Source organism: Cygnus atratus, chromosome 26, assembly GCF_013377495.2.
Source record: "Cygnus atratus isolate AKBS03 ecotype Queensland, Australia chromosome 26, CAtr_DNAZoo_HiC_assembly, whole genome shotgun sequence".
Taxonomy (NCBI): domain Eukaryota; kingdom Metazoa; phylum Chordata; class Aves; order Anseriformes; family Anatidae; genus Cygnus; species Cygnus atratus.
This window is the reverse complement of record NC_066387.1, coordinates 1602937-1827735: the sequence shown is the minus strand read 5'-3', so window position 1 is coordinate 1827735 and position 224799 is coordinate 1602937. Positions and strand designations below refer to the sequence as shown.

General features: G+C 51.2%; 11 protein-coding genes and 1 long non-coding RNA gene across 28 annotated transcripts; 7 read left to right on the top strand and 5 right to left on the bottom strand.

Annotated features, from left to right (window-relative positions):
• Window positions 1–2953: 2953 nt before the first annotated feature.
• Window positions 2954–7901, bottom strand: ISYNA1 (inositol-3-phosphate synthase 1). Its single transcript, XM_035569811.2, has 11 exons — window positions 7837–7901; window positions 6710–6834; window positions 6442–6603; window positions 6161–6290; window positions 5894–6087; window positions 5654–5803; window positions 5359–5574; window positions 5093–5257; window positions 4896–5009; window positions 4592–4809; window positions 2954–3499 (listed from the first exon to the last, which is right to left on the bottom strand). The coding sequence occupies exons 2-11, from the start codon at window positions 6821–6823 to the stop codon at window positions 3283–3285; spliced, it is 1680 nt and encodes a 559-aa protein (XP_035425704.1). The 5' UTR covers window positions 6824–6834; window positions 7837–7901; the 3' UTR covers window positions 2954–3282.
• Window positions 7902–11768: 3867 nt separating this feature from the next.
• ELL (elongation factor for RNA polymerase II) lies at window positions 11769–64420 on the bottom strand. Of its 2 annotated transcripts, XM_035569802.2 has the most exons (13): window positions 64234–64410; window positions 39806–39853; window positions 34736–34857; window positions 34246–34409; window positions 31341–31594; window positions 28191–28315; window positions 24920–25016; window positions 21382–21874; window positions 18334–18400; window positions 17065–17236; window positions 16151–16195; window positions 15030–15154; window positions 11769–13708 (listed from the first exon to the last, which is right to left on the bottom strand). In XM_035569802.2, the coding sequence occupies exons 1-12, from the start codon at window positions 64366–64368 to the stop codon at window positions 15050–15052; spliced, it is 1827 nt and encodes a 608-aa protein (XP_035425695.1). In that variant the 5' UTR covers window positions 64369–64410; the 3' UTR covers window positions 11769–13708; window positions 15030–15049. The 2 variants fall into 2 exon arrangements, with proteins under 2 accessions (XP_035425695.1, XP_035425694.1); XM_035569801.2 differs by lacking the exon at window positions 11769–13708 and having other exon boundaries at window positions 14544–15154; window positions 64234–64420.
• A 1866-nt stretch (window positions 64421–66286) lies between these two features.
• Window positions 66287–72058, bottom strand: FKBP8 (FKBP prolyl isomerase 8). 2 transcript variants are annotated; one of them, XR_007709148.1, is made up of 10 exons: window positions 71994–72058; window positions 71034–71333; window positions 70755–70924; window positions 70531–70619; window positions 70174–70391; window positions 69927–70099; window positions 69773–69850; window positions 67539–67676; window positions 67012–67150; window positions 66611–66882 (listed from the first exon to the last, which is right to left on the bottom strand). XR_007709148.1 is itself a non-coding variant. In XM_035569808.2 (9 exons), the coding sequence occupies exons 2-9, from the start codon at window positions 71317–71319 to the stop codon at window positions 67064–67066; spliced, it is 1239 nt and encodes a 412-aa protein (XP_035425701.1). In that variant the 5' UTR covers window positions 71320–71333; window positions 71994–72058; the 3' UTR covers window positions 66287–67063. The 2 variants fall into 2 exon arrangements, 1 of the variants encoding a protein (XP_035425701.1); XM_035569808.2 differs by having other exon boundaries at window positions 66287–67150.
• A 108-nt stretch (window positions 72059–72166) lies between these two features.
• On the top strand, window positions 72167–74211 carry KXD1 (KxDL motif containing 1). Of its 4 annotated transcripts, none has more exons than XM_035569805.2 (5): window positions 72167–72256; window positions 72731–72836; window positions 72932–73084; window positions 73333–73379; window positions 73747–74211. In XM_035569805.2, the coding sequence occupies exons 2-5, from the start codon at window positions 72742–72744 to the stop codon at window positions 73980–73982; spliced, it is 531 nt and encodes a 176-aa protein (XP_035425698.1). In that variant the 5' UTR covers window positions 72167–72256; window positions 72731–72741; the 3' UTR covers window positions 73983–74211. The 4 variants fall into 4 exon arrangements, with proteins under 4 accessions (XP_035425698.1, XP_050571538.1, XP_035425699.1 ...); XM_050715581.1 differs by having other exon boundaries at window positions 72232–72250; XM_035569806.2 differs by lacking the exon at window positions 72167–72256 and adding an exon at window positions 72266–72284.
• Window positions 74212–74797: 586 nt separating this feature from the next.
• Window positions 74798–75990, top strand: UBA52 (ubiquitin A-52 residue ribosomal protein fusion product 1). 2 transcript variants are annotated; one of them, XM_035569846.2, is made up of 5 exons: window positions 74798–74911; window positions 75143–75262; window positions 75351–75437; window positions 75545–75647; window positions 75835–75990. In XM_035569846.2, exons 2-5 carry the CDS (start codon window positions 75160–75162, stop codon window positions 75926–75928), a joined length of 387 nt encoding a protein of 128 aa, XP_035425739.1. In that variant the 5' UTR covers window positions 74798–74911; window positions 75143–75159; the 3' UTR covers window positions 75929–75990. The 2 variants fall into 2 exon arrangements, with proteins under 2 accessions (XP_035425739.1, XP_050571541.1); XM_050715584.1 differs by having other exon boundaries at window positions 74799–74917.
• A 146-nt stretch (window positions 75991–76136) lies between these two features.
• REX1BD (required for excision 1-B domain containing) lies at window positions 76137–79467 on the top strand. Its single transcript, XM_035569844.2, has 5 exons — window positions 76137–76202; window positions 76568–76650; window positions 78127–78331; window positions 78417–78505; window positions 78858–79467. The coding sequence occupies exons 1-5, from the start codon at window positions 76200–76202 to the stop codon at window positions 78928–78930; spliced, it is 453 nt and encodes a 150-aa protein (XP_035425737.1). The 5' UTR covers window positions 76137–76199; the 3' UTR covers window positions 78931–79467.
• A 171-nt stretch (window positions 79468–79638) lies between these two features.
• On the bottom strand, window positions 79639–87131 carry CRLF1 (cytokine receptor like factor 1). 2 transcript variants are annotated; one of them, XM_035569843.2, is made up of 8 exons: window positions 86987–87131; window positions 83025–83303; window positions 82213–82342; window positions 81451–81620; window positions 81130–81287; window positions 80873–81041; window positions 80437–80619; window positions 79639–80304 (listed from the first exon to the last, which is right to left on the bottom strand). In XM_035569843.2, exons 1-8 carry the CDS (start codon window positions 87051–87053, stop codon window positions 80288–80290), a joined length of 1173 nt encoding a protein of 390 aa, XP_035425736.1. In that variant the 5' UTR covers window positions 87054–87131; the 3' UTR covers window positions 79639–80287. The 2 variants fall into 2 exon arrangements, with proteins under 2 accessions (XP_035425736.1, XP_035425735.1); XM_035569842.2 differs by having other exon boundaries at window positions 80441–80619.
• A 4944-nt stretch (window positions 87132–92075) lies between these two features.
• Window positions 92076–98726, top strand: TMEM59L (transmembrane protein 59 like). Its single transcript, XM_035569809.2, has 8 exons — window positions 92076–92302; window positions 94181–94286; window positions 94625–94719; window positions 95765–95911; window positions 96002–96101; window positions 96408–96516; window positions 96642–96759; window positions 96996–98726. Exons 1-8 carry the CDS (start codon window positions 92135–92137, stop codon window positions 97152–97154), a joined length of 1002 nt encoding a protein of 333 aa, XP_035425702.1. The 5' UTR covers window positions 92076–92134; the 3' UTR covers window positions 97155–98726.
• A 7016-nt stretch (window positions 98727–105742) lies between these two features.
• On the top strand, window positions 105743–126072 carry KLHL26 (kelch like family member 26). Of its 6 annotated transcripts, XR_007709146.1 has the most exons (6): window positions 105816–105919; window positions 117556–117738; window positions 120795–122358; window positions 122824–123344; window positions 124439–124555; window positions 125668–126072. XR_007709146.1 is itself a non-coding variant. In XM_050715571.1 (4 exons), exons 1-4 carry the CDS (start codon window positions 105873–105875, stop codon window positions 122854–122856), a joined length of 1827 nt encoding a protein of 608 aa, XP_050571528.1. In that variant the 5' UTR covers window positions 105752–105872; the 3' UTR covers window positions 122857–123983. The 6 variants fall into 6 exon arrangements, 4 of the variants coding, with proteins under 4 accessions (XP_035425740.2, XP_050571528.1, XP_050571529.1 ...); XR_007709147.1 differs by having other exon boundaries at window positions 120795–123344; window positions 125668–126004; XM_050715571.1 differs by lacking the exons at window positions 124439–124555; window positions 125668–126072 and having other exon boundaries at window positions 105752–105919; window positions 122824–123983.
• Window positions 126073–133430: 7358 nt separating this feature from the next.
• Window positions 133431–180332, top strand: CRTC1 (CREB regulated transcription coactivator 1). 3 transcript variants are annotated; one of them, XR_004782127.2, is made up of 15 exons: window positions 133431–133576; window positions 152882–152998; window positions 157543–157680; window positions 158478–158539; window positions 159438–159532; window positions 161527–161612; window positions 161996–162039; window positions 162300–162520; window positions 165231–165367; window positions 165912–166163; window positions 168334–168435; window positions 173512–173598; window positions 174427–174607; window positions 175406–175686; window positions 176213–180332. XR_004782127.2 is itself a non-coding variant. In XM_035569756.2 (14 exons), exons 1-14 carry the CDS (start codon window positions 133451–133453, stop codon window positions 175615–175617), a joined length of 1860 nt encoding a protein of 619 aa, XP_035425649.1. In that variant the 5' UTR covers window positions 133431–133450; the 3' UTR covers window positions 175618–180332. The 3 variants fall into 3 exon arrangements, 2 of the variants coding, with proteins under 2 accessions (XP_035425649.1, XP_035425650.1); XM_035569756.2 differs by having other exon boundaries at window positions 175406–180332; XM_035569757.2 differs by lacking the exon at window positions 168334–168435 and having other exon boundaries at window positions 175406–180332.
• A 7778-nt stretch (window positions 180333–188110) lies between these two features.
• On the bottom strand, window positions 188111–223528 carry COMP (cartilage oligomeric matrix protein). 3 transcript variants are annotated; one of them, XM_035569754.1, is made up of 21 exons: window positions 223293–223528; window positions 219666–219786; window positions 204065–204315; window positions 201848–201930; window positions 199601–199652; window positions 197195–197367; window positions 195868–196005; window positions 194967–195044; window positions 194657–194815; window positions 194006–194110; window positions 193708–193815; window positions 193329–193488; window positions 191969–192087; window positions 191483–191535; window positions 190854–191047; window positions 190236–190414; window positions 189976–190024; window positions 189530–189726; window positions 189222–189394; window positions 188875–189014; window positions 188111–188696 (listed from the first exon to the last, which is right to left on the bottom strand). In XM_035569754.1, the coding sequence occupies exons 3-21, from the start codon at window positions 204138–204140 to the stop codon at window positions 188638–188640; spliced, it is 2295 nt and encodes a 764-aa protein (XP_035425647.1). In that variant the 5' UTR covers window positions 204141–204315; window positions 219666–219786; window positions 223293–223528; the 3' UTR covers window positions 188111–188637. The 3 variants fall into 3 exon arrangements, with proteins under 3 accessions (XP_035425647.1, XP_050571527.1, XP_035425648.1); XM_050715570.1 differs by lacking the exons at window positions 219666–219786; window positions 223293–223528 and having other exon boundaries at window positions 204065–204565; XM_035569755.1 differs by lacking the exons at window positions 219666–219786; window positions 223293–223528 and having other exon boundaries at window positions 201848–201927; window positions 204065–204298.
• On the top strand, window positions 195408–209005 carry LOC118259898 (uncharacterized). The gene is made up of 3 exons (XR_004782129.2): window positions 195408–195650; window positions 195791–196343; window positions 207861–209005. It is a non-coding gene; the product is annotated as an uncharacterized LOC118259898 (long non-coding RNA).
• Window positions 223529–224799: the final 1271 nt, after the last annotated feature.

Sequence of the window (224799 nt, the reverse complement as noted above, 5' to 3'; positions counted from 1 at the left end):
CATGGGCGGCATGAGCGCGATGGAGCCCCATCACATGAACGGCTCCTTAGGTGGGCACCCCCTCCCTGGACCACCCCCCCAAAAAAAAAATTTTTTTGCCCCCCCCCCCCCCCAAAGCCGAGGTCCCGGCGGTGCCCCCCCGGCGGAGCAGCGGCGCGGCGGCCGCGTCCTGCGGTCCGTGAGCTCCATCTGGGGGCTGCCGGGCACCGTGCAGGGCCCCCGGCACCTCGGGGACGGGGACGTGGGGGGGGGGACAAGGGGGGGGGGGGGGTTGGGGTGGTGGGGGGTGTGGACGAGGACGGGGGCGGGGGGGGGGGGGGGGGGGGGGGGAACACAGGCAGGGGGGTGGGGGTGCCGCTAACGGCGCTGCCGTCGTCCTTGCAGGCTCTGGGGACATGGACGGGCTGCCAAAGGTGAGTGCGGAGAGCCCTGACCCCGTGCACCGGGGGGGGTCCCTGGCACCAGGACCCCCCCACACACACACATACCGCCATGCGCCAGGACCCCCCCGCCCCATGCACCGGGATTTCCCCCCCCCCCCCGCCTTGCACCATGCATTAGGGAGACCCTGTGCAACAGCCCCCCGCCATGCACTGGGACTCCCAAAGCACCGGGGACCCCCATGGACTGAGCCTCCCCCCCCCCATGACTCCGTGCACCACTGGGCACCCCCCCCGCATTCCCTGGGACCCCCCCATTCACTGACCCCCCCCCCCCCAGTGCAGAGCCCCCCTCATGTGCACTGACCCCCCCCCCATGCAGAGAGGCCACCCCTTTACATCCCCCCCCCATGCACCATCACCCTGTGCATTGCCCCCCCCATCTCCCCCCCATGTCCCCCCCCCCCGCACTAACCCTTTTTTTTTTTCCTCCCCCCCCCCCCCAGAGCTCTCCCAGTAACCTGGCGGGGCTGAGCAACCCCCCCGGCACCCCGCGGGACGACGCCGAGATGGGCAGCAATTTCTTAAACCCCTTCCAAAGCGACAGCGTAAGGGACCCAGCGGGCACCCCCGGGGGGGCAAACGGCGAGGGAGGGGGACCCGGGGGGGTCGGGGCTGCCGGGGGGGGGGGCGGAACGGGGCACCTGCAGAGCTCCGACTGACCCGTGGCGGACCCCCCCCCCGGTGCCGGCGGGGGTCCGGCCGTGGCAGAGCATCACGGAGGCGTGAGGATGGGCGCCCCCCCCCACGCCTCCCCCAGCACCTAACCGAGCACCTTGCTGCTGTGGCCCCCCCCCCCCCCAAATTTCGGTCGGGCCCCCCCCCCCCGGCCCCGCTAACCCTCTGGTGTCTCCGGTCTCTCTCTAGTACTCGCCCAGCATGACAATGAGCGTGTGAGCCCAGCGCCCGACGCCGGCCGAGAACCCGACGCCCCCCCCGCGGTGCCAAAAAAAAAACAAAACAAAACAAAAAAACCCTGTATTTAATACACACACCCGGAAAAAAAAAAAAAAAAAATGAGGAGGGGGAAAAAAAAAAAACCCTACCCAGAACCCCCCCCCCAAAAAAAAAAAAATGGAAAAAAAAAAAAAAAAAAAAGGCAAAAATAATAATAACGAGCATCAGCATCATCAGCGTGCGACACCCAGGTGCCCCCCCCCCCCGCCTCGGGCAGGGACCACCCCAGCACCTGGACCCCCCCCAGCACCCGAGGGGGGGGTCACCCTTGGGGGGGGGGGCTGGCACCGCGGGCAGGAGGGAGACACCATGGGGTGGGTTTGGCCCCAACCCCCCCACACCCCATTAGCCCCCTCCTGCTCCTTTAACCCCCCCCCCCAGGACCATTGGGGGGGGGGAATTGGGGATAGGTATTTATTTTGGGGGGGGTTGCCGTGCTGTGTGCCCCCCCCCCAAAAAGAGGCATGCTGCCCAGCTGGGGCACATGCGCTCGATTGCAATTAGCCGAGATGCTAATTAGCAATGTCATTTCCCCCCCCCCCAAATCTCATTGGGGGGGGGGGGGGGGGGGCAGCCAAATGCTGGCCCTGCCATAGCCCCAGGTGGATATTGGGGGGGATGGGGTGGGGGCCGTACCACCAGCACAGCCCCCCCCCCCCAAGCTGGGTGAGGAACCCCCAAACCAGGCTTGGGGGGGGGGGGTGGGGGGCGGGGGTGCAAGCCATACCCCCCCCCCCATGGAGCATCTTCCCCCCCCAGCACTCTATAGGGCAGGCCCCAGTGCAGAGCAACCCGCCCCCCCCCCCCCCTCCGCCCCGGTAACAAACCAGCCCCGGGGGGGGGGGCTCCTGGCCCCCAGCCCCGTCTGCGTGCTCAGCCAGCACTGTGATCTTCCTGCCCCCCCACCCCCCCAACCCCGAGCGCCAGACCGGGGCCCCCCCCCTCCCCCCCCCTTCACCCCCCCCTCCAAGGGACCACTTTAAAAAAAAAACACTTTAATATGAAGGATTTTGGTTTTCTCCTTTTCCTCCTCTTTTATAACAGAAAGGACCTCAGCCCCCCCCCCCCCCATTGCCCCCCCCACCCCATCCATCCGCCGCGCACCCCGGCCCCCTCCCCTGTACAGCCCCCGTGCCGGGGGGGGGCCCCGCCGTGTCCCCCCCCTGCGTCGGGCAGAGAGCGGGGGGGCAGCCCCCCCCCCCCGGCCCCGTAGTCGTTGTGTAGGGAGAGCGTGTCCCTCCTTTCTAGTCCCGAGTCTTTAGCCCCAACGTTGCTTAGCGAAACGAAAACGGGGGAAAAAAAAAAAAAAAGAAAAAAAAATCATAAAAGGAAAAAAAAAATCGTTAAAAAAAAAAAGGAAAAAAATATACCGAAAAAAAATCCCCAAAAAATCAAAAAAAAAAAAAAAGGGAAAAAAAAAAACAAACCAAAACAACCAACCCTGCATCAATAAATGTAATTTGATTTTTTTCAGAAGGCGGCGTTTGGCTCTTGCTTGGCCCCAGGGGGGCCGGGAGGGTCTGGGGGGGGCCAGGAACCAGGCGAGACGGGGCAAGGGGGGGGCTCGCTGCGGGTTTATTGGTGGGGGGGGGTACAAAGCTTCACAGTTTCGAGTCGGCGTGGGAGCCAGGCAGCACCGGGTGCTGCTGGGGGGGGGGTGGGGCACAGGTCGCAGCCCCCACCCTGTATCCACCCCCCCCCCCCCCCCCCCAAAAAGCTCATATAAAATACAAAAAGGCACCCGGGGGGGGGGGGAGGGGGGGCAGGTAGAACCCCCCCCCAGCCCCATACAGCAGAGCCCCCAACCCTGGGGGGGGGTGGGTTGAGGGGGGGGTTGGGGGTGGGGGCTGTGCATCCCTTTGTGTGGGGGGGTCCCCACCGGGTGTTAGTTGGCTCCGTCGATGTGGAGGGGGGGACACGGGGGTCCCGGCCGCGCGGTGCCGGGGCAGGGGTGGCCGTTGAGCTGGGGGGGCGCCGCCGCCTTCTTGGGGGTGACGGGGCAGGCGGCCCCCGCCGGGCAGGCGCGCTTCGGGCTCAGCGCCGGCCGCTGCATCTTGTGCTCCAGCAGCATGTGGTTCTGGGGGGGCAGCCCCAGGCAGGCCCTGCCGGGGGGGGGGGAGGGAGAGAGAGGCTCAGGGGTGGGCGCCGGCACCCACCGGGGCTGGGGGGGCCACAAGGACTGGGTGCCAGGACCCCCATGGCCCCGCACACCCCATGCACCGGGACCCATCAGGATTGGGGACCCCAAATATTAGGTACCAGGACCCCGTGGTCCTGGGCACCCCATGCACTGGAACCCACCAAGGTTGGGGACCCCCAAATATTGGGTACCAAGACCCCTTGGCCCTTGGCACCCCATGAACTAGGACCCACCAAAGTTGGGGACCCCCAAATATTGGGTGCCAGGTCCCCATGGCACCCCATGCACCAGGACCCACCAGCATTGGGAACCCCCCAAATATTGGGGTACCAAAACCCAATGGCACCGGGCACCCCCTGCACCAGCACCCTGCAGGGTTGGGGACACCCCTGGGGACCCATCAGCGTTGGGTGCCAGGACCCATTGGCGTTGGGCGCCCTGGGCATCAGGAACTGGGACCAGCAGGGACTGGGTGCTGGGACCGACTGGTGCTTGGCACCCCTTGCGTTGGGTACGGGGGCTCGGTGGCGTAGGACACCCCGGGGAATTGGGCACCCCCTGCATTAGGCACTGGGGGCTGCTGGTGGTGGACACCCCCAGCATTGGGACCCACCAAGATTGGGCACCCCCAGCACTGGGACCCCATTTGCACTGGGCACTGGGCACTGGGCACTGGGACCCACCGGTGCTGGGCGCCAGGCACCAGGAATCCCCTGGGCTCTGGAACCATCACGCACCAGCACTGGGCACAGGGACCCACCAGTACTGGACACCCCAAACCTTGTGCACCGAGGACCCCCTGGTGCTGGACACCCCATGCATTGGTCCTGAGCACCCATGGGTGCTGGGCACCCTGTGTACGGAGCACCAGGACCCGTGGCTGGGTCTGGCACCCGCAGCCTTCGGGCACCGGGGGCATCGAGAGCCCCGCAGGGGGAGCCACCAGCAGCGGCCACCACAGGCCCGGCCGCCCCCGGGGACCTGTCCCCAAGGCTGGGGGGATCCCGGGACCCCCAGGAAAGGCCACCTCCCGGTGACCCCCAGGCGCAGGTACCTCAGGATGTTCTCGATGCAGCTGCGCTGGCGGAAGAGGGCGTTGACGACGGGGGTGCCCTCGGGCACCAGCGGGGCCTTGCAGAGGAAGGCGACGATGGAGAGGACGCTGTGGAAGCCCTGGAACTCGGGGTCGCCCTCGGTGCAGAAGGTGATGCGCTGGCACAGCTCCGTCAGGATGGCCAGGTCCAGGATGATGGGGCTGGCCAGCAGCGAGTCCTACGGGCAGCGAGGGGCACGGGGTGAGGTCCTCACCCGGCCGGGCTCGGGGACGTGTCACCCCGCCAGCCCCGCGCGCCGCGCACCTCGCACGTGTTGTGGATGACGATGGTGTTGGTGCCGCCCATCATGATCTCCGACGTGTACTCGTCCAGCGCGCGCTTGCTGTCCCCCACGTAGGGCACGTACTTGATCACCACCTGCCAAGGGACGCCCCCGTCAGCCCCCCATCGCCCCCACGGGCCCCCTCCCCAAATATCGGGCCCCCCCGTCCCCAACTCACGCAGTGGTCGGGCTTGTCGTGCGGTCCGTAGAGGACGGGGTTGGCCTGCACCGTGTCATCCACCACGTTGCTCTTGGAGATCTCCTTGGAGCGGAACTGCTGCGGGGCCGAGAGGTTCTTCCCGTCGTTGTTCCCCAGGTGGTTGTAGCTCACGATGGACTTGGTCTGGGTGGGGGCAGCAGGCAGGTCGACCCCCGGGTCCGTCCCCCCGCGGGGACATCGCAGCCGGGCCCCGAGGCGCCACGCGCAGCCCCGTCCCCGCGTACCTTGAGCCCGGCGCCCACCAGGAAATCCACCAGCACCGACTTGAGCTTGGTCTGCCCCGACTTGAAGTCGTCGCCGCAGATGAAGACGCGGCGCTGGGCGGCCAGCTCCACCGCGCCCGGCACGAAGGTGTTCTGGGGGGACCCGTTGATGTAGGCGCAGCCCTCCAGGATGCTGGCCACGGCGAAGAGCGTGGACGGGGACACCTCCAGGCCTCGCTGCGGGGACACGGGGCGGCTCAGCGCCGGCGGCACGGTGCGTGTGTGTTGTGTGTGTCCCCCTCCCGCGCGCCCTCACCTCGATGGCCCGCAGCAGGTTGTCGGCGGTGTCGTTGAGCCCCGGCACGACGTCGCAGAAGCGCTCCGTGTTGGCCGTCCACAGCACGATGACTTTGTCCACCCCGCTGCTCTCCCTGAAGTCCCGGATGTCCCTGCGGATCTGCTCCACCTGCCGTGACCGCGGGACGTGGGGACGGGTCAGTGTCGCGTCCTCATCCTCACCCCCCCCCTCTCTGCCCCTCCACCGTCCCCCCGGCACCTGCTCGGCCTTGGAGCCGCGGAGCACGTTGTCCGCCCTCTCCTCCTGGTTGGCGGCGATGAACTCGGGGATGTAGATGGAGGGCCGGGGCTTCATCTTCTCCATGTGGGGCCAGAGCTGCTCCTGCAGAGGCCAGTCCAGCACCTCCGCCCGCCGCATGGCCTCGGCCAGGTTCAGTGAGGAGATGTCCCAGCCTGCGGGGGGGACGCGACCATGCTGGTCCCGCACCCCCTGCCTGTCACCAGGCCCCCCGCCCGCCCCACCTACCATCAAAGACGATGTCGTTGGGGTGCACCATGGGCAGCAGGTCCCGGAAAGGCACGTAGACGTCACCGGTGGGGCCGGTGCCCAGGCACACGGTGGAGGCTTGGAGCAGCGAGCCGTAGTAGTTGGCTTTCTGGGGAGGAGAGCGTGACGATGAGCAACCGGCACGGGAGACCCCACAAAACCAGGAACCCGGGGCCACAGCCCCCTTCCGCAGGACCCGGGTGGGGACGGGACCACCTCGGGTGCCCCCATCCCCATCGGGGTGCAGCCCGGACACCCACCTTGCGCCCCGTCTTGGTCATCCAGGACAGGCCCAGCCTGTTGGCCAGCACGGCCGCCGTCACCGTGGTGCCGTTGTTGCCTCCCCAGCCCACCAGCATCAGGCCCAGGCGGGGGACCTGCCGCCCCGTGCGGAAGGTGAAGCGGGTGGAGCACGGCCTCACCTGCACGGCACAGACAGCGGGGACGTGAGCGGGCACCGAGAGGGCCGGACCCGGTGCCACGAGGCCGGGCGCTGGTGTTCCCAACCCCGCCGTCCCCATCCCGTACCTTGGTGACGCCGTTCTCCTTGCAGACGTGCACGGTGCTGTACGTGTACTTGGCCTCGATGAAGTCCTTGCTGTACGTGACATCGGGGCTCTCCACAAGGAATGTCTCTGCCATTGTTCCTGGAGCTGGAATTGGAGGAAATGGGTGGCACCCCCGGAGCCTGGCACGCCGGCCTCCCCCCCCCCAGCCCCGCTGGGATGTGGCTCCGGGCTGTGCTGGTGGGGACGGCTGGCTCCAAGCCCCTGTCCCTGTCCCCTCCCAGCTCAGCACCGCTGCCCCCAGCCCCAGGACATCACCGAGCCCCCGACAAGCAGGGATGGCACGGGGCAGGCTGTCCCCGCTGTCCCCAAAGTCCCCTCTGTCCCCAAAATCCCCGCTGTCCCCATCCCCCGGGTGGCAGATGGCACAGGGGACCGGTGCCAGCAGGACCAGGGGTTACCGGGGGTTACCGGGGATGGCATCGGGGCTTACCGGAGACACCGGGACCGGAGCCACCCCCCCGCTCCGTGCCACCGGGACCCCGGGGGGGCGGCCCGGAGCGCGCAGCCCGGGGAGGGGGCGCGGGGACGCGGCGACCCCGGGGCCGTCCCCAGGGGTGCGGAGGGCGGCAGGAGCCGGGTCCCACCCCCCTCCTCGCCCCGGTTTAGGGGGGGGGGGGGGGCACTCACCGGAGCGGGGGGCGCGCAGGAGCCCGGTGCCGGTGCTGCCCCACGGGGGGATGCGAGCGCGGCTGGGGCTTCCCCTCGGCTCCCGCCGCTTAATCGGCTCCCAGGGCCCGCCCCCCCCCCCGGCTCCGCCCAGCCCAAAACTTTCCATCCTCGCCGGACCCCCCAAGGTCCCGTCCCCCCCCCCCCCCCCCCGCCCCCGCACGTGCCCCGATACCGGCGGATGGGGGGGGGGGGGGACGGGGCGGGGGAGGCACCGGGCACGGCCCCAGCTCGCCCCCGGCCCCCGCTGCCCTGCGCGCTGCCGGGCTCCGTGCGCCCGGCACCGGCTCCGTGCGCGCCCCAAGGGCAGGGGCCCCCCGGGCGGGGGGGTTTCCCCGGGGGGGGGGGGTTTCCCCGGGGGGGGGGGGGGGGTCCCGTGTCCCCCCGTGTGTGTCGTCGTCCCCCCCCCCCGGTTCTCACCGGCGGGGCCCGGAGCGGGGCGGGCCGAGCCCTCCCGCAGCGCCGCGCCTCCAGAAGGGGAAGCGGCCGCTGACCCGGGAAGGGGAAGTGGCACCGGGGCAGGGGCCGGGGGGGTCCCGCCGCCGCCTTCCGCCCATTCACGGCCCCGGGCCCGGGGCTTCCGGAGCGGTGGGGATGGGGAAGGGGGGGGTGGAACCGGAGCTTGCCCACGGGGCCGGGCCCACGCGGCCGGAGCCGCCTGGGGCATCCCGGAGCCCCCCGCAAGGGGACCCCGGAGCTCCCCGAATGGGGGCCTGGAGCTCCTGGCACCGTCACCACGCAGCACCCAGCACCCTGCAGCCCCCGGCTTGGGCATCCGAAAGCCCCCATTTTGGGGACCCTGCAGCCCCCATCCCCATCACCCTGTGGCCCCCATTATCATCACCCTGCAGCCCCCGTCACTGTCACCCTGCAGCCCCCACCACCCTGCAGCCCCTGGCTTGGGCATCCCAAATCCCCTATTTCTGGGGACCCCACAGCACCCACCACCGTCACCCTGCAGCCCCCATCGCTGTCATCCTGCAGCCCCCATCACCATCACCCCACAGCCCCCATCACCCCCATCCAGCCCATCCCAGAGCCCCCCGGCGTTCTGACCCCACAGCCCCCAGCACGGGCACCCTGACGGTGGCAGCCTGCATCCCTGTCTCGCCCTGCAGCCCCCACCCCATTGCGGGGAGGGGGCCGCCGGGCGCTGCCCCCCCTTTGGCCACGGGAGAGGCCGCCGGGAGGCTGCTCCCAGCCTCTGCGGAGGACGGGCAGCGGGACAGCGAGGGGGCCCCGGGGGGCCTGGCTGCCATTTCAATGGGAAGGCCCCGCTTCAAAGGAACCCCCACCCCTCTTCCCCAACACCCCCCCCCGGAGCAGGAGCAACGCCCGTGTCCCCCCGCATCCCCCCCCCCAGCGCTCCCAGCCCCTTCCCCACCCATGCTCCCCGCCGACGTGGCGAGGACAGCTCGGCTGCCACCCACCCGCCAGCCCCGGGCCCTGGCTCCGCGGGGGCCGCTGGCACCGCCAAGCGTGTGCAGAGGTTTGTTTTTTTTTTTGGGGGGTGGGGGCACATGGGGGGGATGACACGCGGGGACCACCGGGGCCGGGCACCTGCTGGGGGAAGCCGCCGGGCATCGGCGGTGCCGGGGGCGTCGGGGCCCGAGGGCCGCATCCAGGCCGTGGGCAGCGGCGGAACAATGCGCCCTCAGTGCCGGGCTGGAGCACAAAACGAGCCCCGCGCTGGAATTCCAGTGCCTCAGCAAATTATTGAAACAAAAATAACATTTCTTTGTACAATAATCCTGGGGCGGGGAGGGTCCAGGCAGCGCTGCCAGGGGCCGAGAACTGGTATTTTTCCACTGGCTTTCCTTTTTTTGCCCCCTCCCAGAACTCCCACCATTGTTCCTTCCCCCACTCCCTTCCCACCCCTCCCACGCTCGGCACCGCATGAGCGGGGCTCCCTTGTTCCTGCTCCCGGCGCTCATGGGCCGGGCGCCCGGGCCGGCCGCCCAGCGCCTTCAGCTCCCCAGCTGCCGGGGGCTGGCGGGGGGCCAGGCGAGCACGGAGCCATAGCGACCAGCGCGGCCCCAGAGCAATGGCACCGGGAGGTGTCCCCCACCCCCCAAAAAAAAACCCTCCGCCAGGCCCCAAACCCACCCATACGTCGCGTTCAGGGCCTGATTCTCTTCCCCCAACTGGGGGGCGGGTTGCTTATGGGGACCCCCTGGAGGGCATCCCCCCATCCCCCATCCCTTTCCCTTATAATACCGCCCCAATTCCCTATCCCAAAGCCGCTGTTTTTACCCCAAGCCCTCCCGCCCGCAGCAGGCTGCCTCCTGCACCTTTGGGATTTGGGATTTTTCCCTTGGCGTTAAATAACCGCCAGCCTCTGACCCTCCCTTATCTTCGCCCATGGCCGCTGCTGGCAGCTCCTTTTCCTCTCCTTCCTGTCCCCTCGCCGTGACCCGCCGGGAGCCACGCACCCAAGGACGGACGGACGGACACGTGCAAAGGGACAGACGGATGGACAGCTCAGGGTGGTCGCCGCGCCGCGGTGGGAGCACGGCAGCGGTGCTGCAAGAGGGACCGGCTCCGGCCGAGCGTGTCGAGGGCAAATTAGGCTAATGAGCTTCCTCCTGGAAACGAGCCGCCAAGCAAAAGGCGCGCGACCTGACCCCACGGGACGGAAAAACCCGCGGCTGTTTCGCCGTGTTTTGAGCATCCCGCAGACCTCAGTGCGCTGCGGGGTGATCGCGCGCTGTTTGGTGACACGGGGACAGCGTGGCATGCTGCGCGGGGACACTGCCGGGTGCGAGCTCGGTGGTCGTGGCCAGGGCTCCTCGTGGACCTGCATGAGGTGCACGCCTCGAACCAGGGATGCTGCCCCGCTCGCAGCCCCAAAATCGGGGGATTTCTGCAACCCCGAGCTGCTCCGTGCTGCGTGCCCCCGCCGAAGGCCGGCAGCCGCGGGTTCCCAGCCGGGTTCAGATAAGAAGGGAAGCTTCTGGAGCCAGGCTGGCTCTGGCACAGAGGAAGCAGCCAGTAAATTTCCACTGGTGCTGCTCGGAGTTAATTAGTTCTCTGCGTGACCCCAGGCAGCGCGAGCTGCCAGGGGTTTGGAGGAATTACCTAGGGAAGCCGAGGGCTGTGGCAGGAGGGGACGGGGACCCCGGAGGGCGCAGGCGGCGGCAATCCCACACATTTTGCTGATGCAGACCTGGTGTCCCCAGGGAGGTGGCAGGTGACGGGGGGTGAGCCTGCACCAGTGACAGAGGTAACGGGCAGGAGGGACAGGGAGCGAGGAGCTGTGGATGCTCGAGAGGTGGTGAAGTGACAGCCAGGGCTCTGCGCCTTCCCGAGGGCAGCACTCAGAACTAAAACCCCGAGGGCTTTGCCCCAGGCTGCTCAGGACCTGCAAGAGCACGGCTCAGCTAACACGAGCCCTCCGTTCTCTCTCCCTCAGCGCTTTGGAAAAGCACCACCAGGCTCCACGCACCCGGCTCACCCCCTGCGAGCAAACCCTCAGCTGCAGGAGCATCCCTTCCCTGCCCCACACTCCTGCATTTTCCTTTTCCAAAGCTGAAGCTGGTGAGATTGAGACCCAAGCAGAGCCCACCATTTCCCCCCACTTTCAAAAATAACAAAAAAAGCTAAAACATCTATTCCTCAGCCACATTATTTGATTGCTGGATTGCATGCGCTCGCCCCATCGCTATCTCACTATTTTGGAGGTAGAATCCAGGGTCTGGCACTAAAGGGGAGCCAACCACAGACGAACGCTGGCTCATTATTTGCACAGGTGGATGGAGCGTGATCTGCCAGCACTTCTGGCCCTGAGACCGGTGAACTTGTGTCTGTCATCCTCTGTTAGAGGTGGGGATCCCAAAGCAGGCAGCACAGCAGCTGCCCAAGGAGACCAGGAGCTGCTCAGAGCGCCCTGCGGCACCGTGCAGCAACAGGAGCGTTTTTGCTCTGCTTTTTGCCTCCTGCAGCCGTGGCGAGCAGCAGAGCCAGGGACGGGGCAGAGCCAGCTGCAGAACAGCAAGCAGCCATCAGGAAGGCTGCGGGGGAAGACAGGGCTCTGGGAAGGAAGAGCAGAAAAAGGGACAAAATCTGGGTACAACCAAGCCACCAACTGTACCCTGAGCTCTGGCTCAGGAAGCCAGGACCACGGTTGCTGACTCCAGCTCCTGCCCAGCCACATCTGCTTCGGACTCGAGGAACAGCATCCCCGCTGCAGCCCACCTTTGTTTTTCCTTCCCTTACCTACTAAAACTTATTCAAACAACTCGGTTCCTTTAAGCTTCCTGCTTTCGAAAGCCATTTCAGACATTTATCACCTTTCTCGCGTTTTCTTGCAGTAAGAAGCACTGAAAAGAAATATACAACCTTATTGTTTGCTTGTTTTCCAATACAGTGAATTTATTATATGTTGCAAAATCAGCATTCAGCTTTTTAGTGTACAAAAAAGGACACTAGCTCTTAAGAAAAGATTAGGAAAGCTGAAGACTATGCTGCCTTTAAATTGTAACATTTTGGCAAAGTGAAAAGCTCTTTTGTAAACTCCAACTCCATGGCTCAATATAGTTTTATCCACAGTACAATATTACAAAGTAAAACACAGTATCAATAAGTTAAGATCATACTTAATCACCTAGAACTGGTTTCTATTAACCCAAAAAGCACAAAATTTGCCTAGCTTCGTAATCTCTAAAAAGAAAAAAAAAGGCAGATTCGACTACAATTCTTTAACACAGTCCAAAAGAAAAGTGAAGCAGAAAGTTGTTGAATGCTAATTGGGTCTCACAGTTTGGATATTCATTAAATATTTTCAGTTTTATATTCAAATTTTTAGAAGTTCCAGAATATACATGTAAATGTACACAATACATCTTTGTATACAACTCTGTTTGCAAAAATATCTTATAGCAGATGTATAAAGATTGAGATCCATCTCTACTCCCCCACCCCCCGATCCCCAAAAGCAAAAAACCCCATTCAAAATATTAAGGGTCAGAACGAGAAGTGTTTCCGTGGAAGAACCGACTCGTCTTGGTTACGGAGCCGCTGCCTCTCCTGCCGGTCGAGTTTCTAGCCCCTCGCCCAACTCGCCTCTCGGTCCCAGGTGGACGCAGTCCCACCGAACCCCGCTGCCTGCCGCGAGCCCGGGACGCGATGGGCAGGCGCTGCCCGATGGCACACGTTCCGGTGGAGCTCAGCACCATCACCGCTGGATTAATGTGAGCTCCAGCCAGCGATGCTGCTCGCGGATCGGGCACCTGGTGGGCTTGGCAGCGATGGATCCCGCACAGACCCCGGACAGCGAGGCTCCGCGCTCCGCAGTGCCTGTCCCGATGCCCCCTGGCAGCGATGCTGGCAGGAACGCAGACCCCGCTGCTCCTCTGGGATCCTCCTCAGCGCATGAATTCGCTGCTACGGGGAGCTTGCTGGAATCAGGTCAAAGCCTACACGAGGCTCAAGCTCCAAGGGATGTGGGTGCCCATCTGATGTTCCCTCTTGCCACTGCTCACGGAACCCGGGCGCTCACCAGGTGTGATGCCCCGCTGGGAGGAACAAAGAATCCTGGAGAAAAGCTCCTCGCCTTCACGCACATCTTCCAGCCTTCCCTCCCTGGTGGAAGTGCCGGAGGCGCAGCGTTACACAAGCAAGACAGAGAGCTCCCTAACCGCCGATCTTCTTTGTTCAGAGAGGAAGAGAGAAGCCCGAAGCGTGCCCTGGCCCCGGGAGCCTTCTCTGGACTTCCTAGCAGGGCTCTCACCCTACAGACCCCATGATCCTTGGGGATCACATCTCGTCCCCCCTCTCCTTTACCGCTCTGCTTCAGAACAGTTTGGGTTTTGCGGGCCAGCAGAAACACGTGGCTTTCCAGTGGCTGTCCGTGGAGCACGGCCGGAGAGGCGCCGTGAGCGCAGGCAGCTCCCTCGAGCCCGAGGCTTCCCTTTGGAGAACGGGACGGCAAAATCCTGGCGAGCGCTGGACGTCTGCGGACAACGCGGCAGGGACAGAAACTCGGGACGTGGCAAACGACAAAGCCAAGTGGTGGCCCTGTCCGGGCGACACAGCAAGAACAACCGAGCCAGAATGGATATTTTGGATACAATGGATATCTTTTTTTTAAATACAGCAGATGGACCCACTTTTTTTGGGTGGAAAAATAAACTGCTTCTTGTAAAGGAACTGTTTTCCCTCCTCAACTCTGCCATTCCGCTCCTTCAAAGGGTGAAAGACTCTTCAGTGCAACCTCCAAGGGAAGGAGACGCCCCGGGAAAGTAATCCTTTACTTTGAGATAAACGGAAGCGGGAAGAAGTCAAATCTCACAGGCTGGCAGGATTAAAAGGGGAGAGGGGAGAGAAAGAAATAGCAGAGTTAAAGGACACCTTTGTGCTTTTTGGCGTGTTTCTCACACCCTGGCCATACTCTTAAAAATGTTCCCTTCAAGTCCAAAAAAAAAAAGAAAAAAAAAATCAAGAAGAAAGACTGCGACGAGAAGCTGGCTAGATAAAGCACAACAGGGGAAGTGACCCGCATGGGAAAACGCTACCTTGCTTCTCTCACACTCAGGCGCCTGTTCTGAGAATGGTTTTCTGCTGCTGCTTCTTTGGAAGTAAGACAAAAAAAAAAAACAGAAGAAAGCATCATGTTTCCCACCCCCCGCCCCCTCCTCTCCTATGGGTCATTACAGGTAATAAAATAACTTCTCTGGGTAACTATCCAACGAGCTTCAGTAACACTGCGATTGTAAGACAGGAAAGGTTCTGAAACACTTGGCCTAAAAGGAAAAGGGAGGCACAGTTTTAGAAAAAGATGCTTTTTTTTTTTTTGTTATACAAAAATAGACCATAGTCTCATTACGCAATTAAGAAAATTGGCTGCCTTGGTAGAAAATTATAAAAGTCAAAGACAGACAGGTCTCAGTCTTCCCAGCATTGGTACGTGAGGGGTAATGCAGGCAGACCGGACTGCGCGTGCTGCAAGGTCTACGCCCGCTGGATCCCAACGCACGCGTGGACCGAGACTTTGAGAGGAAGGATCCGCATCTGCACGGCGCCAGGCACCCGGTGCAGATCCCCGGGCTGTTCCCCTCCTACTGACACAACCACCTCAAAGAGAGCACACACCGGAGATGACAAAAGCAGGAACAAACAACGAGAGCTCTGGGTACTTGGTGTATTTAACACGGTGCCATGGAGAGCAGACAGCTTGCATATGAACAGTCGCAGGTGCCAGAGAAGGAGGTAACCTAGCAGCATTCCAGTTCCTCACCATTTGAAGGACAATTTGTAACCCAGCGGACCTGGGCCAGGGGTAATTACACTTCATGCCAAACTTTTAATCCATGAAAACTACCGATTCTTAACCTTTGGGAGCTTCGGTCACTTTAGCCAAGTTTTTTCCCTTAAGTGTCAATCGCTGGCTTCAAACAAGCAGAGTTTCGTTTGTTACATCCCGACATTCAGAGAGGCTACAACTCGAGAGGACCGTGCCAGGCGCTGGCGTGCTACCTGGCGCAGACGCGGACACAAGAGACTCGCCACTGTAAGAAATTCCCAAGTTCTTCCACCAAGAAGAATTTAATGCTCATCTCTGAAAGGAATCTAGTTGTATAAAAGGGAACGTAACGTCCAGGTGACTTTTGCCCTACCCAGTCCAGATCAGCGCCAGCTAGAACTGCTGTTGGTCATACTCTGCTATCAGTTTTTTAATGTGAGCCAGTTTGTTGTGGAGGTATTCGCAGCGGTTCTTCTCTTGGCTGTAATTGGGGTTAGTCTGTAAAGAAAAACGAAGATGTAGTGACAGTGCAACCCTTCAGCGACATCCATGCCAAACCCGGCCGAGGCTCTCTGACCTCAAGGTATAAATAGATAACCGGGGAGCAGAGCAGACACCCGCTTGTTTCGAAAGGACCTGTCCTGTTCAAACAAGCCAAAGAGCTAAATAAATCCCTTCTCATCAGTGCCCAGCTCCGGGGAGCTGATCACGGGGGAGCAAGCACACCTTGCGCGAGGCACCGAGCGCTCAGAGCAGCTGTGCCGCACGCGTCAGCTTTCAGCGAGCATCACCTGCCCTTTGGCCCCCACGTTAGCACCGGATTGTGCAAGTCTGAGAGCTTTAAGACAAAGATGAACTTACCACACAGGGACGCTCTTCCCAAAGCTCCCAAATCCCCCAGGGACAAGAGGGATCAGGGTTGTATCCATAAATATCCCCTGCCCTGGTACATGGATGCCCCAGCCTGCCTCTGCTCTGCTACCTCATCCAGCTGAGCCACAAATCCTCCCAGTCAACAGCTGCTTTATGCATACGTAAAGGCAAAATATTCTGTGTGCCATGCACAAAAAAGCAAGCTGAGACCACAGGGGACTATGTACCCACGTGGGTCGTCTTAGAGGCTGAGCTCAGCTCCTACCAAGTACACCAGCAGATCCCAAGACCTGGAGGATCCCGTTATCACTTGGCCTCTCCACCCGAAACACAAACTGTTCTTTCACTTGAAGGGAGAGAAACGCTAACTTTAATACATTTGTTCTTTTGCTAGCACACCACTAACAAAGTGGAAGCGTTCCCCAAGATCCACAGAGCAGTCCCAGCTGCCCACAAACCCTTTCTGAACAGTGAAAGGACCACTCTTTGGACAAGCTCGAGCTGAACAAAGGTCTGCTCGTAAGCTAGAGGCCGGGTTTTCACTTGGCAAGCACTCATTTCTTTCAGTCGCTAGGGGCACCACCCAAAAGCCTTGTTTATGGGCAAATATTTTTTCCTTACCTTTTTAATTTTCCGGTATTCCTGTAATATTTGATCATGGATGGTCTAAAAAAGGAAAAGATAACTTGTTTTCAGAACAGCCAACAGTCTCGCAACCTGAAGCAACAGACAAGCATTTACCCATGGCTTGACACGCACATTTCCTCCAAATACTGACCAAAACCTTCTCCCTGGCGCTAACACCAGGGGCACGGGAAGGAACAGGTCCCTATCCCAATTCCCCAGCCACAAAATCTACCTGTAACAAGCACTTGAATTGACAGGATAATTGACATTTCCTCCACAGCTCAGACTAGTTATTCCCCAAGATACAAGAATATTTCAGTGAGGAATCAGTAGATTTCTCACAGAGGGGAAGGACGTTTGAGGGAAGAAACTGTGCTTAGTACAATACGTGCTCTGCAAAAAATCTGTTTGTTATACTCATTGAGCCTTATTTTCTCAAGATAATGAATAGTTAAAGCTCTTCTAAAATCGGTCTGACAAGTTGAATAATGCTACATTATTAAGATCAAAGATTGGAGAGAAACAGATGACCCTGTCCTAACTCCCCTTCCAGCCCCGATACGCTACCATATGTGCGAATATGAGTTTTCTGGCTGGGACACACTAATAGCTTCCAGCAGCTTTTGGCTGAAGACGCCAATTGTCTCACTGAGGCCTTTCCTTGTCAACAAGTACCATGATGTGTGCTCCAGCTTGAAAACGAAAGAACACAGAGCTGTTTTAAGAACAGTCCACAAAGCTGTCAGCTGTGTGCACGTTCTGCACCCACCAGTCCTGGGCTCTGGGCATTTATTTCACAGGCAGAACGCGGGGCCTCCACCAACCAGCCCGGAGAGCCCCGTGCACGGAGCAAGCTGTGGCAGCCCCACTCACAGAAGCAGCTTTTCGAAGGATAAATTTGTCTCTACCTTGTATTCTTCAGAGCCCTGCAAAAGTTGCTTCAGCTTGGAGTCTAACTGCGTAAACCGCCGGGTTATCCTCTCTATCCGAGCGTGCAGGTCTCTGTACTCGTTGTACTCCGCGTTGAAGTCGTTTTTGTAACTCTGACGCTGCTCCGAAGAGGAAATGGCTGCGTATTTTCTAGAGGGAGAATAATTTCGTTAAGCGGTTTAGTGATTATTCCCTGCAGACAGAGCGAAGGCTGCGGTGCCAAGAGCAGGATGACAAGTCTGCCAGGTGACTGACTGCACTTGGGAACAAATACAGTCTCCTGCGATGTGCATGACAGTGGCACTGAGATAACTACTGTACCTTGACCTCTCTGTAAAACAAGACAATATTTGCTCCAAAAACTTCCTATCTCTGCAAGACAGGCTGGAATATGCAGGTACAGCAAAGCCTGCGAGCAGATGAGGGTGTAGGAGGACACTCAGATAGTACTGCTACAGCTTTTCTAATTCCTGCTGTCCCCCAGAACATGGAGTTCTGCATCTGTGCCAGACCTCGGAACAGCAGGAATACGATGCTTCCAGCGCTCAGAGTCTTTAAAGGAACACAAAAACCGTTCAGCTATCATTGCAAAATGCTCACAGTACTATTATGTGGCAAGCGCGGGATGAGAACCACGTTGAATAGGCTGAATACATCTCCACCACCTTCTGAAGATACCCAACGAGCTGAACACGACACAAGAGCTCATGTTTAACAGATGCGCCTCTGAGGCCCTTTGAAAGTTGTTCAGCTCAACAAGAAGCCATTAAACCTGACATTCTACAGCGAGCCCAGCAGCCAGTCCTCTGTGATGGCAAAGCTCCTGTTTTCACAGGTGATGACTCTCATTTGCCACCTTGCTCCAGCTGCAACACGGTGCCTGAACGTGTACAAGCTAACTGAGGTGTCAAATTAAGTGAAAACTTTCACTGCGTTAACTTCAATGCACTCTAGCTTTCAGGAGCTGACTCCTTGAGAGGTGTCGGCACAAAGAAGCATCTACACGGGACGTGCTAACACGAGATGAGGAACTCGTCATCAAAAGTCAGGACATAGCCAAGGGCGAGCCAATCTGAGACCCATTTTGGTTTCAGGAACTATCAGCAAAGGACTTTTTTTTTTTTCCAGCCCACCTTCCAAAGTTCAATAAAGTAACACTTAAATCCAACAAAAAGTCACCGAGACACTGTGATTTTTAGCCTGAAACATGATCCCAAAGTGACGAAACAAGCAGTAAACATACTCACAATAAATAATCTGGCATTTCCGAAGTTGATGTTGGTACACTAGAATTATTGCATGTTCCATTTAAACCTGGAAGAAACAAAAACTTGCTTTTAGACATTCTTAAACTTCAGAGCTCTATGCAATTAAACTGTAAATTCATAAATCTATCCACAGCATACAGTTTATTGAATTTGAAGGGTTTCTGTTGTGCTTTAAATTGACAGAGATGGAAGGTACAGTGCGAGGTGGCTGAAACCTCACGCTTCCCTAATATTTGTCAGCAAAACGACACCGACATCAGCCAACGCACTGAGCGGCGACACAGCCTCGTTTAATTGGTTTGGGAACACCGCCTGCAGGGAGGGATAATGCTGGTATCAACCACAAAACACATTTATGGGTCCAGATGAGCACAAGAGAACTGAGCAAGGTGCACGTCCCCCCCCCCCTAGTTCTACACTACGTAGATCCCTGCTATTATTATTAGGGATTCCTATAGGATCTATAGGATCTAACAGGCTTATAGGGCATGCAGCTTTCTCCTCACTTAGCCCTGCAGACAATCAAAGTGCTCTGTTTTATCAAGCAGAAGAAGCACGGACCAAACGAGACTCAACTAGAAGTGTCTAGGACTTTAAGTGAAGGGACCAAAGACCTCAGAAGGAATGGGATTTTGAACACGAGCCTAAAGCAGGCTCCGTCCCCAGCCTAAACTAAACACTGCATTATTTATTTGGAGGAAGAAAAGCAGTTGGATACTGGCTTGAAAAGGGATACTTCCTGTAAACTGTATTATTCTGAAAGCCCTACTCAGAAAGTCAACTGCATCCCTGAGAAGGCAGCAAAAGAAGAGACAAATGGGGGAGGCTGCAAAGCATTCAACTCATCTGCTTTGCAGAAATAAATTTCTTCTTTCATCTTTTTTTCTTTCTCCAAGTCTGCTCCTTAGAGCCAGCAGCACTGTGACTGCGCAAGTCCCCTGGGGATGCAGGGGGCAGCCCCACGCCTCGCCCGTCCCCACGCTCACCAAGCTCCTTTCCAGTCCTTACCCCAAATAAGCTGCTGAGAGCACGAAACGCCAAAGTTACAGCAGGGGGATGTAAAAGCAACAACCTCCCTGCACCTTTTTAACAATCTGTTTTTCCCGGAGTTCCTGCGGGCAGGCTTTGCCGAGCAGAGTGCCCAAACAGCGTCACGGGGAGCAGAGCAGCTTTAATTCCCGCTGCAGGCGTCTGCAAACAGCTCTGCTCTCTTCCACACCTGACAGCAGAGCGAGAGATGCAGAACACGGGCACGGAAGATGGTGGTGGCGAAGGGAGGAGAAAGTTTGGTTTGCCTGTGAGTGCCACCTACTGTCTGCTGACAGGACCCCGAAGTCCCTTCAGTGCTTCTGGAGCAGGAGAAATCCTCTCCCCTGCAGCCTCTGGGCACAAAGGGCATTTGGGAAGATGTCGGCTGCTCGCTGCAGGCAGCAGCAGCAGGATCAGGCCCCCACTAAGGGGCAGAAATGTGGGCAGCAGGATCCCAAGTCCTGAACCTGCACCAAATCCCAGCAGCCGCTGCCCACATCCTGTTTGCGCTGACTTCGGAGGCCAGCTCGGCTCTGTTACCTCGCGTACACCAGCAGGAACAAAACCCCGAATCCACAAAGAGCCAGGCACTGAGCTGCTTTTAAAGCAGAGCAGAGAAGGCGATAAAGGGTCAGCAACTTCACGAAGAAAGAATTCGGCTCGTTTTGGTACTCAAGAACCGTTGACAAAGACAGACATCCGCCCCCAGATTGCATCTACCTCCACGGCTGTTCAGGACACGAGGTACATCAGGGAGAACAACTCGTTAACATGGGCAGAAAAAAAAAAACACAACAAAACAGGACTGACACAAAAGATCAAAGCAGAAGTATCTGCTCGTTCAGAGCGCTGCTCTGCAGCATCACAAAGTCCCCACGTACAACACTCACAAGTACAGAGCGCAGCTGAAAACCAGCGGTGAGCACGCAGAGCGTGCTGTCGGTGCTACAAAGGCAGAGGGGAAGGCAAGAGCTGACACCACGCAGCTCCAAACTACTCCTGAAGCTCTCCCCTTCCACGAATGTGATGAACTAATTCCATTTTTTTGACTAATTAGTTCCACTTTTGAGTGGAACTTTTTTGAGTGGACTTTTGAGCTGCCCCTTCTGAGCCAAATGGGGGTGATTTTCATGCACCAGGCATGAAGAGGAGCGTAGTAAAGGGGCGAAGGAAAATAAAATGGATGCAAGAAGAAGCTGAGCAGCAGAACCGGGCTGCGGTGTTCCTATGGGCTGCAGGGGAGGTCCCACTGCTCCGGAGAGCTTTAAGAAGGAAGCAGGAGAGCAGCAGACACTGCAAGGGAACGGAGTGGATTAGCCAGTAAATATACATATTCTCTGCTCTAAGTTCTAAGAGTACACAGAACTGACTTAGAAATGTATTTTTTGATGGGAAGCTTTTTTATCACATCCCAGTGGCTAACAGGTTCACTATTTCGTTAGTTCTCGAAACGAGAAATTCGGACCTGTAGTGGGATAGAGCAAGGAAGCCTTCGGCCCGAAGGAGCTGGTCGTGTGGTGCCCCAGCAGTATTTATCACAGGACTTATCTATCGCTTCTGTTGTGTCCAATATTACAAGCTTTTGTGACTAACTTTTCATTACCGAGTTAAAAATCAATACAACAGCCATCACAATGCCAAACACAAGCAGAAGAGCAGGAGGTAATCAAGCAGCGCTGCTTTTCCGACAGATCTTGATGCCTGCCTTTCATCCCCACGTATTAATAAAGCTTTTAATTTAACAGGGAGAAACATGACACGGGCTGAGGTAGCTCCAAACAGCAGCAAAGGTCGAACAGGAAAAACCTGATAGCCTCTTTTGAGAGGAAGAGCCTGCGTTGATTTGTAGGCAGGGACAGCAGCAATATTTCATCAACCACACAGTCTCTGCAAGTGGAACGACACACGCAACCTCTTCCCTCAAATGGGTTCAGAGCAGAAATAATAGGCAAAATAACATTAACACAACCCAAAGGGGGCTTCCCAGCACCGACGTACCTGTGACATCCTGTGGCACACTAACTAAGTCAGCATTTTTTATTACTTCACAGTCCTGCTTCTCCTCTTTGCACTTCTCTTCGCCCTTCTTCTCCTTCCTCTCCTTTTCCTTGTCTTTGTGCTTTTTGGATTTTTTCTTGCTTTTGACGTACGAGCTGCAATTGTGCTTGCTCGTTTGGGGACAGTCTGTCGGCAAGGGGTGAGTCAGCCTGTCGGCCTGCTCCGCGGTCTCACAGTCTCTGCCGTTGTGAGTCAGGTCGTTGCTGACATCCGCGAGGGGGTCGTGAGGCCTGGGCAGCTCCAGCACGGGCAGGCTGGAGCTGGAGCTCACCGACTCCGGGAGGGCCGGCGGCAGCGCCGCGGCGGGGGCGTCCTTGCCGTTGGAGGAGTTCAGCTTCCCGTTGAAGGCGGGCTGAGCCCTGTGAGCCAGGTGCGAGATCCTGGGCTTCTTGTTGGCCAGGGGATCGATAAACTCCAGGGGCTGGGATCGTTTCTGGGGAGGAAAAAGGACAAGAGAAGTAAACATCTCGAGGCCTGCCCGGGATTTCGGGTGCGGCGTTTGTCTCGGTGCTGTTACCGCTAGGTGGTGGTGCAGTGCTGAGAACAAAGCCGTCACCAGAAGAAGGGCTCTGGAAGCTGCCAGCAAACCTCCCCGGTCCCAGGCTGGTCCCTGCAAACCCAGCACCCTGCACAAGGGCTCCAGGACCGCCAGCACCCGGCTCCTGCAGAGCCAGCACAGCCCACGCTGCGTCCCGACAGCCCCCAGAGCCCACGGCTCCTTGGAAGAGCCGAGCTGTGACAGTTTTAGAGGCCCCCTGATGGCACCAGAAATTAATTTGCGCTGCTCACGTAACAGGCCACGCCATCCAGCCTGCTCTCTTCAGACCTTACTTCCAACCTAGCCCTTCAGAAGCCAGCCCTGTCCTCCTCCCTCCCTGTCCCAGGCACTCAGAAGGGAAGCAGCCATAAAACACCCTCCACCATCCCATCTGGTGGCGTTTCGAGCACCTCCACGTCCCTGCAAAGGCTGGGGGAAAGATGTGCCGGATCCCCGGAGCAGGAGGGAGTCACACGTTCTGCACTTAACTCCCAGCTGACTTTACCAGCTCCGAGGCCGACGGCTTCACCCTCGCGATACCGCTCCTTCCTCTTCTCAGAGAGGCATTTCCCAGAAGAGGTGAGAAAGCACCAACTGCTAAGTACTCAGAATTTCAGGCAAAAGAGGTCATCCGCAGCGAGCCACGTCACACAGGCTGCCACAACCGGAATATCCCTCCTTTAACACAACGTGCAGAGAGCAGAGGTTTGCATTTATCCCCACCAGCCCCCTGCCCAGACACAGGTGGGACCTGCTGAAGGCTCAGTGCCCCCAGTTCCTGCATTCCAGCCGTCTGCAGGCTCAGGTCAGCCCGGGGAATCTCGCCGTGGAGCAGCCCAGCCTCCCATCAGCTCAGCGCAGAGCCCGAGCCAGCCCAAATTACCTTGGCCAGCCCTCAGTGCAGCGCTGTGTGCGCCTGCCTGGCGGCCACGGGCTGCAGAAAATCTGCGGAAAGATTATTTGGTGCCCGGCGGAAAACGAGGGCCAGCTCGGGTTATTTCTGTTGGATATTTCATTGTTTTCTTTGCTGTCTCAGGCAGGACCGCGGTGCGTTTGCAAATGGAAATTTTGCTCCGTCGCAGAAGCGCAGCTGCACGCACGGCTGCTCTGGAGAGGAGCCACCAATTCGCTCCTTTCCCCCCAGTTCTTATTTCTCTTTGCCAGCTGCAGGGGTCACAAGGACAGTGCTCGGTGACAGGGATCACTTCCCACCTGGCAGGGTAATTACGAGGAGCTGCTCGTGCTGCCGCAGAGCTCGAGGGGTGACAGCAGCACGCCGAACCGGCTTCGCAACAGCCCTGACCACTCTGCTGGGGCTCTGTCTCTCCACCCGCAGGACACAGCGCTGTCCGTCGCCCCAAAGGAGGGGCCGTTCCCTTGGTCAGCTGCCGGAGACCTGCAGGCAGCTCTGAGAGCTGCCATCTCTCACTTACCTTCCTCTAAAGCCAACAAATAACCTCTCCACCAACTTTACCTCTTTGGGTGTAAAGGTGTTCGTGCAATACCTGCTGCGCCACCTTTCTCCTTAAAATTATTAAGCCAACCTTTTGATTTGCCTTCATTCCACAACTGAACTTTCCCTAAATGTTTTAAGGCTAGCAAATCACACAGTCAGTCCTCTGCTGGGGTTGCAACCATGAGAAGGGAATCCCTCCTTTAAATAGAAACTACAGCTCTATAACGTATAGTATCAAAAAACAACGGCGTACAACAAGAAGTGCTCCGTGGTTTGCTGTCTGACAAGCCACGTTAGCAGCGCTGCTGGAAACACTTCTATTCCACGTTGTCCTTACTGCACTAAGCCTTTTCTACACCCAGACCAATCAGCTGCCCAAGGTTTCGGTCAGATAATCAGGAGACTAAAAACATCCCCTGCAGACCTTCACGTCTTTCTAAATACAGAAGCGAGGTGACCTTTCAACCTAAATTTCCGCAGAACCAGGCTAAACGAAACACATGCCCAACCTCTTCAGAGCATTGTGTCTTTCCAAGCTCACTCGAAGGAAGGGGACCATTCTTTATTCACCAGGAACATGCCCACAGCAGAACAAGAGAGGATTTGGAATTAGCTACCTGGCAAACAAGTCGCGCAGTTCTTGTTCTCTATGGCGAATTGCTTCCCTCTCGCTGCCAGAAAGCACATAATTTCCTTACCTGCTAATATTCTTTGCCACTAATCCTCGGTGCGTCTGTCCAGACAAGCAGGCATTACACATTCCACTGGCAGGAGGAGAATAAATACTCAACTTGTCTGGGCTGACCCACAGCAGAGAAGGGAAGCCGACATTTCATGGTGCTAGCAAGGAAAGTCAGCACTAAGAGACACCGAGACAGAGTGGGGACAGGCTCTGCCCAACACGCAAGCAAACAGAGCTCCTTCAAAGTTCATCATCATGGAAAACCGGCTTCTTCTGTACTTCTCACAGCTCCCTGCGCTGGCTTCTCAACAAATCACAGAGCAGACCAACGTGCTCCCGATCCGTCATGGCAATTAGGTTGCAAAAGGTCAAGGTTTTTAATAACTCAACCGTGTTTGGGAGCTGCTTATTACTGCTTCGTTCCAGTCAATTATTAGTAATGAGCAAAACACAAGCTCGCGTTCCCCCTGGAATTCCAAGAGGTATGTAGGCACTTTTAAAAAATTTAGCCCTTCAAACTAAAGCTAAGAGCAGACTGTCTGAGGGCCTCCCTGTAGTCCATCACCGAACCACATCCAGAGGAGGAACAGATGCTGAGGAAACCTAGAATTAGGCTCTAACTTAAGGGGAAAAAACAAAACCCAAACGCTCCTGACCTAACAGCCTCCAGCAGCAGGTGGTTAGCACACAGACAGGCTGAACAGCTCGGCCTGGACCCAGGTCTGTCAGCAGCAGATCCCAGTTCCTGATTCTCTGCTACCCAGACCGAGCATCCTTGGGGAGAGAGAGAGGCATCACCCACCTGAGGAGGAGAGCTGGAGTTCACGTTGTCCTTGGGTGGGCTCAGGGAAGGCGCTTCTCCTTGAAAGCCACTGCTGTTCTGTGGCTGACAGAGTTTCCTGAAAAACAGAACGTGGGGTTGTTCAAATCCTGCGCCTGCTTGCTTCTGTCTTGCTTCCCATGATTTCTGCAGTTCTCTGCAAATGGGGGTAACGCCGTGAACTGACACCGCAGGAGCTGGGGCAGGGGGAGAGGCAGCCTCAGCTGCGGGACAGGAGCTCCTTCCCCTGCTGAGGAAGGGTCTTGTTTTCTGGCAGTTTTGACTCCCTCTCTTGACATGGTGACACGTTACAACAAATGAGTATCTACCTTAGGAAAATGACCCATACACATTAGTAAAGACTGGCACTGAACTTCAAACTTTTTTTGGGATATACATTCTGGCCACTGCTTCAAATACAGCTCAATAAGCAAGACTATTTCAACTGATTTCAGCCGAGTTTTCGGCTCACCCAGGTAAAATTCACTTCTCAAGACCAATTCAGAAGGCAAACACACTCAAAAGGGGCTGAAACTCAAGTTCAGATGCTCAGGAGTAAGTTCTCCTGCTCCTAGCACCACTAAAACAACATTTCACAGGCACAACAGTCTTCTCTCACAAGCAAGCCCCTCTGGGCTCAGGAAGAGCAGGATTATAACAGGAACTGTTACTGCGTTATTGGTCCTCTAGGATTTACATTTCGGGCTTCATAATAATACTTTCAAGTCGCATCATGCAAAATAGCGCTGCTCTGGTCTGTATTTGCGGTATCTGACAAACAATAGAGACCTCTTGGAGAAAAAAAAAAAAAAGCACAATGCAATTCATTCTAATCACGTAAGTGTGTTAATTCACATTCATGGTGGGTGTCCGCACTCCCCACCGCCCAAGGGGTGCTCTACAGCTCAGAGTCAAGTTTTGTAGCGAGCCAGCTTTGCCCCACTCTTCTGACATGAACCAGAGAGCCCATATATATATATATTTATCACCCAGAAAAAAACCACTGTTGCATCAGGTTGTAGCCATCAAGCAGAAAAAAATTCAGAGTTAAAGGTTTTAATAAACTAGCTCCGCAGCCACTTTGTCCCCAGCTGTACAGCCTAAATAACCAACGTCTAAATTCTTCCACAAGAGGCTGCAATCAGCTTTAAAGCACCCATTTTTCAAGCACTGGGGAGATTATTTCAGAGATAGAGTCCCAAACTATACACTTTTAACCTCAGCTCGAACCCTCAGCCGTACAGCACCGACACTGAGATGCCTGCAGTTCCGCTGCCCTTCTGGCTGAAGTTGCTGTTTTGTTTAAATTTTATTTAGAACGATCCCAACAGCCAGGGATCAACTCAAGGAAAGTGCTCGGGGACTGTGAAAACAGGAAGGGGAGCAGTGAAATTCCATAAACACCACGGCCAAGCGGCTTTCTGGATGCCTCCTGACTGGACTGAGTAATCCTGAACATCTCCTAACATGTTAATTATGGATTTAAAAAAAAAAAAGTGAGTGAAAGACAACTCCTTTCAATTCAGCGGCTCTTGTAGCAGCGGAAAAACACTTCACTACAATGGTGAAAGGATGGAAAACAAACAACACGAGAAGAAGGAGCCGGTCCAACACAAGCCTTGGTAGACGTGCTTTTAGGGTTTTCAGATGTGTTAATTATTGCAGCCACTGAACCAGCAAGTGGACGTGGAAACCAAGAGGACAGCAAACAATGGGATGAATCTAGGCAACCACGCAGACTGCCACAGCAAGCTGCGTAAAGCCCCACGTCTGGAGCCTGTGCCCTTTTTGTGAATGTTTTTCTCCTGTCTTCAGCCCGACATGTTTTTTCCATTTTGTAGCCTCATTACCTGCGCTGGCTGCGCGGGTCTTTGTTTGTACAGTTGAATACATCCTTTCCAAGGTCTATTTTTAGACCTTCGCATAACTGAATGCCACAATTCTAGAAAAAGCAGTAAACATTGCCTTCTACAGGGAGAAATTAACCTTTTTTTGAAAGCCATAAAGATTGCATGGCACTTGAATTTTTCCATTTAATTATAATATAACATCAAGTCCATTTAAATCAGTTTGATTTTTTTTTTTAGCATGCCAAAGCACTTTAAGTGCACGATTCTGTTGGTTTAACAAAGTCTCATCTCCCAGCCAATTGTGCTTTCAAATCATGGAAACCGTTCAAACGGAGCATGCTCTACTTATTTTATTGCACTTTTGGTTAAGATTATGTCTCAAAAACACGCCAGGTAAAATTTCTATCTGCATTACAAACTCCAGTCAGTATAAACACACCGAAAATCCAGCTAGGCACATATAAACACTCAGGGCAGAATTCCTCAGGAATCTAGGGGATGCGTCCTCTTTCCCTGCTGCCTGTCAGCTAAAAGCTTCCAAGTTTTCAGGCTTCATCTAAGAAAAAAGTCTTTAACAACCAACGAGACAGAATTATCATCTGAACTAATTCTGCTAAGGGCCATTTTCAGGAAGATGAAAACAGGTAGGGTGCGCAGCTCTTGGACAGAATACATTTTATGGGCAGGAGGACAACCATCACATGTTTTAGGGGACTTAAAGAACTGCCTCATGCTTTTTCAGCCACGTTCATGCATCACTCCCTGCAATCAAACCTCAATCTTGCAGCCTCTGTGACTGATAGTAAAAGAATTTCCAACGTGGAGAAAAGCACAGTGAAACATCCAATTAACACTCCAGAAATTAAGCAAAATCTCCAAGAAAACAGCTCAAAGGTACTGGGGATGTCCGCAGGAACAGAGCACAGAAGCAGCGGGGCGAGACGGCGGGGGGACGCGGCTGCAGGGTACTTTCTCTTGCTGTCCTGAACAAACACAGCAGTCTGCACAGGAAGCCTTGCACAAGGAGATATGGAACAAGGAAAGGAGAGCTGCAACGGAGAGCTGCACTGGACACGTTTGTCTTAATCCTTTCCTCTCCCAGGATTTTACACCACCGTTAAGATTTAACTCTAACAGCTTTTTACCCCATCCAGGTTTTTCTGGAGCTTTTAGCATGATGACTTAAATTACTATTAAATTACAGCCTACGATCTGAAGATTGCATCCACTTACTCTCCAGTTTAGCCAACTTCTGCAGGTGACTGCCTGACAAACAGATTTACTGGATGTTAAAATAATCCAAACGCTCAACTTACCGTAGCTCTACTGACTTCTGTCACCCTGATTTATAGCAACCCAGTATTTTCAAGCTGCAGATATTAGAGAGAAGGTGGAATAATTACCGAACAAGTATCCTCTTCAGCAGCTGCTGGTCTCCCTCAGAGTAGCCAGGCCAGTCCTTCTGCACTTCTTTGTATACGCAATCTTTCAGTGTGAAAGTGCTGTCCTTGGCACTCAAATTTGCCACCTGAAACAAAAGTAATTTGCAGAACCATCAGGATTTAATTTTTTTCACTTGTTACAACAAAGAGATCTGAGATATAGGCAAAATCTCGGCGGACTTAGTGGTAGTTAGTGGTGTCAGGGAACAAGTAGGTACTATATAGTTCATTTCCAAATTTTTTAGGTTATTTAATCAAACTATGCTTTTCTTTTGCCTTGTCAGTACAATAGTTCATTATGAGTTTCCAAAAACACATGAAGTTTACTGAGGAACAAGTTGGATCTAAGCAGATTATTCAGCCTGGGTAGTTTGGAACAGCACAGCATCAGTTTAGGGCAACACTTGGAAATAAACCCTAAGGGGAAGAGGCAGTTCACTCCTCACAACTGTCCGACAGCTCAAACAGTGTGGTTTATCAGCTGATGGAGGAACTCTGGTGGCGATAGCTCGGTTAACAGCTGCCAGAAGGTAATTTCTCACTAGCGAGCCAGTAAAGCAGGAGGCAGGCAGCTAGTTTCTTGAGGAGTGGTGCAGAGAATGCATTGCGGATGTAACGCGTTAGGGAGCTTGTGGATTAAGTTGTACAGCTGCGTGTGTTAGGATCACCTGCTCGATGTTACGGGAGAGAACTTTTCTGAGGACTACTTTAGGGAAACAACAACAAAACCTGGAATTATCGGCTTATAACCCAGGGTTTTACAGTAGATCGTAGCGCCTAAGTCCTGCGGTGCAGCTGCAGAACACTCGTACAAGCAGCTCTTTGACATTTTATCCAATTCTATCGTGTGCCTTTTCCCCACAAGACTCTGCACGGTGCCTACACGGATAGGAAACACTGCTGGAACTGGCAGAGTTGTGTTAGAATGGAAACAGCTTGCTAGGAGTTATCCCACTTTAATCAGTCTTTCCACAGCTTGGCAGAAAATCTAACCTCTTGCTGCTGGTTACGTGTCTGAAAAACCCGATGTTAGCACAAAGCAAAAAGCCCCAGTACGTCTAGCAACGACATTTTCATGGATGCTGTACTTAGTCAACCCTTCTTAGGTGAGCACGGAGCACTAAGGCTAGAAAGAAAATGCCTTAAATGCCTTAAATTCATTTATGGGAAAAGGGACAGGGAGGCAGAGGTGCCAAGCAGTAAGGCCACGGGCAGGCTGACCCACTGGCTAAAAAAACAAGCCAGTGTCTCCAATTCCCAGCTCTGGCCCCTCGGTTTGACCACTGTATTGCACTTGAGACTGGCAGGTGCTTTTATTCAGCCAGGGGAGATAAAACAGCACATCTGCTGAAGGATTAACGTTCTCCATCACTCGCTCTGTTCAGGAGACGGTTTGTTTGTGAGTTTCTATTATCCACGCAGCAATGAGAACCTCGGAAAAGCAAGTGAAGTAGTGGAAAATCTTGAATTAAGCAAAGACGTCGTTAATCCTGCTTTTGCTTTAGGGAGGCTTTGCCCTAATATTATAAATCTACAAATTTAAAAGCAAAAAGCTGGAAAACTGAATAGAGCAAAGCGCTGCTGATAAGCAAAAAAATAAAAAGCCCGGTTATCAGTTTACATGACGAACACTGTTTTTCCTTTCAGTTCTGTCAGCTTTCCAAAATCCTGAGCCAAAACACAAGAAGAATTTGAGCTGGGTTTTACATTCAGATAGCCCAGGAAACGTGCCCAAGAGACGAAAGCAAAGTCGGGTCGTGCTCTGCCCTGTTGTGCAGCGGGAGGCACGCTGCTCGGAGGCTGGGAGCTCTGCACGGAGGCTGGGAGCTGCCACCTCCCTGTTTTTCCTGGGGCTGGACTCGGCAGGCTCCACCCCAAGCTTCCCCAAAAATAGAAACCTTGCAAAATGAGGCAAAAAGGCCAGCAGGAACACGGAGTCCTCCGAGAGATGCGAGAGCACAATGAAACCCACACCTAGACATATTTAGACATGTAGCTTTAACGCAGCCTGTAATTTTTTTTTGAAGTTTATCCGTGTCTGCCTGTGGATGGGAGCCCTGGAAGGAGAGGAATTGACAAGCAATGCATTCCCAGCAAAACCAGCAGTTAGCCCAATCAGGCCAACACTGCCAAGCGCACCCCTCGCCTGCTAGGGGGTCAGGAGAGCATCGATAAAAGATGATTACCAGAAACGGGATTTCCATTATTAAACATATTCGTAGTAATCGAAAGGGTGTGCAAAGGGATTCTAACTCTGCTGGAAAATTAAGGGCTACGGGATTAAAATCTAGGGAAGGAGCGAGCTGTGCCAGCACTAACTCCATTTTCAGTGTGACCTCCCCTGTGCCCTTGGGCAAACCAACTCCTTGCTCTGTCTCGTTCTTTTCAGCTATGGGAAAGAGTAAAAATTAAGAATCCAATACAGAAGAGGGCAGCTGCAGCATTTAAATAAATATCCACGATGCGTTTTGCACTGTGAGAGCAATGAAGGTATTTACTGCAAGTCCTAAAATGGCACCTTGAACGTGACTCAAAGCGTTAAGGACTGATTCAGCCAGGAGACAGCTTTCACACTTGACATACAAATAATATGGTTGGCAAGAAGCTGCATGATCTTCACACCTCACCAGTAACTCTTCCAGCAGGAAGGCACGGGGTTCCAGCAATACAAAGACGTAAAGCTTAGTGGAGAGGGACATGTTTTTCCTTCGCGTAGGAAACGTTGCATGTATTAACACACGTTCCTTTACGTTCACGTTAATCCAGATGTATGGAGTAGATTTACAGGTTATAATAATTTAAATAACTCTTAGATCCTCCATTAGGTAGTTCTCCCCACAACCAACTTTGGGTTGGTTCCCCGTAAGCGACCGATCCGGTGAACGGAAATCATACAGCTTGCCTGTACACACCTACCACGCAGCGTACACACGTGGGGCTTCTGCTACCTAAATCATGTGAATTGTGAACCCCCGTCGGACACGGCCTTCAAAGAAACGTTAAGCTGCAGCTTTGAGATACACAGGTTACGTTCAGACTCATACAGAATCGACTCCCTTCTGAGGGGACGTTTCCCTTCACCTAAATTGTTGCCTTCGTCAGGGTACAAACCTGTTGCAGAAGGTTGTCCAGCAAATCCTTGTCCTGCTGAGAAAGTCCATCCTTCTGCAATCTGAGAATAAGTTCAGGTTTCTTATAAGGCTTTAGTGCCAGTAAGTGCACAACCCTATCTTTGAAGGGTCTCTGAGAAATCGCACTATTGCCTCTCTTTATTGCACTGGCAAGGTTGACTGGCGTTGGGCGCTTCCTGGAGGGAACAGCATCGGAAGCTCCTGGTGCAGGTTTACGCACCTGAACCTTTTTGCCTAAAATGAGATGAGAATAGTGAACTGCAGCAGTCACCTTGCAAAGGCCGGTGGGTCGTCGACGCGGATATGGAGTTCATTACACGAGCTCGAGTGCCAGAAGATGACAATGAAGGACAAACACAACCAGCACACCCCATCCGTTCCAACGTGCCGCTGGAACGACTGTCCCGTGAGTTTTATGATTCATGGCAGGCTCACAACAAGTAAACAGCAACACCAAGCTCTGGAAACCTGTGTATTACTGGCCACAAGCTTACATAAAGCCCTCTTTGTTTGCTAGCTTTTCACTTATCCCAAGTGCACATATCCCCACGGTTAATCTAACCATTTTTTTTCCTCCCTACGAGGAGAAAATTCGGCATTATTATGTAGGAGAGTCGAAATATGGAGTGGAAAGATCCAAAGTGGTCAACGAGCGGCTCCCTGCTGCTGATCTCAGCAAAAACGCTGCTCCAGCAGATGTTTCTGCTTTCAGAACAATGGGAACTTTATGGGGCTGGGTCCACCTCCCTTCCCCCCGCCAAACACGAAGGGGGTCCAACCCTGACACGTTCGCCTACTCGTTAGCCTGCTGCCTGCTTTCATAGAATAACCCCTTCTACTTCGTAGCAGTAACTGCTTCGCCTTCCAGCTACGTTTATTTGTGTGCACTTGAGGACAGAAAGCTGCCTCCCATGTTCATCTCAAGCCCTCGGAGCCAACTTCCTCAGCTCCATCCCAAGCGTGTTTCTCGGTTTCTTACAGCATTATACAGGAATTCATTTTTCCCATTCCTATTAAAAAACAACTTCAGCTAGAATCCTCACCCGAGTCCCACATCACTGACTAGGGCCCAAATCAAAGAACTGTGCTATTTTGAACCCAGAAACAGGTCACAAAGCCAGCTTCCTGCTACCAAAGACGACAAGAGCAAATAAAAAAAAAAAAACCCTACAGGTCCCAAGGTCTAAAACATGGAGATGCAATTAGCAGCCACTTCGGTTCACGACAGTGACCTTCAGTGGGACAAACAACGTCCAGCATTTACTGCAAAAATGTTGGAGGTTTATTTCAGCGTGGCAATTCTCCACTGCTAGGAAGCAATGTTTTCAACTGAGTCATCTGAAGATACTGGTGATTGTCTGCAGTGTTTATTTTACTGAAATGTAGATTGCATAACTGAGTCCCCATTTCCTGGCTTTTTATTATGTACCACGCTGATGCAAGGCAGTGCGACCCGTCGTCAGCGGGGCTGAGTTAAGACGAGGGAGAAAAACAACAAATCACACATCAAACATCCCAAAATTCAGAGGCTGGCCGGACGTCATTTCCAGCAACGGGACATGAGAAGACTCGTAAGCTTTCTAGAACTGCCCTAACTCCTGCCAGGTCGTGAACAGCAAAAACACATTGTGACATTTCCACTTGGGCCTGGAGCCAAAATGGGCACTGATAGGGGAAGAAAAAGCTAAGCAAAGCCGGAACACTAAGTCACTTAAAATATTTATACCCATACAGAGAGAGAAATGTATACACACACATACTTCGCACGTATAAGCACACTCCCCCCTACATCCCTATCACCTATCTACGCATATATTCAAGTGTTAGTTCACATCTCTACTGCTTTCCTCCCACCTTAAACACTGACATCTTGCACAAGCAGCACGTGCCTCCCTCCAGTGCTTTTTCCATGGCTGTACCTCCATGTCAGAGAGGGAAACGTTTAAGTGAGAGTATTTTTAAATGACAAGTTTTGCTGCATCTTTCGGGGAAGCAATTTGCCCTGAGAATCTGCCTCACGAGCCTACCAACTTGGTCCACTTACTGTAAAGTTCTCAAATACAAGCTAAACGAAATCTTCTCGTCTACAGGAAATCAATGCATTTCCTTCCTGATTGCTATCTTATTTCTCAGTTTTGAGTACTTGGCTGATAAACCAACGAGTCAGGGGCAGTTCTACATTTTGCAACTCACCATCCTCATCACAGACACCCTCTGAGAAGAGACTGGCTACAGATCACATGAAAAAACAGCTGGCTCCAAGAACTGAACTCCGCTTTCTGGTTAATATTTATGCCCCGAGTTTGTGACCAGACTGAGGTTAAGCTAGGTCTCAGCAGGCTCCTTCTAGAGCTCACTGTCACATTTTTATTTCCTCTCCAAAGAGTTCTCCTTTCACTGTGACAATGAGACGGTTTGTTCAAGGCTACCGTCAGCAGCTCCACTTTAATCTTTGCTGATGAACACAAGCGCACTGCTATCTGCACCCTAGATGCTGCGTGTAATGGCCTCAAGTGCAGGCACACAGCAGCTGTGTGACAACAGCAGGCTGTTTTAGCTGACTTCGTTAGGAGCGCAGACACTTTAAAGCATCAGGGTGCTCCCAGCATCACCGCATGACAAATATGAGCTATGCCAGAGTGATGAGACTGTGCCCAGGCAATCCTCAGAGGCCACACAACCAGCACCACACAAGTTCCAGAGGGAAGATGGAAGCCACAAAGAAGTCACAATGCAAGGAGGCTAGCACCACAGTGAATCAGACACCCGTGAGGAGCTACCAGATACTTGCTGAGGGCTTTCATGGTCAAGTCGTTCACAGCAAAGCGAACGTCAGCACAACTTCAGGAGGTGAAGACAGCCGCTCACATCACGCTGCCGCTTACCTACGTATCTCCCCCCAGGTTTAATGACTATAGCGCTCCGGCTGCGAGTCTCCTCCTCTGCCTGTGCCATGCTTTGCCTTGCCTTCTGGTAGGAATCGTCAGTAGCACACACGGTGATCTTATCCTGTATGCTTCCCAGGCAATCCAAGTGGATATTGCCGTTGCTGCAAGAGAAAGGCAATGGAAAAGGTAATCCCAGCACTGCGAACGGGCACGTTTCTGTCACCAGTGAGTCGCTGAGGTTGTGTTATCTGAATAATAGGAGGGTACAGAAAGGTGCTGAGAGGTAAACAGGTTCTTCTGTGGGTGCCTGCTTACCCAAATGCATACACAAGCAAACAGATTACAAAGAAAGAAGTTCTAAAAAGAAAATGCATTCTATTTCTAAAAAGAAATAGCACTACTTAAGTTTTGTTTAAGTTTGATAGAGAAAACAACTCTACAGAAGGTAAGATAGAAATGGCTGGATTATTTTTGCTGCATCACTCACCTAGACACATACTGCTGGATGCAGTCAAAACTGCCCTGCGGGCTGTCCTTGCCGATATTGGAAAGATAAAACGTGAAATTCCGCGCTTCCGCGGGGCGATCAGGCCTCGGAATTGCGATGTGCTGTTGGGAGGGAGAAAAATATCGTTTACTTGGGTGGCCCACACTGAAACAAAATCTGATTTTTTAGCAGTCACTATGTTTTGAGACATTTTGGAACCCACTACAAGTAAAGCATATGGATTACTGCATAAGAGAGCATGAAGAGCAAGCTGAAAAAAAGCTACAACGAAGATTCAAGTCAGCAAAACTAAAGTGCCAAAAAGGTAAAAGAGGGAGGTAGATGAAGATCAGTTTAAAAAAAAAAAAAAAGGCAAGAGTCTGTAACAGACCAAAGGTATGAGCTGGTGGCTCGCTGCCTTCCAAAGGCACACAATGATCTTGTTCTCGCAATCTGACCCAATTCTATTGATTCAGGCTTAAAACAGGCTTGCTACCACTGTTTATGTTCAATTCAAAGCATTTGAGACTTGTTTCTTTAGCCTCGGTGATCCAGCACTAAACATAGCACAAGCCAGGTCACTAGATAGCACGCTTATTCTTTTTTAAGAGATTATAATTCCATAACGAGATTTCAGGGCTCACGGTAGTGTGTGACGCTGCTGCTAAACTCAATATTTAATCAAGCATTAAGCGTGCCCCGCAGACAACTCCACAGCAACCCGCGTTGTTTGTCTCCCCCCAGACATTCAGTTTTGAAAGCGGTTTCTTTTTTTTCCCCCTTCCCTTCTGCATTCGAGGTCCAACATAAATCGTGGCATCGGAGCTCATCACATCAATATTTGATGATTAAAATGGCTTCCAGAGAACAAGGCAGAGGAAACACTGGCTTCAACCTCTTTTAGGCTACGCTCCACCGCACACGGTCGTATTTACCCAGCCTGCCACGTGTATGCCCGAAACACGCACGCCTCGCAAACCCACTGGTGGCAACCTCCTATGGCTGCGGGCATAGGAGGGTTTCTGGGTGGTTTCCCTTCAACCTCAGCCATCTACAGCAGCCTGGAAACCGGCTGCATCCGTGCCACTTTAATAAAGTGGATGGATGATCCTGGAACTGGCAAGAAAGGCTCGTGAGACCCACAGCGGGCTGGGCGGCAGCAGCCCTTCCGCTCGCCCTCTGCACGGGGCAGCGCCTCTCCGGCACGGCTTCACCCCAGCACCCTCTTCCCTGACCCGTGGGGAAGGGATAAACCCCCTTAAACTTCGCAGGAGAGCTGAGAGCCCGCACAAGTTCATGGTTAGGTGAAGAGCAGTTCCGGGTGTCCTACGGGCAGCATTGTTCACCACTGGCTAATTTACGGTGAGCAGGGCAAGGTGCTGAGCACAAGGGGTCTGCCAAACTCCAGCCTTAATCCCCGGTGGGGATGAGCAAGCTGTGCTGGACACGGCAGGTTTGTAAAGCCTGGAAGATGTGTGAACGTGCCATTCGGATACGTTACAGGGGATGACTTCCAGCTCCTGATTCACCACTGTAAAAAATGGCTGCTCGGCAAGCTCCAATTCCGGCGTTTTTGCAGCGTTTCTGCAGTTTACACAGGCAGCTTCTCCGAAGGACGTAAAACGAGATAGAAGCAAGAGCCACATGAACGTTAAACGTTGCCTGTGCCAGTACTGAAAAGTGTAGCACATGCAAACCGGCCGTTATCTAGGAATTATTTTTAGCTGAAACAGAAGGTTTCAAGCCACCAAAATCAGCATGGTAACTGCTCGGAGGGAGCCCTAATTTTGGTGCAGAGTCTTACACCAGTAACCATAGACACTTAAAAATAGCTCGGTACAGATGTGACTTATGTTTCTTCTTTCAAGTAATATTCATCTGTGTACAGCTCACTCTGAATGGTAATTTCACCTTCCTCTATTTATACCAGCAGAAGTTCATCCCCAGAAACAGGGGCAAGGTAATATTTTCCAATCGCGTACAGTTCAAAGGCTCCGTACCCAGGAGGCGTTTTTAAGAAAGCCGTACTAACTCGGCACCTGAAGGTTTCTTTTCTCCCCAGTTCAGTTCTCCTCCTCCTCCTCCCCGTCGCAGCTGTCCCCCAGTAAGCACCTGCAAATTTGCCCCAACCTCTTCTGTAATCCTCTACCTGCTTTAACAAAACAGCAAGTCACGCACTCCAGCTACCCCCGCTTACAATGCTTTGCTACCTGAGCTCTGAAAATCTCATTTACGTGCACGTTGAAACACGCAGAACGCTCAGGACTCCGTACAGAAGTATAAAACAATCAAAGAAAACCCAATTTGTGATGAAAAAGTGCAACAAGCAGGTGCTGCTCCTAAGGAGTACCCAGCCGGTCCTTTCCTCGTGCTCAAGGCGTGCCGCTAATCATGACCACTGACTCCCATCGAAGTTCTGATCGTTACAGAAGCGCACCGAAAAAGTGATTAAAAAAGACCGGTGCTGCCATAAAGGAACGCTTCCCGAGGCAAAGATCCTTCACCGACCACCGTTTGTGGAGCCCTGGGAGCTCTGATGCAGACCAGGATCCGTTCAGGAGGTCTCACCCCACCACAGCTGGGAAATTTGGGGTGAACCCACCAACATCCCCCTTCAGCACCTGGCCGGTGGAGCTGCCGCCTCGCCTGCTCCCGGGTTTCACTCTCAGCCAATTCCCGCCGCTGCTGAATGACAGCACTGAACACGGGAGCTCATGTCCATGCGTTAGGGAGCTGGGAGCATCCCTGACAGCGTTCGTTACACGGCAGCGCTGGGAGCAGGTGAGGGAGACGTGGACACGGTAATTTAAAAGCTCCACAATAATGAGATCCAGCAGCTGAGGAGGCTTCTGGAGAACCAAAGTAAGGAAGCAGCAGCTTGCCATGTACTCTTATTTTACATCCTACTTCCCCTTGAACACCAAATACCCGGGAGTTTGTCCTTGTGCGAGGGGTACTTACGCAGAAAAGTCTCCCTGCTACAGTCTCGTGTCACTGGATGCTGCCTTAAGTCATGCTCTGACATCCGTGCTAGGTATAAAATCTACAAGCCCCAAAAGTTAATTTGAAATCCTCTCCATAACATTTATTAGGAAGCCAAACGGGAAGGCAACACACCGGGGAATTAAAGCATAGTGGGAGAAATGCACTGCAGAAATAAACAGCTAAGCAAAAGCGTTTTAATGTGATCATCTGAATTTCGGAACTCATTAAATTACTGGAACTGTCTTTTCAGTCCGATTGGTAGAAAGCTCACTGGAAAATATTTAAAGCGCTGCTGTTAATTCCTTAAAGCAGGGTGCAGTCTTGACATACACGAGCGCTGCACTTAAAACCAGATGGTTACACAGCTGCCAGCTTCTTGTCATCCCCCGTAAAAATAATAATAAAAGGACAAAGAGCTCTTTCTATCTGCCCCAATTGAGCTGGGTCTCGCTTTCTTCAAAGCCCTACCTTTGGCCTTTACTCGACAGTGCAATTAATTACGCAGCTGAGCGGGAGGCAGGCGGAGGTCAGCTCCAACATCTCCCTCCAGCCGCGCCGCTCCGCTCCTCCGCCAGCCCCGACTGCAGTTTTTTTCTTTTTCAAATAGGGAATTGCATTTTTTTTTTAAACTGTTTTTTCTTATACTTCACCTGGAAAAGCCCAGAAGTGCTCCCAGCACCCCTAATATCACACCATGTCAAACGAGGAGCTCAGCAGCTGAGGGCAGCGGAGCGTTAAGTTGTTCTGATTAATTGTGCCACTGTTTGCACCTCCTCTGAGGACGAAGATTAAGTACAAGAAGAGGCATTTCTAGCACTTACGCAGCTCTACAGGACAAGTTAGATCCTTCCAAGGCACAGTGCAAAGGGGAGGCGAGGCGCTGCTGTCCTTTAGCTTCTTTATTCCCGGCAAAGCTGTTTGCTCACCTACCGACAATAAATCACGCAGCCCTGCCAGTTTTGTCGCTCGCTTCCAATTTTACCCAGCTTCAGCCGCCGACTGCTATGGGAACTTTCATGCTGAGCTTTCTGGGGACTTTAATTGTAATCAGAGGGAAAAAAAATACCGGAAATTGTTCCTGTCTTTATTTCTCAGGACAAAAAGGTCTGTACTTTTCTTAGTTGATAATAATCGTGTCTTTCCTGCTACGTTTTGCTATGGACCTAGGGAGACTAACACCACGAGGGAAAACACGGGCAAGCCCCGTGCCTGACCTCACTGCCTGTTTAACTCAAGTACTTTTCAAAGTTCTGCTGTGCCACCCCAAAAAAATTACAGGGTTATTTACAGCTGAGTTCAGATTCTTGAAAACACTGCATTCTCCTTCCTCACGCACAGTACCCACATGAACGCTCACCTTTTGGTGTCTAAACGCTATCTAAGCGACGATTTTAAAGCTCACCGAAGCATTGCGTTACGAGAAAAGCTACCAATCAAATCTCACCGTTGTCAGTAACCGGCATGACAGACGGCTTCAGGCTTCTATAAATACCCCGGAGGAGCTCAGTCATCAGAGCAGAAGTTAAAGAAATAAAACTCCTAAATATAAAAAACTTGAGGTACTCACAGAAACGGCTGGTTGCTCAGAAGCACGCGTTAAATAAAGCCTCGGGACATTCGCAGCGGCCTCTGAGCATCACCGCTGCCAGTAATTTGTGCCCAAAGCCTCACGCCACGTTTGCCAGGCTTGGCGAGGAGCTTCCCTGGGACACAGGCGAGGTTTCCAGGGATGGCTGCACCCACCGCCCCATTACCATCAGCGGGCTTGCAGCCTCCTTGTCCTGCCCACCGGGACGGCCCTATAAAACCGAATTTCCCCACCAGCAGCACTTTGCAGAGCTATGAATTTAGCGAGCTGAGAAAATAAAGAGGGGGAAAAGTTCTTATAGAGCCCACGTGGTCAGGGGAATGGGAACAATTCCTTCCTCCTGGACCACGTTGGAGCTTCACATCTCTCCTTCAGAAGTCAGAGCATCGCTCTTTGGACTGGAGCAGGACAGACGTACAGAACAAAGACCGTGCTCGGATTAATTCAATAAACAAGCCAGTAAAGCACTTCCCAAGGCAACCCATACACAAACTTACCCCTTGACTTCCTTGAAACTGGATTACTGGTTTTGAGGTCACAGAATCCTACAAAAACAAATAAAGGAAAAAAAAAATAATTAGAGAAGTCTAAAGCTCAGACATTCCCTGCAAAACAATAGGCAGCTTCATTTCTCAACTACTTTTTTTTTTTTTTTTTAAAAAGGAATGAGGTTCAGCGATGGACAGAACTCCAAGAGAAAACTCCTGAATTATTGATTTGTACCGAGAAAAGGGATAAAAGTGCAATGTCACTAAGGTTAGACTTCACTCTTGAAAGCCAGACTTCAAGAAGAGGAAAAGCTCTGAGACGATACCGAGAGCGTCTACACTGGGCTCCTTCCCGAACCCTGCACCACTTTTCAGGCAGGGAACAGATGACGTGTGTGTCTTCAGTGCTTATGTAAGTTTTGAGCTGAACAGTGGATATTTGAGGGGAAAACTTCTGACAGTGCTCGCTGTGAGAACGCACCAAGCACATTTTTTCCAAGAGAAAGCTGGCAGTTCGATGGGAAAGCAAACTGCGACTTCACTGCAAAACTCTGCTGCTGCGCTGCCCGTTTCAACAATCAGCCTCTTCCTCCATGAGAACTTGCCTGCGCTTCACAAAATCATACCCCAGTTAGCTTTAAAACCCCTTAAATGTGCTCGAGACAGAGAAACACCCCTGAGTTCAGGATTTAGTTCAGGATTTTGGTCTTTCTGCACCGTTGTGCTGTGATTTCACAAGGGTTTTCCAACCCTGGCTCTTATTTGAGGTTTCAGCTACAGGGAAAGAAGGAACGCACGCGATCCAAGTCACACCAAGTTTTCTTTTTTTTTTCCCCCTCCCTTAAATTTCAGGAGAATCGGGGCTGTGTTGGTTTTATTTCCTAAGCCCCGGGAATATCCCAGGAGATGCTGAACGAAACCCTCCTGCGGGCTGGGGCCATGCCCCCCGGGGCAGAAAAGCACGCCCCTGGGGATCCTGCGGAGAAGCCCCCCAAAGACAGAAGGCTTTCCCAGTTGCTTGCCATGTCTTTTAGAAGCGAACACGTTGCCACGTGTATCAGAGACACCTTTTCATGGAAAAAGACACTAAGGAAAGGTTCATGAGCTCAAAGGGAGCTGCCCCTTCTGCAGTCAGCGGCGGCAGCTCCCAAATCTCCGGCGCCGTCCCGGTGCCACGCAGGATCCCCCGACCTTCGGACGGCAGAAGCAGGCACCCACGTTTAGCAGCACAGGAGTTAACAGCCTGAAAGCCCATTACGTTTATCAGCTCTCGTAAAACCTTCCCCAACGCTCTCAGCCCAGGAGCGAAGAATCTAAGCCACAACACGTCGACGTTAACCAAAAAGAAAAAAAAAAAAATCCCCTAGCAAGAAAAATGCTTCTCCCACAAATGAATGAGCTCACGCTAAGACAAAGCCTCCGGAGCCTTTTAAGAGCCCATCCCCTGCAAGCGAAGAGATCCACATCACCCCCTGAATCCTCACGGGATGCTTCTGCCAGCGAGCAAAGGGGGAATGTGCTCGGAGCTGACAGCACTCGCCTCGCGTTGCAAAGGCAGCTTTACAGGCACGGAGCAACCTTTATAAAGACCCAATAAACAACTTCTTGCTCTTCGTACAGAGATCACTGAATTCCTTGAGTGCCACGACACCGCATACCACAGCGCACTGTTCATGGACAGGCTGGCCAGCTTTTTGTTCCCGGTGTCAGCGTGTGCTGCGCAGGGCGTCCAGAAATCCATACGAGCACACTCGAGCAAACGAGCATGCGAAACATTAAAAAAATCTGGATCGGAAGAAAAAATCCGAGTAGGGATCTTGTACAGCTCGTTAGGGCTTCGTGAAGTCCTGCGATTCATTCTGGAAAATTACTTAAGTGGACTAGAAAGGTAACACACAGCACGGCAGTAGGATGACGAGGCAGTAAGAAAACACAAGCATGCTCCGCAAATCAGGACAAGCTTTAAGTACAGAACTTATAAATCCCCTCATCTACATGCTAAACGCTTTGAAATGAAATGTGCGATCTCAAACTTAAAAACGAGCGCTCGTGCTCGATGGAAAACCTCAGCTTTGCTTTGCTGACCTCCTGAAACCCAGCACTTCATCCTCCTGCACCCTGGGTGCCCAGGGGCTCCGCGGTGTCGCAGCGGGGCCGGCGCTCCCGCGCGCACGCAGCCCCCTCCTGCAGGGCACCCAGGGCGAAAGCAAACGCACGCACCCCACCCTAATTAAGGATGTGATTTTCATTTCTTCTAACACAACTCCCTGTATTTTTGCGTGGACACCTTCACCCTGAACAAAAGCAAACAGATGAATCACGCTGAACCAAACTGAAAGCGTATTTCAACTCAGATCTGCAACTCCGCTGGCTCAGCTTTCCCAGATGTTCTCCTGCAGACCAATACCACCGTCAAGGGGCTTCTGCCGCCGTTCCCAAATCCCTCCACCACCTTCTGAAGAGTTGCCCAGTTCTTTGGTGATGCAAAGCAGCCAACTCCCTCGTTACAGCCTCCTAGAAGTCATGGCACCATCCTCTCTCGGGGAGGGCACGCTCTCTCCGTATTTCTGTTCTCCCTTCAACGCACACCAGCAGCTGCTCAGCCCCAGCGTTCACCAGCTCACGGGGCTCAGCACATCTTTGGTAAGCCAAGGACCCTGGAGAAATCTCAGTTAGGAGGCAAAACAAGGCAGAGAAATCCACCTGAGCAACCCAGCCACCTGCACAGGCTTTATTCCTTTGTGAGGCTCCCCAGGCACCTAAGAATAGCTACCGGCTGCTGAGGAGGATCAGGACGGAGGCGAGGTGACTGCTCTGAGCAAGAGACATCGGCCCCGGCCCCGAAGCCGCTCACCAGGCACCAGATGTGCTCCCCTGCAGCTCCAGCAGGGGGTTCAGGAGGATCTAGGGAGGTCCAGGGGGGTCCAGGGGGTCCAGTTCTCCGCTTCAGGAGGTCCAGGAGCGACCGAGCATGGCTGCTGGGATGCATGGGAGCGGAGAAGAAGTGTCTGCTGAGCAAGACCAGCACCTTCCCATGCCACGCGTGCACCGAGAGCGATCCGAGCCCGGCGAAGCACAGCTAGGAGCGGGAGTTGTGCCTCTGCTCTGCGCTCGCTGTTGTTTCAGCAAAAGGCTTCCTAACGGGGAGGTGAGCAAATCCTCACCGTGTCCTCGCTGCCTGCGAGCTCCTGCAAGGGGTCTTTAATAAACAAGAAATGCACCGAGCTTCCTCCCATCTTACCGTAAGAGAAAACGCAGCCTCGTGCTTTCCCAAGCTGCCGAGTCCTTCCTGCACCAGCCTTACCCACACCGAAACCTCTCCGGGAACAGCCGAACTGCGACCGCGTGGCTGTACCTCGCCGACGCCTACCCGCACTGAAACGATTGCTGTCCTGGAGATAACAGCAACGGTACTCAGCAGAAAGCAGAAGGCCTGCTGAGCGATGGAGTAAATCCTGCTCGCAGACACGTGCTCCCCCCGAGCTGCTGCAACGAGCCCGTCGAGCACGCGGCTGCCTGGGAGCTCGCTGCGATACGTCCGCTCGTAGCAGCCCTTCAAAGGGAGCCTGAACAAACCCCGGTGATGTTGGCTGACAAGGAACCTTTTTATCCTATATAAATTCACCTGTTTGCTACCTGGAAAGAGTGCTTGGGTGCTCCTGCACCCAGCGCAGTGCCCTGCCGAGCGCCCGCTGTATCCTGCAAAGCGGCAAGCCTGCGAACACCAGCGCCCTGCTCCCAGCTGCCAGCAGGAATCCAACCCCACCGAGTCCTCCAGCTACCGAGTTTTCAGAAGTCACGAGATTAAACCAAAAAAACGAACACTCAACCCCAAAGCCCCCCCCCCAACATTTGTCTTTCATTAGCACGTTGTTCTGCTCGTCATCCTCTAGCGAGGAGAGCTAGCAAGCCCTAACTCAGATTGGTAACAGCCCGTAAATTCAACACGCTAGCAACTCCTCGCAGTGCAGTACTCCAGATCCGACTCGTGGAAGCATGAGGAAGGAAGAAAGAACTAGGAAATGTCAATTAACCCCGCAAAAATTGCATGTAGAACTAACAGAGTGCTTTATAGGGCACGCTCAGACAAAGCTGCCATGAGGCTTTAAACACGCCAAGGGGAAAAGCTGGATGGGCAGTTCCCACCCAGGCACAGAAAAGTAGGGCTTTACAATCCACCCCATGATTTTGGGAACTGTTCGTGGCCCTACAGAAATCCCGGAGCGGCTCGGGGCACAGGGAAGGCGGGCTGGCCATCCGCCGTGCTCAGGTCAAGCAACCAGCTGGAAACCTCCCCGTTTCTTCAGGGAAACGCACGTAATTAAGGAAAACTTTGTGTCGAGAAGGTCGGTTGTGCATTTACTGGAATTTGTAGTGGAGGCAGCGTTATATGGAAAAAATTTGCCTATACTTAGTGCCGGTGTTTGTCTATTGCCTGGGATGCTGGAGAGTCACAAACGCCCAGCAAACAGAGGAAATGAAAGCTTGCCCCTATTTGTGTTGGAACAAGGGGATTCTTTGCAGTATTTAAAGCTCCTTGCAAACATTTGAAATTAGTAGCAAGAATACCGGTAAATACACAGAAAGCTGGGCATCAACCGGGCATTTTCAAGCGACACACGTAGCCGGTCGCGTGCGGTTGCAGCCGCAGCTTGCACCTGAAAAGCCAGCGACAAAAATGAGAAGGAAAAAAACTCCTGCATTTCAGACTAGCTCATGCCCCAACCTCCAAGTTCCTCTAACTCTCTGGTTACTAGTTGACGTGGAACGCGCTCTGCAGACCTGAGCACAACTCAGCAATTCAGATTGCCACTCGCTTGTTTGTAATACATCGCGCAGACTTTGAGACGTAAGAGACCAGAACCGAAGCAGATCTACCCGGTGCCTCGGTGCGACAGACTCGCAGGAGACACCGCAGAGCCCCAAAGTTCATTAGAAGTGGCAAGACACAGAAATCCCCGTGGAAATAAATACCTTCGAATATAGCCACAACAACTTCAAGCGCCTGTGCGTGCGCAGAGTTTACCGGTGCTCAATTACCAGAGCCGTCCCGGGAGACGCCGCGGAGACAAAAGGCTTCTCCCAAGACGTTCCACTTTCTAAGGCTTCTATTTACCTCCTACCAGAAGCACAGCAGTAAAAAAAAAAAAGCCTCCTGAATATTCTTTTTTATGTCCCATCTATTACTTACGGAATTAAAATACTGTCTCTCCCTGCAACGCGCCTTCCCCCTGCAATTGAGGCCTCCCGACGATCTCGTTTGAAGCCGAGGACGCTCGCAGGCTGCAGATGGGATCAAGTCTACCGAGACTTGAAAATTACACATCCCATATAATGTTTTTGACCTAAACTACAAAGCCTCCCAGACCTTTTTATGCTACACACGCCTTGGAGACAAGCTGCTGGTTTTACTATTCAAATACCACGTTCCCTGGGAAAGTCTTGGAAATCCTATGTAAATCCAAAGCTACCGCAGCAGGAGTTAAACTTCAGAGGGGTGTCACCGGCCGCTGTGCCAACGGGGATGCTCCTGGAGGTCTCGGGGTCCCCCTGCTCCTTCTGGAGATGCTCCTGGAGGTCTCGGGGTCCCCCTGCTCCTTCTGGAGATGCTCCTGGAGGTCTCGGGGTCCCCCTGCTCCTTCTGGAGATGCAAACCCCACCGTGCCCCAGCAGCCTTCGTGCAGGAGTGGTGCAGCACCGATGGGTGCTGGGAGGCGAGGTCCCTGCTCCTCGGGGAGCACCCCCCAAAATCACCCAACGTCAGCACCTGCTCGCTCCTCTCCTTCCCAAGATTACCCCATTCATTACTTTGGGGAGGGAAGGGTTGTCCAACGATGGAAGTATGTCTGCTGGGCACGGCTCCCTGCTCTCCTGCTCCTTCCTCCCCTCTCCAACGTGCAACAGAAGTGCTGGGGGTGAACACTTGAGTTTTTAATAAAAATAATCAAAAAAAAGGTGCTTTTGGTGAAGGTTTAGGAGTGGGAGACTTACCCATCGCCCCATGAACTGTGTCACGTATATTGCAAGCGATGATTTTCCTAAAATCATTAATGGATGCAGATTATCACTGCAGTATTACAGCGCCTACAAATCCTAGCATGGCGCAGTACAAGCAGCAGCAGCCCGATAAAGATCTTTTATGTCAGTCAAAACGCTAAGCCGTACGTTTTAAAGTTTTAATTGCTAGGCTGCAAAATACAGACTGGCTTCCTCTGCTTTAATTGCGTAATTTAAGTGAGCTAGTACAGCACAAATGTCACTTCCTCAGTAGTTTTCCCTAGTTTTCCCTTTTTTTCAGGCTCAAAAGCCACAAGTGCCCCTATAAGACAGAAAAGGAGTTGCATTAAGTGGTGGTTATGACTTGCAGTGGTCGTGGAAACTTGGTAAGGAAGCATCCTTAGCACATCGGACATCACTGCGCTGCCTGACCACGGGATACGCCAGCCCACCTGACATTCAGAAAGTTTGGTGAGCAAGACCCATGATTAAGTTAAAAATCTGTAGCCTAATCGAAACGCTTTGTGCCTGCAACGTAAAGCAGAGAGTCAGTCCCTACATGGACAATAGCTTGGATCAGCAGAGCAGAAAGCAATTAAACTCCTCTGTCATCAAGATGTCACCCCACAGGCACGAGAGCTGAGCTGGCCACGGAGGCTGCTCTCACGCACGCCTGGATCCCCTGATCTCATCTAATCCAGGTTACAAAGATCTCGCTGAACAAAACGCAGCGTGGCTGGGGACGTGGCCCTTAACCGCAGCAGTTTTTTGGGGACTTAAACCGAAGTAAGCCAACCCCGCTTCACCAGGCTGCAGGTAAGGACGAGGCAAAAACCCTCCGCACGTTCCCTGGCTGCACAGCAGCTCCAAACCAGATGCAAGGGAGCTTGCTCTGAAGGGAAACGAGGTGGCACGGGCAAAGCTCGGTGTGCTGCCTCGACTGCCGCCCGTCTTCCCGTGTCCTGCCTGCCCTCCCCGTCACCTCCCCGGGGCACGAAGCTCCTCCGTGGGACTCGTCTCTGAATCCCTCCGCAGCACCGGTGAACGGCTCTAACGCCACTCAGCCCGGCCTTACACGTAGGGGAGTTGAACTTTATCAATTTTATGCTCGAGCCCAGTGAAAAATCTCTTGTTTCAGCTTGGTAACTTCCAGTCAATCTTTCCAGGCGTGCTTCAAGCGAATCCTTGCTTCCTAGTGCAGGACCGAAGGGTGTTTTTGCTGATCCCGTATTCACAGAAATCAGCTTTTCAACTCCGAGGGACCAGGGCCCCGTGGCACGAGACGCAATACCCCGATCACCTTTAACACCAGCCAGCAAACACCGTGAAAGGTGGCTTTGGTAAGGAGGCTCCAACTCCCCAGCCCTCGGGACAAACCACACGCCGCTCGTGATCACGAAGCCCAGAGGCTCGGCTGGCACGAGGGGCGGTTGTGTTCCGCTAGGAGGAAGAGCCACACACGTGTGCAATCCAGGCGATGCCTTTCAGGAAGACAATTTAAGAGGCCCAATCGCTTAGAGAAACACAAGCAAAGCTCTCGTGCCACGTTTACCGTGGCCACCGGAAAGCAGGCGACCTCGTTTGGCCGCAGAGGAGCCGGCCAAGGAGACCCCAACGCCCACAGGGCCGCCTGCGTCCCCAAGTCCTCACTCCTGAATTTCCACGGCGATGCGAGAGCGGCGACCTGGGAAGCGCCTCCCAAAAGCAGCGATACGGAGCTGTTCTGTAATAGGTGTGCACACATCCGTGATCTGGCCGCTGAAACGGCTGCGAGAGCCGGCGGAAAACTTTCCTGAATGACTTGTTCCAGCTCAGCAAGCAGCTACACGGGAACAAAGGCAGGGAGTCAACGCAAGCCATCCAGAAAAGCACTCTTAAGTAAACCCTAAATGGACAATTAAGATGCAATGGTCTGTCTCCAAAGAAAATGCGAGCTTTGTTTTTCCAGACAAAGGACCTGGGCCGCGCAGAGAGCCCCGGAGAGCCGAACCTACCTGTCTCCAGAGAGGGGAGAGGTTACTGCAGAGACTGCGAGTGGAGAACAAGCCCTGGGGATGGGCAGGCGCAGCCCAGCTCGTTTTTAAGAGCCACAACGCTTCTGTTCTCAATAATGCTTTAATCCCCGCTTTTTAACAGCCATCAGCCGCTGGGTCCCACCACCAGGCGCCCAGCGGCACCGCTCGATGCGGCCACGGTGCTCCCTCGGGTCCGCGGGGAAAGCAGCGCAGACCCGCACCACACCGCGCAGCCCGAGGTCACGGGGAACACGTTATAAGAAAGAGGGAGAGATCAAAGGTGGTTTTGTGACACCGAGCGCCCCGAAATCCCAATTAACTCAGGCACAGCCACCCGTCTCCGGCGCTGCTGGAGGAGTCGGCCTCGTTTAGGGGCTGCCGGCGCACCTCCCAGCGGCGCAGCGCTCCTTTTTTATCCAGGGTTTTATTTTTTTTCCCCCCTTTTGCTTTTCCAGGGAGCTAAGGGAGACCTGCTCATTAAGCCTAGCAAGAGAGGCAATAATCATAAAGCCTCCGCTCTTTACGCCTAACGCCCGGTGCCACGAGAACCTTACAGCATCATTAGCCGGAGCTTAATCACTACAAACTCCCACCAATTTCACTGTTAACAAGACCGGGCTCCTCGGCGAGGTTTCACCGGCAGAAGACCGATGGCCAACTCCCACCATCTCCAAAGGCTCGCAAATTAAAGGTTTTCAGGCAAAGGGAAGGCTCACGTCCCAGCGTAGTCCCTGTGTGCAGTACAACTGTTCAGAGCAGTCTGGCAATCAATTAAAAACGTGGCTATTACGCAACAATTACCAAAACACACAATTCCTTTTTTTTTTTTTTTTTTTTAGCTCAATAACCCAGGAGGTCCCTTCCGCTCCGGTAGTTTTGACACAATGACGGCATCCCTCAGAAAAGAGAAGTTCCGTTTTTGGAGCAATTGCATTTTCTGGGGCCGTTCCTCATCACAGAAGGGTGTTCCAGACCCCCACCGAAACCGAGAGCCAGGAACTCCCGGAGCTGTGCTGCTGTAATTAGTCAGCACGGCGCTCTTGTACCAAACCTGCCCGTTCATTCAATGCCCCTGCCCGCCTCTCCGCCCTCCTCTGCCCAGCCCAGTCCCAAAAGAGGTCCAGCAGCCCCTTCCCCTTCCTGCTAACACCACAAATCGACAAAAGCCTGCCCAAAAAGTCACTGTAATTTTTCCAGAAAAGGTATTTCTTCTGTAAGTCGGACTAGAAGGTGAAGCTGGGATGGCAGAAGACAAGTTGGAACAACGTTCCTCAAAGCACCGGCACAAAGATAGTGCTGCGCTGGCAAGTCCGTCGCAAAAAAAAATAGGTACAGAACTAGAAGCGGGTTCCATTGTTTTGTTACTTGCAAGCAATTGAAATAGAGCTTGGGGAAAAGTCATTTTTATGTTAAATTAACGCCGCCCCCCCAAACCAGTCCTCTTTAAATACAGCAACTCTACAGCCACTGCTTATACCGGAGAAAAAGATGCCTTAAATTTAACAATTAAGCCAGGATTTAACTCAGCTCCTATGGCCTGAAACTCTCTCTTTCTTACCAGGTCTACCTTTCAGCACAGCTGAATCTGTTCGCAGATACAGCAACCACACTGCAAGTCGAAGACAGGATAGAAAAAGAAAGGCAAATATTGGTCTTTCTAAAGTGCAGGCAGAGGAAAACAAACCCTCTTAGATTTGTTTTTGGAACGCATGGGTTTGCTTTGAAACGCCATTTTCAACAAGAAACACCAGTCCACAAAGAAGTTTCCCATTCTGCCTACGCACAGTGGAAATATTAATAAGTTTAATAATTATTAAACCCTCTCTCAACAGAAATTCAGCGGTTTGGTTCAGCAGCTGCACACGCTTGCCTTAGCAGACAGTTCACAGAGCCCTTAGCCTGGCGAGGATCCCATTAAGACATCCCTGCTCGAAACTCCCTGGGTGATCATCTCACGCACGCAACACCGCTTGTTTTTTGCGGCAGGATTTTATTGTAGCTATCAGATGAGCTTGTTAAATTGGGAAAGGACTGGAAAAAAATAACACAACACAACAAACTGGCAGCAGGAAACTGAATCATCCAAAACTCCCAACTCTGCTAAAGGTGAACGGCAGTTCTGTTTTTCCCTAAAGGCTTTACTTAAACACTTCTATGAGCCAAGAACCATTAAGGAGTTTTAGATTCTCCGAGATTAATATTTTAAAAGCCATTCCTCTGGTACAAGACACCTTGAGAGAAGGCTTCTGTGCCTCCTCCCGAAGAGGAGGGAGGCTTGGGACTGTTCACTAGATGCTGGCGATGCGGTCACCGCCCAAAGGAGATCAGAAAGTTTCCGAGCATCCTAAGGAAAACCATTTCCACCGTGGAAAATCACTTGGGTCTATTTTGACAAAGTTGGGTCTGAGATGCACGAAGGCAGCGGTATGTTCGGTCCGATTTCCCCAAAAGGGTCACGGCGACTGCAACGCGTTTCCACTCCTCACCCCTCGCACCCTCAGTGGCCTTAAATTCGAAACCAACAACCGATAATTCCAATAAACTTGGATGAAAAGATTCAGGACGAGCCGCTAAATGTAGGAAGGACCACGAGCGGTTCCCTCCTGGGAGCAGGAAGCAGGGAGCTGGCTCACCGGCACGGATGCGCTCAGAGAAGAATATGCTCACCATGGACGTTCGCCCGCTCCTGGGGCGGTTGTGCTGCGTCCAAACGCTCCTCTGAGCCGAGACCCTGCACCTTTATCCTGCCCAACTCCGTCTTCTGAGCTCCGACGAGGGTCAGCAGCTGGAGAGGGCTTGCACCAGCCGGGGCAACTGCCGCACCTCCGTTTCCCCTACTGCCATGGGAACAGAACCCAGGCGCTTGTCAACAAAGCATCCGCCACCCCGGCCACCAAACCGGCACCGGCCACGCGAAAGGAGCTCGCGGCGCCTCTTCCTCACCTGCTGCCCTACAAAAGCTGCCTACAGGCAGTCCTTTACCTTTGTCCTTTACCTTTACGGGCATAAAGCGCACACATTCCCGCTGCCTTGGCCAGACTGAAGATGTGGATGGAAAGGCAGCCCCCGCGCTCAGAAGGCTGGCAGAAGTTACGCGGTTAAAAGGAAGCTTTTCCACAATCGGCTGCATGAAGTCTACGTACTACTAAAAGGCTCGTTTGTTTGTTTTAGCCTCTGAACTACACAAAATACCCCACCATTAGGAGAAAACTGTGCCTTCCCAAAATACGACGGGCAAGCGTGTCATGAGAGCGTGTCTTAACTCCCCCTCGTCCCTATCATAAATAAAACAATTTCCATAATTGATTAAAACGGCCGAGCTCTTCTACCCGAGGCTAGAGGCCACGCTGTGGGAGCGATGCAGAGGAACTCGGATCCCGATTCAGAGCGGAGCCTTGTTCCATCTGCCCTCCATCAGAGGCTCTCCTCGCGTGACCTTACAGGAAGCATTTCACCCCTGGGTCCAAGCTCCTCCGCCTGGGGAGCACAGCTACATTTCCCGCCTGGGAAACTTAAAAATAAATATTTTAAATTGCCTCCAATATACCTGCTTTACTGTGTTCTTCGCCAATCTGCGGGTTTCCAATTACTTCGATTTCTTTTTATTTTTTTAGGCTATTTCTCTTTCACCCATCGGGCGAAAAAGCCACCCAGACACAAAGAGAAGCTGGTTAATCGCAGCTAGGAAGCTGCCTGTACAAAAACCGCCAGCAAACGCGCAGCTCGGGCGAGCTCGTGGAAAAAATCTGTCAGTTTGGCATCTCAGGCATCACACGTAATGAAGGGATAATTCACCTTTTCAGCCCAAACCAAGGTAACGTGGCTTTTACAGCCAAGATGCGATTGGGAGCAGCTTCACCTGCCCTGCCACGTCGGGCTGCTGGTGCAAAGCCAGCTGAGAGGTTTCGTGTGTTAAAGCAAGCGATTAAACCCAGAGCAACGCCAGGTTACAACTTAGAAAACAGGACCGGTGAAATAGCAGAAGCTGACGGTGGTTTCTGACCTAGTTTTCACTGGAGGAGAGTCAAGGAGCTGGGGAGACCGAGGCGAGGCTGAAGGTGCTGAAATTCCAGCACAGGAGCTTCGGGCCGGCGAACGGGATCACAGCGAGGGCCTTAAAACAGCCCAACTGCAATGGGGACCGGCGGGGAGCAAGGACCCCGAGGTTTTGGAGCTTTTGTTTAATGGCAAACGATGTTTGGAGGAAGGAGGAGGGACGGGAGGGCTCGTGCAGGGCAGCAGCGAGGAGCGGGCTTGCTGCAGGACCTCGTGCCGGGGCCGTGGCGCCTCGCCGCTCCGGGTCGGGTTGTGGAAGGTGGGCAGGAGCGGTCTGAGAACAGCACGAGCCGATTCCTGACCGTCTTTCGGTTGCCTGGCTTCTGAGAAGGCGAACTGCGCTGCCAGACACCTGCGCTGCTTTGCATAACGAGAGAAACATTAAAACCCCCGATGCGAGGGAGGCGAGCGCCGCAGACATCGGGGTCCCGGCGCAGCGATCCCATCCGCGGGTCTCCTCCTGCTCCTCCCCTTGGCCAGCCCCACGGCCCCTCCAGGCCTCATTTTAAGGCTCATTAAGGAGCAGGACGTCGCTGGCCCGCACGGCAGATTTTTCAGCGACCTTTGTACCGAGCACAGCGTTACCAAGCTGCGAAGCACCTGGAGAAAAGCCGCTTTCCGTGATTAGAAGAGGGACGCTGCGGCTGTTTGCGTTCGGGCGCAGAAAACCCACCTGTCAGGAAAGCGAGCCATAAAAAAAAAAAAAAAAAAGGAGCAATTCTCTGCGAAGGGCAGCTGTGACGGCAGCGGCGCACTTATCGCGCAAGGCAAACAGGAGTGACGATCAGTTAATGAACAACACGGCCCTAAGGCTGGATCGGAAAGAGCGTTTTCTCCCCTGCAATCTTTTAATGAAAACCCAGCAATTCCAGCCCACCGCATTTGCTTACGAAAGCCCCATTTATTTTCGGCCCTGTGAAGACACCGCGGCTGATTCACTTGCCGATGTGCTCATAGGATGGCTTAAAGGAGCTGCTGAAACATCAGGGCGATCCTTATCTTCCACGCAGCTTTACTACTTTTCTTGCAAGAGAAAAATATAGAAAGGCAATTTAGAGATCAGATTGACTAACTCGTTCAACCATCCCGGGACAAATCTCACCTAACGCGCACGCTGCTGAGCCTAGGAAAACAAGCCTGGACCAGTTTTCTCCGTGTGCCCAACTCTGTCCTCTTGACACTGAAAGCGTAATTACCGGGCTGCCAAAGCTCTACTTAAGGCGCTCTTCAGTCGTTCCTCACCAAGTCAGAGCCAGCCCTGCTAAGCTGGAGTCAGCAGAGCCGGGATCCTAAAAGGATCCCAGAGAAACCCCACCAGCAACGCGCCGTGAGCCAGATCTCCCTTAAAAGCTGAAGCTTTTTGCTCTCGGGTGTCGGGGACGCCCAACCAGAGGTGCCCCGATGCTGGCTGGGACTCCGGGAACACGAGCGTCAGGACCCAGCGCTGGCACCACGGCGCTGCTGCGATTTCCTACCACCTCCCTACCTTCGTGGGACAATAATCGATAAAGTCAGCCCAAGCGCCAGCTTTCCCATCGCAGGGGGAATCTACCGATGACAAAAATCCAGCTGAAAGTGCTAAACGAACCAGCCACGGGGTTTTCTGTCGCGCCGTGACCCCTGCGCTACGTTACCGTCCCCTCGCACGTCACTGCCAGCACCTCCTGGCCAACGCCACCCTTCGGGGTGCTGGCTCCGTCCCGGCAGCTGCCCGGAGAAGCCGGCGCTGAGTTAAACGAGGTGCTCCCTTCCCCTCGGCAGGCAGCCGGCGAGAAGCACAGGCCCCGCACTGTTCCAGCCACGGCTTTATTTGCACTGCCAGGCTGGTCGGCAACAAACCCGCTCCAAAAATAAAGTAACAAACAGGAGAAGAAAGAACACACTCTTCTAAACTGGCAAAAATCTACCCCTAAAAAAAAAATCAAAAAAAAAAAATCAGATGTTTCTCCGCTCCCCGCAAGGACACCTGTGAAAGTTCAGGTTACAACACATGCCAAAAACGAACACGAAAATGTTTCAGATAAGAGGAATAAAAACATACCGCCTCTGCCGGCCACAGAGCTGCAGGAAGGCTCCCGGGTGCAAGCCCAAACGCCCCGAGAGATTTCAGGCATGAGGACAGAGAATCTCTTTGGCCTGACGGAGGGAGCCCGGGTGGTTCATTTAATTCCTGCAGGCGGCGTGGCCGCTGAGCCGGCACTTAATTGTCTGCCCAGAATTTTGGGGCTAAATGTAACAATCCGCCTGAGCTCCAGGTAGCTGAAGCGTTTTGCTTTCTTCTGAGGTTAGAATAAAAGCGTGCTCCTCCCTGCCGTAAATTTGGCCTTAATGATGAATAAAAGGCCTTTATGTTGTGTTAAATGGTCCTAATTGTACGAGAGAGAGCTCTGACCTGCAGGCAGCACCTACATGAGATAAAAGTGAGATAAACGTCCAGTGAGATAAATGTGAGACAAAGGAAGGGTCGCAGAGCCACGCCGGGCACTCCAACACCAAACCCTCGGCGTGGCCGGGCTGTTCCCTGCTGTCAGGTTAGGAAACCGAGCCAGAAAGTGTCGCAGGTGGCAGCGCAGTAATCGCGGCTGTGCCGTTTTGGTGGATTACGAGCAAAGTCCTCGTTACGTCCGCAAACGATTTCCACATCGAGCGCTGGAAAAAAGTTTGCGAGTGGTTGCAACCGAAGCGCGTATCTCAGGCAGATCCAAGAAATCCCATTGACTTTCACATAGCGTACGAACGATTTACTTTATCCGTTGTCTTCCCCCTCCCCATTTCCCAAATTAAACTAAAAGCTGCCTCGGGAGCGGAGCTGTGTGCTCCAGGACCCTCGGCCTGCTCCCAGACTCCGGGCTGGAAGAACTGGGTTAGTTTGGGTTTGGTTTTACCCTACGACGGCTCGTATTGTAATTTTCCTTCTCCTTCAGAAAGCCACACTTGTGGAACACAGACGAGCACCGGTGGCCATTCGTTACCCGTGTCCAAATTGGCCCAGCTCCGAGGGGCCTTGAATGGGAAGGATCCTCCTCTTCATCAGCGTCGGGGCGCACAGACCCACAGCAACGCGGAAGGACTCTCGGAAAACAATTGGTTTTCGTTGCATTTTGGAAAAAGAAATTCTTGCTTTTCGTTGCATTTTGGAAAAAAAAATTTTGCTTTTTTTTCTTTGCCTGCAAAGAAAAGAGAAGCACCAGCTACTTCCCCAGCGACCCCCTAAGGCCACAGATAACTGAGGTTCTGTTTTATTACCGAGCACCTTCCGTGTGAGAACGAAGCAGGGTGTGGGACCACCCGGCTGTGGCTGCCCCGGCGAGCCCGGCCGGCCGCGAGGTCGCTGCCACGGGCGCCGCAGAGCTGCTTCCCAAAGCAAGCGGCCAGCCGAGCTCCTACGCGCGTCTTAAGGGACTATTTCTGGGAGCACGAGAGGTTCTTAATTCCGCGGGGAGGTCACGATTCGGGCTTCGCCGGCTCCGGCGGCCGAGCGCCGTGGAAGCGCGGCCAGGTGCCGTCAGCGTTTCCCCGAGCGATCTGAGCGAAGCGGGGACGCAGGAGCTGAGGGTTCAAAGAGCTGCGGGGCCCCGGCTGTCGTCAGCAGCGCGTGCATCAGAGGCCGCCGAAGGAAACGCGGCCGCCCCGTGACTCGCGGCGCCCCACGCTCTGACCCGCGTGAACTTCTTCCCGGCTCCCAACCGCTCTCGCTCTGAATCACGCCTTTTTTACGCGCCGGGTTCGGGCCCGCGTGCCGCGGCCCCACGAGCCTGGGAGGCGCTGAGTCGCGGCGACCCGACGGGGCCCGGCCACACCACACCTCCGGCGAGCGGCGGACGCCCAGGGAACGACTTCAAAGGCGCGGACCTTAAGCTCTGGCTGCGAGCGAGGGCAGCGCCCTCCCCAGCCTCCCGTGGCGAGGTGAGCCCAGCGCGGCCGCCCGCCTCGGAAGGCTCCCAGCGCACAATTTCCGCTTGCCCAAGCTCAGGCAGGGCGGAAAAATTTGCCTCCTCGCCACCCCACCCGTGCAGGGCTGTGAAAAACAGCCGCTCCATCCTGGGTCTGGAAGGGGAGGAGGGATTTTACGGCACCGTTTGCACGGAGCTCGGTCCCCTGGAAGAGGTAAAGCCGGGCTCGGGCACCCGGCTGGCTGCCCCGGCGCCGGGGGAACGGGAGCAGAGCCACCGCCGCACGGGCAGGGGTGCGTGGAGGAGTTGAACCACAACCTTCATCCTTTGCATACCACATGGCCAATTTTTCTTGTTATTCAGACGCACTTAGGCCTTTTAAATCTCACGGCGGCGAGCTGCACAAGTTAATGACGAGCGGCGAACGTTATTTCCTTCCACCCATTTATCCACGGTCCCGTCTACCAGGAGGTCTGGACTCGTTTTCGGTATCGAGCCCAGCCTCAGCGCACCTCTCTGCCCAAGTCTCCGCTTCCTTTTGCAGTTCCCGAAGCCTGTCCTACCTGCTGGCCACAGGGAGGCCAACGTACTCTAGGTCCAAGTCGTTATCGACTTCTTCAAGCCTTGGAGGAACTCTCAGACTTACTGGACACGGCCCCGTCCTTCTCTCTGAAGGCAGAGCCAGTCGTGTCCAGCCCTGAACATCCTCAAGTGCAAGAAAGCTTCCAGCTCCACATCAAGCACGGTAGCTACAGGCCATTAAAAGGCTGCTTCGCCCTCAACCAACGCTCTTTCCCGGGTGGATTAGCAGCTCTTTAATTTCCAACATGGGCATTCGCTGGGTTTTCCTGGCCCGGACTCCCCACACCCAGAGCCTACCTTTCTCACAGCACGTTTTTCCCCGCGCAAGGACGAGGGAGAAGAGATTTGTCCCCTGCCATCTGCGTTTCCTTGCCCTTGGTGTGCTGTCACCGAATGGCAGAGCCCAGCTCGTCCACGCTGGGATTGCCCCAGGGGAGAAAAATTCCCTCGTTCCCTTCTTTTTGGGGACTGCGGGAGACAGGAACACAGCCCGCTTGACTTGCTCGTGGAAACAGGGAGCCAAGAACAACTGCAGTCAGCGCCGGAGCTGGAAAGGTACAACAAAACTCACCCAAACATAAAGTCTAGACACTGAAATGTGGAAATATGATTCAAATAACCACAACTGGCACGCAACGGATCGATCGCAGCCCATCGCAGAACGGGCCCTCAGTGAGTAAGAGCACAGACCAAAGATTAAATTAACGTCTTCCACTTCGGTTTTAGAAAAATATGGATCCTCTGGGCACCGCGACACGGAGCGAGCTAGCGTTTCTTCCGTCCTGCCGGGCTGTTTGCTGGGCTTTTGAGTAACGCGCCTGCCCTTGCTAAACAATGGCAATTAGCTGAACGTGCCCTCCCAGCTCTGGGCCTACACGAAGCAAACTGCTGCGCCAGGTCCCTGCCCTATTATCGAAGGGCGGCCTATCGGCTGAACGGCAGGGGTCTCCAAATAGCCCTGCCGAGCAGCCGAGAGGATGTTTGCACCGACGAAAGCTAAATCCTACAAGGGTTTAGGCGAGGTGCTGCTTTTAGGAAGTTTCAGGGCGCTCGCTAATCCCCGTCACGCGTGGATGTAAACCCAAAAAGTCCGTGTCTGCCATTAGACCCGCGGCACAATTCGGAGCGGCTGACGGAGCCAGCAGCGCAATTCCAGCCTCGCTTGCAGCACCAGGCAGGGATCAGGCTGGGAGCCACCGGAGCCAGCCCTCTCCCCGCGGTGACCTACTTTTCCCGCGGGAGGCATGCCCCGGGCCCGCAGCCGGAGCCTCGGTGGGCGGCTGCAGGTTCCACGCACGGCTCGAGGAGGCTTCGAAGCAAGGAAAACGTCTTGGTTTGCCCCAAAAGCCTTAGGCTGAGGTCTTCTCTCGGTCCCGAAAGGCGAGGGCAGCTCCGGTGCTGCGCAGAGGGTTAACAGCAGTCGGGCAGGCAGGCCGGGGAAAGCTGGAGGTGGGCAGCTCAGCGGAGCCGTGCTCGCAAGCGGTGACCTCCTTTCAAGTGAAGCAAACGCTGCTTTCTTTAAATTAAAAAGGCACTAATCCAATGTAAAGAAAGGAGAGACCGGGCGCGCGGAGCGGTGTTTTTCTAGCCTGCCTTCTCGCTGTAGCTGCGCGCAGCGGGTTGGGTTTTGGACGGCTGCTCCCCCGCTGCAGCGGCGATGCACACCGCCAGCCTGCAAGGCAGAGGGGCCATCCTGCTGCCTCTTGTAACAATTCTTAAGGAGAAAAGGAAAAAAAAAAAAAAAAAAAGAGTCAAAAGGCGATGCTGGGTTACCACGGCGTGCAAAAGTTGCCTGCTGTACACTGGACGTTTCCAAGCAACACTTGAGCTACTGCAGAAACTCTTATCAGTAAACGCAGACTCCTTTCCTGGCTAATGCATCTAGGTCGAGCCCAGGCACGGCGGATGGAGAAGCCTACCGCCGGTGATGTCTCCTCTGGAGGCACCCCGTACAAAATACCAGCGCAGACGCCGTCAGCAGGCGCTTCTTCTCATCAGAATTAAGATAGCTGCAGATAACGGTTCCCCCAGAAACGGCATTAACCTTAATTATTCAGAGAGAACTCGAGCTCAGCCTCGGGGGGTTACAGGACGCCGAGCTGAGGACCGCTTGCCCCCGAGCCCAAAGAAGGCAGCACGCTCCCCGGCTGTGGTCACAAACCGAGGGTATTTGGTGTGGGATATCCCAGGCTCGCACCACCTCCCCAAAGTCCACCCGGACCCGTGCAGCCACCCCGTCCACTCAGACGCCTCCTCTTGTGCGTTAGCAGCAAAACCCCTAAGTCAGCCAAAACGCGTTCTCCTCCCGCGGATTAGCTGGCACACACGAGCACGAGCGTGACGCATGCAGCCCGTCCCTTCCCACCTCTTCGACACGCACAAACGCCGGGGATTTGGAGACGCTCACAAGTCACAGCCAGAGCCGGGCACAGACGAATCGCTCAGGAGGTAACGCGGAGCAAGCTACCGAGACCCCAAAACGCTTCCCCAAATCAACCACACCAGCAAGAGGCCCTCGTGCCGTCCCCACAGAGCCAGCACCGTGCGAGCGAGATCTTTCAACAGCCTCCGAGCTCTGCCAAGTGGTGCTATGACAAAGCCCAACTGGACAGGCCAGCGAGATTCAGAAGCATGATGCCGTAGGATTGCCCACTGCGGCCCCACCGGCCCCGAAAGGGCACTGCACGGTGGGCTGACTGCTCCCTGTGGGCACCTGACATGTATTTTGTCTGACCTGCTTCAGAACAACTTTAAAAAATGATGAATTTCTACCTCTGGTGCTGTCCGAGTTCAGTAAGAAACCAAGCACGGAGCGAGCAGACCAGGAGCACAGGTTTAGCCTTGCAATCACCGGGATCCAGCTGCTGGATCCATTGATACGAGTGCCAGAACACTCCTTAAAAATATAAAAATCTAAGGGGTTAATCTTCGAGTTCGCTTCCCCCAGAGCTGTTAGAGAGCAAGAAGTTATTAAAGGCCAAACTCGACCCCTCCGATTAATCGTGCCCTCTCAGGGCAGACGATTTGCTGATAAAAAGCAGATCCCATTTATAAAAAAGCACCCTCAGTCGCAGGGATTCTGTCACAAACTTTCTATTTTCCCCTGGCAGGGCACCAATTAGACCTACTTCTGTAGTCTGCTACCACCAGTACAAAAAAAAAAAAAAAAGCATAATGGGTTTATAATTTGCCACCGAATCCCATAGCAACTGTACGTCACGTTGGATGTAAATTACAGACAATTCTTCCCCATGCAATTTGAAAACTATAGAGATGAATCTCTAATTTCGGCGGATCTAAATGCTATATGGTTGAGGGAAAAAGCTACCCTAAATCACTGGAAGGGAACTGCCCCGGGCCGAAGCGTTCCTCGTGCACAATGTCAAACGTTTCTTTGTCCCCTGCCTTCCGAGGGGAGGTGCCGCGGCCAGGGCGGCAGAGGAAGGTTCCGCGGGAGCGCGGCGCGTTCTGCGTATCCCGTCCCGTTTGTGCTGATGGCCAGGAGCCGTACGTGTACGACGAGCTTCCTCCCCGGGCAGCCTCCCCCGGGCTGATTCATCGAGTCGTGTCACCGGCTCATGTTCCCGATGTCGTAACAGCTTCAATTCTGACGGACTACGGCATCGGCGAATTAATAGGGCAGGAAAAAACAGGTTACAGGAAAAGAGGAGTGATGCAAAGAGCCTGCAGATAATTCAATGAAGCCTGATTCAAAAGCCATCTTGTTCTTCTCCTTCTGACACCTGCAAGCGGCGTTCAGCTCCCGAGCCGGCCCGAAGAGGCACGCGTTGCCCTGCAGACCCCGCGGCGACAGCAGGAGCCTTCATTTTCCCTTCGGTGCTTGACACGCGGCGAGACGAAGGCACCGGGAGCGATCTGCTCGGAAAGCAAAGGCTGGAAAAGCCCTCGCAAAACCCGGCGGCTTCCAGGGGTCTGCTCAACCCCAGGCTTTGAGGGAGAACTTTTGCTGGATTAAGGTGCAGGGAAGGTGACTCGGAAGCCGCGCTCGCCAGACCACGGTTCCGAAATTCGCTTTGGGAGAGCCCGGGGGCAACGTGCTTCGGTTATCTCCGCCTGGCCCCCAACAAATATTTGTGCACCTGCCAAAGTTCACCGGCGAACCGAGCGGTGGCTGCGGTCCGAAACATTTCGTGCAGCAGGGGCAGGGAGGAGTTAGCACGGGAGCACTGCTCGGCTGCTCCCGCATCACGCTGACCGCGGCGGGGATGCCGGAGTCCGTCCCCCCCCCCCCCCCCCCGACCGTCCCAAAAATCAGGCATCCGTAGGGCCCCGCGCAGCCTCCGTCAGCCTCACACAGCTACAAATACAAGAGAAAGGTGCGCGGCCGCCGTCGCGTCATTTCTTATCAAAAGCCATCGTGCAGGCTCGCTAGCTCTGCTCCTTAAACCACGCCACCCGTTTTTTAGATAAATGAGTAAAAGTCGGGAAATTCCCGGGTAAGGGTTCCGGGAACGGCCGAGATATTTCCACGCCAGCAGCACCTGCCCTACGGCCAGGCCCGCCACGTCACTTCACCCAGGGAGTGCTTCATTCCCCGTACCGGGGACCCCAGGATGCTGCTAACGGGTGGGAAAGAAGGAAAAGGGGAAAACGAGGCAGAGGCACGAGGGGTTCCTGTGCCCCTCGCCCCACACCACGAGAGCTGGGGGCAAACCAACGGGGACGGGAAGAATTTGTGCCTCAGTTTTTGGGGTGGAGGAGTCGGGAAGCCTCGACGCAGCCCGCGCGCGCGCCCGAAGGGATGCGGAAAAGGGAAGGGAACGGCGGAGCGCGTTCCTTGGAGAGCCAGGAGCTGCTCTGGGCCGAGGGACGGGACCGGCGCCGACCGGGGCAGCTTCCCAGCGCTCGGCCCGCAGCAGGCAGCGCTCGGTTTCACAACCGCGGGGAAGCGGTTTCAGAAGGCTGCAGGTTTCACAAGGAGCAGATGGGTGACCTCCCACAGGGTCCCTTAAGAAACCCCGCGGTATTTTTGCTACGAGATGACTTATTTTTTTTTTTTCGGGTACCCTGCTCTCACTGGGGAAAGACCTTCCATGGAGCACAAGGAGCACACATCCCCACGATCCGGGCCACCTCAGCGGCAGCCCCACGCTCTCCGAACGCCTTCCTCAAACACCGGGCACCACTACACCAAAATCCGCCGGTTTTTCCTCGCTGGGACACGGACGGTTTGGCAGGGACCCGAGCGGGAGAGACTCGGGAAGGCAAATTTTGCTCCCCCGCAGCCCCGCCGCCTGCTGTGCGCGGGGCACAGCCCCACGCCGAGCGCTCCGGCACAAGGGACACTAAAACCAAGTGGCAGCTCGCCCGGCCGGGCGATCGTTTTTTGGATTATGTAACCCCGAGACATTATTATTAGACCAGGAACCAACTCGAGCAAGCGACCGAAGACATTCCCCCGGCTGCTCCGGCCGCCAGACAGCGCCGTGTCGCAGGGATCGCGCTAAGGCCGCGGCGCGCGGGGCCGGTCGGGCTGCACGCGCGTGGACCGGAGGCAACGCCAAGCCCAGCGTTGGGTCCCGGGCCGTGGCACCGCGCCGCCGTCACTCACGCCGCCTCCAAAACCAAAGCGAGGAGAAGCCTTGGAGAGTTTTGTGGGTTTTTTTTTCCCCCCCCACCACCCGTTTACCTACTGCAGAGCAAAAGCTAAACCGGAGCCCGTGAAGGTCCTCGGCGGCGCTGGGAGCAGGGACGTTGGACGGGCCGGAGAAACTGTTTATAGAAGAAGGGCAGAAGGAGCGCGCGTGTGTTTAACAGCCCACTAATTGTGGCGTTATTCACTGCCCAAACAAGCCAGCTCTTCTGCCCTTATCCTCTCCTGCCCAGTTAATCACCAGCAGCCTCTGACTATTCCTCTTTTGGGTGGCGGGGAAGGAAGCAAAGTTCATTAGTGGCCGTCGGCCACCAAACGAGCCCGAGACCAGACTTCATTTAGAAAATAAACACCACTATTCATGCGCGACGCGGACCCAGAATAGCTTCCCAAAATATTTAACGCAGCTGCCTGGAGTCTTCCTACTCGCCCTCCCCCAAAAGAAAAGGCTCCCCTCACGCATACGCCGCATTTCTCCGGATTTTTTTTTTTGTTGTTAATTTTCATTTTTCAGGGAGGGACAAAAAAAAAAAAAAAAAAAAAAGCTAACAACCCAGTCCGTCCGAGTCACTTTTATTGCTCCCGAAGTCTCATAATGCCGATAAACACCCATTAAAATATAAGTTGATAAACCCTGGAACAGCAATTACCTTCGTCCTCATGCCGAGATTGCCCAATTCAGCGCTGTGATGTAACCAACACCCGAAATTAAAAATAGTGTTGTGACAACATATGGTTTATCCTACAGAAGCTGGCAGGCAGGAGGCTCCTAATGACAAACGGGTTAGGTTCCCAGCTTCCCCCAGCTCCCTGGCAAGGTGAGGAGACGGCTACAGCCACGCTCCTCGCGGGATCGGAGGAGAAAAGGGGGGGGGGGGGGGGGGGGTGGGGGGGGAATAAAAAAGCACAAAAAACCGCACTGAAAAGCACAGCTTTCTAATTCCTGCCCGCCCCATCGCGGCGACAGATGCTGAGCGTTTCCATTATTCTTTATTTACATGACCAATAAGCTCTCTGGCCGCGTTTCAGGGAAATATCTCGGAAGAGACAATCTGGAAATTTCAAAATACGGCCCCGGCCCCAAGCCGCCCCCCCCCCCCCCCCGGGAGCACCACACCGGGCTGAAGGGGGGGGGTGTGACAGCGAGGTGGGGACCCCCCAAGAGGGACACCAGCACCGGGCGGCCCCCCCCAGTCGCTGGGGGGGCTGAGGCCGGGTTCTGGTAACCCCCAGCACAGCTCCGAGGGGGGGGGGGGGGGAGGGGGGCACAGCCCCGCACACGCTCACCGGTGTCACATACCGGGGGGGGGGGGGGGGGGGTTCCACGGTCACTGAGGAGAGGGGACGACGAGAGCCCCCCCTCACCGGCAGCCCCTCGGTCGTTTACCGGGGGTGGCACCGAGACGTGTGGTGTCGTGTGTCCCCCCCCCCCCCCCAAGTCACGTCCTGGAGGGGGGGTATATGGCCCAGTTCCGCACAGCAGGGGGGCCACACGCCAACACCCCCCGGTCCCAACAAGGGCTCACTGGGGGGGCACGACACCCCCTAACACTCACCTATGGGGGGGGGCACACCGACACCCCTCAAACACCAACCGGGGGGGGACAGGAACAGGGGTGGCCACCCCCAAGGCCATCAGGGCATAATGGGGGGGGGGGGGCAGCGAGTCCCCCCCCCACCCTCAGACCCCTAACGCTGGGATGGCCCCCCCCATCTCCCCCAATAAATGGGGAGGGGGGGGGTTCCCCCATATCCCCATCCTCTGACAGAGAATTGGGGGGACAGGCCCCCCCCCTCCCACATCCCCCAGAAGCGGGGGGGCCACGTCCCCCCCATCTCCTCACACAGAACCGGGGGGGGGGGACAAGACCCCCATCTCCACCTCCCCATCCCCTCAACTAGAGCCAGGTGGGGGGAGGGGGCCGAGACACCCCCAAAACCCCCCCCACCCCTCCCCACCCCCGGGGGTTCCGGGACCCCCCCCCCAGAAAATTTCCTCATCCTCCCCCCAAATGGGGGGGGGGGGGGGGGGCCTCACACCACGGGGGGAGGAGGGGGAACCGCCCCCCCCCTCACCCCACAACGAAAGGCCCAGCACCCCCCCCCACCCCCACCCTCGTGAGGAGGAGGAAGAAGAGGAGGCTGAAGGAGCCCCAGCCCCACAGAGCCGCGGCCTCGTGGCGGAGCCTTCCTCCTCCTCCTCCTCCTCCTCCTCTCCCTCACGGGGTGCCCCCCCCCCCGTTAGCCCCCCGTCCCCCCCCCCCCCTCCCCGGGCCCTACCTTACAGGCCTGGTAGCTCTCGAAGGCGCGCAGGGCGCTCTCCGTGAGCTTGACGTGGAAGACGGAGACGCGGGTGCCGCGGCCGAGGCGGCCGCAGGACAGCCCGTACCCGCGCTCCGCCTGCAGCGCCGCCATCTTGGGACCGTCTCTCCCCCTCCGCGCCCGGGCCGCCGGGGCCTCCCGCGGCCCCCCCCCCTCCCCTCCCCTCCCCTCCCCTTTCCCTCGGCCACGCCCCCCTCCCTCATGAATTATTCATCGCGCCGCCGCTGGCTCCGCCTATACGGTGAGGGGACGGAGGGGGAGGGAGCTTGTTGCTGGGGCGAGGAGGTGGGCGGCGCGCGTTCTCATTGGTCGGGCGCCGCCGGATGGTGAGTGTGATTGGGTGAGGGGGGAAGTTGGAGGGGGGGGAGGCGGGGAGATGCAAATGAGGGGCCGCGGGGCACGCTGGGGGGGGTGGTTTGGGGTGGTCGGAGGGGGCTGGGGGGGAGAGGGGGCGGCGGGGGGCGGCGGGAGTGGGGGGGGGGCGGCGGGGCGGGGACCCCGCTGCTGCCCGGCGTCCCCCCCCCCCGGTGCGGCCTGGGGGTGCCGGGCCTGAGGGCCGCGGGGCTGCCCATAGGGCACGGGGACTGGGCGCGGGTCTCGGCCTCCGGGCCCGGGGGGGCTCCGGGCCTCAGGGGTGAGGGGCAGGGACGGGGGGGGGGTCAGGAACGGGGCCTGGCGTGGGGCTGGGGGACATGGCCTCCTCCCAAGGGATGGGGCCTTCCTCCAAGGAATTAGGGGACGCGGCCTCCCCTGAGGGGCAGGGGACGCGGCCTTCCCCCAAGGGGTAGGGGACGGGGCCGCCCCCAAGGGCCGGGGAACGTGGCCTCCCTTGAGAGGGAGGGGACACGGCCTCTCTCAGGGGACATGGCCTCCCCTCAAAGGCCAGGGGCCTCCCCGAAGGACAAGGGACGTGGCCTCCCCCCAAGGGGACAGGAGCTCCCCGTCCAGGGGCAGGCGACGCAGCTTCTCCCCGAGGGAGAGAGCCTCCCCCCAAGGGACAGGGGACTGGGCCTCCCCCCGAGGGACAGGGGACGCGGCCTCCCCCCGAGGGACAGGGGACGCGGCCTCCCCCCGAGGGACAGGGGACGCGGCCTCCCCCCGAGGGACAGGGACTGGGCCTCCCCCCGAGGGACAGGGGACTGGGCCTCCCCCCGAGGGACAGGGACGCAGCCTCCCCCCGAGGGTCAGGGGACGCAGCCTCCCCCCGAGGGACAGGGGACGCAGCCTCCCCCCGAGGGACAGGGGACTGGGCCTCCCCCCGAGGGACAGGGACACAGCCTCCCCCCGAGGGACAGGGGACGCAGCCTCCCCCCGAGGGACAGGGGACTGGGCCTCCCCCCGAGGGACAGGGGACGCGGCCTCCCCCCGAGGGACAGGGGACGCGGCCTCCCCCCGAGGGACAGGGACTGGGCCTCCCCCCGAGGGACAGGGGACTGGGCCTCCCCCCGAGGGACAGGGACGCAGCCTCCCCCCGAGGGTCAGGGGACGCAGCCTCCCCCCGAGGGACAGGGGACGCAGCCTCCCCCCGAGGGACAGGGGACTGGGCCTCCCCCCGAGGGACAGGGACTGGGCCTCCCCCCGAGGGACAGGGGACGCGGCCTCCCCCCGAGGGACAGGGGACGCGGCCTCCCCCCGAGGGACAGGGACTGGGCCTCCCCCCAAGGGACAGGGGACTGGGCCTCCCCCCGAGGGACAGGGGACTGGGCCTCCCCCCGAGGGACAGGGGACGCAGCCTCCCCCCGAGGGACAGGGACTGGGCCTCCCCCCGAGGGACAGGGGACGCAGCCTCCCCCGTGGGGCAGCCTGCACACACCAAGGTGACCCCAGGGGGTTTTCATGCTGACCACGAACCCGCTGCCCTCACCGAGCCCCCCCCCCCCCACCCCAATAACGCAAACCCCACGGCCCCGTCCTCCCCAACCCCCCCCCCCCCCCGACACCTCCCTCACACCCCACAAAATCCCCTCTGCGCCCCCGTTCCCAGCCCGTGCTGGGAAGGAGGAGGCCCGGCTGTGCACGAGTTGTCCTTTATTGGGAGTTCACAGTCGGTTCGGGGGGGGGGGGGAGCAGCGCGTTCGACCCCTGCGAGCGGAGCTGGAACCGGGGCTGCGGGCCCCGAGGAGTTGGGGCCCAGGGCTGGAGAGAGCTGCGGGGCAAAGTGTGGGGGGGGGACGGGGACGGGACCCCGGCGGCTCCGGCCCTACAAGACCGGCCGGGACGCGAGGTCTCCGGCGCTTCCCTCTCGTGTCCTTGGTGCCCCGGGATTCTTTGGCTTCCTTCGGGCAGTGCACGCTCTGGGGAAGTGCCGGGGGGGGGGGGGGGGGGGAGCAGGAGGGCAGAGCTGGGGCAGCCCCCCGGCACGGGGTGGGGGGAAAAAAACTCATTGCACGTGCCCCGGACACGTCCCCACCTCATCCCTTCGTGCGACATCCTTCGGCAGCCTCTTCCCTGCCCCACGCCCGGAGCACGGCAGTGCCGGGGCTCGCTGCGTCCTCCCCGGGTGGCTCTGCGGGGGCCGGTCACGGCGCGGGGACCCGCCGGAGCCGTGGGGCCGCGGGGTCTCCGCTCCGCCTGCGGCTCCATCCCCGTAGGAACGCTACGGGGGTGCTGGGTGACGCTCGGGATGAGATTTGGGGGAAAAAACGGGGCACCTCCGGCCAGGGGGAGCAGCCGGACTGCAAGCCCGCGGGGCGGGGGGGGGGGGTGGCGGCGCAACCCCGTGGACCCCCCCCCTACCCGGGCAAGGAGCGAGGCACGTGGCAGCGCCGGGGCCTCCCCGCCGCCGTCCTCAGTTCCTCGCCGCGATGACCACGGACAGGGCCACGCCGCCGAGCGCGATGGCTGTCGCACCGAAGAGCCACTTCCAGGGGATGGACTGCGGAGAGGACAGCGGCGCTGGCAGCGGGGCCACGGGGCCGTGGGGCCTCGCACGGCTCCCGCCCCGCACAGCCCAGAGAACGCGGCCCCAAAAAGGCCAAGAGCTGCGTCGGCTCTGCCCGGCGCGTCCGAGGGGCGGCCAGCGGGCTCCCGAAACGCGGCGGCAGCTGGGAGCGAAGTCCAGAGCCTCGGGCTGGCAGCGCCGGGAGCGCCGCCGCCATCGGCGTTTTCCTGGCACGGCTGGCGACGTGCTGGCCGCCGGCCACGGGCAGCTCACAGCAGCAGCCCCCAAACCCGTCCCCTGGGTTCCCCACACCCCTGGGTGGCCCCAAGGCTCTGCTCGCCCCCCCCCCCCCAGCCCCGGGTACGCCAGCACCGGCCCTTACCCAGGGCAGCTTGTCTTTGCACTTGACCGGGGCGCTGCCGGCGCTGGGATTGCCGAGCATCTTCCTGTACATCTCCGTCTCCACCGTCTTCTGGTCCGCGTGCTTCTTCACCAGCTTGGAGAGCTCGGCGTGGATGGTCTGGGGGGGGGGGGGAGGAGAGCGCAGCACGGGGGGGGATCAGCGCCGCGGGGCAGGGATCGCAGCGTGGGCAGCGGGTCCCAGCAGCCCTGGCCGCGCAGCAGCTCCGTGGGCCCCGATGGCCTGATCCTGCCCTGTCCCCCTGCGCTGAGCTGCGCCGGCTGCCATCAGTGGTGGCACCCTGCCTGCTCGGGTCCTTCAGCACCTCCGCTGCCCGTCCAGAGCCAGGTTTGGGGGCTGGAAATTCCCCTTTTCCTCCCCAAACCTGCAGCAGCTCCGAGCGTGTCCCCGTCCCTCACGGCCACTGAAGCCGCCAGCCCGTTCCCGGCGTCTGGCAGCAGCGAGCGGAGCCCAGGGCTGACGGCAGGCAGCAGGAAGAGGATTTTCTCCTTTAGTCGAGACAGAAAAGTTTCTGCCTCAGGGACAGAGGAGCCGGAGCTCTCCCACGTTTTTGTCTGGAAGCAGGCTGGGAAAACGGCCTTAAACCCGGGCTGGGCTGAAGCCGGATCGGGGCAAAACCCGGGAGCGTGCCGGTGCCTGCCCGGCCGTGCCGAGCGGCGGCGGTGGCTGGGCTCGGAGGTGGCTCTGCAGCCAAACCTGCACCCCGCGCAGAGCTCAGCACCACCAGCAGAACCGGCACAGCACCGCTCGCACCGCCGCATGAGGCCCAGCGTCCGACGGCTCCGGGTCCTGCTCCCCGCGGCGTCAGGGGGACCGAGGCCGGCCCCGAGCCCGCGGTGCCAGGAAGGACGCGGCGGTGGCTCCGGTGCCACGGCCGTGCTGTGCCCTCTGCTGGGGACACGGAGCTCCGGGCGGCTCCGACGCCTCCCCGAAACGCCGGGGCCAGCCCAGGGCCTCGCCAAAGCACCCAGGCACCGCCGGAGCTCGGTGGGTTCGGTGCACGAGCGCGGGACCAGCGTCAGCACCTCCTCTGGGAACGGGCGTCCCCGAGGGGTTCGGAGGGCTGAGGTCTGTGCCGGCTACGAGGTTTTTTTAACCAGGTTTCCCCATCCGAGGGGCAGGTGGAGCTGAGCGCTTCTCAAGGCTGTTTTCGCCACCGGTACCCGTACCCGTGACTCAGTGGCGCGTTTAACGCCGCTGGCTGGAGCTGCCACCTCCCCGGGAACCCCGGCGGCCGGCTGGAGAGGCCGGCAATTTGCTGTGCTCGTGGTTTCGCCGGTAAGGTCACCGCCGGCCAGTTTGATTTTTTGCCCCTTTTCAACAAAAAGCTTCACCCGGACGGGCCGGGGAGCTGCAGCCCTGCCAGCGGCGATGACGCAGGGGGAGCATCCCTCACCTCTGCGAGCCCAGCGCCGCTCGCTCGCCTCTCCCAGGCTGCCCGCCCCGCCCTCGCCTCTACGGGGCTGTCCGAGACCCCGCTCATCCCACCCCGCAAGGGCTCCCAGACCACGAGACCCCGGGCGCCGCGAGGCCACCGAGCGCCCCGTCCTCCCCGTGACCTCCATGCAGCGGGGAACACGAGGCGAGCGGCGACGTTCCGCTGAAAAACTCGAGGAAGAGGTGGAAAAACCCCAGAGAGCCAAGGCGAGAGCGCAGCCCCCCGCCGCGGGCAGCACCTCCCCTGCCGCTCCCAGCCCCGCTCCTGCTGGGGCCACTTCCTGACGCTGGCACGGCGTCTGATTTCCCCGAGGCTCCAGCCGTGCAGCTGATCATTAACCGGCAGGAAATTCCTCACCCACAGAGATCGCCCCGGCCCGCGCTCCGGACTGAGCTCTGGGCTTTTTTTTTTTTTTTTCGGGACCGCCCCAGTGAATCACGCTCGGGGCTGCTGAGCGAGCTGGCAGGGACCCGGCGCTGCCTCCCGCCCCGCGGCGACGGCACAAGCCGGCGGGGAAGCCGGGCCACGCAGGGCTGGCAGAGAGCTCTGCTAACACCCGGAGCAAAGGGCAACGAGGAGCCTCGCAACGCCGAGATAAGGCGCCCACCAGCTCAGCACCGGGCGCTGGCACGTGGGGCGTCACCCCACAGCTGCCCCGGCCCCGCTCAGGGGCAGCCGGTGACGCTTGTGGGGTCTCAGCCCGGCGCAGGGGACCCCGGCCGGGAGGACAGGGTGCTGGGGGCGCCCAGCAGCTTACCTTGTTGGAAGGCTCCAGCTTCAGAGCTGCTTTTAGGATGGGGATGGCCTCTCTGTACTCGCCCTGCTGGGCCAGGACCTGGAAACGAGGCAGGGATTGAGGGGGACGGCTCAGGCGTGTCCCTCGTCCCTAAGGAGGGATGGCAGCACCTCACCTTGCCTTTTCGGAACAGCGCCTTGATGTTCCCCGGCTGGTGCTCCAGCACGAGGTTACAGGACTTGAGGGCTGCCTCGTAGTGGTCCAGTTTGAGCTGCGAGGCTGCCAGGTTGTTGAGGCATTTCACCTTCACGTCCAGCAGCTCGGCCTCCTCGTCCGGGCTGAAATCAACTGCGGAGACCCCGGAGGCGGGCTGCAGCGGGGAGGCAGCGCCGGCAGCCCCCACCCGCGGCGGCCGCGGATACCTTTGGAGCTGGAGCCGATGACCTTGAGCGCGATGTCGTAGGAGTTGATGGCCAGCACGTAGTCTGCCTGCTGGTAGTAGAAGTTGCCGCGCTCCCGCTTGCGGTTGGCCAGCCCTACCTTCTCCTTCCCGCTCAGCAGCTCCAGGTCGGGGCCGTCCCGAGCCTCCAGCAGCTCCACCTCCAGCGTGAGGGCGGCGTTGGGTGGGATGTCCGGGCTCCTGCGCGCGGGAGGGCGCAAAGACGCGCTCGGCCCTGCCTGACCGCACCGCTCCGAGGGGAAATCAGAGCCCCGGGAGCGGGGGCTGTCACAGCGCTTTTTGGGGCCGCCCTGCCCCATTCCGTGCCCTCCCCGCTCACCTGCCGTGCGAGCCGTAGCAGTACTTGGCGTCCGACACGATCAAGGCCGTTTCTCCCACCTCCAGCAGCTGCACGCAGAGGTCCAGAGCCTGCGGGGGAAAAACATCGCGGAAAGACGCTCGCAGCAGCGCCGCTCCCGATCCTCCCGGACACGGTGCCAGCCCCCGCATTCCCCCCCCGGGGGCGAGCTCGCGCGCACCAGGGCCGCCTTCTCCCAGCCCCACCTGCAAGACGTCGCAGTCCCCCAGGGTGAAGGCGAGCCCGGGGTCCTCCTCCACCACGCTACCGTCCTCCAGCGCGGCCCGCAGGCGGACGGTCACCTCCTGGCCCTTACGGGGGCGGCTCTCCGCCCCCCGGCCCGGCACCAGCGTCTTCTTCTTGAGCAAGCCGTTCCCTGCGCCGGGAAAAACCGGAGGCGTTTCGGGGCCGGGAGGGGAAGGGCAAAAGGCCCTCGCCCACCTCCGCGGTGAGCCCCCGGCGCTCGCCGCCCTCCTGCCGCTTACCCAAGACGTCCAGCCACTCCTGGGGGGCCTCAGGAGCCTCCCCCGGGCCTTGCTCCGGGCACCGGGCGTCCTCCGGCGGGTCCGGTGGCGGCGGGGCCCGCGCCCGCCCCACGTCCTCCAGCGGTGGCAGCTCGCTCAGGTCGTCCTCGTCCTCCTCCAGCACCTCGAAGTCCTCCGTGCTGTCCGGCGGAGTGGGAGTCAGGCCCGGTTCCGGGCAGGACGGGGCCGTGCCGGTGCCCACCGGGGCCGGGGAGCCGGCGCTCGCCTCCTCCCCGCTGGAAGCCATGGCGGCCGAGCGACCTGCGGGGGGGTCCGGTGGTTACCGGGAGGGGTGGGGGAGGCGGCCGCCGGCCCTCCCGCAACGCACACGGAGCCGAGAGCACCGCGGCCCGGTGCCGATCGGACCCGGGGCGTCCCGGTGGGGGACGATAGGGCTGGGCTGGGCTGAGGGTGGTACCGGAGGTGTCCCGGTTCGGGATGCGGTTGCCCGGCCCCTGTCCCAGTCCCCGGTTCCCGTCCCTGATCCCCAGTCCCTGGTCCCCGTCCCCGACCCCCGTCCTGTCCCCGGTGCCTGGTCCCCAAGCCCAGTCCCGTCCCCTGCCCCCGGCTCCGGCCCCCGATCTCCGGTCACCGGCTCCGGCCCCGAACGCGGTCCCCGACCCCTGTCCTGTCCCCGGTCCCCAGCCCCCGGCCCTGACCCTGACCCCGGTCCCGGGTCCGGTCCCGCCCCTGATCCCCAGTCCCCGGCTCCAGCCCCGGCCCCCGGTCCGGTCCCCAGCCCCGATCTCCGGTCCCCGGCTCCGGTCCCCGGTCCCCGACCCCTGTCCTGTCCCCGGTACCCGGTCCCTGGCCCTGGCCCTGACCCCGGCCCCGGTCCCCGGCTCCGGCCTCGACCCCGGTCCCGGCCCGGGCCCCGCTCTCCCCCCGCCCCCGGGGCGCGCGCTGCGGCCCCCACGTCACCGTCGCGCGCCGCCGGGACTCCCCCTAGCAACGGCCGCCGCCGCGCGCCCCCCGCCGCTCCCACCCGCCCCGCCGGCCCCGCCCCCGCGCTCCCATTGGCCCGCCGCCGCCCGCCCCGTCCACGCCATTGGGTGGCGCGAACGCCCGTCAGCGGCGCGGGGGCGGGGAGGGCGCTGCCTTAAAGGGGCCGCAGCGAAGCTCCGCGTCCCCCCGGGGGGGGGCTCACCGGGCCGCCGCCGCCGCCGCTCCAAGCCCCGGTACCGGTGCGCGCTCGGTGCCTCCGCGGGCGGGGTGAGGAGGGCGCCGCCGAGGGTTCCCCGCGCCCCTCAGCCCCTGCAGGGCCGGGCCATGGCCCGGCTGGAACCCGGGGATCCGCGCCCGTGGGGTCCGGTACCGGGATCCGGTACCGGGAAGGGGGGGGGTGGCGTCACTTCCGGCCCTGCGCCGTGACGCGCGCGCACGGGGTCGCGCTCGACGTGACCCCGCAACCCGGAAGCGAGGCGCGGCCGCCGCCGGTGCCGCTCCGGTGACGTGAAGGGGAGCGGGGGGGGGGGGCTCCGGTACCGGGCACGGGGGGGGGCGGGGCTGCAGGGGGGGTGGTCCCGGTGCCCGGTCCCTGATCCGCGGTCCCGGTCCCCGTCTCGGCACGGGTCCTGATCCCAGTCCCGGTGCCGGTCCCGGTGCGGGTCCCGATCACGATCCCGGTCCCGGTGCCGCTGAGCTCCGCGGTCCCGCAGGCGGCGCCGTGATGGAGCCCACGGCCTCCCGGGTGTTCTGCGGGCGGGTGCTGGGCATGGTGAACGCCGAGGACGTGAACGCCATCATCCTGGCCCAGAAGAACATGTGAGTACCGGGGGGGGGGGACCCCCGCCCGGTGGCTCCCGGTGGTCCCCGTGGCACCCGTGGGGGCCTCCCGCGACCCGCCTCTCCCCCCGCAGGCTGGACCGGTTCGAGAAGACCAACGAGATGCTGCTCAACTTCAACAACCTGTCGAGCCTGCGCATGCAGCAGATGAGCGAGCGCTTCGCGCACCACACCAGGACGCTGGTGGAGATGAAGAAGGACCTGGACAGCATCTTCCGCAGGATCCGGTAGGCACGGACGGCACCGGGACCCCCCCCCCCCCCGCCAGCCCGGTAATCGTGGGTCAAGGGGATCCAGCGTGGGTGGCGTCACGGCGTGGTGGGGCTGTCCCCCGGAGCGGGGCGCTCGGGGGAGTGGAAATAATAAAGGGGAACTGGGGGGGACCCAAACGGGGGAATAATTTGTAAGGTTTGGGGGGGGGGGAGCAACCTGTAAGGCTCGGTGTGAACTCGGCTCTCTCCTCCTCCTCCCGCAGGACGCTGAAAGGGAAGCTGGCCAAGCAGTACCCGGAGGCTTTCAGCAGTGAGTGGGCGCTTCTGCCGTGCTTCCCCTCGGCTCTTTGCCCCCCGTGAGGGATCCCTCCGCTGGGAACGTGTGGGGCCAGTTGTGGAAACTGGGGCTGACCCACGGAGCTGATGAGACCGGCGGGCCTGTGCCAGCACCCGGCTGCTGCATTGAGCGTGCGCAGAGCTGCTTTGTAACGTTGTGTGTCATTGTAAGACGTCCCAAAGCCATAAAGAGCTGCCAACTTAAGTGGTATCGCTTTCCTTTTGACTGCTGGCAAAATGTTGAATTAAAAAGGGGGAAATTCTCTCCAGGAGCACCTCTCGAACCTGTCTTTTGCAGGTGGCTCAGGCGGCCCAACTAACGCCTGCACCTTCCCTTTCAGACATCCACGAATCTCCCATTCTGGAAGACGACGACGACTTTGACCCCGTTCCCAAAAGCACCACGACCACCATCGCTACCTCGGAGCAGAGCACGGAGTCCTGCGACACCAGCCCCGACATCATCTCCCCCACCATGAGCCAGGAGTTCGAGGATCTATCGCAAGGCCACTACGATTTCCCGGCCGTGAACGGACAGAGTCTAACAGACGAGGACACTGCCAACGGCCTGGACTAGGCGCACGGCCCCGCCGGGGCCCCGAAGAACTATCTCGTATTTATATTCGTGTGTTCCTTTGGGCGTTTATTTCGGGAAGAGGGAAGCGATGGCCGAGCGAAGAAGCTCGGGAGGACGGATCCCCTTCTGATGGATCCCCTTCTGCCTCTAGACCGCCGCTGTAGCATAAACCCCACGACTTGATACGGGGAAATCAGTAAAAAAAAAAAAAAAAAAAAAAAGGGTTTAAACACCTCCTGCCCCTTCTCATTTGCTTCTCAATTGCGAGCAGCGGCCTGCTGCCTTCGATTTGCACAGAAGAGCCAGTCTGGGACCTGTTTTTATTTATTTACTTACCTATTTCGCTATTGGTTTATTTGTTATTTATTTAAGGAACTTAAACAAAATTTTAGGCCCTCCCCCAGGAGGAGCCCCCGGTGCAGCTGCCTCTGGGACCTGCTTTTATTTATTTATATATATTTATTTATTTTTATTTATTTATTTTTATTTATTTACAGAACTTAAACAAAAAGTTTAGGCTCCCCCCACAGGAGGAGCCCCCGGTGCAGCAGCCCCTGGGAGGTGCTTTTATTTATTTATTTACTTATTCTTATTTATTTTCATTTAGTTGTTTATTTAAGGAACTTAAACAAAAAGCTGAGGGCCCCCCCCCCCCCCCCCACCGCAGGAGGAGCCCCCGGTGTGGCCGCCCCTCGGCTCCCAGCCGTGCCCCGGGGCTGCGGGGACCCCCCCGGGGCTGCTGCTCCGGGGGCTGCAGGAGGGCGGCGAGGGGCCGAGCCCGGGCCGTGGCCGCCGTGAGGCGGCTCCGCACTGCGCCTGCGCGCACGGCGAACGGGGGTGTGTGTGTGGGGGGGCGCCGCCGGTTGTGACGTAGAGACGGGCGGCTTCCGGTTCCGGTCTCTCTCTCTTCTCGGCGGCGAGGCGGCGCGGTGCGGGCGGGCCGCGGGGCCTGGAGGGGGGGGGGGGGGGGGGCGGCGGGCACCGGGGGTCGGGGACGGGCCCCGAGGGACGGGGATGGGGCCCGGGGGCCCCGGGGGCGGGTCCTGAGGGTCATGGGCTGGGGGCTGGGGACCGGGACCGGGACCGGGACCGGGACCGGGACCGGGGGCTGGGCCGCGGCCTGTGGCGGTGACGCGGCCCCTTCTTACCCCCCCCCCCAGACGCAACCGGTGCCAAGATGCAGATCTTCGTGAAGACGCTGACGGGCAAAACCATCACCCTGGAGGTGGAGCCCAACGACACCATCGAGAACGTGAAGGCCAAGATCCAGGACAAGGAAGGTACCGGCGGCACCCGGCCCTGCCCCCCCCCCCCCCCCCCATTACCCCCCTCCCGGTACCCGGTGCTAACGGCTCCCCCCCCCCGCAGGGATCCCCCCCGACCAGCAGCGGCTGATCTTCGCGGGCAAGCAGCTGGAGGACGGCCGCACGCTCGCCGACTACAACATCCAGAAAGGTGCCGGTGCCGAGGGAGCCCTGTGGCTGCGGATTCGGGCTCCCCGGGGGCTCCGGGTGGTCCCCAGCGGCCCCCCCGGTGCCCGCTGACGTTTGTCTCGCTTTCAGAGTCCACCCTGCACCTGGTGCTGCGCCTGCGCGGGGGCATCATCGAGCCCTCCCTCCGGCAGCTCGCCCAGAAGTACAACTGCGACAAGATGATCTGCCGCAAGTACGGCCCCGCCGCTCGCGTCCAGCCCCCGTTGTAACCCCCCCCCCGCCTCACCCGGGGGTCTCCCCACACGGGGGTTTACTCCTTTTCCCACGCGGGACTTCACTCCCTTCCCTAAAAATGGGCTGAAAACCAGTTTCTTTCCTCTCCTGCGGCCCTCGCTGACGTTTCTCTGCTCCCTTGCCAGGTGCTACGCTCGCCTCCATCCCCGCGCCGTCAACTGCCGCAAGAAGAAGTGCGGCCACACCAACAACCTGCGCCCCAAGAAGAAGGTCAAGTAGAGGCACTGGAGCTCTGCCCCGCGCGCCCACGGCGCTGCCCCAATAAAAGATCTGAGTGTTCACACGCTGTCCCGTTGTTTTTGCCCAAAATGCGCCGGTTTTCCGTAAAAACGGGGCTGGAGCTGGGAGCTACGGCGTGGGGAGGAGCGGGGGTGGTGATGCCGGGCGCTGCCTGCAGGTGGCGGCGGTGCCGCGCTCTGCCGCGCTCCGCCTCCGGTCCCCGCCGGGCCTGCGCCCTCCGCCGCCGCCGCGCAGGGCCCGGGGCCGGGCCATGGTGAGCGGGACGGGGCCGCGCCGGGACGGGGGGGGGACCGGGACCGGGGCCGGTCCTCCGCGGGGCTGGGAGGGTCCTGGGGTAACGGGGACCGGGCCGTGCCCGTATGGCCGGGGGCGGGGGGACGGTTCCGCCGTGCCTACGGTGGCTCCCGGGACCGGGACCGGTAAAGGCGCCCGGTGCTCCGTGAGCACGGCGGACCTGGATCGAGCTCAGCCCCGACCCGGCAGAACCGGGCGCGGAGGTCCCGGGAGGGGGGCTCGGTGCTCCGGTACCGGAGCCGTGCCTTGGGCTCGTTAACGGGGAGGGAGCGGGTACCGGGCCGGTGCCCCACGTCCCCGCCGCCCCCTTCTCCCCCCCCGCAGACCGACGAGGCGGTGCGGGCGCTGCTGCAGCGCTTCTACGCCCTGCAGGGCGAGCGGGTGGAGGCGTACCGGCTCTTCGAGGAGTGAGTACCGGCCGCGGGGAACGGGAACGGGACCCTCGCACCGCTGGTGCTGCACGTGAAGCCCTAACGGGATGGAATCCCCCAGCCCTATCGGGATAAATCCCCCAGCCCTATCGGGATGGAATCCCCCAGCCCTATCGGGATGGAATCCCCCAGCCCTATCGGGATGGATCCCCCAGCCCTATCGGGATGGATCCCCCAGCCCTAACGGGATGGAATCCCCCAGCCCTATCGGGATGGAATCCCCCAGCCCTATCGGGATGGATCCCCCAGCCCTATCGGGATGGATCCCCCAGCCCTATCGGGATAGATCCCCCAGCCCTATCGGGATAAATCCCCCAGCCCTATCGGGATAAATCCCCCAGCCCTAACGGGATGGATCCCCCAGCCCTATCGGGATAAATCCCCCAGCCCTATCGGGATGGATCCCCCAGCCCTAACGGGATGGAATCCCCCAGCCCTATCGGGATGGATCCCCCAGCCCTAACGGGATGGAATCCCCCAGCCCTATCGGGATGGATCCCCCAGCCCTATCGGGATAAATCCCCCAGCCCTATCGGGATAAATCCCCCAGCCCTATCGGGATAAATCCCCCAGCCCTATCGGGATAAATCCCCCAGCCCTATCGGGATGGATCCCCCAGCCCTATCGGGATGGAATCCCCCAGCCCTAACGGGATAAATCCCCCAGCCCTAACGGGATGAATCCCCCAGCCCTATCGGGATGGAATCCCCCAGCCCTATCGGGATGGATCCCCCAGCCCTATCGGGATAAATCCCCCAGCCCTATCGGGATGGAATCCCCCAGCCCTATCGGGATGGATCCCCCAGCCCTATCGGGATGGATCCCCCAGCCCTATCGGGATAAATCCCCCAGCCCTATCGGGATGGAATCCCCCAGCCCTATCGGGATGGATCCCCCAGCCCTATCAGGATGGATCCCCCAGCCCTAACGGGATGGATCCCCCAGCCCTATCGGGATGGATCCCCCAGCCCTATCGGGATGGAATCCCCCAGCCCTAACAGGATGGATCCCCCAGCCCTATCGGGATGGATCCCCCAGCCCTATCGGGATGGAATCCCCCAGCCCTATTGGGATGGAATCCCCCCTCCGTATATTTTACCCCCACATGGGAACAAGCTGCCGGCGCTGCTGACGAGCTCCAGCTGGCAGGGGACGCCCGCTCCGGACACCTGTATCCCATTTTCGCGGCAGCCGGGGGATGATTTATTCCCCGGGAGGCAGGCTGGGAGCGCACAGGGAACCCAACAACAACAATAAAAAAACACCACGGAACCCCATGCGAGGGGCTGCACCGTGACGTGGGGAACACGGAGGGGACCCGCAGGGCTCGTGGGAGCTCCGGGACCGTGGGGCTCCCGTCGCACCACGGTGACCTTTTTTTATTTTATTTTATTTTATTTTATTTTATTTTATTTTATTTTATTTTATTTTATTTTATTTCCCTGTCCCCAGAGGCCACCGGGCGTACCTGAGCAGCGCGCCCCACTACGACTTCCCGCGCTACCGGCAGCTGGTGCACGAGGTGACGCTGGCCTTCAGCGGCATCTCCCGCGAGGTCCTGCAGCTCCAGGGGCGGCTGCGGGACCAGCACGGCCGCCCCGAGCTGGCCCAGCACCTCGCCCGCGTCCAGGAGCGGGAGCAGGAGAAGCTGCAGCTGGTGAGTGCCTGGGGCTGGGTCCGGGGGGGACAGGACCCCCCCCCCGCAGCGGTGTTCTCAGCCCCTCTCCGTGTCCCCGCTGCAGACGGCGCAGCTCCAGCTGGCGCGGCAGCAGGCGCAGGACGAGCCCGGCGTGGACGCCCACCAGCAGGAGGTGCGGGAGCTCAAGCACAAGTAGGTGGGCACGGGGGGGGGGGGGGGGAGGGCGCCGCTCCCACCGGGGTCACCCCCCCACACCCCAGTTTTGGGGACGGGGACCCCCCTCCCTGGGCCAACGGCCTGGCGGGAGCCCCCTCCCCGCCTTTTCCTCGGCCCCTAACCCTCCGGCGGGGCCGAGGGGGGCCCAGATGGTGCCTTCAAAAGCGCTCTTGTTTGGAGCCCTGCGGATTGTTTAGCGATGCCGCGCGGCCGCGGTCTCGTCAGCCTCCCCGGGCTGAGTGTTTCATAAACAGCGCGGGGAAGGCGAGGCGGCCCAGATAATACGCTCCATATGGGCTTTATTTATAGTTTCCATCCGCTCTCGTAGGCTAATTAAAACCATTGAGGCAATCAGCGAAATTCTCCAGGACCTCAAGTACGATTCGGAAGAAGCCGAGTGATGGGCGGCCCCGTGGGAACGGCTGCAGGGGCCGGGCGGCAGAGCTCTGCCCGCGCCAGGGGGGCCCCGCTCGGCCCCTGCTCCCCCCACCCGGCCAGCCCCGCTCCCGCTGCGCCCCACAGCACCCCCGTGCGGGGGGCACCTTCGCTCCGGGCCCTTTTTGTGGGTGCAGAGCCCCTCCTGGGGGTCCCCCCAGATCCTGAGCATCGCTGCGGGGACGGGTGCTGGTGTTGCTCCCGCTCTCTGCTGGCTGCAGCAGGGCTGTGAACCGAGGAAAACCACAACCCACGGCCCTAAGGGGATCTACCACCCCCAGGACACCTCGCTCCGAGCCCCACGGGGCTGGGGGGGTCCCCGTGGGGACGGGTGCTGCCTTTGCTGCAACCTGGAAGCCCACACTTCTGGGATGGGAGCTGCCCCCCCAGAGCTTCTCCGTGCTCCATGGCTGCTCCAAGCCGGCTCCGGGCACGGGGACAGCACCCTGCGAGCACCCTTTTTTTATGGTCACCCCACAATAAAAACAACTCTTTGGAACTGGCTTGAGGTTCACGGTCTAAAGGGCTTGCAGCCCCCTGAACGTCACCACCCCTCAACTCGGTCCCCCTGGGACACGGTGACGGGGATGCGGGCGCTGGCACCGCGGCCCCTTGGCTGCCCGCTGCATCCCCGTCCCCCCGCGCTGCCGCTGCCCCACTGACGCAGGCCCCCGTGGGGTTTGAGAGGTTTATTGGCATTAAGCTTAAATCTGTTCCTAATTGACTGAAATGTAACCAAAATAAGGCTGGTTTGAATCAAAATTAGAGCAGGCACTGAGCAAACCCCAGCAGCCTCAAACCAGCCCGCGGGGCTCGCCGGGGACAGACCCCCACCCCCACCCCCCCATGCGCTCGCAGGCGGCCCCGTGGGCACCCGCAGCCCTTCCCCTCCCCAGGGAATAATATCCAAACTGCAGCCTGGGGGGGGGGCTGCACCTCCCGGGAGGGGGGGATCCCCCCTTCATCCCCCTGCTGCTCCAGCCTGCGGTTACGGAACAAAGGCCCCGAGCCCTCCCGTGCTGGGGGGGGTCCCCTCGGCACCGTGGGCTGCAGGAGGACGCGGGGGGCTCCGCTCCCAGGGGGCTGACGGCGGCACCGCTGCCCTCAAGGGGGTGCCGGGGCCAGCCCCAGCCCGCACCCCCCGGATCGCCCCCTCCGGCCCCCCTTTGCAGCGGGGTGCGGGCTTGCTCCTTGCCCCAGGTGCCTTCTTGCCCCCCCCCGGCGCAGCGCGGCGGCGGGGACGGGGCGGGCGAGGGTGGCCCCGGGCAGGCGCCGGGCGCCCCGTGCCGTGCTGCCGGCGCTCGGCCCCGCGGGGGCTACAACTTATCGCCGGGTAGAACCTGCGGAGAGAGCAGAGCCCTGCTTCGAGGCCACCCCCGGGGAGAGGCTGCGGGGTTGCGGGACCCCTCCCAATTCCCCCCCCCCCCCCCCAACGACAGAGGAGGGAGAAAGAAGTGCGAAAGGCTCCTTACCTACCTGGTTGCGTGTTTTGTGCGATTTCTGCAGCCACACGCGCCACTGGTCGTAGAGCTTGATGCTGAGGTTGGAGCAGCCGTAGGCGTGCTTCTTCACCCACCCGAAGAACTGCTTCAGCTCCCGCCGCAGTGTCGTGTTCTGCTCGCCGCCCTTGGGGTCGCAGCCCCCCGCCGCCCGCTCTGCGGGGACAGGGAGGGGACGTGGATCAGGGCCAGCGGGGGTGTGGGGGGAAAGGAGAGGGGACACCCCCATGAATAGGAGGGGGACCTGGGGTAGGGAAACGAGCGGCTTTCCGGCTCCCTGCTGGGAAATAAGAGCTCCGAATTGGCTCCTTTGCAAGAAATCCAGGCGCCAGGCACGCGGCGGGGAGCGGCCTCTCCGCACGGCCAAGGGCGCACGGGGGGAGCTGGGGAGGGGGCTGGGGGCGCTCACCGCTGCGCGGGGTGGAGGCGGCCGTGGGGTTGCTCCAGTCGCTCCAGATGCCGGCCTTCTTGGAGCCGTAGATGCCGAAGGGGTTGCAGCGCACCTGGACGAAGTAGACGGTGCCGGGGCGGAGGCCGGCCAGGCGGCACGAGGTCTGGTTGCCCACGTCGTCCACGACCTGGGGGACGGCAGGCGAGCGGTTTGGCTCGGCCCCGCGTGCCCCCGAGCCCCGGATAAGGGGGACGCCGCCCGGTCCCCGTCCCCACCTTCCACTCCGAGCTGTCCTCCACGCGGTACTGGATCTGGTACTTGGCTTGGAAGAGGAAATCCTTGAGCGCGGGCGGCGAGCTCCAGCGCACGCTCAGCTGGTCCTCCAGGTCGCCCACGCGGCTGACGTGCACGTCGGACGGCGGGTCCGTGGTCACTGCGGGGACAACGGCACGGGGCTGGCGCGGCGCCCGAGGGGTTAAGGAGCCGCGGATGCCGATTTGGGGGAAACATCCTAACTCAATTAGGAGCGATTCCGCTCGCCCATCGCCCGTCTCCTGCACGTCCTCCTCCTCCTCCTCCCCGGTGCCGGCGCTCACCCACGTCGAGGATGTCCAGCATGACGACGTCGGAGACGGCCACCCCCAGCCTGTTGGACGCCTCCACCCAGATCTCGTAGGGCGTGAAGAGGGCCAGGTCCTTGGGGATGTGGCAGGAGTAGGGCCCGGCCGTGTGGTACTCCTGGCACGTGTTGTCGCGGCCGTACCACCTGCGGGCGGGCCGTCAGTCCCCGGTACCGGGCACCGGGGCGGTGATGCCGGCGGGGGCCCCCCCGGTGCGGTTCCCCACCCCCCCCCCCCCACCCCGCACACCTGCCTGGCCGGAGGAAATGGCAGCTGGGAGCCGGGGCTGCGCCTCATTTATCTGCCATTTAATACCGGCAGCATCGCGCCGGCGAGGTGTTGGGTTACCGGCCCCGACGCTCGCGGGTCCCCCTCCCCGTCCCGGCACCAGGTGAAGTGTGGGGGGGTCCCTGCCCCACATTCCCCCCCCCCCCCCCCCCCCAAGCCCCAAATAATCCCAGGGAGGGGATTCCTCGAGCGATGCTGCGGCCGCAAGCTTCGCCTTCGCCTCCTCCCCAGCACATACGGAGCGTGGCGCCCCGCCAGCACCGCTCGCTCCTGCCCCAAGGACTTTGCCTTGGGGGGGGGGGGGGGGGTTGGAGACAGGGACCCCCCCCCCCCCCAACCCCATCCCACCCAGCACCATCAGGTGGGAGCCATGGAGCTCCCCTCCACGTAAGCCCCAAAATCCCACAGTCACATTTGGAATAAGAGGAGTTGATCCGGAGGCACGAGTACCTGAGCTTGTACTTGAGCGTGTAGTTAGTGTGCAGGAAGGTTTCCCCTTCCGTCCCCGGGGCCCACTTGCAGGTGAGGTCCTTCATGTTCTTGGACCAGCAGGAGATGTTGACTGGTTTTTCTGGGGGCACTGGAAGAGGACAAAAAAAAAAAAAAAAAAAAAGGACAGAGGGGGATGAAACAGCTCCGTGAGCAGCAGAACCACCAGCGCTCGGGGTCCCAGCAGCACCAAGCCAGCCCCCGCATCGCGTGCCCACGAGGACGGTGCCACCGGGATGGACGGTGCCAGCCCCCAAAGCCGCCGGCGCGCGAAGCAGCGAGCCGTTCCAGCCCCGCGTCTGCTCGAGGGGCTGCAGCTGCCTGCACCAGGCTCCGGAGCTGTTTTCTTTCGGGAACAGCAACCAAAGGGAAAAAAAAAAATAAAAAAATAGCAGCTCTGTTCCCAGTTAAGCCTCTGTATTCTTAGGACGTAAAATCATCCTTAAAATAGCCCGAGATAAAATCTTATGATTATTGATTCGGACAACTGTAATTTCACCGAGGGTTGCCAGAGCAGCCTTTCTGCTGCGAGCTCCGCCGAGCCGCAGCGGGTCCGGGAGCGTGCGGCAAAGCCCCGAGAGCGCAGAGAGGTGAAAACGCAGAGAGGGGCACACGGGCGGCAGCGAACACCGGCTCTGGCGTGCCGTAGCAAGAAACGTTTTTAATCGAATTCATCCCGCTGAAACGTTTCCGCGGGAGGCGAGGTGCTCCGTGCCCTGCCCCGCAGCAAAGCGCCCCTGGGCGCTGCGAGCCCCGCAGCCACGCCAACGTACGTCCGACGTAAAGGCAGGATCCGGCCAGGATGCCGCCGTCCCGGCTGTGGCACACCAGGTTGTCCCCCGACTGCTGCTTGGAGCCGTTGAGGCGGGCGAGGGCCACGCTGAGCGTGGTGGGGCCGAGGGCGGCGTAGGAGGCGGCGGGCAGGCGCCGGCCGTTCAGGGTCCAGTACAGGTCCTCGGCGCGCAGGTGGAAGTCGGCGCTGACCGTGCAGGTGGCGGTCAGCGAGGAGCCGATCAGCAAGGTGGGGTCTTGGGGGGAAATCACTGCAGGGTCTGCAGCCAAAAAATAAATAAAAAAAAAAAAAAAACGAAGTGGGGGGAGGGAAAAAAAAAAAATATAGCACAGCCCTCAGCAGCACGGGAGGTGCTCGGTTCGGGTGCGCGCCCTGCGAGCTCAGGGAGCACCAGCTCCTTTTGGGGTGCTGCGTTCATCGCTCCATGCGGGGTTTTTTGGGCAGCGATGTGTTTGTCCAGGGCTGGCTCGTGGCTTTTTAATTTTTTTGCGATTTCGACAGCAACAACGGAAAGTTCGGGGGTTTTCTCCAGCGTTTTTTTTTTTTTAAGGCTCGTTTCGGAGCCTGACGGCTGCCGGCTCCCCTCCGCGGGGCCGAGGGCCAGTGCGCGCGCCCCGGCGCTGACCACCCGCCTAATCCGAACCATGTGCCGCCGGCGCTGCCAAAAGCCATCACTCGCACCTCGCCGCGGGGTCCCTGCGCGCGGGGGCCCCGGGCTCCCCATGAGGGTGGTCTGGGCTTGGAGGGGGGAAGGACAACGACCCTCATCCTGCTGTTTTTTTTTTTTGTTTTGTTTTTTTTTGGGGGGGGGGGGGGGGAAGCCCCCCAGCTCCGCTTTGTTCCTGGAGAGAAGCGAAGCCACGCAGCGCAAGGCTTCAAAGCGGACGGGCTTATTTGCACGGAGCAGGAGGTTACGTGTGAAGGCGAGCGCACGGGAGGGGGGAAACAAAGCAGCGGAGGGTGAGCAGGGGTGATGTTCCCCACCTGCCCGGCAGCGGCACACGCGGGGCTGCCGGAGCCCGCGCGTGCCAGGCTAATTAATATCGCCAATTACCTCCCGGAAAGCGCCTCGACCTCCTCGCCCCTCCGACCTCCCGGCCCCTCTCGGCTTTCAGCAGCCGCCAGCAGGTTGGCCGCGGCCGCTCGCTCTGCTGCGATTTAATGCTCCGTGACCCTCGGTTCCCCCGGGGGAAGCTCCTAATTAGCAGCTCCCGGTGCCGCGGAGGGGCTGGACGGGGGCGAAAGCAGCAGGGCCACGCAGGCGCTGGGTGCCTCGCACCCGCTTCGTGCCCTACCCATGCGCCCACCCTGCCCCGCGCCAGCCCGTCCCCGTGGCATCTGGCTCCATCCTCGAACGGGGCCCCCCGAAAAGCGCCACGGCTCTGCCAGCAGCCCTTCCCACCCGGCATCGGCTCCTCCATTAGACGAGCCCGCAGGCGAGCGCTCGAGACGGCGCTGCTGGAGCACCGCGGCTCTGCCGCTTCCAGCCCCGATTCTTGCAAATCTTCGCCCAAACAGCACCAGAAACGCGTCCGAGCGCCGCGCGCCACCCGGCCTCCCCGCAGAACCGCTGAGCAGCGGCGTCTGGAGGGGCCAATTTTTTTTTTTTTTAAAGCTTTTTTTTTTTTCTCCTCTCTCCGGCGACGACCATGTGTTTTAAAAGGGAAAAGTGTGAAGTTTTCAGATCGCAGAGGAAAGGGCCAGGGAGACGCAGGCGGCGGGAGGAATGTGCGAGCCGCGGCAGCGGGAATACCTGCACGGGGTTTTATTGCTTTCCTATTTAAAAAAAAAAAATGCTGATCAGGTGCTAAGTAATGCTATAAAGTAAAACCACATTTCCAAGGTGTCGGGAACGTTTACGCTTTTCTTCCGAAGGGCCGGATTTCATTTTATTTTTATATCGGCGTTTTAAGGGGCTGGGAAAGGAAAGGAAAACCCTCCGATAAGTGCTCAAGATCCCACAGTTAAAAAAGATTTATTAAGACCCGTGGAGATTTCAAGAAAAATTGTAATTGCCCTGAAGAACAAAAGGAAATTTGGGCAGCCCCGAATTCTGCAGAAAAATAGATTTAAAGCTGCTCCGAGGCTGGAGCAGCGGGGTCTGCGGGCGGACGTGGCTACGGCAAGCTTCATCCCTCCTCTGCGCTCCCCTTTCCCCTTCTCCTCCTGCATGCTGGCATTTCTCGTGCCCATCCCTCAGCTTGAGGAGGGATTAAAAAAAAAGCCCAGGCATTCCAGCAAGCGCAACCGAGCTGAACCGAGGGGAAACATTCGCTCTCTAAAAGGAGATTTGGCTCCGCTTGCACCCGGCTCCTCCGAGGGTGCCGCGGGGCGAGCGCTCGCGCAGGTCGGATGCTCCACGCCCAGCCAGGGAAAAAGTGAGGTTCGGGAAGTGGAATGCCATCGGGGGCACCCCCTCCATGGGTGCAACCAAAATTCGGGAATTACACCAACCCAAAGAGCTCCCGGCACCGCTGGAGCTGCCAAAATGCCCCCAGGAACGGCCCCACGGCGGGCACCGCTCTGCCTGCAGCGCACCTCCACGGGGAGCCTCTCTGAGGGGATTTTCTTTCCCCCTTCAAGTCCCTTCCTCCCCACTGCAGCCTCGTTTCGCTTCCTTGCCACAGCTGCTTCTGTGATCCCTACCCCAATTTTTGCTCTTTGATACTTCCCCGTTAATGACTTGCACGGGTCGGGGGACGCGAGCCGCCGGGAGGGACGGGGCCGGCGGTGGCCGCGGCATCGCCGGTGGGGTGGGAGTCACCGAGCAGCCGCTTCTCCTGGCCGGGACCCGCCGGGCGAACGTCGCCTCGAGAGATTCCCATCACCGGGAGGAAGCCAAACTTCCTGGGCTGGTTTCGGCCGGGCCGGAGGAGAAGCGAGCGGGCGGCTGCGGGACGAGGCTCCCTTCGTGTCTACGGCCCCATGGGGAGCCCCCCTGCACCCATGGGCACCCCGATGCCACCGGGCTGAGAGCACCCAGAGCTCAGCCCACAGGTGGCACCTCCACGCCTGCCCCCGCCCTCCCCTCTCCCAGGGTCCCCCCCCTTCCCCCTTATTTTAGGGGATTCGTTGTTCTCCGCAGGGGTGGGTGCTCCCTATTGTTCTGGATGGGGGTTAAGGGGGGATTCATTGTTCTCCGGGACGGGAGGGGGCTCATTGTTCTCCGTGGGAGGGGGGAAAAAGGGGTCCCTATTGTTCTCTGCGGGAGGCTCTCGGTGGTTTTGGGGGGGGTCATCGCTCCGGGGATGGGGGGGGCTCGTTGCTGGCCGTGTGAGGAAGGGGTTCGCTATTGTTCTCGGGATGGAGGACGGGGGTTTCCATTGTCCTGGGTGGGGAAGCAGAGCCGCATTGTTCTCCAGGAGGGGGGGGGGGGGGGCTACGTGGCCCGGGGCGGGGGGGAAGGAGGCAGAGACCCCTCCCGGGGCAGCGGGGGGCTCTTCTCCACGGGGAGCGGGGGCATTTACAGCCCCCAGGGCAGGAAGGGGGGGCCCCTGCTGCTCTTGGGATGGGGGAACACAAAAGGGTTTTTCTATTGTTCTCCGTGGGGGAGAGGGAGGGGGAAGCGAGCGCCCTCCGGGGAAGGGGCTCCCTGCTGTTTGCCGGGGGGGGGGCTCATTAACCACCTTACCAGCGGGGGGGGGGGGGGGGCAGGAAAGGGGACCCCCATTGCCCCCCATACAAGGGGTCCCACAGCCCCCTGATGCCCCCAGGGCTCCACATCCCGGGGGGGCACCGGCACCCCCCGCACCGCGATGAATGAGAAACCCGGGGGGGGGGGGGCGAGGAAGAAGCAGGCGCCCACCACCACCAGCCCCCACCGGGGGGGTCCCCGCTCCCCATCCCCGACGGGCCCCGGCTCCCCCACCCCCCCACCCCGTTCCCCAAGCCCCGGTGCCCCCCCCCCCATCTTTAGGGGACCCCCCCCCCCCCGGGACTCACAGGCGAGCGGCTCGGCGCGGAGGAGGCGCAGGCAGAGCGGCAGCAGCAGCGGCAGCAGCGGCGGCATGGCCGGTCCCGGTCCCGGTGCCCGTCGGTGCCCGGGGCTGCGGGAGCGCACCGGCACGTCCGGGGAAGTCCCGAGCAAGTCTGAGCAGCCCCCGCTCTGCCAAAACCCTAAATGCCGCCCTCGCCCCGCCCAGCCCGGCCCGGGACCGCCCCCGGGGGGGGCAGAAAAAAAAAAAAAAAAAAAAAAAAAACCCCGGGGGGTCCGGGGCCGTGCTCCGGTACCGGCCGTTTGCCCGCGGTTCCCCCCGAGCATCGCTCCTCCCCCCCCCCCCCGGTGCGTCCCGGGCGCCCCGTGGGATCCGGGAGCGGGGATGCTGAGCCCGGTGCCCCGTTCCCTTCCCCGGGGAGGTGAGGGAGAGCCGGCCCCTTCCCCCGGGTGACTCATGCGCTGCCTTCCCGGCCACTCCCGGGCCCCCGGGGCCGCTCCCGGCCGTGCTCGGCGCTGCGCACCCGGCCCCCGCCGCCCCCGCGGGGCCGCCCCTCGAGGGGGGGAGGTTTGGGGCGGGGGAGGGGGGGGGGGGGCAGGGGGAGCCCCCTCCTCACCCCCTCCTCACCCCCTCCCCCAAGCGGAGATGGGGCACTGGGGACGGGTTCTGAGTTTCTGGGGTGGAAATCGGTATGTTTTTCCCCAAAATACCTTTTTTTTTTTTTCCCCTATCTAAGGTAATAACTGTGGGTTTTCCCCAGAGTAATAAAAAATGGGGAAAATGCCCCAAGGGGCGTCAAGTGGCCGTCGGGGCTGGGCTCTGTTTGACCCCAGGAGGCAGCAAGGAGTTAATGGTGGCTGCGGGTGGCAGTGCCACGGGTGACACCACGGGTGACACCCTCTGCTCGTGGGTGCCTGCCCCTGTCCCCCCCCCCCCATCCAGGACTTGATGGCACCGAGAGCGCTGTGCGTCCTGCGTGCCCCCAGAGCCCTTGGCCAGCAGGTCCTGGTGGCAGCAAGGCCACTGTCCCCACCTCCCCACAGCCAGGCTGCGTGCCCAGAGAGCACCCCCATGTCGGGGGGGTGCCTGGGTCGTATCCTCACCCCCCGGAGGAGAGGACGCAGGAGGGACTCCATGGCCCCGAGCCCTGAGGCTGGGACAGGGACGGGAGCCTGGAGCCCATGGGGTGACACCGCAGAGGGACAGGGGGTGACACCACGTAGGGGCAGAGGTGACACTGCGTGGGGATAGGGGCAATGCCGTATGGGAATGGGTGCAGAGGTGTTGGGCACCCTCGGAAGAGACTGCACGGACTAAAAGAAAAAAAAAGAAGAGAGACCAAACAATGCCTTTTCCCATCGTCCTGTTTTTTTGGAAGCTTCTGAACTGTTTTTGTTGAAATTTCCCAAAAATGTCAGCCGCAGGGAGACACCCAGCATGGGAAACTTCGCAGTCTGGCAGCGGCAGCCCCGGCCGCCGTGGGGGTCTTGACCCGAGCGTGGCCTCTTGGGGTCCCCGTGGGTGTCGGGGGGGGGGGGGACAGCGGTGTCAGGAGGGGTCCCCGCTGGTGGCACCCTTGGGACTCGTGTCCCCGTGTCCCTTCTGGTGTCATTCACCCTCCCCAACCCACAGCAGAGCTCGGACCCGATGGTGTAATAGGGCAGGGCGTGGGATGGGGACAGGGCAGGGGGGCACGGTCCCCAAAGCCGGGCAGCGTCGGGGCGGTGGCACCCGGTGCTGGGCCGGGGGCAGGATCCGGCCGTCGGCGGGGAGCAGCCGGAGATGACAGAGGCGCTCGGCCGCCTTCTGAGTCAGTGCGGCCGTCGGAAAACAGATGTGGTGAGCGCTGCCCTTTGACAGTGACCTTTAAAGCGCTGAGTCCGCGGCCGCCGCGTCCAGCCCACGAGCCGCCGCACGCGCTGCCATCGGCCGGGGAGGCAGGATCCGGCCCAGCCGCCCGCTCCCCCCCCCCAGCCCATGGTGGTCCCAGGGGGGTTGGAGAGGTTCAGGCTCCCCCTGCTCTTTTTACCCCCACCCCCAGCACTGGAGCTCCCTTCCCAGGGCCTCGCTGCCTTATTTTGGCATCCTCGGGGCGCGGGGCAGGATGCGGCCATGGGGCCCAGAGCTCCTCGCTCTGCCCAGCGGGATGCGGAGGGACGGAGCCAGGACCCCAGCGTGGCCCCGGCGGTGTCCCCAAAGCGGGGCTGAGCACCCTGGGGACGGATCCTGCTCCCTTCCCACCCCAGCGGGTGCCCTTGGGCCGGGGCGCTGTCACCTTCCCGCTGTCACCTTCCTGCCAGCGCCGCGTCGCGTGGCACCGGGGCCGGGCCCGGCACATCTACCCTGAATTAATCCAATTACTTGATTTCCCAGCCAGAGCTCGCTCCATAAAGTCCTTGGACAGAGATAGTATCTGGCTCGAGGGCCAGGGTGTAAAAAACAAACAACGAAAAAAAAAAAAAAAGCAGAGAAAAAACCCGAGGAAAGGCGCAGCAGAGCTGTCTGACTGCCTGCATCCTTTTAAAGTGACCTGTGGGAAAAATAAAGAGGCTGGAAATGCAAAGAATCCAGCAGTCAGAGTTTTCTTTCTATTCCTCTCTGCAACATTTCCACATTCATGGGTAATTTATAACCCGCTTAACCCCTTCCGTGCCACCCCCCCCCCCCCCCAGCGCAGCCCCTCGCTCGACGGCATCCTGGCGGCGGGCGGCCGCACCTTGCCGGCTCTGTTTGCTTTGGGAAGCACAAAAAGCCCCGCCGCCGCCTCGCTGTTCGCTGGAAAAAGGGGGAAAAAACGCCACTTATATCGAGTGGGTGCTCGAGTGCCGGGGCCGGTGTCGGGGTGCGGGGCCGGGGGTGGCCACGGTGGCACCGGGGTGGCACACGGTGCTGGCAGGAGCCCGGGCTGCCCCAAAAGCGAAATGTAGGGCAGCGGTGCTGAAGGCATCGAGAGGTTCTGGAGAGGGGTGGGAGGAGGGAGGGCCAGGAATTACCCGGCGGTAAATATTTGCCAACTGGGATATTGTGGCCTGGGAAGGGTTTTTTTTTATTATTATTATTAAACGTGAGCGAATCGAGGGCCAGGAGCGCGGGCTGGGGCCAGGCGTCTTGCAGGCAGGTGCGGCGCGAGCCTTTCCCACGGGCTGCTCTGCCAGCGCTCTCTCCCAGTGCTCCCAGTGCTCCCGGTGCTCCCGGTGCTGCCAGCGACGCTCTGCCGTCGGGTTTTGTCCCTTCCCCCCCCCCCAACCCCCCAGGTCAGGGCAGCGGCTCTGCCCCACCTGCAGCACGGCGCCGTGATTTACGGTGGCAGCCCCCAATCTGCCCCATTTTCTTCGCCATTCGTCACCGGGGCCAGACGTGAGGCCGTGGGGCTGGGGCGGGGGGGGGGGTCTAGGAGGGGGTCAGAGGGAGCGGAGCCAACCCCACAGCCCCCCCGAGCCCCTCCAGAGCACGTTTCCCCCCCCCCCCCCCGCTTTGATTAACAAGATGAATAAGCTGGCGGAGCGCAGCGGGGCGAGGAGAGGAGCCAGGGGCAGCGATGCTCGAGGGGATCTGGCCCCCAGAGCCCCCCCTTTCTCCAGGCCGGGGTCCTGCCATGTGTTCCCCATTAGGGCTGGAGGTTAGCAGAGCCCCCAGCCCCCCTCCTCCTCCTCCTCCTCCCGCTTCGGGGTGCTGCCATAAATAAGGCTAACGGGCGGCGCAGCGGCAGCGGGCGCGAGGCCGGCCCCGTGCCTTTGATGTCTGCTAAACCCTGGGAAATAAAAGCTGTAAATCCGGGGTGTCGGGGGGAGCCCGACGGCGCGCCCTCGTTGGGAAGGGGCCCCGCCGGCACCTGGCCTCGCTGGGGGCTTGGCTGGGAGCCGAAATTTGGGGGCTGCTGGCCTGGGGGTGGCACAGCCCGGCCCCTCTGCACCCCTGTCCCTCTGTGCCACCAGCACCAGTGGTCCCCAGTCCCTGGGTGCCCCCCCAGTGACCCCAGTTCCTCTGCATCCCCCAGTCCTGCTGCATCCCCTGGTCCCCTGCATCCCTCTGCATCTGCATCCCCACGTTCCCAGGTCCCCCTGCATCCCCCGGTGTCCCCCCATGCTCCCCGGTCCCCCTGCACCTCCCGGTCCTTGTGCATCCCCTGGTGTCCCCGCATCCCTCAGTCCTCCTACACCTCTGTGTCCCTTGGCCCCCTCCAGGCCCCCCTGTGCTTTCTGGTCCCCCTGCGTCCCCAGTGCCCATACATCCCCCTGTCCCCCTGCAACCCCCTGACTCCCTGCATCCTCCTGCCCCCTTGCATCTCCCTGTCCCCCTGCTCCCCCCTGTCCCCCTGCATCCCTCTACCCTCCTGCATCCCCCAACCCCCTGCATCCCCCTGTCCTGTTGCATCCTGTTCCGGTGCCTGAGCATCCCCCTGTCCCCCTGCATCCCCTCCATCCCCCTGTTCTGCTGCATCCCCCGGTGCCTGAGCATCCCCCGGCCCCCATCCCCCTGCATCCCCCTGCCCCCTTGCATCCCCCCGTCCCCCTACACCCCCCGGTGCCTGAGCATCCTCCTGCACCCCCCTGCACCCTCCTATTCCCCTGTCCCCCTTCACCTCCGGTGCCCGAGCATCCCCCTGTCCCCCTGCATCCCCTGCATCCCCTGCATCCCCTCCATCCCCCTGTCCCCCTGCATCCCCTGCATCCCCTGCATCCCCTGCATCCCCTCCATCCCCCTCCATCCCCTCCATCCCCCCGTCCCCCTGCATCCCCTGCATCCCCTCCATCCCCCTCCATCCCCTCCATCCCCCTGTCCCCCTGCATCCCGCGGTGCCCGAGCATCCCCCCGTCCCCCTCCATCCCCTCCATCCCCTCCATCCCCCCGCCCCCCTCCATCCCCCCGTCCTCCCCGCACCCCCCGGTGCCCCCCTTCCCCCCCCCCCTTCCCTTCCCTCCAGGACACGGTTTTTTATTTTCGGGGGGGGGGGGGGGGGACGGGACGCTCCGGTGCCGGCGGAGCTGCGGCAGGCTGCGGCGGCTCCCCCCCCCCCCTCCCCCCCCCCGCCCGCGGCTCTCCCCGCCGCCCCCTCCCGGCGCACGGCGCGTCACGGCGGGGCCGGCAGCGGCGGCGGCGGCGGCGGCGGCGGTGCCGGTGGCTGCGCTCCGCTCCGCGCCGCTCCGCTCCCGCCATGGCGGCCCCGGGCCCCCGGGCCCCCCGGCTCCTCGCCCTCGGTTTGGCCCTGGCCGCCGCCGCCGCCGCCGCCGCCGCTGCCACCGACCCGTTCTCGCCCCAGCTCGGGGACACCGGAGCTTGCCGCCGGCAGTGCGGCCGCAGCCTGCCGCACCGGGCCGCCGCCGTGAGTGGGGCCGAGCGGCGGGCAGCGGGAGCAGCGGGGAGGGGGGGAGCACCGGGGGGGGGGGGAGCACCCGGAGCGGCGGGGAGGGGTAACGGGAGAAGCGGGGGGAGAGCCGGGAGAACCGGGGGGTGGCGCCGGGAGAACCGGGTGGTGGCACCGGGAGAACCGGGGGGTGGAACCGTGAGCAGCGAGGGGAGCAGCGGGAGAACCGGGGGGCTGGCACCGGGAAAACCGGGGGGAGCACCGGGAGAACCGGGAGATGGCACCGGGAGAACCGGGGGGAGCATTGGGAGCACCGGGGGTGCACCGGGAGAACCGGGGGGAGCACAGGGAGAACCGGAGGATGGCACTGGGAGCGCCGGGGGAAGCACCGGGAGCGCCGGGGGGGAGCACCGAGGGCATCAGGAGCACCGCGGGGAGCACCCGGAGCACCGGAGGGGGCACCGGGAGCACCGAGGGGGGCGGTACCGGGAGCACCGGGCATCGCCATCCCGCAGGGACCCGGGGGCTGCTCATGCCTGGGGGGGGGCCGCGCTCCACCGAGCCCCGCTGGGGGTTTGGGGTGCCCCCGGTGAGCCCCCCTCCAGCCCCCCCCCCCCCCATCCAGCACCGGTGAGGCCCCGGGGCAGAGCCACCCCTGGGTGCGGTGGCCGGGGACCAGTGGGGATGGGGCCAGCGGGGACGGGGACTGGGGGCGAGCAGGTGGTGCTGGGGGGGCCAGCACTGAACCAGGGATCTAGATGAAGGCGAGTGGTGCTCACTGGACCCGGAGCATCACAGAAAACCCCGGATCAGAGCCCCGCTATCCACGCCGTGCTGGGGACCAGCCGGTGATGGGGCCGCGCGGAGGATGCAATCCAAGCGCTGGGCCCGATGCGGCTGCAAGGCTTTGTAACGCCTGCGACAGGGAGAAAAAAAGGGCCGGGATGGGTCCTGGCCCCGCTGCAGGGGAGTGGGGTTGGGGACCACGTGCGGCAGGGCCGTATCCAGGCCAGTGCCTCGGCAGGAGCCTGCACAGCCCCTGCTGCCTGGGGGTGGGCACGGAGACGTTCCCCCAGCTGGGCTTGTTGGGTGCTGGAGGCAAAGGGGGGCAGCTCCTGGCGCTGCCTGCGGGTGCACAGACACCCCCCCATTAACCCCCAGCCTGTGGGGAGATGCACACGGGGACCCCCCCACGGTGCATGCACAGCGGTGTGCTCCCAGCCCCACAGTGTGCTCCCAGGCCCCCATGGATGCACGGACCCCTATGCATGCATGCACCCCATGCACGTGCAACCCCGTGCATGCACGCCCCATGCACGCACACCCCATGCACGTGCAACCCCGTGCATGCACGCCCCATGCACGCACACCCCATGCACGTGCAACCCCATGCTTGCACACCCCATGCACGCACACCCCATGCACGCACACCCCATGCACGTGCAACCCCATGCACGTGCAACCCCGTGCTTGCACACCCCATGCACGCACACCCCATGCATGCACACCCCATGCACGCACAGCCCCCACGCACCCCCCCCATGTACCCCAACTCCCTCCAGCACCCCCGCCTCGTCCTGCCAGCAGGCCCATATGTAGGGACAGGGGATGCCCGACAGAGATCGGGGACCTGCCATGTCCTCGCTGGGGACGAGGCCGCCTGCAGACCTCCCTTGGGACGCACGCCCGGCTGCGACGGCAGCTCTCCCTCCCCCGGTGCCACCAGCGCCCCGCGTTGTGCGCGCACCCACGGCGGTGCTGGCCCCAGCGCATGGCCCCCGTGGCCCCCATCCCCTGCGGGGCCCTGCGGTGCCGGGGGGGGCCGTGCCGGGGGTCGGGCGCAGCCCCCGGGCTGAGCTCGGTGCCAGCTCCGCGCCGTCCTCCTCCTCCCTCCAGGATGCTGTTCTCAACGCCTGTTACCGGGGCTGCCGGCTGTTCTCCATCTGTCACTTCGTGGATGCGAGCGCGGCGCTGAACACAACCAGAGCCGAGTGTGAAGCAGGTGAGCAGCCGGCGGCCGAGCGGCCCCCGCTCCCCAAACACTGTCCAGAAGGGGCTCCTCCACTTACCGCTGTCACCGCCCCGGCGCCTTCCGCCCTCCCTGGCTCCCTGCCTCCGCTGCGCCCCGGGGCCGCATCCTGCGCACCGCCGTGGGTGCGAGCGTGCACCCTGTGGGTGCAAGATGGGAACGGTGCCGGTTTCCCCAGGGATTTCTGGGGGAAGGGACAACTTCGTGACGGTGCCAGGGCTTGGGGTGCTGTTGGCAGAATTTGGGGGCGGTGAGGAGTGCAGGTCCAGCACCCTGTCTCCGTACTGAGCGCCCCCCTCTCCATCTCGCAGCGTGCGCCGAAGCCTACAGCAACGCGCAGGAGCGGTTCGGCTGCAGGACCGGGTGCCGCAAGCAGCTGCCGGAGGTGGAGAGCAGGATGGACAAGGTGAGGGGGAGATGGGGAGCCCCCAGCTCGCCCCTTCCCACCCAGCCTGCCCCCGGTGGGCCCATGGTGCTGCTTAATTAGTGCTGTGGTTAATTGGGCTCGAGCAGGCGTTGGTTTGGGACAGGGCGATTCCGCTGAGTTCCCCAGCTGGGAGGTTTTGGCCACGTATGGTCGTGGATTCCCCCAGTTTTGATCCTTTATCCGTCCCAGCAATTAGCAACGCTTTCCCTCCTACGTTTAATTAATCCAGCTTTTGCCCAATTAATTAAATTAGACTTCGGCCCAAGGTAGAAGCTCTTGGCTCCGTACGTGTGCAGACTGAGATGATTTTGTGCTGTGGAAGGCAGGGGTAAGGCAGGGGGCTCCTTCCCCAGCCACATTTTGGCCCTTTTCTAAGAGCCTCAGCCCCAGGGTTGGGGACAAGCATCGGGGACAAACGCCTGCGCTGGCCCCCAGCCGGCCCCCGGCCTTGAACGTGCCGTCACCCCCTTCGCCTGCCCAAAGCCTTTTTCCTTTGGGTTCCCAGACAAGCAGGCAAAGCAGATTTAGCATAATAATTAGATACAGAATCTGACCTATTTATTTCCTGTTTGCTGGTTTGACCGTGCAAGGGGCTGTCGGAAAATGTTCGAAGCCAGTGGCAGGGAGCAGCCAAGCGGATTCCAGCAGGGATGCTTTAAAAATAACAAACTGCCGAGACAGCCAAGAATCCAGGGCACGGGGCCGCTGCCAGGAGAGAAACGCCCTCGGCATCTCGGCCGCTGCGCTCCTATTGTTTAACGCGCTGCTGCGAGCGCGGGGCCGGGTGACAGCCGTGGGGACCGCGGGCTGGGTGACACCGCAGGCGCTGGCCCCGGCTGGATCCGTGCGCAGGTGGCTGCCCTGCAAGGAGCCCTTTGCTCGCTTCGTAGCTGCGTGGTGGTGGAAAATGAGGCTTGGAGATGAGCACCAAGCTCAACCCGGCCACGTTCTCCTCGTGGGACGTTGTCTGCTGGGGTGGGTGGCAAGGGGACGCCGGCGACGCGCTGTCCCCGCTGCTTTGCAGAGCCCGGAGGTGAAGGTGCCGCCGTTCTCCATGCTGGATTTGGTCTCCACCTTCTGCAACGACATCGTCAGCTCTGCCCAGAGCTTCATCTCCTCCACCTGGACCTTCTACCTGCAGGCGGACGATGGCAAAGTGGTGGTGTTCCAGGTGGGGGGGAACCGTGGCTGCTCTCCGCTGGGTGCTGAGCAGGCTGGGGACCCCCTTACCGACCACGTTCTCCCTCTTTCCTCGCTCCAGTCCCAGCCCCAGATGGAGTTCCCGCTGCCCGAGGTGCAGATGACCCAGCCGGAGCGGCCGGGACCGGTGGCCAGCCCCCGCGCCCCGCAGCCCCACGCAGGTGCAGGGGGGCACCGGGCTGCTGGGGAGGTGGTTGGGAGCTTCCGAGCCCTCCTGGCTCCCATCCGATTTCTCCAGAGCGAAACAAATCACCCGCTTCTCGGCTCTGATCCGCTTCCCACACCCTGCACCCATGCTGGGGGGCGAGGTGGGGGTGAGACCGTGCTTGGCACCCTCTGCAAGGAGCCTCCGGGGGCTTCTGCGCCCCCCAGCAGAGGGTCCTTGGGGGGAGAGGGACGCATCCAGCACCCCTGCACCCAAACGTGCAGCGGGTGCCCGGGCTCAGCATCACCCTTCTCCCTGCCAGGCCCTCGGCAGAAGGAGGAGAAGCACCCCCCCGGGAAGGAGCCGCGGGGCAAAGCCAAGCCCGCGGACGCGCCGCAGCCAGAGCACGACTTCCTGGGCTGCATGGCCAAGTACGTGCCGCGGGGCTGTGCGGGGCACGGGGGGGCTGCACCGGGCCGGCCGCCCCCCTCCCATACCCAGAGCCCTGCCATAAACCGGCCCTGTTTCTTTGGCGGGGGGCGGTGGGGTGTTACAGGCGCTCGGGCCTTCCTCGCTGGATCCTGGCCGCCTGCCTCTTCCTCTCCGTCATGGTGATGCTGTGGCTGAGCTGCGCCAGCTTGGTGACGGCCCCCGAGCAGCACGTCAAGACCCAGGTATGGGGCGAGCGGTGCTCAGCGCAGTCAACAGGGGGGGTCCCATCGGGGTCCCCACCACCCCGTGTCCCCGCGTTATATCCGAGGGCTGAGACGTGGCCATGGGGTCTGTGGTCCCCAGTCCCCACGATGGGGTCACTGTCACGTCCAGGCTGCTTGATGTGTCCTCAGACCGGGGACAGCGGGGTCCTGTCCCCTGCTCCGGGGTTGCACGGTCCCCTCTGCCTCTCTTGCAGCCTCTGAGCATCAACGGGGACAAGGAGTACCTGGAGGACCTGGACGGCCCTGGCGCCTTCCCCCTGCCGCCTGTCATCGCCGTCACCCTGTGCCCTGCGCACGGCGAGGACGCAGGGCCGCTGCCCCTCAAGGTCGACCTGGACAAGACCGTCCTGTAGCTCTCCTGCCCCTTCCCCATCACCTCCCTGCCACCTCGCTGTCACCGTCCCCATGCTGGTGTCCCCGGTCCCGCTCTTCTCCCCCGTGTCACCAGCTCCTGGTGGGCTCTGCCTCCGTGGTGGGGGGATCCTGGCTGGATCCCGCCGTCACCCCCAGGGCCAGCCTGGAGCTTTTCCTCCTCCGTTAACGTTGCTGCGTGTTGGGCTCCTGGTTTCCGGAGCCAAGAGAGGGCTGCCAGCGCGGGGAGGCTGGGGGGAGCCCGTCTGCTCCGGAGCAGAGCCCCCCGGGGCCCCCAGACCTCCGGGCATGGGTCCAGCGCTGGGCAGGAGGGAGCCGGCTGCGGTGGGGGATGGAGCACGTCTGCAGCGCTCGGGGCTTTGGCTCGGCACATCCCCGGCCTCCCACCTTGGGCTGAGCCTCCAAGGCGCCGGCTCCGGCCCTGGGAACTCCCTTCCGCCGGCCGGAGCCGATTGCCTCGGGGAGCCGAAACGTGGCGAATGGATTTGGCGTTGGCAGCCGGAGAGAGCGGCGGATTTGGCCGCCTCCGTGCCCACGCGAGGACCCAGCCGGCCCCTCGCAGGAGCTGCCGAGGGGCCCCGGGATGGATCCTTCCCCTCCCTGCTCCGTGAGGCCTCGGGGGTTATCTGGCGCTGGTGGCAGCGAGCAGGCGACGCGGTGGCATTTCCCTGCCCCGTGCTCCTGGGGCGCATCCGAGCACAGGCAGAGGTGCTGGGATGTCTCCGTCCGGGGCTCAGCATCTCTGCCCGCATCCCGGAGCGGCTCAGCCCCCGAGTGGCACCAGCTCCGGGTCCCCAGGGGGGGCGAGGACCGGGGCCAGCCCTGGGACCTCCCAGCCAAATGGAGACCCTCAGGGCTCGCCCCGGTGCAGCCCCTCGGCATGGGGGGGTCCCGGTCCCTGCTCCGCGGGGCTCAGAGCAGGCAGGGCCATCTCGCCATCTCCCACCCTTCTCCGTCACCTCGTGCATCGTTTCGTGGTCTGATTTGCACCGGCATGTGGTCCCTCGGCCCCTGGCACCCCGTGGGGACACCCCTGGGGACAGCTCGGTGGTGGCAGTCCCTGCCTCCCCGCAGCCACCTAACACACGTGTACAGATTAACTTATTACCCGTGCCCCTCCGCCCCTCGGTTTTTACGCTCTCCCCGTTTTGGGGGGGCTGCGGTGTGTGTGTCGTTGCGGGGCAGGGGAGGCTCTTGGCCCCGGCCCCTGCCGGTTTTGTGCTGCTCCATATCACACGTGCAACATATCTGGGTTTTGGGGGTGTGGGCTGGGGGGAGGCGCTGCGGGTGGGGGGGGGCTCGTGTCCATTTTTGGGGTACACTTCTCGGTGTCGCTTTGTGGCAGCTCAGCTCAGTGTAAAGCTCGGTGCAGTCCGTGTCGTTGTCTCGGCTACGTGGCTCCCCCCCGTGCCCGGTCCTGGGGGGTGAAACCGTGGCTGGGGAGCACCCATCCCGCATCGGTTTGGGTTCCAAGGAGCAAACCCGGCCCCAAGCCTCCTGCGGAGCCTGGGTCCAGCTGAGCAGTGCGGGAGGGGAAATAAAAGGTTTGTACCAGACCTGGGGAGTCGTTGGCTTTGTGGGGAGTGGGTCTGAGCCCCTGCGTGGGGCTGGTGGCGGGGTGCAGGGCCCTTCCCATCCCCATGCGTGCCTTTGCAAGCTGAGCAAGGAGGAAACGGCCAATGAATCCAACTTAGTGCAAAAGTCGTGTGGTGTTCCTGGGGTAGAGGGTTGGTGACCCCGTGCCACGCATAAATGTGAAGACGGGACGTGGAAAACGGGCTTTTCCCACTTAAAAACACCCAAAGACACCCAACTTAGAGAAGGATGACTGTTTAGAGAGGGGAAGGTGCCGAGGAGGCCGTGCACAATGCTTGTCACCGTAACGCGCCGCAGCTGCCCCAGCTCGAGGGCCGGGACGTGCGGGTGTGCGCGCCCGCACCTTTCCCCCGCGGCGTGTGTTTTTCCTGGCGGGGCGCCCGCGTCCACGCTGCAGCCGAGCTCTCGCCATGCCAAGCATGACACAAAGCTCACGCGAGGGCCCGGAGGCTCGTTTTTAGCACTGCAGTAGCTCAGCAGGGTCCCGTCCTCGGAGCCAGCGGTGGCGCGGGGCCCCCGAGGAGCCGGGGCTGGCGCTTTGCTCAGCTGCTTGTTTTCCCCGGGACGCGGCGCCGGTGACGGCGAGGTGCTGGCCCTGCCCTGGGGAGCAGCAGCTGGGTGCTGGGGTGCTTGGTGCACGTCGCAGCCGAAGAAGGCTGTCCCTGGGGGATGCAGAGCGTGGTGTGCAGTGGCAGCCCTGGTTGGAAGCCAGCAGTTGCTGCTGCACAGCCCCTCCATGTCCCTAAATTGGGGGGGCGGTGTCCCCCCGGCGATGCTGGGTGCTGGTGGGTGATGCTGAGCTCTCCCCGGGCTCAGATAGCTCAGCAGATGGTAAGGGATGGCGTTTCCAGCCTGCTGGGGTGCCAAGGGATGGAGTCCGGCACCGAGCAGCCTTTGGGTAGGCACAAGCAAGTGACCCCAAGACATAAGCTACACTCCATCCCCCAAGCGCCCCATAAATGGCTTTCGGGGGGGGGCTTTCCACCCACATTTTCCCTATGGAGCCCAGGGCATCAGCGCTGAGCGCCGTTACAGCCTGGGCAAGGATGCTGGCACCCGGCAGCGATGCAGCAGTGGTTGGGTGCAGCGGGAACAACCCCCCCAAGAAAAAGCCCTTGGGAGGAAACCCCCAGCACGGCGCTGCCTGCGGGGGGATCCCCCCTGTGCAGGGCTCTGAGTGCCCCCCACCACCGTTTGGTGCAGAGGGAGGTGGCAGGGGCCGAGATCGGAGCAGACAGCTGGCAAACCCTGCCCCGGCTCCGAGCGGGTCCCTCCTGGGACAGGAGCCGGGCTCCGAGCCGCGGACAAGCTCCTCTCCTTTAAACTGGATCAGATTCCTCGCTGCTGGCTCGGGGTGCAGGAAACCGTGCCCAGGAGCAGGTGAGGAGGGACCCCACTCTGGCGAGGAGGAGACGCATGAAATTAGCTGGTTCCACTCCCCCCAGCAGGCAGCCGGGGTATTTTCCATCCGACGCCTTTTTCCTTCTCGCTCCCTGTTGTGGTTTTTCATGGGGAAAGCAAAAAATCGCGGTGTGTGGCCCCGTGAGCGAAGAGGAGAGCGATGGGGAAGAGGAGCAGGATTGCACCCTCCGACCCACGGAGGGCACGGGGAGCTGTGCTGGGCCACGTCCTCGCCTCCAGCACCCGTGTGCCCACGCTTGCTCCCACACGTCCAGCCACGGGTCAGAAAGGAGCCGCAGGCCGGTAGGTGGGGACTGTCAGCCACGCTGCGACAAGAAGCGGCCTCCAAAAACTGGGGGAGGCCAACGAGCAGCCCCCCAGGACCTCCTCGTGGACCCCAAAGCATTGCCCGGCATGGATTTCCCTCCCCTGTTGCTCGCTGCCGTGTCACGCAGGGCAGAAAGCCCGGGACTGGGACAGCGGAGTGGGGATGGGCCCCGAGAAGTCCCTGCCTTGTACCCCCCCATTTTCGTCTTCAATTCTTCTGGTTTGTAGCAGAGGCTGTGCTGGTTTGGCTGGGTCTGCATCAGCTGTTGCCCATCGCGCCTTCCCACCAGAAGGGCCAGGTCCGGGGAGATGGTGCTGAGCACAAAGAGGCCACGCGAGGTTTTTCCTTGGAGGTCTCTGATAAGCAACCATAATTATGTGACACAGTGGTTTGGGGCCCTCTCAGAGCATGGCTTTTGAAGACAATGGAAAAAGAGCTGGGGCTCCCATCTCAGCTGGGGAAGGGACATTTCCTCGCTGCTCCGGCTCCTCTTAGCACGAGGCTGCCCCAGCACGTCAGCACCCAGAGCACCCAGCGAAAACACGCCCGTGGGTTTCCTTTCCCCGTCCTCCTTCCCGTGACCTACCCAAACGGAACGGAGCAGCGGGTGATTCAGCAACAAGAAAACCGAACGAAAAACAATCTCCTGGTGCTAATGGGATTGGTTCTGTCCCTACCACGCACATTCCAGCCTGGCTCAAGGGACCACTTGGGGGGAAGAAGGGGGGGTTGACGAAGCCAAATTATTCTCCGTCTTCAAATGGCAGGGTTCGGCGCGGTGCCGCTGGCCGGAGCACCCTCTCCGCAGCCGGCACGGAGCGCCTGCGTGCATCCAGCCCGCCGCCAAGTGACACGCATTTTCCATTCCCTGGGCTTCATTACTTCTTGGAACGCAGACCGCATGCGTCGGGCCGCGAGGGGCTTCGCTTCCCTCCGTGTTTATTTTCACTGCCGTGTGTTCTTTTGCCAGGTGAGGAGCGCAGCCAAGCTGGTCAGGGAGAGCGCGGATGTATGGTTGCGGTTTGGCCGGGCGGGTGGGAATCGGGCTCCCCGGAGCACCTGCTCGCCGGCAGGCGTTGGAGAAATCCCACTGCTTGCAACGGGACGACACGTGTGCGCGCCGCGCGGAGGTGCTTCGCTGCGACGCGGCCTCGCGGCGAGGCTGGGTGCTGGCACCGGTGCCAAATGGTGTTGGGGACGGCCAACGGTGCCAAACGCTGTGGGTGCTGCATGCATGGGAGCGGAAGGAGCCTGAGCTCCAGGCAATGAGGTATTCAGCCTTCCTGAAAGCACATGGTACTTCTGTTGGCTTTCTGCTCCTCCAGCTTGCTCTCCAGCGCAGGGCATAGCAATATCTGCACCTCCGTATTGCACGCATGCGTTATCTGCACTGGATGAGATGGTGATGCTGTTGCACAGGGTGGGAGCCCAAAAAGCCAGGTGGTTTCCATCCCAGGAGGATGCTGCTTGGCCAGTGTGTTACACCAGAGCCCCGTGCTGTGCCAGTTCAGCTCCGTGGTGGGAGCTGGGGGACCTGCAGGGTTGGGATCAGGAGATGAGAACTCAGGAGTGTTGCTAGTGGGGAAGGAGAGGGCATCCCACCCTCAGCAGCCTCCCAGGAGAGACCGGTAACATCTCAGGGAGCTAAAACATCTCCGTGTCTGAGCATTATGGTGGGGAGATGCAGGCAGGGTGTCCTAAGGGGGGCAAAATATAAGGAGGGGGAAGGAACAGCCCCGGGCTCCGCTGGCACATGCAGGCGCACCCCAGCCCGCGTGCCTCCCCGAGCTCACACGCTTGCTGGTATTACACGGGGATTAGCAGAGAGCAGCCTACCGGGAATGGGGAGGGAATAAAACCAGCCAGGAGCACGGGCACTGAAAATGTCCGCCAGCACCCTCTGTGTAGGCAGGAGATGGAGCAGCGTTGGGTGCCGGTGCTGTGCGGAGACAGGGAGTGAGAGGGAGGTCACCCGCTGGCTCCTCCGCAACAACAGCATGGAAAGGACCCGCGAGGCTTCATCGTGCTGGGGAAAATCTAGTAAGAATCAGGAAAAAAAAGCTCGTGGCGGCCAGCTGTCCGCCGCCTCCACCCAAGGCAAAGTGCGTGGACCGATAGCGCTGCGAGGAATTCCTGCTTCTGAGCACTTGCGGGATGAAACGGAGAGGTCGGAGGAAAAGGCAGAGCTGCCAGCTCATGATTTTGTCATTAGTCTCACAGTGCTGGATGCAGATTTTAAAGCCCCAGCTGTGGGAGTCGTGGGATAAGCGAGAGCTCGGCTTGCATTAAAAAGGTACATTGCTAGACTTCATGTTTTGTAGGGGGGAAAACAGTGAACATATGACTCAAATACATCCTCATGACTTAAAATGAAGGTCAGAAAGACAAGGAATGTAAATAGTTTGGGGCTGATTCTTTCTTTCTTTTTTTATATATATTTTTTTAGCCCTGTAAGTCAGACTTGTGATTTTACAGGGAGATCACCGCTCTCCACAGTAGGAAAACCAGGGCTGCCTTGATATACTGTGTGTGCAGGATAAATATATTAAAGTTGTGTGAGTTACTCAGATGCTGTGCTAACACTGGTCATAAAAATCACCTTAGATATAAGGCAGGCTCCTTGGGGAAGGGGCTAAGTGCACTCAACAAATAATGAATAGAAATAAAAATAAATATCAAATGGCCCATAAAATCAAACAATAATGGTAACTAGAAAGTTCCTGGATCTGCTGTGAGAGATAAAATCCCATCAGCAGCATGAAATAACAAGAAATACCCCCTTTTGGTTCCTTCTCCACATGACACAAGTCAGCACGCCTGGTCACCAGAGCAGTTATGGAATACATCTTCCTTCCAGAGTCTTATAAATGCATTTTTCATGCTTTGGGAGACCTTCTGGGGTTCAATTTAACTGGGATCTGGGGAACATGTGAAAGGCATTTACAGCATGCGGCACAGCCTGGGTTTTCCTGCCGGGGAAGCAGAGGTGTAACGTTCGCAGCTCCCATCCGCCAACCCGCCCGGCTGCGAGGGACGCAGAGCTCCGCAGCGCGGCTGGGCTGGATGGCAGCGGGGCTGCTTTATTGCTGAGCATGCACTGGACTGAAATGTAAGCACTTTAAAATATATATACGAACCTAAAAAATAAAGAGTGAAAGCGTAGAGCGTAAACCTTGTAAAGAAGGGGGTGTGCTGCAGAGCTAAAGCTACGGAAAGTGGCCCCAGGAGAAAGTGGGAAGTATCGAATGGAGCAGAGCTGGTGTGTGAGGAAGCAGGATAAGCGCCAGGGCTTGGTAAGGAGGCAGGAGAAGAAATCCCCAAAGCACCAGCTGAGCTGTTTTTCAGCAACAAAACGCACAGGGCGACGTGGAGCAAGAGCTGGGGTGGTAGGCGCTGGACCCTGCAGCCCCGTCGTGCAGCAGCAGGAGCAGAAGGAAGAAAGGGCAGCGGGGTGAGGCGCGGAGGATGCGGTACTGTGGGATCTCCCGACAGCTCACGGCATCATCCTCTGCCTCTCTTGGCTCTCCCGCTCCTCCTGCTCTCCCCGCGGAGTCTCCGCGGCCACACCACGCTTTGGTGTGCTGACATCTCCTGTCCTGTGTGGGTCGGGTCTAAAATAACAGGGCCCCGAGGTCTTGGCTGGGGTCTCCCTGCGCCGCAGCAATACAAATAACAAATTAATAAGTCCTGCTTCCCTTTCTCCCCAAGGTTTTACGAGGCTTAATTAATGAATGTCTGTAAAATGCATTTGGAGCTGGGAATGAAATGTGCTGTGGAAATGCCAAATATTTTTAATGCTCCAGCAGATTTAGAAGGTTTAAATAAGAAAAATACACAGCTTTGCCTCTGAAATAGATTCCTCTCCTTGAAGCAGAGGGCTCCAGAACATGAAGTTTTCATCAGGCTGACTTGAAAGGGTATTTTCATGGCTTTCTAAGTGTGTTTATTCTCATGTGCGAATTCCCCCTTTCCCTTATACAGATGTGGACGCAGGCATGGGAAATCAAAGAAATTTACCCACGGTCGTTGGCAGAGCCACCGCTATGAATAATTTCCCGATTTCCACTGACAACTGGAATGCCCTCTAGCCCGTCCGCTGCCTCCAGATGTGCGACGGCTTGAAAAATTACACGGCCCCGCGACGCTTGGCCCAGGCTACAGCGATGGCTGTGCCAGGATGCCGAGCATGTGTCAGGATGCGTCGTGGAAAAGGCATCGTGGACACCCGGACGAGCTCTGACAACAAGACTGCACCCTCTGGAGGGTACTGTTGCTCTTGCACAAAGTGGTTTTTTTTGTGATAAAACCTTGGAGGGCTGGGGTTGAATAATTGCTTGGGTTGTTGAATAATCGCTTGGGTCGTGAAAGTGCTGCCTGTGCTGTGGCTTTCCTGAGGACGTGGGCTGCCTGAACCCGTCCGCACACCGTGCTTTCTCCAGGTGTTTAAGGGATTGCACGTGGAATCCAGAGGGAAAAGGTTCAGCGCTTGGGCGCAGGCCACCCTGAAGGTCCCTTGGCTGCTGCTGGAAATCGGTCGGCTGGGCCTGCTGTCAGCAGGAGACACGCAGCCTCCCCCTGGGCCCCCCCATCTGTGGGGCCGTGAAAGCCCCCTGCAACCCCCAGAGTCGTGACAGGGCTCCCCAAGGCCCCTTCCTCTGTGGGGCTGTGACAGCCCCCCAGAGCCGTGACTGGGCTCCCCCGGACCCCCTCAGCTGTGGGGTGGTGACAGTCCCTGGGCTCATGACAGGGCCCTCATGTTTGTGGGGCTGTGTCAGCCCCCAGACCCCTCATCTGTGGGGCTGTGACAGGTCCCCTGGAACCTCCATGGTCATGACAGGGCTCCCCCAGACCGCCTCAGCTGTGGGGTGGTGACAGCCCCCAGGCTCGTGACAGGACCCCCGTGTCTGTGGGGCTGTGACAACCCCCAGACCCCTTCATCTGTGGGGCCGTGACAACCTCCAGACCCCCTCATCTGTGGGGTGGCGACAATCTCTGGGCCCGTAACAGGACCCCCGTGTCTGTGGGACCGTGACAGCCCCCTGGAGCCCCCAGTGTCGTGACAGAGCTCCCCAGATCCCCTCATCTTCGTGATCACGACAACCCCCCGGGGCTCATGACAGGACCCCCGTGTCCGTGAGGCAGTGCCCGTCCCCAGACCCCCCCCCACCCCCCCCACCCGCGGGGCCGTGACGCCGCCGGCTCCCCTCGCCCTCGGGGGCTGTCACCGGCCCCGGTGGCGGCGGCTGCGGGGCGGCGCCAGGCCCGGCGGGCGCGGAGCAGCGCCCCGGGCCCCTCTCGCCGCTGCGCCTTTAACGCGGCGACTCCGCCGCCGCCGCCGCCTCCCAGCTCGGGGCCCGGCGGCGGCGCAGCGAAGATGGCGGAGTCCGGCGGGGCCGAGTTCGCCGCGGAGCGGCCGAGCAGGTGAGCGGGGCCCAGCCGCGGCCTAGGCCGGGGACCGGGCTCGGGGAGGCGGCGGGGCCCCGGGGGCCGGCGGGGCGGGGGCCGGGCCCGGTCCCGGTTGGGTCGCGGAGGCCGGTTGGAGGCCGGCCGGGCGGGGGCCGCTTCACCGCAGGGCTCCCTCCGGTGCCCACGACCGCCTCTTTTATTTTTTAATTCATTTTTTTTCCACCTTCGGCCCCAGGGGTCTTGGCGAGGCGGAGTGCCCAGCCCGGCCTCCTGCATCTTCCACCCCAGGGAGGACCAGAGCGGGGCTCTCCGTCCTGTAATTGATGGTCGTAATGATAATAACGATAATAATAGTAATGATAATAATAATAATGACAACAATAACGCTTTCGCTGCTGGAGTTCACGAGGCTGAAGTTTGCGGGAGGCTTTGTATTTCTGTAAATTTGGGAACGTGGTTGTTACACATCGGTCCTGCTGGCATGCACAGCCACCGAGTTTTGGGGTGTTTCAGGCCCGTTCTGTAAAACCCCCCGTTTCTAACACAGCCCGCGGGGCCGGACGGTCCCGCAGAGCCACCGGTATCTGTCACACCCGTCACCGGTGGGGCGCGAGCTGCTGGGCACCCAGGTACCGCGGTGCTGGTGAAATAGGGCTCAAGGTGCTGGGCTCGGTGCCCCCCACATCAATGAGCCCTCAAGTTGGTGTCTGGGGCCAGAAGGCTGTCCTGGGTGGTACAGGTGCTCCCCGCACGCGGGGGATTTCGGTACCCAACGCGTTGGTTTCCGTCGTCACCCAGAAGTTACCGCGCTGGGCAGCGTTCAGAGAGCTGCTGGGTGCTGTGCCGTCAGCCCGTCGCTTAGCTTCAAAGCAGCGTTTCTCCTCAACCTGACTCTCCCCGAATCCACTCCCGAAATAACGTCACGCCGTGCTCGGGGAAGGAAGGCTCTTAGGCTCATTGTTCAGCACTGGAGAAGCCTGTCTCAATTCTCACCTTCTACATATATATATATATATTTTTTTTTCTAATGACTGCCTGTGTAAACTGGATGCCGAGCTGCCTTGGGCGTTTCATTTTCTCTCTCTGCACCTCTTTTTTTTCTTCCCTCTCCGAACAGGAACAGCGGCGCGTCTCGCACACAGGTGTTGGTAGGGCTCATTGCCCGGTGCTGGGAAGCGTCTCAGTGTGGGGCGTGTAGCAGTGAGAGATGGAAGTAATTTGTTTCAGGGCCGTGATAAATCACCCGGGCTGGAGCTGTGGCAGTTCTGTTCCCTGAGCTGGAGCTCCGTGGCGTTCTCTATCGCTGCGTGTTTGTTTTCTTTGATAATTTTAAATTAAAGCCTGGTGAGATCTGGATCCTGCTTCTCGTTGGTCATTAAGTCTCCCATTTTAAAGGATGGATTTATTGGAGAGTAAATCCATCAGGGAGCCTGTGGGGAGAAACCTGATGGGGAACATTGGATACGCTGCATAGCCTGTATAGATCAGGAGGAGAATTTCAAGGGCATGCCCGACCAACTCGCGATTCCTTCTTAGCTGCTTCTGCTTCTGACTTTTCTGCACTTCCTGAGCGTTCGCTCTCTAGGGCAAAGGACGAAGTCCTCCCTCGCCGCTACACGCGCATGCCATCTCAGCGGTACTCAAGCAGCACGGGCAGAATTTCCATCTTTGGAATTGCGACCGCGTGGCTGCTGCTAGCTGCCCGCCAGCACGCTGGCTCCCCCAGAGCAGGAGAATGAGCTTGTCTGCTGGGGATCCCGTGCTTCTGTGATACGGAACGTGCTGTGCGAGACGGCGTGGACAAAAGGTTCTCTTCTTGCAAGTTGAAAAGCAAACTGCCCAAATCTTCTATTTTGAAATAAATTTGCCTTTTTTTTTTTTTTCCTCCTTATGGATAGAGTTTCCTGAACTGCAAATGGGTTGCATGTTTTACTCCCAGCCCTCAGTATCGTGTGGAGGGAGTGATTCAGGCTACGTAATTACCCTGTGTGTAATGCTGTGCTCAGCGCTGCTCCCAAAGATGTGCTTTGAGCTTGGCGAGCAGGTAAGGACAGCAGAAATGGTGAAACCCATCGGTGCCCTCGGTAAGAGAAGCTGTCTGCGCTGCAGGCAGCGAGATGTGTGAACTCCGTGGCAGTGCTTGTAGAGCAGGGTCTCGCAAAGCGAGGTCCCACAAAGATCTAGGAAAAATACCTTTTCAGATGCTGCAGAGGATCTGTCACAGGGGCCTTTAAGCAGGAATTAATCGGGGTGCCCAGACAAGCTGCTGAGGAGGGCTGTGTGTCTCTCGAACTTGGGATAATTTCTGGAGGGAAGGAAGGCAACCAGGTTGTATAAACACTTTTCAAAACCCTCGCTAATAGCGTTACACGCTGGCGTGTTTGCTGAAAGCAATCCCACCTGTCAAAACCAGGATGAATGGACGAGGGAGACCTGCAGGTCTTGCTTATCTGAAAGTACATGTGTCTCGGTTCACATCAAGAGAAAGTCAACCTGAACTCCCCTAACCTTACCGCTTCTGAAGAAAGCGGTGAGAGAGAGAGCAAATGTACAGGAGGACGGGGTAAAATGGCAACAGGGGAAGGAAGATAATGATAACGGCTGTGAGCCTGCCTTGCTTTTGTGGTATTGAAACCTTATATAGCTTCAGTCTTCACTTAGGCTTTTTTTTTTTCTTTTGAAATTGTTCAAAGTTTGGTTTTGGGTGTTTTTTGTGTTCTCTTCTCTGCCACATGGCAATTTTTAAACAGATTTAATTGTTAGATCTGGTAGACGCGGTGTAAATGTTCACGCTCTGATTGAATCACTGTAAAAATAACTGCTGCTTTCTCTCTCAGCATTGGAAGATTTCTGAGCTGGAGGCTTTATTTAACCAAAAGTAAACTTCAGTGATTTTTGAAAGGTTTTTCTCTTGCCCCCAAGTATTGCTTGATGTTAGCGGCTTTGAGAGGAAGAGCCTCGCATCACGGGATGATGGCTAAGGCGTCTCTTGTCGCTTGTATGGAAGATGAACACTGAACTTGCACAGAAATCAGTGTAGGTCAAGAAAATCAAGAAAAGCTGTTGCATTTCTGGGCTCCTTGGGTTTTGTTGTTCAGGCGATGCAGTTAGGGTGGGTGGCACGAGGTGTGTGCGGAGCCAAACTGCCCGAGAAGCTGGAAAAGGTGCTGCTGTTTGGGACGGGCACACGCCTGCAGAAGGTAAGTGCAGGGGATTCAGGTAACGAGGGAAGCGGGCTACAAGCAGCCGTGGCGGTAAGAGGATTTGATCGTGGAACTGAACAGGAATTGGTGCTACAGTGCCAAGTGCTGGGGCAGCTGCTTGCATCTGCTGCAAAACGTGATTTCTACAGCTTGCCTTGAAGGGCTGGCCTGTGTTTCTTCCCCTGCCTGCTATTTCGTCACTTCACGTTGCTTTTGCTCGAGATCCCTGGCTGCTCAGGGGCAATAATCTGCAGGGAGGAGGTGCAGGGAAAGGAGGAGCGGCGTGCTGCGGGTCACGACAGCGTGGCTGTTCTGCTCCCCGTGTGCCACAGCGCTACGGTTACATGCACAGTGGGTGCTGTCACGTTTGTTTCAACACTGCCCAGAGTCTGCAATCGGATGCTGCAGAAACAGGCTGAGACGAACACTTCTCCAGGAGCCTCGCGGTCCAGTTCTGAAGTTCTCCTAAATTTTTGCGTGGAGCCAAGGGATCGGTATGGTTCTGCGGGCTGGAGGAGGTCGCAGAGTGATTTACTTGGTGGGGGGAACTTTTTGCCCCGTAGGAGCAGCAAGCAGAGCCGAAACGGGCCATGCCTGGCGGGAACGTGACCCAGGCTTGGACGAGCCAGGAAGCTGAGACGGATTTTTGGCTGAAAGGGGCAACGGCAGTGCCACGGACCAGCTCAGCCCCATCGTACGCTCCATTTCTGAACGCAAAGTAATCGATAACACGAGGTAGACAGAAGGGCAGGGTGGGAATCGTCAGCCCAGCCGCGAAGCTCTGCTCGGGGCTGGACCGGGTGTCCCTTTTGGGGTGGCCTTGGTGGCTCTGCTGTGCATCCCGGCACCACTAGGTGCCTCTCGGCCTTTGCACAGCGGCTGCCACGGGTGCTGCTGGAGAGGTGCGTGGGGATGGCAGCGCGGGAAGCGCCCGCTGCGGCTTTTTGGGGCGAAACCAGCCGCGGCGGCGTGCTGCGGAAGGGTGGGTCTGCCTCCTGTCTTGCTCGTTTGGCATCGCCGCAGCTTTCCTTTTCCTCAACCCAGGGTTTGACCAAAAGGGCGTGGGGTGGGGGAAACAGAACGGTTTAGGGCAGTGCTGTCAGCAGTATCGAGCGTGTAAAGAGCCTGTACTTAGACGCATCCACTCGTGTGCCCACGGCATTTTACGGGGTATGAAATCCACCGTCCTTCTGGTGGTTCTGGTGCTGCTGCCTGAGCTCGGGAGCAGCCGACTTTGTTGGACCACTTACACGCTCTGGGTGATTTTTCTGTTTGCTCGGTTTGTTCCTGGCTCAGCGGGATTATTTTTGGGGCTGACGAGAGTATAATCACTGTAAAGTTTCGGGGGTAGCACCTTTCCATTCACAGTCATTGCAGAAATACAGGCTGGGTGTCCCTGCTTGGTCAGGGACCTCCTGAGGTCCCTCCCAACCTCATCCCTTCTGTAATCCCGTGGTGTCTCAGGCAGCACGGTGGCGGTCGCCACCCACGCTGAGATCCCCTGCGGCAGCTCCGGGTCCGGACACAGAGAGCAGGAGCAGCACATGGTGGTAAGTGGTCTCAGCCTAGCGTGGGGGGCACCTTGGGGACCCCGCCATGACCACCCCACAAACTGGGGCTCAGAGGGCTCTGTCTTGAGAGTCACACTGTCTCCTTCAGACCCCAAATGAAGGGCACCAAACTGCTTTTCCCCTTTGTCCCTGCACCAGCATAAAGATGGACCTGGCTTCGTGACAGAAACATTTTTAAGAATCTTGTTGGGTTTTTTTCTTTTTTTTTTTTCTTCTCAATTTGTCCCGGGTACAGCATGTACTGACCAGTCCCTCACGTTGAAGCTCCATGAGGTGGCACAGAGTTTAATGTGCTCAGATGTTTCGCCCTCCACTTTTTTGTTCCATGCTCCAACGCTCCGTTTTACCAGGCCAGCCAGCTTTTGACAGCCATCCAGTTTTATTAGTGCTTTTAGCAGAAACCAGAATCCCACCTCCTTTGGCTCGCGAACAGCCTAGCGATTGAAGTCTGGGCACAGAAGACATTCGTGTGTGTGCGGCTGCTGCGCCCAGTGTGCATCCAGCATGGAAAACAAGAGAAACAGAGATTCAGAAATGTGTCTGGGGGACAAAAAAAAAAATATTAAAAAAAAAAAAAAAGTTGAAAAGACTCTTGCTTTAACTTGCTGCCCTGCGTTTGGGTTATAGGGGTTTCCTTGGCTCCAGCTTCGGGACAAGTAGGATGCGGGTAGGCAAGCAGTAGGTGGATCGGGAGGACCTGCTTCGGAAAGCACTCAGGAGTGAGGCATTAGGCACTTTCTGGCTTTTGTGAAATGCCTTTAATTGCTGCTTTCGCTGCCTGCCAGGCTGAATCAGGCGTGGGCTGCCCTGCAGAGGGAGGGCGTGGGAGCCCAGCGGTGCCCGGTCCTGGGCCAGCGTCGGGCACTCGACCTTCTGAGACCTCAGCTCCCTGTTTGTGGGATGGACAGGCGTGTCGCGTCCCCCTAACGCAAAGCAAAAAGGTTGGGTTTTGTTCTTTTAGAAAAAAAAAACCTTCTTGCAATTACTTGTTCTCCTTTCGCCGAGCATTAACTCTCCTTAAACTTTGAGACTCGAAGTTTAAAAGACAGAAGGTGAGGTTTTTCAAACTGCCACTGATTTTTCACTGTTCGACTTGAGACGTTTTGCAGAAGACCGTTTTCCCCAGAAAATATTACTCCTTCTAAACTTCAGACCCATTTATAATCTTTATTTGAGCGCTCCAAATTGCTAGGCGCTTCTAAATAGAGATATTAGTCTCAGGCTTTCTACTGGTATTTATTGCCTTGATGAAGGAGAGGGCGTCAGGAGAGGAAAGCGAGTGGAGGCAGAGGAGGGAAATAGGAGAAATTAAGAGAAGGAGGTGGAAAAGGGAACAAAGAAATCGATGAACTGATTTTTGCTCGCATATCTTTCCTAAGAATGTTTGCGCTTCTCCGGAAAACATCGCCTTCATTTGACGCGTTAATATTTAATTAGGTGCTGATCATTAAGTGCTGATTGTCGTTGCTAATTTGACAGGCAAGCGATGGGAAAGGCTGTTCCTGGTGGGGTGCTGGTGACAGCCCTGCGTGCTGCTGGGGACGTAAGTGGGTTAACAGGGCAGGGATTTCTGAAGTCCCATCGCCTGGCAGCGAGGAATGTGCCTCGCACCCAAATTTCGGGTCCGCCACAAGAGGCTCGAAGGACCCCTCGGGGCGCCCCCTGCCACGGGGCTGCAACGGCCCCATGAAACAGCAAACCTGCAGCGACGGGCTGGCCTCTTTGCCCCAGCGTAACGCTCGGCAGCGCGCGGTGCTGCAAGCTCATCTTCATCGCTTGGGCATGTGATGCGAAGCCTGAGGAGCTGAAATATTGCAGTAACCATGGCTACCGGTGACTTATCCGAGGGAGTTTGACTTTTGTTTTGATTTTAAGTGTCTTAATTGTAGTTTAAAAATCAGAACCTGAATGTGTTTTTTTCACTTCGGCATGAAGCGAAGGGCATTAAATGATTTGCATTATTAAAATACCTATAATGCTGCCTTTCAAAGGCTCTTAAAGAAGGTCCTTAATATTCATACCATACGTGCTAAATAAAGTTACTCTTCAGCTTTGTTAGCTCTGCTGCTCTCGCCATAAAACGTTTTTTTGCAGGCTTGAGTGCTCAGAAGGTGCCTCGCTGGTTATTTTGCAATCCCGAGCCCTTTGTTTATGTGGCGCTGAGCGCTTTATGCATGCGAACACACACATGCTGCTGCTTTTCCTCCGGCCTCTTTTGTACCCCAGCCATGCCCCGCAGGGTCCTACCTTCAGAGCTTGTGTTTACTGGAGAGGCTGGCTGCTGGAAGTTTGCCCTGCTTAGAAATCTTGCCAACCCCCTCGAGTTTCTCCTGGATGAAGAATTACCAAGCACCACCTGCCCAGAGAGGGGGAAAACGTGGGTGGATATTAGCGAGGATGCTGAACTGGGATGCAGAGAGATGCTAGCACCAGAACTCTCTGCCCGTCCAAGGAGGACCACGGTATAAAAGGAGAGTAGCAAGAGGACTTGTGGAGCAAAAAACTTCTTTTCTCACTTAATTCGATCACTGAAATGTTTTCATCTAGCCTGGTGTAATTCCCTCTGTTTGTACTTGTGCAGGAGTTGCAAACATGCTGAAATATGAACTCATGCTTGGTAAGCCTTTAATTCCAGCTTTGATGTTTTTAATCATCAGTACAGATTTGGTGAAAAAAAAAAATAATGATTCATTAGCTTGAAATGCATCTTGGATTACACGCGGTGTGGTGGAGAACAGAGGAGGCAGAGATCGGGGACGGCTGTCCCGCGAGCAGACCTCGGATGAAGCCAAGGTCGTGTCGGTGGGTGTAACACGCCGTCGGGATGTTCTCTGTGTCTCATCTGAACCGGTTCTTGAAGTGTGGCCCTTAAATACCTCTCAGCCCGTCAGCTTTAGAGGTCTCCTGGGTGTCCAGCCCCGTGTTCAGACGCCTCCTCGCTGCATCTGTTTCGGGTCAAAAACCAAGCAGTCCTCGCTCAGAAACGCGTCAGCTAGGAGTCCGGGCAGCATGCCTGGGGCAAGGATGAGCAGGTGGCCAAGCTCCTGCAATAGGCACAGCGGCAGGAGGAGAATTTCTGGGCTTGTTTGCCTTCCCTGCTTGCCTGCTGTCTGGCTGGAGCCACTCCCTTAACCCTTGCTTTCACCTTTCCCCAAGCCTGCGACGTGCGTGTGGATTCGGGTTGATTTTCCCCAAGCCGTGGCCGTGTGTACCATGCTGAGCTGTGCCCGGCGCTGACTGGAGGGGATTGAAAGCAATCTGGTTCAGAGCAGCAGCCTGGAGACAAATCCTCTATCCCATCAGCTGTACCCCAGCAGGCCCGTTCTGGAAATTGGGTGTCAGAGGTGGTAGCAGAGTCCTGGAGAGGGCTGCCCGAAATGCGCAGCCCTTCTGAATTGAATTCCGGCTTCCCCTCTGCTCGTGCTAGAGATGCAGTTGTAGGAATATAAAGATGCCTTTCACTGCTGCGGCTATTTCCCTATGGAAAGTGGGATTTCTGTTCTGCTCAAGTCACCTGTATGCCAATATATTCACGGTAAAGGTCCCAATCACGTCGATGTTTTCAGATCCCCTTGCAGGTCGCGGTGAGGCCCGTGGGATGTGCCAAGGAAGCGCTACTTGATGGGGCCGTGACTTCACCTTTTATGCTTTTCCAGAGGAGAAATGACCGTGCTGTACGTCAGCGTGCTCGGCGCCCGCAGAAGCCTCCGCAAAAGCTCTGCCATCCTTTTGAGGGCAAAGACGGGGGAAAAAAAAAAAAAGGAAAATTCCAGAAGCTCGCCGGCCCTGCCTCCATCCGAAGCGGCCGGGGGCAGGAGCAGAATAAATGCTTTCTCGCTATTGTGTGATGAAAAGCTTTTATCTTGAAGGCACGTTCTGAACCCCTGAGAAGTAGATGCAACTCCGCTGAAGTTTGCCTGCAAGGCTGCTTCTTCTGTACGAAATCGTTAAGCACCGAGTACACGGCATATTCAGATCTCGCCTTAGATAGGGACGGCCTCACAAAGGCACTTTCAAACGTTCAAGGCTTCCTTTTGTGCTGTTTCAGGCTCCGCCATCCAACTGCTGCCTCTCTCCTCCCTCCGCCTGCGATGCAGCACGGAGCAAGGCCAGGCACAATGCGCGAGGCTGCCCTGTGGGGTGGCGGCGGGGCTGAGCCGAGCCTGCTTTTCTCTCCAAATCCCTCCTAACCCTGCTGCAAACACGGCTTGTTGCTGTTTGCTCACCTGTCTTCCCCCCGCTTTGTCTCTTGTGAAGTTTCCTACTTGATTTCTCAGGCTTTTTGAGAGTTTTATCGTGCTTCCAGCTCACCTGTTTCCTCTAAAGATTCTCTTTTTTGTATTTTTCAGCCTGAAAAAACCTGGACATCATCAGTGTTTCTTGCACTGTTGGGTTTTGTTTTGTCTTTTTTTTTTCCCTGGAGGATTGTGTAATCATGGCATCCTTTTATTCCACACCTGTAAAAAGACACAGGGACAGGTACAGGGAGTTTTCCTGGGGCAGCTGCTCGCAATTACTATTGAAATGAGTCGCATGTGCAAACACTTTTATTCCTGCACAGAAATACCTCTGGCTCTTTTAAGCTTTGCTCTGGTTATTTACGGTGCCTGTAAAAGTTAATTGGGGAAAAGGCAAAACGAGGGGTGTTTGTTCAGGTCAGGCAGGTTGTTGGAAGAGGCACCCACACTGGGTTGTGCCATTTCTGTGGATAGAATGAAAGTGATCACCTCTGGTGAGTCCTTGGGGCAGCACAGCGAGGAGGATTATTTAAAACTGGTGTGACTAAAACATGGAAGAAGACTCCCATGAGAAGAATCCTGCAGGAGATGGAGTCTGATGAAGTTACGGTAAAGTCAGGAGCTGCCCTCTCCCAGGTGAGAGCTGGAGCTGCCTTGGTGTGTTTTACGTGTCCAGTCGGAGGCAAAATGGGTTTGCATTGGGCGCGGTACCGTGTTCAGAGGCACGGTCCTTTCCTATGTGTGGTATTTCCTCCTCGCGACCCCAGCGAATTGCTCCGAAGGGGAGAATAAAATGAGTTTGACACGATGAATATTCATGTGCTCGCTCCCTCCAATCTATTCCCTCCTTCGCCATGGGAAGAGCCGGAGCGCGTCGATGTTTCTTGGCTCTCGGAGTAATGGATAAGGGTCTTGTCAGCAACTGACTCGTTGCTAATCCTTTTTATTAGAGGAAGGATGTTGTAGCTGGACTCCGTTCTCCGTACTGAGACTTCAGTATGTTTTGACTTCAAGGTAGGGATTTCAGATGTGTGCTGCAGGAAGCACAGCTGACTAGTGTCAGTCATCCCAGCAGGACCCCGTACGAATTTTGGGGCGCCTTCCCAAGTCTCAGTTCTGAAGCAGGCTGCAAAAAACTTGATCTCGGCATCCCGCAGCATCCCAAAGCGCTCTGGAGCTGCTTGCACAAAGCGTTGGCTCTCCCAGTGCTCTGATGAACATCACAGACTTCCCCTAACTCGCCTCTTCTGTAAAGCTCGCAGGAAATTGCAGCCCGATAAGTTAGGCAAGTAGCAAGCCCCGTCCATTGTTCCTTATTGTTTGAGGGTTGTTTACATCCCCTGTTTTCTTATCCCATCTCTGACCTCGCCTACTTGTTTGGTCCATTGTGTGTGGCTGCTGTTGTTGTGCAGGTAGTGAACTTTTTGGGAGGGCTGTTAGCAGATCTGATTATACAGCCCCTAGCACATCGGGACATAATCTGTATACTATTTTTTGGCTTTGTTGGTATGATCTACCTAAATAATAATGCCACCCTTTAAGCACAGCACTAAGTGCACTCCCGTTGTGGACTTGGGAGCAAATAATCCAGCTTTCCAGCTTCACGGTCACCTACTTGAGATTTTTTTTAATGTCACACTTCCATAAAGCATTTCCTAAAATGTAGATAGAAACCCAAATACCAGGCTGCTTCTGAGAAGCTCAGACCCACCTCGAATACTGGTTCTTGTGCGTTTTCTTCCCAGAACACGGGATGTTGGCCCTGCGAAACAATGCAGAGTCAGATTCTGTTTGCAGGTGAATCCTACTGCCTCCTGTTGGTGCAAGCGACCCCCCATCGGGTGTGCAGGGCACCCCGTATCGCCCTGCTCAGGAAATCTCAGCATCACTGCAGTTATTTTCAGAGCAGCACGGAGTAGCTTGAGTCCTTTCCGCTTGCGCAGCAATGCTGCCGACGTTCACCTCCACTGACAAGTGCATCTGAGGCCAAGTGAATCTAAGAATGATGCTCTCTGCACCGAGGAACATGTGCGAGAGGCATTGGGAAAACCAAGGAAATATTTACACTGGGAGGGGACTGTTTACAGTGCAGTTCAAACAGTTGACGTTATTTAGAGCAGCCAGGGCTATGTAATATTTTGCTTTTTCTCTTCTCAGGAGGGTCAGGCGTAAGGAAAGGATCAAACAGGGCTAGCAGGGCCGTCCTTGGACGGTACGGAGCATCTAACAGCTGCACTTAGGATAGGTGCTGAGAAGAATAAGCAACTGTGATCCAGCCCCGTGGTTGAAGTCGAGGTCAGGGAGGACTCTGGGGCAGTGGCAGTGCGCGCACGCCGCTGTTCGGCGGGGAGGTTGGCCCCACTCGCTGAAGGTTGGATGGTCTCCGAAGCCCCCGTGTGCTGCGGCGTGGCAGGTTGTCAGTAATGGGAATGTATAATTTGCAATTCTGGAAGTCTCTTTTGTACTGGGAGAAGGGAATGCAACCGAGGTACTGATGTCATGATGTTCCGTGTGGCTATCGAGCTGGGAATTTGCTTTCAAACTGCTTCGTGTTACAGTATCTCCCCCAGCATGCTTTGTAGGTATACCACATATTGTTTTAATTTAAAACCAGCCTGTCTCTCTTGTTCTGTTTTTAGCATGGCTGACAAGAACAGCACCCTGAAATGCACGTTCTCTGCTCCTGGCCACAGCACCACTCTACTGCAGGGACTGGCCTCGCTCCGAGCTCAGGCTCAGCTGCTTGATGTCATCCTCACTATAAATAATGAAGTGTTTCAGGTTCATAAAGTTGTCTTGGCTGCCTGCAGTGACTATTTCAGGTGAGAATCTGATAGGGAAGCAGGCATTTGTACCTTTCCCCTTGGTTTTTGTTTCCCCATCCTCTCCCACCCCAACCTCCCCACCACACCCCAACATCACGCCCACACACAACCCTCTGGAGGTCTGGTTTGCCCCGCAGATGTCAGTGGGATTACCCGTAGGTGTGTAGAGGCCTTGAGTCTGTCCCTCTGCGTTCAGGTGAGGTTGTTCTACTGCAGCTGCCGGTTCAAGCCCAGGTCTTGAAGCCACCTCGGCAGCTTTGCCTGCTGGAGGAATTGGGTTTTGCCCCGGAGCTGCTTCAGCTGCTTGGGAAGTGGCAGCGAGGGCTCTGGAATGGGTCATCCCATCGAACGGCGGTGCCCATTGGAAAAACGCTCACGTTAGCTTTAAATACCACCGATCTGTCTCCAGTGCGTCATGCTCAGCTGTCGAAGGGTACGGAGCATTTTGTGTGTGTGTATTCCCAGCCCCCTGGGAAGGATCGACCCATCCTGTGTCACAGAAAGCTGGAGCACGGCGATGGGCTTTCTTAGCCAAATTAATGCGAGGTGAGCCAATGGCAGAGCGGGGAGTTCAGTCTTAAGCGAAAAATTGAGTTCATCAGTCTTTATTCAAGTCTTTTATAATGGTGCTCTGACTTGGAATTACTTCTTTTACTTAGGGATCTTTGCTGGCAGCAGCAGCTTCGTGGGAGGGGTGCGCTGGGGGCAGCAGGTACGGGGAAGGCTCAGATCAACAGGGAGCTTGGTGTGGGGCTTCTGGGCTTGAGGTCGTAGCAAGTAAGGGTGGAGAAGTCCCAGTCAACCGAGGTTGTAATCCCTTGACGTGTAGGTTCCTTCCTGACCTAGCAGGTAATCAGGAGCAAAGGGACTCTTGGCTTCCTTCTCCTATTTCTTCGGCTGCTCTGATGGTGTCCGCCTTCCGTACACACTGCCTAGGCTCTTCCCTTCTCTCCCCCTTCTCACTCCCCTCGGTAACATAAACCTTCCAAGCTTATCACTCTCCCTAACGGGCATGCAATTAATGATGGAGCTGATCTTCCACCAAATGCTAATAGCACTATTTGTATTCATAAATGCTGTATGCAGTGCCACTGCTAGTGTGTTTTCCCAGTTGAAGTATAATTGCTGAGTAGGTTTCTTGCTATAACTTCTGCGGTGTTAAGGTTGTCCCGGGGAACAATGGCAGAATAATCTAGCTTTGGAAAATACTCTGTTTTTATGCAGAACGGGGAGGGAAAAGAGTGAATTTGAGGCATTTATGTAATCAGCATTTTAGAAACGTAACACTTTTTAAAGGAATTGCACTCTACTTGATGGTTTGTCTTCATCATGGCAACAGTAATGCTTTTCTTTGCTTGTGCACGTTGAGCTCCGTGCAGCTAATGCATGAGTACACATGTGTCTGCATCTCCTCTGGGGCAGGGGATCAGGGCAGCACGCTGTGCTGTGACATGGGATATGCAAGGGGATTTTAGCAGAATGCTCTCATCTGCTGTATGGACAAATAATTGCGAGCAGTGTTCCTGGTCACTTGGTTACAGAAAGCTGATTTCATATGCAGATATTTCCTTATTTAGGTCATTTAGCTTTTTTGTAGGTTTATGCTGGACGGCAGCAGTTCTTCTAGCCTGGTTTGGACAGGAAACTTGGAACTCCTGTCTTTTGACAGCGTTCCCAAGGTACTTCTCTGTTCCTGTGTCGATGCAGAAGAGGAGGGTCTGTTCATCATTTTCTCCCAGCAACCTTGGAGTCGCTGCAGCTTCCTGAGGCAGCTCTGACACTTTCTTCACAGCGAATTCACCTTTCAGATGCGCAAGAGTAGGTTATCAGTGGTGGGGGAAACTAAAATGTGCAGGCAGTTCAAAGCTCTTTGGTGTGACAGCCTTTGTAGGCTTGCTGTGATGTTTGTGCAGTGACACTGGATGGCGAAACCGCGTGTCACTGTCCTTCAGCAACCCGGTTTGACTTTGCTTTCCCCAGCACTGCTCTGCTGCTCCTTGTCGAATACTACACACGGCGCAACCCTTTGCCCCCGAGCTACCAATATGTAACAGAAACTGCCGAAACTTAATGGAAACGCATAAAAAAAAATGTGCAGTTCTGTCCGCATCACGCCCACGGGCCCCGTGGCTGGGAAACGCAGCACCGCTCGAGAGGAGCGGTTTACGAGATGCCTGTGCGCAGCCCTCGGCGTGGTATGTGCTTCCTGTGGAATTTAGAAGCCTCCCAAGGAGGTGATCTAGGGCCTAATCTCAGTGTGGCCTGGTCAACTGATGTGCTTGCAGCTGTGCTGTAAGAAAATCTTTTTTTTTTTTTTTTTTTAAATTGCCTGCTAGCCCCCTGCCGTTGTACTGCAACATAACAGACGCTTTCTGAAGTGGTTGCAACTCCGCTTTTCTTAAGGGAATGAGCCTTGGAGGGGAGGTTCTGTTGTGATTACCAAAGCTGTTCATAAATTGTATTGCATCTGCAATATTGGAGCCACTTGATAGCTGGCCTACAGTGTAATGGGCTAACTGAAATCTTTTCCTAAAGGCCCTGCTGCACGCAAGCTCAGAGGCTCACTGACCTCTTTAACGTGGGTGTCTTTCCAAATAGTATTCTTTTATGCTCACAAATCCTTCATACTTAAAAAATATTAGGTAGTTAGGGGTATGGATACCAACCTACGCTGGTGCGGGTCCTGTTGTAGCCTTTGGTTGCTGCGTGTCATGGATACGTTGGTCCAGCACGCAACACTCCCTGCTCTCATAGCTCTGCCTACTCCTCGATGCTTTGTCCTGTGAACCATCCTTATTTATGCTGCCAGTGACAGGGAGAGTGAAAAACCTAGCTTTGATAGCTGAATGTTACTTCTTAGTGCATTGTTTATGCAAGCTTTACGTAATAATGACATACTCTTATTTCTCCTGGCTTTTAGAGATTTAGCCTTGGTTTATTTTTCCCCCTTATCCTTCCTAAGAGAATCAGTATGTTCAAAAAAAATCAGAAGTAATACATCATTTACGTGTGTTTAAATAGGAGGAAATTTTGTTTGTGTTCTTGACCTCCAGGGCAATGTTCACAGGCGGGATGAGAGAAGCCAGCCAAGATGTGATCGAACTGAAAGGTGTATCTGCAAAAGGACTGAAACACATAATAGACTTTGCGTACAGTGCTGAAGTGACTCTTGATCTTGACTGTATTCAGGATGTGCTGGGAGCTGCTGTCTTCCTCCAGATGGTGCCTGTCGTGGAGCTCTGCGAAGAATTTCTGAAGTCTGCCATGAGCGTAGAAACGTGTCTCAACATCGGGCAGATGGCCACCACCTTCAGCCTCGCATCCTTGAAGGAATCGGTCGATGCCTTCACCTTTCGGCATTTCCTCCAGATCTCCGAGGAGGAGGATTTCCTCCACCTGCCGCTGGAGCGCCTCGTTTTCTTCTTGCAGAGCAATAAGCTGAAAAGCTGCAGCGAGATAGACCTCTTCCGTGCTGCCGTCCGCTGGCTGCAGTACGACCCCGCGCGCCGTGCCAACGCCAGCCAGGTGCTCTGCCACATCCGCTTCCCGCTCATGAAGTCCTCGGAGCTGGTGGACAGCGTTCAGACCTTGGACATCATGGTGGAGGACGTCTTGTGCCGGCAGTATTTGCTGGAGGCCTTCAATTACCAGATCCTGCCCTTTCGCCAGCACGAGATGCAGTCCCCGCGCACCACCATCCGCTCGGACGTCCTGTCCCTCGTCACCTTCGGCGGCACCCCCTACACCGACAACGACCGCACCGTGAGCTGCAAGGTGTACTACCTGCCCGATGCCAACGTGCGCCAGTTCAAGGAGCTGACGGAGATGGAGGTGGGCAGCAGCCACTCCTGCGTGGCCGTGCTCGACAACTTCGTCTACATCGTCGGAGGGCAGCACCTGCAGTACCGGAGCGGCGAGGGAGCGGTCGATATCTGCTACAGGTACGATCCGCACCTGAACCAGTGGCTGCGCATCCAGGCCATGCAGGAGAGCAGGATCCAGTTCCAGCTGAACGTCCTCCACGGCATGGTGTACGCCACCGGCGGGAGGAACCGCTCGGGGAGCTTGGCCTCCGTAGAGAAGTATTGCCCCAAAAATAACGAGTGGACTTACGTGTGCTCCCTGAAGCGCAGGACGTGGGGGCACGCTGGAGCCACGGTAGGAGACAAATTGTACATCTCGGGTGGGTACGGGATTTCGGTGGAAGACAAAAAAGCCCTGCACTGTTACGACCCGGCCGTGGATCAGTGGGAGTTTAAAACCCCAATGAATGAACCCAGAGTCCTGCATGCCATGGTGAGTGCAAATAATAGGATTTATGCTCTGGGAGGCCGCATGGACCACGTTGACCGTTGTTTCGATGTTTTGGCTGTGGAATATTACGTGCCTGAAACAGACCAATGGACAACGGTGAGCCCTATGCGTGCGGGTCAGTCGGAAGCTGGCTGTTGTTTACTAGAAAAAAAGATTTATATCGTAGGAGGGTACAATTGGCATCTGAACAATGTTACGAGCATTGTGCAGGTGTACAACACAGAAACTGATGAATGGGAAAGAGACCTACATTTTCCAGAATCTTTCGCTGGGATAGCATGTGCTCCCGTGATACTGCCACAGGTAACGACCCAGAGATAACTACACGTGACTGCGTCGGCCTGCGAAATCACCCCGTGTTGCATGTTACCAGGATGCCGTGTTGTTTCTTTGTTGTTTGCAAATGGTATTGTGCATTTTGTGGGTGAGGGAAAGAGAAAAATAGCTTGCGTTCCCTCCTCCATAAAGTCCCTCCTCCTCTCGTGTAGTGTTCTGGCAAGCGTGCTTCATCAGAAGCACTTGTCAGCTAGTTAGACTTAACAGATGTTACAGCTGGAAAAAGCTTTTCTCTTTTTTTTTTCATTTTCTGAAAGCGGGTGGGGGGGGGGAGTGCATTTTGCCAACTTTCCATATTTTGAACAATGTTACACGCTGCAAACACTGACAGCTCAGGAGTAACTAAGTACTGTGGTATGTTTATTAGAGTTCAGGTGTGATGTTTATCAATCGCTCCAAACATCATCGTTATGTCAATCTGTTGTTTTCTAGCAAACAAAAACCAAAACCTGTATAACATACTGACCTCCAGAAGCAATAAAGGGACAGTGGGAGCTAGAAGATCTCAGGTGCTTGGATTATGAAAGCATATTCTTGCTTTTCAAAGGTGACTCGCTTTCTTTCCCCCCTCCAAACGGGGGAATGCTTATCCCTGCACACCTCTGGTCTCGGTTGGTTCTTCGTTGTTTGGATCACACTGCACTTCCAGATCCCCTCCTCACCCGCTCCAGGCAGCAGCATGATATTCCTGTCCAGAAATTCTCCCGTAATTGGGGCGTCCGCAGTCTGCAGCACAAAAGCCATGTTGATAACTTGATTACGTGTAAATGGGCATGATTTTTTAGAACTGCCAACGACTCGGTTGGCTTCACTGGCAATAAGAGCTCAGCAGCCGTTCATCCAGGCTGAAGCAGGGAGCCCCCAGGGTTTCTGTTCTGGGGCCCCGCTGCCTTCGCCTTTCGGATCGCTCCACCTGCACACATCATCCAAACTCTCTTTGCACAGTAAAGGAGGTGGGTGCTACTTGCTCACGTGCTTGAAGGTTTTCTCCCTTGACTTGTAAATAAGATTCTGGGTATCATAATATGATGGAAGTCTAAGTGGAATGTGTTTTGTTGCCAGTGAGTATTTTAAATTAAGAGATTCATGTTAAGGTGGCTCTGTCATTTTTGTAAAATCTGTGTTTACTGCACAGAATACTGTTACTTCCTGAACTTTCCTTTCCTCCAAGCCATTTTTCTAATTAATTTGGCTGACTAATGAACTGAAAGTTTCTCCTTTTATCAGGTATTCTGTTTCAAGGGCTTTGTTTTGTACTTGTATAAGTTTGATTTTGATGTATGCAGCCTTCTTTTTAGAGACACTGTTGCATTCTGCTGTTAAATAAATGCTCTGCTGTAACCTTTAGAGACAATATATAATGTCTGTTTTGCTGATGAATCATTCATCAGGTCTGTGTAAAGCATGAACTCCGTACCTCAGATTCACTGAAAGATATTTTTCTCTAATAATTAAATCAAAGCACCTTTGGGTATGATACGGTGAGGGCACATGCTCCTCAGTTAAGCTCTCCATTCTAAATTTTAGTTAAAATGGTGCATAGTTTCATCTGTTTCTATCTATTTGCTGGTTTGCCAATAATAAATTGATGAAAAGTGCTTGTTGTTGTATAGTATGCTGAAGTCAAGTGGGCAAGCTCTGCTTTCTAGCTCTTACGCAGATAATTTACTCCATTCTCTGTTCATTTGGACTGGCATAGAAGCTAGAAACACTGAAAAACGGTCTTGGCAGATAACAAGCAGATTTTGAAAGGATGAAATGTAACTCAATACGAGCTTCAAAGTTACAGACTTTTTTTTTTTAATGCTTGCATATGCTTATGAAAAGGCTACTTTCTTAGCTTAGTAATAAATGGAAGGTTACTTGCTTTCCTAGTTGCAGAACACAATTAATCTTCATGTGAGTGAGCCGTTCCCCCATTGTTGCCTCCCTAAAATACTCAAGGATTCTTCCCTGTTTTATTTAAGCCCTCCTACCAATAGTATTTCTATGGCAGCAATTGCTGGTTTGTGTCTTCTCTAATAACGGAATTTTTCTGAACGTGCAGCTTTAGTGCTCGCAGGCCACACCGCAGCAGATGACTGGAGAACCCATGTGATGACCGTAGCTGGCATCTCTTCAGAAGGGACTTGGGCTTTTTTGTTTTTCACTCCAAGCTTCTAAGGTACGTGTGCGTGTGGTGGGGAGGGAGAGGATTAAAGGGGGGAAAAAAAAAAAAGAAAAATCCTTGGAAAAATGAAAAAGCGTGTTTGGTCTCACTTTTAGTGTCAGCCTTGCAAAAACAAACATAACCTCTGTATTCATTCACATTGAAATGGTGGCTTTGTAGACCAAGGATACACAAAGCCATTCAGAAACTGTATTTAATAAGCAAACCAACTGTTGCCTGCTATGCAGCAAACTTGCCTGCACTCCCGTTCCCTGGAACTGCAGAGCAGGTGCTGGGAAAGGTTTCCAGATCCTCTCAGTGAGACCTACAACGAAGCGCTGCTGTGCACCACCTTGTTACTGGAATGTTCTTTTCATGGCAATATAAAATAATTATTTTTCATAACGTGAGCTAGACGTATTCTAACTGTTCTAAATTTAGCAGAGACAGGCTGAAGTATTTGTGAAAGTGCGTATCATCCATATTGATAATAAAGTTTGTTTTACTCCTTTGAAGTACATAGCTGTGGCTTTGAGCCATTCTATACATAACCATTATTCTGAAAATAAACTGGTTTGATTCTTCGTATTGAAACAACTTGACAGCTAGATCAGGGTCTTCATAAATATCCGAGTGATCGTGCTGTGTGGCTGGGTCGGAGAAAATGCTTTAGAGGATGCCCTGCATGAGAAGCAAGTGGACTGGGCTCCGCTCTTCCTCAAGAATGAACCAAGCCAGATAAATGTTTGATTGCACTCAGAGCCATTTATTAGTCTCAGAGCAGCAATAAATGTTATCAGGGTAAACCTGATTTGGTACATTTTAAAATACCCTTGAACAGATGGGGAACAGTAAAAGCACAGCGTCATTAGTTCTAGGTATTTGCAGAGTATGCATGTCCCATTAGGGACTCCTGTCAGGGCCGGGATAATAGCTTCTGTCTTCTCTGATGTTTTATGGGCCTGAAATTGTACTTAAAACTATAAAGGAAGAAAGCACTAGAACTCTTGGCAGGGTGCAGAACAGCTAGAGATTGGGAATGTCTGCATCCTATTAATGGTGTCGTTGACCCTTTTCCAGAGGGTCTGTCAGCTCAGCAATCCGACTGTCATTTCTCCCTATCCTAGAACCTTGCTAATTCGTGCAGACGCGTCCTCGCTGTTGTCTGGAGGTCTTGGAAGTTTACTACCCGCAGAAAATTTCATTTCTTTGATTTACAATGAACGAGGACACTCCCACTAGCTCTCGGTAGCCTGGTGCTGATGTAAAATGATGCTATGCAACAGAACTGCACAGGACCTCTTGTAAGCCACATCAAACCTATTCAGATGTTTCCACTTCAACGTCTGTGATAAGGTCTGTAGTTGCTGAAAGTCTGCAAACTTCAGGGACATTTATCATGCTATGATTATTGAAGCCAGACTACTGTCAGAATAAATAAAACATGTTTCCCAGTGCAACTCTAATTATGATTTTTAGCCAGTTGTGTAATGTGCAGAACTTTATTTACAATAAATCTTCCAGTTGCTTGCATAAATGAATGAGATTTCATCACTTGTGACTTAAGGACCAGGAAAAGTTAATGTGGTTGAATAAATTTACAGTCTAGTCTGGGTGTGTTGGCATGTCAGGCGAGTGAGGGAGCAGAGCTGGCTAGCAGTGCCTTCCTAGGAGGGCTCAGCTATCTTGAATTTCACCTGGGAGCATGTATATAATATTATAACGTGTATAGTTTCTCACTTAAAGTTATTTTTTGCGGAGACAGCTTAGATTCCACTCTGCATTTTAATACTGAGTAGGCACAGTGTCAGCCCACAGACTCCAGAACTTTTGTTTCTCGTTCCAAACTAATAACCGAGCTTCAGAAACACAAGTTCGATGCTTTCCAGTTTAATATTTCAACTTCAGGGAGCTTCAGAGAGAAGTTTTAAACTTTATTTGCGGGGCGGTCCTGATTTCAGCTGCTCCAGCATTGAATGTTCCATGAGATGAACACAAAATGGGCTTTCTGCATGGAGACAGCTGCTGGTTTAGCTCCACAACCTGAAATTAGCCTCAGATTGTAAGAGAAAGGGTGAAGATTCAGAGCAGAGCAGCGGTGGGGGCCTCCGGGAGGGCAGCATTGGGGTAGTGTGTGCAGTTTGCAATGGAAAGTAAAAAAAGCTGTTAGAGCAAAAGTTTTCAGAAGGTTTTATAAGCTGTAGAGAGCAAATCAAAGGTTGCTAGCTTGATCCCTGAGGCTTTGCAGTTGCTATTTCACACCAAGGCCCCTGTCACGTAATTAGCTAGAACTATTTTATATGGCTTCTTAAAAAATGAAAATCTTTTTTGCTTGTTTATGCAGGCTACCAGCCAGTCTGCTTCTGGCTACACTGCTTTAAATCTGGAGCAATTCCTTTGAAGTCACTGGAGTTGCAGTACATTAACACTGCAGTACCTAAAGCAAATTCATCCTTTTAGATGAGTTTAACGTTTTTGATCTGTATCTTCCGGTCACAATGCTTTGAAAATGTACTAAAAAAAAAAAAAAAAAGAGTATTTTACATACGGTTATCTGATGGTTCTAATCAGACTGCTAATCTGTGTCTCCCTACAAAGTCTGCAATTACATGCTTTAAGTGCGCCGCATCCTTTTTTTCCCCCTTTTCTCCTCACTGTGGCCTGGGGTCTTGTTTAAACATGTGATCCTCCTTATGGGCGCAGATTTACTGCTTGGCACTATCAATACTTGCATTCAGTACGAGTGCCTTGAGGATAGTGGTTCACAACAGGATTTAAAAGGAATGTATGAATTTCGCCGAGGCTTGGAAGAGAGAAATTTGCCCCGTGGTGCAGTTAGCATGTCTGGACCTTAATTTTGCACGCTTTGGGGATCTCGTGCGATGAAAGCTCTCTTATGCCGAAAGCATGTACTTGCTGTTTCTTAGGAAGAAAATCAAAGCGTGTGCCATGGAAAGGGGGGTTCAGGTTTAGTGCTTGGAGGAGTAGAGTTACTCCCCATGTGCTCACGTACGCTCGTGAGCTGTGCAGCCCGGGACAGGTGTCCTGTGCTGCCTTCTGCAGCCTTCCTGTGCTTTCTATGGGGCCACGCTGTGCTTGAGGCTTTTCCTTGTGCTATCTGAGTCTTTCTGAAAGACCGGTGTGTTCTTTCAGGCTGCAGCTGCTGCAGTTACACCAGGGTAAGAGGAGGAAGGAAGGGGACCCTGCTGTCCCTGCTTCTGTTGGTAGTATTAATCCAGAAACACGTCCACCCATTGTACCAGGGCATGAACGACCATAAAAGCAAACCTTGATCCCAGGCCAGGTTTTCCCAGGTTGGGCAGGTTTTCAGCTGAAGGCTTACAGCTTGCAGCTGAGAACCTCCCAGTTTCACGACGGAAACCACGTTTTTACATTCCTTTTGAGGATTTTGCAGAACAGCAATTAGAGTTCGAGTGAACGACCTGCTGCTGCTATCCAAGAGGGACGAAAGGAACTTCTTAGAAATGCCCTTTTTTGAAGGCATGCAGCATTCATCTGCAAAGCCTGGAGGCTTGTGAGTAGCACAAGACACCCTGTTCCGTAAGGCACTTCAGGTGGTGTTTCAGTCCAGTGCAGAGTTTGCTGTTAGATGGATGCCTAACTATTCTGCTGAAAGCGGGTAAAGCCACGCGTTGAAGGTTGCCACGCACTGATGTGCTTTGCAGATTGCAGCCTTAACATGGCCACAGTCGGTGACCAGGTCTGCACTACAGACTTTGCAGCAGAAACCTGCCAGGGTGGGAGTGCGACGTCCCTGAAAAACAAAAATTCATCTCTCCTCCGTAGGACTGTCCCAGTAGACAACTTTATCGGTGTGGCTTGTTTTGCTTCAGAGGCAGGAAGAGGGAGGGAGGGAGAAAGCGAGCACTTTGTGGCTACAAAACAGTTTGCAAGCAGGGCTGCACTGTAGAAGAAATTTTTTAGTTATGACATACCGCTGCTCCTGTCCCAGGTTAGCAGTCTTCATAGAGCAACCTGCGTTGCTTTTGCACACCTTGTTCATTCGGTGTGCGAATGAAATCGGAACGCGTAGGGCAAAGAGAACAGCTCAGCCGCAGAAGGCAGCAAAATGGGACTGCTGTGGTGGTTGCTTAGTCACCTGCTGAGGAATTGACTTTTTGTAATGCTCCTGCTTGACTGAGACTGAAACGACTGACGCTGGGAGGTGCCTGAGTTTGTCTGGCGTGTTTGTCTAACTGGTCATCGGGTTTTCATGCAAAAATTGCCAGTTCCTGCAAACAGATTCTCTTTCACCCTTAGATCTTATTTTTTTTTTAGTACCTTCAGCATAAAAATGTGTAAGTTGAGCCTTTGACTTGAAGGTAAACATCTGTCCTAAGGCAAGGAAATAGCAGGGGCTGCTTTTCCACTGAGGAGTAGGCAGGTAGTTAACTACGTGGAGCCTATTAGCCACATTTGAAGCCAGTGATTAATAGGGTTATACTTCTGCTTGAAGGTAGTAGGAGAGAGCAGGACAAGGCCTGATCCTGGTGCAGTTCCCCACATGTCATTGGTGCCAACCCCGTTTTATAATACGAGTGTTCAAGAAACTTCTGCAAAAAAACTTTGGATTTTAACTCTGTTGCTTGTGACCCTTTGCGCATATGTCTCCGAAGCCAAACCGTGAGATTTAAAAATAAATTTTTCTGCTGCTTTATACATAGATTATCACCGAATTGTCTGAGCTTTGATTTGACAGAAGGCTGTGGAAGGAAACATGTTGCTCTCTGACATGTTGCTGTGTCTGATCTACAATTTGATTGCAGTGGTGTAATCTCTTAGTGGTAAAGAGTACTTCCCGCTTTCCTGTTTGCTTCAATAAAGTGCGTGATTCTCACTGGTGCCTCACCTTTTAGTGCTGATTGCGAACATACCTGCACAGAAAGCTTTGCCCACTATTCAAGGATTATCTTTGGAAAGACGGAAAGTGGCACGCGCTTTACCAGCTCACCTTAGTATCATGGGAATACTTCTTGCTTCAGTGTGGCGTGAAGCCAAGCCTCGATTCTGGGAAAAATAACTGTAACAGAATCCTCTGTTGGGCTGCCAAAGTATTACAGAGCACCAGAACATAAGACTCGTAGAAATGAGAATAATATCTTTCAGCAGTCAGTGTTTGCTTTCTTTCTGTAATTTCAGAAATTACTGGGAATGGTGAAGAAGCTAAATGGGAAGGATGACAGTGGCGTGATTGGGGAATTGTGGTGCTCTGTGCAAGGATCTTTCCCCAGTGCTCTCAAGAGAGCAGAGCCAAGTGTTCTGCATGGCTGCGAGTTGGTTTGCTTGGGCTGCCCATCAGATTTGATGAATGATGTAGAGAGGGTAATTCAGGTGCTTTTATCTGCCCTCTGGAAACAAGGATGTTTTAAATTAAAGAAATGTGCAGAAATTCCAGGTGAAACAAGAAAATGTTCTTCCACTGTAAGCACAATTCAGAGCTCGGTTCAAAATAGCATTGGAGCTCAGGACTCTGTGGATTTCACAGAATATTCTTCCCTGAGGATAATGGGAACATCAACAGGAACATTAAGTAGGAAGTGTGAGAGATCAAAATCTTTGTGTCTGTAAGCAAAAAAAAAGTTCAGCTTATTTGTCGATCAAGGCACTGTCTTCTGCTGTCTGCTGTTGTGTAAGTTTTTCAGCCTCACACCTTCCTCTGAAGCCTCCAAGGGAGAACATGGAAGTAGCTGGATCTCATCTGCCAGAGCAATTCCGAAGGATCTAGAGGATAACAAACAAGTGATAAGTAAACAAACCGTCCTCCCCGCTACCCGCTTGCTCTTGGCTGCATCTGCTCGAAGAAGCTGCAGGTTGCTCAGTAAGGAGTTGTTTGCAACAAAAGCAGATGTGAGCACAACACCCCAGTCCTCCAATGACTCTTTGTTTGCTTCAGAGCAAAGCTCTGATTCTCAGTTATAAGAAACTTTTTCATAACACGTCTGGAAGGCTGGGGGAGAAGGAACTGCTGTCTCAGGGGATCCCATCACAGCTTTCTAGTGAGATCAAGTTGTTCTCACATGGCCCCATATGTGCTCAAGGTGAAGACGGCAGGAGACATAAATAATACTTATGGTATGAGCTCATCATTTTGTCAAAGCCATGGCATATCTCCTTCAGTGGAGGAAGAAGGAAACCTGGCACCAATCTAAAATGTCTCCTTGCCAATGCCTTAATGCAGTCAAGATTTACATTGTCTGCTAGGTCATGCACTTAGCAGCCATTCAGATCCACCCACACCCCAAAACGAGGAGCTGTGAGTGGGTGAGAAATTCCAGAAGCAACTCAGCAAACACAAGTGTTGCATTAAAGAGAAGTTTGTTACGCAAACTGTTTTAAAATCAGAGACTTTCAGATCAGAAGCAGGGTCCAAGTTGCACAATGGAATTCAATCTGATAAAGCTGCACAGGCGAAACAATACGAAAAGGGAGTCTTCCGAAGGGAGGAAGTCGTAACCCCCCCGCCTCCCTGGCCATCTGCGTTCCTTCCCTGCGAACCAAGAGCCAGAGTAGCCGTCAGAGGGGAGATTTCACTCTCTTCAATCTTGAGATATCCAAGAGGGGAAAATTTATCAAGTTTCATCTTAGGCACTTAATCTTTTGGTGCTAAAACAGGCCCAGCAACAGCTGGGTCTGTAGATGCTTGATATGACCACCTATCGTATTAAATCCAGTACAACTCAACAAATTACTTATCATCATCTCGCTTCTCAAGCAAAAGCGCGGTGGATAATAGGTATCTTAGTGCTAAAGCTTAAGGTGTGTATGCTTTTAGCGTGACAGCCCAATTTCGCAGGTCATGAGCTATTCATGTACGCAGCTAGAGGATATTTATGTGAATGTGAGTGCTGGCTGTTTATGCCTGGTCAGAAATGCAGGAACGGGTTAGACTAACATCTGTCGGGAATGGCATGGGTACGGCTGATCCTGCAAGGGAATGGCCTCAATGGTCTTTGAAGTCCCAGCTCTGCTTTCTGCGATGCTATCTCTTACCACATTATAAACTCTAAGTGCAAGCTGGCAACTAGCGTTGAGGGTAGGACGTGACTTTGCTGCTAATACTTCTCCTGACAGTTGCTGAATTGAGTTTCATCCATCCATCTCCAACAGCAGTGGTGGATAATTATAATCTCTTATTTTTACGTGGGCAGGAAGTGCTTATAAATGACTGGTAAACTGACTAAAACAAGGCCACAGAGGTGGTCGAGAGTGGAAGTGAGAGCAGTGTCTAATTTCTTTGCTCTGGTAGTTCAACCATTACAGGATTGGGTTACAAGGGTAAGCGCTGTTCAGGGGCAGAGTGATGCGCCAAAAAAGGGGAGTGCCCACTTTATCTCCATTGCTTCATAAAAAAAGAAAGTGTAAAGGGCAGTGTGTGGGCGTTGGGAAACAGTATCGCCAGGATTTATTACCGCTTAATGCGTGTCTTGCATATCACAGTACTTTGCACCAGTTTGATGTTAACACAGCTGGAATCAATGGCTTAGCAGCCTAAGCTCGTGTTTCGAAACGGCCGTGCTCCTGGAACTGCCCGCTCCCAGCCCAGCGGGGTCATCGCTGCCTGTCCTCCCGTCCTCCTGACAGAAACACCGCGTCCCACCCGCGCCGCGGGCTCTGCCGGCCAAGGCCCTGCCTCCTTGGCGGAGAAATAAGCCCGGTGCTGGTGGCGTGGAGTTGGGGTTCCTGCCACAGGACAGGGCAGCAGGTGAAGCTGGGTATGCTCGGAGGAATTTGGCAGGGAAAACGTGCTTGCGGGGGAAGAATGCACCCTTCTGTGCAGTTCGGAACTGCGGTAGCATCTTCTGCTTGGCTGTACATCACACCGAAATGGTCCGCGAAAACATGAGCCTTTGATGATTCCTAAACCTTTGCCAGAAATAGTACTTTCATTGGTGTCTTGGTACCAAATTTCCATTGTACAGGCATGGCTTCTCTTCTGGCTTCACCTTAGCGACCTGGCTTCATCTTAGCGACCACGAGGCAGCGATTAGAGTAGGAACTGTTGCTTATCTTAAAAGAATGAACACTAATGAATTTGGAGGCTTTTATTTTTTGTTTTCCCCTTTGTCACACACTGCTGCATCTGAGCATGGGAAGGTGGACTGCTCCTGGGGGTGTTCAAGGAAAGGTTGGACCTGGTGCTTAGGGACATGTTTTAGTGGGTGACATTGGTGGCTGGGTGATGGATGGTTGGACCAGATGATCTCAGAGGTGTTTTCCAACCTTAATAATTCTAAGATTCTATGAAGAGGGCATAGGAATCCTCTTTGTAACCCTGCAGGGTTGTTCCTGCTGTGTGATGCACCGAGAACTGCTTCACTCAGGCAATTCTCCTGCCTTTGTTTTGTCAAGGTGGGAAGACCCAAGCCAAGCACCCTCTCCATAACATAGTAAAGAAAATGTAAAATAGGGATTTTTATTTTATTGCTTAAAAAACGCATGGCTTTTCCAAAATCCCGAATTTATTTCTCACTTCAGGATCTCCCACTTCACGGGCCGACACCGGGCCGCATTTACTTCACCCACCCCCAACCCTCCGAGCCCGAAGCCGTCCCGGGGCCGTGAGGGGCGAACGCGCCCCCAGCGCCCGCAGCCCCTCCGCCGCCTCAGCGCCCCGAGCCCCCACCGCGCATGCGCCCCGCTCCCTCCCTCCCCTCCCTTTCAACCCTCCGCGCACGCGCCGCACCCTCCCTCCCCCTCCCTCCCTCTCCGCGCACGCGCCCCTCCGCCCCCTCACCGCCCCCTCCCTCCCCGCTCCGCGCACGCGCTTTGCGAGCCGCCCCCCCCCTTGCCGCGCCGCGCACGCGCGCCGCCCTCCCTCCTCCTCCCCCCCCGCCCTCCCGCCCTCCCCCCCCCCCGTCCGGCGCGGGGAGGGGATGCGGACGGGGGAAGATGGCGGCGTCGAACAACCCGCGGAAATTCAGCGAGAAGATCGCCCTGCACAACCAGAAGCAGGCCGAGGAGACGGCGGCCTTCGAGGAGGTCATGAAGGACCTGAGCCTCACCCGCGCCCACCGGGTGAGGAGCCGCCGGGGGGGGGGCTGAGGGAGCCCCCGGTGGTGACGGGAGGGCGGAGGGGGGGGGGGGACACTGACGATGAGGAGGATGAGGAGGGTGAAGGGGGGAGGAAGGGCGGCGCCCCCCCCCCCTCGTCTCCCTCCTTCCCCTCACGGAGCACCCCCCCCCCCCCCGGGCCGGGGGCAGCGGCAGCGGGCGGGGCGGGGGCAGCGCCCCCTGGTGGGGGCGGGCGGAGGCCTCGGGTCGGGGCGGGGGGCAGCGCCCCCCCTCCCCCCCCCCCGCAGCCCCCATCCGCAGGGGACGGGGCTGAGGGGGGGGTCGTGGGGGTCGGGGGTGGGCTGAGGGGGGGCTGCGAGGTGCGGCAGGGCCCGCTCGAGGCCCGCGTGTGGCGCCTGGCGGGGGGGGGGGGCTGTTAGGGCCCCCTCACCCCTTTCCAGGTCCCTCTCGGAGCGGGGGGGGTCCCCGTCCTTCGCCCCTTGCCAGGCCCGGCTCTAAGGGGGGGGGGTCTCCAGCCCTCACACCTTGCCAGGCCTGGTTCTGAGGGAGCTGGGGGCCCCTGGGACAGGCCTGGCTTTGGGGGGGGGGGGGGGGGGGTCTCCATCCCTCAGCCTTTCTCAGGCCTGGCTCTGAGGGGGTGGCCCCCATCCCTTATTCCTTGTCAGGCCCGGCTCTGAGGGGTGTCCCCATCCCTCAGCCCTTGCCAGGCCCGTCTTTGAGGGGGGGTGTCCGTGTCCCTCACGCCTTTCCAGGTCCCTCTCTGAGCTGAGGGGTCCCCATCCTTAACCCCTTTCCAGGCCTGGCTCTGAGGGGAGCTCTAACGGGGGTGTTCGTGTCCCTCACCCCTTGCCAGGCCTGGTTCTGAGGGGGGGCTCTAAGGGAGGAGGTCCCCATCCCTCACCCCTTCCCAAGCTCGGTTCTGGCGGGGTCCATTTGCTCGCCCCCACACCACGGCCCTGAGCCTTGCCCACCCTGAGGGCTGCCGGAGCATCCCCGGGCACTCAGCCCCAGCCCTGGGCCCTCAGCACCCCCGGGAGCTGCAGGACCGAGTGTCGCCTCCTGTCCCTCCTGGGCGCACGCTGCTGCCCTTCCGAACCCTCCGTGGCTCCTGCCAGCTCCGCAAAGCCCGGCCGCAGGAGCTAACGGCAGAAGGAAGGCGTTTGCCAAGCACCGGCTGCGTTTTCTGGTTCACATCCCCGGGTATCTGAGCTTTTCTGCGCCGTTCTCCTCTCACCTGCTTGTGTCAACGTTTTCGTTTCTCTTTTAACTGTTTAAGGAAAATTTACAACCTTGTTTGTGGCTGAAGGGGAATAAGAGAGCGCACAGTCGGGTTCGCAGTAAAACCTTTTATTCCTCTGTGTCAGGATAGGGTAAATATTTGTTTTGACTTGGTGCTGCTGCTGGTCGGGTGTAAAACAAAGGCACGCTGCTGCTGTCAGCCCCGGCTCGGAAAGGTGCGGGTCGGAGCTGCGCGTGCTGAACTATTTGTTGATGTCTCACGCAGGAGGCTGTGCTGGAGCTGCTGCTGGAGTTAGCTGAGAGCATGGCGAGGACAGGTTAGAGATGTTGGCAGTCACTGGAGTCTTCTTGTTCCTTGAACCTCTGTTACGCCTGTGTAGCTCCATGCCCTGTTTTATTGCCTTTTGGTGGCCGGTCCTTGGCTACCACTGGAGAGCTGGATATTCTTGAGAGAGTTCTTGAAGCCTGCGATTAGAGATGGTCCTTCAGTTAGCTCTTATGTTTGGCATTCTCCTTCTGTGAGATAAGGATGTCCGTAAGTAAGAATCCCAGTTTGGTTTCTCCCAGATCTGAGCGTTCCTAATCCAGGGTTTGCAGATGCAAACCCATTTTATTTTCAGGAACCTGGTATTGAGGAAAGGACCCAAGCTGAATAAGTTGTCTGAGGATTCTGGGTACTGAAGTGATGGAAACACTGACCAAACAGCTGAGTAAAATGTCTCCTTTGTAGACTTTTTCTTCTAAATTCCATGATTTCATCTGTGTTTAAAATACAGTATAAAAGCAAAAAGGGGTTAAGCACAACTTTGCCGTTTGCTCTCATTTTCATTTGGCAACCAGCGCTTTGCTGTCAGTTCGAAAATGCGTTACTCAGTTTGTGGAAGCAGCCCAAAATTTCTGCTGCCTTTTCATTATTAGTAATTGTCTTTTTGCAATGTTTACCATCTTGTCTGTTTTATTGTTAGTTACTGGTCACAGCAGAGGCAGGGAACTACTGTTCCACCATTTCTGGTGCGTTCCCATGCTGTTTCTGAGCCTGCTTTGGGACTTGGTAATCTTCCACCTATTTGTGCTGCTCAGCCCATCTGAGATCTTTATGTTATGTGTTTTTTTTTTTTCCCCAGGACAAAGCAGCGTGTGATATTCACCCTTTGCTTGTATGTTGCAGTTGGCAAAAAAAAAAAAAAAAAAATCCCTTTGCAAATTAAATCGCTTGGGCTTCCAAAGCATCCCCCTGTTTTCAGGAGCAGCAGAGTCCTGTCTTTCAGCTGCCCGATGCAAAATGCGTTTTAGCTGTTCTGGGAGACACAGAGCTTGCAAAGAGCCTTGGAGGTGGGTGGCTGATAGAAGCACTGGATCTGCTTAATTGTCTTGTGAGTGGGACCTTCGTGTTTATAATCCAGAGATTTCTGCCAGTCCCATAGTAACAAAGTGGGTGAGAAGAGGGGGAGTTTGTTCTGTGTGACTCCGGTATTTTGCTTGTGGTTCTGCTCCTTTCCTTTTTTTTTTTTTTTTCATGTAAAGCGTGAAATTCTAGAACCGCACCGATTTCTGCCTTGGGGATGAGTTGTTTACCAGGGCCTACTCTCAGTTTCTGTTGTAACACAGCCCGGCGGTGATCGCTGCTGCTGCTGCCTTTTAAAATTGCAATTAACGAAACAATAATGTGCAAGATGACACAGATACTGCTGGGCTCTTCAGATGGCGTTTGAAGGATTTAAGTTTTTAAAGCTTGTCACCTGCATTTTAGAGGCAGTTTTTGTTCGGTCAGAAACGTTCTCAGGTTTCCAGGGCTGATTACTTATTTATTTATTTAAAATACACGTTGTTAAAGTCACTTACTTTTGAGGGATTTCAGCTGGAGCTGTGTTTGAGCTCCCTCTTATGGACTTTGCAGTGTTACCTTGAAAAGAAGACCCCCCCAAAACCCCTAAACCCCAAAAGTTGGAGCTCCGGCTGGAGCGCTGGGCTGACAGTGATGGTACCACAGCGAAAACAGGGAGGAAAAGAAATGAGGTGAGCGACGGTGTTGGGATGCGTTCTGCACAATTCCAACACTGCTTACACACCTTCACGTGCACGCGGGCCCTGCGCAGGCAACTTGAGGAAGGTGTTTCAGTGAACTGCTGCTTATGGCACCTCTCAGAAGAGGACCTCTGGTAATAGCCGGTATTCCTCAGTGATGCAAAATTCATTTTCTCTGCTCCCAAGTCCTTAGCTCAGCGCGTTGTCAGTCTGTGGTGGTGCTGTGGCAGGGGCTGTCTGCGTCTTTTTAGGTGTCGTCAGAAGTTGTGTGCGCCCACGTTGCTTTTCAAGGTATTGAAAACTGTGTGAAGTGAAAAGTATTTCGCGTTCACGTTTTAAATATTTTCAACTTGAGTATTTTAAATATAAAGGTCCAGTTTTAAGTATTTTTTTTCAAGCTTAAACAGAACAAAATAGCATAGCTATCCACTGGTAGCCATTTAGCTGCAGTGAAATAAAAAGAAAATAGAGTAAAAACAGCCCCCAGTTTGTATTCATACATGCACGTAGGCACGCACCTCCCTAATAAAATTAATACTTAAGTGTGAAGCGGTTATTTGTTTACCTGCTTCTGCTTGCTGCAGCAGAGATCAGAATCCACAGATCTTCATTAGATGTAGCTAGTATGCAAAACAGTATTTAAAAGCTTACTTAAATCGGGAACGCTGATCTGCAGTTTTAAAAATGATAAACGCTCACGATAGTGAGACGGTGTCACAGTGATTCCTGATGTCTTCAGGCTGTTTTATTTAATAATTTGATTAAAAAAAAAAAAAAAAAAGAAATTCCTGGCTGCCTGATAGCGTTTTCATATGACTGAAAGATATTAAAGAAATGCATCAAATCAGTTCTCAGCCCTCCAAGCAGGAGCTCAGCGCTTTCAGCTGGAAGTAGTTTTGTTCAAGTCAGTCGTGTTGTGAGTTCCTCTTGAAACAGAAACGTTGGACTTGGAGCTCTGTGCACTGCTTCTCTGTCGCTGCTGCCCCAGCGGAGGGTTGCCCAGACCAAGAAATGGGGCGCGGGGTCTCCCCCCCCCCCCCAGCCCACCCTGGGGTGCTGCCGGTCTCAACCGCGCGTCCTGAAATGGCGGTGCGGCCTCGGTAATTCTGCGCAGGAATCAGAGTGAAAATGGGTGAAAAGGTAGAGATGGGCTGCCCGCGGGGGCACAAAGGGTCTCTGTGCTCCTGCAGCCGCTCGCTGCTGCCCTGAGCTGTCCAAGGTAAACAGAGCGAGTCGCCGTGCGATGTGCCACGCTGCCCAACTCGCGTGCTTCTCTCAGCAGCGTAGTATTGCTGCTTGTAAACCACGTCGGGGTTTGTTGTGTTGTTTTTCTAAGGAGACGCCGACTTTTTGATTATTCATCATTAACGTGCGTTACAGCTGCTCGCTTCTGCTCGCAGACAGAGCCTTTCTGTGCAGCGGCCAGCTCCCTCTGCTCTAATGATCCAGCAAAGTTACGGACGGTCCGCTGGCACGTGGGGCTGTAATTGTACAGCTGATGTATGTCACTACGTTGTTTGTAGCTCACCGGATGAACGGGCGGAGCTCTGCTCAGCCTGCTGCAGTTCGGAGTTTTCTTTAGCTTCAGCCGTGGAGAATATTTGCAGAAATTTACATTTATAGAAGTTAGTCGTTTTGTATGAGTACGAACGAATTTGTAAGAAATTTTGTGAGAACTTTGTAAGAACGTATTGTTCTCAGAGCTACGTGCAGTCAGCTCTCCCAGCTATTGGAGGGTGATCTGGGGTTTTCCTCAGAGCGAACTCCACACCTGCAAAGCTGTTCTTGCAGAGGTGAGCTCTGCTTACAGTTAAGATCCTGAGAAGTTTTAGGTCTGGCTACTGATTTTGATTTTTTTTTTTTTTAGGTCCTGTGTTTACAAGTAGAGGTACGTGGTGTTGGTGGCTTTGAGGTATAGTTGCAAAGGCAGGAGTTAGAAACCTACAGGAGCAAAAAGCTCAGCCAACAGGAGTCGGTTCTGTATTAATCTGCGTTACCTGCTGGCATCCGCAGAGTGGCAGAGGAAAATGAGCCTTGTCCCCAGTAAGTGTTGGGGAGTGGACCACAGACCTGTACCTCAGGAATCCCTCAAGCATTTTTCAGGAATAGGTTACACTAAAACCTGATTGCAGTGCTAATTTGGTCTAGGTGCAAACTTCCTTCAGTTTCACTTGAATTTTTTTTCTGTCGTGCAAGCTTCGTTTTACTTCCCTGACCACCTTGGATTCCCTGTGATAGCTGGGAAGGCGCCTGCTTTAACCTGCAGTTCATCAGGCGCTAAACAGACCGACTTGTTTCCTGGTCTCTGATCGATTTATGATGCCAATGACTTCAGCTGGGATTCCCTTACTGTCCTGGTAGGCAGCGGACCCGCGTTAAACCCAGCAACGAGCCCAGGCTTCGAGGTGAGCTCCAGCCCCGCGGCCTCCAGCTCTCGCTCGACGCACGGTACGAAACCACCGAGCGCTGCTGGGCGCCTGCACCGGGGCAGCAGTGGAATGCTGATTTGGCAAAAAGCGGACGTTTTCTCAAACACGATCAATGGGGATTTAAACAAAAGAGCTTAAAGGCTAAATATTTGTCTTAGTTTTCTGGTTTTTGCCTCTAACTGCCAAGGAGCGTGTTCTTGGGCTGAATTACAGCAGCGTTGTCAGTTTCCATGAAGGCGTTGGTCAGTCCCTAATGATCTGTGCCATCAATATTTTTGTACCTGATGCACCATCTGTAACTCAAGGATACCTCAGGGCGCTTTGCAGCGAAGGGGATACCATACCTTTTAAAAAAATAGACGTATTTTCCTTTTTCAAAGAGCATTTCTAGTTGTGATGGCTGGAGCTTTACCCTAGCGTTCCTGTAAATGTGCTGCAGTAGCTGTTGCTTTGTAGCCGAGGATATATGGTAGCTGACAGGCTTGGAGTAAGTGGGTGAAAAGAAGCAAACTGTCAAAATCTGGTGGATTTTTTTTGCGAACATAAGCTTGCAGCAGTGTTCATTTTGTGACAGCAAGAAGTTGCGACCTCGGTGCTGCTTCCCTTTTTTTCTTTTGGTCTAAACTACTTCAATTTCAACAAAAAAAATGCAGTCCCAAAGGCTTTGGTGTAAACCAGAGGTGGCAGCCAAAGTGTAAGTATTTATTAACTCATTAGCTAAGATCTGCGTATATGATAGTGTGTAGGAGTTAATATTTAAAATGCTGCTTCGATTTGTGTCAGATGATTTGCATAGGATGTTTAGTGCTGTGTAAATGATATCCAGGAATACGATTTCTGTCAAGATCTCCTCTGGCACTAGTCGAGCCAAACGAGCTTTGCAGAAGTGCGTGTTTGTCAACCAGCGATGTTTTCGTATGATCTCATTGCTACTTTATAAATCATAAAGTTGTAGCTGAGCGTTGATAATAGTTTTGTTTTGCAAATTATTTCCCAGGAACTGCAAATTCTTCCCCTTGTACCAGAACAATCCTTTGCAATCAAACAACAACAACGCCACACACCCACAAAAACTGGGTCTTAAATAATGCAGCAGAAGTGTTCCAACCTCAGGCTGCAGTAACAATTCTGCAGCACTGATGATCCTTCCTGGTGTAAAAGCCTGTATTTTACGGGCACGTTTTCCTCAAAATACCTATTTTCCTTTTTTTGCAAGTTAGTCCTGTCCCTTGCTGGACCACTCGGTCGTGGTTTTTAGTAGAGCTGCGTGTCACCGTGTACCAGTACGATGTGTTGCTGGCAGGCTGCACTTCTTTTAGATGAATTTTCAATTAATTTTGACACCCAACTATTACTTCCTACGTTAGAATTATTTTCCTTGACTGGCCAAGGTTTCAAAGGGAGGGAATTGGGGATGATTTCCCAAAATCCGTGTATTTTCAGGCAGATAATGACGGTTCTCAACTCCAGGTGTATGTCTGCAGTTTGTGACGCTTTTCTGTGCTCGGTGCTCTTTGGACACCTCGTGGTGGAAGCAGCATCCTGTAGCGGTGCAGAAGAGTCTTCCTCTCTCGTTATGGAGTCCTTACGCAGTGTTCTGACAACTGTAAGCTGGGTTATGGGGAAAAAACCTGTGGCAAAAGGGAGGACTGTGATTAATACATTGCCTTTTAACTTTTTTCCTTTCCTTGCAGTCCTGTGTCGGTCATGTTCATGGTGGATGCTAATTATTGGAGGGGGAGCTGGCTTTTCCCTCGTTCTGTCTGCAGGTGCAACACGTGGTGACTGTCCTCATTGTGGGTTTTCAGTCCGGGGTCCACGAGACCCCGCTCCCCCGGCTTCTTTGGCGTTTTTCCACTTGTGAGGGAAGAGCAAAAATAATACCTTACGGATTGAGCAAGTTTCCACCAGCCTACACGGATCCAAATGTCTTATTGACCTTCTCATTGTAATTAGATTTTTCACTTCTGCAGCGCAATGATTACATTGTGGGAGCATTTTGCATTCGAAGAATTTGGACTCTAATGGCAGGCTTTTTTTAATACCTGGGGGATTGTCTGGAGCTCTGTCGTTGGAGCTATAAGCAGTTCCCTGAGCCTTAATACGAGGGCTTAAGGGTGCGCTGCAGTAGGAGCAGCGCGAGGAATTGGTGGACTGCGAAGTTTCCCGGTGATTTTGGGGATGTGGGAATTTTCGGTGTCGTGGTGAAATGGCTTTCTCAGTCCCCGAACCTACAGGAGCCTCGGCAGCAGCTGACTCAGGTTTGTTCTGCAGCACTCGGGTTCTACCGGAGCTGGCTGCGCTCGTGGCTGCCCCCCGAGCACGGCTAGGTGCAGCTGACAAACTCCAAGGAGCCCAAACATGCCCTGTTTGTCTTCGAATTTACAAAACTTGTAGGGTTACATAACTGAATTTTCATTCTTTCGCTAAAAATAAAAAATGGAACGTAAAAGCTATTTTTATCTTGCTTAATGAGGGCATCTCTGCTTTTTTCTCATTTTTTTTGAGACATTTCACTAGGAGGAGTGGGTACAATTTGGGAACATTTTTGTTAGACTGGACACATTCGTCCTCTGAGGTGTTGCCAGTCAGTCAGCAAGCAGATGTGTTGCCCTACTCAGAATGAGTATTTCCTTTAAAGTGCGCTGCTAGAAGAATAATCATCATCAGTAAAATAAGTAGATTTTGAGCATAGCACTAGATTTAGCTACATCAGCAAGGCAAGGATTTCTTTTTGCTATCAAATAATCAATGAGTTTCGAGTACGAGTCCTCTCTGCAGTATTCCACCGAATTATCGGCGCCGTACACGCGTTGCTCTCTCTGAAACCCGTTCAGAAAAGGAGGGTGGCACTCTGGGAACTGACATGGATCCGGTTTGTTTTTAAAAGCAGTGCAAATCAGGTTTGGTTCATATTGTAGCTTAGCTTGGCTCTCCGCCCGGTGATAGAGCAGAACTCTGAAGAATAGTCACTATTTTAAGTCTCCTTGTGCTGTATCCTGTTTTTACTTGCGACTCAGTTGTGACTGCTAAGTTTCAAACAGTAAACCTTTGTTCCCCAGAAATAGCAAAGTGTTTTTAAACACAGAGTGACAGCCTGCGTATTGAACTTTATTGTTATCATTAGCCAAATTCTGCAGGGTTTGTTGGGACTGATTCTGTGCCTTCAGACCACGAGATATCCAGTGGCTCATAACAGTTTGTTTTCTGGAGATAGTTAAATGCAGCTGACGTGTAAACAAGTCCCGCTCTTAGAAGTTCTGCTATCAAAAAAAATAAATATATACGTATATTTATTTAACGAAATTCAGCGTTAATGCTACCTTCTTCCCTCTCCCCTAGCTTTTTCTCTGCGACGCTTAAGCATTCTGGTTTGGTCTCTTTGGATTTACAGGGTAAAGGTTTTTTGCTCTGGAGTGTAATGTGGATGTGGGGTGGTTTCTAAATAGTGACGGTACACAGGGAGGTGAGATGTTTTCGCTTTCACATGAATTCTAGAAGACACCTGGGGATGGGGGCCCGGGGATGGGTGTAATTTTTATGGCCTCGTTTCCTCCCAGTTTTGGAGCTGAGGCAATCTGGGGACTTGGTTTCAGCTCACGAATGGTGCCTTGGAATTTGTAGATGACTCATAACAGGACAAAACAATCCAGTTAAGTGATTCGAGGTCTTAAATAATCTCTTCAACAGGAAGGTGAAGAAAACATCATGAACTCATGAGTAATAATTGGCTCTCTTGGAGTGCTAAAAGTGCAGTGATTGCTCGTTGGCAGGGACTCAAGTGATCCCTGTTTAAGCTTTGCTGATCAATATATATTTCAGCTCTTATGAATGAAATTTATTTGACTGGATTATAATGCTTTTAGCAAAGCGGTATTACAGTTACCAGTTGGGAGAAGTTTGTTTTAAGTCGGTTTGCAGTAGTGACACTTTGCGCCTGAGCTGCTCGGCTGCGGGGGCTGGGGCCGGGTGTAATCTTTTCAGATTTGCTTTTCGCCTGCTCCCTGCATCACAGATCAGCCAGGTGGCCGAGACGGGCTTTCGAGGAGGAAGAGCCTGCAGCAGGATGACTACTATGCCTCCTGACACACAGAGAGAGCGGTCCTTCTGCTCGCAGTCCTTTGCTTTCTGGACATAAAGCAAAAACTAAATGATTTTAGGTAGTCCCAAAAGTAAACTGGTACGAATACCTTCCTCAGATGGCTAGCATTCTCATAGACGCTAGGGACGAGAACTTACTCCTTCACCTCCTCTTCAAAGCACAGAATCGTTCAGGACTCTATAGAGGTTTTTATGCAGCCCCAAGGGATCCATGCTGGTGTTCCAGAAGAAGCATCCCCTCTGAGACCTGGCGGTTACTGGTAAGCAACTGGAATCGCAGCATCTGTGTTTTACATCAGGCCACCTTTAAGTCAATCAGGTATATAAAAGCTAACTTCAGCTTTTATATACTATATACAGCTAGCTTGCTGTCCCCTATCCTCTAACTAGAGGATTTCATTACTCTAGTGGTGAAAACCCCTTCTGAGTTCAGTTTGGGTTTTGATTGCATCTGGGGAGAGCTCCTGTTTCCTTCTGGCTCCGTGAGATAGAGGGGCAGGATTCTGCCCCCCCTTCCTGTCCCTGCAGGCCCTTGTACAGAGTTGGTTTGAGCTGGGCTGCTCGCGGGCTGTAGCAGAATCCCTTTGGTTCTGGTCCTTGAATGTCACCTCCCGTTCCTTTGTTAATTTCTAAAGTCTTTGAGAAAGGAAAACCATCCGTCCTTGGACAGCGTACAGTGTACGTAGCTATCCACTGATAAAAATCAGTGCGGTGCTGGGTCTTGTGTGTTTGGTAAGCCCGAGCCTGTGCTGCTCTGCCTCTAGCGAAGAGTTTGCTGTGAACTGGTTCAGTGTGGCAAAAACAAAGCTGTTGCTGTCTTGTGGCTGCTAAATTCCAGTTTATTGCAACAGATTTTTCCCCCAAAAAAGAAGCAAAAATCCATTTTTTTTGCTCAAATTTTTATTATTATTGACTGTGTTTGGGCTGGCCTGCAGAGTTTTTTTTGTTTGTGTCCCGAAATGTCGATGTGATAATGGAACAAATACTTGAAAGTGACTTAAATGACAGTTATGGTGATGGAAGAGTAAACAATGATGTAGCAGTTCTGAAAGTCTGGGTTCAAATCCAGTTCATACCATATGTCTGGATTTTTTCGTGGTAATTTTCACTTAGTTTGTAGTAGACATTTGGCTTCCTGTTTTGGCTTGGTAGTACTTTTCTCTGCAATATCTATTGCACTAGGATACTAACAGCATTATAAGGCCAAATAGGATTGGCAGAGGCAACAAGGGAAACTTTCGCTCTGCTTGTCCGCACTTGTCTGTTTCTAGCCAGTGTTAAAATCTTCACTTTCATGACAATAAAAACATACTAAAATTCAAAAAAACATGGCAAAACACTGTGTTATAAAGCTGATGATGGAATATTTTAAATCCCAAGCGACCCAGATGGAGCAGCTGCTATCACTGTGGATTATACCTTTCCTCTAAACTTCAGACTTCATTTCCTTTACCAGTCTTCCTGGGAGGAACAGCTGTGCATTTGGATCCGCTGCTGCTCTTGGATCAGTACTTGAAACTGCAGGAAATAAGTTGTTTTAAAAAGCTGGCTTGATGGAGTTTCTTCCTGATTGTGACAGCCCAAAGGAGAGGGAAATGCGAGGGATTCTCTTTTCTTTTTCGTTGACAAATTCATCTGTGAAGCTTGTCGCCATTAGCCAGAGAGCTGTGAAGAAGCTGGTTGTGCTTTTTCCACTCCAGTGCTACTCTGTGTGTGCGGGTTTGCTTTTCCTTGTTGCCCTGCCTGGCTGATTATTCAGAAAGAAAAGAACAGTGTCACTCACTTCACAGCAGGCGCATTTAAATGTGCTCTGATTTTTAGAAGAATGCAGTTTTCAGAGTTCCCTTTTTTATTTCTGCAGCATTCATTAGCTTTAAGGCGCTGATAGACTGCTCACTTCTGTGTAATTCTAGATATTTTTAAGCTAGCTCTGTGGTCAAGCCATTTTCTAGAGAATCAGTGTCTTTGATCACAGAACTTCAACTGTAATTTCCTGATACTGCATCTTTATGGTAGGCAGGGTAGCATTAGGTGCTCTGAAATACAGTTTAAAAGGAGTGGTTTCACATCACACGGTTTATTTCCCCTGCCCATCAGGACGTACTTTGCATTGAGGAGAAACTCCTTGCGTACACATGCTTCTATGGATGCATGCTCAAATGAATTAATGTTATTAGAATTCATCATCTAATTTTTAATTACTTGGAAAATGAAAGTGAAGGGCTAAAATCGCAAATAGACACCCATCTCTTCCTTATCCACTTATTGAGCTATTAGATAACATGCGTAGGTGGATTTTAATCTGTACATCTAAATAATGGAAGTCTTTTTAATTATTTGCAATGAACTGTCAAAAACCCAACGGCACGATTAAAACCAGTCAGTATTAACTTATCAGTTGTGCTTAAGCTATGAAAGCTTTATATACATTTAACAGTCACGCGTTCCAAAAGTCTTCCCGATCTTCGTTCAGCCCCTTGTGCACGAGCAGGATGATGGTCTTTAATTAATTTATCACGAATTCCCCCACGAGGCTGCGCCCCCTGCCTCGTGCAGCACGAAGCAGATAGCAGTAGCTCACCGGGAGGCTGTTCAATATCGGGGCTTATCGGCGCTGTTCAGCTCGTGGCCCGGGGCCTCGGAGCACGCCGCTCAAACTCGGGTTTGCTGATAGGAAAATGAAGCCCCCGAGGAAGCGCTCTGTGCCGTACGCTGTTCAGGAATCCTTGTTCAAAACCAACGTAATCTTTACGGTTTTCTTGTAGGGTGATTATTCTCATTTTGTAGGAAGATAGCTGGGGTGCAAGCTTTGGAATAAAAGGACTTGGTGTTTGGAGCGTCCTGTTTGCCAGATCTGCTGCCCCAGGGGAAGCAGTACCCAGTTTTTGAAGTGCCTTATGCATGGCACGGGTCCAGAAGAAGCCCTTCAGACCCAGCTAGCATCTCTGCCAGACCCCCAATATTTTGCGTTGAGTAATCTGAAAAAAGCAACCGTCTCTGAACAAGGCTTTAGTTGCTCCAGCGGTGTTGTGAGGACTTTGGTGGCAGGGAGAAGACAAACGCCTGGCTGCTGTAACCGCCAGGCCCTGCTCTCTTGGTCTTTGACTCATCGTTTTCATACCTTCCAGCTGCCACGAGAGCAAAGATGAGGTGTCCTCAGACATCCGTGTTCTTCGGTAGGCAGCCCTGAAACACAGCATGAAGTTGGACCACGCGGCTGAGGTAGCCTGGTGTTGGACTCATCCTCTTGTGGGCTCGAGCTTTTGTCTCCCATTTCCCTTCTACTATCAAAAGCCCATCTGCGGGGTGGGCTAGTTGAGAGAAACCAAGCTAACCCACCGTGGTTTTTTGCTAGTTAAGCTTCTTTAACCAGGTGTCTTTCAGGTCCTGAGAGTTCTGGTGCAAGGAGAGGGGAAGGTTATTCAGCTTTCCTGGGGAAGAATTAGCCAGAGCGCCGAGACTGCGTTCCCCGTGGCGTGATCTGCTCGCTCGCGTTACAAAACTGTGTCCTCCGTTGCTCATGAAACTTTTCGCTGCTAATAACTTTCTCTATCTTCTCATTATTAATATTAATTTTAAGTCTCTGGCTTTAATGAGATTGTGTCTGGGTCTGCTGATGTGGAGATGGCCTGACAGCTGAATACCTGCTGTAATTAATGAAATTGTGGCTAACGTTTAAATTTTCTCGGCTTACCAGGGTTCTCTTTTATTGCTTTCTGAGTCCTTCCTCATTTAATTAAATACATTCTAGAGAACTTTTATGAAGAGTTGTTTTAGTAAATGAGCAGTTACTTCGATGTGTGTTTATTTCAGAAATTGATTGGATAGCCAGTACTGAGTTCTAAAAAATGGGTTTATAGTACAAATTTCAGAATATTAACAGGAAAAGGGTTAGTTTGAGGGGGAGGGAGGACCCAAACTGTTTTGGTGGTCAGAGCGCCTGGTTAATCCTAGTTAATTGTTGGATAGTTTTCAGCAACTTGAACACAAATGTAAAGAACTTTTTAATTTAATAGTTAGATGGCTAATTAGGTGATTTGTAGCTAATGGCTATATTGCCACCAAGTCTAAATGCAATAACTGTGAATCATTAAATAGAAGTTAACTGGTCTTTCTTTTTAAGGCTGTGTTTGCTTTTCTTATCAACATGAGGATTGTGAATGGGAAGAAATCTCCCTTTGAAGAAAATACTTCCCCTGGGATTCCACTGAGTAACTGACTTGTCTTGAGGGTTTGTTTAACTTAACGTTTAATTTCACGCTGGAGAAAGAAGCCAGATTAGTAGTTCTGGAGGCTTTCTTCCTCCTGCTTGCACACGGAGGAGGAAGAGCGAGCACACTTGACCTGGAAAGTTTCTCACTGCGCTGCCTGCATGGTCTGAAAAGTCTGCTTCCATGGGCGAGGGGGCACGGGGGTCTCCGCCGCTGGTCTGTGGCTGTTCTGCAATGATGCCGAGCATGGTAATCTAAGTGCTTCTTCACTGAGGTGGACCCTTCTACCGCGAGCTGGGCTGTGAATTCATTCCTAGGGAATGAGGGATCAGAAAATAGCAGTGACATATTAACGGGGACGCCAAATCAATCCCAGCTGGCCTAAAATCTCCAGGCACCTGCACATTCTTTTCTGCGGCACTTCCTGCTTCTGCCTTAGGAGAAATCATTCCTGAAAATGTTCACATGTGTCCGACTGGCAAACTTTGGGCTGATTTTAACAACAGGATTTGCCTCTAATACAGCCTTTAAAACTTCGAGTTAATCCTTTAAACGGAATGTAATTTCCAATTAAGCTATAATAATACATTTCTAATTTTAATCTGCACTTGTTTTGCTGCTTATTAGCTTCAACAGGCTAAAGAGAGAGCTTTCTAAAGTGAAAAGCTTAAATTTATAAGAAAGCTTCGTATGGAAATTGCAAACCAGCAACAGAACAGTTATCATGAAATCTTACTTCCTGTATTCATCAGATATCTTAGTGTTTTTTTAATTTCGTCAAAAGGACGCTACGCCCTTTTATTATACTTATGGGAGTTAAATCTTCATGTATAAAAAAGGGCATTTTAAAAGAAACGGTTAGAGTGGATTTTGATTCACGTAATTCTGGTGTCAGATTTGCTGTTTGGGAAGAATTTAGAGAAGGTGATGTGTTCAATTTTAATAAATGCTTCCATTGATTCCCACCTGCATGTTTTTGGACACATAGGAAATCTGTAGGAGAACTGGATATGCTTTTAGGGACATGTCCCCCCCCTCCCTTTTTTTTTCTGTATAGTGTGAGTCTTTCTACACACACAGGTGTACATCCAGCAAACTTTAGCCCAATTTAAACGGAAACAATGAGGTACTTCATACAAATGGATTCCCATAAAAGCTAATATCTGGAAGCTTGTTGCATCATTAGTGATTAGAGCAAGTCAGTAATTGTGTTAAATGCAATATTTTTGATTCCTTACCAAAACATTATGTGTCCAGCTCTGTTAGCTTGAGTAAGATCCTGTAATGTTACTCTGCTGTTAGCTGAGTTAGGAACGTTGCTGATTACAAATTCCTAATTGCTGCATGGAAAGGTAACTATTCCTTTCTTCTTTGCTGTAAAGAAGCTGATCCTGCCTTGCAGATTGTTATTCTGTCACCTTTGCAGATATTATTTATCGGTTTTAATATAATTTCAAATCTTTTGAACCCATGGTGTGTCTACTTTTTATTTGGGGAACAACTTCAGCTGTACTAGAAAACTGCTTATGCAAAAGTATTTTGTTTAAATGACGAAATAGCTCTAAATTGATTTTTGACTTAAAACTTCATTTTTTTTTTAAGTAGCGGAAGAGAAATGCTGGTGGAGGGAAATTACAGAATCGGTTAGGATCTGTCGTCTGGGAAACATTTTTTCTGAACGGGAATGCCAAGCAGAAATAAAATAGTTTAACAAGCAAAGGCTTTTTCCTTAGCAAAGGCTGTCTCAGGAAAGAACTGGAATATTTAGCAATAATTTTCAACTGTCAAGCAGTTATTATCTTGGACGCATAATATATAGATGGAAAAGCTGTAGCATAAGTTCACTAAGTTCTCATGGTTCAAGAAATTAATATATTTGGTAAACACTGAGTAATTCCTTATCGTACTTTACTATTGAAATTCATATAGAAAGTGAGTTGTCTCTAATCGAATCTAACCCCGGGAGATAAAGCTAGAGTTGTCATGAGACTTCTTAAGATTTTAAGAGTAATATGATTCTTTTCTATTAAGAAAAGGCTCCTTTTTTTTTTTTTTAACTTTTTTTGAATAAAACCCCGCACTCCCTCTCTTCAAGCCTAATCCCCCCAGATCCCAAATTGTGCAGTATACTCCATTTACTTCATAAGGTATCCTTATAGAAAAAGGAGGAAGTGTTCATTTTGGTCACAACCAATGTCGATTTTCATTTTCAGTGCTGTTTTTCTTCATGAACAGGTCCCCTTAGTCAGGCTCGAGACTCCTGAGTTGCCTCAGAGCCTAACTGTGAAATTTGCAGAGGTTTTGCCGATCCTCTGCTTTGAAAGACTTGACAGGATTTTGCTTGAGATCTTGGGTCGGAATGATGGTAAGGTCTAATTTTGCAGTATTTAAAAGATTATTTCTTACCAACTAAAAAGCTGATGGTGGAAGGAGCTCAGAGAGTGGCCTGCTCTACTTGCTCTTGATCTGAGAGGCAGCCGTCGGCGGTCTCCTACGGGCGGCGGGGCCTGGGGGCTGCTCGCCGTTCAGGGGCATGAGGCTGACGAGAGGAACAAACGTAGATCCTTGTGCCGGTGCAGTGATATACGATAGCAGTAATGAGCAATCGCTTTTCTTGGTTTTGGCATGGATCTCCCAAACTGTTTATTGAAGGGAGCGTTAGTGAAATTAATGATACACCAAAGCCATTTAACGAGCTCATTTTCAAGTGCCGCTTTAGTTCTCGATCTCTTGTGTTTCCTCATTTCCACATTTAACTGCAGTGGAAAGACAAATGGTCGTGACCTCCCTATTACATTATGCTTTGAGGTAGGTATATACGGGGGAAGGCTAAAACATTAAAAAAACATAAAGCAACCCCCCCCCAGGGTGTCTTATAGTAGGTTCTTTAAAAGAAACCAACACCTGTTGAAGTACTTACTTCAACATTTGGCACAAATCCCAAGCAAGCCTTTTTTTTTTTTTTTTTTTTTAACAACAAAAACATATGTAGAGGCCAGGCAAAAAGCACAGCTAGTTCTGATGTTGTGCTTTTAGTGATCTGCAGCTATGAGCTAGAGGGGCTGTGACTCATTGAGCGATACCAGCGCGGAGCGCTGCTCTAATTTCTTGTGTCGCTTAGAGAGTGCCGTCGTGTAATTGTGTGTCAGAAGAAAGGCGGAGGGACCGTTTCTGGCTTTTTAGGTGGGATTTTTCTGAGCCGTTTGGTACAGAGAACTGTGAATATTTTATAAGTCTGCAGGCCGAGGGGATTTATCCGTCCTTTTGTGAAGAAGAAACCATCAACCGCTTTGTAGCCGGTGCCCTGCCTGGACAGCAGAGGCCTTTGAGAGCACGCGTTGCAGTGAGGGGCCTCGTCTCCAAGAGCCGTCTTGTAGTGTTTGGATTAACTCAGTCCCGCAGATAAAGTGAGAGCCTGTAGGCTTGGAAGTTGGTGTCTTCAAGGAGAGGCCCTGTGAATAAAGGGTGTTAGAGTTGCTTTTGTAGCGCTGGTTTTGTGTGCGCTGTTTTCCTCAGGGCGATCTCGTTTCCTCAGCGAGGACGTCGCCATGTCCCAGCGGCCCAGTCCCTTTGCTTTGTCCTCTCTTGGTGGCACCACTACATGTGGTGGCATCTTCCCTGTCGGCACTGCCCGGCATTGCTGCTCTTCCTATTGCTCCTTTACCAGAGGACTCCGCTGAGATCGTGTTGTCAACACCAGAAGTGCTCGCTCTTCTTCGCCTTGCTGGAAACATCTCTGTTCAACCTCAGAGTCTTTGTGGTAAAGCTGTAGAGGCAGGGCCACTTGTTTCCATTCTGCCACTTCCTTTGCTTCAAGAAAGTGTAGAGAAAAAAAACGTGTAAACATCCAGTTTGGGGGATGCCGCATTTTCTAGTATTTTTCCGAACTTTGCTCTTCAAAACTCTGGCATTGCAAGGCAAAGGCTTTAGGATCTATTTGAATGAAACTAAACCAGATTTGTTGATGTACACATTACGGTGCCTTAGCAACCGACCTGCATCTAGGCCAAGAGCTGAACATTTAGTCTTTAAACAATCCTTTGCTACCAATCTAGGAATGTTCTTGCATTTCAGAGTGCAAAACGAGCCAGTTGACATCTAGCGAGGAACAACATACATTATAAAATACGTACTCCTCCACAGTGGGAGGAGAGGGACTTATGTAAGCTCATTTCTTTGCTACTTTAATTGTAGTTTCTTGAGGCCTTGGAAGATGCATCCCTGGGAGTGGGATTGTTGTGTTCAGATGGTTCCAGATTCTCCTTTATCGCTGTAAAATACAGCTTTGGTGGCAGCATAGTATTAAATGGAGGTGTCTTGGGTTGGGAGCGTCGCAGAGTTTAATGAGAAATTATTTTAAATATGGTACTACAACACCAAAAAAATTAAGAAAGATCAATAGTGAACAGTATAATCAAAAACCCTAGCTCTTCTTAATGAGCTGTTGAGACAGTAGAGTCTTGTGAAAGAGATGACAATGACAGGTTCTAGTTCGAGTGGAAAAGAATCAACTTTCTCTCTTGTATGCTTTTTTATACAACTACAGGGAAAACATCCTCAAATGTTTTAGCAGGGAGGTGTCATTCAGAGCTGAAGGGCGATAACTAGCATTTATTGAAACTTTGCTGGCTGTCACATTTATTCTCATGTGTACTTGTTCAGAAAGGAATTCCTTGATGTTTTTTCTTGGTTGGTTGTTGTTTTTTTTTCTTGAAAACCTGTATTGCTGCCCTTTCTAAAGGGCTATTCCTGAGGCAAGAAACAAGAACACTTATCCAATGATGGAAAGCTACAGCTTGCTGCAGACATCTGTTAGCTAGATTGCTAAAAAAAAAAAAAAAAAAAAAAAAAAGGTGAATGTTTGGTTAAAGAATATACTCAATACGGTAAACTGAGATGACTTTCTTGCGTGTATATTGTACATGTGACCAGCTGGTTAATTTTGATATTAGAATTATGATCGGGCTGACATGGGTTTTTAACGTCCCAGTGTTCAGAATAGCAGGTGACATAAGAACCATGTGCTTTCACGTGGTTGTTATTTGATGGAAATGGAATATGATTACTGACTGTAAGGTTGATTTTTCTACCATCACTTTACACTATCACACAAGACTTAATGTGGCAGGTTGCCAGCCATACTTTGTGCAGAAGATTGACATCTACTCACAGAAGTTAAATTCATGCTGTTAATGGATGGTATCCGTTCTCGATGATAACTGACACGGTGAATAATTGAGTTAGTTAAAACTGCTGAAAAATACCTGTGTTGCCCTTACACTTTCCTCCTTGTTTTCTTTCAGTTACAGCTGCAGAAAACCCAATATTTGCAACTGGGACAGAGTCGTGGCCAGTACTACGGTGGGTCACTGCCAAATGTGAATCAGATTGGAAACAGTGCCATGGATCTTCCCTTCCAGGTGAGTTTGATTAGGGTGTTTCTTTCTGTTAATGCTATTTTTTCCCTCCCAGGAGACCATGAAATAGCTGCCAGTTCAGAACATAACACCGTGGCCTCAACAGACCACCGGGTTTTAAAAATTTTTTGCTCTTTTGTAATGGAACATGGTTGTGTATGGGATGAGTGTGTATTTTGGTATCGTATAGATTTAGTGTTAGCTTATAGTTCTCTTGGCCTTGGTTGTGATGCTTTTGTGTCAAGACTAAGCAAGGGCAATGCAGTTTCTTTGTCAGTGTTTATTCATGGCAAATTTGGTTGTTGTTGGGTTTTTTGTTTTTTTTTTGGTACCAGATTCATAATGAAATCTTCTGCAGAGATGCTGTAGACTCAGAGCAAAAGTGGAAGTAAGTAACACAGGGCGATGTAGAAAGTGCTGGTAGGTGGAAGTGTTGAAGACGACAGCCAAGGTGTATGTTGCATGGAAATAATGTGTGGATTTTTAAGGGAGGAAGAAGGAGCTTGGGACGGAAAATAAACAGCTTTCAGAATAGTCCCTTTTCTTTGGTCTGGCTGAAGAGTAAATGCAGGGGTCTGCTAGCTGTAGTTGTGACTCCAGTTGTGTTGCACTGTGAACAGAAAACAAACATTTTATACAAGTGTTTTGCTCCGTGTTAGCATGATGGACAAAAGATACTGTGTAGTGGATAGGATTAAATGTTGGATACTTTTGCGACTCCTGATTTCTATGGTTAGTTGATGTAGGGTGTGCAAAGTAATTAAAACTTCTGTATTATTTTTCTTTGTTTGAGTAGTAACACATTTTATCTTGTGAGGATGTGGTAAAAATTAAATTTCTCAGTTTGTGGTTTTCTGTTGAAGGCTGGCTTAATAAATACGGAGAAACTATTGATGACGACTTCTAACTATGCTTTTTGACATATATGTGGGCAGCTGAATTTGTGGTTCCTCTTAGGAGCTTGAATCTTGTACAAAAGGAGAAGCAAATGGCTGTTTTAATTCGGTTGTTTTCAGAGAGTACAATGCAGAGGGTCACAATGTTTTGAAGTCTTTAGGATTACTTCACAGGCATTTGGTCTTTTCAAGATCCACAGATTTTGTCTTTTTCTGGTAAGGGGGTTCGTAGTCACTGTTCTCTTTAAGTAATAGTATTTTGGTATTATTGTGCTTGATGGCCATTGCTGACAGCTGCTATATAGAGCCTTTTAGTCCTGAAGCTAGCAGGGTGCTCAAAAGTGAGTATTCAAAAATTTGTGAATGACTACAGGAGGATACAGAAACAAATTGTCCTTAAACTCCAGCTTTTTGTGTGTTCTTTCACACACACACAAAAAAAATAAAAATCCAATGTTGGTACTGTTACAGATAACAAATGGTGACAAGCAACAAAATAAAAACATGTATTTGTTTCAGTGATGAATGCGTTCCAGGTTTTTCACGTTTAAGCTAAATAATGATGAAATTGCCAAAAAGATACTTGCATGATGTGTCGGTCAGGTGAAGCCTGTGTGGATGTGAGAGGGTTAGTATCTGAGCATCTTGGTTCTTTGCATTTGCAGCACAACGGAGCTCTGGCAGAAGCCTTTGGAGCAGTTCCTGTCTCTTTGGTAAACAAGTATTTAGGTTTGTGCAAATACGTATTTAGGACTGGTGTACTGTTTGCCCAGGTAGATACGTATTTTAGCACACGTTACACTTTTTCTGGTATGCACAGTATTTATCTGATTCACCGTCCCAGCTCCGAAGGAGTTATGGTCTGTCACATAAATACAGGTTTTGCCATGCATCCCGGTTTGGAACATGCATAATAATTCCTGTACAGACTCTCCGGACTTGCTGTGGTCTGTCATGTGATTTCTTATGATTTATGGGGGATTAATTTCTTGCAGACGGTGGTTTATTTGGCACTGTCTTGGCCTGTGATTTAAGCAATCTCTGAGCATGTGCACTTAGCCTGCATGTTAAACTCCATTGGGAAAGGAAGAATGATTACCCAAATGCTGCTTGTCACCAAGGGGCACCGAAATGTAAGCTGTTAGTGGGTACCACTCCTCACTTTCTCCCCTCATCTACCTTGCTTGTTTTTATTTCTTAACTCAATGTCTTGATAAATCTTAAAGGGACACGGTTGCTTTAGAGCACTGAGCTTTTTCCTTCCCATCTGTGAGTATTTAGCTTGTTTTTTCCTTTTTTTTTTTTTTCATGTTTTGTGGAGTTTTGGTTCTGATCTCAAATCCCTGAATATTTTTCAGGAAGTGAAACGGTTCTAGTTCTTCATTTTCCAAATAACATTGATGCTCAGATCTGTTGTTTTTTTTTTTTGCCTTTTTTTTTTTAACAGAATTGTTTGCAATAGCTAAGTATCATGTGCCCTGCAGGGGTGGGCTTATTTAACAAAGGGACATTGTCTGGTGTTTGGTCCAGAGTAAGGTTCGTGTGTTGGTTGCTGAGAGAAACCAGAACTGTTGGGGCTGATACCTGTTTTCTCAGGTGTTTGTCGTCTTTTCTGATTTTTTTTCCAAGCAAGTTAGGGATTCACTTGAGATTTCTTTTTTTTTCTTTTTTTCCTGGAAAGCCAGAGAACAACATTTCCCAAAAGTTCCCCTCTGTGTTAATTGTAGCTCTGTCTCTGACAGGGCATGGTCCATGTTTACTTGTGCCACTGTTACATTCAGATCAGATTTTTGTTGAGTTTTTATGTGCAACTTGTGCCATAAAACTTAAGAAATAGCTATCTTTGCATTCAACTTCATCTGTATGCTAATGTGCATTGTCTTCCTTTTAAATTCCAGGTGAGTTCTGCATCTTTAGTGTTCTACTGAGTGGCTTTTCCTTTTTTTTAACGTTGTGATTGGGACCATGACATGGGAAATGGCTTCTCCTGTTGCTCTTCCTAGCACATGTGTATTAATTTGCAAATTTTTCAGCCTTTTGGGGTAGAATCAGTGTGACAACAGTACAAAGAAGATTTTGAGACTTTTTTTTGGTTTGGAATTATGAACATTTTCAGTTCTGTGTGGTGCCAGTTCAATAGAACTAGATTGTTGTTTAGTACTTGTAGCAGAGATTAAACCAACGTGTTTTAATTTAGATTACCCAAAATTCAGATGCTCTGACTTGAGGTTTCGAAGGCTTCGTGCAAAAGAACTCATGCTTGCTGAAGCAGAACACCGTGATCTTAACAGGCAGGAACACAGTAAAAAGTCACTGTGCTCTCCTGCTAGTGACATGTTGAGTAAAGCAATATTCTGCTGCGTATAAAGTGTTGGCCCTTAAGCAAGAAAATAAACATCACAGCCACTTTGCACCCATTTATACTAACACAGATTGTGTATGCATAGAGAGAAAAGAAGCTAACATTAGCTTAAAAAAAAAAAGGAAGGTCAAAAGGTGCTATAAGGAGTTATTACAAACAAAAGATTTCAAAATTAATGCCAAATTTCTTTTTAGAAAAGATCATTTAAAATAACCAAAGCTGGACACTTTAATTTTTTTTTTAATGTGGAAGCCAGATGGCTTCATGGCTTGGCAGACAGGACAGTGCATTTGCCACGTGCAGCACCTGAATGGAGGAGGAAATTTTGGATTTCCAAGCAGATGGTGTTGAGGGACTCAGCAAAGCTGTTCACATTGGCAAGGAGTGGAAGGCTGTGTAGCTTTTTTCCCTCGAGGCCCATATATTGCTGTTGAAGTGTGTGTAGAGGCTGACCATTCGGTACTTCCTTTTTCCCCCCTGCAGGTATGCTCTGGGAAGGGCTTTTGAACATGTAGAAACTTTCCAGATTAGCCTGGGAATTCATCTTTGTGCTTTCCGTGGCATCTTGTTCTCTGAAATGGGTTGCTGACAAGTAAACACTCTCAAGACATAGGTGCTGATAAGATTGAGAGGGAATTGACCCACCTCGGTTTACTGCACAACCTGAACAAAATAAAAATCACAAAAATACCCAGTGCTCTAACTTTTTCCAGACAAAGGAGGAAGGAAACTGCTTTTCTTTTTTTCTTTTTTTTTTTTTCCTGAATTTTGTCAGTGTCCCCATAAAATAATGATGCTGAAAGGAGGGGTGAGAGAAAGCGGCGTGTTCCTTAAAAGCTTCAGGTGACTGCTAGGACCTCTGTGCATCTTCTTCCTGCATCTCCTGCCCTTGTAGTTCAAGCTCTGGTTGTCAGCATGTTCCTTCTGGATGCATGCTGCATGCTACACCAAGGGAATGTAAACAGCAGTTGTCAGTAGGCTCCCTGTCACGATCACTTCTGGTATTTCAGAGATACAAAGGTTGGAGAGCCGTGCTGATTTATGAGGGGCAGATCTAGCGCAGTCTGCCTCCACTTGTCTCTAATCTCTGTCTGGAAGAGATAGCCTTGGTAATTGCTTTCCATGGCTGTAGTGAAAATGGAGAAAAAAATGTACGTGGTTACGTTTGTCCATGTCTTTCCTGGGTTTTATTGCTTAAAATAATAGAAGCTTTAATACAACATAAGTAAGTTCTGGCAGACGGCTCGTGCATGTATTTTTCTGCTTGTGACTTTCTGCGTGTCTCTCAGACTCCCTTTCAGTCATCTGGGTTGGACACAAGCAGGACAACTCGGCATCACGGGCTGGTGGACAGAGTGTACCGGGACAGGAATCGCCTCGGATCCCCACACCGACGCCCTCTCTCTGTGGATAAGCATGGAAGACAAATATCCTTTGGCTTATGAGCTGGCAACGAAAACCTGCCTTTTCACCAAAATCGTATTTCTCGGTTTTTACAGTTCTCTTGTTCCTCCTCTCCTCACCTGTCAGCGGAGTTGCTTCCCATCTCTGAGCAGTTAATGTCATCTGCTTTTTCTGAACTGTGATCTGGTCTAAAAATATCTACTATTCTGTAAAATAAGCATTTACCTTTCTGTTGGCTCAGCTCTCGCTGGGGATAACAACACACACGAAGCAGAGAGGGACTGAGATCCTATGATGGAAAAGACAAGGCAGTATTTGTGAAACTGACTTTCCTTTCAAAACTGAGTAAATCCAAACGTGAATAATTCCTTGCAGTTCATTGTGCACTTCGTTACAAGTTGATTCATAAGTTTAACATCTGCTAAGAACTATTTCTTCTTGCTTTTTGTGAAAATGGGTCAGCTTATTATTGCTGACTGGCTTGAAATGTGCCACAATCACACGGGCTTGAAGGGACTAAAGGGGATATGTAAGTGGGAGAGCGGAGAGGCGATGGCTTCTCAGGAAGAGTTAAATGTTTAGAAAGGGAAAAAGAGGATGGTTGTCCCGTTGCTTAAACATTGCAACGAGCAAGATAATATTTTGATTCGATTGTCCTTGTTAAAGTCGGTATGTTCCCCATAGGGAGTCTGCTTTGCCTTCCTCGTGTGAGCTTAGTGGTTTTGACAGGGCAATTTGAATTATTCCTTAGGAGAAGATTTCAAATAGACTTCTTGCTTAAGTAGGAAGTGGTGTTCTTCCCCTTAACTGACTGAATCACGTAGACAGCTGTCCGTATGGCACTGTGTACCTGTCACCTCCATCGGATACAAGCTGGAGAAGGTTAGTAGCACAGTGGTGTACGTGTGTGTTAGTATTTGGGCTGGGTTCTCTGATACTGCAACACCTTGATGTGCAAAAAGGCCTTTATTGTTCCCCACATCAGTTGGTCATACGAACCTCTATGACTTAACTGAATTTAGAAATTGATTTTTTTTTCTTCTATCATGTTTATTCATTTAGATGGCCAGCCTTTAAACTTAAGGTGTCAGCCAGTGTGATGTTTTTAAAGGTAAATCGTTCCAGATGTTGTAAGGCGTATCCTGAAATTATGAAGTTGTAAAAGACTCAGCGTTCTCTCAGTGCTCAGGGACTGGTCTGCCAATGCAAGCATTCGAATGGAAAGGAGCACTGAGTTGCCCGTTTCCTACTTCTTATGCTCCTGGCCCTGGAGGAGCAAAGTGGTGGCCTGCCTTCACAAGGGAAAGACAGTCTGTGATGTGAGAGATGTTGGCCGTGGAGGTTCCTGTCTCCACAACACACGTGCATCCTTGAACTGGTCATTTCCCCTCCCTTTATAGCAGGAATGCTTTATTTTCAAAGACTAGTATAACTAGAGATGTATAAGCAGCTTTCAGCTTAAACTGCGTTATTTGATCGTGCACAATCTTAACAAAGCATATCAAATTATTTTCTAACTATGGTAAACAGTTTTTCCTGTATCCCTCTCAATCCCATTATTGAAACAATTACTCTTCAAACTTGAACTAATTCTGTTCTGTGTTCTGTGAATTGATTGTTTCACAAAGAAATTATGCCTGGTGTATGCCAAATATAGATTTTGTTTTTTAATGTGGAGTGAATGCAGGTTTTCCTGAGTTGGTTGCAATTGTATGAGATTAAGCATTCTTTCATTTAGAGGAGCTGACAGTAAAAATAATTTGTTTTGCCTTCTTTTCAGGACAAATTCTGATTCTGCCTTGCACCAGAGTACTATGACTCCAGCTCAACAAGAATCCTTTTCAGGAGGGTCACAGGACATGCAGCAGAAAAGAGGTAACAGAGAAAAACGCTAAAAAAAAAGTTTGTTGTACTAGAAGCGTTGTACTTCAGATTATATGCACGTGTATTGGTGTTTGTCTATTTCTACATATATTTGTATGCATAACATTTTCTAGATTTGGTTAAACAACAGTTTGAACAAAGGACCTCATGTACTCTTCTGTATAATGAAGTCCAAAAAAGCTTAGACAAAGCTAAGACGGAGCATTTTCCTTCACACCATATCCAGTCATTCTATGAACTTGCCCCGTGGGGAAAAGTAATCTGGACTTGTGGAATGCTGGTGGTTAGACTGCTGTCAGGGGTGCTAGAGGTTTCCAGTAGCTTGTAGACAAGTTAGAGACCCACTGGCATTTCATGTAGGTTACTGAGCAGCTGTTAACAGGCTGCTGTGTGCCATAGCAAGTTTTATCACTCCAGTGGAGAAAATTGCTGTAATAGGTGTTTCTTTTGGACATGGGTATTAATTTGTCAATTTTACACTAATGACTTGAGGAATTTCACATTGTTAACTTCATTAAGTACTAGCTATCAAAAATTAAATTCTGGAAATTGATTCTGCATTGAAATATTAAAGGTGGCTGTTTTTTTTTCCTGGCAGGTTAATCTGATAGATATCTGACTTTCCATCTGAGACCAAAGTTTTGATATGCAAAACTGTAAATCTGTCACAAAACCTTGAGAGTTTTAATGTAATTTTTCATATGCCGTTGCTTAACAGGATGTATTGACTCTGTGATAGAACTTAAATCTTGAAGTACACGCACGCTGAAGACCAGAAGCAAATTCAGAATATCTTGACTTTTTCACCTAGAGACCTCCATTATTTGAGCTGGCTTTCAGATTTTTTTTTCAGAATTTTTTTCAGTATTTTTCTGAATAAGCCTCTTGCATTAGGACTGTGACAGGCAGCAAAAACAACGGCATAATATTAAGATATAATATCATGAAGTAGCAAGACTTCATCTAGTTTTTATGGCATTGAGACCCCCAGTTAATATGCCCTCAGAGGCTATGTTTACAAATGATACTCTAATAATGTTTCCAGTTACAAGCTAGGAGCAGCACAGCCCTCAGGCACTAACAATTGTGGTGCCCTCTGCTGGCCCTTGTTTCTGCTGTCAGTTCAAGAAATGCATTAAAAGCTCCTAAATCTGTCTAGATAATTTATTCCTTGAACAACACCCCAGAGATAGGTGGATGCACATTGCTCAGATGCCTGTGCACTGTACTGCAGCTCTCCCAAATAATGCTTCTAGCGCTGTAAAGCATTAAATAGCAGCCATCTCATAGTATATTGCTTAAATATGAATGTAATCATACGACTCTCCTGGTCATCAGTTTGAATCTCCCTTACTGTACTTTCTTTTGATGTTTCTTTGTCACTTTGCTATTAGCATGATGCAACAGCTGATTGCTTTGAACAAACAGACACGCTTGGAATATGGAAAACTTTATAGTTGGAATATGGAAAACTTTGTAGTGTTTCTCTGTCCCAGGGGATATGGTTTGGATTTTATCACAGCAGAGTTGTCCCATTGGCCACCCATTAGATGTAACAGGTGTATCTCACTTGTGTAAAATGTGAAAGGTAGGAAAAGCTAGGAACCAGCATACATTTTTCCATTTAGATGTAAACGGATGAAATTGGACACGAAAATTTTTAAAAGTACTGAAGAGTATCTGTTTTTTTTTCTTGTTCTAACTGCAGTTTGAAAGTTCCTTGAATTTAAGGTGAATCGAATACCTGCTTTTTAAAATCTTGTTCTACTTGCAGCTAACTTTTTTTTTTTGACACTGGGAACTTCTCCATGTTGATAAAATATTATCTTAGTCTGTTTCGGTGTTTGCTTTTTTAATTTTGATGATCTCAAAACAGTAGAGTACCACTCCATGTTGAATAATAACAAGAGTTTCGAAAATAGTTAAACTCCGTATCTGAAAATTTATTTCTGAAAAGCTTCCTTTTGTTATCATTTTTTTTTTAGTTTTATTGCTGACTGTCCCTGGAATGGAGGAAACCACCTCTGAGGCAGACAAAACCCTCTCTAAGCAAGGATGGGACACTAAAAAGGTAGGAATCTCACATTTCAAAGCATAGAGGTTTCATTTTCTAAACACGTTTAGGTAAACTAATGCTCGAAATATTGCCAAACAACTACTTCCAGAGATCAGAGATGAAATACTATATTTAGCAACATATCATTAAACATTAGATCAGAAAGGCACTTTATATGTATTTTATTTGATTATATCAGGAGAAACTCTTTAAATTTGAGCCTTGTTGGGTCAATCGGTAAAGGAAACAAAGATGAGAAACCTTTTCTAAGACCTTCACAGAGCTCTTGTGTAGAAGCATAGCTCTAGAAATGCAATAAATAAAATTTTCTGAATAAAATGTCATAAACATTAATCTCAAGTATCTTTGCTTATAAAAATTTCCTCCTTCTGTTTTAGACTGGGTCATCAAGACCTAAATCATGTGAAGTTCCAGGAATCAAGTAAGTTTTGAGCATCTTTTTAAAGAGCATTGAGATCTTTAAGAAAGAACATTGTACTTTGAATTTCCTCTTGAATAGATGCAAGATAAGCTAAAACTAGTGTGAGTGTCCCCTTGTCTATTATGTGTCTAATTGGTTTATCAAAAATACACTATATGTTTCTGTATATGGCACCTCCCTTTTTTGAAAATGATTTTGTACAAATCTGTCCAGGCTGAAATTTAAACTGAATTGTCTTTTTTCCTCTCTCCTTTATTTAGCATCTTTCCATCAGCTGACCAGGAAAACACTACAACGCTGATTCCTGCTACGCATAACACGGGTGGCTCCCTTCCAGACCTGACAAACATCCATTTCCCTTCCCCTCTCCCAACACCGTTAGATCCTGAGGAATCCACATTCCCAGCCCTGAGTAGCTCCAATAGTACCGGAAATCTTGCTGCCAATCTGACTCACTTGGGCATCAGCACTGCCAGTCAGGGTAAGATCACGATTCTGCGCCGTTTTAACAGATTGTCCGTAATATGTCACTTGTCTTACAGCATGGAAGTCGCATTGCTGAATAATACTGTTTTGTCTGAGGGGTAATTGTACTTCTGTTGACTGACTTGTCTTTATAAACAAGTTTTTTAAAGGCATTTCTGTATGAAAAAGTGATAAAGCTGTATTTAGCTTTGACTTACAAATATCCTTACATGTTTTTCAAGTTCTTCATGCCCAAGTCTGCTTTTTTGTTGTTTATATATGACTTTATAGGACAGACTATAGCATCCAAAACGTGCCTCCCTTGTAATTCATTGTACTTAATCCCAACAGCATTTGAATTATGGAAATACCTTAAGTAGGCCTTTTGTTTTCATTCCTTTAGAATACTTTTTTTTTCCAGTGAGGATTCTTTTGGAGAGTATTTTGCTTCATCTGAAGCAGATTTTGTCTTTTAAGCAGTCAAAATGATACGGAGAGTTTACAAGGTTTGCTAGTTTTTGTAAGCTTGATTGCCTGATTTTTGAAAATATCCTCAGTAGTCAGGATTCATGATATAGAAGGGCTTTGGGAAGCAATACCAAGTGCACACTTCACTCTCACTATGGTGTCTTTGTGTTGAAATCGTTGCCTTTTGAGCGTAGTTTTTGTTGCAAGTACTTGCAAAATGCTGCTGCTGTTTGAGCTGTTCAGCATGAGTCTGAGCTTTGTTGGGGCTTTTGCACTTCGGCAATACTGATAGTTTTATTTAAAAAAAATAAAAAAATGCCATGCTGGCAGTTTATAATGTTCATACTGATCAACTGATAATTTCAAGACTAGTTAACTTAAGCAAATGGCCTAAACTGGTGATTGTTATTTTTTTAATAATTTCCCTAGGTCCTACTTGTGAGTAGGGTTGCGTTTTATTGTCAGTGACAATTGCAGCTGGTTGATTCCTAGAACAGAAGAAAAGTGCTCTATCCAAAAATAGAAATGTATTTCCTGTGTTAGGCAGGATTCACTTACCCACTTAAAAATCCTCTCATATATTGGTAAAAAGGAAATAATTCTAATCAGGTTAATGTAGTGTTATGGCTGAGCAGTTACATTTAAGAAGGAAGCAAGAATACAGTTTACCCCTCTAAGTAGAGAGGAAATCAGCAGCTTTTGGCACCCTTCAGAAAGCTTTCTGGTCTCAAAACAGACTACACAAAGTTTCAGGGATAGGCTCTCATTCAAGTAGAGCATAGCAAGGCTTTGTTAAGAAAGGTGGTGTGTATATAAAAAGAAACAAACTACTTCCATGGAGTTAGGCCAGACTGGGTTGCTAAATTTTTTGCACTACCCGTAATTAGCAGAGTAAATGGTATAAAAGCAAACCAGTAGGTATGTAATTGCTTTGAAAACATTTCCTGATCTATGAAAGATATTACAAATGAGAAAGGTACATTCATTGATGAGTTTGCTGCTTCGTGTTGGAGACTCTCCCGTAGTTTAATCAATGGCGTAGTCAGTGTTTTGGCTTTTTTTAAACTGATATTCTCAAGCCTTCCTTTCCTTTCTTTATCTTCTAGATCTTGAGCAGAAAATGTAAACGCTTCTGAGCCTTTTGTAGGAGCTCTGTGCATTGTGCAGACATGCCTGTAGCATCCCCAAGTAAAGGTGGGGAAAAACACCTGTCAGGTTATGAAGAATTGCCAACAACTTAGGCTACACATTTGTGCATTTGAGGTTGTCAGTTCGCTGACATGTTCCATGAGACAGTGTTGATTTTTGAAAACATCGTGCGGGAAGCCAGGCAGTCTTCAGAATCTGCTCAGTTAGAGCCAGTTTGCCTGCTGGCTCCTTGGCAGCCCGGACTTCCTGGCTCCCTGGCAGCCTGCCTGGAAGCCTTGAGCAGGTGCCAAGTGCTGAGGAGCTCTCAGGCTCTTGTGAATTCCTCCTTTCTGGCAGCTCTGGAAGAACAGCTCACTAGAGAGATTGTCCTGAAATTGCTTTCCAGGGTGTCTCAGTTCCTCTAGGGTGAGGCAGAAAACAGGACAGGCTTCAAAGCTTGCAGGTTTTGTCTTGAATTTGAGTAAAGCTAAATTACTTTTAGTCTGTCCCTAACCCCTGCTAGGTCAGGGCTCTTTAGAGTGCGAGGGATATTTCCTGCCTTCCTGTGCACTGGTATGCCATTAAAATGGAGTACGTCCTGTGTAACCAGTTTTTCTTCTGCATTTTCCATTAAATAGATGTTTGCTTTTTCTAATAACACAAGTGCCTTCTGATTAGTCTTGTTACATGATCTGTTATCTTCTTCCTGAAGTTTCAGCTCTCACAAATAGAGGAGAACATGCTGCTCTTGGACTCTTTGTGTGCAGCCCAGGGGCGTGTGAGAACGGTGCCTATTGTTTCCATAAACCACTGGGGAAGCACAGTGCTTCTGGAGCAGGTCTGCTTATTTCAATTCCAAGTCAGTATCTGTGCACAGTCCTGCACAACTGTGACTGGTTTAGGTTCAGGATAAACAACCACAGGGATCTTGCTCTCTTCCTGATGCTTTTTAACCTGACAAAGTTGCAAATTAGCTAACGAATTTCTTCCTGATTGGCCTAGGCACATGCAGCACTTTGCGTCGTCAACCTAGGCCGTACATTTTTGACAGATCAAGTAATTACCTCTGTACCAGTATCAACGAACCGTTGCTCCGTTCCCATTTGAGCTCGTTTGTTCCTTACTGGCAGGAATGACGACGACGCCAGCCCCTTCCCAGCAGCACCGTCAGCCCACCGTCAGCCCTCTCTCGTTGAGCGCAGACTCGAGGCGACCACAGTCACAGCAAATGTCTCCTACGCTTTCCCCTTTGTCACCAATTACTCAGGTAGGACCTTGCTTGGAGAATTACAATTTTTGGTCACAGGTGAATTGTTTTACTTCACCTAGGGGGTAAATGACTGTAACTTCATCTTTCTTGTTCTGTAATCTTCTTTAAATGTGTTTATTAATCTGTACCTTAAAAAGTGAGAGGTTTGTAGAGGACACAGATTTTACTTTGACTTTTCTAAAACCTTGCTAAACATCAAGACACTTTTCTTTTGAAGACGTTGTCCATGAAATTTGGAAGACATTTCTCTAATCCATGTGAGAAGCTCAGTTAGCTTTTTAAAATTGATTTCAGAAGTGTGATTCCACAACTGAGTAGCTTTCAATTCCTCATCTGGACGTTCAGTTGGGCTTTTGCTTATTGTACAGCGAAGATGATACTAAGTCCTCTGAAATATGTTCTTTACTGTCTTTAAACCTTTATGTAACATTTGAAAATGCAAGATTGACTTAGTGTGGTTCACTTGATGTGAAACTTAATATGCTTGAAAATTAAGGGGAGTTACCTGCCAGTGTGGATGATTTTAATTTTTCTTTTTAAGGCCGTGGCTATGGATGCGTTGTCTCTGGAACAGCAGCTTCCCCCATATCCATTTTTTACCCAGACAACTTCCCAGCAACAGCAGCAGACCCAGGTGGCAAGTACTCTGCCTCAGAATACTCCTTTAATGCAGACCTCTGGTTTACAGCGAGGAACGCAACTCCCCCCACTCTCCGTCACGGTACCTTCTACCATCCCACAGTCACCTCCGGGTAGCCAGACCCAACCATCAATGGGAATAGACATCAACTCGGTAAGCGTGGGTAGAGCTGAAAAAGATAAAGCTTTCATTTTGAAAACGTGGTAGCATGCAACAGGGTTCAAGCTGGACAGCCCTTGTGATAGGTATACTTCTAGGTGGAGTCTGAAGTAGAATGGTTTTGATTTAATCCATCTTCAAATGCTTTATAGACAGAATTTGGTTTTCGGGTGTGCTTACGGTGGCCGTAGTTTCATAAAATGGTGTCACTTGTGACTTCGTGTTTGATTAGAGCAGCCTGAATCCTGGATATCAGCATTTATTTCACACCTTGCTGCTGCTGTTGCATTGATACTTTTTCAGGCTGTTAAATGTAATGCACCTCCAAAGTGCTGTAGACTCGAGGAGTTAACAGAACTTTGATCAAGAAACCTGCTAACAAGCAGTTCCCCGAAGTTGGAGAGAGTCAGGCACTTTCTATATTTAGAAACCTTTCATTTAAAGGATTTATAGAGCATACATTATTATCCCCCAAAATTGGATTTGTAGCTGCTTTTAGATCCTGATAGGAAATGGAGTACATACCTACATAGTAGTGATGATTTCTGGGCAGATTTCTTTTCCTGCTGGTTTTGCCATGGTTTGTTGTGAAATGTTCTCTCTCTCTCTCTGCATATAAAAGTCCAGAATAGAGAGTGAGATCAGGGTAACAAGCTAGCTGAGGAAGAATTTCACAGCTCGTTCTCTGGTCATTCTGCCCCTGCTCTATCAGATCCTGGTTGCCTGACCTGTAGTGTCCTCCTGGCAGTGTTGTAATGACAGTAACTGGTTAGATAATGGGGAGAACTCGTTCTTTATTGATGTAGCACTAGACCATGGATTTCATTTGTGGATGAAATTTTAACGACTTGTGCTGGTAAGTGCTTCTTGAAGGAAGCTACTTCCCTTTCAGGATTAGAAGGGGAAGAAGGAGGCCGATTCCGGCAGCGGAAAGGATACCGACCTACTCAAAATGTGTCCAAATGTTTTGATTCTAATGCTTAAGTAGCTACCAGTACAGATGATTTTCATTCTTTGCTTTCTGTGTTGCTTTCCTCATCCTAAACTTCTTGATCACCTTAACTTTTAGGGTGCTATGCTTATCTTTTAAAGCAACTGAAATTGCATATAAATAAAATTTAAAGCTAGCTTATCACAAAGCCATTTGAGCTGTGCTACAGTCTCACTGACAACTCCTGTGCAGGTTATCAAAACAGTATTGAAATTCCTTTTGCTGTAGTTTGGATGTCTGCTTAAAGTGCATCAGTAGCAATACATAATATAAAAAGATTAAGACATTTTCTTGAGATCTGTGGAATTTGATGTCAGAAAGCATTGGTTGTACAGCATTCTCCTGCACCGCATAGCTATCTGATTAAATTATTCCTTTTCTTAGAACTATTGGATTGCAGGTTTTCCTCAATCATCTGTAAATTTCTAAGGGAAATATAATAGGAAGAGCTGTACTTAGTTTATATTAATTACTGCAGCATTCTATTCAAATGCATTTGAGATTTTTAATTTGTTCAAGCCTAGGGTTCTCTGTGACCAACAAAAAGGTAAATCTTCGAAAACGTGTTCTCAGGAAGACTGAGAACAATATAAATATAACTAACATTAAACCTGCAAAACATAGTGTGAATTTTCAGACAGTGTCTGTTCCATGTCCTGGGGTGAAATGCAGCTTTGAGAAGGATTTTGGTCTTTGTGGTTATGCCCTTTGATCCTGATAACACAGCTAGACTGTTGAAGATTAGGCAGGGTAAGGTGAGACGGATTTCCAGAGTGTTGTAAACGCAGGTTAAGAATGTGTGGGTATGGCAATCGAATTTGACTTGAAAATAGTTACTCCCAGATTTCGAGACTGCTTTTTCCCTAAATTGTTCGCTGACCAACTTTTTCTTTTAATTGAACTCAAAACAGTGGGGAAAAAATATTTAAATAGTTTGGTTGTACAACAGCCCTGCCCTGCTCTTAGATCTCAGCCAGACGAGACCATGCCAATGCCGGTACCTTAACTTTCTCCTTTTTGCGGCATTGTTCACAGCAGTCGTGTCTTCATGTATAGCCAAGAGTTGCTGAAGAGGATGGTTCTCCCAGCTTCCTCAAGCTGTGTGCGCCAACAGTTGATAACTTTCCAACCTTCCATCAATCCCATGGTCTTTAATTCTGTGTTGTTCTGTAGGCTTCACTCCAGCAGTACCGCAGTAATGCTGGCTCCCCAGCCAACCAGTCTCCCACCTCTCCTGTCTCCAATCAAGGCTTCTCTCCTGGCAGCTCCCCTCAAGTAAGGGACTCTGTGCTTCCACAGGCCTTGCTTCTCGTGTTTGTTTTTAGTTGAGTCTCTCCATTACTGACCCATAGTTGCCTCACTGTAACTGTATGTGCCTCATGCATTCCTGGTGTCTCATCTTGTTTGCAGTTTCATTCAGTTCCAGGGTTTTTCAATAGCTGGTGAATTGCCTTTTTATTGGTCAAAGCTACTCGCTTGAGCACTGTTAACACAGTTATTTCTGTGGGGTGTACCGTGGACAGAACCTCGAGGTGTATCCCTTTCAATTAGCAATATTGCGGAGGAGCTGACAGATAAGGTTGGGAGGGCAGGGGAGAGAGAGAGGGAAGCTTGTTAAGTACCTCCTGTAGCAGGAAAACTTCCTGCAGCACTAAATCTCACTTGTATGGCCAAACACATTTACATCAGGACCTTTTTCACATGGGAACGTACACTTGGAAAGAAAACATTGCAGAAAATGCTCTTAAAATAAGCAATTTGTGGCTTGAAAGTAACGGGTTAGTGAAAATGCTGTCTTGCATGCCACCTGGTTTTTCTTCCTGTGTATGTATATCCGTACATCCACGTGTCCTATATGCAAGTCTTAGCTCAGTGTGCATGTAAACCTGTGAAAGGGAATTTTTATCTGCCAGTTGCAAGACAATTAAAAGCAAGCCTTCTTTAAGGGTGCCCTAATTGTAAGGGAACCGAGTGCGTTTTCAGCACAAAAATAATCTGATGTTCCTGAAATAGATCCACGTGTCTGCCCCTTTCCCAAATCCCACCTGTAGAAACAAGGTGAACAAAATTCTTACAGAGCATCACAACAGAGTCTGAAAATACATTTTCTGTTTCGTCATTTAACGTTTAAGGCTGTAAGGAGGATCCTATCTAAATAAGTGCTGCCCCTTCATGGTTCCAAAGCAGAAGCTTCGTCTCTCCTTGCCATTAGCCAGAGACAGGTCACTGGTAAGCTCAGTAAGAGATCCGAGTGTCAGGACTGTCTGGATTTTCTTAACCCTTGCTTAATTGCTTCTTAACTTCTTCCTTCTGCCTGCTTCTGCCAGTTCTGCTGTGTTCTGTGTGTGGCTCAAAGGAAACACGCAACCTTACTTCTCTAGGCTGTCACCTAGAGCGAAGCTGTTGCCAGTCTTGCTGCAAATTCTCAGGTCAAGTTGTCACTTGGGCAGCACAGACGATTCTGATTTTGCGTTGATTTTCTTTCCCCCTTGACTTCTCAGTAACTGTTGGTTTTGTCCACAGGCTTGTTGCCACCGGTCACTCCAAAGTACTGGAGTGTAGGGAGTGCAGGCTTGGCTACGATTTTACCTGCTGGGCCTGTTTTACCCTGTAAACTCTTGCTTGTGTACTGCTATTTTCAAGCAGGACACCGTAAGTCATGCCAAATGAGAAGGGTTTATTAATACTACTTATCTTCAGTATTGTCCTCTTTAAAAGTATCCACGCAGTTCTTTACTTTGGCTAAAATAAAAACACTGTGGCTTTCCTACCTCTGTCAATAAGCCAAAAGGCAGCAGTGGAGAGCGAGTTGCCTGTGGCAGTGGACTTCTTGAGGCTGCAAATACAGGTGTGGAGAGAAGCAATGGGGAAAGAAAAAACTGGGTTGTGATTATGGGGGCAGCTCCCAAATAGCAGGATTCATTAGTCTGTAGAATAATCTGCCACAAGTAGAAGCAGATTGGTTCCAACAGCAGAATGTTCCTGTTGTGGCACAGTCTGGCACTGGCTGGTGAGAGTGGAATAAAGTAGGTGTGACCGGGTAGACGTCTCCCACTTGCTCCTGTTTCTCCAATTAATTTTAGGTTAAATCATTCTGCAGTGAATCAGTGTGATGTGAGTGACATGCTCTAAAAATAGAAATCTGTGGTTTGATTTTTATCACATACGGTTCATTCACCAGAAGCTTTTTTTTTTCATCTTTCCACATCTCCAAATCTATTTGCTCTCGTGTTTTAGCTGTTTGTTTGTTACATGAAGGTCTTCCTGTTCAAACACGAATTGAAAAGCTCTGCTTGTAGTTCTCAGCTTTGTGTTTGCATGGCTTTTCACTGACGGTGGCTTGTTTATTACTACTGTGCTTTTCTCCTCTAACACCTGGCATACACTTCCAATTAGATAGAAATCTGCTTTTTTTTTAGCAGAATGGCTGAATACTGGATAATATGGTATGTATTTTAGACGAATAATTTAAGCCAGAGGTTGTGTGGTTTTCTTTTTTTTCTTACAGTCACCACATCATTAACCCAAGGAGATGTACTGTTGACAAAACAGACCTCATCTAGTGTTTCTGTAGGAGATGGTGTTAGCAAGATGTTTTTCAGAGTTGTCAATAAATTATTTTAGGACTCTGAAGTGTTGAAGTAATGACATTTCCAGTTGGTTTCCTTTGGGAGATTCAGTGCTTAAAAATGTAATAACTGGTATACTTCAGAGCTGAGGGAAAACATGGGCTTGTAAGTTTTGTTAGAGGTTACGAAGGTAGGCTTGCACAAGTAGGTTTTGATCTCCTGTTCATTATTTTTCATGTTGCCTAAACTTTTTAGCTCGGGAGCAGCGCTTAGTGGAGTGCAAAAATCTTAGGTTTTGCCCTACTTCTGAAAAGCTCCTGTAAAAATGAGATGTCAAAAACTAAATGGGAAAAAAAAAACATACTTTGTTTCTCCTTGGAGCTCTCAAATAGAAACTGTATTTCTAGTGCTGGTCCAAACCAGCTTTGATTTACATCGAGTAGGTGACATCCTGAAGTGCAAGTTTTTTGTTAGAGATTGTTGTAAAACATCACACGGTTCTGAGGCTGTGTCTGCTGCTTAGGATGGGAATGATTTTCCCGTGATAGTGAAGCTGCCTGGTCCTGATCTGCCTGCTCGAGTTAGCTCTATGCTCTCTACACTCCGTTTTTTCATGCAGCACATGCAACAGGTTGAATAGCGTGGAGTTTGAGTAGCCATCAAAACATGCCGATCAAAGTGTAACAGGGCAACAAGCAAGATGTCAGTGGTTTAAAGAAGGAAAGTGCCTTTAATTATTATTTTTTTTTAAGTATAACTTCGCAGCAGGGCTTTGCTTTCCTCTCATCCGGTGCGACGTGCTCTTGTGATGTTTGGTCACTTCCTCGCAGCCCAGTCTCACAGGAATGGAGCAGCCCCCGTGGTGCTGAGGACCGGGTGGTAAATGGGAAGAGAGGCTCCAAGTTCCCAGTTTTACCTCTTTCTTAGGAGGGCACTGAGTAGGGCGTTCAGTTGCAAAGCTGTCATTTCTGTTCTGCAATCATAGCTGTGACACATCATAAACGCCCAGGAAAGCGAACTCAGTGAATCAAAATCGTACTTCTGTCCATAAAAACCTATTCAGGCCCTATTTGGTCAGTCGTAAGGAAGAGGCGGCTTCATTCAGTCAAACCCTTTCTTACTGAGAAGTCCCTGTATGATCTCTGACAAAGATTTGGAGGCAGTTGTCTGCAGCTATTCCTGACCCTGCCAGTGTCATGCTTCTAAGCGCAGCCCCTCGGAGGTCCGTGAGGTTTGTGTTTCAACTTCCCGACGTTATCCAGCAGCGCTGTTCTGCAGCAAATTTCTCTCTTCTCAAAGTGCATCCGAACCCTGCCCACACCCTCGCGTGCAGCTGGTGGAAAGCGCTTCGCAGTGATGCTCCAGGCGGTTCTGGGATCAAACAGGATCTGCTCAGCAAGGAGCTGTGCAGCACGCGCGGCTCGTGTTGAACTTCAGCGACCTTCCCCGCAGAGCTCTGTTCTTGGGCTGTGCATTCCTCCCTTGATGCCACATTTATCCGAAAACGTCCGTCTAATGTGATAGCTGAGGGTTCTGGCTGGAGGTGGGAAGGGTTTTGCTTGCTTTAAAAAGAACAGATGATTGTTTCTTTCATGATAGTCCCCTTTCCTGGAGGGTGTCGGCAGTTTTGTGCAAGACTTTCCTTCTTTTCCTTGCATGCAGCCTGCAAATAAAACTGAGATATGCTACCGATGTAGGAGGAGAATGCTTAAAATGTGACGTGCTGTTCGCTGAGATGATTTTCATGTTCACTGTTGTGGACATTATCCCGTGTTTTTCAGTACATTGATCTTTGTTCAGCGTTTCTAACTGTGGCGGCTGGTGTAACCGTCCTTGTACCTCCTAGGCTTCTGCTTAATTACATACGCTGCGTAGGTTTTTAAGGAGAAAATTTGTAGCCTTCTTCTTTTAATGTGCAGATAAAACAGCTGGAAAATGCTATGCAAGGTATTAAACGCCATGCGAATTGGCTCTTATACCGATCTCTTTGTGGTTTCTCTTCTGTGTGGCAATTCTCTGGGGTAGTGCTGAGCATTATTAAAATACTGACCTAAAATTCTTGGTCACCTTTAGAATAACTGGTGAACGATGGAGAATCACTGGTAAATGATTGCCATGCTGAGCGGACAGTCAAATTAGCAAGGCTGTACAATTCCTCCTGAGATTCTTGTCTCTGAACTGCTGGTTCCATGCTCTACTGGGCCTTCTCGTTAACTTTTCTGATCTCCAGCTGAAGTGAAATGACTGTAAAATGTCAGTTTTGTTCTGGCATGTTGTTGTCTCGGTGAAGCTGGCCGTTAAGCGGACACGAGGCTGCGGAGGCAGTGAGTTAGCCACTCCCTGTGTGCTGGCGATCAGCTTTGCATCGCGTTTTGAACGTGCAGTTTGGTTCTGTCTGAGTTCGTCTCTCACCAAAACAAAGAAGTTCACCAAAAAGCTGCAGCTGCAGAGCGATTTTTATTTCTCGTCTTAACTGGCGCACTCGTCTGTACTCATAAATCAGAAGTTTTATTTGTTGTATGTCCTCCGTGAGGAAGTTTGTTTGGTTTACTTGACTGTATTTTTGTGCTTAACGAAAGGCAGCGTAACGTGGAAGGATTTGTGTGTTGGAGGGAAATGCTGAATATTTATGGACTTGGTGGTGGTTAGTGGCTGGTAATAAAATGGGGCACTGCTAACTAACTTCTGAGAAGCATTGGTTGGAAGGCTCGAGTCACTTGCACGCCGTGGGTACCTCTGTTTGTGAGATTTTTGCACCATAAAGACTCTGTTTTGTTTTCAGCATTCTTCCATTCTGGGGAGTGTATTTGGTGACTCCTATTATGATCAGCAGATGACAGCTAGGCAGGCTAATGCCCTATCCCATCAGGTGAGCAAATTCATCTCAGATTTTCAGCTATGTTTCGGCCACTTTCAGCTTAAAGTAAATATAGTTCAACCCCTGATTATTTTATGTGATAGCACATTTTTGTCCTTTTAAGTTTACCTCTCATTTTTAGTTTGCAATACTTAGGGATTTCTTTTCTTTTTTTTCTCCCCATTCTTCTTTTCCCCTTTCCTCCCTCTTAGCCGACATAGCAGATGTTTTTCAAGGTGTTCTGCCAAGTTTATTGGATTAGAAATAATGAAAATAAATAAATGCAGATATTTCTGGCTGTAGCCACATTTGGGAAGGGTTCACGTGTATGTGCTAACAATGTTTACTCCTGAAATTGGCAAGCAACTCATGTACAGTACCAAAACCTAGCAGGCAGACCTGCACCCTCGTTGCTTTGGCCAGCCAGTGCATTGATTCATTCAGCTGTTAAACATGCTCTGGTAGCAGATAAAAATGAGACGGCTTCTGAGAGGCAGTGCTTGATGGGCAGATACCTGAGTTAATGGCATGAATTGTTTCATTTATTTATTTATTTTACCTTGCTTTAAAGCTACCTTTTCTTTTGTTCTTCCGATAATGAAAGCAACAGTTTTATTTTGGCATCAATTCTCCCCTCATTTCCCTGCACTCTGAATTTGGCAGTGAAGTATTCTGGAAAGTTAAGTGAAAATAGACCGTATTTTGATCAACAAAACCTAAAGATGAATTTGTTTGCCTGTCTTTCTCAACTCTACTTCCCATACTTGAGCTTTGTAAGTTATTTTTGCTGTGTTTCTTGACGGTTGGAAGTAATAATTTCCTTTGTACCTTGGTCTTCAGCTCGAACAGTTTAATATGATAGAAAACGCCATTAGTTCCAACAGCCTGTACAGCCCTTGTTCCACCCTTAACTACTCCCAGGCAGCCATGATGGGACTTACCGGCAGTCATGGCAGCTTGCAGGACTCGCAGCAGCTGAATTACTCCAGCCATGGAAACATCCCCAACATCATTCTTACAGGTAAGGACATTGCAGACTTACCAGACGAGTAAAACCATCCCGGTGCTGGATTTTATCTTCGTTGTGCAACGTTAGCAGTGAGCCAAGAAAGGAAAAGGGTATTGTCACCTTTGAAGGTGGTGTTTCACCTTGGGTAAATGTTCGTGTTACGGTCTGGCGTATTTCCTGAGTATTTCGGGGAGCCTGACGGCTCTTGTTTAATCCCAGCATGCAGGCAGAGCATGCAGCAGCAGCACTAATTGTCTTACAGAGCTCCCCTGCCTCTGAAGTTACTGCATCCTCTGCCTCAGTGAGGGAGGAGCTGTGAAAGCTGAACTTTTTCCTCTGCTGCTCCGTTCAAGCTTGCCAACAAAGGAATTTTTACTGTTACATATGGTTGCGAATCTGGTCACGGTTGGACATTTGGAAACAGTTTCTGCATGGATCACTGAGAAAACTGTAGTGTAATCCATATTTCAGCCCAGGACTCTTGCTGATTAGCATCATGTAGATTGGGGTTCTTGTTCCTAAACCTAAGGGAGCGAGAAGAGACTGAAGTGGCACCAGTTTGTAGCCCCCAAATGACCATAGATGAACACTGCTTTGTGTTGGGTCGTTACGATGACTTTGAAATGCTCTGACAAATCTGTAATTCATCCAGCTGGAGATGAGGATAGATTTTTCTCATCTGAACTCTAGCCTTCAATAAATTACTCCAGGATTTTTGCAAGCAGTATTATCACTTCATCTAATTTTTCTGCCTGGAGAATACGTATTTGCTAAGGCCTACCAGTACCTCTCTCTTCCTCTTCCCCACAGTGACAGGAGAATCTCCTCCCAGCTTATCAAAAGAACTGACCAGCTCTTTGGCAGGAGTGGGCGATGTCAGCTTTGACACGGATTCCCAGTTCCCTCTGGATGAACTCAAAATTGACCCTTTAACCTTGGATGGACTGCACATGCTGAATGACCCAGACATGGTCCTCACCGACCCCGCCACAGAGGACACGTTCAGGATGGACCGGCTGTGAAGCGTGGACACCAGGAGCTTGGGAACGGCGCTTGTTCCTGGCGCCCAGCCGAACTAGAGAGTCCCATGGGTCAGTCGTGTCAGAACAGGGGTTACCGAGAGCGGTAGCTCTGTCCTGTACAACGTGTACAATGAGTAAAGCTTGTCGTTCTAAGCTTGCAGCGCTGCAGACCCCTACTCCCTGTCGCGCCGTATTTCACCCCTTACCCACTCGTTGCCATTAATGAGTAAGGAGTTTCCATCAGCCTTCTCCTCTCCAGAGCCCCCCCCCTTCCCCCCACCAAAGCTCCAGCGGTCAGTTGTCAATTTATCCTTTGCACTAGGAGGGGGTGTTTTTCGGGCAGGCGAGGAAGGTCCAGAGCCGAGGGTAAAGAGATTCTTTCTAACGTACCAAATCGTTGGCTGCTGCTTGGGACGGGGAAAGGTGCCGAGGACTGTCCCCCCCCTCTCCCCCCACCGATTCGAAAGCAAATCTCTGCATTGCCACCCTCCGGGAGGGGCTGGGGGAGCTTCTGCGGTTTTGACTCTGCTTCGTGACAGCTGCTTTGTAGAGTAAAATGCTTCTTCCTTTATCGATATGCCATGTTTGTTTCCAGGTCCGTTCCCCTGACTGTCGTCCTGCACCCACTGCCTCTTCTCATGCCCTGAGCAAACTCGTGTACTTGGCAAGCGGAAAAGCAGCCGGGCAGCCCCACGGCCTTTTGTAGCTGGCTAGTCAAAAAGGCGACTGTAAACACTATTTTCAAAGCTTTTTTAACAAATATATATGTAATATATATATATATATTTATATATATGTATACATATATATAGCATTTCTGAGCACACAAAAAAGTACTATAATTCATTACTTGATTAGCACGGAGGAAGGATCAGAACATTTTAAAGCAGCTAAAAGAATATAGGAGACTAACTTGCAGAGTATATTTCTAACTTTACTTTGTGAGAGATTCCTGGGCAACAGGAAGGGCATTTCTATAGCAATGCCTGGCTCAAACCATGATGACTATTTTTTATTTTTTATTCTTATTCATTACTTATTCTGTTACCATTATTTATGATTTTTTTTATTTAAGTTTTTGGATATTAGCAAAGTAGCTAAACTACATACAGCCAGTTGAAGCACTCTACATAATACTTGTACAGTACATCTTTTTGTGTTTTTATTCCAGAAATATATTATATATATTATATATATAGGTATTTTTAACTAACTGGAATTTTAAACAGATGTTGAGCAGAGGTAAGGAAGCCTAGGGCAAGTCTAGATGTTTCCCTCTTATATAGTCGAGATAGGGTGCCAGGAACTTCAATATTCCTTCTTTCACCCTGGGGAAAAAATAGCTTGTTCCACAGTGAAATAGTACTGTATCCTTGAACAGGTTGCAATTCTGTTAAATTCATAATAGACTATTTCTGTTAGTCCTTGTTAATATTCTGTGCTGCAGTAAAACGGAATGGTGAATGACACTTTATCAATGGCAGATTTAAAGAAAAAAAAAAAAGAAAAAACTCATTGACTGAGTTGATTTCACTTAAATATCACGGCTGAACTTATGACTATTCCCAAATCTCTGCACCTGGGACTTTATCAGATCTTAAAAATATGTTTAAGGATTTATCAAGAGCCCAGTAGGCGTAGAGTAGTTACCAGGGGCACTGTTAAAATGTTGGCAGCATTGCACTGTAACCTGCATGGTAACAGACCCCGTAAGTACACGTCCCTTCTCAGTAGAAGTTAGGAATTAACATTATTTTGAGTTTCATTAACAAAACAAAAATGACTTTGTACATAACACCCCGAATGTGAGGTTAATGAATACCAGCTAGAGGAAAGCATTTCCATGCAGTAGGGGGTGGACATCCGCAGCTATTTTTGTTAAATACAGCCTCGATAAAAGAGCTGGGGATTGTTTTCATTTCAAGACGAGTTGTTTCCCCATGCCCGTCCCTGGCATGGGCGTTCCATATCTGCTCTCTTTCGACTCAGTCTGCATCACCTGAATTTGTATTTTGTCTAAAATCGTCTCAGTTCTCTCTCAGCTGTCATTTTTCTAAGCAAAAAAATCCCCTCAGCACTTCTACCTGACCTCCCTGCCCCGTTCCCCTCGAGAAGGATTTTCTTGCTGTTTTCAGCAAGCGATACGGAGGAGCTGGACTGCTCTTAATGAGTTATACTAGGTTTCTGTGTGCTTCCAGAAATCTGTGGGACGCCGTCCTGAGATTCATGCAAACACTGCTGAGCAGAATCGTTGTTGGGATCTCTATAATTTGGGTGCGTGTTTGCTCACATCTGTGCCATTAGTTGACCATTTGCACTAAAAGTATTTTTCTTCAGATCTCTTTGCTTACCTGTGTCTTTTTCTTTTGTTCCTTCCCATGCAACTGAAAGGTTATCCTGCATCTTTGTTGAAAATGTTTGTTAGGATTTACACCCGGTAGTACATGCTAACTCCTGATGTCTGCTTATTTCAGATTGCTAATGCTTTTTCAATTTAAGAAAAAAAAAAAAGAGGTAGCTTCGAACAGAAGGATACCCTAAAAGAACAAGAGTATTTGGGGCACAGGTGACTCGGAGTCCTTTGCTTTGAAACAGCCGAAAGGTACAGTGTGAGTCGGATACGCTTCTTGCAGTTCACATAGTCTCTTTGACAGTACTGTTAGTTCCTCGATGGGATTTCTGTCTGTATTGCTCTCTTGTTCGAATGACTCTCATGCATGTAAATTCTTGTTTGTGATCTATTTTTTTAAAACCAGAGTCACTTCAGAATGAAGCATCCAAGTAGGAGATCAGATTCCTAACTGGAGACTTTTACAGGGAGCTGTTGCTAAATGCTACCTTCTAATTTTTTTTAAAACTACATGTGTATATAAGAGATCTTGTTTATTAGACTTGTAAGTAGACATTTAAAATGGCCTTAATTTAAAAATAACACGTCTGGATGCAACTGTCAAAATTAGGGACCATCTAGTTGAGAGAAATACAGGTTTTGTTCCTTTCTTGTGGGGCAAACGGAGAAGGGTGCTTTGAGAGTGGGAAGAAGATGAAGTCATCGTGGGAAGCAGATGACGGCCGTGTATGAAAATGTGCTTCATCTCTTAAGCCCCGGTAGCGGGCAGGCAAGCTGCTTTTATTACTGACCCTTTGAGAACCGGAGCAGTTCTTTCAACAGCTCTTGCATTTTGCTTCCCAGAAGGCCAGTTTCTTGACAGCGTCGTGTACGAGCTGCGCTTGGGAGGGGTTTTTCTCCCCCTCTCCCCTTAAAGGTTATATTTTTAAGTGCATATGCATAAGGCTGGTTTTAAAGCAAAAACGATATTAATTTGTCAAATGTAAACGTGGAGCCGATCCCCAGTGTTTTGGGAACAAGTGATAATATTTAAAAACCTATTAGCACAGTTTTCATTTTAAATTGTGTGTAAAAGAGTGAGAGCTGTTGGGAGTGGTTGGCCCTCACAGTCCAGGGATGGATGAGAGCAGAAAAAAAAAAACACTTGGCAAAAAAAAAAGAAAAAAGTATTATTTGTAACTTTTTCAGTTAAATCTTGAAACTGTCTGGTGTCTCAAAGGGTTACTGTCCAAACATACCTGCTGAATGAACCCTCCCCCTCCCTACAACATGTGTTTTTTTATATATATAAATATATATATATATTAAAAAGTTCCCAAGCTAGACTGTTGCATTTGCCAATACAATGGGGAATTAATAGGAATAAACTTTCAGTGTATAAAATACTGTGACTTTCAAAAGAAAAAACAGACTTCTGCTGTTCCTTGCAGTGCAGGTGGGGGGGGGGGGGGGGAGGCTCTCGTCGTTGTACATAGCAGTCTGCATTCTCTTTCCAATGAATCTGCACAGGCCGAGTTGAGGTCATTCTCTCTGCTGCATGTGTGACCGACCGCAGGCAGCACCCAACCTGTCAGCTCACTACTGCTTCTGCATGTCAGTGAACACTTCGCCAGCGATCTTTGACTGTGCAAAATCTTTCCTGTACAGAGAACCTTTGAGTTTTTCCTTTTTTTTTTTTTCTTCTTTTAAAGAGGGGAAAAGGTTTCCAGAAAGAGGCTGCAAATTAATCGAAGAAATTATTAATGATTTGTACATTTTATTACCTTTTTGAAAATTAGATTGGATTGAGTTTCTAAAAGAGCGTGCCTGAGAAACCCTGGTGCAAAGCCATGCAACAGAAATGCTTGAAACTTTCAGCTAAGAGGAAGAGCTGCCCTCTGAGTGTTTGTAAAAAGCAGCGTCCGATAACGTAGAATTGTTCAAATATCCTTCAAAAATTAGGTCTTGGCAGCGTCCATTTCTAAAACCTCAGATTTCTGTAGAAAAAAATACTTAAGGCTGGAGATCTGCCCCTTACTGAGCATGGTACTCGCCTTGGAAACCCCCTCTGTCCCATAAGGAAGAGGAAAGCCCCCTCATCATACCCTAGGTTAAATTGTATGCTGTGCTTTCAGGAGAAAAGCGTTTATTCCTCTGACAAACGGAACCCCCGTCACTGTGATGGCAATGTGAAAGCGCAGGTAGCGTTTGTTACATGTGTATGTTCTTTTTAAAAAACAAAAAAGCGGAAAAAAAATTTGTAGTGTTCCTGTTCTTTGTATTTTTAGTTGCATATTATTTATACTGCGCAGTGTAGGCATGGATTGCATGTCAGTTTTCTATGCGGGCACCATGATGACATTATAACTGTGTATTATAAATCATTTTTACCTTTTTAAACAGAATCATTGTGTGGAATTTCTATACTGCAAAACAAAACACTACATTACGTACAATATTCATTTGTGTTATTTATTTTCTTTTTTGTGGGGGGGAGGGGGGTGGTTTTAACTGTGGTGTATATTGCCTTATGTGGGCTTGACCAATTTTATCAAAATAAAGGCCTAAAGGGGTAAAATATGTTTACTGTTTTCTTCAGTAAATTGACTTGTGGCTGCCATAGAGGCAACTGCAGGAAAAGTACATGGTAGAGAGTGGAACAAGGAAGCAAATGCACGGCATAGAGAATCCGGATAGAAATAAAATGTCGCTGTGTGATGTGCTGACCGCAGGTAGCGAGGAGTGCTGGTCTGAGAAGTGGTTCAAGTCTTACTTGTCAACTTAACGTTGGTAATTACCTAACGAGCACAAAGAGCCTTGTCTAACCCTTTCAAATGCATCTGCTATAAGTCAGTTCACTTCTTTTAAGGAAACTAAGTAGTGGGAAACTAAATAGCGGTCTTCTTTTGGGCCAGCAGTGAAATCTCTTCTCGCCTGACCTAACGCTGCAGAAAACGGACAGCACAGATGCTTTGCTCTTTATTTGTTGCAGGTTTTCTGCTTTTTGAAATATGAAGAGTGTATGAGCACTGTGGATTTCTGAAGGTTACAGGTAATGAGAGCAAGTCACAGAAAGAGCAAGAACAGGTGCCAGCACCCCTTTTTTCAGGTTAAGATGCAGTGTGTCCAGCGAGGCCCACGTGTTACAGAGCGAGCAGGAGCCATCCCCGCGTGATGCATCTCGTTGTATGTGGTGCTTTGACTTCCCTCCTGCGCTTTGTTTTTTTTAGAGCAGATGTAGAGCCTCCTGTCCTTGGGTTTCAAGCACGGTGAATCTGTTTTGCCCTGATGTGTTGTGTTTTGTGTCTGCATCACGGTGCCAACAGCATCGCGGTGATGGTCTTTGCTCTGAGAGCTGGGTTTGGACAACCACAGCGGGACAGCAGCGTGGGGGGCCCCTGCGTTCTCATGGGCTGCTGTAATACTTGTTGTTACTTCCGTAATTTCCTGGGTGAGTTGTTGAGTAACTAAATTTCTCTCTGAATTTCCGTGTTGCCTAGTTATTGCTGTTTTCCAGGTATGGCTGCAGTGAGGAGCCTTCTGGCACAATGCTTGTGCTGGGGTAAACGCTCAGTAGGGCTGTAGAGGTGCTGCAGCTGCATTCAGCACAGAGAAAGAGAGAACTGAGCAGCTGCGTTGCGTTAGACTGAATGCAAGTGTCAGAGTATTTCTTTATATGTTGAACTGTTGGGCTGTGCTGGCAGTGGGTCCGTTAGTTCCTGTATTTCAGTGGGGAGAAGCGGGTGGCTGTCACGTTTGTGTTGTCCAGCCGGGTCCTGGAGAAGATTTCACCATCGCACTCATGCTCCCGGTGGCTGCGGCTGCGCACCCGGGCTGTCTGCAGCGGGGCGGTTTGCTGTTGCTGTGCGCGTTACAAGGGAAAAGGCAGGTGACTCTGCTGGGAAGGAGCCTGGTGCAAGCTAGAAAGTTGGGAGGGTTTAAAGAAAATACCTTGTCTGGTTTATGTAGGCTATTAGAACAAAAGTGTTGACTGCTGGCTCTGCATGGGGGAAAAACTGACAAAATTGTGAGCATCCTGCAGAGCTGCGTCTCTGGATTTCTGCTATTGTACATCCCACCTTGCAGCTGGGGACTGCGGAACAAAAACCAGAGCGAAAGTGCTCAGCAGTGACTCCTGGCTCTGGAGTCAGCAGCAGCTGTTAGGCACCTGTCGCTACGGTGTCTGTATTTCCCTTAATGCTGTGCCTGCCATAGGTATTTCTGTCATCGCTGTCACATACGCGAGACGCTGCTCTCAGCAATGACAATACTTCAGACGTTTTCGTACAGCATGATGATAAGGATGGAAATGGAGATGACAGGTTAGACTATTTTACTCCTTAATTTTGCCTGCCTTCAGCCTATACAAACTCCTAAACTACTACTTGTTAAATTTGCAGATAGTGTTTCCTCTTGGTGGCTGATGTGTTCAAACAAGGCCGATAAACCTATCAGCAGAAAAGCTAATCAAAGTGTTTGTGGGAGCTACGTGTGGGAACATACTGCTCCAGAGATAAGTTACGTTTTCTTGCCATCCTTTCCAGTTTTTAGGAAACTGATATGTCATTGAAGTAGGGCACATATTAAACTAGTTGTTTTAGAGTGTGGACATGTTGAATTTAATTTGTCACTAGTTGCATGCTCCTTTTATTGAGCTCTAAACTAAAAATAACAATTTGAACAGTAGCTCTGGTTGGGAACATTAATTATCTGCTTCAGATAGCAGCGTTGTAAGCTAACAGTTTTATCCATGTGCGAAGGGAGCACTTTATCTGAGCTGGTGTAAGAAATCCTCTCCTTTAATAAACAGCCTTCTCCTAAGCTGCCCGATGGGAGATTGGAAACAGGCAGCGGAGCCAGGGATGTTCCTCGGATGTCCCTGTGCTCACCTGGGAACCTGCTCCTGCCTGCATGCGTGGGCCTTGGGACCAGCGGGCGCGACGGCGTTTCAGCTGCTAGGCACTGATTCCCCTTGAGCAGGCTGATGTCAAGAGGCTGGATTTTTTTCCTTAAAACCCTGTTTTGACCAAGTTGTCTCCTCCGCTTTGAGCTAATGGTTGGAAACGAGCAGTGTTGAGCCTTTGCTCTTGGTTAGTGTGACCGCAGCTGAAGGAGCTTGGCTGGGATGAGAGGCTGGAGTCTGGGCAACCTTGTGTGCATCAGCGCTTCGGCAGCCAGGGCACCGGAGAGTTTGCTTTGTATTTTGTTTCTTTGTTGTGTTTTTTAAGCTTGTCCGGGTGCTGTCTGTTTGGGAGAACTCTGTGTACACGTGTCCATGCCTGCGTACTCACCTAGAAAAAGCGAATTTAAAACCAGCAGTACTTGTGTGTCCCTTTGGTGCTAATGACGGTGGCGTTCCTGTCTTGCAGCATAAACCTGAGCTTGAGGTGTGCTTTAATTTCAGTTTTAGAAGTGGAGGCTTTGTAGTCAGACGACCTGAGCTAGGGTTGGACTAGTTTGCTGGTAACTGTGGCAGAAAGCTCCGACGGAGGGCACCGAACCTGGGTTAATGCGGGGAGCAGGAGAGGAGGTGCCAGTGACATTTGTCTCAGGAACTTAACCTGGGGTCTCCGCAGAGCTGGCTTGGTAAGGTTTGTGTCTGCCAAAGGGCACCCCAGACATCCCCTGGTTTTGAATTAGCAGGCGTGTTTGTGTTAGCGTGGCTTTTGTTGCTCCTAAAATGGTTGTTGTTTAATATCTGTTAGATCAAGTTTTTATTTTATAGTATGTAGTTTATATATTTCTCATTTTTATGTGGCACGTGAGTCAGGCTGAAGTGGACCTTGCTGTGTTAGAAACCAGTAGGTGTTTAACATGCAGGCAGACGAGTGAAATGACAATTGCTTTCTTACGGTATTTTACTCTTCTACTAAATGTTTTCAAAACCCTCAGAGGCTTGGGGTGGGTGGGAGGGCAGTTAAACAACATGAATCTTATCTAGATTTCATTTCCTGGTCTACCTTAGAATATCCATCAATAACCAAAGTAGGACAAACAGACCTAAGGTTGCAACAGACAGCTCTCAGCGTGTGAATCAAGAGAATGCCGAATCGGTCACAAAATCTCCCTCCCTGCTCTTGTCCCTGGAAAATTTGCTCTCCACGCAGGAGCTGCATTTGAGCCTTACGCTAACACACTTAACAAAGGCAGCATCACCCAGCTCTCAAACGTGTATGGGAAAATGAGACAAAACGCAAATAATTGGTGCTTCTGCTGGAGAAATGCAAGTCTCAAACTGTAGAGAGTGAGACTGCTTGTCCTAAACTGAGTCAATTCATTGCTCATTTTTGTGATTTGTACAGGGCCAAATGTTCTCTGGATTTGACGCTTCTTTTCTGCCAGAGCAGAACTGCTCGCTGCGTGATGGTTTCCACTTGTATTTTAAATGTCTCAAAAGATTCTGTTTACTGCTTCCTTTGGGAGGTGATTCGGTGTGGTGCGAGGAAAGGAAGGGAGGGGATTGATCTGTGTCGTGTATTTTGAGGTTCCAAGTCTATAAAACGCTCTCTAGTGGAACTGCTGTGTGACAGCACGGATATCAAATGGAAATTTGCCTGACTGTAAGCTCTGATTCATTCAGTTTTTCTGTATTGAGTATAATTACAACCTCATGCAGATAAAAGCTTTTAAATCTATCCAAGGGCACCCTTTGCTGCAAGTAAGCTGGGAGGTTTTTTAATTGCGGTTGAGATTTCTAACTAGGAAAACGTAGAGTTACAGGAAAACGTGTATTCTGCCCCTGAGAATGTTATTCTTTACCACATGCAAATTTTGCTAAATCTTTAAAGATTAGTCTGAGACCTGTGCAGATTCATCCACCCTTCAGCTCTTCCCGTAAATGTGCAGTAGAAGTTCTTCCCTCAGTAAGCTTAAATTGTCATAATTGACTAATGGTGAAGGGAAGCCTTGGATAAGGCTTCAGCTCGTGGTAAGAGGTTTATATTTGTAATGAATCTTGACTAAATCTGTGAAAGTAGGGCAGGGTTTTCAGATGTGAAGTCAGTCTGAGCTAGTATCATTTAAAGAGCAAAGTACAAAGGGATATACTGACAAAGTGCTGTTGGCTCTCATTAGGGACATCTGCTTTCAGAACGCTGTATCTTACTCTGCCTTTTGAACTGCTGTATCTGTACAGTGAAATGTAAAGTTCATTTGTACATGTCCTATGGATTATTCAATCCAATTTTTTTATACTGTGGTTTAGAAAAAAAAAGGGATGAAAGGTCTCCATTTATAAATCTAATTTAAGAACTGGTTTCTGCAACTGTAGTAGTGGAGTGTCAGTATTTCCTTCAGAAATTTTACAGGCTTAAACTTACTCATAGAAATTGAGTTGAATTATACAAAGGGCAATTTTTTAATTCAACAAAATCTGCTCTGGCTATTTGTCAAGAAAGAAAAGCAAGCAGTTATCAAATATCCTTGCTTATACGTAATTATTACAAGCCTCCATTTGAAAGGAAAAGATTAAGCTTGGCTCAATTTTGGAATTTCTAAGATGTTAAATATAGAGAAGATAAATAGGTAAAACTTATGTTCTTGCAGAGTAGATGATGAACATAAAAGTTACGTGATAATATTTATGGGGCAAAATGTTGGGGGGGGATAGGGCTTGCTTAAACAGAACTTCCTTTACTTACTGGATCCTGAATATTCATGGCATGAGCATCTACACAGGAGATAACTGTGTGTATAAATATACCGTATACACATCCACCGATCTTTGGTCAGCATTATACAGCATAGTAATTAAAATATTGTATTTCAGTCAGCTATTAACTAATAAGACAGTAGATATTGAGGTTTTATTTGGGGAGGAATTAGAACTTTTAGATACTTTTACTTGTTACCTTAACAGAGCCCCCATCTGTGGAAGGATTCCTTATAGAAGAAGTGGAAGTAAAATGCATTAGTACTTATGAAGGGAAAGTTTGATTTTAATAAAATTAAATACAGCTGCTTTTGGCAGCTTCTCTCACAGACTGGCAGCTAAAAACAACTTTATGTAGTTCGTTGAGCTTGGGGAAAAATGTCAGGTTTATGCATTTTCAGAGACAGTATAATATACTGTTCTTTACGAGTTAACTTTTTCTATTAAAATAATTTGTGGATTATTTCACTGATATATGCAATCCTATATTCAGCTACAGTGTTGGTGGCACAGGAACTCTGGAAAAATTGTCCCTGCGACATAAAAGTTTTATTTATTGTGTTTTTCTATAGGTAAAGTGGAAAACTGAAGTTGGCTTTAAGTGTTTGCAATCTGAGAAATGATGTGAAAAAGCAGCTCAACTAAATGTACATTCTTTTCAATCTTTTCTTTTTTGTGTGAAGGCTTTTGTCTTTGTATCTTTGCATTATTTGTAAATGAAATGTAATAAAAGTTCAAATGTTTTTGTCTCTGGCTGCTTAGCTTTTTCTTCCTTAGTTTTGTTTGTTGTCTGTTTGCTTTTTGACTGAAGGTTTTCAGTGTTGAAATTATTAGTGGTTTTCAGTGCTCATGTTTATAAAGAAATGGCAAAATTGAATTATTTTTGTTATCTGGCTTCTTACAGCTCTGAAAACTGAACTCCATGTTAGTCTTCATGAAGGAGCTGCAGACTGAGCTAAAAGAGGGAAAGCACTGTGATAAGTCTCAGACTGTCAGCTGTCTCCAGAAGGAGTCCCTGAGTTCTTAAGTGTGTTGGTGACAGTGTAATGACTGTCTCTGCTTTTAGGTCAGAGGGTTGGTCACCTCCTGGACTGCTGCATAGTTTCAGAGCATTTTAGGATAAGGGGAGTCTGCCTTGTACATGTGAGTTGTTGGATTTTCTGAAAGCAAATGAGCATGTAAATGTGCACACGTGCCTGATTAGATCATCACGCATGCATGCTGTAACAAGTGGGTGTAGCTTTCACTGCAGTAAATCTTGCGTTACATTGGTCATCACTGTAGAGGTAAGTAGAGTCAGTGATGCAAAAAAGTTTTATCCTACCAAGACAGCGCTTATCTTTGTCTGAGAATGACCAGCTCCCACGGCTTGGGCAGTTATTGCACAGGTTTTTTGAATGGAACTCCTCTTTTTCTGATACTGTTGTATGCTTCTCTGTGGGAAAGGTTCGGCTACGATCAGCATTCTGACCTAAGGGACAGGTGTGCTGGGCAGAAAGCTGTCATTCTGGTTCAGTGTTCTGTGTGAAGCATAATTAAGTCGATCACAGCAAGGCTGAGTAAACGCGCGTTAGGTTTCAATGCAAGTAAAAGGTGGATGTTTCAGCTGTCAGCATGGTAACACAGTAACACACCATCTCTGGCCATCTCAATTTTAGAATCGCTTTCTTAGAAGCTCTATAACATCCCTTGAGTACTTGAAGACATTTCGTATAGGGGGTGTTGTACTTTGGACTGACTCATCTGCATTTCTTCCTGTTGGAGAAAGGTCTCAGAACGGTGAATGGAGATATTCTCAAAGTGCTGTGATCAGCAAGTGAACAGTCTAAATGAGCCTGTTTGCAAAACTAGTGTTCTTCTTGCAGTTCTCTGCTTACACTGTTGCCTCCAGAATGTGAAATTCAGATATGGATAGCTGTGGAGACCTGTGCTTGGTAAAAACACAGTTTTTGCCATAAGCTTTCCCGGAGGAGAGGAAAAGTTTGTTCACACCTAGCATGCTTACCTGAAACATCTTGCAAAATCGGACTTATTTTCTCTTTAGGCAGGCTGGAATACTGCTGGGTAACTGTTTAGCTGGAAAAGGCTGGCGATCACAGAATTGCAGGATTTAAGACGTTCCAGGTTACCACCTACAGAAGCTCTTTGTGAGCGTCTGCCTTAGCCAGCTCAAGTGAGCACCTTTTAATAGTAACGGCTTCAGTTTTTCCTGGTTCCTCAGCTATGTGTTGGACTCCTGGCGTGGTGTCATAAGACAGACCAAGTGTAAAGCCTTCGCTTACCATTTTGCAACTAGCTGCCACTAATCAGCAAGAACGGGTAGGACAGTCTAGCTAGAGAGAGTTTCTTGAATGAAGACGTCTCCCTGTGTATTTGTACTGCTAACAGAATTATTAATTCAGCTGAGGGCTCTCCAGCAGTCCTATTGCATTCAGCTTTTGAGGGTTTGTGTTACACATCTGTATTGGAAGAGTTTTGGAAGAGGAAAGAGCAACATGCACGTGACCAAGAAGTCTGTTAGAATATTTATTTATTATCCAACATTCCAGAACAAAGATACTCTCCCTAAAGTGCTTTTTAAAAATATTTTGTGAGCAACTTGGACATAAGCTGCTTTCTGTGTCCTTTTCAGACTAGTGCTGTTTGCTTTGCAGTAGATCTTGAAAAGGAGAATTATTACACTTGAGAGCCTTTGAGTAGGGAAAAGATTCCTGGGAATCATCCATGCTAAACTTACTCAATTCCAGCTACTGCAGGTAGCTTCTCAGCACATCTTTCTCCATGTAGCGTAGAGAACTAGTGTTTACAGCAACATAGGTTTCTACTCACACTTGATGTCTACGCCGCTGCTGTTTCAAGAGGTTTTCATAGTATTTAGAGAAAAGTTGCTGCTGTAGAAAAGATGGCAGATAATGCAGTGACACTTGGTGCTGTGCAGAGTGCAGTGGTACATTACTTACAGTTCTTTATACAGTATACCAGAGGCAATAGTGGGGCAGCTGAGCACTTTTTGTTAAAGCAAATTTTGTTGGACAGACATTTAAAACTGAGGTTGGTCTTGCTGAACTCTGAATGTTTCATAGTCTTCTGGAATGGTATCTGAGGAGAAGGAAATTAAAGCAAACACAGTTTAGAAGTAGAACTGGAAATGAAAAACAGAATAAACTACTGCATGATATCCTGTTACAGTTTTATGTGTAGGCTGTCCAAGAACAGATTAACTTCTTGAAAGCAAAATGGCAAAATTTCCTGTGTTTGACCTTCAAAGCTAGCTTACCGTTGCAGCGATAACGCAGGTTTGACCAAATAATGTTCTCCTGGGAGAAGCAGAAGACTCCCAGGCGTCCTCCTCGCATAGTTGTATCTAGGACAACTCCAGTGTCTGCCACTACTTCAGGGCCTTCATAGAAGCGAGCTCTGGAAGAGAATAAGTACATGTAGGACATGTGAGCCTGATAAACACTTAGAGAATTTGTTCCAGTCAGACACTCTCCCTCCTTTTTACCAGACAACTGTACTGGAGATGTTTTTCAGTGTGTTAAACCTCCACTCAGCCATGCAAAGGAAAAATAATTTTCCTTTGATAATTTAATATTTTCCTATAAAAAAATTAACCCCCCTTACCTGATGTATCCGACTTGAGGCCGATGCTGCAGGAACCAGCGGTAAGATGTCTTGTCCTTCCAGCCAGAGTTGCGAGGGTCTTTCCACAGCAGTTTGACCTGGTCTGTGGTGTCCCCAGTGTGCCAGAGGGAATTGCGGAGGTACTCGCCTGGGCCCGTTTTGGACTTCACTGCCTAATGCAGAGAATAGATGGGTAAAATGTGTGGATAAATAACTGATTGACCGTAGCTGTTACCCCATGTATGTGTCCAAGCAGCACAGCTAAGAAAAAAATCCTCTACTGACTTCTTTTTCAATGCTGTCCTTACCTTCAGTTGAATTCCAGGTTCTGCCACTGCTCGGAAGGGGTTTGCCTGCCAGTATGTCTGTTCCATCTGTTTCCACATGACCACATAAAAGCTGGAACTGTCCTGGTAGCCAAATATGAAGCCAGCATAATCATCATCTGTGGCAGTGTTGACATGGAATGTGCCCTCAAAGTCAACACCATTGAATGCCGTGTAACCTGTAATTGTTAGGAAAACAAATACTCTCTGTTCTCAGGTAAAACATAGGTCCATTTCTTTCCAAATTCAGATTGGGGAAGGTAACTTTTGCTAAGCTAAAGCTGAAGACTCAGCCTGCTACAAACAATATTTTCCCAGGAAGCAGATGGAATCATTAAGTAGTGTCTGTAATACTTCTAAAAGCCGCACTGAGAAGCGCACAGTAAATGAGTGATGATTTTCCAATAGGACAAAAATAAGTGCCTCACCTACAGCCAGGCCAGGATCACTGTTCATGGTTTGGACAATTTCCATGCCCTGTGAAAGACGAATGTTGACTTATTAGTACATCCATCTCCAAACTTACTGACTGTACCCTCGTTGAAAGATCAGAGGCAAGGTACACCAGAGGTGAGTCTCTAGGGCTAAGGTTTTACTGAATACTAGCATTAGACCCACACTGTCTTTCAACGAAAACTGCACCCAGATTTGTAGGGGCTTGCTAGCCAGGTCTGGCATAGTCTCCTACCTGGTTGAGGACAATCCAGTTGGGATCAATCTGTGCATCACCCTCAGGGTCCAGTACAACCGTCTGGAAAGCCCGGAAGTCTGTTAGTGTCACTTCTGCGTTCTCTGGGCACACGTCAATTCTGTCAATCACCATGTCTCTGTCAAAGTCTTCTTCACAAAGGTTTCCCACACCATCACCTGAGAGCACGACAGAAGAAAACACGTAACAAGCTTTCACTTTCTCCTACCCTTTGCACCTAAGTTTTACTCAGCTAGCTTTTAGCGGGCATAGCTAGGTAGCCATGTCTGTGCAAGGTTAAGAGGTGCTCAGAGCATTGCTGCACTTTTTCTTTTCCCATATGTTGGTTGTAAAGAAACCCTGATGCTTTTCCTCCTGATCGCAGAGATGCTGTGAGTAGAAGTAACACCTTACATTGTAGGTAGTTCTGGAAGAGACCTTGTCCCAGATATGATCCTGTTGTCAGGATTACCAGAGAGCCGAAAACGATGTGGGGCTGTCTCAAGTCAGTACTGAGGAGATCTTACTTTCTGCCTAGCTCTAAAAGTCAAACTCATGTAGTAGCCACCAGGAACAGAGGACCCCCATGCAGAGCTAATGTGCGTACATTTCCCTTACCGTCCAAGTCTTCTTGGCCAGGGTTAGGGACAAGCCGACAGTTGTCTGGGCCTGGAGGTTTCTCATCTGGAATTCCATCATTATCGTCGTCATCATCGCATTCATCTCCTAGCCCGTCATTGTCTGTGTCCACCTGGGAGCTGTTAGGCACTGAGGGGCAGTTATCCCGTGTATCTTGGTGGCCATCCCCGTCACTGGTGGAGAAAATGCATTATACAGATGAAAAAAACCATCAGTGGATAATCTTTAAATAAGCATGCCCTTTCTAGGAGCTGGGGTCCTCTACAAAAACAGCAGAAGTTGTTGATTTCAGCCTTTTAAAATCTTGAGCTATTAGTTACGCAAACAATAGATCAGAAATATTCCAGCTGTTGTCTGTGAACAAATTTGTGAGTGACAGCTAATGAAAAGCAAGCCTGCTGTCAGCAAGCTTACATCTGCTAGCCTTTGGGCAATAGTTCCACTGGAAAGTTTTTTGAAGTCTGAAGAAAATTCCCCCTCCCTTGTCTGAATAAAAAGACCCAGATTAAGGCTGAGCTAGCTTGTCACGGTTACCAGTGCATGCCTTCCACCCCCACATCCCCAGGATTTCATGCAACCTATGTATAAATTTTGCAGCAAACTCTCACCTGTCCTGGTTGGTGTCACAGACATCTCCCACTAGATCATGATCTGTATCTTTCTAGGAAAATAAAGCAATAATCATTTAAACTTCGCATAGCTCAATGGGCGAATTAGGCAATAAAGGAGAAACAAGAGAGACGTTAGCTTCAGTGCCATTGTCATTCTGATTGAAAACAGGGCTGACAACATCGGGAGAGTTGCTTCTGCAGTATTTACAAGTTGCCCTGATGAATTCAAGCAGAAGTATTTCTAAACTCAGATGAGTAGAGTAGTAAGAGAGAGGGCCTGAGAGCAGAGCTGCTTCTTTGACTTGCTTCCCTATGCACTAGGACATTTGATCTCAAGGGGCTTTATGTGCTGCAGGATGGCAGCTAAAATTTGTAAGTGGTAATTGTGGTGAGTTATTGGGTGTCTACCTTAGACAGATGATGTGAGCAACGTCTTGAGAGAAACGAAGCTGTAAGACTGCTAAAGTGGGAGTGCTTACTTACCTGGTCTGGATTACTGACTGTTGGGCAGCTGTCACACACGTCTCCTACTCCATCGCCATCACTGTCTTTTTGATCAGGGTTAGGAACTCTTTTACAGTTGTCCACTGGATTCTTGATCCCTGTAAAACAAGCAGAGAACCCATCAAGCCAACAGGGCTATTAAGATATACGCAGCAAGATCTCTTTTGGATATAAGCGATGGCAAAAACGTAGGACGGATGAATTTGCGCAATAAAGCAACAGTTTTGATTTTTAGTGTACATTTTACACACAACTTCCTAGTAGCTATGGAGGAAGGAAGACATCAGCAGCAACTGATCTTAAAACATATTTCAGACTGCATCATGACAGATGGCTAAGCACGCTGTTGTACGTGAACCTGAGAGGAAATGTCCCTAACTGCATTCCTTAGCTGAAGAACAGGAATGTGGCTCCAACCTGGCACCATAGCTGTGCAGGAGTGAGTGGCCAAGAGGACGAAGATGAAGCTGTCTGCGGTTCCCTAAGCTATGACAGATTCTTTTCCCTCCAAAGTAGACGTCTACAAAATTATAAAATAAGTCAAGGTTAATCTTGGCTAGGTGACATGGAAGATTCAGACAGTGCCTTTTCAATGCCTGAGACAGGAAAGGAACAATCTAATTGGCAACCTGCATGACTTCACTTCCCGCCTCTCTGCATTTACCTACTACACCAGCAAATCATGCTAGCAGGAAGCTGCTTGGCAGGAAGTAGCAGGACCCAAACAGCACTAGATGCATTGGAAATAATCTGTAAATAAATATGTATGCCTCAGGCCAGCAGCCGTTGTGATTTCTGGCTTTTGAAAGCAGGCTTTGTGCAAATACAGCGTCACTAGCGCACAGACTGTTTCTAAAGCCAGCCAGTTTTTTTTTTTCTCTCGGAATAGAGCCCTGACAAATACTGCCTTGAGCAAGTAGCTTCTAACAAATTGGATATCCGTGTATTTCTTCACAAGTTGAAACTGCAGCACAAAGCACTGTCCTTGTCTGGGCTGAGATCAGTTTGCATAGTACATCATCCTTCTGAAGCCTGAAACAGGTTTGACTTGTGACTGTGCCCAATAAAAATGCTAATAAAAATTGTTAGCATCAGCCTGAAGATAGATCTTTAACCCCTGCGAGGACTGAGCTGTGAAAGATACTGGCTTGACTGCTCGTTGGGCATTTTAAGAACTGAGCTGTCCTTTGTCCCATCAGAAATAAGCTGCTCTTGTATAGTTTAAGCCTCCAAAGGCTGGTACCTGCTCTGAGGATCTATAGCTGCATGCTGAACAGCTGCCTTGTTCTTACATTGGTACAGCTGCACCTCTTTGAGGATGTTCTCTAGCTGCTCTTACCATCTCCATCCATGTCGTCGTCACACTCATCTCCTTTCCCGTCACCATCAATGTCCCGTTGGTCATCGTTCTTCACTTGGCGACAGTTGTCACAGGCATCACCGAAGTTGTCCTTGTCTGTGTTACGCTGGTCGGTGTTGCGCGTGTAGACGCAGTTGTCCTGCAGGAGAGAGAGACTTGCTGAGGGGACAGGAGCATGCTACCTTAGTTAGGGTGCAGTGTGCACAAACAGGTGTCTTCACACCATCCAGATTTAAAAGGAAACATTGCATGCTATGACCTGCAGGTGCTCTGAATTCACATTAAAGATGCAGGCAGTTTGCTTTGCAGGACCTCTCGGTACATTTAGGTATGTCAGGGTAAGCCTTAGAATTCAAACCTCAGCATTTAATATCCCGTCTCCATCAGCATCATCATCACAAGCATCTCCAATTCCATCCCGGTCTGCATCCTCCTGGCCAGAGTTGGGGACGGTCATGCAGTTATCCTGAAAGGAAAGTAACAAGAAAGTGGCAGGGCGTGCTGGCAAGCTGTGAATGTCACAGAGCCTTTCTGAGCTCTGAATGCTGCGCAGGGCCTCGAAGGGGAGCCTGCCCCCAAATCAGAACTGCCCACTTCTAGCTAAGCATTCCTCTGATACGCTGTCTCCACCTAAACATGCAAGGACTGCATCTTACCTTGCGGCACTTTTTGTCAGAGCAGCGTAGCTTCTCGTCAGGGACTCCGTCAATGTCTGTATCCTTCCCACAGACGTAGCCGTTCCCTGCCCAGCCCACAAGGCACTGGAAGACAGTGGATAAACAAAATGAGGCTGCTGGTGAGTCCCCTGGCAGGGTTATGCCTCCAAAACTGAAGGCCTTACATCAGAACCAGCAGAAAACATTGCAAACCCACGTACACAATGCTCTACAGGTGAAATATTGCCTGGAAGAGACACTTAAGCTGTAAATAGTATTTTTAAATAGTTCAGATACAAGAACTCTGCTTGTTCCTAAAATTATAAAGATGCAGCAGCAAAACTTCTTGGCTCCCCCAGGTTGCTTGAATGGTGTCTCCCTTCTTAGCTGCATGGAATGCCCTATGACTGAAAAATGTGTAGTGCTTCAGACAAAAAAAGCAACAACACAACAGAGAATCTGAGGTGCCAGGAGCAGCCCACTGCTGAGATCTCTGAAAGATGCACTACCACAGCCCAGGTGTTAATGGGGAGCAGGTCTGTGCCAGGAAGGCACGCTCTCCAGGAGAGGGCAGTGGCAGACCCAGGAGAGCAAGCACAGCGCAGGAGAAAGGGGAGCGAGCAGATCCCAAAGGCAGGGATCGGGCCTTACCGCGCAGGAGATGGACCCATCGCGCTCCACGATGCACTGCGCTTTCTCGTGGCAGGGACTAATTTCGCCGTTAGGACAACGTCTCACTGTCTGGCTTTTGCAGCCTGTGATTTGATCCCCAACAAAACCAGGTTTACAAGCCCCACACTTGTAGGATCCCTGCAAAAAAAAAACAACAGGGAATCAACTGTAACGTGAGTCAGGGCAACCTTTCCTATAACCTGTCCTCAGCAGCTGGATTGCCACAGAAAACAGAGGGCCCAGAGCCCAGGGAAGGGAGATCCACACGAGGCTTTCCAGGAATATTTACCCGTGTATTGATGCAGATAGAGTTTGGAACACAATTTTTGGCAGCACCTGTCTCGCATTCATTGATGTCAGTGCAGACCTGCCCAGGAAGAACAAAATAGACATTAAATTCACTCTTAAGGAGATACCATGTCACATTACAGAATTGGGGCATCACTAGATGCAGAAACAAAGCCCCCAGCATGCTGCACTAGGACTGAGATCTTAAAGTTTTCCTTGAGACAAGCCTGAGCCAGATCCCAGCAACATTCCTGACCCCCAGGCAAGCTGTTCACCCTCTAGAAGTCACCAGAGATTTTAGCCTGGTGAAATAGCTTAGCTCTGAGCTGAGCTGTCAGAGTATCTGCTTACTGTAAAAGGACAGAAGAGAGCGAATGGAGCAAGAAGGTCAAGGACTGCCTCCCATGACCAGCTAGCAGCTCTCTTAAGTAATGCAACCCACATGCCATTCTTGCTTTTGTCAACATATTCTTATACTATCGTAAGTCTAGGCGTTTTCTTTTTTTTAATTATTATTACTTTTTATTATTTTAATCTGTCTATATCTGTCTACGTGGGGAGCGGCTGAGTACCAAGTAGCTGTATCAACTCTTCTGTGTCCTAGCACGAGGGATTCCCCCGGCTGGCTTCACAGCCACGAAGGTGTCCTAGACGTGACATTCTGACCAGCTTAAATTCAGCAGAGGTAAGATCTTGGAGCAGAAGTTGCTTTGCTGCTGATGTGCTAGGACATCCTTGGCGAGCCTATCCTCTCACTGCATCAGTCTTACCATCAATATAATGCAATCATCTTGTATTTCCCTCCCATTTCTTTGTCGGCACCAGGACCCTTGAATTAATTACAGCTACAGAGGGGGAAGAGGTGATGGTTTCTGAAGGAGACAGAAGAATTTGTGCCTTACCTGTTTGTTGGCCCTGGCATAAGCTAGTCCAACGCCTTCGACCATTTGCCCCGTGAAGCCGGGAGGGCAGGGATCACAGCGGAAGCCAGGAGCAGTGTTAATGCACTGGACCTTCGGGAAGCAGGGGTTTGCATTGCACTGTAAACAAGAAAGAAGTTGTGGAGAGCTGCGACACAGGCTCACTCAAGGTCAGCTGTGAAGGCAGCTCTAAAAGCAGGCCTTGCTGGGTGAGATCCAACTATTGTGCTTTTATTTTCTAAAGAATAAGAGAAAAATGCATAGAAGTAGCTGGCTTTCCTTGCAAGTGGAAAATGCAGCTTCCCAATCTGAGTTCTCCCAAATTCCAGTATGTGCAGACAAGTAAAACAAATCAGCTTTCAAGACTAATTCTTCTTAGGTGACATCAATTGCCCAGGCAGAGAGCTGGCTTCGCTTCACATTTTCCTTCCTGGCAGTCTCTGAATCCAGAGAACTGGGTAATTTCTTACACTGATTTTGAAAGACAACAACAGTTGTTTGTTTACTACTCTGGGAAGCAACTGTCTTTCCAAAACTGATATTAATGCTTCCTTTATTTTCTGCAACACTATTATTTTTACTGAATTCTTATGCGCTGTGCTAGCAGATGCATTACATTAATGCAGCAGTTCCCACATTTTTGTGACTAAGAGATTATCATCAACCTCAAAATGTCCCATGGACCTTTTTAACTTCAGCTGTTTTTAAAGCGAATTGCTATAAGATGATACGGCTTTGCAAGACATGGTTGCTTGATGGTTGAGTAAAGTTCTGCATACAGACAGAATAAACATAATCGAATGTCACATTTTTTGGAAAAAAAAAAAAGAAAAACAATATCTCCCTAGCAAGGTTTGATTTACAGGCAGAAGTTAAGCAATTCATGTAGTGTGGTGAGATTTACTGTATAAAGGACTATTTGGGTAGCATTTCATTCCGTTTCACACATAATAAATCTTATCTCTAACAACTCGTCAGCGATTAGCTCAAAAGATTTTTAAGACCAAATGGGATATCCAAACTCACTTTCCTGTGTAGTACAAACCAAAAGATTTATTTTGTTTGAGTCCCTGTATCTTTTAGAAACAAATGCCTTCCTAGACTGGATATAAAACCAACACAGAACACTGCTTGAGGCAGGGTGAGAAACAGACTTCGTTCCAGTGAAATGATGTTTCTGTTGAACTTCAGCTCCTGGGGGAATTGCAAGACTTCTCTTCACAACCACAACACGAACCCACAACACTCCAAGAAAAGCGAGACCTTTTTGTAGCTCCCAGCCCATCCGACTTGTTTTTTTTTTTTTTACCTCATTGATATCTATGCACTGGGACCCGTTGCCCGAATAACCTGGGGGACAGGGTCCGCAGCGGAAGCCGGTGCCAGTCTCAGTGCAGGCCACTCCAGGGAAGCAGGGGTTTGGGACGCATCTGTTAAACTGTGTCAGGGTGATGACAGGGCCTGTCACCTCAGGGCGTATGCCTAGAGGACAAAAGGAGCATTAAGGACCGAGTTGTCACTGCCGGAGCCTATCATAAGCTGGTCCCATTGTCTCAGTTAGAAGACTTCAGTGTGCCTCACACGCAGGGCATTTCCTTGCAGCTTTTCTGACGGTTAAGCAGTTACAGCTCTGCTTTGTAAATGGAGAAAAACAAAGCCAGAAGCAGCAGATGGACAGATTTCTGACTCAGAGCAGACAAAAAAAAACAAACAACACACAAAGTCCAGACGCCTTAGCTCCTAGTCCTTTATTCTTGTTGTGCTGCCCTCCTTGTCGTGTAATGCCCTTGGTTTTGGGGCTCCACAGAGAACAGTTCTCTCCCTGGTACCTCTACATCTCCATCCCAGTGGAAGTACGGACTCAGACACCCAGCTAAAGTACAACCCACACATCGCAGGCTTAAGTCTGGGAAGCACTGTGGAGGGCTATCAGCCAAAATCTCCCCAGTAGAGGCAGGCATCTTAAACAGGTCAGCTTGGTGCATAGCAGGAATAGACTCACATAAGGCTCTCATGCCATGGCATTATCTTTATCTCCATGGGGCTACGAAACCTTCCTTCATCCTGGCAGATGAGAAATCAATCTGTTATTCAGACATGCATCACGTCTAGGCGGGCATATAGCAGTATGGTATATCTAAGCATGTGATGTGCAGGAATTTCTAACCCATACAAAATGCTACTGCAGTCCTATTCAGAAGCACAATGAACTCATCAAACTTGTCCCCACATCACTGCGCACAAGCTTTCCTTAAATTTTTAGGCCCAACGCCAGGTTTTTGTCTTTATCCTCAAGACCTGACTTCAGAACCTAAGGCCCCTGAATCAAAATTATGGGCAGGAACTACACTCCTACAGCTCAAGGCAACATGAAGAATTCATCTACACAGGAAACAGAAGTTCACTGAAGGTTAACTCAGGACTGTGAATAAACTTTCCAGAAGCTAGAGTTGTCACAGATCTCCCACGCCCACTACTCTACGTGACAAGGACACTTTTTGGTCCTGCTTTCCCCAGTTTAAAAGCCCAATTAAAAACAAAACAAAACAACAAAACAAAAAACCACCAAACAACAACACTGTACCACCACCAGTAGCAGCAAAATCTTCACTAAAAACAAGGCCTCCTCTCTTCACGCTTCTCTTTCAGGGGAATAATAGGAGAAGCACAAATGACTGCTGCGAGTCACATTGTTCAATGCATGACTAAAAGAGGCTCAGGTTCTACAGCAAAGAGTACAGGAGAAGAATGCACATAGAGCTGAAAACCAAGTGGGGAAGGCAGAGATCAAGTAACAGACAGAAAGTTCAAGACAGTTTTATGAGCAAGTTATTAAAACAATTGGTGTGGATGAATGCTTTTCTGTACTACAGGTCCCAGAAGCTTTGGCTAATCTCTTTTCCAGCAGTACAATCTCTCCAAGTGCAGAAATGGTTTTTGCTCCGCCCTTTGAGTGTACTGGCAACTAATATAGCATCTCCAAGAACCACGCTTTCTGAAAGCCAGATATACTGAAGTAGGTTCCAGTCCAGAAAAACCATTTACTGGGGAGCAGAGGGCAAAATCTACATGGGAGAATTTACGACCCTGTTTCCTGAATCCTCTGTAAACACCCTCTTTGCTTGGAAGGTGACAACATTAGGATTGAAGGAACAGCAGATCAACGCCTCTTGGGGGTGATGTTCTCTTCCACTCAGCTCATGAGTTGCCAGCTATATCCCACAGGATACCCGGTGTTCATTCCCAGGCAATTCTAACACAGGCCATGGGCTGGGCTATTAAGAGACGTGGCTGGGCAGCTTTCTGCACTAGAATGCAGCTACTTTGAGAAGTACAGCATGGCATGTCACAGAACCACTAATAAAGCTTATTTTAGAAGTTGTGGAAGTGAGCAAACACTGAGGATTTGCTGGAAATATAGATGAGCTTTTTCATGCCAATTCTGCACCCCACGCTCAGCGAAGGGGTAAATAGCTTCAACTGCCACTGAGCCACGAGAACAACACGGAACACTGGTCCACACGTGCAGAATGCCGTGGGGGAAAAAAGGCATCACTAATGTCAAGTATTCCTCTGTGACACTCAGGGTAACTGTGAAACAGGTTAATTCCTTTGGGCAGATGGTCACAGGTGGCATTTTACTACTTGTTTGGACACAAAGGTATGAAACACTTGGAGAAGGCAGTTGAGTACAGAGCTCGGCTCAGTAACTCACCACAGGCATCACACTCCATGACTGTGTTCTTCAGGAATGTTATCTCCTTAATCTGGAAGAAAACAAGAATCATCACTTAGCCAAAGGCTGAGTTTTGCTCCCATGCAAACTAATAGTCCCATCGCCAGAAAGCAGGATGTCCGAGAGCACACAGCTACTTACAAGCAAATTAACTCTTACCCCAAAGTCTATTTTGCAGACTTTCAGGAAGCTCAGGTGGCTTGTTCTCCCTGCTGTAAGTACGTCATTCCCTACTGGAGTGTTCCTACAGGCTACCTAGATAATACTATTCTACTACAGAGGCAGGAAACACTCAATTTGAAAACACAGAAACAAGTGCCATGGAGGAAAATGAATATATTTTATTTGGGTCTTCTGCTCTAGAAGATGCTGTATAAACAGTCCTAGAGAGGTCTGCATTACCTGTAGACTGGGTATTGTATAAGTGAAGTCAGGAGGAGGTTCCCATGTATGCCATTTTTGCAGATATAAATAATCTCTGACCTTGCCCATGCCAATTTTGTGGTCCTAATGTTCTTGCCATGAAGACATTTTGAATCTATTTACAAAGGCTCCTTCAGACTTCCTCTGATCTCCTCTAGGTTGCTATTCCTTCAAGCTTCCTTCAATAAAGAGAGAATCTGTTGCACTGGTAGTGAAAAGATGTGGTGGCTTTCATTAAGAAAAGAATATGGGACGGGCAAAAATAAATGTCAGTCTCAAGCTACCACTTTCACGACTCTCTGGCACCTTAGATAACCTAGCAGGCTTCTTTCCTGAAAAGGCCTTACTGCCTATCTACAGCCGATGCTCAGGCACAATTCTGTGACCACCCTTACACACCACGCGGACTTCATGTTTCCACTATTAAGACATGTCACTTTGTACTTGGACAGAAGCATGTGCTCATGTCTCTCTGCCAGCTCCCAGGTATAAGAGCAAGCTTTCATTCTATGTTGGATTCTCACCTCCCTCCAACATGGCCTGGGGTTGTGTATTTTGAACAGTTAATGCTGAGATGCATCTAATCCAAATCCCCAGAACATGTCCCATTAGGAGTGGGTGACAAGAGAGCAGAGGGGAGAAGTTGGAGTGCTGCTAATGAATATCTGAGGTTCCTTTGTGCCAAGAATTCTTCAGCCTTTGGCTCGCGAGAGAAGACCTGGCCTTTTATTAATACTCCTTCTGCTATCCTTATTGCCAAAATCCCAAGGTGATGAATCAGGGAAAAGTAAGTTTAGGAAATCTTTGCACAGATTAAGGCATTATGAACTGCCACCTTGGCTCTCCAGTGACATATGCAAGTTTGTCTTCTGGGGAGGGGTTTTCCTGAAAGTGCTGTTGAGAAAAAGGCCACGGATTAAAAAAAAAGTAGGTGGCAAGAGCGAGAGAAAGAACAAACAGAAAACCTATATGGAGAATCAGTGCTAAGCTGGAAGGGAACACTGGAAATCATTGCTCCAGGCTGCCAGGAACCATGTCTGACCTGATTCCTAGTAAACACTGGGTATTTATGCAGAAGCCTGAAATTTGAGAGTAACTCCATGCAACAGATGTTTTTGCAGATTAGAGGCCGCCCAGTATGCACTGGCACTGAGACCTGTCTGCCATTCCAATTAGCTGGCCTGCCCTCAGCTCCCAGAATGGATAAAGGGAGAATGGAACCTTTTTCTGTACTTAAAAGAGAGTTGACCAGACAAACCACCATCTCCTCATTAAAACGGGAAAGGATCTAAGCACCCAAGAAGTTCCAAAGTTCCTAAGAAACTACCAGAGCCAGAAAGGCTTAGGATTAAAACAACAAGAGGAAAGAATGAATACAGAGCTTGTTTAGACTCCATCTGACTTCCCTTTCCAGGACCCCAATAGATGGCTGAAAGGCCTCTTCCATCTTCCAAGTTTGGATGCTACTGATTTCATGTGCCCGCAAAACCAAGGAAAAAGTGACTTGTTTTTCCAGTTAAACATACATCAACTGTGAGCGTGTGTCTGTTTTCTAAGAGTTTGTTCTCATGTATGTTTTCACCCGACATGGTTCCAAGCAGCAGAATCTGCTGCTTTATCTCAGAATTACAGATCTAATTGTGAGATCACCTCTTGATCTTGCGTTTCACAGCAACTGTTCTACTGCTTATTTGACCAAATGGAAGAAGAGGCCCCCCAGTCCCAGAACTCAGCACTTCAGGCAGAAGATTCAGTGATTGATCCCGAGCAGGATAAAAGGAGTTAGGTGCCTTTTTCACTTACCTGCTGTTTCAACAAGTCTCGAACTTCCATTAACACCCGGTTAGTTTCTCTCATCTCTTCCAGCATTTCAGGACCAACTTCTACTACAAAAAGCACAGTGGATGGAAAAAAACACAGAAGAGCCATTAGCAGTACAAACCAACTGATAAAATTAGCTTAAATTTAACATTAAAGATACAGAATCCTCCACACCAGTCTCTCCCACATCCCAACTAGAAGTTGGCTTGGAAATAACCAAGTCTTGCTCTGGGCAGGGCAGACAGGGATCATCAGCCACGGCTGTCACTCAGATAGGTAACAGTCACCCCTCAGCAAACAAATTGGCCTGGCAGTCTGGCGGTTGCGTAGCCGTTAATCTGGCATGGTCTGTGCAGTTCACACATAGGAAGCCTTTGCTGCCAAAAGCAGCAAATTAGTAATTCAGTGCTGTGGAAGTTACTATGAAGGGCACAGCTAAAGTGAGGCTCTTTGCTGAGTCTATCCCAGATGTGCTGCCAAGCACTGAACGTGGAAAACCGGCACATCAGCCATTGCATCGCCCGTTCTCAAGGTCCAGACTTTTTTCTCACAGCATAAAGATGGGTTCTGTCCAGGCAGTGGCGCTTTCAAATTGCATCACAGTGGGTTTGGGACACAAAAGGTCCATCTGCTCATCCATGCAACGCTGCAAAATCCTGTTTAAACTAAGCTGAACAGAGACTATAAATTATATTACAAGGTCACCTAGGGCAGGTTAACATCAATTTCTGCTAGATTCTAGCCTTGCCTAGTCGACTGAGGCATGCTAAAAATCTAGTCTATGCTCGTCAGCTTCGCTCAAGAAGAACGAATGGAAGTAGCTCACTGTTTCCAGAAATATGTGTTAAGAAAATTTGAACCATTTAAAAACGATTGGACAGAAAGTTCAGCGCTGGCATTCTCCTGTCTGCCATGAGAAAGCACAACCTCATTTCTCAAGGTTTTTCTAGATTAATCAATCCTTTAACAGAAGTCACACCTTGCCTATTGTATGAGCAAACCTTTATGAAGACAAGAATAGCAGTATGTTAGACAAATGGAAGGGAAATGGGCAGGGGAAAATGAGCTGGAGCTGGGGGTCTGCTTCCTCTGAGAATGAAGAATTTGGCAGTGCCAGAGCAGGACGTCAGCCCATGCTACTGCCACAGTACAACAACTTAGGCATTTTTATGTGACAAACGAGCCTGAAAGCCTCGTGGGTCTTCCCTGCAAGGAACGGAGAGGACTTGATGAATATTTGTAACCTCTCCAATACATTTTGGTCTGGGAATTAAATCAAAAGTACCGCAAATGTGTCATTCTAAGACAGAGGGAGTGAGTGAAAATGACATTTCCTATTTTATTGAAAACAAGAAGCTCGCATATAATTTTCAACTTCAAACAGAGGTTTTGAATAACCTCTGCATGAAGGCTTCAGGCAGCTTTTGTTATTCCTGGGAAGAATTTTCCATTCTTAGTAGCAAGATATATCTCAAAATAAACGTTTTTTTCTTTTTTTTTTCCTCTCTCTCTTTTTTTTTTTTTTTTTAAGATTCAAATTTACAATAGTGAATGAACTACTTAGGAGTGATTTCCAAAGTAAGTCTATGCACTTGCAGACATTTCCATTACTATGCATCCTTCTCCAAGGGTTCATTCTCTCTGCAAGCACACGCTTGAATCTCTGGTACACGGTCCTTTAGGTCTGAGCCTGCTGCATCTCAGATCCTCTTAGAGCTGAGCATTCTCCTAACAGGCTGTTCAGAAAAGTGGAACTTTTGTAATGAACGTAGCTAAGTTCCTAGAAGTCAGGGCTTCCCTAAGCTCTGTGTGCACAAGCAGAGAGAATATTCAAGACTCTTGCTTTTGGACATGCTGTATAAGCTATTTTAATTTAATCACATGCAAAATGCAGACTAAAATAAATTGTCTCTTGGAGGTCATTACAGAAACACAACAAAATTTCCACTTGCCCTAGAATAAATGTTTTTCTTAAAAAAAAAATCACTACTTAGGAGGGAAACGGGGAAGAAATCTAAGACTGAATATTTAGACAGTTCGGCTTCAAGTTTCATACAAAACCCCTAAACATTGCTTTCATGCTTCAGCAGATGCAGCTGAAATGTTATCTTCTCCTCATTCTCTGCTGCAAAACAGAATATTCATAGGAGGCTAGAAAGCACAGCACTCCAGAAAACAGAGAAAATCAGAATTACTTACCTGCTCTTCTCTGCTGACATGATGAAAAAGGATAAGAGAGGCAGAGGAGAAAAACAAAGGCTAGATCTGAAATCATCTTTGAATCTTCAAGCAGTGTGGATGTACGGGCTTCTCTTGCAACAAATTTTAACCTGCAGGTTTGCCTCTGCTCCCCATTAGTATCTGTGGTTTGCTATTTATGAAGTTGCATTCCTTCCTCTGAAGTTCTTATTCTCTGATGCTGGACGACGGGTGGACGTCATTTCTGGCTGCTAGTCCACAGAGAACGTTACAAAAGTAAACAATATGAGAAACTCATCAGGAGAGTAGCTTAATTTTTTTTTTTAGACCAGCTTGCACCAAAATAGGTCAGAAAATTCCAGAATTAAATGGATTTTTTTTTGGATCAGGGTTTTTATTTCTTCTTCATGGACACAGGATAGACGGATGATTCATAGTCCTATCCCTCACAGATTTTCCTTCTAAAACTGCTCACAAGATCACAAAAGCTATGAGACATCTGGACTTCACTAGAGTTTCAGAAAAGGCTCTTTAAACCCCCAAAAGGCAGTTTTACCACTCACACTTGGGGCAGACTTACTGAATCATCTTTCAGCTCCAAAGAGAAGCCATCACACTGTCTTCAGAAAGATATAACGCAAATGTACTAGCCCTTGGAGGCTGATTCTTATTACCCCCCACCCAGGCTCATCTAAAGGAAGAATGCAGTGCAGAGATAGCAGCATGAAGGGAAGGGAGACTTTGCTGTTTCTTGAATGTGAAGGAACGAGTCTCAATCGAGCACTTTCCATCACTCAGTCTCAATCCAGCACTTTCCATCAGAAGACACAGAGCGGATTGAGAAATCTATCTAGAGCAGCCAAAGAAAATTTGCCCAAAGAAAATCTTAAAGCTACTACATCAAGGAAATTGCAAGTTAAACTGTGACCTATAAAAAAGGTTAGTCTGAAGACCAGTGAAATTCCTCATCACAAATTCTCACTGTTTGATTGTGAAATCTGTCAGTATGTTTATCATGCAACGTCCCTGGGGACACTACAGACAAGAAAAGCCCCAGAAAACAGTAGCTCAGTCTTTAAAGTCTTGTAGAAGCAGGATCTTTGGATATTTACACAAAGTTTTTTTCCTCATTTTGGCCTCAGACCTCCCATAATCAGGAAAAACTTCCCATCCCTGTGGCTATGCACACTTCTTGAAGGTAACTGTGCAGTCTTGTAGACGCTGGTGAGCATGCATGCCCACTACAGTAAGCAAATATTGTTTTATATTACAGGACTGCTGCAGCAGACAGATTTTACATTTTCTTGCACCAAGCAAAATCTATACTAAATATAGAGTTAATTTGCTTCTGTTAACTGGGTGGCATTTGTATGATTCTGCTCTTCTGACACGTCACCTCATGTTACGCACAGTATGTGCCTTTTTCTTGTGAACCCACCGGAGAAATCAGCTTTGGGGGTTTGTTACTTGTGGCAAGTAAAAGTGGTTTAGCTGGAACTCAGAACAATTGAGTTTCCCAGTTTTTAAAACTTTTAGGTGCTTGCAGACAAATCAAGACCATGATAACTGATTAGAGAAGATAAAACACATTGTTTTTCCAGTGATGGTCTGGGAAATATTATGTTTGCAATTTTTATTTTAAAACAATGAATGGGGAATGAACTCAGTCTCTCTTCCACAGAGACCGAGTCTTTCACCTCAAACAGTGATAGCTGATGTCCCTCCAGGTTATATTTACGATGCTGTTGTCAGGAGGTGAGAGAGGCATTCAGACTTTGCAGCCTGCTCAGTCCAGGACCCTGCTAGATGGCCTGCAAGGGATCCCATTAGAACATACTGTTGTAGTGGAGAGCTGTAAGCACGGTACTTACAGTACTTCAACAGAAGTGTCATAGGTCATTAATAAAGGACAGTTCTTGCCAGCTATCCAGATTTTTTTTTTTTCCGAGTGAGAAGTCATGAAAGTTGAGAAAGAAAGAGATATAATTCACATGGAATTAAGAATGAACAAGGGTCTCTTGTGAGGTTAGCCTGGCAACAATTCACATCAGATTTGCTTTGTGTGGAGGAATATGTGCCCTTATAGAATGATGAGACGATCAAACTCCTTTTGGAATGGAAAGGGAAGGAAAGGAAATGAAAGGGGAAAGGAGGGCATTTTTCTGAACACTTTCATCTGCTCCAGATAATAAGCACTATTATAACACTATGAACTGGTGACCACGTTATATGTAAAATTCACTGTATTTTTAATTAGGCCCATTATTCAACATCCAAATTAACTAATCAAAACCATATTATAGAGAAGTTAGATCATTTTCTTTGTTTTTACCATGGACTAAAGAAACTCAGATAATTGACAAAAAGAAGAAAGCTCCCAAGCTCCCAGAGTGACTGCAAAAGACTAAAGGAAAAAAGGGAACCTTTCTCTTCAGAAGAGTATCTTGTATGGGCATGTTGCAAGTCCCCAAAGTACTTAAAGCATTAAGGGCTACCAGCAGTGATGCCAGATCTCTTCACAGGGAAGAGAAAGCGAGAACTTTGGTGACATGGGCAGTCTGCGAGTTCATCCCCATCTCTGTTTTTCCCTCCTAAAGTCACTAATAACGAATTTATTAGTGGAAGCTGGAGAGTATACTGACCTCGCTCACATGGAAGCACGTTACTTGTAAGTAACTTTGCTGTTAGCACAAGACAAAAACTGCAAGTTCTCAAACTCAGTAACATTAGGAGTGTTCACTGCTGAGAAATGACTTCCATTTCCCTCAGCAACAATGAATATGGGACAGCACGGTGACAGAACCGTGCATCTTATTGCTCACTTAATGAAATAAACCATGGTGTATTGTATCTGCATTACACCAGTTATAAATAGCTGACAAATAAGTCTTCTGCATACGAAGGTAGGGATCAGTATGTCCTGACATTCTTCTAGAAACCCAAAGGCACTTCTCTTTACTCTGCAAGAGATTCTGGGATCATTTCTATTCATTAATGGCAGCAAAATAACTGAACAGAGAAAAATGCAGCTAGTTTCTACACAGCTTTCTAAAGCTGAGCAAGACATGGTGTCTCCACACGATGAGGTCATTCCTACCCTTATTTTCCTTGGACTCATTCTGCACTTTTCTTTATTCAGGTCTAATGACTAGAAATCCTTGTAAATCACTGCTCTAATGCAGCTTAAACACACAGTAGCAGATCAGAAAATGTTCAGTCATGATGTGATTATTTCTGGGTGACAGTTCCTGTTTGAAAAGGACAGATTAAAAATACCTGATATATCTGAACTTGTTATTATCTGATGGGGAAACATCTCCCAGATTTGTCAATACTATTTTTTAAGCATTACTGATAAAAAATAAATAAATAAAATTGAGCAGGAGATAGTGTTTATTTGGGCTTCAGCTTACCCATATTTTTGCTCTCTGCACAGTGCCAGGTTAGTTACACCTTTTTCCCTGACTGGAGCTGACATCACAAATGAAACTAGCACACAAACAAACAACAAAAAGAAAAGATCATGCTAGTTTAAAGTTTAAATATTTTCCATCTCTGTGTTTTTAACTAATGTTTGCCAGCTGAAGAACAAAAGTCAGAAGGAAAAAGTTATTTTTCAGTCTTGTAAGGTCAAGTTCTAAAAATAAGTGAAAAACACCTACACCCTCTGAAAGAGTGTGCTAAGTTTTACAGAGTTTCTTATATATTCATGGAAAATACATAAGAAACAAAAATTATGTAAAAGACAATCAGTAAAGATTTCATAAATAATCTTTTCCTTTTCCTCCCAATACAGGTTCAATAGTACCTATGGTGTTCTTGAGCAAGACTTTCTCCAGTGATGAAGACTTCACAACCACTCCAGGCAGCCTTTGGATGCTCTATATTCCCACTGTCAATGTTTCCACGGGATACTATTTAAGCCCACTGCTTCTTTTCTTATTCACTATGCGCTCAAGAGAGCAGATTAGCTCCTTCATTGAAGGAGCATTATATATTTGAAAACTTGCATTTCAATTCAATACTGTTACAAAAGAGCCTGGTAATGCAGGTAAACGTCCAGGTTTTATACATCCAATAGAAGAAAAATGGTCACATTGCAGACTGTCGACTGTTAGTTCTAAGCCTTGAAGTCTGAACTATATCATAATCATGTTTTTTGTTAAATGTCACAATGCATAAAGTATCAATAACACAGAAGGTACATTCTCTATTCTGGTAGACTATAGGATTACAACTGAGGTTGAACCAACCTGACACATTCATGCACCACTCCTTTCTATTTCACTCTTGAGTAGATCAGTAACAAGACCAGCACGTTAGATTTTTTTTGCAGCATCTACTTATTTTGAATGCTGTAGATGAGCTTTGGCAAATTCCGAAGACAGACACCATGGAAAGGACTGGACAGTGAAGTTTGATGCTCAGCAGTGAGCAGAACCTTCAGTCTTGTCCTACCTCTCTACCATGTGTTCATGTGTTCCCAGCCAAAACAAACCTCTATCTTGTGAAGTTTGCAAAACATGATTTTACAGCTTGATTATGTACAAATACTTATTTCATCCGTTGCTAAAACACCATCTCAACAAACAAGATTCCTAAATGATTTGTGCTTAGAGCTATTTGCGGTCCTGAGGTAACAAAGTTTAGGTATAAACCAGTATTGTAAATAACACCAGTGTGTTATGGAAGGCAGATTCATTATTTAACATTGACACCTACAGGGATGTAAATATTCCATGCAAATTCCATCCCTCAATACATAGTAATAGCCCCAGTATGCCTCATTTTATTGCAAGATGCAATAATCCACTACAGGCTGTGCTTTCTTACATGTTTGAAGAGTTACAGCTTGCTGCAGTCTGGTTTATGTCTCCAGCTTTAAATCCCCAAGGGAAGTGAGGTATTGAAGGTCACTGAAGAACTGAAGACCTTTTTTAAGTACTTTTAATGTTTCTTTCAATTAATCAATGGCAAATTGCAATGACAGAGAATCAAGCCTGCAAAATATAATAAATGGACATGGCTTCATTGCGCACTACGTTATCATTCATTCTTCTTGTTGTTTTCTACCCTGCTAGTGGAATTTGGCTAATAACTGTGAAGCCATTTACATGACCTAAAAAAAAAAAGGCACACAACCCTCTGTGGCAACAGGCAGAATGACAAAACGCTGGACCACAACTGTGGTATCACAGCGACTGGCACGCTGTGACAGGGGAGTCCCCTCTGAGGAAGCTATTGCCTTACACCATAGAAAGTGGGGCCATCCTTGAAGCAAGATTAGAATTCCAGAAGGGTCAACTCCCCTGCTTATTTCTCCAACACTGTTAGAAATTTGATGCTTTTATCCATTCTGTGTATGAAAGTCTGACTTTTCAAGCGGACATCGCTTTTCCTTACAGAAAAACGGAACATTTTCTTAGTTTTAGAATGCTAGGAAATACAAACAATGCTAAGTTAGTGTATAAAAATAGCTGCTAAATAGTTTCTGAAAAAAGGTGCAGAGATGCCTTCCAGCGTCTGAGGGCTGGCTCCCAAAAATAAGACAGATGAGCTGAGAACACATTCAAACTCTTTGTTTTATCCTCAGCTCCTAGCCCCCAACCAACACAAGTAACCAGAAGCAGCAGGACCTGATTAGGATTTTTCCATTATTTTTGCTGTTGAATAGCCAACGCAACAAATGCACACTTGATAAGTAGGGGACATTTGTAAGTCATCAAACACATATCAAGTAATTGCAGCCTTTACTGTTTCTCTCTCTTTTTTTTTTTTTTTTTTTTTTTTTTTTTAAACTCAGTGAATGCTGGAGTAGGGGGGAAAAGAAAGTTGCTAGACTGAAAATTTTTAGGTGCATCATCAGGACAGATTTTCCTGTGCCTCTGGACCTACCCGAGGAAGCTACCAGTATGAGTCGGAAGCAGCTTCAGTCTCTCAAGGTAGTTTGTATCTTGGTCTCTCTAATCAAACTCCCCCAAAGATAACCAATTTGTAGCAACCACGAGAGAACCAAATGGCCTGCATTTTTATTGCCACAATCCTCTTCTTGAGCAAGAATGCTGTTCTACAGACGTGGAATAGAATCGCTCAGAAGCTAAGCAGCCTGCACTAGGTCACGCCATGCAAGTAAATTGAATCTGAATGCCCAAAGCTCATGCCAGCACTGTAATAAATAAACCATCTTTCTGTGAAGAAGGGGAATCTTCGTTCACAAACATTGGCAAGGAAAGGTACTAAAAAATACGCACATACACGTTCGCCTAAAATAAGCGATAGTACATATTGTCTGGGGAGTCTTACCATCACCATAAGTTGCTGATCTTCCTGGGAGTGACATATTCTGCCCTCACTGGCTGAGAATTACACATGGGGATGTAGGAACTCTGGGGAGTGTCAACAAAAAAAGCTATACTTTTGCAAGAGAAGGAAATATCAGAAAATATAGCCCTTTGACAAATCAAAAATGTTTAGGTGAACCGTAACACCGCCACAGTTTGGTTTCATCACAGATGTGACCCTGACCTTCCAATACTCAGTGGGCAGCAGGAAACATGGACGAGGCTAACCTCAGCTGCTCAGGTAGCCCAGTCTGCTAGAGAGCTTGATTTCTAGTAGCTCCATCCAAGGACTCTAGTCAGGAAGAGCAGGAGACAAGGCCAGTGACAGGACTGGTGAAAAATCTATACTATAGGTCCAAGGTCTGCTTAGAGTCAAGGCTGAAATACAATACCTTGAACATAAGATCACCTTGAGCGTTGTCCTTCATTGAAAATATGGCCCAGAATTTTGTTTGCTCTCTCTAGAAAGGTCACAGCACTGTCAGATGCTCGCCACTCCTGGGTCTCACACTGATAATCCTACCCCTTCCAAAATGCCTCAGACATGCTGTCAGCATAATGCTGTCTGAAAAGAACAAAGACACCTGGAACTAAAACATTCGTTACAAATCTGAGGGCAGGAGGCCAACCAAAGGGCTCTTGTAAGCCCACAATGCTCACATCGGCCCTCCTTCAGCTTTGCTTTGTCTCTCGTTTAAGCCTGCTAAAGACAAACTATGGCAAATCAGAGGTCCAAGAGGCTGAAAAGCAGAGGTACATTCAGATCTAGAAGAGCTGTCTCCCATCCTTCCCTTCTTCTCAAGCAGCTCGCTGTAATGAGGCTTACAGATGGGGGTGTAAAATACTGCCAGAGCTCCTTCTCCCTACCGCCACCCTGCTCAGAACTATTCCCCAGCATATGTTGTAATCATACACCCAGGAGGGTTGTTAAAACCTTACAGGAAACATCTCACATTTTTTCCTTTACTATTCATGCCATTTTCTATTAGGGACAATAAAGACTTCTAACACTGGATTAAGCTCATTTGCAACAATGAGCTACTATTGCTCCAGGAGCCAGCGGGAGCTCAGACTCGTTGAGGGAACTGGGAATAATTAACTGAATTGTACTGGAAAAAGGGAGAAGACCGAAGGCTGTTTTGACCAAGAGAGATGCAAACTGATGCGATGGTTAAGCCATCACGTCTTGCTGGGAATTATTGTTGGGAGTATCATTAATGCTTGGAGTATGCAGTTTTTTCAGTAAAATTGCTTTGGCCGTGGTCTCCCTTTTTGGTTTTTGCTACTAAAAGACACCTCCCAGAGTCATAATGACAATAACACAGTTTTACTGATTGCTTTCACTCGTTGCTCAGTGTGCACTAAGTCACTTCCCAAAACTCTCAGGGATGGCAAACCTTAAAAACAAAAACTCTTCTAAGCAGGCTGGTTTTTCCTTTCCCCTAAATGATGTATATAATCCATCTCCGTGGTCAAACCTTCCTATTGTGCAATCCAGGGGTCTTCAGCAATAGTGTAAACAGGAATTGTCTCATTGCAGAAGGGACTGGAAGTGCTCAGGGCTCTGAGATCACGCATGTAGGTGGGCAGACAGCACGTACACTTTTTAATAGCCTAGGGACCTGTCTTAGGGAGCAGTGACTTGCTTTTGATCATCTCCCAAGACTTACTGACTCAAAGAAACATCTGGCATTGACCCCTCCACAGGCAGAACACTCAACCTGAGGGGCCCTGGAAATCTACTCTTATATGTTCCTGGAGCTGTCTGCACGTGATTAGTTCAGTAGCTACACATAAGCGCACACACTGTGTCTGAATAATACTATTTCTGTATCATATACACAAGTATTACATAGATGAGTATTCGCTGTCCTCAAATTACTGCTTACTGGCCACAAGTTGGCACAGGCCATTAGCCCTTTGCCATGCAGCTTCAAAAAAAGATCAAGTTTCCATCGCGCCTTTCAGCAAGGAAGATCCCAAGGAACTTGACAATTTATTCATACCTAATACCACCAGAACATAGACACCTTTGGGACAGAGAGCACGGCCAAATATATAACAGAGTGCAGAACAGCAGGAAAAAAAGGGAAACATTTGGCTTGGGACCCCAGAGAAAACCACACTTTTTACAGAGAGAGCCAAGGAATGGTTAGCATCCATTCACGGGAGACAGAACTGTGCTTTCTACGGTCTCATCCCAAAGACCCACAGAGAAAATTTGAACTTCAGAGTTTATTCTGCCTCAGAAGTATGAAGTGGTAAGTTACCTTTTCCAACATGCTGGACCAAGAGTCCTACTAACGGTGTTCAGACAGACCACAAAGCTGTCCTTTCTGGGGACATCTCAAGGGAACGTCAAGAAACTTTCCACGCCAGAAGTTATATTAAGCAAATTTGTTCAGGCCTCCTGGATACATGCAGCAGAAAGCTGTAGCTTTTTACTAAGTGTTGATTCAAGATTAATGATAGCTCTCTTGACACTTCCTCTCACTGCCTGCAACAGGGCCCATTTTTTTTTTTTCTTCCCCTTCGCTCTTTTTCAAATAACCTCACCATAGTAATTAGCTCTACTCCTTATATTTAAAGGAAACACCACACACACCCACACACAAAAAAAAAGCCACCAAAAACCAGAAGGATGATATCAAGTGTGATTTAACAGCTGTAAATAAGCAAAACCAGCACCAAGCAATCAGGTCTTTTCGGGACACCAGTGATTAAAAGACCACTGTTAAGGTACCCAGTAAAAATATCATCTGCAGTCAGCTCTTGCAAGAGACATAAACTTTTTCAGTGGTGCAAATTAGAGTTCTCTTTTACAAAGAGGAAGAAAGGATAGATCACATAGGATTAACTTAATTGCCCTTACATCTTCACCAACCATGGGGACGCTGAAAGCAGTAGGTCAGAAGCCTGACCATTGCTTTCTCCAAACTCAACTCTTCAGAATAGTGGGTGGATCAGAGAAAGGGAGAAAAGAAGTTGATCACTAAATACAACACGCTTTTTCTCAGGAAGAGGCTACGCACTTAAATTCAGTTTTATTATGAGTAGCTTAATACTTGCATACAGAAACACGACTTTTTCTTCCACAAGGGCAGTGTGGAAACACAGCCTTTGTGAATTACAATAAAGATTCTTCAGGTGTAGGTGCTTTCTTCAATTGCCAAGGAATCAGGATGACTACAAGGGCACAAAGAATAGAGGGATTTAAGAAGCACCAGCAGATTGGTGAGAGTAAAGTGGCCTCATTTTCCTATACAAAACAAGGATCTTTAATATGAAAAAAAGAAAATGGTGTTATTATTGCAGAGCCCTAATATTCCACAAAAAAATCATTCTTCTTATGATGGTGGTAGAGCAGAACATTGTCTCTCAATCTTTTTTGCTTATACCCCACCTCAACTGATTAATAAACTTTTGATAGATTTTGAACAAGCAAGAACAACTCTTCTTCCTAGAAACTGCCTTTTGTGCCTTCGTTACTTGTTCCCAAAACCTTGACCACAAAAGAATACCAGCTCCTTAAGGACAAGGAGAGAATGACAGGCCCAGTGTCTTCTAGACAGACCCCATTATATCACAAGGCAGTATATTCTCCACGCTGCTGTCCCCTCTTCCAGTGTATGCCTGAGGCGTTCCATAGGCTTTCTGTCGAAGATAATTACAGCTGTCACAAATATGAATAGACTAAGATGTTCGCACGGCCCACGCTCTGGGGGTGGGGAAGGACAGGTATCGTCCTCAGTAGCAGGATCACTTTGTCTTTTTCAAAAGAGAGATCTCATACAATATGAAGATGAATTTTCAAACAGAAATAATAGCACAGATGCAGGCAGCTGAGCCCTCCTCATTCACGTTTCGTTAGATAACAATGTTAAATAGTCAGCTGTTCTCATGCAGAAGTATCTCCCCACTGAGGTCTGAAAGCACACAGGTATGACTCAAGAATGTTATCCGAGCTGCAGCACTCTCAACGCTGAAGGGAATATCGGTGTTACCTCGTCCACGCTACCTAGAAAGGTATTAGCAGGTGCAAGTCAAGAGAATCAATTCAAGAAGCCTATTAGCCTTAAAACGAACAGTTAAATTTGTGAAACTGCTTGCTTCATCAATGCCACTGATTGTGCAGACAAAGAAGCTACTGGCTACTAAACACATGCCTTTCCCTGCACACTATATCGTCAGCTCATCTTCCAATACATCTCTTCACACATGCACATTCTATTTTCATGAGCTTTGAGACATTACAGATTACTGGCCTTATTTGAAAATTGTGCTCCTTTGTACATCATTTATAACCTCAGAGGAAAATTCAACATCATCCAGACCATGGGTTGGTTTTTCTTTTCACCCCCGGAGAAATGGAAAAATGGCATGCATGTACACAGGCTCAGAAGTGGTGGAAGCTCTCCAGAAAGATGGAGTTTGGAGACTAATCCAAACCTCTTGAGTTTTCAAGAAAATATCAGACCAGAAATCTCACAGGAATGAACTGGCTCTGGAGATTTCTGGCAATTCCTTTTGCTGACCCCACCCAAATCTGAAAAACAGTCACAAAAGCAAAGCTAACATTTTTCACAATATTTTTCAGTATCAAGGTTTGGGTAAAGATTCAGAATAAGTCCTTGCTTCATTTAAACAGCTTTCCCCATCCAAGGATTGCAAGGACACATATTTCATCCAATTGTAATGGTCACAGAATTTCTCTAATTTTAATTCCACGTGGAAACTAGAAGTTCGATCCTCTGTATTTTTGCAATGCTCCCTTCAATAAAGGCCAATTGCTTTTGGCTAGCACAGCAGTCAGTTTCTTCCATTAACCTTTATTCACGCCAAAACACTTTGGGTGTAAGCAACATTGAGTTCCTGAGACAATGACGGCCAGAGAAATACCTGTCATGAGAGTGGAATCTGAGAGCTCTTCCTAAACTCCAGCTGCCTTGTCTCTCCTTGACATCGTTTCAGTCTTTGAATGCTTTCTGCACAAGCCATTACACCCTTCAACACTTCTTCCAGGAAAGCACACACAATTCCAGGAACCCCACGCCTCAGGTGAATAAATAGCAATCACAAAAGCAACTTTCTACTGGCGAGGCAGGAGACAATGTTGAAACTGTGAGTCTCTATACACAAACGCAGTAAAGGCTACTGTGGAGGCCAATATTTCCCAAGGAAATCAAATATCATGGTTTGGATAGGAGATGATTTGGAAAGAGTAATGAACATGTCTAACCCTGTATACTCAGCAAAATCTGATCTCACAGCCTGAGATCATTTGCTGGCCTCAAGTCACATCTGGGAGTTACTCCTAACACAGCGGGAAGAGTTGTTCTAGGGAGATCCAAGTTCCACTTCTAAAGCTTCTTATAAAACAGGAGCTTTTGCCATTTAGTACTGCAGGTGCCCCCTCCCTTTCTTTTTTCAGATGAGGTTTGTGGTGGCCTCTAGCGGAACATGGAACGAATGATATAATGTGGAAAAAAGGAGTGAGGCTTGTGGAACCTCTTCAGAGGCCGACCAGGCCTTCAGCTATTCATAGCTGAACTGAGTTGGAATTTGTTTAAAACTATATGAATGTGCTAGTAAAGAGTTAATTCAAATCAGAACCACGTGTAGATCCACAATGGGTCATCCTATAAAGAAAAAAAAAACAAACTATAATAACAAGCTTTTCTTCTTTCTGATGTTTCCTGATGTTCATCAATTTGTTGAGTTCACAAGAATAGTGTGCCTCGTTTCATTTCAACCTTTCTGCTTCCTCAGTAGAGAGGAAGTGGACGCAGGCTAGAACTGGATTCTCTTTGTGCTCCAAGAAGAACAAATAGTTCAAGATCAGTGTGAGATCACAGCAATCATTCACATTGTTCTAGTGCTCCAGCTAGCCCAAGATTTAGCTTCTGACTTCAAGACACATAGACTGATCATAAATGAATGCACTATTTGCCTAGAATTATAATTCCTTCCCTCCCTCTGTCTCCTTGTAAGTGTTCATGCTCATAGAAAATATTGGGTCATTTATCCTGCTGCTCCTCAGTCATTCTAATACGGCTTTTCCATCCTTGACCTTGCATGCTTTGGACTTCCCTCAGGCTGTTTATTATACTGTGCAACTTCTCCTGCTGTAGAAATTCTTCTGCATCTTGGCCAGTGGCCCTGCGTTGCTCTTGATCCAAAGGAATTCATTGCCCAATGTTTAATATTACTTTTTTGTTTAAATGACATCATTACCAAAGTGCTATTTAGAATTATTGCTCTGCAGACCTTCTTCAGATCCTGTTTGCAATCAGCTATTCCAGCAGTCATATACTAACCTGTTGCCAAGAAGGTGGCCTAATATGTTAGTATCTTCTCTGAGATTGGAATGTCACTGACTTGCCAGAAAGCTTCCCATAGCACCTTTGCTCTGTCTTCATACTATAACTTAAATAAAGACCATAGGATCTAGTTCAACATCATTTTGTTTTCTTAATAACATTTGTTATCAACTGCATAAAACGTTTCTGTGCCCTGGGTTTCTTCCACATGACATAAGGCTCAAGGATTTCTGGATCAGAACTGAGAAACAGTTTGAAAACTTCTGTTTGATCATAAATTATGCCTTATAATTCTTTTTATATTAAAAACAGCCCCAGTTCACAGTTTCCAGACTCCACAATGGATTCATAGAGTTGCCATGGGCCTTGCTCAGGGTCCAGGAATTCAAGCTCCACTTGCATTAGAGCACGTTGCAGTCTCTTCAGCGTGATCTCAGATGGCACCACTTGATAATTGCTGGCCTGCAAGATACTGGAGGGAACAGGGTAGAAGGACTCCTTCTCTCTTTGGGTAGCCTTTCCAGCATCTTTCCATTCAATTTGGAAGTGCTGCCGAAAGCCTAGTAGAGGGCAGATTGGATCGGGTCCACAGAAGGTCCCAGGGTGTTGCCAACAAGGCGCTGCTGCTCCCAAGGCAAAGACGAAAACAGTAACTGCAGGCAAAGGAGCTCTATGAAACACTCCTTACCATCCATCCAACACTTGGAAAGTTTGTTTCAAGCAAGCAGAGGCAAATCCACTACCTTAAGCCCATCGGTTTTAGGAAGCAGATAGTATAATAAACTGAAATGTTCACTCTCTCAGGAGTACTGCTAAATCGGGGAGCCCACAGTCCTCTTGATCTTTTCATATACTGTTTGATGAAATTCTGCCAGTGTCCTGGGTACATTTCCAAGGAACTCATGAGTTCTGGGAAGGCATTACACAGCTACACTGTAACCATTCATGACCTGTGCTCAGTACTGGCTTGGTTCCTCCTCAAATCCACAAGATTCTGCAAGGAAAACATTCTTTCCACTTCAAGTAAGCTTCTCCATCCTGAAACCAGTCTGGTTCAACACCCAACCTCTTCTTGCCCTGCACTCACCCCAGGACATCAGAAAGACAAGGTTTCTAGTGGAAGGGCTTCCATCATGGGAAAACTGCAACACCTAATATATTTGGTCTCCCTCAGTTCTAGATCTGTTTTATTTTTTTCAGGCAAGAAATAAAGGAAAAGCAGTTGTTAATATTACTTGTCCTACCTATAGCTGCTAATGCAGTATGAATGTTTTATACTCATTCTGAACCTTTAGTATTTGCAGTGGAAAGATGAGGCCTGGTTGGCAAAGTCTGCACTTCGCATCAAAAGAAACTGAGGTTAAAAAAGAAAGAGGTGATAATCCTTGGGAGCTGGAGAGCAGAAAACTAGATGGTTGGTATTCCAGGACAAGAACCATTTTGAATTCAGGTGTTTAGGCCAATGGGAATGTGAACTTCTCATGTAAGTCATGTAGCCACATTATATGACTAAACACAAGTTCTTACATGTATAACCTTAACAAAACTTTAGACGCTCCCACAACAAAACCCAAAGGGCAACACACCTAGTTATTGGATTGCTTAGATTATTTCATTTTTAAGACAAGTGCCAAATTAACAGACTTCACCCACAGCAGGAGGAAGGTTTAACTTGGAAGGATTTACTTTATATGTAGAGAATACAAGTATGTTATTCACTTAAACAATTAACAAAGAAAAAGGCTGGGACTCAAAAAACATAACATTTTTCAAATAACTTGTTCTCTGAATATGATCTTTACAAAAAAACAACCTCACATTTAACCCTAAGCAAGTTACCTTCCCTAAAAGTTAAAAACATGTCTGTAAAGCAGTAATGCTTTGAGGAGAAAGCAAGCTGTTACCACATCAGAAGTCTTGTTGCTAAATCTCAAAGTATTTATAAACTTAAATGAGACACCAGGGATAACCTGAAAATTCACCACTCTTCTATTTTCTCCACTAAAACTGAGGGAGACGCAAAGGTCCACAAGATTCAAACACACATCAAAACCCTTTGTGAAGCACTGGATTTTACATTATACCGAAATAACCTCACTGCTTCTCCATCTGCCTAGGATAACTGCCAGAAATTAAAACAAAGAAACATGTACACTCTTTGTAGTTAATCAAGAGCTTCAAAATTTGTTTTTAAGCTGAGATACAACAACATCTGTTTTGAAGAAATCCCATTTAAAGAAATGGTGATGCCCCTTTAGAAACAGAGTATTTTTAACAAGTCTGTTTCTTCCATAACTCCTACAAAAGGCAGACTTAATAAGCAACAGATACTCTCAAATGTCTTCTTGAATATATCTATCAATTCCAGCAATTTTTCCTTGGACTTTGAAAGCCATGCCTTTTTGCTAGCAATCTGACTTCTGTGGCCATTTAAAGAGACGTACCTCACTTCACCTAGCACTTTTGCAGACAAAAACTGCAAAAAGCCAGAAGCTCTGTTCTTGAGAAGATTTTTCCCCTTCATTAATTCATTGCATTCAGATTCTGTGTTAACGTGGCATTGTTTAGGATGACCACAAACTTCAGCTGTCTTCAAGGAGTGGAAGGTACCAAGGATTGTAATACATTTGGGGGGAGGGAGGCGTTATAAATTTTATACTGAAGTATTTTTAACTAGTACTTTAATATCAAGTTACTTTTTCACAGTTTATTAGCTTTTTAGTATTCACTTAGCTTAGTGAAAGAAAAGTGGTTTGTAGTACAGAGTTTATAGCTAGTTTCATTTACTGGCTTTCATATTATTATCTATTATCTTATATATTATATATATTATATATTATTATATATTATTTATATTATATATTATATATTATTATATATTATTATATATTATTATACTATTATCTTTTAAGGTCACTCGTCACCTTAATATCCAAGTACCTTTTCCATTCAAGATCATAGAAGAAATGTCAAGATCTTCTCCTCCTTTTCCTTCATTGTTTTAAACTACTGATCCATGACTTGCTTCAGGAATATTTTTATAGCCACAGGGCAATTGAACCTGCAGTAAATCAGTCAAAACAGAAATATTACACAATTTGCTGAAGGATAACAATGTTCATATTCCACTGATAATGAATTACAACACTTTTCCACGAGTTTTCTATGTTACATTACATGTACTCCTGAAAGCAAAGCTGGGCTGCATTTACTGGTGCACTTAGATTTCTGACACCTTAGAGAAATTTTTTCATTTACACACTAATACTTCTCTGATGTCCTTTTAGCTCGTGAAAACACTCTGTGCATTAAAGGGGTTTTTAAAAATGACTGTTCAGTTTAATGCCACTTGACAGAGATCTTGTAATGTGATGTTAAAGTACTTGTTATACAAATTTAAGCATTAAGGACTAAAGTCCATAAAGTTATAATAATAAAAAAGTCTTTATTTCCCTCCTACTCAGAACAGCCCTTTCTTCCAGTATTATTGTTCAGATAAAGCAGCCTGCCCAGCTCGTGATGCCTCTGTCTCACTGTGGCTGGAAGTGAAGCTTTACTGACATTAGGGATTAATAGCCTGCAGATCCTTAAATACACATGCTCCATTACTTTCAATCTAGTGCATATTAGGACTGTGCTTTTTCATTCCACAGTAGTCCAATAAATCCTTCAATATTTACTTAAAGGGGTTTTATGGTCCTTTTGTTTCGTGAAGGCATTTATACGAGCTCTGATCTTACAACATTTGCATCATCACCCATTAATTTGTGAAAATTAAATAGAAATAAACAAAAATGGCTCCATAGCCTTCTTGCCCACATGCCTAGTAAATGCTGCAATATTTGTTGGTCCAATAGCTAGAGATGGAACAAAAACACAGCCAGCCCAACCACTCCCTGTCCCAACACTGCTACAGACATTCCAATAGGAAAAAGCTGAGGAAAGATTATGAAGTTCTGGGAAAAGATCCATTTTAGCTATTAATGCTTATTATCACATTTTCTAAGGTCTATGAAGCTTTTTAAAGATTATTTGGGATGAAGGAAGCAATAGAAATGTTATGATCCCAGAAGATCCTTCTAAACAAAGGCAAAACGTATGTTGCTATGAACCTGCATGAAGCTCTTGTGATTTTTTTTTCCTGTGCTATGTTAGCTTTCCTCTGTGTCCCTCTTGTGGTAACTAGGCAGAACTGTAACATCTGCAATGGAATAGCTAATTCGTACCCTTCAAAGATTCGTGCTTTGTTGCTGCATTTTTTTTGTGATTTTTTTTTTATTAAGATTTTCTCTTTCAAGATGCTTTTCTACTGTAATATTCTCAGTATACTCTGACAGGGGAACAGTTTTATTTAAAACAAAACAAAACAACAAAGAAACAACCTACAGGTACTCTTTGCTTTTCCATTTCCTATCACTCAGGCTAGATAATCTAGGTAAAACTGCATGGGATTTTCATTTAAAGATTTATTTAGAAAAGAGGCAAAAAAAAAAAAAACAAGAAAAATAGAGAAAATTAAGGACTTTTAAAACAACATGAGTTACCTGCACATTAAACAAAAATGGTGGAGATGTTAAAATGCAGATGTGCAGATGTGGCAGAGCAGAAAGTAAAGTGATAAAAATTGCATAATAAATTAACTGATTGTATTTCTCATCGTAAAATATGTTAACATATTGCACAACCGTGGTACTTATTATTACATAGACATCACCATCAGATGTGTAATGTGCAGGCATTCCTTAAGCATTCTTTGTCTAGAACACCTGATCTCCACTTCCTGTTTATTTTCCCCTAACCTGAATTGTTTTATCCCAGGATAAAAATACTTGTTTTTTTTTTAGCTGACTCTGGCATTTGAAATAGCAGTTTTGCAGATTCCTCACACTCCATTTGATTGGCTCGGAACCCTTCACGTCATCATGACACTTTCTAACACTATCTCCATGGCTTGGAGTTTGCAGAGACCAATCAGTTCGTTCCTTTTCATAACAGCTTGATTTCAGACTTCTCTTGAACACTCCTGACTGGAGGATGTTATCAAATCCCAGCGACAGTGTGTCTTGGAATGGAAATGAGTTTAAAGGAAAATTCTCTGGCACAGCCAATTATTTTGAGTCAGGAATGCATTATTTCTACCAACAGCTAAACTGCTGTACACATCCCTTTTACACTTATAATCGTTAGGAACCTTTATTATCACCTCTTCAAGATAGTCACCTTAAACTTCCTAGCTCACGCAAGCAAGCAGAAAACACCCTTTTCAAAATTGAATTCTATTCTCTTGGACAGCTTCTTACGGCTTAGCACGTCCTGTGAATTCTAGCTCCTAACCATGCACACAAACGGTGAAGCGCCATCATTCTCAGATAATGCGTTCTGGTTTTGTGAAGTTGTACCTTTTAAAATTTCATATTTTAAATGAAATTTCACAGTCAGAGGGCCATCTCTGCATTAGGCCAGATTTAAAAGATAAAATTTTCACAAAGCATAGCTTACACAAAAAAAAATTGTAAAGGAAGCACTGTAGTATAAACTGCATACATACTTATCGTTAAGCATACCAAAGTAATACAAAGAGTTTCCAGCATGCAGTGATCTATGATTAAGCAATGTCGTGAAATTCAAATGCATCCTTTCCCCAGGCCATTCCTCTGTATTGCTGTAAAGACTAATTACAGTCTTCCTTTTTTGAACACAGTAACCAGGAGCCCAATGGCCACAACTAATTGCCAGTTTGATCCCTTGTCAAAACATATCAATGTGAACTGCAGTCTTCTCACACCTGATGCACTGTGGTTTTATTTTTGACTTGTGTAACAAGGGAACTGGACATACCGTGGGGTGGGGGATCTACAGAACCTCCTCACAGCCCTCTGGCTTCAGCACCTCAGACAGCAGCAAGATCCTGTCTGCAAACACAGCCAACGGGCGCTGGTGCTTCCCCATCAGAAGCCGAATTTACCTTTTGATGGCACAGTCAGTACAGGATCTACAATTTTCAGTGACTTCTCCAAATAACTTCTCTTTAAAAGCATTCTTATTTTCTGTACTATGTAGGGGACAGGGAAAAAAATACAGCAGCACATCAAAACTTTGATCGGTTTCCAAAACTTCTGAGGATTCTTGTAAACTGTCCAGACGTTGCAAGTGTGTTCTGTTTATTCCTAAATAAGTGTTCATACCAAACAACCTACCCGGTTTTATAAATTTCTTCTTCAGATTAGCTCTCATTTTCAAGTCAGATTTTCTATTTTCTAACAGTTAGTTTCTGGTTTGTTGTAAGAAAGCACCAATTCAGTTTATCTATGGATGCTTTCCAACAAGATTATATGTGGGTTCTAATTTAATTGCGTTTTGACTTCAGGAATCGAGTCTCAACATTTGAACTGTCTTTTAACACTGATGAAATTACATGTGAGTACACGCTGACTTATCTTGATGTCACCATATTAAATTAGAGCTGATGAGACAGTCATAAGTCCACAATCAATTTTCCATTCTATCTTTTGATTTTAGTGGTATGTTTGATTAGCCTCTTTTAATCTGAATCCTGAATTAAGATACCTTTATGATAAGTTGTTGGTAGAGTCTATTCCTTCACAGAAGCTTAAAGCTAAAGATGAATTCAAACAAACTGTATGTAGAAGTGACGACTCCTGCATTCTCTCTACTTGTTAATTTTCCCCTCCTGTACTTGGTGCACTATTTTCCTAGGACAAAGATCCTTTTCAATCTTCATCTAGATCTTTTCAGCTTCACAGCTGCAAATCTGGTACGTTGTTTCCATTCCAGGCTTTACCCTACACCAAAAGCAAGAACAAAATTGAAGTTACTTATATACTTGTATACTGACATACATTTGCATCTTAGAGTGGAAGGTGTTATTAGGGAAAAGGGACTAAATATCTTAACCTTTCATATCAATGCTTTTCACAATACTCAGGAATTATCTTAGAAGAGCTTTGGCTTGTGCTAATAATGTTGAAATGAGGGCACCCAAATCCCAAACTTGCTGTTTATTTATGGACTGAAGCATGTACTACTCATCTCCGCGCAGCCCAGTCCTTCATCTTCCAGACAGCATTCATGGCCCACCCCACTCCACTCATCTTGTACCAATTCAGCCTTCAGACTATCACACAGTAATATGAGGTATCACAGGCATAATAAGTATTACAGCTGGAGCAGGCATTACCATAATACCAAATCCTTCTTAATTAGCACGTCTGTCTCAAAACTCTTAACGCCGCTGCAGAGCTCCCTTGCCCAGGCCGTGCCTCCAGTAGCAGACGCCACACACCCCTTTCAAACAGGGATGAGGCAGACTGCAGCAGCAGTTTCAGGCGGTATGAAGGACGGGATGAAGGCCCCAGGCTGCCTCCACACCTGCCCCTGGCCCCTCACGTTAACCTGGTGGCACCACCGGGGGCACCACCCAGCTTTGCACCCTGCAGCTGCTGCCTCTGCCAGGGCCGGCAGCCAGCACAGCCCTTCTCCTCCCTGCAACCGCCCTGGGGCCCTTCGTGGAGAAGATGCTGACCACCTCAGGGCGATTGATCCGCCACCTCAGGGCGATCCACTCCCTCAGGGCAATCTGCAGCCACCTCACAGTGATCCACAGCCACCTCAGGGCAATCTGCCACCTCAGGGTATTGATCCGCTCCCTCAGGGCGATCTACCACCTCAGGGTGATTGATCTGCTCCCTCAGGGCCGTGCTGCCACCTCAGGATGATCAATCCACCACCTCAGAGTGTTCTGCTCCCTCAGGGCAATCGGCCGCCACCTCAGGGCGATGGATCCGCTCCCTCAGGGCAATCCAGTCCCTCAGGGAGATCTGCTGCCACCTCAGGGCAACTGATCCACCACCTCAGGGTGATCCACTCCCTCAGGGCAATCGATCTGCCCCCTCAGGATGATCCACCGCCACCTCAGGGCAACTGATTCACCACCTCAGGGTGATCCACTCCGTCAGGGTGATCGATCCGCTTCCTCAGGGCGATCAGCTCCCTCAGGGCAACTGATTCACCACCTCAAGGCGATCCACTCCCTCAGGGCGATCGCTCCGCTCCC

What these genes read in the sequence shown, in the direction of transcription:
- ISYNA1 (XM_035569811.2), bottom strand. Translation starts at nt 6,823, where the DNA reads ATGGCAGAGACATTCCTTGTGGAGAGCCCCGATGTCACGTACAGCAAG. An exon ending in GCGGCTCCAAGGCCGAGCAG is followed by an intron (nt 5,804 to 5,893) that starts GTGCCGGGGGGA and finishes CGGTCACGGCAG; the next exon opens with GTGGAGCAGATCCGCAGGGA. An exon ending in TGCATCGAGAACATCCTGAG is followed by an intron (nt 3,500 to 4,591) that starts GTACCTGCGCCT and finishes CCCCCCCGGCAG; the next exon opens with GGCCTGCCTGGGGCTGCCCC.
- ELL (XM_035569801.2), bottom strand. Translation starts at nt 64,368, where the DNA reads ATGGCGGCGCTGCAGGCGGAGCGCGGGTACGGGCTGTCCTGCGGCCGC. An exon ending in TGGACAACCTTCTGCAACAG is followed by an intron (nt 28,316 to 31,340) that starts GTTTGTACCCTG and finishes CTTTTGTTTCAG; the next exon opens with GTGGCAAATTTGAGTGCCAA. An exon ending in GAAATGCCAGATTATTTATT is followed by an intron (nt 17,237 to 18,333) that starts GTGAGTATGTTT and finishes TTCTCCCTCTAG; the next exon opens with AAAATACGCAGCCATTTCCT.
- FKBP8 (XM_035569808.2), bottom strand. Translation starts at nt 71,319, where the DNA reads ATGGCTTCCAGCGGGGAGGAGGCGAGCGCCGGCTCCCCGGCCCCGGTG. An exon ending in GGGACTGCGACGTCTTGCAG is followed by an intron (nt 70,620 to 70,754) that starts GTGGGGCTGGGA and finishes TTTCCCCCGCAG; the next exon opens with GCTCTGGACCTCTGCGTGCA. An exon ending in GCAAAGACAAGCTGCCCTGG is followed by an intron (nt 67,151 to 67,538) that starts GTAAGGGCCGGT and finishes TCCTCTCCGCAG; the next exon opens with TCCATCCCCTGGAAGTGGCT.
- KXD1 (XM_035569805.2), top strand. Translation starts at nt 72,742, where the DNA reads ATGGAGCCCACGGCCTCCCGGGTGTTCTGCGGGCGGGTGCTGGGCATG. An exon ending in ATCCTGGCCCAGAAGAACAT is followed by an intron (nt 72,837 to 72,931) that starts GTGAGTACCGGG and finishes CTCCCCCCGCAG; the next exon opens with GCTGGACCGGTTCGAGAAGA. An exon ending in AGCATCTTCCGCAGGATCCG is followed by an intron (nt 73,085 to 73,332) that starts GTAGGCACGGAC and finishes CTCCTCCCGCAG; the next exon opens with GACGCTGAAAGGGAAGCTGG.
- UBA52 (XM_035569846.2), top strand. Translation starts at nt 75,160, where the DNA reads ATGCAGATCTTCGTGAAGACGCTGACGGGCAAAACCATCACCCTGGAG. An exon ending in CAAGATCCAGGACAAGGAAG is followed by an intron (nt 75,263 to 75,350) that starts GTACCGGCGGCA and finishes CCCCCCCCGCAG; the next exon opens with GGATCCCCCCCGACCAGCAG. An exon ending in CGACTACAACATCCAGAAAG is followed by an intron (nt 75,438 to 75,544) that starts GTGCCGGTGCCG and finishes TCTCGCTTTCAG; the next exon opens with AGTCCACCCTGCACCTGGTG.
- REX1BD (XM_035569844.2), top strand. An exon ending in GCGTACCGGCTCTTCGAGGA is followed by an intron (nt 76,651 to 78,126) that starts GTGAGTACCGGC and finishes CCCTGTCCCCAG; the next exon opens with AGGCCACCGGGCGTACCTGA. An exon ending in AGCAGGAGAAGCTGCAGCTG is followed by an intron (nt 78,332 to 78,416) that starts GTGAGTGCCTGG and finishes TCCCCGCTGCAG; the next exon opens with ACGGCGCAGCTCCAGCTGGC.
- CRLF1 (XM_035569842.2), bottom strand. Translation starts at nt 87,053, where the DNA reads ATGCCGCCGCTGCTGCCGCTGCTGCTGCCGCTCTGCCTGCGCCTCCTC. An exon ending in ACGCTCAAGTACAAGCTCAG is followed by an intron (nt 81,621 to 82,212) that starts GTACTCGTGCCT and finishes GCCCGCCCGCAG; the next exon opens with GTGGTACGGCCGCGACAACA. An exon ending in CGCCTCCACCCCGCGCAGCG is followed by an intron (nt 80,620 to 80,872) that starts GTGAGCGCCCCC and finishes CTGTCCCCGCAG; the next exon opens with AGCGGGCGGCGGGGGGCTGC.
- TMEM59L (XM_035569809.2), top strand. Translation starts at nt 92,135, where the DNA reads ATGGCGGCCCCGGGCCCCCGGGCCCCCCGGCTCCTCGCCCTCGGTTTG. An exon ending in TTCCTGGGCTGCATGGCCAA is followed by an intron (nt 96,517 to 96,641) that starts GTACGTGCCGCG and finishes GGGGTGTTACAG; the next exon opens with GCGCTCGGGCCTTCCTCGCT. An exon ending in AGCAGCACGTCAAGACCCAG is followed by an intron (nt 96,760 to 96,995) that starts GTATGGGGCGAG and finishes CCTCTCTTGCAG; the next exon opens with CCTCTGAGCATCAACGGGGA.
- KLHL26 (XM_050715571.1), top strand. Translation starts at nt 105,873, where the DNA reads ATGGCGGAGTCCGGCGGGGCCGAGTTCGCCGCGGAGCGGCCGAGCAG. An exon ending in GCCGCGGAGCGGCCGAGCAG is followed by an intron (nt 105,920 to 117,555) that starts GTGAGCGGGGCC and finishes TTCTGTTTTTAG; the next exon opens with CATGGCTGACAAGAACAGCA. An exon ending in GCCTGCAGTGACTATTTCAG is followed by an intron (nt 117,739 to 120,794) that starts GTGAGAATCTGA and finishes CTTGACCTCCAG; the next exon opens with GGCAATGTTCACAGGCGGGA.
- CRTC1 (XM_035569756.2), top strand. Translation starts at nt 133,451, where the DNA reads ATGGCGGCGTCGAACAACCCGCGGAAATTCAGCGAGAAGATCGCCCTG. An exon ending in GGACATGCAGCAGAAAAGAG is followed by an intron (nt 159,533 to 161,526) that starts GTAACAGAGAAA and finishes TTTTTTTTTTAG; the next exon opens with TTTTATTGCTGACTGTCCCT. An exon ending in CATCAGCACTGCCAGTCAGG is followed by an intron (nt 162,521 to 165,230) that starts GTAAGATCACGA and finishes CCTTACTGGCAG; the next exon opens with GAATGACGACGACGCCAGCC.
- COMP (XM_035569754.1), bottom strand. Translation starts at nt 204,140, where the DNA reads ATGATTTCAGATCTAGCCTTTGTTTTTCTCCTCTGCCTCTCTTATCCT. An exon ending in CATGGAGTGTGATGCCTGTG is followed by an intron (nt 197,368 to 199,600) that starts GTGAGTTACTGA and finishes TTTGTCCTCTAG; the next exon opens with GCATACGCCCTGAGGTGACA. An exon ending in CGACGACATGGATGGAGATG is followed by an intron (nt 192,088 to 193,328) that starts GTAAGAGCAGCT and finishes CTTGTTTTACAG; the next exon opens with GGATCAAGAATCCAGTGGAC.